At 31.7% G+C, this 288,358-nt stretch overlaps 4 protein-coding genes and 1 long non-coding RNA gene across 5 annotated transcripts; 4 read left to right on the top strand and 1 right to left on the bottom strand.

Annotated features, from left to right (window-relative positions):
• Positions 1 to 57,868: 57,868 nt before the first annotated feature.
• On the bottom strand, positions 57,869 to 77,201 carry LOC132738560 (QRFP-like peptide receptor). Its single transcript, XM_060726069.1, has 3 exons — positions 76,148 to 77,201; positions 60,672 to 61,086; positions 57,869 to 60,429 (listed from the first exon to the last, which is right to left on the bottom strand). The coding sequence occupies exons 1-3, from the start codon at positions 76,579 to 76,581 to the stop codon at positions 59,770 to 59,772; spliced, it is 1,509 nt and encodes a 502-aa protein (XP_060582052.1). The 5' UTR covers positions 76,582 to 77,201; the 3' UTR covers positions 57,869 to 59,769.
• A 42,290-nt stretch (positions 77,202 to 119,491) lies between these two features.
• Positions 119,492 to 136,744, top strand: LOC132738564 (uncharacterized). The gene is made up of 13 exons (XM_060726074.1): positions 119,492 to 119,527; positions 120,718 to 120,769; positions 121,706 to 121,831; positions 122,647 to 123,413; positions 123,697 to 123,847; positions 124,093 to 124,325; positions 126,739 to 126,796; positions 128,929 to 129,151; positions 130,661 to 130,875; positions 131,066 to 131,104; positions 133,344 to 133,451; positions 135,009 to 136,180; positions 136,646 to 136,744. The coding sequence occupies exons 1-13, from the start codon at positions 119,492 to 119,494 to the stop codon at positions 136,742 to 136,744; spliced, it is 3,279 nt and encodes a 1,092-aa protein (XP_060582057.1).
• A 627-nt stretch (positions 136,745 to 137,371) lies between these two features.
• LOC132738582 (uncharacterized) lies at positions 137,372 to 142,064 on the top strand. The gene is made up of 4 exons (XR_009626891.1): positions 137,372 to 137,518; positions 138,024 to 138,077; positions 140,289 to 140,479; positions 140,855 to 142,064. It is a non-coding gene; the product is annotated as an uncharacterized LOC132738582 (long non-coding RNA).
• Positions 142,065 to 166,673: 24,609 nt separating this feature from the next.
• On the top strand, positions 166,674 to 265,354 carry LOC132738581 (uncharacterized). Its single transcript, XM_060726112.1, has 16 exons — positions 166,674 to 166,781; positions 178,006 to 178,057; positions 178,952 to 179,077; positions 180,082 to 180,845; positions 181,143 to 181,293; positions 182,449 to 182,681; positions 188,300 to 188,357; positions 189,880 to 190,102; positions 192,869 to 193,083; positions 193,268 to 193,306; positions 195,631 to 195,738; positions 200,066 to 201,222; positions 202,382 to 202,502; positions 203,040 to 203,093; positions 259,962 to 260,152; positions 260,528 to 265,354. Exons 1-16 carry the CDS (start codon positions 166,767 to 166,769, stop codon positions 260,795 to 260,797), a joined length of 3,777 nt encoding a protein of 1,258 aa, XP_060582095.1. The 5' UTR covers positions 166,674 to 166,766; the 3' UTR covers positions 260,798 to 265,354.
• LOC132738583 (uncharacterized) lies at positions 250,393 to 259,847 on the top strand. Its single transcript, XM_060726113.1, has 7 exons — positions 250,393 to 252,214; positions 252,415 to 252,453; positions 254,642 to 254,749; positions 255,670 to 256,811; positions 258,065 to 258,185; positions 258,714 to 258,767; positions 259,828 to 259,847. The coding sequence occupies exons 1-7, from the start codon at positions 251,977 to 251,979 to the stop codon at positions 259,845 to 259,847; spliced, it is 1,722 nt and encodes a 573-aa protein (XP_060582096.1). The 5' UTR covers positions 250,393 to 251,976.
• Positions 265,355 to 288,358: the final 23,004 nt, after the last annotated feature.

The raw sequence follows: 288,358 nt of genomic DNA, 5'->3' as shown, positions 1-288,358 counted from the left end.
TATGTGTTAGTCTTGTCTGAAACCATTGCAAGTAAGAATCATTGGTAATGTCAAAAACCCAACCATGTATTTTATTCCAGTCAGATTGACTTAATTGAAAGCAAGTGTTCCATTTAGTCTGACAAGTTGGAATATGTATATATTGTACATGTCTGATGTACCTTTAACACAAAGTAGTATAGGCTTTAAATAACAACATATAATGGGAGAATAGGAAGCAATTTCATAATTATCACATAACTTTAAACTTAATACACTTCTGTATTTCTTGACATCACTTGTAATTAATTCATAGTAAATGAAGTTTACTTTAATGCTTAATCTTGCTTCCAATTCATTCCTTTCAAGGAAAATACCATTCACATTCATAATATCTTTGATAAACCTTATACCTTTATCATACCATGTTTTTATAAAAATAGGTTTTCTATCCATCAAAATATATTGGTTATAGAACAGAGGCATTTCTAACAACATTTCCATAGAAATAATCGGTGATTTTTCTACAAATTCTACATAAGCACCTAAAACATCTTTCCAAAATGATTTTTTCAAAATATTAAATATATATGCTGTATATAACTTTCCACAATTAAATAGCTTCTTAATATCTAAAAAAATATCTAATATAGTGTAACATTTATCACATTCAGATGATACAATTCTTCTTAACCATGAAAGTTTTAAACTTTTCAAGTAAGCACATACATCAATCATTTTTAGACCACAATTTACATATTCTTTCACCAATACAGAAGATTTAATCTTTGGTGTACCTTGCCACACAAAATCATAAAACATATTACTTATTTCCTTTAACATCTGAGAATTTGGATTTGGAATTGATATAAACAAGTTAGTTAATAAAGGAAGTAACAGTGACTTTACAACAGTTATTCTACCAATAGGTGTTAAAGCCCTTCTTTTCCAACACTGGATATATTTTTTGATATTTTCAATTTTTCCAGTATAATTCAAAGTAATCATTTTTTCTAAATCAACGTGAACGTTGATACCAAGTAATCTAAATGATCTACTACCCAAAATTAATTTCCACCTAGTTTTTATTGATCTAGTGCTATATTTTAAAGAGCCAATCCATATTACATGTGTTTTTTCAAAGTTAACTCTTAATTCAGAAATAATAGAAAACTCATGTAAAATATCAATCGTACAATTTAAAGACTCATCAGATCCATCTAACAATAAAGAGGTATCATCAGCATACTGTGAAATGTTATACTCTGTTCCGTTGATATGTATACCTTTTATATTTTTATTAGTTCTTATTTTGACGGCTAATATTTCGGCACATAAGATAAAAATATAAGGACTGATTGGGTCTCCTTGACGGCAACCACGCCCTATTTTAAAAAAAAGTTAGACAAAAATCCATTTGAACAGCAGTTTCAGTATTTGTATAGAAAAGTGATATCCATTTTCTAAACATTGGGCCAAAATTAAAGAATTCAAAAGTCTTATTTATAAAATCAAAAGAAAGTGTATCAAATGCTTTTTCAAAGTCAATCATTACTAATAGTCCTGGTATTCTGTTTTCTTCTAAAAAAATCATTATATCGTAGACTAATCGTATATTCTCTCCAATAAATCTTCCTTTTAGAAATCCTGTTTGGTCTGTATCTATCAAACAATTTAAAACTGACTTAAGTCTTTTGGCTAATGTGCCTGAGGCTAGTTTTAAAGTATAATTCAATAAAGTTATTGGTCGCCAGTTTTTTAAATATTGTTTTGGTTTGGTTTCTTTCGGGATACAGGTAATTATACCTTGCCTTTGGGTAAGTGATAATTCACCTTTAATAAAAGAATAATGAAACAATTATTGATTATAAGCTTATAAATACGATATATTAACCGACATACAATCACATTAACTGAGGCGTTATGGCATTGTTCCGATAAATCTAATCTTTAAAAAATGGTTCACTTGGAAAAAAGGCGTATGATTATTTTGTCAGAATAGAATAAGGATACACTATTTTATTATAAGTTATATTGTATGCAAGTTTTGACACTAGTCATAAGTAATCAATTAACATCCTTAAACTATATGAATGCAATTTATCGAATTCACTTTTACAAAACAAATATACTCTATTGACAAGAAGGCTGTTAATGGATTTCAAATTATGTACATGCATAAAACATTACTAAGCTAATTTTAAGATCTTATCAGCTCTTTTAAAATCCGCAGCTCTTTTTCAATCTGTTTTACTCCTTTCTTGTTACAATGGATTCCTGTTTAAACATGAAAACGCGTTCACGGACAATTAGTCTTAACACATTTAGAAATTAATATGTAAATATTAAAGAATTGTAAATCAATTATTTGAAATAAAATCCAAAGTTTTTTTTTCAATATGTAATGCTATCCATCGTTTACAATGGAGTTAAATGGAAACCTTTAAACGCTTTCATAGACAATTGAGTTATAACAGAGTTAGAAATAAATACTTTGATATTGATGAAGTGTCATGTTGTACTTCAGATCTTATTTTAAATAATAATTTTTAAAAAAAATACGCAATTAACATGTAGCATTTTTGTATTTTTGTTTCTTTTGCAAGATTAGCTTTCAGTAAATTTCAATAAACTTTTCGTTTAATACTGTCATTAACAGCTCTATAGAGGAATATAGAGGAATATACATATTGTTTGAATATACATATTGTTTGTTTAAACAGTCACTACTTGTATCTATTTGTACAATAAATCAAATTATTTCGGAACACATGTTTGTGTGATAATCAATGTATGTTTCATTTCACGAATTTAATTATAAGACAAACATGTTATGCTATTTGCATTTTGCTGTAGTTATTAGCGACTTTGGTTTTTGCCATATATTCATTTTCTGAGTTTTGAAATATTTTGTACTTCAAATGTCTAGAGAAAGCGTATTAACATTGTGTTATTTTCATTCAATAGGCTGTTTACAATTTTTTCAATAGAAAGACGAGAATGCAGTTAAAAGCGATGGAATTTAACACATTTTATGAGTATTTTTATGTATATGAACCACAAGTTGAAACTTTGTTGAGTGCAAATTTATTCTCACATACATGTTCACGTTGCCGTTTGTTTGTGGCATCTTTATCCAGAACGTTAATTACCTATATGCTCAAAAAACATGTATAGTGTTTAATTTGCATAACCACATTTATCGTGTAATAAGTAAATCATAATAATTGTTCTTTTGTCAAACTCTATGAAAACCCTTTTTAAAACTTGGCGTTTAAAGAAATTCGAACATTGAAAAAAGAGAGATAAAATCTGCACTAGTCAAGTGGCGCCCCACTGTGTTCCTCAGATGTATGTCTATGTTGTTTCATACTGTTTTGGTGACACTATTGCTTGTGTCCCTTGTTGTTTTCTCGTCTACGGTAAGTATCTTCCCCATTGCCTCTAGTTTTTATTTCTTTGATTAACCCCCCCCCCCTTCCCCCGGTCTCCTGTCCCCTTCCCCTTTGTGGGCCTATTATTATTTTCTTTGAATTTCTAATCAGTTACAAATTATTTATCATTTAATGATTAACGTGTCGTTGCCCTGTCCTTTTTATGTTTGGGGTCCGCCTGGGCTCCTTGCCATTGGATCTTGTTGCTGGGTCATATGGGGGTTGCGTTCATTGAACGCCGCCTTTCCTTGTTGATCTTGTTTATCATATTTTACTCCAGTATGTTGACACACGCATTTTTTAAACATGAGTTTCTAACCACGAATATCTTTACAAACGACTAACTTTATAAAACGCTCACTTTTTGTAATGTTATGCACCTTGTTGTCCATCTGTCCATCTGTTAGCAGGTTTCGTGTCCGTTCTGTATCTTTCAAACAGGTGGAAGGAAATTAGATATTTAGCGTTTAACATGGCCTTATTGACCTTTACAAAACTGGTATGATTCATTCTCCTTGAATGACATATTAGCGCCGCTCCAGGGATCACTTGATTAAATGGCTTATATAGGAAAATCTCACCAGTCCATACAAAAGATTCTTTTTCCGTATCGAGCAAATGCGGCATGTTTGGCGTTTCTAATTATGATGTGACACATTGCGTAGTTATCTAGAACTGTTTTCTGTTAGCTGGTTAATATCAGATTAAAATCTTTTTATCTAAATAAAACTTCAAACTATAAATATCCCATCAAAGTGTTATCGTACAATTATTTAGAAAAAAACTGTTTTTCGTATATTTTTTAAACGGTTTGAAGGATATATTGCCAAGGAGGTATAATCCCGAAATTTATTGCAGAATGAATATTCATTCATATTCATATAACATTGTTTTGAACCGTGCTGAAAGTTAAATAACGCTAAATGTTCAAAAACACAAATAAATATTGATGTAACTTTCATATTGGTGGTTTCATTCTCAACGTAAGGAATAATTTATTAATGTAATTTTAAAATATCATCGAGCATGTTTGTTTGTCTACATAGTACACATAAGTCATTCATTTTTTTTATTAAAAGGTCAGTAAAATATATTATTATGTAAGTTATATTTAATTGACTGATGCTGTTTCAATAGCACATTAAACAATAATAAAAGTCAGTTGCTTTATTATTTCCGTTCCTCAAAGAATAAGTTTTGAAAATTAAGATACAGTATGGCATTTAAAAAAAATGTCATTTAAAGAAACACAGAAATTCAGTCTGGCTCTTCAGGGGTTCCTGGTATGTTTGTATAATAAGTAAAACCTTTCCCTGAGTAAAGAACTATGTATGTAAAGAACTAAAGTATGTTCCATTCCCGAAAACAAGATACATCTTTCAAGCACTTTGATTAAAAAGCTCTAACTGTCTCTGTATGAAGTGGGGTGTTTTTTTTTAAACTTCGTCAGTTCAAAATCATTAATTTAATTTTTTTTCTAGATAAGTTTGACAATCGTAAAAGATTATTACATTCATCATTCAACAGTCAGTGTGGCATTTTCAATCACTTTTAGACACAGTGCACGGCTTTAAATTCTAAAAAGGCATCACATCTAGATAGAATTTCGGCAATAACTTTTAAGATAATGAATAGTTTTTTTTTCTTCAAATGAACTGTTTAAACCGAAACATATAAAACACCTTCCCGGACTGTTACTGCCTTTTTGGCTTTCTGCTTTTACATTTACCGAACTGATTTAGTAGATTAATCCGTGCTCTTTGTTAGAAACTTTTAATTATTGAATCAGTTTGGAAATGATCGTAGAAAAGCATTGACTGGATAGCAGAAGAAACGATATTCTCTTATAAACTGTTACTTTATTCAGCTTGTTTTTGCCCTGCATTCTGTCCAAAACCCAAGTGGCTTCGCCTCCCCGATAAATGAAGTCGTTCAAACTCATGTGTTACACATTTCATCTCTCAGATCATACATCAAACATCTAAAGTTCCTATGATACAATTCTTATCTTTCAAGAATTCACATTCAGTATTTTTTTAATTATCTCGTTGGTACCAGGCTTTACAATTTGCCATAGATGGCGGGTGAATATCATATTTACTACAACACAGATGTTTTATGAAAACATATACGTTAATGCATTATTTTTGCCTAAATTTTGAAGATGTTAAAAAGGCAGCTGGCTCATCTTGCTGAAAAAAAATACTGTAATGCATTTTTGAGTATTTGTTATTGGCTTAAACGTTCATATTTGTTTAATAATGTTATGTCTATCTGTTTTGGTTTTTTGTAAGTTATCTCTGATCTTTTTAACAAATAGTCTGAACAATCAGGGGCAACAACTATTATGTTTCATTTTTAGCACGATTGAAACAGTTGCTTTAGTATTTTTCATTACAAAAAACAAATGAATGATATCGAATTTCGTTCATGTTTTTTTTTAAAATAACTATTAAAATTAACGGGACAGAAATACAATTATCAAAAATTATAATAAAAACATTTCCCTTCAAAGCTATAATGGATACTTTTCTTGTAATGTGACTGTTTCAAATCATTTCTTTTATTTTGTGGCTTGAATAGTGTCATTTTAAAATAATTATGTTTGATACGTGGATTTTTACGGCACGTCAACACATAACTGGCCATATCGTGCCGAATGCTATAATAGGCTTAAAATGTTATATAAAACTTTGTAAATGACAATAGAAATGAGCCAATTAGATCCTAGAATACAAGTTTATCTCTTTCAAATGATCAATTATGTTTTTGGATGGAATTGTATTAAAGAGTTCTTTGAGTGAATTTACAGAATAAAATCTATTACGGGTCTGTGAAAAATCATGACATTCAAGAAGAAAATGCTTGACAGTAATTTTTTTTACAACCTACACAGAAAGGGGCATTGTCATTTGTGAGGAGATAAGAGTGGGTAATTTTAGTGTGTCCAATGCGGCATCGAAGATCACGGCGGTTTGACAGAGATAGAGATGGTGACACATCAAGAGATTGGTTTATATCGTGAAGTTTATTAAAAACAGCATTGTCCCAATTTGCTTTCCATTTAGATGATACGAGTTTATTTATAGCCGGTCTAAAATCACAAGCAGGTAACAATAAGTCATTTTTTTTTTGAAAAAAAAATAATGATTGTTTAGCTAAAGCATCTACTTTTCCATTTCCTCGTATACCTACATGACTTGGAATCCAATATGATTTAACAGATTTTGTTCTTAGTATATCCTGAAATCGTAAAAGAAGTTTCTTTATCATGATATTGTCAGATTTTTAATTTTTTTATGGATATTAAAACAGAAAGCGAGTCAGAAAATATCACAAATTTATCGTGGGTATGCTGTGCTATGTATGACAATGCTAAATCGATAGCTTTTGCTTCAGCAGTAAAAATTGATGCATTATCTGGTAACCTCATACTAGATGTAAAATTATTTTCAAACACAGCCGCACCTACTTTGCAACCTTCTTTTGAACCGTCCGTATAAATATTTATAAAATTTTCATGTTCTTCCTTAATTGCTAGAGACTTCTCTTTGAAATATTCAGGTAAATTTGATGACTTTTTTATATTTGAAAGGTTAATGTTTATTTTCGGGGAATTATAAGTCCAAGGTGGAACATCCTCATCGTCATTTTGAAGGATACTGTCTGGATTAATTTTAAGTTTATCTAAATCATCTTTTAAACGAAGGCCTACTGGTTTAATTTCCTTTGGTTTGTTATCAAATTTTTCAGTATAACTTGGCTTGAAAATTATATTTTTAGCTGGATTTTTGCTATTAGATGAAATTCTAGTTGCATATTGAAGTGATAGCTTTTTTCAACGAAGATGAAGCGGTGGTTCCCCAGCTTCGGCATATAGACTTTCTACAGGTTTAGTGCGAAAAGCACCTAAAGCTAAACGTAAACCCTGGTGATGTATGGTATCTAGCAATTGAAGATATGATTTTCTTGCAGACCCATATACTACAGAACCATAATCTAATTTTGATCGGATAAGACTTATGTATAATTTCAGTAATGTGGAAGAATTTGATCCCCAATTTGTACTTGATAAAACCTTAAGTAAATTTAAAGCTTTTAGGCATTTAGTTTTCAAATGTTTAATATGTGGTATAAAAGAAAGTTTTTTATCAAATATATCAGATTGAAATGAATGAAGTAATTTGAAACACTCCAATGGAAAAGGCAACCACAGACATTCGGCTAACTTTTTTTAATGTGATACTTGTTATGTCTCAAGGGAATCAGTGAAGACTTTATCTAATTAGAGCAAACTTCTCCAATTTTGTGGGTCCTACTTGATGTATGTATGGTCTTAACTATATTGTAAAATGTTTTTCTTCAGAAAATCCGGTTTTCTCTATTTATATTGTTAATTTGTTACACATCGGACCTGCCTAATCATTCATTAATATTGCTTAAGCAAGTACATACTTGCTCGAATTCTCTATCTCCGCCGTAAGAAATGTGTCAAAAACGTCTGGTGATATTTATGAGTTATCCTTTAGTGCAAATTAATCTTCTATCCTGACCTTTGAACAACTTTAGTAATCAAGATAAGTCAATATGGGATGGTGAAGTGTATTTACTAACAAGGCAAAATAAACCAAGGAATGAAACAAAGATTAAGTATCTAAAGATTTTCATCTGTTTTGAAATCCGACAGCTTGTTGTTATTCTGCTTTCTGTGCAGATGACGTGTTTTCATTTCAACACATTCACGTTCAACGGCATACTAATTTAAGATTCAATTAGATGTAAAATATGATAAACAAGATCAACAAGGAATGGCGGCGTTCAATAAACGCAACCCCCACCCGACCCAGTAACCAGAGCCAGTGGCAAGGAGCCCAGGAGGACCCCCAACAAAAACAGGACAGGGCACAACCTGTCTCCTACAACCAACACAACCAACATACGTTAATTACTCGATCGTTTAAATAGTTTGCTTACTTTTAAGTGGGTGGTTACCAAAATACTCTTACTCGACAGGAATTGTCCCTTTCAAAGACAGAAGGACCGAACGTGCGTGTAAATATGCAATATCATTTATTTGTTGACGTCATGTTAGAATGGAAATAATATATACCAAGCAGTAAATTTATAGTTCGGTTGCTCAGCATTATTTCAATCAGGTATACGACCTTGTATGTCCAGTTTAGACTCATACAAACAAAATAAATAACAAAAGCAAATGTGAATGATTAACAACAAAACTACGGCGATTATTTTTATGTGTAAGGAAGAAGAAAAACTGAGAAGAACGCTCAAAACGCCAAAACTGAAAACATTTGAGGTTCAGACTATTTTAACCTCTACAAGGATGGCAGTTAAAAATGTTAGTTACTGTCCCTAACAGAAGCTTAAGCAGTCATGCCAACAGTTAATAAATAACCAAAATCACACATATTGGAACTTTTTTTCTCTACATTGTATAATTTCTACTCATTCAAATATCTACCTTATTTTAAACAAAATATGTGAAATGTAAATATCATTATTCTTGATCCTGCTTCTTTTCCAGCTAATTCTTAGATAATCTAAAATCAAAGTGACATCGGATCAGCTATGAAAAAGAATGTCAGTTTTATTATCGGCTCTCATTTCATTGTATCTATCTGACATGGTATTATTAGATTGGATTGATATATTGATGTAATTAAACGTTATTAATAATGTTACTTTACGTTTCATAAACGACTATAGCGGTAATAAATGAGTCTGTACGATTGTCATACGTCGTTTGAGCCTTAAAGTATGAGTAGTAATAAGCTTACAAAATTTCATTAAGTCCGTTTTCAAATCTGAATTAAATGTATTTCAATCGCGCATACTAAAGAATAAGGTCTATTTCTACTTCAAACAAGGGCATATTTTGTCCCAAACTTCCCAAACAATGTCCTTTACATTTATTTAATGAGTGCAAATTTATAAAATTTAATACCAAATTATATTTACATATTTACCAATTATGTCATAAAGAAAATGTTGCTATATATATTATTTCTACCAAGGCATTGCTTCAGCTATTTGATAAAGAAAGAAAAATAAAACACACTCGGCCAGAATAAAAATAACCCGTGAATAAATTATATCAAACTGAGATGATTAAATGTACATTTATTCAAATGGTTTATCTTGGGTGTAAATAAGCTCTAAAAGATCGCAACTTTGATTTTGTCATATTTCGTTGTTACATTGTTATTCTTATATGTTTTCTTCTTTAAGGAGATACCTTATTCATTATTGTGACCTACATTGTGTATTTATAAAAATGATTTTTTTTTATTTTGCCAAAATCAGGGACTTAGTTCGGAAACGATACATGCCATTGTTGATGTTTATCTTTCTTAGCAATACTGATACATTTATCAAATAATGTTTAGGAAATGTTGGTTCCTATTCATATTTGTGCGCAACGACATTCCTCTATATTCGCAATACAGGCCATACATGACAAGTTCATTTAATACATTTTAGTGAGAGCAGGATAATATCAATTTTAAGATGTTAAATCTTTTAAAACATCTGGTTGGTGCCACATTTCTACATCTGTATTTACAAATAGCTAGTAAATGTATTGGATCGAAAAGAAAAACAGCCAAAATCTGATATTTTCACAGAAGGGTATAGAAATACAATGAGTCCCAATTACAGGGAAACATACCGGTAATAAAATAGTCGCTTAAATGTAAACAAAACATCTTTGAATAATTGTAGCAAAAGCCTCTGATAAAATTTAAGATATGAGGAGATGAATAAGATAATTTGGAACGCGAAACCTTAGACAGCTTCATGTCACATATCTCGCGTATCCTTTTGCAAGTTAAGATTTTTTTTTCTGAATAAAAACTGGATAAATATTTATCAATATGCAGAATTTAAAAGAAAAACAAGGTATAGTAACATTAAACTATATGGAATTTCTTTTACAAAAATATTTACACCAATGACCGGAAAGTGGGTAATGGATTCCTTTCTATGCATGTGCGTGTCACATTAGACCTTTATCAACAGTCCTTTGCATTGTTTTGTACGTGCTTCCACCAATAATGATTACTTTAATATTGAGATAATGTCAAAATACATGTGTATTTCATTGTTATAATTCGATGGGTATAGAACTTAGAACACCTATCAATTATTTTGCTTTTTGGAGGATAAGCTCTCAGTATATCGTAATAAACTAATTGTTAAATATTTTCATAAAATTACTCTAGATCATTTGTTTTTACATTATTTTCTTATAAAGTTGTAAACAACAAAAAGGGCAATTGAAACGTGCTTCTAAACTACAATGTCACTTCTAAAAATGCATATTGTTGTGTATGATTGTCATACGACGTTTGAAGTGTCTGCATCACATAGATTTTGGACAACTTTGGGTTTATTCATACATTTAGGAAGCTTACAAAAAGTAAGCAAGTCCGTTTTCAAATTTTGGATAGAATGAATCTACATAATACATACAGAAGAAACATATTTCTACTAGAAACAAGGGAATATTTTCAAATATGTCAACTAATGCAAAATTATCAATATTGAAGTATAATTACATATACACATGTACCAATTATTTAATAAAGAAAATGTTGCTTAATTTATTATTTTTGCCCAGACATTGTTTCATCTTATTGACTTCTATCTTATTTAGGTTTGACAGCTATGTAATCGTCCAATAAAACTCATTTTTGCATACAACAATGTAGAATAACCTCATACTATACTCGTTGATGGTTATCATCTTAACGGACAATTCATTTGTTCTCCTTCAAAATGATATTAAATGTACGTTTCACAATCATGTTGATGGGGAAAGCCATACATTTACCGAGTTACGTTTAAAATATACATTCAAGTGTCCGTTGAATTGAAAAAAGAAACCATTCATTTCTGTACATCAGACGATTCGCTAGTCAATGTTTTTATCAAGAAAGATGCCAAGCTTTTTTCTCTTTATTGTTTTATAAACAGCGTTTTTTTACGAAAGACTATCTGTTAAGAGGTTGGCAATAAAACATTTAATTTTAGCGAAAGGACATGAAATATTCAGTAACGCGTTCTTTTGTTGTTTCATTAACGTTGACACACAAATTCCTTGTGGAATATGTATTAAATCCAATGTTTGTTATCTACAAGTTTTCGCTTAAAGCAGTTTGTTTTAGATACATATTGAATTTCGCAGAAAATGTAAGCGATCTCTGCGTCACTGGAGAATTATTTATATTGCGATATGTTTATAATTTGACAAATTAGTTAGTTGCTTATTTCCTTAATAACCTTATATATTTTCATTATCTCAAGATACTGAAAGAACTGAAAATAGTTGAATGTACTTCTTTTGACAGTTAAATACTTAATTACCACGTTTACAATCTGACTAACTAGTTAGTTCCTGCATCAAAAACATCTTAACAGATATTTGATTTTTTATTTCTCTGTAAATCACTATTCAGTATCTAACTTTTAACAAAAAAAAAACAGCACGTACTTAAAGCACTTCCATTGTCAGTTGAAAACGTAATACTTTAAAACATCTTTTTTCTAATCAACATTGTCTTTTCCTAAGTAATTCTATAGATTTATCTGTGCATTTCGTTTAAAACTATCATTAAATAGAACAACTTGAAACGAATGTAGAAAATCAAAGGACTTTGTTCAAAATGTTGTCAGTCAGAAGAAAATCTATTTTAAAATTAGTATTAAAAGAATTAATTTAAAAAAAACCCTGATTCGCAACTTTATTCAGTATTTTCTCCCCACCCACCACCATTATGTCAAAATAACACACGGCTTTGCATTCCTCATAGTTGAACCACTTTAAACTCGTATGTGCTACTCCCAAGCTGATATCGTTAAGATTAGTTTTGCAATGCCAAAAATCACGCGAATGATACATCTACTGCTATGTCGGTTGTCCGTTGCAAATGTATACTTTAATAGTTTAGGATTGTTTTTTGCTTAGATTTTGAAAAAGTTTGACATTGTTACATGTATTCTGATAATATGCTCCTCTTGACATATAAACATAAATACAGTAATAGTGGTGAGTATTGTGAGCAAACCGTTCATGTTTTCTTTTGGAATTGTTGTATTTAGCTAGTGAGAAATAAACGCAAGTGATAGTTTAATAAAAAGATTAACTCACGCCTATTTTTATACATACTCACAACAAGCAGAAAAATATTCATCACTAAAAAACAGTGAACAACAACATTTCAATCGTAGACATTCCAGTTTATAATTTTATTGCTATTTAATAGGAAAGTAGTATAAATTATTTTGATATTCTAGGAAGTATCCAGTGAAAGTTACATTGTATTAAGTATTAAGTAGTTTTGTTCTTGTTGTGTATTTGAACATAACAATATTGAAGATACCGTCTCCGCTTTGAATATATAACAAACAGTTTTTTATCATAAAATAGACAATAAACTGTTCTACATGATTTCAATTCGTTAACTAAATCAGTATTTCTATGAACAAGTTCAACTGAAATTGAGGTTTGGTCAAGTTCTATTTATTGTCAATCTATCTATTTTATTCAGTTAATCGGGGACAATAAATGTCAATTCGTATGCACATGGTATCAGCCGAACTTAATTCAATGCTTTTATTGCTTCTTTAATGGTGTAATATCATAATATCAGTAAATGTGTTCACAGACAAATCACAACAATAAGGAAAAGAAACAAAGTAATATGGTGAATTTGTACGAGCTCTTATTAAGGAAATGCAACGTAAAGTAATAACAATTTTATTTTGCTTTCTATTAATAATATTGAGCTTTTATCCAAATCAACTTTCTTACAGTGACATTATGCCCATTCAATGGTATTTATTATATATTAAGTGAACTGGTGAATATCAAAATAAGTTTTCATTTTGCCATAATTCCTTTTAATTTAATAATTTACTTCCCATAAACAATAAATAATGCACATATCAAAATAAAAGTTTTGTAAATATCTATTAGAATTTACCTCTAACGCTCAGTTTATATAGAGTGGAGCAGCCTTTTTATATTTTAGACAAATTTATGATTTTATCCTGAACGGATTCCAATATCAACTGTTGGTCAAACACCATTTTAACAGTCAATCTGTTGAGATATAAAGTCAATTTAGCTCAACTTGAGAATGAAAATATGAGCATAATGTCACTTTAATTGAAGTTACAAATTATGAGTATTATTTGAGGACCATCTTAGCGTTGGTAAGATTGTTAAAGGTATCTGATTTTAAATTAGCTTGTTTCACGCCGCTGTTGGTTTCGAAACTCATCAGAGATATTTGATGTGAAGAAGCTCTACAACAAGATTCTCAAACTCCGGTAGTTCTACGCAGCTGCCTGCTCGTGCATGAGATATTGTAGTTAAATTGGCGTCGTTTTTAACAGTGACGGTGTGACCAAAATCCCCCAAAAATAATCATTAATTATTATTTCGCAATAAACGAGTTCAAATTAACGTGCTCGCATTAGAAGGTCATGTTCTTTTCCTATTTATACTATTTATAGAAAATAAAGATCAATTCTAATGAGACTAATGAGTCACAATGAACTTACGAATTCCTTGTAAACAACAAATGCATGTAAAATTCTATATAAGAATAAAATTAAAGATGTCTTGTTCAGTTTCTCGGATATTTGAGTTCTGTTAACCTTAATTCATCGACTACTTTTGAATGTTTATTAGATTTTTTAAAGCCGGGAGCAAAACTAACATTTCTTTATGTATATAAAACATGGTTACTTCGGCCAAGTATCCTTTAGTAAGAAACTTCTGTTTTTTAAGGAAATCAAACAGAAAATTATAAAATTCTTAAGTAGAAAGATTAATGCGTAGAGAATCACATTTTACCGTATAAGCAGTAACATTAAAAAAGAAAGAAACAAATGACAATGGGTCATAAACAAAACAATGTAACTTATGCAAAATGAACACAATACAATGTAAATAAATTCTGTCATAGCAAAGCATAGAAAATGCAATAAGGAATGTAGCTTAAGGTCTTCAGCGTTACCGTTTATATACTATGACATGACGTGAACGCTGAGGAAAACCCCGTAGGGAAAGTCCACCAACTATCGTGCCGCTTGTATTTATTCATCGAACATGCCATGAAGTAAAGTGAAGCATACCTTGATAAAACTATATATAAATTGTTGATAAGCCAAGGATGGACAAATAAAAATCTTATTACGAATATAAACTACCTAATAGTTTCCGACAGGTAAAAATTTCGGCAATTGGCCGTCATATTGCCAAAATGTTTGACCACGTGATTACGAGATTGACCTTTATGAACCCAATGTTTTTTATAAATTACATTTTTTAAAAGATAATGAAAAAGGTGATTTACTGACTTTTATATTCAATAAAAACATATTTAAGTTCTAAAAAATTAATGAAAATAAATTAAAACATTATCTTGAATAAAAATATCGAAATCATGTCAACAAAATGTTCTAAATATAGTACACAACTCTATTCAAATCTGTTCCCACGAATGACGTCATACGAGGTCTCGCGTGGCACCTGAATGTCATGGCCGACTGTAGTCGGCGTAAATTGATGTTTTACAGTTAAATAGGCAATTTTAATGACGGTATTAATATTTTGATACTTTCATTGGTATAGGACGATATTAAAATAATTATTTTATAGTGAAATGCACAAGAATTGATTGGGTCAAGTGTATTAATTTTGCAAGTGAAAAACAAGAATAAATCAATGCAACTTATGTTATTCTGGTTGGGTTTCGTAACGGGTCTAATCCAAAACTTTAATGCCGCATCAGATGAAAAACAAAAATGTTAAATAGCGGCTTATGAAGTTTTGGAAGCCAGAACTATAAGGAATGCTACTGTATAATGTATTTAAAGAACATAAAAGATACTTTTCTATTAGTTTTGATATCACATGGATTTATACACAAAAGTATGAATTAAATCATTTTATAATCTAATTCAGTATATTTTACAAATCTTAATGCAATTTGTAGGAAAACAGTGTAATCCTACTATGCATATTTTGCTCTCATGTGAATTGATATATTATTGCTGTACCTTTTAATCAAATTTATTGTTTAACACAGTTACAATATTACATGAAACTTAAAGATTGATATTTATTATTTTGGAACAATATATATAAAGTAAAAAAGGTTTAATTAAAAATTAGATTAACACTATCAAAATTAATTCATTTTCATCATACTGCTTGCAAATATGTATAGATTATTAATAGGTTTTAACTTAATATATTCTTAAAAAAATCATTTCACTTGATATAGCCTTAGAGATAGTTAAAGTTCAAAATGCAGAAGAGTTTAATATTCACATTGTAGCGAATTTCAAATTCAATATCCGAATTTATAAGTCTTTATGCAAAGAATATAGGTTATTAATTATAGGGTATTTCATATCTAAGCGCAATACTTAAATGTCAACTCTATTCCCAGCTTTATTAACTTTATTCATTGCGTTGTCTTCTATTTTATAGGATATTTGAAATTGCAATGTGATATTTAATTGACTTTTTTGCTGCCTTGCTAATTAAACGTGATTCTAAATGTAAACCATGCTTCCCTTTGTGACATTTTTAACTTGTTCTTCTTGAAGGTAGTATCGTGTTTCGACATTTCACGTTTTGTTCCGATTTACAAAATTATGTATGCTTGGATATTTCTTTTTAATGCAGTATTTTACTGTAATTTTTAGTATCTTGAACATAGCCATTACATATTAATGTTCTCGCTTTTTATGTCCCAACTCTGGGGCGGGGTCATTTATATTTGGTCTTGTCAATCCGTATTTTGTGCTTGTGTTGGAATGCGCACGATCATGCCTCAGTCCGATGTGTTACGTGATGCTCAAAGTTATATGTCCTGGAGTCATTAAACTTCACAGGAATGATGGACATCTTGTGTACTTATTATTCAATGTTATTGCCTTTGACTTAGTAAAAGATTTTGTCGTGCAAAACTCCAAATATATTTTATCTAAAGTCATGAAATTTTACAGGAATGTGCTTTTGTGTACCTGACATTTTGCTTGTACATGTTTTCAGTATCTGTAAAGTAATTGCCCTTAAAGTAACAAAACTTCTTCCTAAATGTTGCGTTACATGAATGTTTAAAAGTGCTTTAAAGCTATATTCAATAAACTTTACAGGGATGTTGGTCAGCATGTGAAGTTGTACATCTGGGGTTTCTCGAGTGGACTAATTCAATTTGTCATTTGTCAGTTATTGCCCTTCATATAATACAAATTTGAATTAATAACTTGTGTGGCGCGTAGCCGATAAAGTACTTGACCCTGAGTCATGAAACTTTATTGAAATACAAGTCAGCATGTCTATTTATGCATCTGAGCTTTTGCTTGTATATATTTATTGAGTATTTGTTGAATAATGACCCTTGACTTAATAAAATCACTTTCAAGATGTTATGTCACGTGTACCTTTTAAAGGGCTTGACCTAGTAAATCAACTGTCAGTCTGGCATACTTGTCTGTTGTACGTCAGACTGACAAAACAGTTATGTGGGAACATCCGCGTCACATGAACATATTCAAATCTTATCAATCATCTTCCTAAAGAATTCTTACATTCAATATAAAAGTATTTGTTTGTAGACTTCTTTTTGCGAGAAAAAACAAACATAGGTTAATGTCAAATAATAAGTTTATTCAACTTTTATAATGTAACTCATACACCCCTGATTGATACCTTTATTTAATTATCAATTGGTTTACAAAAAAAAAATGAAAGTAAAAAATAAAGATCCGCCGTTCATGAGAAATCAAAATGTACATGATTTTTGTTGTTTATAATATGCCAAAAACAAGATCAACAAGAAAGGGTGGTATTCAAATGAACGCATCCACCAAGGGAGCCCAGCAGTAAAGGGCTTTAGGTCCAGAGGTAAATTGTTCATATTTGAAATTCTTTGAAATTAACAAGATAATTAAAGAAGAATATTCATTGAGAAAAATAGGTGGAAGGTAATGAGGGGCAAAAATGAAAACAAAACTATGGAGAGAAAGATAAGGTACTTGCTTTGTATGAGCAAAAAGGATTCAAAAGTACAACCAAACTGTATGTAACAAAAACAAGACATATCTTTTAAGAACAAAGAAGGCCGCCGCCTTGGAACGGTTGAAAGGTTCACATCATATGAATATTCTTATAAAATACTGTTTGGAAAGAAATGTTGCCAAAATTCCAATTTACTTAGCATGAGCATTTATCTGATAAATAATTATATTTTATCCTACTGGAACAATTTATTATCTGCTACATAACTACATGAAATATCGGATCATATTTCACACACTTGCTAACAACTTCCATGAACTATCTTTCGTAATTTGTTGTTATATATAATAATATACATCGACAAACCCAAACATAATGAAAGTATTACATACCTTTAATTACTTCAATTATAAATATATTCATTTTAAACGTGACACTGACACATTGCTGGTGATAACGCGCCGAACATTATAATAATAAACATGCCTAAAAAGAGAAAAGAGTTGGTACAAGTGAAATGGTTAAGTCTTAGAGTACAAGTTTACTTCCTGTTACCATGAATATATGATATCTGATCAGATATATACATCAGTTATTCTCGTGTGCATCTGTTCATTAGTTATTTCTCTATCTTTTCTTTATTCAAAAAACACATTTATTCAGACATTATTGACATCATTGTGTCTCGGATACCGATCGCTTGAGGAAAAATTAGCGTGTTAGTTAATGATCCTGTATCTTTTCAGTTATCAAAGTTCTATATTTCTACGAAAATTACCAATGCCCTAATCTATTTTCCCATACAACAATAGTAGAAAAGATATATAAATAGCTGAACAAGTTAAAGAAGACAATGTACAATTATTATGTTATTTTTTCATTACAAAATACATGCATATTCGAATCATACTCGACTAAAATTGCAGACTAACCAGTGTATATTTTATAAAATGTGCATGTTTTTAATATTGATTAGTTGTATAAAGCGTGACAAAAAGCGACAACTATAATGTATTTGAAATATTATTTTCATATGTTTACGTTTGTTATTTTACCGGTATCACCATAGGGACTTACGTTAACATAGAAATTAATAATTTTATTTGTATCAATTTGATTATTTTGGAACTAAAAAATCACATCCGAAAATATTCTGACATGGATATTATATACCTGATTATGCAGCAGTGATATAGGACGGCTTTCATGACACTTGCCAATGTTCTAATAGTCATGATAACCAATTTTGGTAAATGTGACTGTCTTTTTGTAACTAATATCATCGGTTATAAACAAGGAGGCAACTGTACATACCACGGAATCCATAGTAATAAACCAGGGTCCAAGACTTGACTTGTGAAGTTGAAAAATATTCAACTTCATGCAAGTTATCTACCTACCAAATATGAAATACATCGGTCAATAAATAAAGGCTGTATGGGCAAAAATGTAAAAAAATCTATTTTGAGCACTGTTGACCTTGACCAAACTGACCCCTTACTCTATCCAAAAGTAGAATACCATGTAAGTTATTTTCCAAAATGTGAGATACATCTGTCAATTAATAAAGGATGTATGGGCAAAAGTGTAAAAATCTATTTTTAGCACTGGTGACCTTGACCCAACTGACTACTTACTCCATCCAAATGAAGAATACCAATCAAGTTACATTACTACCAAATATGAAATAATACATCTGTCAATAAATAAAAGCTGTATGGGCAAAAGTGTAAAAATCTATTTTTAGCACAAGTGACCTTGGCCCACTGATCCCTATCCCTATTAAAAAGATGAATACCATGCAAGTTATCTTCCTACCAAATATAAAATATATATCTGTCACTTAATAAAGGCTTTATTAGCAAATGTGTTAAAATATATTTTTAGCACTGGTGACCTTGACCCAACTGACCACCAACTCCATCAAAGTTTGTTTCTATCAATAACAAATAACATATGTCTATAGAATAAGGTTAATACACCTGTAAAAATCTATTTTTAACATTGGTGACCTTGACATTGGTAACAATGACCTTGACCCAAATAAACCCTTACTACACCTAAAGAAGGAGGACCTTCTTTGGCAAGTTTGTATAAAACTAAGAAATCAAGTAAAAAATAAAGGCTGTATGAGCAAAAATGTTAACTTTATATTTATTTTTTAAACCAGTGACCTTGACTCTAGAGACCGCTTACTCCACAAAAAATAAGAGGACCATCAAAGGTATCTACCTACTAAATATGAAAGATATCATTAAGCAATTAGGAGAAAACTAAGATAAATCCAACTTAGAAAATAGATTAACCAGACAAGGCCTTATTTTCAATGTGAAAAAAAGGGAAATAACTGGGAAATATGGATGACACAGTTATATAACTTGGCAATATCATGTACTTTGTATTGATAAGAAAGTGTGGAAATTAAAAAGCCATTAGTATAAATAGAACTGAAGATATTTCCAACTTGCAGTTTAAGGTAATCCATTATTCATTTTCTAAGTGCTGAAAAGGGCAATAACTTGGTAAATATGAAAGTCAGAGTTATGTTACTTGCCCAGATCATGTACTTTGTATTGATTAGTAAGTGTGTAAACTAAAATACCATTGGAACAGGTAGAACTTAAAAAAAATCCAACTTGCCGTTCTAGGTTTACCTCATACGGGCAGACGGACAGATGGACAGACGGACGGTTCAATTACTATATGCCCGGGGCAAAAAAAATAGAATAAAGCATGTGAAATGCAAATACAGAAAATATATAGGTCATGTAAAAATTAAACGAAATAAACAAACAAATACTATCCATAAAACGTTTGTCCGAGTTTTACCGATTTGTAAACAGATTAACCTATTGTTTTTTTTTTAATTGTGCAATCCATTTTTGATATATTGCAGAGATTATGTGATCTTATTATTCTTCTGCTTACTTTATTCTTTAATTGAGTATTTTTATGTGCAAACTCCGTAGAACTTAATGATTTAAAAGTGGCAGGGGTATTGTTTACAATATTTTCAATCTCAGTGATAAAGATTTACCGTTCAATATAAAGTTCAAAATTGCATTACCTTCTAGTGGTAGACTTTATCCACAATTTGTATGTATGCTTATAATTGTTATCTACTGTTATCTTCAGTTTCTAAAGGTAATTCGTCTGATTGAGAGCTACCGACATGTTTACAACATTTATGTGTACCTATTACGTTAATGTGTATTTCGTCATTGCATTATGCGTTTTACGTCATCGATTTATCGCGTTTCCCTTGTTTGTAAACATTGGGTTTTGACAGCTGACAGATGATGTTTTCAGAGTATGTCATAGTTTAGGTATTTGCTCTTAGCCTTATATTATATTATGTATATTCTGTTTAACTGAACTTTGCTTTTGATGTTAGTTTTGAAAATAATAAAGAACTGGCTTGTCATGCAATTGCACTGAAACTCGACCAAATTTAAAAACATTTTTGAAGATATAAATCATTTGTTTTACTTTAAAATATATCAAATATTCTTCTACAACCAACGAATATGAAATATTAAAGGAGACAATAGCAGACATTCTTGTATTATGAACTGACTTTGAATGTAATATCGGTGTAACAGCGATCAATGCCCTCTAAGATCATAGTCTTCCTGTTATACTAAACAGGATTGATCAATGTGTCATGCAGACAAATTCAGATTTGGCCACTCAAGGAAAGTTCATTTTCCAATAATAATAATAATGGTAATGAAAAGTGATCAGTCAATAAAAAAATTAATGTGCTTATTATGGCTGTTTTAATAGGATTTAATTATGAAACATTACACGTTTATTTCAAAATGAAGCTGCAAGATTCTAACTGGTGTAGCAGAATGCGAAGATTTTCAGAAATCCAAATTACAATTAGTATAATACGTATTTAGGTATATAAAGAAAACATATGTTGCAAATAAAAAGGTAGGTATTTTTCTGTATATTGTTGAACTGGTGCTAAATTATGAAGAGTTTGATAATTTGAAAAAGCTTTTATCTTTGTCTCTGTTGGTTGGGTGTGTCGGGGGCTGCGTCCTGTAAACGTTGTTTTTGCCTTGTCGATCTGTATTCTCGTTTTCAAAAATTATTAATTCTTTAAACTTCTTTGGCAAAGATATTAAATTGGACGATTTAACATTTTACAGTGAAACTGAAGAAGACTTTTGATTTTGATACCATGTCACCTTTCAAAAACAATGATCAAGATATTTTATTATATATAATGTCAATGTAAGAAAACACATTTTCGTCAGCAGATTTTACCGGTAAAGTTATTTCATTTTTAAACAAATGTAAGATTGGTGTTTATTTGAGTATTATTATATTTATCATTTGTTTAATGTATTTTTAGACATTTGAGCACAATTATTTAGGAATTTGAGAATATTAAGGAATAGTTGAAATATTAAATCAACTTAATGATGACATGACACATTTTTTTTTCGAAAACCAAATACGATAATTTGACATTTGCCAAGTCAATTTTATTTGGTACAAATATTAGATAATATGACTTTTAGAATTTCACCAATTTTGTTTAATAATTTAATTTTATAACATATACATAATATTTTTTTTGTTTTTGATTATCAAAATAGTTCAATTCAATTCAAATATAAACTGCACCAGGTTTTATTTTCAGGCATGTCATATATTCTGGTGATACTACGCGATACTACCACCTAACGTGTATTCACCCTACTTTTCCAGACGGGGGTTTAAATTAGGCTCATTTTGCGAACTTACGTGAACACGGAATTCATTGCTCTTTATGTGAGTCTGGTCACGACGCAATCAATTATTAAACAGAAACATGGCTATGTCTCGTGTTCACTTAATGGTTAGAGAGACAAAATTGAATGTTATAAAAACAACAATGATATAACTAAATGTTAAGTATGTAATGGAACTCTACTCGTAGCTCAAACTAACGTATTTCGCGAGGATGAACTTAAATAAAACACGATACAACAAACAGTGTAAATGACCAAAAAAAATCCGGTAGCAGGAAAGAATGTCAGCAACAATGTTCAATCGAACGATGAAGCTAAGGAAAATGAAGATTTGATAGAACAAGAAATGGATGAGTTCTATGACTTCGATGAAAGTATTGCTGATCTGATTTCGTTGCCGATTATGAAAATGTTAGTTCATCTGACGATGAAACTATTGAAACACATGAAATGTGTGTTGATCATGAAGAGAATGTTGCTAACATAAATCAGACAGGAACCAATGGCGGTACAGTCAAAATAAGGAAAACAATATTGGGCCAGAAACAAAAACAAGCGTCTTCGAATGGAAGGCAAATCATACATAGGAATAATAAAGGACAATGGCAAATGGGGTTTTTATGCTGATAAAGGTGGATTTCTTAAAGAAATTGTTCCAAGCGATGTGCACAGTATAAAACTAACCATTGCTTAAAGGTCACTGAAGATGATAGAACATCTATATTTTCACTGTTTCTGGGTAACATGACATGGGAAGGGCGTAAGATGTATTTAAATTCACATGTTGATACAACTGAAAAGGCGCGAAAAACAGCAGGGAGGTCGAGCAGACGTAAAAAGAGTTATGAGTTATATACATGTAGGTAAGAATAATGTACGAATTCCTGGTGCAAAAACCTCTTCCTATCTACTCTAGGTAATGGAGAGAAGACTGTATATTGTTTGTTGAAGCAAGTCACGGTATACCTGACAAACAGTATGAGGAAGGTACGTATAAGATAATTTTAGATAATTTTTAACACCTAAGCAAATTATTTGCTATAATCGTTACAAATTAAAGTTTAAATAAATAAATCAAGCAGTTAATAAATAAAATTTTGATAAATTAATTAATTAATAATTATTTCTATAAATAAATACAAACAAAAATGTAATAAAAAACAATTTATGACAGATTTGAAAAAAAAATTAAATGTAAAAAAAGTTTACAATGTAAAGTAATTTTACACTTAACCATAACATTTTCCTGCTTAAAATCGAAATATTAATGTAGGTATATGAAGTTAGGTATAAAAATGAATTATCACATTGTCAAAATACTGTATCAATATTTTTAATAATTTTAAAACATGTAAATTGTGTTTATATAATTATCACGACCAAAATGTTTTCATAACAACAGTTGGCGTATTGTATGATGATAGGTTTGTTTGATATTAGGTTCTTAAATTGTAATAATAAATTGATAAATAAAAACAACGTTTCTACAGGTGCCAGACTCAAAACGGGACTGAAGCAAAATAAAACAAATTTATTAGTTAATGCTATTATAATGTTTAATATAAATTAGCGATGCAATAGGCTATGTAATAGGCAAAATAATACAGAGAAAACAAGAATCCCCAAAGAAAGTCCAACACAACATTATTGAAAATGGACGATACTGTAAAGTGCAAACTCACAGTTTGTGTTACGTTAAATCCATAGTAGTTTAAATGAATGAAATAAACAGTACACGCAAGCAAGCTAAAGTTGAAAGACACAAAGAGTTCAGACAAGGCGTCAAAACATTGTTAGAGCCGCTTGCAAAGTTGGAATCCCACTATTGCCGTGCGTCCACTTCAAAGCTATACCTCAAGCCAGTATTTGAACCAATGAGTTCTTTATATAAAGAATACAAGAATGTATGCAGCACTGATAAGATTGCAGGCAGAAAAGTATTTAATGACGTACTTTGTGATGTTTGCTCCATTAAAAGACCAGTGCGATCTTTGCTGTGGATATGAAGTTGGCAATGTTTCTGCAGACAAGTTTAACCAGCACCAATAAAGAAAAAAAGACAAGAGCTGAGAAGGACCAAGATAAAGCGTCTGCCATAGAAACAAACGAAAAACAAAGTCGTTACAATGGATATGCAATCAGTCCTTCTCTCTTCAAAACTGCAGGCAAGTGCATTATATATATTTGGCACGATGGGGAGAACGATTTCAGCACGAATTCCTTTACAATATGCATTGTTCATTATATTGAAAGCGTTGTGTCGGGAATAAATGGTGTTAAGCATTTCATTCAGTATAGTGATGGCTTCGGGTATCAAAACCGCAATGTTGTGCTCGCCAATATCACGATCACAGAACAGTTCCTTGAGAAAGGTCACTAACTTGAAGTCGATGCTGTTCACACCAGTATTTAAAGAAAGATTGAAAAAAAAATATAAACGTCCCTCAAAAATATGTTGAAGCCATGAGTCCTTGTCGCCCTGATAGGCCGTATCAAGTAATATACGTAGATCACTCATTTTTAAAGAATTTCTCTGATCTTAACAATTACAATTCTATCGGGTCAGACACCAAGGTTGGAGGCCCGATTGTTTCAGATCAGCGAGTTATTAACTATCCCCGGATGGGATTGTGCAATGCCGTTTGAGCTACACAGATAAGCTGATGGATCTACCAAGACGGGCGGACAACAATGAACCCAACAATTTTCAGCCCAAGCAGCTGCATGATGAGCCGATGAAGATCAAAAAGTCCAAATACGATTATCTACAAGCATTAAAATCGGAAATGCCTACTTACTATGACCCACTCTATGATAACTTACATCGTTTTAAACAAAACGATGTTTTGGTTGAATTGTGCCTCAAAAAGTATCAAAACTACAGTCCATATACTGGAAATTGTTGATTCGTTCTCTTGTTTTATTGTTAATTGATTTATCGTTTCTGATTTGCGTTTTTGACAAATTTCAAATTTGAAGTACTTTGTTCAGAAACATTGCCAGTTTTACCTGTTTAGCGTTCATTTGTTGTTATATTTTTATGTAAATGTTAAGACAAACTCATCTCTTTTGATCTTTTTTATTAATTTCATAGTAATGGTTTCGAGGAGCGTGAAGTTCAAATATCTCACTTAGTTGTTAAACTTTAATGCTAAAAGCCAACGAACTTGCCAAAATACTGGGATATACTGATTTCACAGCTTCGTCTGGGTTTATTGAAGGATTTAAGAAAAGAAACGATATTATCAGCAAATCTGTTTTTGATGAATCTGCTGCAGGAGATCTTAGCATAACGGAGAAATTAAAGACCAATACACTTCCTCAGCTTCTTAAAGATTATGAGCCAAAAGATATTTTTAACGCTGACGAAATGGGAATTTTCTATAATCTTGTACCTGATAAAACACTGCAGTTAAAGGGAAATACCACGGTGGCAAAATGGGGAAAGAACGCATAACTGTTATGGATTGTTCGAACATGGATGGCTAAGTTAAACTAAGACTTTTGGTGATCGGCAAATTGAAGAACCCCCATTGTCTTAAAGGGGCTAAGTCATTGCCTTACAAGGCAAATAAACGTGCATGGATGACATCCGAGATATTCATAACTTGGGTCAAGTCAGTGGACCAACTTATGACTAAACGCAAGAGAAAAATCCTTCTTTTCATCAACAGTTGCCCAGCACATCCAAAAATTGATGATTTCAAGCCTGTCCCAAATACGACCTTTATCTTACAGTCGGTATATCAAGGAGTCATTCGATGTCTTAAACAATTGTAAAGGCGAAACATTATAACCTACTTGTTACGGTAAGTTTCGCACCCTAAGTTATTATAGAATATATGTTAATAACCGATAATTACCAAAAATAAATTTTCTGTATGCAATGTTAATCAAACAGTGACATACAAATAGCAAAGTAATTCAAGTGCTTGAAAGCTTATTTAAATGCAATGCAAACCGCAAGCTTAATTTAATTATATAATCTTCAAGATGTTACGAAAAGAGGCCAGATGTTTAGATTCGGCAAAGGATCGATTTTATAAGTTTTTGTTTGTTTGTTTGTTTCATTTTACGCCTTTTTCAAGTTCTGCCTGGGACAGATTTTCGGCTACAACAATTGCAAATTGTTTCAAAAGAGCTTTTTTCATTGAACAAAATGACCTAGATGACGACATACCATTGGCTCAGCTCATTGAAAATGTAAACAATGACCTGCCTCTCTCAGAACTCCGTGATTCATGGATGCATATACGAAAAAACATTCCCTTGCTTGATTATGTTACGGCAGATGATTTTGTAAATGTTGATAATTCAATTGAAACAAGATTAAATCCGTCTGAAACTGATATTGGAATGAAAAATTCAAAAGATCAAGACACCCATTCGTTTTTCGGAGATCTCGAGCCGGATGAAAAACTGTACAATTGTTACTCAGAGCTGAAGGAATTTGGATATGAAGCTTTAAATGAGAACAGAAAAACAATCCAAAATAACTGATTTCTTTTACATGTTACTTTTTTCACGGATCTGAATTGTAATATAAATCCGTGATTTATAGACAGTGCATATATAGATGTGTTCATGTAGTTCAACATTTCGTTTGGATTAAATACATGTATAAATTATGCATATAAAATATGAAATTTTTGTCTACAATAAAGCAAGTACATAATAAATTGTTTGTTTCATAAAATGTCCCGCATCAAACTACCGCTGCTGTAATATAGCGATTTTTCGGTGATCAGTGACAAGTATGACTTTTTCACGGTCAGTTTGCCCGCTCACATCAAAGAAAGTTCTGGTTACTTTGCTTTAAGCGAACTTCGGTTACAACGAACGATATTTTAATGTCCCATTGAGTTCGTTATAAGCAGAGTCGACTGTAAAGCATTTTGTTGAATCTTACTTTTATAGCACACTTTCTTTAACAAAAAGTAATTTGTTTCGAAAATCTTCATTGGTAACTAACCTTTCGTCATGCAATTCACACATGTTGTTTGTTTATTTGTTTGCTTGCCTAAACTAGTTCCTACGAAGAAATTAAATTGACACTTTGTCATAACTCTGAGATTTGTCTAAATAACCTGCTCGTCTTAACTGACCAGTAATTACCAGTTTTTTAGTAAGTGACCATATGTGTATCCCACACGATTCTTAATCAGCAGTGAAGGACAAATCAACATTAGACTCGTCGTCCAAAACAAACAATACCAAGGAAACATTACGCCTCGCCCGAGGATTGAATCCACGAGACATGGATAACAAATTCGATGATCTAGCATTGATATTAGTGTGTTACAGGATGATTTAATTCAATGTTATTTACTTGAAAATCGAAAAAACAGAATCCCTATAACACGCCAAAAAACATCAAAATATTGCAGATTCGGTTCCCGAATATGATAAAAAAGATCAACAAGGAAAGGCGGGCGGCGTTCAATGAAAGCAATACCCTAGCAACTCAGCAACGAGAATCAGTAGCATGGTGCCAAGAGGGACCTAAAGCAGAACAGAGCACGGACATGCAAATCACTAAAATGATACATACAAAGAAATAATAGTTACCGTCAAGGAATCAAATAAAACAAATAAATGATTGATGAATAGGTACACAACGTAAAAGCGCCCTGTGAAGGAGATTCGAGGGGAATGGGGGTGAAAAAATAAAATGCACTAAACTTCACTCCTAGCCAAACCATGTTCCTATAAACGAGATAATGTAAATAAAACCATTATCAATACCAGAAGAAGAATATATTTATATGTACTCCATATTTTATGGTTTTTTTCTCATTTCTTTCAATTCTAATTTGCCCACAATTACCTGTTCCATTATAACTTATTACATATTCTAAACACTTTAACTCATCATTGAAAGGTCAATCTTTAATTTAGATAATTGGTGTTTAAATATATTATTTATTAATTTAACTTACAAAACGCACACATTTTACTAACATTTATTTACATTCATGCTTTTCAATCTCACTTAATGACCATCAATTCAAATTGATATTAAAAGAATACAAAGATAACAGTAAACAGAACATAATGAATTGTTAAGGCATTTTGAATTAATACCTTTTGATTTTCTTTTATAAATCTAAGACAATGTAAATCAGTTTGTTGCTGTGTCGTGTGGGATTGCATTCAGCAAACACCGCCTTTTTATGCTGATCTTGTTTATCATATAAATAAATGATAGCTTTCTTCACTTTCCGTACCTAAAACCAATTTAGAAAATGATGAAATATGATAAACAAGATCAACAAGGAAAGGCGGCGTTCAATGAACGCAACCCCCACATGACCCAGCAACAAGAACCAATGGCAAGGAGCCCAGGGGGACCCCAAACAAAAACAGGACAGGGCAAAGACAGAGCACGGACAGGTTAATCATTAAATGATAATTAATTTGTAACTGATTAGGAATTCAAAGAAAATAAAAATAGGCCCACAAAGGGGAAGGGGACAGGAGACCGGGGGGAGGGGATGGGAGTAATCAAAGAAATAAAAACTAGAGGCAAAGGGGAAGATACTTACCGTAGACGAGAAAACAACAAGGGACACAAGCAAAAGTGTCACCAAAACAGTATGAAACAACATAAGACATACATCTGAGGAACACAGTGGGGCGCCGCCTTGGAACGGTCAGCAGCATAATAATGACTGCTGGGGAGTTTAAACCGGTTAATGGTGCACCAAACCTCGCTCTTAGCCCCACCATGTTCCTATAAACGAGACAGTGTAAATAAAATGAATCCCCGCCAAGTGAAATTCTAACAGTTGTCATGGTTACAAAAGGTTAAATAAGTAAAACATATTCTAAAACCTATATAATGGCGTTTGTCTGATGTCCAAAATACATAAAAAGAGTTGATATAATTATTAACACATTGAGAGGACTCATTAGGAAAGATATTAACATAAATCAACTCCTTAATGAACAGGATGGTGAACAGCAAAACTGATATAAAAAAGGACCAAATTCTGATGGCAAAACATGATGAAATATATTTTATGTCTGGGTAAAAAGTAAATAATAATTGTTATCTTTGACATATTATATTTTATCAACAAATTAGACCTACTGTTTGATTTACAACAAACAACATTTTTGTGACATTTGTCTTAGTTCTGCTTAACAAAGAGAAAATACTGAGCTTTTGAAAGCATCGCACTTTTCAAATATCCCTCTAGTCAAAGGAAATTTATTATAAATAATTGAGTTTCAGACAAATATTCTATGAAGTGACTTGAACAGAAATATGTCTTATTTAATGGATAAGTGTGTTAACTTAAGAGTATGTTGCAATCCGAGTCAGAGACTCGTATATGAATATAGATATATTTTAATTCTATTGTATTTTGACACAAATATTTACTAAAGATCTTTAAAAACATGAAAACATTTGGTATCAAAAAGAAATTTGATTTTACGACGCACTAACAGAGTACATGTCGTACCAGCTTTACTGGTGGAGAAGACTTCAGGTGGTCCTCCGTGCATTGTTTGGAACACGAGTGGGCACCTAAGTAGAACCACAGACAGTCCTAAAATGATATAATCTACAGTTCTGACATCCACATATAGAAATGAAGACAGAAGCAATTCATGATAAAGCTATTAATAATTAGGACTACCTAAGCCCGTTTCGTTAGTAAGATGCCCTTACACAATTTATAGCTAATTACAAAGGCATGCTATTATCTTCCGCCGATGGAATGGGGAGGGGGATACTGTTTTGTAATTGCCCTTTGTCCACTCTGTCTGAATTTTGTTTCCGCGCTAGTTCTCTGCAAATACTGGCTGGAACTCAACGAACTTTACGGAAAACATCAATACTAAGAAGAGATGCTCATATTGTCGCCTTGTATCGATCAGACCCTTCAACACAGAGATGGCTCTTGATTTTGCAAATAGGGCATTACTTGTTTCTGCGCTACTTCTCTGCACCTCCTGGCTGGAATTCAACAAAACTTTATTTGGACACAGGATGCACATGTCGTCGCCTTATTCCAGTCAGACCCTTCAACAAAGAGTAATGGTCTTTTATTATTTGTTTAGTTATGCAGAATGCTTACAATGGAAGGATACTACGTCATCGTGCACCTGCTGAATGCTCCCACTTGGACCATTTTTCGTCGACTCGAAGGTAAAATACAATTTTATTATAAGAAAACGTAAGAGTATCAAAAAATCATATAGCGCACCAAAGAATGGCTATAGTACTAGAGGTAATTGTAAAACAAATTTATAGATTCATTGCCTGGTTTAGGCCTGCAACCGGGATAAGTGTTTTTCTCTGAATGCTCACATCGGTATTTTCCCCGAAACATATAAGAAATAAGGTTGACAACCTTCTTGAAAATCATTTTGAACGTGCCGGAACATAAGCCGAGTCATGTTTACACATTTTTTAGATAAGTTTCAAATATTTCTATTCAAGTCAGTTATCAGGGGTTTTTTTATAAAAATTGAAAATGCTCCCACTCGGACTCGATTGCAGAGATGCTCCCACTCGGACACAAATATATACATTTTAAAAGCACATTGCTGTGTTAAGCTTTTATGGAATATTCTCACAGTTTTACACCATTTTGTCAATAACTACTGTGTTTGGCAACATTTACTTTTTCCTTCTTTTTACAGAGATCACTTCTTTGATTCTGAAGAATGACGTCGTTGTGCAGGAACAAGGTGCCATGGCAAAGTTTCAACTGACAGGATCACTATACAGAAAGGTGCACTTGGCTTGTGTTGGATCCGAAGGGATGATTCAAAATTATTGCCAACAACAAAGCGAGGACAATAAGAATTTAAATGGACAGTTTGGATCTCAAGAGTAAAATATTGTTAGATGTTAAAAAATGGTGGTGTTTTATAAAGAAGTAATAATTTTCTGGTCCTTCGGGATCATTGATGCCATCACTATTAAGTGTTGAGAATTGAGTACCGCTCAAGCCGGTGCTAGGGGGCGTGAGGGATGTTGCACATATTCATTATTCCTCATGTACAGACTCAATCAAATATGATAAACAAGATCAACAACAATGTGGCCATACCACGTGACTTTTCGGGTACGGAACACGCCGATTTTTCACCCAATTCAGGTATGTTTTTTATTCATAACTTATTAATTACTCAACCGATTTTGATGAGATAAGGCGCAGAGTACCCGTAATTATATCAGCTATCCACGGTATATCAAAATTCTGAAAACCCCTGAATGGTTTTTGAGAACATTCGAGTACAGTTTTCTTTTCATAGCCTGGGCCGAGGGGAACGGTACACACTCATTTGTCATAACAAGCAATTTCTAGCAAGTCATATGTTTTTTGACACTATTTCATAGAAAAATACATGTTAAATCTGATATATTTACTATGTCCAATGTATCAAGTGAATGCAGTGATGTTTTAGCATATTTTCATAAAGTTATGTTGAAATGGTACAGAACACACTGTTATTTCAAAAGATACGGTACACACACAATTTCTGTCTTTGTAATTATTCTAAAATAAAATATATTAAAATTTAATTCCAATTATAATGTGAGTGATTTTTTTCATACATTTTATTAATTTAAACGAGAACCCAGGGACCTGTTTTGCAATGTATCATAATGCTTACTTTTAATGTTTATATGTATTTGTGCACTATATTTCAAGAGATCACGCTTAACAATTACAACCTCCATGTAATTGTCCTATTTAAAATCACCTAGGGTATGTTAAACACTTCAATCTTCACAGAATCAGGTAGTTGCGCTCTATAGAAAGAAAATGTGTTATATAATGCTGTGTTTATTGTTGTTTTTTATTTCTTTTAGTTTAAGTGAAGTCAGATATGTCTTTTTGCTTCATCCTGAAAAAATAAAACAAGGTCATGACCTAAATCGCTGAAAAGTATCATTACTTGATAACAATTTATATATATTTATATTTTGTTAATAATAAGCAAGTCATTAGGTACAATTTTGCAATATCATGGTCATGTTTAATTAAATCAAATCACAGAAGGCGCTGAATTTGTTTGGGTCTCAGAATGTCAGAAAGGTGAAGGCTGTGAGATTGTAAACCAATTTGTTTTTGTATAGTGCCACCAATGTTGTTTCTAGTGTCATAACTGTAGTAAATTGGCTATAAGGCTTATTGCAACACTGATATGTAATTCATTGTTTATTTGGCTTAAACAATTAAAAAAAAAACAAAAAAAAAAAACATGAGTTGCCTTAACTTGGATTTGAACTCAGGACATCTCTCTTCCTAAACGAGCGTGTAACCCCTCGACCACGGGGAAGTTATAAGATAACAGCCTGAAGAAAACCATATCATTCTAAATTAGGGTTTGTAACCCTTATTAATTTCGTTTGACACTGATGTAAATAATCATGGAGCTTAATATTACATGTATATCTGTAAAGAATTACACAATATTTGAAATCTTTGACCAATCGGGAACTACTTTTTCTTCTCCCGAGAAGGCTTGAAAATTAATGCGCCCGTCATTTGACAATCTTAACACAGTGATCCCCCCTTATTTTTTCAGCGTTAGAGTACATATAAAGGTAAGTAACCGCTTACAGGGGTTCGGACTACTTTCTTATTTTGCAAATAAGCATATCAGAGCCTGAAATTTTGCTACCATTATTTGTTTGGTTTGACGACCCAAACAAATAAAAATGTAGTCGCCATTGCTTAAATTTTTAATGTTTAAAGGCATGAAGCTTTAAAAATAACTTTTCATTCATGTAATTATAGGTCATTTTTGGGTTGGTTTCACGGCTCATAAAACTGACATTATCATGTGGCGACTTCCGAGTTTTACAAGTGCCCCTTTGGTTATAAATCAAAGAACGAACGGGCACCTGAGTAAAACGACCGACATTCTTAACGGTAGTAAGGAAACTTTCTCACATAAAAAATCGAAACATCGAAGTCACTTATGGTCTCGTACCTACTTCGTGTAGTATATAAAACAAAACGCAGCCTCCAAAATCCATAGCATTTGATTGGCAAAATGGGTATTATTAAAACAGGGTTGCCAGCGGACTTGAAAAGTCAGGGAAATTGGGATTTTTTTCAAGGTCAGGGAATTGTCAGGGAATTTTGAAATTTGGTCAGTGAAAAATGAAAATCCTGAAAAGTCAGTGAAAAGTCAGGGAAAAATTATTTCAAAGGTCGAAAAATATACACATTGAAGGTCTTTCTTGGCGATGGCAGTCTTTAGGCATTTAATATTTGACTTTTTTACTCTCACAGTTAAGCATTAAATTCAAATAACAGTAAACTGTGATATTAAGAAGCATTATATGTTAACTTAGTGATTATAATACTTATTATTTACCTTAGAACATCATTCAGCCTAAAGACTGAAAGGCTTTGCAACCCTTGCCTCCAGAGCTGAGTAATACGTAATTTCTGTTGTATTGTAGGAATATAACACGAGAAAAGAGAATTTACCTGACATTATATTCTAATCTATAGATTATCATAGGTGGATAGACCTCATTGAGGAGGAGTGCTGTGCACAAGAATGATAACTCTGCCCTGCATAATTTTTGAGTTATTGCCCTTTGTTAGTTTTCAAAATTAATTTTTGTCCAGAGCATAACTCAAAAGGCCTTTGGGATATCATTATGAAACTTCATAGGTGCATAGATCTAACTCAGGAGGTTTGCAGTGCACAAGAATGATAACTCTACCTTTTATAATTTTTGAGTTATTGCCCTTTGTTATTTTTCATACTTAATTTTTTTATTCAATTTTTTTCTTAAAAGTATTTGAGGTATCAACTTGAAACTTCATAGGTGGATAGATATTACTGAGGAGGGATGCAGCACACAAGAATGATAACCTACCCTGCATTATTTTTCAGTAATTGCCCTTTGTTATTTTCAGCCATCAGTATTCACAAGGGTTTCAAATCTGTAATCACTATAGCCATTAGTTTTCATTACCAAAAGAATTTTAAATGGAGTTATTCTGCTCTACTACATATACATTCTTCCAATGAGCAAACACATTCGGCGGGGGATGGCCATGTTGACATGGCTTTCAGGTGTTGCGGTTTTCTTTATATCACCAAATAAAGGGATTTGATGGCAGATAACATAATTAAATTATATAAATCTGGTTAAATCATGCAATGCTATGTTTTTCACACTAACTTACTTCACTCATTCAAAGTCTTTAATTTTATAGTGATTATTTCATGAAATTCCAAAATGAGTCCTATGTTCTTGTTTTCACAATCAGTGGAGTTTATCATGATGCCTTATATAAGTAACTGTGTTAAATGTTTATTGTTCTTATAGTTTAGAGATGGTTGAATTTTAAGTTTTGTCATACAAGTATTACTCTTATAGTCTTGGTGTTTTATGTGTTACTACTAGGAAGGAAAGAATGACTTATGTGATTTCTAATACAGATGCTTATATTATGATTCTTCTGATTTTCATGTCATATGTTTCACATGTTTCACTGACCAACAGTCACACTGTGTTTGAATAGAAATAGTTAAGAATAGTAGAACACAATGTTTGAATCATTACTTTGATGTAAAGGTTTTATATTTTGGAAAATAATACAAGTTTATATGCAAAAATATAATGGGAGGATTGGACGGCTATAGGGGAGGTCAGGAGGCCGTTTATATGTTTGACGATTTTGGTCAGTGAAAAACATGAATTGGTCAGTGAAAAGTCAGGGAAAAGTCAGGGAATTTTATTTCACCAAAGTGCTGGCAACCCTGTAAAATATCATTGTATTTTTAACACAAACACGCAAGCACACATATCCATGAAATCAAGTGTTAAATGCATCTTGAAATGAAAGTCCAAGATAGGCATAATTTTACCAAATTTCCTAACATGTATATCCTTACATGCATATGTAACAAGGTTACCTAATCCTTGTATAAACTACGTTACGATATATAACAGGCCTTGTTCCCATATGGGTTCTTCAAATTATCAAATTATTAATTTTGATTGCACGTAAAACTGCGAAATATATTTGTCCATATGTAGATAATTTGATAATTTAGATACATGCAGTTAGTTTGGGACCCTGGCAGATGATTCATACCAAATATCATGTGGCCGAAAAAAACTTTAAACTTTCCGTGATTTAAAAAAATCCACTTACATCAAAACCAGCGTTTTTTCTCCAAATTCGATTATTTAAACAACATTTTGCAAGGAACATATATTTCCAACTTACTCCTAACTTCTTGTTTGTTTATATATTCATACTACGTTTAGACAGTCATTTATATATTCGAACAAACAAATTAAATGAAATAATAATCGCACATAACAGATGTCCATGAATTTCACAATTCGTTTTATAATCCAAAAGAATATACCTAATTGTTTCAAATGAAAATCAAAACAAAACAAAATTTTGAATGTCTTCCGTATCCCTCCCTAAAATTTTAACATTTTATACCCAAATATTAATTGCTCAACATATAAAATCGAATTTTGCGCAACGTACCTTCAAAATGTTCTTTTATTTTTTGAATAATCCTGTTTACATCAAACTGTAGGCATAATGATAATTTGCAAAACAGGTCTCAGGGTTCTCGTTTAAATTAATATAATGTATAACTATGAAAAAATCACTCACATTATAATTTAATTAATTTTTTTATATATCTTATTTTAGAATTGTTTCAAAGACAGAAATTGTGTGTGAACCGTATCTTTTGAAATAACAGTGTGTTCCGTATCATTTCAACATCACTTTATGAAAATATGCTAAAACATCACTGCATTCACTCGATACATTGGACATAGTAAATATATCAGATTTAACATGTATTTTTCTATGAAATAGTGTCAAAAACATATGACTTGCTAGAAATCGCCTGTTATGCCAAATGAGTGTGTACCGTTCCCCTCGGCCCAGGCTATGAAAAGAAAACTGTACTCGAATGTTCTCAAAAACCATTCAGGGGTTTTCAGAATTTTTATATATCATGGATAGCTGATATAATTACGGGTACTCTGCGCCTTATCTCATCAAAATCGGTTGAGTAATAAATAAGTTATGAATAAAAAACATACCTGAATCGGGTGAAAAATCGGCGTGTTCCGTACCCGAAAAGTCACGTGGTATGGCCACATTGAACAAGGAAAGGCGGCGTTCAATGAACGCAACCCCCATATGACCAACCGAGTCTGCATTTCTCTTGTTATTTTGTTGTGATTAATGCTTCCTAGGGCCCGGGATCAGTTTGTTTCCAAATTTTTATACATTGTTTAGTACCATATTGGATTAAGATTATGTTGGACTCGTACACATATTAGAGGCCTGCATGTATTCAATAATTGCTGACTTTAATTGCTGCGTTCATTGAATGCCGCCTTTCATTGTCGATCTTGTTTATCATATTTTAATATCTCGTAAATAATTTTAAACCCAATGATTTGCATGTTTGTTAAACTAGTGATTTAGATTTTAAAACAGCATAATTGTACGTTAATGAACATAAAGAAGTCAACATATATCGGTTGATTTGAATAGTTTATTAAAGAACAAATAATAATCATTTTTGTCACGAACTGGTTAAAAAGTCTATGTACTGCCATACCATGGCACATGAATCATGCATCACAATTATTGACAACTTTGACAATTTTAAGTATGAATGTTATAATGTGTACGTATTTTTACCTAAAATAACAAAATCAAATAAATAAGAAAACAAAGATCACAGTTATTTCTTTATCACAGTCTTTACCATATCTTGGTAATTAAAGATCCTGTAAGTTATATTTCAGGTTGTTGCCAAAAGAAATTTTATATATATGTATATAATGATGCTACTTAAACATTTTTCAAACATTAAGGAATATGTAAAATACGTTCTGCAAATGTTTGTCCACATTATATGTAATCATTAAAATATACATGTATGCATTCATTTCATATTGAAGAATTCAACTTACACTTAATAAAAAATATATTTCTAATTACCTCCCTTTATGAAATGTAAATTCGGTATTATGTTTACAAATAATGCTTTTTGGAACAATCAATATTGATAAATCTTCATTTGAGCATTATATTAATTATATAAACACATAGAAAAATGATTTCAGGATATTTAAATGACGTTGAAATAATAACAATCATACAAGAAGGAATCACAGAAAGTAAAATCCCCCGCCGAAAGGGAGGAAATACATTTCATAGGGGAAGTTACCCTTACATACATGTAAAAATTCCAAGTAATGACACCCATGAAATTAATGAAAAGTTATAGCCTAGACATAATTAATCATGACAAAAATAACCATCCCATGAAAAAAAACAAAGAAAAAACAACAAAGTTACAGAAAAAACAACAAAGTTAAGTGAACACTTCTGGTCCTTATACTCTGCTTTTTACTTCAATTGTATCATAGTTTGGAGACCTTTCTGTTGAAAATATGTAAGGGTTAAATCGTATACATATACACGCACCGTGCGTTAACTGGAGTGCGGGTATTAGTTACCTGCACTCCAGAGCATGCCCATTGATTGGCTCATTTTTGCTGGGGTTTAATGCTTCTGAGGGATCACTTTGTTTCCAGAATTTTTTACATATTGTGACGGCAGTGAAAGTGAAATCGACAGAAATGTCATATTTAGATGCTCGATCATTGGTTCATTTTCGCCGGGGTTTAATATTGTAACAACAGGGAACGTGTTTTTATGTTTGACTATGATACAAAAGAGAAAGAACACCAAAACACTCGGTAATCTGATTAATACTCGGCGGGCTACGCCCCCTCGTACAAATCAGATAACCTCGTGTTTCGGTGCTCTTTCTATTACTTAAACATGTTCAACTAACAGTTTCAAGTTTATACCTCAAATAGCTTTAGAGGTATGGTCCTTGCAAACTAATCATAGTGAATACAAAGAGCAATTACTCCAACTGGAGAGTTATCATTCTTGTTTGCGGTTTTTTACTACATCTATCCTCCAGTGAAGTTTCAGATGAATTGATCCTTTATGACACATCGTCCAAAAATTAACGCTAAAAAAGATAAATACAGAATCCCTAAAGAAAGCCCAAAATATGATAAACAAGATCGACAAGGAAAGGCGGCATTCAACGAACAGAGCCCCCACCCGACCCAGCAACAAGCGCCAGCGGCAAGGAGCCCAGGAGGACCCCAAAGAAAAACAGGACAGCGCACAAGGCAGAGTCCGGGCAGGCAAACCAACACGACAAAATTGAAAATGTTGCAGGCTCGGTTTGATTGAGTCTGTTCATGGACGATACTGGAAAGTGCAAGTTACCGTCCACGCCCCTTAGCACCGTCTTAAGCAGAATTCAACATTTAAACATGAAATAGTAAAATTTTGAATTAAGAAACATCCGCAGATGTGTTCATACGGCGGTTATCATGGAACATTCAATGTGACACTTCCGTGTCATTCCATGAAAAGCGGCGTATGTTCCTTAAGTAATAAATAGCGTGTGCCCTAAACGAGAAAACAATGGGTGGAACTAAATAAAATGGAATTTTGAAAGGGGATCAGAGGTTATGAAGCCTGCGTATCACAGATAAGACGTCAAAAGACAAATTTAAAAAGCAGGCAACATATCCTAAGGGTGATTCAACATTATTTAAGTAGGAATATTGGAACTACCGATCTAGAAAATGCCGAAAAGTTAAAACTAAAAATACTACAAGCACAACAATAATGTCGTGTTGAACGAACTTCAAGGATCGAAAATATAACATCATTGATTAAATGTACGGGGAGACTTTTTACAGCCGCCACACGGCACAAATAACACGGATGTGATCATAAAATAGATAAATACAGAATCCCTAAAGAAAGCCCAACAAGGCAAAATTGAAAATATTGCAAGCTCGGTTTGATTGAGCCTGTTCATGGACGGTACAGGAAAGTGCAAGTTACTGTCTACGCCCCCTAGCACCAGCTTAAGCAGAATTCAACATTTAAACATGAAATAGTAAAATTATGAATTTAGAAACATCCGCAGATGTGTTCATACGGCGGTTATCATGGAACCTTCTATGTGACAACTGAAACTGAACAAAGACAAAAGTTTAAGAACAATGCTCTTCAAAGAACTATTATTCTTGTGTTTCCTAGAGTATTCCTTCTCACTGAGATATATCCACAGTTGGTATCTAAAATATTTGCTCCAGCTATGCCGTTCCAAGATGTCCTGCCAGGTGCTTCATTTCGTCGCAATGTGGTTTATACCTTTTCCCATACTGGTCACAAACACAAATACTTTCTGCAAAACAAAATGTTATTATATCTTTAAAATGTATAATCAACCTGTTTCTTATTTCAGCGACTCTATTTAACGAGAAATTGTTTCAACACAACCTTTTTTTCTTATTATTAGGCCGATAACTGATCCTCTAAGAAGACATATTTATGAGACTGTTATGATAAAATATGTCACAACTTTATAGTGATCTACATATTAGTATCGTACTTAGCATTTCATTGAATTCTAACTGATTATATGAATATATGAACGTGAATATAAAGATATTTTGAAAATATATCTTAACACAGCAATGTGCTTTCAAAATTTGTATATATTTAGGTCCGAGTGGGATCATCTCTGAAGTTGAGTCCGAGTGAGAGCATTTTCCATTTTTATAAAAAGAATTAAGAAAAACTGACTTCTGAATAGAAATATTTGAAACTTATATAAAATAATGGGTAAACATGAATCGGTTTATGTTCCGGTACGTTAAAAATAATTTTTAAGAAGGTTTTCAACCTTTTTTCATATATGTTTTGGAAAAGGTCCGAGTGGGAGCATTCAGAAATAAACACTTATCCCGTTTTCAGGCCTAAGCCAGGCAATAAATCTTTAAACTTTTTTACAATTATCTCAAGTACTATAGTCATTCTGTGGTGCGCTACATAATTATTTGATACTCTTACGTTTTCTTATAATAAAATTGTATTTTACCTTCGAGTCGACGAAAAAATGGTCCACGTGGTAGCATTCAGCAGGTGCGCGATGACGTAGTATCCTACCATTGGCTTAAAGAGAAATAATTTTTCCGCCTACTTCTTTGAAACTACTGACTGGAATTCAACGAAACTTTATTTGAACCATCAATACTAAAACGAGATGCGCATATCATCACCTTGCTCCAGTCAGGCCCTTCAAAGCCCTTAATTAGTTATGCATTATGTTGATTTAAACATATTTTATTTAGAATATGTATATGTACATGTTTAAATATTAACATAACAATAACTATAGATTTTAGCCGGTAGAAGCCATTATCTAGCAATAACAATCTTCAATGTCATGCATTATGTTTATAGAGCAATAATCGTTTACGCACTATTCCTCTGCAGTTTTTAAATTGAATTAAATTAAACTTTATGGGAACCATAAATACCAAAAGGAGATGCGCATATCGTTGTCTTGTTCAGGTCAAACTCTTCAACACAGAGTCATGGCCTTTGATTCTTTATCATCTTTAGAATACCAATTGACATTAATGTACATCAAATCCAAATATTGTAAACAAGCATATTATATTAACTTTTGATTTGTAGAAATATTTTAAGTACATTTACATACTTTATGTCTAAAGCAACTGCTGATCTTTACATACGAAACAAACAAATAAACATTATTTGTGGTTTTGATAAACTTTGGAAATTTTGCCGATTAACATCGTATGTGTGCACATGTCCTTATGTTTATGATGAAAATAATTCACTTACATACAACAGTACTCTCACATACGTTTGTTTTGTATGTAGCTTTCATTTGCATTTTACATATGATGACATATTTTAGAATTGAAGTATCGATAAATATAATTATTTTATATGCTATTATTTTGTTTGCAGGCTTTTACTGATGACTATAGTATTGAACTGAGAACTATGTAATTTGAAACATAAAGTGCATAATTGTTGTAAAAGAAGAAAGTATAAATAACATTTATAACAAAAACAAGTAACAGAACATAAATGTCAATAATAGGTTAATGAATATAACCTTCTACACTCCTTTTGCAATGGATTTCCATTGAATAAGAATAAGTTTGCAACCAAAAATGCTTGAAGTATAAGTCTGCAACCAAAACGTGCTTGAACAAGATATTTTTGTGTATTGAACGTTATCTTCGGACTTGAGAACTAAACCATTTGTACAGCATTGACAGAAACACATTTTGTTATTGTTAAATGCAGTTCAAAACTTACAAATTCGAATAAATTAGGAGAAAAACCGACCAGAACAGTCACATGTCAAATTTGAAAATATCTAGTGGCTTTGGTCTGATACATAGTTCATATGGGTAACATTGCTACTTACTACTCTTGTTGGTGCCTGCATTTCTGTAAGTAAGCTCCTTACTGTCTTACATGAATTTCGTTCACACAATACTATTTGAAAAAATGGTTATACAAACATTCACTTTTGAACAGGTTAACACGACACACTGTCGTGATTAGGGTGATATTAAATAAGCAATGGTAGAAAATATATTCTGTACAGAATATACAATGAGCCGAAGTGTGTCAAATGGAATTCAGAGTTTCAAACTGAATAAAGTTGATAATACAATTCAATCTGTTCAATGACAGTCAAAAATCTATACATTCATTTTTTCTTAACCGTCATAAGTTTTAACTTTAAATTTTGCAAACATTTTAAAAGAGAAAGTGAAATGTTAAGTGACACACTATGCAAAAATTCTGAAAGTATAAATCATCGTCAAGAAATGTGGACAATTGCAGATTTGACCTCGAAAAATTAACCACTAACTAACCACTACATCACCCGGATTAACTTTTATTCTTCAATATTGCATTAAAATGCAAAATGTAACAATTGAAGAATTTGAACAACCCTTTTACAACACAATGATAGTATATGAAATATGTCTCTACAAGGCTAAGTATTGGTAGGTATGTAAGATAATTTAATTAAATAAAATTTTCTATCATGATCAATTCTGATGTATTTGTAATTTGCAGGATTTACGTAACTGTTATTTTACATTTAATAGTTTGTAAAATTGTATCAGGGTTGCCAGCAGGCTTGAAAAGTCAAGGAAATCTGATATTATTTCAAGGTCAGGGAATTTTGAAAATTGGTTAGTGAACAATAAAAATCCTAAAACGTCCGGGAAAAATAATTTTGAAGGACACTTTTTTAATTATATTGGCTATGGCAGTCTTGGGTAACTGGTCAAGTCTAATGCACTGAGGGATAAGTCTCCAATGAAAAAAAAAGAGCTAGATACCGAAATGAAAAACATGTGGAACATCTTGTAAAGAAAATGACGCGTTAAAAAGTCTGTCTTAGCGATGTGCATGTATTTGATGTATGTATTTGACTTCAACTAATAATGAGCTACTCATTATTTTTGCATAGCTTTTGCTGTATGCTATTATAGTTTTATATTTGTTTTTCATTGTACATGACTATTGACAATTGAAAATTCTATATGGGGTGAAGCAATCCCTGCTTCTCAGGTTATTGAAATTCCTAAGTTTTGTCATATTTATATTTTACAACATGTATGAGCATCCTCTCTGAAAGGTGTTTTGTGTAAAACATGGATATGTTGCTTCCTGGGCACAATACAGACTGTTATACTTCTTTTACTCTGCATTTGATGATAATCATAGTTGAAAGTATATATATAATATATACTTTAGCTTCAGTTGAGATAACCATTTGCTTTTTAATATGTTGTTTAATTATTAAAGTTTTTGTGTGTTATAATATGATATTTTGTTACACTTTCAATAGCAAAAACATACATTATTAATTTTGTCAATTATCTATTTAAATCTTTTTAGATTTGTATGCTTATTTTGCAAAGTTTGATATTTTACTGAACACAAAACTACCAAACTTTGTTTACATTTATAAAGCATGTTTTATTGTTAAATAATGTAATATTTTATTGTTAAAAGAATTAAAAGTAGAAAAAAAAGAAAAACGTATGGGTGGATTGAACGGCTGTAGGGATGGTGGGGGCCTAGTTTAAATTTGGTCAGTGAAAAACTTAATTTAGTCAGGGAAAAGTCAGGGAAAAGTCAGGGAAGTTTATTTATCTATGGTGCTGGCTGCATGTACTTAAAATGATTTTATCAGATTTTTATTATTCTGCCATGTATATTATATGAGTCTATTGTATATTAGTGTTTATTTAAAGAATATATTTTGTTGTTAAAGGTGTGTAGAAAGTTATTTAGATAATTGGGATGTTCCAAAGGTTTGTTTCAAGAAGCAGAAGAAATTACAAGAAACAGAGAAAAGGTCCTCCATTAGTGGTAATGAAAATAAAACACAATCAAAACCTGATAAAGGTGAAGGCACAAGTACTGATGTAACTTTTGAAAAAGGTTTACTTATTGTTATTTTGTTGTGATTAATGCTTCCGAGGGATCACTTTGTTTCCAGAATCTTATATGGAGCCTTCTTCTGCAGAGAAAATGGTAGATTCTATACTAACTTTTGTTTGATCACCAACACATAAAATACTTTGTATCTTAGTTAAAACCCTTATGCATATGATGAAAAACTTAAAAACTTACAATCTGAAGATCCTAAGATTCCCATTCTCAGCAGGTCTTTACGTAAGCTTTTGAGAAGTATTCTTGTGTGATTTGTGGAACCTGTATTCAGTGATCATTCTCATGTAATGCTGCCAGTGCTTGTTATTCTCACAGTAGTGCCCATTGTGAAAGAGTTTTCTCTACTGTAAGAAAGAATAGAACAGATCAAAGGAGCTTCTCAAAGATGAAACCCTACAGTCACTGTTAACATTAAATCACACGCTATACATTTTGTAGACAAAACCTTAAGTAAAGATCAGTTGAAAAAAAAAAAAAAAGTCACTATTACAATTCCCTTAAGGACTGATGGAAAAATAATGTATAAGAAATGTTGAGATATATTTTTGTGAAAAGAAATTTTTACTTTAAAATGATTTGTGCAAGTAATCTTCAGATAAATAAGTAGTTTGCTGACATGTAATACTGTTAAATCAATGATATTTTATTTTTCTTGAAAGGTCTTATGTAGAAACATTAAATAGTGTTTGTGAACATTATGAACTTTTTTAAGTGTCCAGTATGATAAATGTTATATAATTTCAAATAAACTGCTCTTCAGATAAAGTTTAGTTTAAAATCTGAACTTTATCTTAGACAGTAAAAAATGTCACAAAACGTGCACAAAGACTTTTTTAAAATTATTTTTACACATATTGAAAGTGTAATTTGATTCAGTATTTGAAGTAAAACTAAATGTTAGTACTGCTATGTTTCTTATGTTTGCTTTAATAAAACGTAATCCAGTTATTGTGTTTTTGACTTTCCATTTTTCCATAAAGCTACTGGCAGACACCCCAAAACTACTGACAGATCACTCCCAAACAATTGACAAGGTCAGAAAGGGGTAAACAGGTCTGTGGTACAACCGATGAATGTTAACGTTAATGTGTTCGACATACACAAAAATACAGCTGCTTATGCCACGATAAATATATAAATCAAGCCTTGTGTCTCGAGTTGTTGTATTACTAATACCCAGTACTCGGCGGGGATATAAATTCAACGAATTTGCTGTCATCCGGCCTTTCATGTAGCTTTCTTCCTCTCCAGTGTGTGCTAAACAAAGAACTGTTAAAATGAAATGTTTTTCTCATCACTTTAACCTTGGCCAATTTTCTTTAAATATCTTAAATAGTCTGTCTCTTAATACACACATATATTAGATGGAAAAAAAACATGGATGTTTGTACTTTGTCCAAAGATTAAAAACCAAAAAGCATAATAGATTATACTAACTGCAAATTTGGTTCTACTTTGGAGCTTGAACAATTGTATGCGCTTTCCAATACAGGCTCAATCAAACTGAGTCTGCAACATTTCCAATTTTGTTGATTTGGGCTTTTATTAGAGAAACCGTTTCTCTCTACTTTGTTAGACGTATGTGTAAGAGTAATCTGCCTTAAAAATGAGCTGAAATAGAGAAGAATTATAATTCAAAGGCAGATAACTCAAAACCTAGTTTATGAGCCAATTTATTTTTGTTTATTATATTGTAAGACCGTTTAAAGAAAAATAAACTCTCTTTTACACATTGGCTGTAAATCTTTGAGTGACTGTAGCAGACGCAATTAAATTAAAGTTAGAACAAGGTTATTTTTCCTTTCAAGTATTAAATACCAAATATGGAATACATTGAAACCTGTTCATTTATGCTTTCAAGAGTAAGCAATATATACATTTATTGAATTTAACCCATGAAATATGGTGCTATATATGGTCAAATAAATTTCGTATTTTTTAAAAATAAATATGAAATATAAATATGTAAGTGGGCGGAGACCAATATTTTTCATTCAGTCATTAACGCTGTGCAGACGTTTAAAGAGTTGTTTACGTGACGTCACAATGTAGCGCTAAATATCGCGTGCAAAACAATACAATAATTATATTACTGCGCGCTGTACAATTGCAGTTGCATAGTAAGCAAGGGGGTTCGTAACCATTTTTCTTTCAAATTGATAATCAAATTAAATAAAAAGGTTATTTTTTCGTTTTTCGTGAAATATGGTAAATATTTTCACTCAAAATGCTAAAATGCCACATATTTTCACTTGCCATCACGGCTTGTGAAAATATGTGGCATTTCATCATGTTCCGTAAAAAATATATTCAATATTTCACTCAAACGAAAAAAGATTCTCTGAGTAATTGTTTCAACTATAACATTATGTCATCACAATTATATAACTTCTCCAAGTATTTATATATAAAGGCTAAAGAGAGATCATTATTGGAATTTTACACATAAAACGTCAGAAAATGTTGTATTGACCTGCCCTGCCATTTGTTTTTCATGTCTCATCGGCAATAATGCATGCAATGTTCATGAAAGCATAAAATGATACTGCACAAAATATACAAAAAGAGACAGCATGATTGTAAATAATAATCTGAAACCTTGCAAACCATACAGTAAAATTTGATGGCAGTACATTTGTATTCTTAACTTCAAAGCCTTATTACACTTAAATAAATTTGATATCAAATGTAGAAATATCTAATTTAAAAACAAAGCATCTAGTACGGCCATGAATTTGAAAATAGCGGTTTCTAGGAAAGGAACAAAACAAAACATGCGTCTAATATTTAAGAGTTTTGAAGGACAATTCATCAAACCTTTCTGACAAAGTGGTTAAGATTAATAAACAAAAAATCTTAACAAAACACACACACACAACCCATAGATATAATTTTAAAAAAAAACACACACACACAACCCATAAATATAACTCTATCATCATAAGCATAATGTACATCGATGTTTTGTAATTGTTCTAACCATATGCTACATGAAAATTTCTCAAAAATATTTATTTCCACAAACCAACAAAGTGAAGACAATTGTAATTACTTTGATTTAGATACGAATATAACAATTATTCTAGAATGTTTACTTATTCCGTGTAATACATAGATTTCACAATTGTGACTGCCGACAAAAACGTTATGAAAACATCACTCTTGCTATATTTTTATCCATATTATTGATTTTTTTTTAACCATGTTAACATGCACATACAATTATCTAGCTGGTATGTTAATATCTGATAAACAAGATGAACAAGGAAAGGCGACGTTTAATGAACGCAACCCCCACACAAACCAGTAACAAGAACCAGTGGCAAGGAGCCCAGGCGGACCGCAAACAAAAAACAGGACAGGGCACGGACAGTTAAATCACTAAAATACGCATAGAAAATTGCAAAACTTTTATTTTTTCAAAATATATATGATTTAGCAGTTTTCTTTTGCACAAAACAAACGATTTTTTAATATGAATAATAAAATATCATGGTAGTTATAATCTACTAATGCATATTACGCTATGAGTCTGATGTCTTCCTTGTTTTAGAACTAAATTTTCAACAACAACAAAAAAAAGAATTGTGACGTCAGTTTTAACGAATTATCTCAATCGACTTAATACAGCATCTTATTAGCAACCGCCGCATTGTATTCTGTTGCGTCATTAGCAAACACTCTGAACTAAGAAAAAAGTAAATAATCAATTAGAGTACGAGTTCTAATAACGAAAAAATTCTTTGAACCAATTTCATACGCATCAATTGCGCCAGTTTATCAAGTGTATCACTTTTCTTTCTGAAAAGGCAAATGAATTTACTTATAATTATCACTGCTACAATCCAGCCTGTAAATCTTTTACAAATTGGAGTATATGTTTTTTTGATTTTATTATTTTTATCTCCTTGAATTTTGAAGATAAATACAAATCCAAATAGAACGTACTATAAGCTCATTAGGTTGTATGCAGTCAAATTAATTTTGTTTGTCAAATTAACATCTGTAACAAGAAGTATATTTTAAAAGAAGATACTCGGCCGAACTCCTGGTTAACTTGAATATGTTAGTTCTTAGTTTTTCATGCAAAGTCATATATAAATGTTAGCATAGCTTGCATAACAATAAGGTTATTATAACTTTTAGGGTTATTAATCTTAACAAATGGAACACATTAAGATGAATGTGTTTTTTTAAAAAACCTGTCGTGTTTCGGTAAGTAAACTCAATATCTAACACCAACAAATACCCAGTTCTTGATAAATACGCAGAATACTCGTATATAAACATTATATCAATTAAACATGTGAATAATCATAATTATAATAAATCAGACACGTATTGAACATCATAATCTAAGGATACCTGATAAGTTCTGATATTACAAGTACTTTCCTTATTTTGGGCAAAATTTAAAATTTAAAGATCTTGTGTAAAATAAATTGATCTCTAGAAATTGTAATGAAAGTATTGCTAGACGGACTTTAAATATCTGAGCAATTTGACTAGACAGATTAGGCCGATTATGTTGCAGAAATGTTTTTATGCCCCCACAATGTGGGATCATATAGCGTTGCACTTGTCCGTCCGTCAGTCAGTCCGTCAGTCCGTCCGTCCGTACGTCCCGAAATCTTGTGAACGCAACTCCTCTTAAACCGGATAGCAGATTTTGCTTAAACTTACAGGGATGATCAACCTTAATGTGTAGATGGTAGTAAAGGACGGAATTTTCCCTGCGACCAAATTTAACAGAATTATGGCCCTTTGTTGATTTTTTCACTAGATACTATGTAGAAATTTTTTGAACGCAACTCCTCTTAAACCGGCTGGCAGATTCTGCTTAAACTTACAGGGATGAACAACCTTAATGTGTAGATGGTAGTAAAGGAAGGAATTTTTGCTGCGACTAAATTCAACATAATTATGGCCCTTTGTTGATTTTTTGACTTTATACTATGTGGAAATTTTGTGAACGCAACTCCTCTTAAACCGGGTGGCAGATTTTGCTTAAACTTACAGGGATGAACAACCTTAAAGTGTAGATGGTAGTAAAGGAAGGAATTTTTTTGCTGCGACCAAATTTAACAGAATAATGGCCCTTTGTTGATTTTTTCACTATATACTTTGTAGAAATTTTGTGAACGCAACTCCTCTTAAACCGGATGGCAGATTTTGCTTAAACTTCCAGGGATGAACAACCTTAATGTGTAGATGGCAGTAAAGGAAGGAATTTTTGCTGCAACCAAATTTAACAGAATTATGGCCCTTTGTTGATTTTTTCATTATATACTATGTAGAAATTTTGTAAACGCAACTCCTCTTAAACCGAATGGCAGATTTTGCTTAAACTTCCAGGGATTAACAACCTTAATGTGCAGATGGTAGTAAAGGAAGGAATTGTTGCGGCAACCAAATTTAACAGAATTATGGCCCTTTACTGATTTTTAGATTTCAACTTGTGGCACATGTAGTCCAAAAAATATTTGACCTAGAGTCTTAAGATTGACAGAACAGTGGTGTGTGGGGGCATCCGTGTCCTATGGACACATTTCTAGTTTTTTGCTAAAAAGAAATTGTGGGTGTGTTTTTACAGTTTCGAAACATCAGATGATTTGCCAATTACCGGAATCATCATTTTCTTCTGTCGTTTTAAATCTAAAGGTAACCCTTTTTAAATAAGTAAAAATGTTTTCGTTTGTAAGGCATAATGTGCATTTCAAGAACTATCCTGTACATCTTACTTCACATTTATTTCATTACTTTTACAATTTAGTTTAGGTTTGTGTTGCGAAATGGAACGTACAAGCGATAAGCACAACCAGGAATGGTAATGATCATTCCCGTGATGTTTCCTCGAAATCCCTCCAGCAGTTTGACCTGTTAAAGCCACACAAGCTTAATGCAGACAGCAAAGGTAAAAACAATCATTTTGGGGAGACATAATATATTGGTAATATATTGGACACTGATTTTTGGAAATAAAATAAAGTATATTGCCGGGGTATATGTTTTTGCTAAGTACAATCGATGATATATTATTTACAGGTTAAGATGTTATCATATTAATCTTCGAAATATGAACAATGACTGTTTTCTTTCTTTATTCTTTCAAAATTTGTTTCTAAAACGGTATATTACACATTAAATATTTTTGTAACGTACTAACTTAAAAAAAGAAAGAAATAAAATTGAATTTCAGATTAACCATAAAGAAGTACCTGGTATGCATGCTCGTCATTCATTAACAAGGTTTTCTGAAGGAAAATCTGGTTATGATATTTAGGTATGTCGGTGGGCGGGCGTAAACAATTTCTTCTGTGCGCAACTCCTACATTTCTCAAAGGATTTTGACCAAACTTTCACAAAAGTCACCAAGTGCCCAGGCCCTTATTATGGCTCTTTGTTGTTGTTTTTTTTGTTGTTGTTTTTTTTTCTTCATAAAATGTAATTATTAGTGTAATATATTCTTTTAATCACAACTAAAACATTTAACCAAACTTTAACAGAAACTATCTAGTTTGTTGCACGCCTGCCAGCTCATCTGCCTGCTTTTGGGTCTTTTAAGGTCAAGGTCACTGTTGCTAAAAATAGAAAATCTGTTTCCAGGCCACTGTTACTAAAAAGAGGTTTCCGGTCAATAACTAAGATATTTGTATGAAATTTAGTGTATAGCAAGTTTTTATAAAGACCTCACATTGGATGGCTGTAGCGCCCAATAGGGTCAAAGTGACTGTTACTAAAAAAAGGAAAATCATTATTAAAATTTACATAGCACATAGTAACATTGTTTGTTTGTATTTGTTTTTCAACTACAACAGCTTTATCTACAATGGTGATAATTGGGAAAAAAACAGGTTTCGTGGCATTGCCATGTTTCTTGTTTGTTCTATAGATGTTATTTAATTTAAGTAGTCTTATTGTATCCAATAGCAACACAGTTGTCCAAAAATAAATTGAGATAAAAATACTCATTCAATTTGCCTTATTATCAATAAAATACATCAAAATCATAATAATTGATCATGACTGATAGCAATTGTTATTTCAAATCAATATTATTAATTAAATCTTTAAATTAAAGGTTTCCTTATATTAACTCAAAGTGATTAGAAAAAGCTATTTATTAAGGGTTTTCAAACTTTGTAAACAATTGGTTAACACTGGCTTCCTCGATTACTCTATTGTTACCTAAGAATTTTTGAATTCACAGGAGACGAAAACGTATATTTTATGGTTATATAAATGTATGAAATGCGCCTTGTAGCTCAAAAAAGAAGACGTGTTCCGTTTATTACAAAAATTAATTTATGTATAAAAAGATTGGTAAACGTTATGCTAAAAGTGCTGATTTACATAAAAGCTAGAGCAACACTATTAAAATGTTTATATATTTATGACAACAATGAAGTTTCTTATGCAACTGTTTTATGTGATCAATGGTAAGAACACGTTATAAACTTCACTTACCCAAATAGCCCATATCACTGGAATATCAAAAGAATAATTACTTGAATGTTATGCGATAACTAACTTCCAGATGGACACCCACATTTGCAAACATATCATCTGATCAGAAGAAGTGAAAATTATTGAAAATGTTTTGCTATATATGACAGTCGTTGTTTTCCTAATTTTGTGACGGTAATGAAAGCTGGTTTCACTATTTTACGGCAGTTTGCAAGTGTATCAATGAGATTTGGGTGGACCATGCATTGCCAAGCGTTTTACAGGTTTTTAAAAGGTTATAAACGTTATTCTTTTCAATGCCCGTGGAAATGTCCTGTTAAGAAAAATTCCACAGCACTTTATTACAGTTCGTACTTCGACTGGAATGAAAGGCCTGTATTGTCTGTATGACAACAACCCATGCACACAAAGGAGCTACAGTAATTGATTTGTTTCCTTAAATTGCCACTGTATGCCTTGTGACTTTTTCTTCTTTCCTTTACTCACAAAAACCTCTTGCAGGTCATCGGTGCAAGAAATGGACTTGGGTCGGTTAATTTTCAGCTATGAAGCATTTAAATACATGTGTTTTATTAAGCATCTGAAAGTTTGTATTTTGTAGCAGATTGTTTCGGAAATTTAACAAGAAAATTATAAAATATTTGCTGTTTTGTTAAATCTATTGACCATATTGCAGTGCATATTGACCAACCTTATTATATTAAGGGCACGGTAATCCATTTAAAGGGAAAATTGATACAAGACAGTTAAAGCTGAAATTACGCGTGTACTAACATGCATATGAATATTGTAAACGCATAAATATACACATTCAACTTTTACACATGTAAACTGTAAGATTGTAGACTGGTATGCAAAGAATCGTATTGTAAAATATAAGTAAAATTATAGCATAAACATTTTCCAGATCAGCTATCCAGGGCTTGCCTAAAAAATATTACTCAAACTTAAGACAGAATAATATGTATCAAAATGTAGCAACTATAACATTAATGTCATGTCGAAAAGTTTAATTCCTGTGTTTTTATGCCACCGCAATCTGCGATGCGGTGGCATATAGCGATTCAACTGTGTGTGTGTGTGTGTGCGTGCGTGCGTGCGTGCGTGCGTGCGTGCGAGTGTGTGTGTGTTATATAGATTATATAGTGAACTTAAAAAATCTTCTTGTGAAAAACTACTAGTCCAATTTCAACCAAACTTGGCAGGATTGTTCCTGGGAAGAAGGGCTTCCAAAGTTGTTCAAAGAATTTCATTCCATGCAGAAATCTGGTTGCCATGGCAACCAAAAGGAATTATAAGAATAAATTTAAAAAATATTCTTGTAAAGATCCAAAAGGCCTAGAGCTTAGATATTTTGCATAAGGCATTGTCTGGTAGACCTCTACCCAGATTGTTCAAATTATTGCCCTGGGGTCACAATCGGCCCCGCCCCAGGGGTCGTTGGTTTTCCTTATTTGTTTATAGTAAAAACTAAAAAAATTCTTCTAGCAATTGACAAATGCTAGAGGTTAGATATTTTGCATGAAACATTGTGTTGTAAACCTCTAGCAAGATTGTTCAAATTATAGCCCTGGGGTCAAAATTGCCCCCGCCCTGGGGGTCATTGATTTCAATATATACATATAGTAAAAAATAAAAAAATCTTATTGTCTGAAGGTACAAGGCTTAGAGCTTTAATATTTGTTAAATAATATCATCTAAAGGTACTCTACCAAAGTTGTTCAAATTTTGCCTCTTGTGTCAAAATTAGCCCCGCCCTTGGGAGCCATAGGTTTATCTTATATGAATATAGTTAAAACTTATAAAATCATCTTTTCTAAATTTACAAAGGATAGAGTTAAGATATTTTGCATGAAACATTGTGTGAACCTCTAGCAAGATTGTTCAAATCATAGCCCTGGGGTCAAAACTGGTTCCGCCCCGGGGGTCATTGATTTTCATTATGTACATATAGTGAAAAAAAAGTATATTTTTTCTGAAGGTTCAAGGCATAGAGCTTTGATGTTTGATATATAATATCATCTATAGGTCCTCTACCAAAGTTGTTCAAATGTCAAAAATTGGCCCTGCCCGGGGGGCAGTGATTCTCATTATGTACACGTATTAAAAACAGAAAATAAAACAAATGTTTTCTGATTAAATGGGAGAAAGCTATAGCTTAGATATTTGACTTGAAATGTTGTTTGATGGACCTGTATCAAGATTGTTATTAAACCCTTGGGTCAAAACTATGCCTTGTGCAAGGAGACAGTGACCTACTTTCTTGTCCTTTGATGTACAGCAATGACATTTTGACCATGTGCACAGTTTTAGATGTAAAATTGAACTTTGACCTAGATTTTGCTGATGTGACCTACTTTCTTGTCCGTTGACGTACAGCTATGAAATTTGAACCATGCGGTGGCATAGCATTTTTCTCAAATGCAATCTTGTTTTTTTTTTGTTTTTTTTTTCTTTTTTTTTTTCTTTTTTTTTTTTTTTTTTTTTGAGTAAAAAAGGGAAAAATTTTAAAAGAAGTACTATATAATTTTAGGTACACAATTTAAAATATGTAGTATTTTTTGCACATATTCATATGTAGGGATTCATAATCACTTTTCAATTACTGTTTCTATTTCTTGAATTTTTATGTCAACGGATAACGTATTACATACACTTCAAAGGCTTAGTTTTCGTCAAGATATATATTTATTGCAAATAGTTCGCTTACATTTGATTAATGGGCGTATAATCATATTAAAGGATAGGTTATTATGTAAAATCCTTTCACTATATTTCTCAAGAAGAACGTGTCAAGCTGTCTTATCAAAATATTACTTAGAGTGAATATTGACGATAAATCGTACCATAAAAACATATTGTACCTTCGAGTCGAGGACATGTTTACACACACACAAAACATTCCGATTGTGAACATTGTGCAGGTGCGCGATGACGTAGTATCGTATCATCCTTACTCCTATTAAACAAAAACATATGAACAAGATAGCATAGCGTCTGAAGGTGTCTCTAAGGAAGCAATTAAGAGAAAATACTAATACAACTGAAAAAAACACTAATATTGCATTTATTTAAAAAAAGGCAAACGTTGTAATATGAAAAATGTCAAAGCCTTTTAGCATAATGGAGAGGCATTTTTTTAATCTTGGCACTTTTGGTAAAAATGAACTTGTTGTAGCGAAAAATGCCAAATATCGTATAATCCTCCTATCAAAATTATCTCATCAAATAAAGGTCAGCCCGTTTAGTTAATAGTGAGGGCATTGGACTTGTACTCCAGGGGTCGTCGGTCCGATCCTGGTTGAGTGGCATACAAATTAACATTAAAACAAACCAACTTAAAAAACACATTTACTTTTAAACAACTCTAAACTCTAATATTCTCTTCAAAATAAGGTATTTTAAAATAATAACCATTAGATTATAGGAACAATCAGTTAATGAATTCATTATCAATGCAATAGATTGAATAAGACGGTAACTGAAAGAAAAATCACAGTTTCTGGTGCAGAATATAAAACCCAGTCTGTCTGAAATAAGACGTGAATAACGGTTGTCAATTTGCATTTTCTCTTAATATAAGTAGGCTTGGCAATGTATGAAGGAAACGCTTTGTCTCGTAACAAGTTTTATTCTATAGATAGATGGTACTGAAAACGAGGCACTTAATATACACTTACATTACGCTAAGGCTCAAGTAACTTCCAACACATGCTAAACACATGAATAAGTAGCGTTACAATATAATTATTATTGTTGACATTTAATAAAAACATGTAGCAAGAAATACAAATTTTTAGATGATGATATGCACAAAATCATCGAAAGCGCTTCCGAAATAATTGAAATTATGGATTTAGAATTTTATTTATTATTATTTTATTTTAACACTGCATAAGGAACATTTATATCGTTTTAATATTATTATTTTATAAATGTATAATCATAGAATAGTTTACGTCACAGAAAGTAACGAAAATAATTTGTTTTTTTCCATGGTGTTTAAATACAAGCATTACTTGTTCATTCCTTGATAACATAAACTTTTACGTCAACTGGAATAATTATGCATTTATATTATATATTATTATATTTATATTATATTATTGTAACTAGACAATTGTTCTTTTTCTAACCATCTAGTTAGAAGCCTTATCCTTTTACATATTTTATAATTTTCTTTATTCTGCAAGTCAGATATTAACGTAAATAAAAACGCTCAATTGCCCATTGAATTATTTTCTTAATAATAATATTCTTAAAAATAATATTAGAAAAAGTAATTTAAACGTTACATACATTGTTCTGCTCTTTTTAGATTAATTTACACAAAGTATTTTTTATTCACCTAGATACAAGAAGATATCACATCGTACAACATGGGGTTATTTCACAAATTATAACACCACAAAAACATACAAAATCCGGTACGATATTACAAGAAAAAATCGATATATAATTTTTTGGAAAAGTGATTGTTACTTACGAACGGAGACGGGGGAATGCATACTTCAAATCATATATAAGTAAATGACGATTCGCCTTTGGATATTGCTGATATTATTTGGTCAAATGGCTCTTCAAACTCATAGTTAGATATGCATTATGATTCAAGCACGAAAACGGGAAAAGTCGTCCACAATTTATAAATTAAATTCCACATTATTGACAATGAAGATAATTCAAGAATATTATTGGCTGTTTTTCAAAGTTTCAGAGTATGCAAGTTGACAACTTACTGGGGACAACTTTAAAAAAGTATTGTTCTGTACAGAATACATGCATTATACGTAGAAAAATGAAATTTCCTTGGATATTAATAGCAAATTGGACTAAATAGACATTTTCTGGTAAGTGAATAGGTGCATTAAAATTTTATAGTTCGATAACAGTATGAAATGGTTTCACGCTATGCACCTCAGGGAGCATATATTATGACTACATTTTACATGCGTTAAGTAATCAACATTAAGTAGTAATTGGCGACATACACATGTATGGTAAAAATAAGTAAACACGTAAGAGGTAAATAAATAGAGAGGCATTTGTATCTTATCACTTGTCCTGGATCTTTTTCAGATTTTTATTATAGCACCCTAACGGAACTTAATACCATTATCTCAGGGATGTTTGTACGTCTGAAGAAGATTCTTCTTCAATTTTGAAAACGGTCACAATTTAACAAATAAGGTCGCTTCGAACCTATTTCATTACGGTTACATAAATTAAATTTCTTTCTGGAAAACGGAGTTTATCCCACCTGCCTGTTTCAATTGAAAGCTTGCGATTTGCTGTACGATATTTAAACAAAGTGATGCAATCACGCATTTGTAAAATCTTTAAATAGTTTCCGAAATCAGAGCTACTGTAAATTCTACTGATAGACAACAGTATTTGGCGTGCAATGAACTGTCTAAATTACTTTATACTGGTGTTTGTTTAACCGATCTATGTATATATTTAACATTTATATTGTGGTCTCCCTTCACCATTTAAAAATACTTTTGACTTTGCACTTTAAATTCATAACTAGTTTGATTGAGACCGTATTTGTATAATTGAAAGGTCAATAAATGTTCTTTTCCTACGAAAAGCCTATTCCAAAATGAAATCATACGAGCTTGAACATAAATACTTGTAGCAATAGGATATATCCCATATTCGCCGTAAGTCATATACTAGTATACTATCTGCTTTTCTTAGCTTTAATTTCCCTAAGGAAGCCATTGTGTACCTTTTCAAGCTGATCGAGATTTTCAAACCCGAATATTTCAGAACCGTATTTAAGTATTGGTATAACAGTATGGTCAAAAAGTTTAAGCATCAAATCTTTTGGTAAATCAGCGTCATTGAATTTGACTAAAGAACATTCTGTTCTTTTCTAAATTTAATTTATAAAGACTAATTGTTACAATGTTAGTTTGCTAACACTTTGTTTAACAAATCAAATAACACTTTTTCATTTTCATATTGATAGAAAGAGCATCGAGGTTATCTGGACGTGGCCCCTAAGTATAAATCAGATTGCGGAGTGTTTTTGATGTTCTTTCTCCCTTGTATCACAATATGATTTATCACAATATGACAACCCAGAAAGAAATATCCAATGAATGACATGATATTTCTATTGTTATCCCTTTCTTGTAATGCCGTCACAATAAGTCTTCGTCACGGTGGTTATTGATTATTTAAGTAACGCGTACCAGGCCATTGAAAACAAATATGGCATTTGCATTTACCTTAAAATTCGCCATCAACCTTTGGATAGGCACTTTAAAGGGTATAAATGTATATCTAAGATTTAATAATGGTGATTTCATAATCTCATAGAAAATTCTTGAAAGCGTTCTAACATGAAATATTTGTTTGTTTTTACATACATGCATTTTAAAATGTTCCAGAGCAAATTACCATGTTATTTATTTAGTAGGGGTTGCATACAGCTTTGCAATGATGCATTGCACGCGCTACAGACATATTTATTTATTTAATTCAGCGAGATTTAAATGGTTTCAAACAACAAATTTTGTAAACCGCAGACAGCAGATAGCTTTTTACAATTAAACTTGTTTCATGCACAATTGTAAAAGTCCCTACGCAAACCTTTACAGTGTTTGTTATCTGCAGCCGTTGATGTCTGTTTTTCCTTTGCAAGTGTAGTATTATACTTTTGGAATTGAAAATAAAAACCCTTCTGTAAAATAGATTTATTGTCAATATAGTTTATATTACAATAACATGAACAGATAAACATTATAAAAACGTAGGCTTTTTGGCTGGTGAATATGGTGTGGTATGAACTAAAAAAAATCATTTTCACCGAGGTCAATACGACTTTTGAAGCACATTATAAATTCTAGTCACCAGTTTAAACGTCCATATTTTTCAATAGTAAAGTCTATAAATATTTTTGAATGGCTGATCGAACTGCCTTTGAATACAATGCAAGTGTTCTTTACTTTTTCAATAATTGGGCGGTAAATTCCAATTCAACATTGTATTTCTAAATAAATATAAATATTTTTATGACAATAGACTACTTTGATTTCTATTTAAAAGGGACTCCACTGAGGTTTAAAAGCCTAAAAACATAACATTTGATTTTCTTATATGAATGAGCTTGGGCACTTTAAACAGAATTATATTCAAAGATAGTTAATAAATATACTTTGAAATAAATCAAAAATCGAATTTTAATGCTTTTCTTAGCCCGATTTAAGTGACAAGCGTTTAAACTCATTTTGGGTCATTGTTTTTCAATTTGAATTATTAGTCTGGAAAAACGAAGTGCGCTAATGATCTGAAATTTTGCAGAAAGATTAGTGGTCTTAACTTACATCAAATGGTACATTTATCAGGAAAAATATTTTCGGTCCAATAATGTCAAAACAACTCAGGGGAGTCCCTTTAATTGTTTCGCAAAAGCTTCTTTATAATGGTAATAACAAGATATGAATACAAAAATCAATGAGTGAGAGCGCCGTGCATGAAATGTAGCCGAATGATTAGCCAGACAAGTGGAAACAAAAATAACGGGCATAGACGGTGAAGGTACAAAGACAGAGTATGCAGGGGTGTCAAAACAAAACAATACTATACGAACTATGAATAATACAATTAAAATTGTAGGGCTTAGGTGTGAGGGAAAGTAAGTTATTCATAAAACGGACGTTATGCTGAATATGCGATGAAAATCAGTGCATATTATTGTGGACAGCACACACAAAAAAGAACATGGAATGACACCGCTTTGAAATGGTCATGTCGTATCCTAGTGTTCTTTGGCACGCAATTATAGTATTTATTTTTAGTTTGACAAAAAGTAAAAAGTTAAAAAAAATTTAGGGCAAGGGGTGGTCATTGAGTGTACTCTGATATTGCCCTGTATATTATTACAGAAAGTAAGACTTAATCAATCGGTCACGGAGAATGACATTTAATAACTATTTATAGACAATAATAAATTGGTATTATAAAATTATTGTAGTTTTGACATTTATAAGCAGAAAGATTGAATAACATAATGTGAAAGATAATTGTACGTAATATGATGACTTCACGCTGACACAAATATGTCGTGATGATTTTATCATATCAACGTATAATTAAACGAATGTTATAGGCCATGATAAGTTTCGAACGCACTGATCTACAAGTTATTAAAATATTATATATTGTGTATATTAGTTTAAAACATAAGATTAATTGTCAGAAATGATTTAAATGAGGTTATGAAATTTAATGCAAAATAAGCAATTAACTCGCAATCAAAATATCAAAATACATTATTGAATATTTACATGAAATAAAATTTTCAATTTTAATATCACTGATATTGTAAAATATACATTTTAAGTATACATTAACCTAAACATAAGATATTAAAAAGCTTTTAAAAATAAGATATGTGTCTAAACGCAATTGTGTTAACCTAATGGTAAGAAGTTGTATGCCAAAAGTATGTTCAATAAACAAAGTTGTATATACTTTAGTAACGTTCATTTCAAAATCTGCCATTACAAAGCATAACGAACATCCAAAATAAAAATGTCTAAGTGAAATAAATGTAATTTTAAGCACACGAACTTCACAAAAAAAATTTAACGTGACAAATGTGTTTTCCCATTCTAACTGAAATTAAGTTTGATATTTTTTATTATATATATTTATGTCGACTATTCAACGCCATCATCAGTATCGGTATCATGCCTATTGCACCCATTACCACCATTCTTTAATATGCTTTTTAGTCTAGGAATAGGAGAAGGGCCACTTCTTAACACGCATTCCTTTTCTGGGTCGCTTCCTTTGTTGATCATTCCATTTGAAGCCGGTTTTTTAAAGATGTATTTTCTCACTGCATTTTTGCCACACACCGGGTTTTGTCTAATATCTGAATCTGTCCCACTACTTGAACTACTTTTATTTCCACTTAATCGCCTCCCACATATCACATCACTGTTACAAATTGTGTCATTTAGAGGAATATGGTTACCATCCGTATCGGAAAAAGTCTGGCGAACGGTGGATGTGTACCTACGCGTTGCCACATAGTTCAAAGTAGTTGGTGCCAATGATGGACACGAAAAACAGAAAAATACATGCCGCAAAATATCTTGAAAACTTCTTCTAAATTTTTGACTCATTGCCGTATATATAATTGGGTTCAGGCAACTGTTAAGAAATCCACAAAAGTGAGTTATAAGCATGGTGAAGATGAAGTTACGCTCTCTAAGAAAACTTTTCTCTTGAAGCTGACTTATCACACTCACCAGATATTGTGGAGACCAGGATATAATGAAAGTGATTGCAATAACAATAACCATACGAGCAACCTGAAAGTATATTAGAACAAAATATCACTTATCACTTATTATTGAAACATTCACCTTTCTGCTTTGCAAAAACATGGTCTGACAATGTATATAAAAGATATACGTTTTTTGTAAAAGCATTTTAACCATACACATTACACTTTCTAAATTGACAAAGAGTTTGCTTCAGTTGTATTTAATTGTTATAGAATGATATCACTTACAGATTTCTAATTTATAAAATAGCATCTTGTTGTAAATACCTTTCTCTTGTTTTCCTCTTGTCTCCTGTTGTTCTCCTTTCTTCCAAAGATAGAGTTTTCCACAGTAATTGGTTGAAGAAGGCTCACAGCAATTTTAACACAGGTTGTTAGAATGACCACACTTGGAATTACGTAAATGATAAAAAACAGAAAAATGAAGTAGCCCTTTCTGAATTCACCAAGTTTACTTTCGTCATTGCCATATATGGCAATATCTATTTCATCAAATCTGTCGTTACAAATTTCACGAGATATTTGCCCATAGTCGCTATATATAGTGAAAGCCAGACTCTGGCAGTAGACGAATGGGCTTGCAACTATTATTGGTATAATCCAAGTACAGGCGATTATCTTGCGTGTTCTTGATTTACTGTTTATCTTCATTGCCGACAAAGGATGCACGATGGCATAGTACCTAAAACAAAAGAAAAAGAAGCTTACAAAAACATGAATTTCACGAAAACAATATAATTATGTAGTGATATGATTGGTCTTAAACGAAGCTATTCGTTTTTCTGAACATAACATAAATCACACTTTATGGTGTATCTAAATAACAGAAAGTAGATTTGTCTACATTTCTTGTTCGATGGTATCTTATTTGTTCCATCTTTACAGCATATAAAGACATGAAGAAACATTTTTGCAAAGTCACATTTATGGAAAAAGCATTGTTCTGGGGCGACGATTTTTATCATGTATAAACACATTCAATTACATTTTTTCTTATAAGACATTCCAGTAATAGTTAAGCCTCAGAAAAATTAACTTGTACCACAGGGCCTTCGGAATGAAAGTAAATATCGTAAATTACCAGTACTTTCTTTGCACGCCTGGTTTTTCTATCACTAAAGGGTCTTGACTGCCTAGTGTATATGACTAAACTTAATGTAATGAAGATTTTCTTTTCAGCAATAAAACATAATAACTTTGTCAATGGAATATTTTGAATATAGTGCAAAACAACCTTGCATTTTCTCGGAAGTGCAATGTTATCCCAAAAGATTTTCGAGTAACCTTCAAAACACGTATCAATCAACGTAGCTGTAATAGTACTTAGGATGTAAATTTAAAATTGTCAAAACGTTAATAATATATACTACAATGTGAGAATAGTAAAAAACACAACAATTAGTACATGTGTTGAACAGATGAAATTGCCTGTATTAGAATACGTCTAGTTCTTATATGAATGTATCCCGTTTACACCTACTCTAATTGCTTAACCCTTCTGTTACATAAATAATCTTATTGGAAAGTATATGAATAATATGATCTTATATTGACGTTTTTCAATTTCATTTGTAATTTCTAGTATTTTCTTAAACTTAAAGCACTTAATTATATTACTGGATTTATAACTTATTTCCATTTATAATCTCAAGGAATACAAGCATTTGTGTTTGTATTAAAATGACCATTGAGTCATCACTTTCCGTGTACTTGTCTCCTTTTTTAATGAACAATCAACCTGTCTGCAAGAGAAAGCACAAATCGACAAATTTAAAATTTATTGAATTATTTGAAAACAAATTAAGAGTTATACAGTTACTTATTTTCATTATTGTCACACAGAATGCAAGTATGTATGTTTATGTTATAATGTAAATTGGACCATTACTTTATGGGTGCTAGGCCCCTATTTGTACAGACAAATAAACGACTTCGTGTTCATAAATCTAGCTGTTAACAAAATATAAGCACAAAAGTCATTAACACAAATTTTTGCCACATTATTGAGCCTGAATTGCTGTTTGTAGATGATTCAAGGCACGAAAAGGCACCTGAGTAGAACCGCAAATGTAACGTAAGATAGCTCTGTAGCTTCCTCGCATGATATAATCAAATATCCCTGTCGTTGAGGGTTAAAGTTAACAATTTTAACAACTCGGCCACAGAGTTTGTGTTTTGTGTTTTTGTGGTTACTTAAAATCCGCGAAAGAAAATTTAAGTTTCATCTACAATAACGAGACCACACGTTATCAGTATTCCAAACACTTCTTTGCATGAAAATACCGGAAGTTATCCACATTTAACCTAATACTTCTGGTAAAATATGTTTATTCATTTTGTAAGGTCAATTCTCCAAATGATAACTTCAATGCTTTATCTAAAAATATACAAAACGATACATGCATCCATAATAAGACTGATTTGAATAATTTGTCTCATAGTCATTGACTTAGGAGATTCTGACGATACTGTGAGCGCTGCATAAATGTCTGCATTAAATCAAAGATAAAACGTATACATGTATATATTGTTTTAATATTTGATATAATATCTGTTTTGTTAATATTACTGCAGTAAAACAACAAATTATAAGCACGCATACATAAATGAACTAACAAAATAGCAATGCTGTTGAAACGTTCTACTTTGAAGACACATTAATATTATGTTTCATTTTTCAATTTCCATGTCTGCAGATAAGCTCTTCAGAAACTGACATTTTGTAAAATCAATTTCTGTCATTGTAAAGCAATCATTGCATATTTTTCTTTATGTGTACAAAACTCAGGGTATATGCAAGTTAAATCAGATGTAGTTCGGCAAAGTTTCTGTTTTAAAGATCTTAACACTTTCAATCGACAAAGATTGAAATATAAAAAAAAAAACAAGAAAGAAAAAAACTTTTCAAAATTGCCTTATGGTATACATCTCTTGATAAACAAATGCACAATTATTTTCTTTTTTCAAGAAAATGTAATGCTGCATTTCTCGCAATCGGTGACTTCTGTGAAGTGAAAATTACTGAAATCATGTTAAATTAACTGTCGTTAATCACGTGGTTTCGTGGTAGTGTTCTCAAAGTAAGTGATTCATACATTATTTTTTTAATAAAAACGCTTGTTAGTAATAATTTGTAAACGAGTATTTTGTAAATATCATATGTATGCTTACTTTCTAATAACGGAAAAATTTACAAAAGTCGAGATTGATTAAAAAAATACTCACTTGACAAAATCTTTCAAGGTTACTTTCATATTAATTTTTTTCTCCAGAACCAGCCACAGCAAGTCAGTTCTTAATGTACTAGGATTACGTTATAATGAAATGGCTTTATCATTTCTGTCAACTTGAATAGAACTATTAGCTTTTACTAATTTGAATAATTGTATCTATGAATGGAAAATGCATGTCTAAAATAATTGAATATTGAACTTTTCTAAAATTTAAAATATGCCATTTTACATGACATTAAACCATGTAAACGTGTTTTTTGTTTGCTTGATTGTTTGTTTGTTTGTTTGTTTGTTTGTTTGTTTTCCTAAGAATTGCTGATCAGTACAATTGAGTTTCTCATGTAACATCAGATGATACAATGCGGCTTTTTTAGGAATTTAACGACTGTGATAAAACTCAGTCATCAATCTGTTATATTTAGAACTGAACGCACTTCAAAGACATTAGAATTTTACCGTCTATTTTATATCTTATCGTTCCAAATAATTACTTTCAACTGTTCTGCTTGAAGGTTTATTTGGGCGTTTATTAGCTTTCTTTTCAATTTACACGCCTGATATCATTAAAAATAAATAAGGAAACAATCCTGCGAAATTTATTCTAAATATAAAACCAACTATTGAATGTAATTTCATTCTGTCGGAGAAACTGCCTCCCACTTTAAACGATTTTAATCTGATGACAGTAATTTAAACGTAATATCAACTTCCAAATTTGGTTTTTATAAAGAAAGTCTTATTATATTTTCAATTTCTGGTTAACCACGGATTTCAATTGCTTTTTTTTCTTTTTTGGTTAATTGCCTGTGTTGATTACAGTTGTTGTTCAAATATAAGACGTCATAAGTTACAAGTTACAAATCTTATCCTCTTGTTTTATATACGTGTATATTATATAAATTTATCAGAGTGATTATTTTGAATACATTTTTACATAGTTACATTGTGTTAACCCATAAAGGATCATTACTCAAGCCAAAATGCTACATGTATGCAATACCTTTATTTAAGCAATTTTGCTTAATCATCATCTGAAAATTCGTATATGTATTCAGAATTGATCTTTTATTATAAAAAGAAAGACAGATTGTAAAAAGTAAGGTTTTAAATAGGAAAGAGTTTTGGAAACAAAGGTCATTGCTTTGTGTCAGTCACTTGAATGTTGTTAATTAATCCAGGAATCTTGAAATAAATTTGCAAACATTTAATAGTGTTGACATGCTGTTTTGAATTTTTGATGTTCCTGTTCATATCAACAAATAGCTTACTCGATTTTGAAATACTGAAAATAAACAAACATGAACTCTTAATCAAGACCGTAAGTTGTTTATGAAAGCTGCAGACCATAACTTTTAGCAACGATTTAAGTTAAACTAATCATAAAATGAAGTATCTTTTCAAAAAAAAGACTGGGCCGAAATAAAACTAGTTAACTTGCATAATGTTAGTTCTTAGTTTTCCATGCAAAGTTATATAGTAATGTTAGCATAGCTTGCATAACAATGACTTATAATTTCTTATAGGGTTATTAATCTTGAAAAATGGAATACATTAAGATGAATGTGTTTCTTAACAAACCTGTCGTGTTTTGGTAAGTGGACGCAACAAAACATCAACGCAGTTGATAAGGGAATTATTTATATAATTATTTGATTTACATGCAAAAATTGTATCCTTTGGCCGGAAAAATAGTGTATGGCGCAAATGAATTTAGACACATTTAGAGATATATTCATACGGGGATTTTCATGAAACCCCTTGGCAGAGTAACAAATGGCATCTATTTCAAGAAATGACAATCATGATATGATTTATTAGGATTGTCAAACAATTATTTAGACCATCTGAAAAAAAAACACTAAACGTCTAGTGAAATACTTGATATGAACTGAAATAGAAATGTATTTTAAATCCCAAATTTAAATAACAATGTATAGTTTTTGTATAAGAAAGGTGGAGATAATTATTATACATGGAATAAAAACGTCTTGGATCTTTGATGCCGTTGGTATTTGGTGGGAGGGTTTGATCCATTCGAAAATTACATATTAAATAAACTTAACATTTAATGTGAAAAAAAAATTGCCATGCACTGTCATAACCAACATTAAGATTAGAACACCCACGTAAAAATTAAGTTAAAGCATAAGAATTTTTATTTTCATTATCTACATAATATGACATTACATAAACAATTCCGCGCATGAGCGTTCTTACTAACATTAATTTTATCATTGTCTGAAAAGATAATGTCAGACGTTTTGACGCTTTTATATTTTGACGTTACAAAAACCCATTATTCAGTTGTATTTTGTTTACTATATTTGTTCTGCTACCGTTCATGCAAAGCTGTGATGATAGTTTTCTGTCACATCAATGTAAACTAATTCAAATAAACCAGAAATTGTAATTATATTATTTCACCAGGTTTATACATTTATATTGTAATTAATTAAATAAAGAAAAAAATATTTAAAGTATGTTAGTAAATAATTGTGCTTTTAATTCTATTTTAAACCCTTACCACGCTAAATATCGTGTATAAACTTGTCAAACAAGTAAGTACTTACAGTAACTCTACGTTGCTGTAAGATATTAACAGCCTACATCAATTTGACACAAGTAACAAGGGTTATAAATTCTCCATTATAGTATTATTTATTTCTATGAATGGTTCAAAAGTAATATCAAAGCAGTAACAAATTACTTTGGAACCATTAATAGAAATAAATTGTTTGGTAGAGTCAGGGTATAGCGGCCAAACATTATCCAACATCTAAGCTCTTAACACCTATTTGGATAATTAATCGTTCAAACAACCACAGTTTTAACATAATTTAGTATATAAGTGTGAGTTTAAAAATTGTTTCTCTTTTGATATTTCTATTTATATTTTATGCTTACAACGGTTTATTTGTGCCCTATGACTGCATTGAAAATCTCCCCGTACATTCAATCAATGTTGATATATTTCCATCTTTATCTTCAAGGGATTGCTTAGCGTTCATAGCATGTACTCATTTATTGTCCAGCTTATACCTTTTATTCAATCTTAATATTATTGTATTATCATATTTTTTTAATTGAGGTTTAAGTTGCACTAAGACTTATAGTTTTACTCGTGGAAGAAAACGTCAGGTGCACATCTGTGCATTATTTCAGGTACGAAAGGGCACTTAGCCGCATGAAAAAAGGTCCAATATCCCATGCGAAAATTGAACACCCAGCGGTGAAGGGCAAGTGGTTTAAAGTCAAACAGCTTCCCTGCTAGACCAAGAACGCCCCTTAAAATTTATCTTTAATTTTGCAAAAGTAAAGACAACACATTTTTATCTAAAAAATGTCGTCACTTAAAAAGTCGTTACTTAGAAATTAATCTAAATCTTTTTTATTTCTTTTGTAATTACAGAACATTTTTTTTTGCTATTTAAACTCGACAAAGAACCTCTAAATTAGTTAAACTTCTTTCATCGATAGCATCTATAAAATAAGTGTGTTTATGGCTAAATTTTGGAAGAAAACAATGATGATAATATCTACACACTGAGATACAGACAAATAAAGTCAACTTCAGCAGATAAAATAATAGTGCTTTCTTTTTTAGAACAAACTGGTAATATAAAGGCTAGAAACATACCTGATTGTTCATCTTTATTCATGTTTCAAATATTATAAGAAAGATTTGTTTTTGATTTTTTTTTCCAATCTACATTCATCTAATACATAATCGAGAAGTATTACAAACCTATTTTTATCGAATGCCCCCGGTATAGTTTTGTAAGTATTGCAGAGATGTATTATGAAAAGAAAGGATAATAAAAGTAACTGTTTACTTAATATTGTTCTTGTGAAATGAAGTGTTATTTATAGCAAGCCTACCACCTTGACCTCGGAGGAAAATGCACGCGTCTTGAACAGGACACGTTGACTTGATGTGGAAGACATATTTGCTAGATTATTTAAAAGTCCTTCCATGCATGTCAAAGTTTCAGTTCGAACACGAATGTGTGAGCCTTTAAAGATCCTGTATGTTGGCGATCAAAGTGGTAAACCAAACTAAGTGAAATTATATATATGTAAATAATTATGCATATAAACCAATTTTCAAACATCGAAATATATGAAAAATATGTACTGCAAATATTTGTACATATTATATGTTATCATTAAAAAATATGCATTTATTTCTTATTGTAAAATGTTACTTAAACTTTATAGAAAAATAAATGTTTTATTACCCCCTTTATTTACAGGAAATGTTAAATTCGGTAATATCTTTATAAATAATGCTTTTTGGAACCTACAATATTGATTTAATCTTAATTTGAGCATCATATTAATGATTTAAAACCATAAAAATTGTTTTACAGGATCTTTAAACTCTAATACTGAGAATGTTGTGAACATTCAAACTATAATTGTGACCTTGTCTTTTTGGGTATGGACATGGGTTTTAGGCGCGACATATCATTATGATGTGGTAAACATTTATGCCAAGATACTTAAAAATCCTTCTATGCATGACAAAATTACAGTCCGGAGACGAATGTTGTGTAAGAAGGGACGCACAGACAGACGGGCGAACAGAGAGACGGTGCGATTTTAATATGCCGTCCTTGGAGGGTATTAGTGCATAATTTATATGAAGTGAAGAGTTTTAATGTAAATCAATATAATAATTTTGTTACAAAGATTGTCGTTGATTTACCTTGATGCTGATTATATTTTCCTTTCCATGATAATATCTATATTGACTACCGGTATTTGTCATTAAAAAGTTGATATGATCAACTTTAGTCATTTAGATTATGAGTTTTAAATAAGGAACAAAATTATTACAAATCAATCATGCAGCTTTCTGAAGTTTTATGTGTAAATGAAAAAATATTTGTTAAAGAAGTTGCGGTTGTTTTCGGCTTTTTGAACGAGGAACGATAGAAGTTCATCACATAATATCGTCATATGCATACATGGATGCGTTTTGCTGAAACACATCTAAGCTATTTTGATCTAGCAAAATTGTCCCTTGACAGCTTTCACCAATTAAGATGACAGCAGCTTTCCTTCTTGACTTTTGGTGATAATGTAGGCAATGCTATACAAAAAAACTCCAATTTAAGGAAATTGTCTAAAAGCAATTAGTGTTTTCAAAAGACATTAAATATTCATCACACGCCTACGTCTGAAATGTATTTAAAGTGAAACATAAGTGCCCTAAGGAAAAGGTATTTTACAAATGTATAAGTTTTGAATATTGTAATCGGAGAAAGCTTTATTACATTATTGAAGGCGATATGTACATGTATATTAAATTATGTATCATGCTTAATATTCAGTAATGATTACCTTATTATTTAGGTATCTGAAGGAAAAACACGAAAAACGATTATTCGGATTTAATTGTAATGAAGTCAAAATACAACAAAATTGAATTTTCCATAAAGATGTATTATTCAAATATTAGACATTTGGTAATCAGACTTGAAGTGAAGATCTTTAACATAGATTTCTCTGTTGTACCTTGGAAATTACTTTTACGTAACCAAACGTCCGTGTCATTTGGTAAAGTAATGCAAATGTCATTGCACTCTAAACGAAACGGGGATCATGGAAAATACTTGCTTGAAATTTAAAGGTCATTAACATAGGCAATATCCCTACTTTCATAAATGTAGGCTTATCCTTTCTCAAATTATTGAACTGACAATGAGTGTACACTAAGTGCCAATGTAACTTGCACCTACTGTCCTGAAATTAAAATACACCTTTGAGATTATCCCTTTCAACAAGTGTCCATTATTTTTTCAGGAATGGGGACTTTGATTACAATAGGTATCCATTATATGTAAGATCTATACACAAGTCGCATCATATGTGTAAGTAATAAAAAATAACAAAGACATAAAACTGAAATACAATATTTTCAAGAACTTTCATTATTATCTGATCATTACGATATGAATTACGATGTTAATTAGTACAAAGAAATGTGATGGTGTATTCTAAGTTGGAGAAAGTCCTCGTATCTGTCCATTCCAGAGAAATAATAAATAGCTAAAAACCAAATCTATATGATAGAGTATGAAGCATTCTTATGCATTGAATTACAAAATCAATTATCTCGTGTTTATTTCTGTCATTTTAACGTAATTATCTAGACGAAAAATGCAATTTTGCATTGATATCTTAACAAGAGGTTTAGTCCGCAGTTTCAATTTCCCCTTGTTGCAAATTCAGACTGGCTGTTCAGACGTCCCTGGTGTCATTACGAAAAATTGCAAATAACTTTGCTCTCATTTGTGTTCTAAATTTACACACATATGACTAATAAAACGCTTTGAAAATTAAAATATAATCACAGTAAGCTTTTAGAGTCTGTGTCTACAGAACGAAGAACCAAGTTAAATGTCATTTTGTCATATGTTTTCAATCAAAAGTCAATTTATACAGAATTTGAGTTTAAAAAAGACAAAGAGAATAGTTTAATCTTTACAATGTTAATCACGATTGTTCCTGTTCTTGCATTGCAATACCTTAATTCGGCTTTGAATACAAACAAGACCGAACATTAAATATAACTAATTTTGCAAGAAATGAAATATCTTAAGATAATATTCTTTAGGTAGTTTAATTTGTTCTTAATTAATTGGCTGTGTCCGCATGTCTCGATCAAATTGTAAGCCAGAAGGACATGTTTCTTTTTTAAGGGGTACTAATTTTGTTATTTCTTTAAAATGTAATACATTATGCGTTCATGTTGTGTGACAATAATGAAACAATATCTCTCTTGTTGTCCATAGAAATGTGTAGCTACATAATTGTTGATTGGACATGAAATGAATATATCTCATTAAATGATAAACAATATGTAAATCAGTAATATTGTGTTATATAAATAAGTAGGAAACAGTTGAATAGCTGATTAACATCATGTTGAACTTAACGTCAATGTAAATCTTAGTAAACGTTTTTGACATAGGTACGGTGATCACGTATCAAATAATTATACAATATTTATTTTAAAACTTAAAATATAGTATCATAACAGGCTAACGACCACGTTTGCTACATACAGGAAACGGGGCCGACGTAAACTTTTTCATTAAAGTCTTAGCTTGCTGGCTGCAACAAATGGTACCGATCCAGCAAGTATAGACTAAAATTATCTGACTTATTTGGACCCTAGTCTGCAATATTTTCTTTTTGTCCAAATACTCGTTCATACATGCATTTAAAAATTTTCCCTTACAATCATAAATGGTTTTGTCCAGACTGAAAAGCGGGAAAGTCCGTTTTAGGTATTTAGGCTGGTAGTCTAAAAAGGTAAAGAGATGTATGTAGCATTTTCCTAAACCCTTTTCCGACTAAACACATTACATTTACAGTTCTGTTTAATGAATGTGGGTTTTTATCATTTTCTAAGGATTGGTGGCATCTTAACTTCTCACATTCCAATGCACAAATATATCACAATCAGGATTACTGATGTTTTAAATGCATATTAGGCATATCTATGAAATAAGCTGTATTTTTGGTACATAAACTAAAAATATATGTCGGTTTGATTATTGTTATATTACAATAATGTCTTCATGTACTTCTTATATATATTGCTTTATATAATGCTATGGTTTGCTCAAAGGAGATTCCGAAATATTCCTGAAGAGATAAATTAGTTTGATGCATCTCAAGGTCAAAATGTTTTCACATATAATTTATCAAATTAGCTCACAAATCAATTGAAATGACTTGAATTCCCGTCACAGATATGATTGGACTGTGAAAACGAAACACTTGCAGACATATTGCTTCACCAAAGAAGCTAAAATGGATTAAATAAACTTTTGCGGGCTTAACTGGCATACAAATGTATTTTATGTGATTAATTTTATCACTCGCCGAAACGATCAACAACGTAAATTTACATTTGTATGCAAACAATTACAAAGTTTTGGCTGCATTTTAGGGTAAGATACCTTTAACAATAGATTATCATTTTTAGACTGAAAAATATAACAATTTATAAACAACACATGAGTTTGTGGGTAAGCTGATCCTTTGTTGCGTGCTTTAATCGTCTGCTAGTTCCATTTTGACACATACATAATCCCATGCAATAACTTCTTAAGAAAACGGATATTTACTTTCGTACTATTCAACAAAAAGATATTTAAGACGCGTAAAACAAAAAGCAACTAAAGTTTCTTTCTTTCCATAGTCATTCTGGTGATGCTCCTTCGTGATGAACTTAGAAAAATAAGAAGCTGAATCGAGAAGAAAAAATGGCGGCCATTTTAATTTTTTTAGAAAATAAACCACGTGACTAGATTTTATACTGTTAAAAAATACTGTTACCTATGTAATAGTGCAAATTTCTTAGTCACGTGGTACACTTATTATTATTATTATTATTTTATGAAAAAATGTCAGGGTACAACTGAGATAACAGTTGTCCTTTACTCAATTTTTATTATGTTTTCCGCATATTCATTTCTGTGTTTTAATATGTTAATTCTAATATTATGACCTATAGATATTTCGTCTTATTGGTATTAATTTGTATCTATTTAATGCCTGTGTTATTCTAAAATTATAAACTGTCTTATATTTCATAGAATAAATATACCTTAAATGGAAAAATGTAAAATAAAGTAAATTTTCTTCTGTTCATGATAATAATTAAATAAATTCTAAAGAAAATATATAATTATATATCTTTGCAAAATTGCCAAACATGGTTTTGGAAAATGCATAGACTTTTTTTATTAAATCTTTATTTATCATTATAAGATTCATTTTTTATCATTTTTACTGCCTACATAAACACTGCAAATGTAATGCATATTCTTATATTTTCCAACATGATATTACATAATGAAATGTGCCTAGCCAAGAATCGATTATGTTTAGGATAATAAAGGTCGATTTGTATCATTTCTTTAAATAAACTCGAATTGAAAGAAGGGGCGGAATTCAGTTAACAACGAAAGCATACCAATAAGCCAGATATGAAAGTTCGTGTCGACTGACATATTTGCTTATATCAAATTCAACACTACGCAATTTTAACATCAATTATAGAATAATTTAAAAGTAAGTGTTGATGGTATTATATGATAAAAATATATTTGATATAAAAACAATGCAACAGTTTACTATACAGATATTTAGACTTGAAGCTGTTTGTTTATACGGATGCTTCTAAATTAAAAAAATACCATTTGAATTCTGCTTAAGCCGCTGCTAGAGGGAGTGAACTTTAGCTTGTGCTGTCCCGTACCATCGTTGAACCATTTTCAATTTTGCCATTTCGGTAGTTGTTTTGAGAATGCTTTGATATTATTCACTTTTAATACAAATGCCTTAAACTATCTAAGAGCACTGACTATTATACATGTACATAGCAGTAATTTGTAAACTGAGGATTTGAGCATGAAAATCAGAGCCTGCCTTTTTGCGTCCAAAAAAAGAAACTTTTAGATTAATTGATAATCGAGACAGTCCTCGTTCACACCTAATCACATCACTCTTCTTGTCATTCATGAATCTTCTTTGGCATTATGCAATTTATATCAATTGATATCTAAGTACCTTTTACGTGTTCATGATATGTCAAATAGATAAAGGAGAAAATTTGACAATTACGGTAGTTGCACGTTGCAGATTTCGGCCATTCTCTCTCAAACAGAAATATTTACTCCTTTGGAAAGAACTAGATTATCAAGTGTCAGTCTCAAGCAACTTTCTGATCATTTCAAAGAGTACAAATGATAATATTTTGTCTCATTAGCCGAACGACACATAAAATACTTGACGGAAATAAACTACTTAGTATAAAATGCTGATTTTCCAACGAGATATTGAAGCAAAACATATCGCGGATAAAACGAAAAATATATTATAAATACTCATATTATAAGTGCATTGTAACGAGAAATGTATTTTTAATGAACGATAAAACGCCGTGTAAAATAAAATATCAAAAAATTATGTAATAGTTCATGCATTATTTCATGAGCGCTACACTGGGAATCAATTTTACACTTCACTTTTTTTTACAAAATTCAATCAATAGGACAATTAGTGATAAATAGGCTTCAAATTACAAAACTTCATCGCCACAAACTTAACACTTAAAACTTATCGTTCTAATTTGATTCATATCAACGACTTGAAGACGGCTGGCTAATGGATCAGTAAGAGACGAACTTATCTATTATTTCTTGTTGTTTTTATCAGCTCGTTTAAAATCTTGACTTCCATACTATCGTCTTTCATATCCTACGTTTCTGCCACCTAGGTTAGTCTGGCATGAAGTGAGATAGGGACACTAGAAAATTAAAAGATTTATTTTTTGTCTTAATGATTTTTTTTCTTTATATAAAACTTGAAATTATCTTTGAAAGACACAATAAAAATGGTTATTTTAAGACCTTTTCTAGTAGATAGATGTTGTTTTCATTTTAATTTTATTTGAAGCATGTATTGTTTTAATGACAGCTAAGGTAAAGAAAGTTTATCTAGTACATCCAGTTTTGTAATATTTAATTTGAATATTCACATGCTAGTAAAAAAATAAATTATAAATATTACAAATATAAAAGTGGTAAAAAGCTGCAATATTAATTCCTCGCTTATATTTTATAAGTAATAATTTAACATGAAAACCTTGAAACTACAATAAATTCAATGCGATAAAACACATCTTTATCCAAATCAATAACGAGCCAATGCCTGAAAAATATCTGATGAAAATGAAAAGGTTTTACTATACAACGAAATAGCTACCTGTGGGGACCTCCACTTATTTTAATCTGAAAACCCGTTAATATCTAAAACGATTTAGAAAATGAAGGAAGTAATGCATGTTACATTGGCTCAGAAAAAAATGATAAAAGTAGAAAGTGCTGTTTAAATCACTTTATAAATGAGTTATTGCTGACGTGAAAGGAAAAAGTATTGGGAATAAAACAAGTATCCAAGAGGTATTAAAAGGATTCTTTATTACAAATATAAAGTTTTTTTTTTATTGTTTTCGATCTTAAGTCATTAATGTTAATGCTTGTTGTCCAGCTAGCTTGCGGAATATCGCAGGTTCTTCACAGGTGCCCGTTCGCGCTTGAAATAATACACGGAGGGGCACCTGAGGTAAAGCTTGAAGGTCGTCATTTGACCTTAACACTGCGGGTTCAAAGAGAATTTTTATTGCTATTAAAGTAATAAATATTAAAGCGGGCGCTATGGTGCATGGTCGGTATCTTGCAATTTCCAGTACCATCAATGAACAGGCTCAAACAAACTGAGCCTGCAATATTTTTAATTATGCCATTTTTGATGTCCTCTCGGGATTCGTATTTTCTTTATATTCAAATTAAACGATATGTTGGAATGCATTTTCTTGGCTATTCAAGTTTTAAAAGCATCGTTCACACAATTCTGGTTGAATATTTCAATCGTACTAAAAGCTATTAGCCAGGAGACACCGGTAAAATAACTGTTTTTGAATAGAAAATCTTTTCATCTCTCATTCCTTATAGCTGAAATGAACAAATCTAACCTTCACATAGAATGAAATAGCCGCAGTTTTGTGTGTAAAACATTAAATGTTGTTACAAAATGATTGACTAAATTTCAGTTCGGCTTTCAGACGTTTCTCTAAAATATAATTGCATGACCAGAAATACAAACTGGTGGACAAAAGAGCTGTCAAAAATGAAGTTGATATTCAATATAACACCGTTTTACAATACCATGTACTCTTTGTATCTATGGAAAATTAAAGTAAAGCTTTTAAGAAAATCCATCAATTCATATATAATAGAGAACCGTTTTGGAAGAAAGTATGTAGTTTGTTCGAAGAAATTGAGATTAGTTATGTCTTGCAAATAATATAAATTTATTAAAAATCGATGTTTGATAAAGTAATAAAATACAAATATATAAAAATAATAATAATAATTATTTTTTATTATTATTATTATAATTATTGTTGTTGTTGTTATTATTATTATTATTATTATTATTATTATTACAAATAAGAAATTTAATCTAATTTATGTATCATTTATAAATCAGTTTTATCGTTTCATTTAAATAACATAAACTCATGTTTAAACTTACTGTGGGTCCTATCGGAAATTAATGTTATTGGCTGTTACAAAAAAGGCATATAATATACTAGCGAAATAGATCTTCACAAAATAGCAATATATTTTAAGCTGTTGTAAATATTTGTTTTATATCGTTCAATTTAAGTTTAAGTATTTTATCAACGATTATTTTTACAATGTTTTATCGCGAAGAAAGAAAAACAGATTGTTTTTCAAAGTACTAGTTTAACTTAACAGTTTTGAAATATTTTTGGAAATAAGCATTCGATATTAAAACAGATAGAGTAGGCAATTATATTATGAAAAGTATATCGTTTTCTCATTTAAATATATGAAAATTATAAAGCTGATTCTAACATTTTATTATTTTAGAGTTATAATAACAAAAAGTGAAAATTACCTTTCGAATGAAATCGCCGCCAAGGTAAGCACACTTGTAAAAACAAATATAGGCAGTAAGTAAGAAACAACCGAGCACAGCCCATCACTTTTGAAAATATGCCATTCACAATCCGCCGTATACTCGAGTAGTTTAAGAGGCATTACGATTGATGCAACGAGTAGATCAGAAATAGCTAAATTCACAATATAGTAGTTAGTTACGGTATGCATGTTGCAATTCCGCCATACTGTCCAAATCACTAGTAAATTCCCCAGTACTGCAAGCACTGCCACAAATATATAACAAATAACAACAATAATTGTAACAGGGGCTAGTTGTGTGTAATCCTGATGATAAACAGTCGCTTGTTCACAAATACTTTGTGTATGATACTCATATTTCCCTTCAGTATCATTTTCCGAAACACCTTTATAACTGTAATTCATTTCCATATTGAATATATTAACCGTACACCTTTGTAAAGTTAATGTTAAAATATAATTAAAAATATTGAGTAAGTTATTGTACAGATAATCGTTCTATATTTTGATAGACATCTAATATTTTTTACAAAAAAAAAGTGAACAATATTTCCAACAAGTTCACAATAAATGGAAACAAAATGCAACAAATGTAATTTTTAACAATAACAGTTTTGGGTTGATCACTTTTATAAATGTAAGTTATCCTGAAAGCAGTTATCACCCTGGCAATCTAGCAATCAAGACTGCTAACTAGCATAATCTTTACAGAACTGATTTTACGCAGTGTTATGACATGGCCATAGAATTTCAACTATCAGATGGTATTTCATTCCTTCCGCCGAGAAAAGCTCTCCCTGACAAATATTGGAAATTCATGCGCTAAGAAACTATCTACTGGTGTTACGAGTTGACGGCATCTTAAGGCGAAAGAAAAACATCTTAAACGAATACTTTGCAAGCAACATCCAACAAAATAATAAATTTTAAAGGGAGTTCACACCAGGGTTAAATTTTGTAAACATTGTAAACAAATCTGTTAACATGTTATCCTTTATACAAACCAGGTAACTTCCGATTTTATTAAACATGTTTGAGTCAGTTTATTATCACCTAAGTTGTTTTCTTTTCCTTTATAACCACGAGTTAATACACATAAACAAACAAACCTAGATGGTTGATACAGTTTTAAATGTTTGATTATAATTTATGGCACAGTTTGATGGGTTGTAAAATGTTATTAAATCAGTCAGAGAGAGATTGTGACAAGTTTTATGTGTCTGTACCTATTTATGCAATGCGGGTGGGTTTATTGTTTTGCTAACATAGATGAAACCGGTTCACGTATGTAAGACATTTATGTTTCCTATGATTAACATTTCACAAATATTACCCCGCTCCTATTTTTCAGTAAGTCATACCATTATTTTTGGTAAAAATATACATTTAATACTTATTTTTATCGCATTGGTCTGTGATGTTATGCAGTTTCTTTTTATTTACTGACATCGGGATAAAAAATCGCGAATTAACATACACCAGGTCAAGTTGATAAATAGTGCAATAGTTCCATTACAGTTATCTAAATTAGAAACATTCGTTATAATTAAAGTGTGTTATCACGGATTTCTTGTAAGCTTAAACTTCCTGACATCCCCAAAAAAGTCGAGAATACACTTAACTTTGGTAGGGATTTCAGGAAATGAACCTTTTTGTTAAAATAATTCAAAAATAAATAAAAACAAAATAATTTTTTTTCACAAGTATTGAAAGTAATTGAAATTCAATTTTGCAAGTTTTATAAAGGATCATGTTGTGATCAATATTTAAAGGTTTATTTTCTGACAAAAAATATCATAGTTTTTCATTTTGTTTTGTTTTATGTAAACCACATCGACAATATTGAAATATGGAGACGACTTTCTTGTTTTACAGATAAGAACTACATCGAGTGCCTCGTCGTGCATTAATTCAAGCAAGAACGGGAGTGTCCTAACATTATGAACACAAAGTCACTGACGTGTCCATAGAGGTGAAGGGCATATGGTTTGAAGTCGGCGGCCTGCGAAAATCACATTAAACTTCTTACATCTTGTGTGCATTACAGACCATTTTCATCAATACAGTGCTGTTATAGTGTATCAACTGCTTGTTCTTGTGAATGTGTGTAGACAAACTTCACTACGACTAAAGCTCTGATGTGTTCCGAAAAAAAAGATGCTAAAATACATGAAGAACTTTGTCGAAAACTCAACTCAAAATATAAAATCAGTTGAAAAAGGTTGTGTCTTTAATAAAAAATTAATGTACATAGGTACTAGTACTTAAGATCAGTTATAAATTTAATAAGTAACTGTAACACCGTGAATTTACTGGAAGAAACATCTCATATTTAATCAAGGCATTTATGTAAAACTGCAATTAAGTTTCAGAGATTACATGCAACCACTGAAAGATAAGGATCATGGAATTCCCAATTTAACCAAAGATTACGCTAAAGTCCTTTATCTTTAAGGGAGTACGTGGCATCTCTGACATGCCTTCACTGCAAAGTAGACACGATAAAGACAAAAATATATAAGGAATTAAGTGTCATTTAGGTAAATCAAGTTATGCAAGAAAATTAAATTGGAATTGAAATAGTTTGATTTTTAATCAACATTAATTTAACACAAATCTCATCCAATTCGAATCTTTATTCGGAAATTACTTCGAGTAATTTGATTAATTTATCTATTTAAATTTACAAGATGTTATAGAAACAAATTTTTTCGGGAAACTGAAAACCGTTAATTTGTTTAATTAAAAGCGGAGTGTCACAAGTAAGTAGGTCCATTTATAATGGATATAATATAAAGTAATAGTTTATCTCGCAAACTCTTTATCTCGTCTGCATTCTTCAGCTCAGTTTTATTACAATGTAAGTTTTACAAACAAATTTATGACCACAATCAATAAAAACAATACTTCATTTTTTTCGATGTAAAATGCGTTTTTTTTTATAGAAACGTAGGTCAATGACACACATGTGTATTTGTAACGTGAACGGTAATATATTTTGTTGCCATTTATTCTTATGCACCGAGCTGAACTTTTCCCTCTGACGGCAGCTGATCGACAGCAGACGGTATCTTATCTCATGATGATAAGTAAACATGATTATGTCTTTTTGTTTGTTTAATCGACAAAAATACAGAAAGTCGGACGGCTTTGTGTTTTTGTTACGCAAATACATATTTAATACGAGCCTTCACTGCAGTAAATGAAATTCGTAAAGCTCATTGAGTGTAAAGCAACAAATAATTATTATACCTGATAAGCATCACTTTCCGATATAAAGAAAGGAACGGAAATGACAAAATCTTTATTTTAGATATATTTATATACCTCAACACATCTTCTTAAACCTCTAAATTATGATAAAGTTTGTTGAAAGGTATTAAGATATGGCAAAATATTATTTTGAAAGTTATTTCAACAACAACATTTACATTCAAATAAATAAAAGTTGATTTGTTCTTCAGATCTGAAAAAAAAGATTATATGTACCTAATACAAAATGGGAATATAGACATTAAATAATGCAAAAAAGTAACAGAAGACACAAATGATTGAAAAAAAAAAATTCTTAATGGATTCAACAATATTGTCTAGAATTTTCCATTGTTTAATGCTGGAGATTAAAGGGAAATGAATGGTACCGAACAAGGTTATGGAGTTTTGCATCAGTTATTGGCGCTTGTAAATACAATAACAAACAAGTATCGATCAGGAAATATGTGCTACAGAAGGCCGCCTTTAGATTCGTGCTTATTTTTATGAACAGTTTAAAAAATACATGTATAGTAAGGTGAACAAAATATATTATTTACACATTGCAATCGGCACTTAAAATCCACGCAAATTACCACAAAAAAGGAGGTCATAATATGCAAAAATAGACCTTACTGCGTAAAATACGCAGTAAAAATACGGTGATTAATACTGCAGAATCAGTCATTCGTCGCACATAACGTGTAGATTATAACTTATATCTTGAATCTTTTACCTTTCATAAAATTTTATTCATATTTCTGAAGTTTGAATTTTTAAAAATAATTGCACTCATCTGGAGGCATGCAGTTTTAAAAGTCAATTGTAAGCAAGGCTCTGCATCGTCCCTATAATATACTACTATGATGTTACATAATACCGCCTGTTTGTTGTGTAGGACACTCTTGACATGAATTTATTATAATCATTGTTTAATCACTGCACTTTTTAAACGTCACTTTTGGGGGTTGCGTTCACTGAACGCCGCCTTTCCTTCTTGATCTTGTTTATCATATTTCATTGGATAATCGTGACGTTAATATAGTTTTATATACACGGATGCTGTATTATTTTCATTCTTTTAAAACTTTAAAAATGATAGCAATTTTGCAATATTATGATAACATTATAATATTGTAGGTATATTTATATATTTATATATATGAAGGTTGTTTGATATATGATCGTTTCAACTCGGCGAACAAAATAAGATTATAATAAAAAATGTGATATATTGAAATAAGAAGCGTGAGAGAACATTGTAGACTTGTTAAAGTTGTTTTCGCAAAACTATTTCTAAAATATGTTTAAAATGTACGCAATGCGCATACTTGAAGTCTGGAATCATTGCTTCAGTCATGAAATATTGATAATAACGAGTTGACGAATTTTAGCACATACAAATAAGAGATACACTCTCTTTTATCAGTATATAACCTTGATCTCATTCTGCTAGGTATTGTTAACAGTTTATTGTTTGTACACTCAGCTTATAGGTCCAATGCATCGGGGTTTTACATGCATTCTTATCATGTAGATGTATTTGATATGTGTCACTATAACGAACGATGTCAATGTTTCATTTCATTTCTCTCATTAGTTGTACATGTAACTGGCACTTAACGAACTGCTCTTTTTATAACAAATTGATTGATTCTTTATGAGATATGACGATTTAATTTAAGATTCGGTATAAAATTATAAAGCTATCACCATTGTTTAAACTAATTATATGACAGTCTATGTAAACAACTGTTACGTGTAATTGTTTACCTGGGAAACGACCATTTAAAGGTTTATACAGATGCAGATTTCCAGTATGTGAGAGAGAATAAAACACTTGAGGGAATATAAAACACCACAGATATAATAAAACAAACTCTTAAGTGCCAACACATGTTGAATGCTCAAGACACAACTGGTTTTGTTTTCATCATTTTCTGGTATGTACTGATCAACACGTTTTATTTGACTCCCAGCCGTTGTGGATAGCTAGTATAATAGTTATTGTATGCCTGAAAGATACTCTGAAAGATCATTATGCCCTGGTGGTACAAAAACAATTCAAAAATGAACTTTTACAAAATGAACTGCACACTTTTTTATTCCATTTAGATAAAAAGATAATAGTGAATGTGTGTGCTTTAATTCAATATTCTGCTAGAAACATGGCTGAAAATCTACAGCTGATCTATGTAGAAAATTCAAATCTTATGTTTTAGGCTTTTTTGACCTTAATTGAGTTCCTTTAACGCTACAGACTTTATATAAGCGAAAGATTTCAGCCAATTGATCTGGAAATTCAGTGCTAATACTGTAATACTTGCAATGCCAGATGCAAATTGAGTCACGTATCAATGATATGTCAAGTAAGAATCAAAGAAAATCCTGCTATTGACAGTCTGTTATTTCGGATTCTTTCTTTTGAAAAGACAATGATGAGACACCTCAAAAACAACCTTAAAGGATTTCACATCGAAAATGGAAAAAAATGAAAACGTTTTGGGTTTTTTTTCAACTCAAAAAGTGTTAAGCTTTAAACTAAAATGCCTTCATATTGTTGTGCAACTGTTATTATAATATATATGATATTTTTCTGGATTCATGCCGATTTTTAACACCCCTTTTTTGTTTTTGTCTTTTTTTTTGTAAATCACGGCGATATATCAATTTTACCAGCTTTTACAGGTAACTACCCAGTTACCATTTTCCCCGCAAGTCGCATGGCTTCTATGTCAGCGATTTGAGCCAAATGACCATAAGTCTCAATGTCTAAGCTAAATAACATCTCGCCCGAAGATCGAACCAGCAACCCCTTTTCAATTTATCTCAATAAAAAGAAAAGCGAGCGTATTATGATGTAAATCTTTGTAACGATTTTGCAACCTTAAAAATAAAACATCATGTTGATAACATTTTTTGGTACTGCTTGCTGTAAATAAATTATCATAATACCACTCCTCAGACAAATTGTTTAAATACATTTTAGAAATGTAAATGCTTCACTTGTAGCTTTCATTATATTAATACAAACTACGGACTGCTCAATAAATATTTACTGATTTCTTTTCATTAGAAACTATATTTAGTTCTTTCTGAAACATTTCCATATAATTATGCAGCAAAATACTATTTACTGAAGACAAAAGAATACTAACATTACAACAGCAATAATGCCTAAAACCAATTAAAAAGAACCGACAAGCGCAAATAAACCAACCAGGATTTCAATATCGCAAATATCACTTTGGACATAAAGCATAGCAAACAGGCAAGATCTAGATATATAAATCATTTAGGTTGTACTTGTCAGAGTTTTTTCAAAGACGGTAATGCCGTTGGACATATTCGGCAAACAAAATAGAGAAGAAACAGGTACTTTACAAGACACTACATGTTTTGTTATTCTATAACTCCTAAGTTTATATGCAAAAATAGAAACTGCATTTATATGATATTAACAAACCTATGTGTATTAAGGAGACAAGCAGATGGTATCTAAGCAACCCAGTAACATTAAAGAAAATTACCCGAGTGCTTTTTTGAATATGTAGAATATCTAACGTTTATACAATACGCGATTATTATTAATGTTACTATTCATAATATTTGTTTAAAAATTGCCAATAACTTTCTCTGGCATGGCAGGTGGTTAACACTTATTTCACAGAGTCTTCATTTATTAATATTTGCCACACATCTATGATCCTAATTGTTTGCAGCTACAGAAGAAGGCATTTATTGACGATTTACAAAGTTACTTCGTATAATCCACCAAAATGCTTAACCTGTTTTGTAATCGGAGATTTGTTGTTGATATGGTAGCAAATTCTGATACTGTTCGTTCGGTGTCTGTTCTTAGTTTATCTGTTGACCTGGCCAGTGTTCCATAATTATGTACCTGTTTTAATCGTGTGATGGAAAGAAATGGCTAAATACTACAGCAAATAAAATACAATTCTTTATCACGTTTTTTTTAAGAATGTATTTTGCATTGAAGTTAATTAATGGGTTATATGTATCACTTTTTTGTTTTTTGGTTTTTTTTTTGGTTTTTTTTTTTCAAAAAATATTCAAATCTATTTTTCATGTTATGTTGATAAAATATAACAGTATATTTCATGATGATGTGCATTATTTTAATAATTAATGTATGCAAATTTGAGTGTAGTATAGCAACACTATAAATTCTCGATGTTCGTAATATTCCTTTTACCTATATGTGAATAACAGACTGTAAATCGTTAAGCCTAGTTTACACTGTCCCGGTGTATGCCCCGGTGCCTCCCGATAATTTGTAGCCGGTGGATAATTCGGGAAGATTCGTGAAGAAAATTGGTTGCATTTTGTATCTTTCCGACTAGGGACCAGGCTCGGTTTTGCGCGAAATAACAGTAAATTGTATCACGGCTTCACTAGGGAATTTTACGGTTTGCGACGATGCTTTGACACTATGGTGTGTCCCGGTAAGCCACGGTTCATCCTCGAAAGTCGGCAACAGAGCCCCGGTGTTATCTGACGACTCTACGGCGAGCAACGGATGCAGGACGGAAAAGCCCCGGCGTAACACGGAACATATAAATAGCAAGAACATTATTGGGGCAATCATAACAGAACTGTCTTTTCTACAGAGTACAGAACTCAGGTAATATTTTAGATATTAAACCATGGCTAATACGGCTTCCGTCAGTGTCCATCGGCTTGCACCGTTGCCATGTTGTGGATCTACCGTACTTTTCCGGAATTCAACGGCTGCTACCGTGCCAAATCATTGTTCGACTCGCACGAGTCGGGACCATGTCGGCTCTGGACCGTTTTCTTAAAATGTGTTTTTTTCGTTGTTGTTTTTGTAAACGATATAAGTAGTCCAATATTTTAAGTAAGTCTCTAGGATTTAACAAACAATTAAACTATTCAAGTAAGCTGTCATTATGATTTGAGAAGGTTTTAGACCTATGTGGCAAAACATATATGAGTACAAATATGGCGATAAAGTTCATGCATTACAAATACAAATATAAATATTATAATTTAGTAAGTGTAAGTAAATTTACAAGGAAACATGATTCCCTACATATTTTGTATAGTGTTAATGACAAGAAACCCTGCTATTTTCCGCATTAGTCACCTTTTTCTTCGAAAGCGAAAGTAAAAAATGTTACACGTAGAAATATTTCTTCTTTTTGTAAGAAATAAACATATAGTACCATATGCATAACAATTTCACAGTTACAGTAATAAGAATAACAGTAACCTGAGCGTTTTGAAACAGTTCATGAAATAAAGAGTACCATAACTTGTATTTTTAAATAGGATATACGAGTGTCCGTGACAAATTATATAGAAGGTTCATTTTTAACGCCAATAGATAATAATTCACACATTTAACCGTAAAGTTTATTATTTAACATTAGAAAAAATTATTTACAAAATATTTACTCTAGTTACTTAGAAATTTTCAGTATTTATTTAACGACATTGGTTTGAGTTGCCGGCGCACGTCAAATAATTTGCATTTTATTATGAATAGGCTAAAATAATTACGTATATTTCAAATATCTGATAATGTGTCTGCACAATGTCACGTTGACTTGCTCTGCTGCTATGTTTACATCATCTCAGAAAATTTTAGTTAAATAATTTAAGACACGAACAAGCTACAGATAAATGAAAATATCTCGTAGAAAATAAGAAAGTTAAAATGGCGACGTTCGCAGAATTTGCGGCGCAGAGAACTGGTCACTCAGGTTTCGTGACTATTTCGAGATGACACATGTTACGATTTTCAACAAATATACCAAATAGAACAGTTTAGCAACATATCAAGAGCATTTGTTTACTAAATACATGAACGGAACTAGAGTTCTGCACTACAAAAAGCGAAAATAAGGAAAACACGAAATGGAAGACCGACCTCCGTCTCCTATTTCCTACAGCTAAAAGCAGTTGCAACGAGACCGGAAGATCGCGTGTAGTGTAAATTCATGTATGCCATCCAGACATTCAACTGACATTAACAATTACATGATTTAAGTTTGTAATTGACGATTTATGGGTAAAGCTGGACCATTATTGCGTTGACAGCCATTGAGAGTATCACATGTTATTTTTACATACAACTCATTGCTCAAAGTTTAAAAGCTTTTTCGATGTTACAGTACATACTTAAATTTTCACAATTTATTTTCTGAATTCATTAAATCAATAAATCTTTGCATATGTGTTCGATTCACATAATAATTTGGAATAAAAGGTTTCCTCAAATCATTTTATAGAGTTAATTCCAAATCAAAGTGTATTCATCTTCTAACTTGTCACAAAACATACATTTCCTTTCATTTATAGGTTACAAATAACCTAAATAATAATAATAATAAATAATAGTCTACCGACCAAATTCAAACTCGCAGGCGAGATAAACATAAATTAAATTTTCTCACATTGATAATATTCAGATATAATTGAAATCTGTGGTTTAAAATATACCTGTAAAAGATGCTCTGCTGGAGAAATTTAATCTACCAAACCATTTTTGTAAAAATTTGTCTTTAGATCACTTACAGTTTGGAAAGCCAAACTTGATTAAAACCAAGTATACATAATAAATCTATTAACAATATAACCACGATCAATACCGCTGCTATTTAATCCAAGATGATCGTGGCAATCTGTACAGTAAGAATAGATTCCCGAAGAGGGCAAATTCAATTAAACAATGGTGCTTGTCTTTGACAGAACACTGACTCAAATATTCACTTGTGTCTAATAACAAAGCGCTAAATGAAAAGAATCAGCTCTCGCCAATAAAAAAAGTTTCAGTGAGATATGTCGACACTTAGTATTGGAGCTGTCCGGTTTTTCGTAGCGGAACATTTAGCCACTAATTTTCCATTCATTGCTAGATCAACTGCTCACAAACAGTATCATAAACAAAAGCACGTGTTCTTTTGTGCAAACCAGGTCAACCAGTGACTATGTATTATCTTAGTGTAGCGATTGGATAACAAGTTAGCCAATTTGCATTAAACTGTAAACACCGGAAAGGTCCATTGACACACGTATAAAGTGAACGATCTTAAAGTCGAATGAACCTATATAAACGATACATATACATGTATGTTTGTCCGACAAAAGATAAATAAAGATGCTCAGAAGATCTATAGTTTTACAAAATGATTATTCTTAGTACAATTTCCTGCGGGCTGGAGTCCGTAGGGTATTGGTACGCGATTAATTTTTGTATTATGAAGGAGCACGTGACCTGTTTTCGGTACATGGAGGAGAACGTGATCTGTAAACCGTACATGTTTGGTTATTTGACCTTGACGTTACGGAATTTATCTCTGATTAAGTAAATTCACATACCAATTTTTCGTTGTTTTTCTATTTTTAAATCATTACCGTTAAAGGTGGAAAAACTTGATGTGTTAAATTATTATCAATATTCCCGTTTTATCTACCTCAAATTTTACAAACAATAAAGTGTTTATAATAAAAATCTGTAAAATTAAAACATTCGTAATCGCATCTGCCATAATAAAATAAATATTTTCTGCGTAAACTTGTGTGTTTACTTTATTATTTGCACGGAATTGTTCATACATTTTCTTTAAAAAGATTAATAATTGTTTTATTTCTCAAAAAATCACTTAAATAAAACAAACCAACAAATAGATCGTAATTACACGCCATTTATGAATGATAGAGACGGTGGCCTACTTATTGACCCTCTCTGGTCTCCGTTCATCGGTCTCAAAAGACCTTCTTCTATTGATCAATTATTAACAACTATATTCTAGATACAAACGGTTTTTTTCCAGAAAAGGAATTGAAAAGAATCATATGAAATATCTTTAAATTATAAAACTTCCCCCGCAAGAAACCATTTTAACTTGTATGATACTGTTTTGAATTATACATGTCAATGCATGTCCTTTTGGTGCCGAGTGTCATTACATCATTTATATGTTTACATTATACATTTATTTCTGACCTAGTTTACAATCCTTTATTAAACGATAATCAATTATTAAAAATGGTTACCATGCACGTGATTGTATTTGTTGCTATGACTATTGCTTTGAATACATTAATGTATTCACATGCATCTTATTCTTCTACACTTTTTTGTTTCTCAGTACTTTCTTTATAAGCATAACTCGAATCAATGAATGAATGAATGAATGAATAAATGAATACATTAGAATCTGATTGATTCACAATAATTGTTAACAGTAGACAAGTTTTTCATAATAAAATAACTATTATAATGGAATACATGTTAAAAATTATTCTATTTTATAAAATTACAATATCGTTTTATTTAACTGTGCGAACTAACAATCGCGTAGAAGATAATAAACGGTCATGATATACCGAGAACACAATCTTCTTACACTAAATGCACGCCAGATTTAACTATTAGTTGAACAGGCTTCTGGTCGTTTATGAGAGGGAAGAAATGGTATTTTTCAAAATTTCTTCTGTTTTTGCCAGCATTTATGTATGATTATTTCAGCAATATAATTCTTTAGACATTTCTATTTGTTGATTAATACCGGGAATATCATAAAATAACGGTGTTCGTAAACAAACAATAAAATCTTTATGTTTCTGTAAGAATGGAATAATTTATATCCTTAAATCTTCACATTTATTGAGAAGATATTGCTGTTTATACAGATGCAGAAATTCATTTTACTGGGTGATTATAAACAACAAGGAATGCTTCGCAGAATGGACAATAGTGAGCATATCAGAAGATTTATAAAGCATGGTTCTTTCGTTATATATTTCCCCTTAATGAGATCTCTCCAGAAATAAGTCACGTTAGGATTTTCTGTAAAACTTTAACCTAAAGGAGCTCTTCTAATGTTCATGAGCCTAAAACATAAAGCCTGAACTTCTTTCATTGATTAACTGGAACACCTAAAAAGACAAAGATTTGCAACATATGTTTCAGAAATATACTCAGAATGAATTGAAAATGGTAATTTCTGTGCTATTTTAGCCTGATCTGAGTGTAAAGCGTTGTAACACTCTTCTATATTGTACCATTGTTCACAATGATAATACAATCTAAATAAAAAACAGAGTGGATGAATGATCAGTAAGTTTGAACACAAGTCTAGACCGAAATTAATATCTACATTAATCTTGAAAAATGAAATATCTGCCCCTAAAAAGAACAATATTTTCAAAAGTCAATTGTAAATAACCCGAAAACGAGCACGGTGACACCCAAATATCTTTCGCTTAAAATGTTTTTGTTAAATAATTTATAATATGATCAGTTGAATAAATCCTGCTATATGTTGTCCATATTACCAATAGATAAATAATAAATCCGGAAAACCGAGTGAGAGTGTGATCTGAAAGTTTGCACACAAGTTATTGGTCTAGACGGACATCAATGTCTACATTAATCTTGAACAATTATTTCTAGATTCGTCGTGCCAAAAAATTAACTGTGGAGTCCCTTTTTAAAGTTATGGATAATGTGCGCTAGCCTGAAGTTGGTCATTGTTATTGCTCTTGACTTTTCATGCCAATACTTTAAATAATATCTTTAATACTTTCTGAGTAATCACGTACATGAAGATTTTGCATACGAAAGATGATCCAGTGATCACAATAGCCCCCGAAAATGATTATAATAATTTTATGTCTAACTCTTAGTCATCTTTTTAATAAGTGAATAACGTTGTGTATGTTGAATAATATAACTCTTTAATATATAGACGTTCAAATATCTGTCATGTAATAACGAGACATAGATATATAAATAATGATTATTTATTTACGACAGTTGCATTTGCACGCTGTAACAAGTATGCAAACAATGAGAACATTATATTTTTTCTTTGTGAAAAAAGGGGGCGTAACTCTATAAATATGCTTCACTGACTTTTGTCTTTGTCCCTTTTTATGCTTTAAAATGAGAACAATTAATATATTTGACAGTTTTAAAATATTCATCAATTACCAATTTCAGTGAAAAAAATCTTAGTTAAAAGGGTAACATTCTTAAAAATATTGTTTTAACAATGATTATCCTTTTCTTGCAACCGCGCAATGCCGTATTTATTTAGTATACCAAGTTTCTTGTTAATACATGTTGATACATTTCATAGTTTTGAAAATGGTACTATTTGAAGGCGTATTCTATTGTTACATGTAGACAAATGTTAAGAAACTGTATCCCTTAAAAGCATACGTCCAGAAAGATCAACCATTGTGCTTATATCCAATTACACAAAACAGTATAAACTGAAAATCGTAATATCAAATGAAAACGTGTCATTTTAAAGTCACTTTTTAAAATAATGGCAGAATTACAATTTCATAAATATCATGCAAACGATACTTTTAAAATCGCATGTGTAATGATTAAAAACAGAGGTTCTTGCATTTCTGTGGATCTCTTTGTAAAGTTCTAAATTCAAAGTATTATTTATTTATTGTTTTCAGTAAGTCCCAAAAATGTCTTTTATGAAATATACAATGAAATATTTTTTTTAAATTAAATTTAGAATTAATAAGTTTTGTAATTTTGGTTTAAAAATGAAATACCAAGTTGTTTAATGTAACACTGATTTATTGAATAGTAACGTTCTAAACATACCTTATTTAGTCAAGTTAATGATCTCCCAGAGCAACCACCAGTCCAAACGGTTAGATAATACAAAAAACACAACATTCAGCATTATCAATACATTAATATTGTCACCATTCGCATTTTCTGAAAATAATAGCATCTAAATCATACTTCCCTATTTATATTGTCTGAATTCGTTAATTGCCAATAAATTTCTCTAAATGTTGTTTTAAAGTCTTTGTGGTAAGTAAAGTTTGCAAAAAGTCGTTATTTATTCTTTTCTTATTCGCCAAAGATATCTGATTACATCTTCTTGCAGCTGCACATTTATGTATTTATCTTAGGATATAACAGCATATGTTTATTTGAGAAGTTCGTTTTTTTATATTACTGGCTTGTTTTTATTGTATTGCCTTTGCTTTGACGGATTAAGTTAGTTCAATGTAGAACGGTTGCAATAGGAATTGCCTAGATAATATGAAGCAATCGTTTTGCTTACGTAAGTATTTATATTTTAAAAGGTCTTAAATCAAGTAGAAGGACATGTAGTATTGAAATGGATAAAGATTATCTTGGCTATCATTTCATATTTACAATGTTAATTCAGGTGAACTTTATCATTTGCATGATTTTCACGCAGCAGACTCTGTAATCAGTATTATTTCCAAAGAGTTATATGTAATCCTATTGTTTTATTATACATTTGAGCATTGATTCTTATCAGCTGCTTGATTTGGAGCATATGTGTCGAAAAACGTAACTACAATAAAGCTCCGATGTGTTCCGAAAAAGAAAATACATGCAGAACTTTGTCGAAAACTCAAAATATAAAATCAGTAGAAAGAGGTTGTTTCTATGATAAAAAAATAATGTACATAAAAGTTTGAGATCAGTTATAAATTTATCAAGTAGTCAGTAACAGTAACATCATGAATATCACTGGAAGCAACATCTATATTTAATCAAGGCATTCGTGTAATACTGCAATTAAGTTTCAGAGATTTCCTGCGGTCATGGAATTCCGAATTCAGACAAAGATTACGCGAAATCCCTTTATCTTTTTAGGGATACGTGATACAAGATGTTATCGAAACACATTTCTTCTGGAAACCTGTTTCATTTAAAGCAGAATGTCACAAATCAGTAGGTCCGTTTAATATCAAGCAATAGTTCATCTCGTCTGCAAACTCTTCTGCATTATTCAGCTCAGTTTTATTACAATGAGTTTATGACCCCAATCATTGAAAAAAATCATTTTTTTGTAAGATGCGTATTTTAATAGATACGTAAGTCAATGACACAGATGTGATTTGTAATTCGTATGGTTATACATGTATATTTTGTTGCCAGTAATAAATACTTTTTTTATTTTTATGCACCGAACTGAACTTTTCTCTATGACAGCAGCTGATCGACGGCAGACGGTATCTGATCTCATGATGATAAGTAAACATGATTATGTCTTTGTGTTTGTTAAATCGACAAAAATACAGAGAGTCGGACGGCTTTGTTAATTTGAAATGCAAACATATATATAATTCGAGCCTTCACTGCAGTAAATGCAATTCGTAAAGCTCATTGAGTGTAAAGCAACACTACTTATTATTCCTGATAAGCATCACTTTCCAGTATTAAGAAATGAAATGAAATGACAAAATCCTTATTTTAAATATATTTATACGCCTCAACACATCCTCTTAAACCTCTAAATTATGATAAGGTTTGTTGAAAGGTATTAAGATATGGCAAAATCTTATCTTGAAAGTTATTTCAACAACAATGACATTCAGATAAATAAAACTTTATTTTCAGATCTTGGAAAAAAGATAACCTAATACAAAATGGGAATATTTACTTTAAATTATGTAAAAAAATGTAACAAAAGACACAAATGATTGAAAAAAATGTTTATGGTCTCATCAATATTGTCTAGAATTTTCCATTATCTAATGCTGGAGATAAAAGGGAAATGAATGATACAGAACAAGGTTATGGAGTTTTGCATCAGTTATTGGCGATGGTAAATACAATTACAAACAAGTATCGGTTACAGAAGGAGGCCTTTAGATTCATGCTGATTTACATGAACAGTTTGAAAAAAATACATGTATTGTAAGGTGAACAAAGTATATAATTTACACATTGCAATCGGCACTTACAATCTACGCAAATTACCACTAAAAAGGAGGTCAAAATATGCAAAAATAGCCCTTACTGCGTAAGATACGATAAAAATACAGTGATAAATACTACAGAATCAGTTATTCATCGCACATAACATGTAAATTATAACTTGAATCTTGAATCTTTTACCTTTCATAAAATTTTATTCATATTTCTGAAGTTTAATTTTTTTTAAATATTTTCACTCATCTGAAGGCATGCAGTTTTAAAATGCAATTGTAAGCAAGTATCTGCATCGTCCCCATATTATACTACTATGACGTAACATAATACCGCCTGTTTGTTGCGTAGTTTTCAATGGGACACTCTTGACATTAATTTATTATAAATATTGTTTATAATATTGCACTTTTGAAACGTCACTTTTGGGGGTTGCTTTCACTGACCGCCGCCTTTCCATGTTGATCTTGTTTATCATATTTCATTGGATAATCGTGACGTTTATATAGTTTTATATACACGGCTGCTGTATTATTTTCATTCTTTTAAAACTTCAAAAATTATAGCAATTTTGCAGTATTATGATTACGTTATAATATTTTAGGTATATAAAAGGTTGTTTGTTATATAATCGTTTCAACTTGGCAAACAAAACAAGATTATAATAAAAAAAAATGTGATACATTGAAATAAGAACCGTAAGAGAACATATACTTGTTAAAATTGTTTTGAGAATACTATTTCTGAAATATGTTTAAAATCTAAGCAATACGCATACTCATTGCTTCAGTCATGAAATATTGATAATAACGAGCACAATACAATAATAATGACACTTTCTCTTCTATCAGTATATAACCTTAATCTCATTCAAATGTTCCTGTTTTGCCCTGCTAGGTATTGTTCACGTACAATTGTGATCAGAAGTCTTATAGGTCTAATGCATCGGTGTTTTATATGCATTCTTATTATGTAGATGTATTTGATATTTGTCACTACAACGAACGATATCAATGCTTCAATTCATTTCTCTCATACGTTGTACATGTAACTGGCACTTAACGAACTGCTCTTTTTATAACAAATTGATTGATTCTTTATGAGATATGACGATTTAATTTGAGATTCGGTATAAAATTATAAAGCTATCACCATTATTTAAACTAATTATATGACAGTCTATGTAAACAACTGTTACGTGTAATTGTTTACCTGGGAAACGACCATTTAAAGGTTTATACAGATGCAGATTTCCAGTATGTGAGAGAAAATAAAACACTTGAGGGAATATAAAACACCACAGATATAATAAAACAAACTCTTAAGTGCCAACACATGTTGTATGCTCAAGAGACAACTGGGTTTGTTTTCATCATTTTCTGGCATGTAATGATCAACACGTTTTATTTGGCTCCCAGCCGTTGTGGATAGCTAGTATAATAGTTATTGTATGCTTTAAAGATACTCTGAAAGATCATTATGCCCTGGTGGTAAAAAAGCAATAATTCAAAAATGAACTTTTACAAAATGAACTGCACACTTTTTTTATTCCATTTAGATAAAAAAAATAGTGAATGTGTGTGCTTGAATTCAATATTTTCTAGAAACATGGCTGAAGAATCTACAGCTGATCTATGAAGAAAATTCAAATCTTATGTTTTAGGCTTTTTTGGCCTCAATTGAGTTCCTTTAACGCTACAGACTTTATATAAGCGAAAGATTTCAGCCAATTGATCTGGAAATTCAGTGCTAATACTGTAATATTTGTCATGCCACATGCAAATTGACTCACGTATCAATGATATGTCTAGTAAGAATCAAAGAAAATCCTGCTATTGACAGTCTGTTATTTCGAATTCTTTCTTTAAAAAGACAATGATGAGACACCTCGAAAACAACCATAACCTTTTCCCTCATATAAGCGTGTTTGGACGACCCCCTCCCCCCCCCTTGTGAGGCCTCAAACAGTAAAAAATGCCATATTTAGGCCCCAAACACTGTTTTTCGTTTGAGACATGTTGTTAAAAAAGTGACCGCTTTTCCGGCGCCGTACCCATCCAAATGTTACATCAGGGGGTTGCCAGAAGGTGAATGTACCCCCTTCTGTTTGGGGGGTTTGAAGGAGGGCGGCAGTACCCCTCATCGCCAAGAAAATTTTGGACATGTGACAGGCTAAAATTGGCCTCAGGTCGATCTTAGGGTAACTAGTTACCGACGCTGAAAAGCCTTTTACTCTATCTCAATTCATTTAGAAGTTGCAGCACTTTGAAATCAGTTTTGATGGGGAAAAAAACAATGCAAAATAGTGATTTTTGGCAATTTTGAGACGTCACCCGTTGCCATGGTAACAGGAAATTTACGATTAAGCATGATGTTAGAGAGGCTGTGGTCAAGTTAACATTTTTGCCAAGTTTCATCAGTATTGAAGCATTGTTCATAGTTTCATAGCAGTTTGATCTTGTTACAGGCTTTTCAATGAAAACGGTCATTTTTCGCAATATGCTCATGGGGTAAAAGGTTAAAGAATTTCACATCGAAAATGTAAAAAAAATGAAAATGTTTTGTTTTTTTTTTCAACTCAAAAAGTGTTATGCTTTAAACTAAAATGTCTTCATATTGTTGTGCAAGCATTTATTTACATTATAATATATAATATTTATGATGTTTTTTCTGGATTTCAAGACGATTTTTAACACCCCATTTTTTTTTTTTTTTTTTTTTTTTTTTTTTTATACCACGGCGATATATATCAATTTTACCAGCTTTCCCAGATAACTTCCCAGTAACCATTTCCCACGCAAGTCAAATGACCATAAGTCCCACTGTCTGAGCTAAATAACGTCTCGCCCGAAGATCGAACCAGCAACCCCTCGGTTACTTTTCAATTTATCTCAATAAAGAGATAAGCGAGCGTATATTTTTTTTTCTTTTTTTTTTTTTCATAATTTATTTTCCTCGTCAATAGGTATTTGCAGGTCGAGGACATCCTGCTCTATACCGTACATTATATTTGTGTATATAAAAAGATATAAAATATATGATTACAGTAACAAACATATAATGTATTGTAGGCGTTATAATGATGTAAGCTGCGTTACGATTTTGCAAACTTAAAAATAAAACATCATGTTGATAATATATTTTGGTCCTGCTTGCTTTAAATCAATCATCATAATATCACTCCTCAGACAAATTGTTCAAATACAATTTTAGAAGCGTAAATGCTTTACTTGTAGCTTTCATTATATTAATACAAACTAAACTTAATAAGATGATCAGATGCTGTGAGACTTGTATACTACGGAATGCTCAATAAATGTGTACTGATTTCTTTTCATTGGAAACTATATTTAGTTCTTTCTGAAACATTTCCATAGAATTACGCATCAAAATTGTATTGACTAAAGACAACATAAAACTAACATTACAAAAGCAATTATAAGAACTGACAAGCGCAAATAAACCAGGATTTCAATATCGCAAATATCACTTTGGACATTAAAGCATAGCAAACAGGCTAAATCTAGATATATAAATCATATAGGTTGTACTTATCAGAGTTTTTTTTCAAAGACGGTAATGCCGTTGGACATGTTCGGCAAACAAAATAGAGAAGAACCAGGTACTTTAAAAGACACTACAAGTTTTGTTATTCTATAACTCCTAAGTTTATATGCAAAATAGAAACTGCATTTATATGATATTAACAAACCTATGTGTATTAAGGAGACAAGCAGATGGTAATCAAGCAACACAGTAACATTAAAGGAAAATATCTGAATGCTTTTCTTGAATATGTAAAATAGTTAAAGTTTATACAATGCACGATTATTATTAATGTTACTATTCATAATATTTGTTTAAAAATTGCTAATAACTTTCTCTGGTATGGCAGGTGGTTTACACTTATTTCACAGAGTCTTCATTTATTAATATTTGCCAAACATCTTTGAAGCTACAGAAGAAGATATTTATTGACGATTTACAAAGTTACTGCGTATAATCCACCAAAATGCTAAACCTGTTTTGTAATCGGAGATTTGTTGTTGATATGGTAGCAAGGGTAAAAATTCTGATACTGCTCGTTCGGTGTCTGTTTAAAGTTTTTGTTCTTAGTTTATCTCTTGACCTGACCAGTGTTCCATAATTCTGTACTTGTTTTAATCGTGTGCTGGGAAGAAACGGCTAGATACTACAGCAAATAAAATACAATTCTTTGTCATGTTTTTTTTTAAGAATGCATTTTGCATTGAACTAAATTTATGGGTTTTTTTGTATCAGATTTTATTCCAAAAATATTCAAATCTATTTTTCATGTTATGTTGATAAAATATAACAGTATAGCTCATGGGCTAACAGAAGTGTCTTTTCCACAGAGTACAGAACTCAGGTAACATTTTAGATATTAAATCATGGCTAATACGGCTTCCGTCAGTGTCCGTCGGCTTGCACCGCTGCCATATTGTGGATCTACCGTACTTTTCCGGCATTCGACGGCTGCTACCGTGTCAAATCTTTGTTCGATTCGCACGAGTCGGGACTATGTCGGCTCTAGACCGTTTTCTTAGAATGTGTTTTAAGTACCGATAGTCCAATATTTTCAGTAAAAGTCTCTCAGATTTAACAAACTATTGAACTATTCAAGTAAGCTGTCATTATTATTTGATAAGCGAAACAGGACAATATAGTTTCAAGTTTTAAGTTTATTAATAATTTATTGAGACGGTTTTAGACCTATGTGGCAAAACATATATGAATACAAATTTGGCGATAAAGTTCATTCATTACAAATACAAATATAAATATTAAAATATAATAGTAGTGTAAGTAAATTTACAAGGAAACATGATTCCCTACAGATTTTGTATAGTGTTAATGACAAGAAACCCTGCTATTTTCCGCATTAGTCACATTTACTTCGAAAGCGAAAGTAAAAAATGCTACACGTAGAAATATTTCTTCTTTTTGTAAGAAATAAACATATAGTACCATATGCATAACAATTTCACTGTGATAAGAATAACAGTAACCTGTGCGTTTTGAAACAGTTCATGAAATAAAGAGTACCATAACTTGTATTTTTTAATAGGATATACGAGTATCGCATGTTATTTTTACATATAACTCAATGCTCTAAGTTTAAAAGCTTTTTCGATGTATCGATATTCGATAAATCATTTTATAGAGTTAATTCCAAATCAAAGTATATTCATCTTTTAACTTGTCACAAATTATACATTTTCTTTCATTTATAGGTTACACTTAAGGTCTAGTCTTCCGACAAGATTTAATCTCGCAGGCGAGATAAACATCAATTAAATTTTCTTACATTAATAATATTAAGATATGATTGAAATCTGTGGTTTGAAATATCCCTGTAAAAGATGCTCTGCTGGAGAAATTTAATATACCAAACCTTTTTTGTAAACATTCGTCTTTAGATCACCAATAGTTTGGAAAGCCAATTTAATTAAAACCAAGTATACATAATAAATCTCTTAACAATATAATCATATTTAATACCGCTGCCATTTAACCCAAGATCGTGGCAATATGTACAGTAAGTTAGAATAGATTCCCGAAGAGTGCAAATTTAATTAAACAATGGTGCTTGTCTTTGACAGAACACTGACTCAAATATTCACTTGTGTCTAATAACAAAGCGCTAAATGAAAAGAATCAGCTCTCGCCAATAAAAAAAGTTTCAGTGAGATATGTTGACACTTAGTACTGAATGTTAATGGACCTTTTCGGGTTTTTGTAGCGGAACATTTAGCCACACATTTTCCATTCATTGCTAGGTCAACTGCTCACAAACAGTATCAAAAACAAAAGCACGTGTTCTTTTGTGCAAACCAGGTCAACCAGTACCTATGTATTATCTCAGTGTAGCGATAACAAGTTAGCCAATTTACATTAAACTGTAAACACCGGAAAGGTCCATTGACACACGTCTAAAGTGAACGATCCTTAAGTCGAATGAACCTATATGAACGATACATATACATGTATGTTTGTCCGACAAAAAAAATAAAAAAAGATGCTCAGAAGATCTATAGTTTTACAAAATGATTATTCTTAGTATAATTCCCTGCGGGATGGAGTCCGTAGGGTATTGGTACGCGATTAATTTTTGAATTATGGAGGAGCACGTGACCTGATTTCGGTACATTGAGGAGAACGTGATCTGTAAACCGTACATGATTGGTTAATTGACCTTAACGTTACGGAATTTATCTCTGATTAAGTAAATTCACATACCAATTTTTTGTTGTATTTCTATTTTTCTATCATTACCGTTAAAGGTGGAAAAGCTTGCTGTGTTTAATAATAATCAATATTTCTGTTTTATCTACCTCAGATTTTACAAAAGATAAAGTGTTTATAATGAAAATCTGTAAAATTAAAACATTCGTAATCGCATCTGCCATAATAATATAAATATTTTCAGCGTAAACTTGTGTGTTTACTTTATTATTTGCACGGAATTGTTGATACAATGGTATTTAATCATTTTCTTTAAAAAGATTAATAATTGTTTTATTTCACTTAAATAAAAAACATACCAACAAATAAATCGTAATTACACGCCATTTATGTATGATAGAGACGGCGGCCTACTAATTGACCCTCTCTGGTCTCCCTTCATCGGTCTCGAAAGGCCTTCTTCTATTGACCGATTCTTGACAACTATATTCTTGATACAAACGTTTTTTTTTCCAAACAATAAATGAAAAGAATCATATGAAATATCTTTAAATTATAAAACTTCCCCCGCAAGAAACCATTTTAACTTGTATGATACTTTTTTTAATTATACATGTACATGCATGTCCTTTTGGTGCCGAGTGTCATTGTTTACATTATGCATTTATTTCTGACCTTGTTTACAATCCTCTATTTAACGATAATCAATTATTAAAAATGGTTACCATGCACGTGATTGTATTTGTTGCTATGACTATTGCTTTGGATACATTAATGTATTCACATGATTCTTATTCTTCTACACTTTTTTGTTTCTCAGCACTTTCTTTATAAGCATTACTCGAATGAATGAATGAATGAATGAATGAATGAATGAATGAATGAATACATTAGAATCTGATTGATTCACAATAATTGTTAACAGTAGACAAGTTTTTCATATTTAAGTATCTATTATAATGGAATACATGTTAAAAATTAATCTATTTTATTAAATTACAATATCGTTTTATTTAACTGTGCGAACTAACAATCGCGTAGAAGACAATAAACGGTCATGACATACCGAGAACACAATCATCTTACACTAAATGCACGCCAGATTTAACTATTAGTTGAACAGGCTTCTGGTCGTTTATGACAGGGAAGAAATGATATTTTTCAAAATTTCTTCTGTTTTTGCCAGCATTTATGTATGATTATTTCTGTTTCAGCAATATAATTCTTTAGACATTTGTATTTGCTGATAAATACTGGGAATATCATAAAATAACGGTGTTCGTAAACAAACAATAAAATCTTTATGTTTCTGTAAGAATGGAATAATTTATATCCTTAAATCTTCACATTTATTGAAAAGATATTGCTGTTTATACAGATGCAGAAATTCATTTTACTGGGAGATTATATACAACAAAGGAATGCTTCGCAGAATGGACAATAGGGAGCATATCAGAAGATTTATAAAGCATCGTTCTTTCGTTATGTATTTCTCCTTAATGAGATTTCTCCAGAAATAAGTCACGTTAGGATTTTCTGTAAAACTTTAACCTAAAGGAGCTCTTCTGATTTTCATGAGCCTAAAACAGTCTGATCTTCTTGCATTCATTAACTTGAACACCTAAAAAGACAAAGATTTGCAACATATGTTTCAGAAATATACTCAGAATGAATTGAAAATGGTAATTTCTGTGCTATTTTAGCCTGATCTGAGTGTAAAGCGTTGTAACACTCTTCTATATTGTACCATTGTTCACAATGATAATACAATCTAAATAAACAACGGAGTGGATGAATGATCAGTAAGTTTGAACACAAGTTATTGGTCTAGACCGAAATTAATATCTACATTTATCTTGAAAAATGAAATATCTGCCCCTAAAATGAACAACATTTTCAAAAGTCACTTATAAATAACCCGAAAACGAGCACGGTGACACCCAAGTATCTTTCGCTTAAAATGTTTCTGTTAAATAATTTATAATATGATCAGTTGAATAAATCCTGCTATATGTTGTCCATATTACCAATAGATAAATAATAAATCCGGAAAACCGAGTGAGAGTGTGATCTGAAAGTTTGCACACAAGTTATTGGTCTAGACGGACATCAATGTCTACATTAATCTTGAACAATTATTTCTAGATTCGTCGTGCCAAAAAATTAACTGTGGAGTCCCTTTTTAAAGTTATGGATAATGTGCGCTAGCCTGAAGTTGGTCATTGTTATTGCTCTTGACTTTTCATGCCAATACTTTAAATAATATCTTTAATACATGTACTTTCTGAGTAATCACTTACATGAAGATTTTGCGTACGAAAGATGATCCAGTGAGCACAAAAGCCCCCGAAAATGATCATAATAATTTTATGTCTAACTCTTAGTCATCTTTTTAATAAGTGAATAACGTTGTGTATGTTGAAGAATATAACTCTTTAATATAGACGTTCAAATATCTGTCATGTAATAACGGGACATAGATATATAAATAATGATTATTTATTTACGACAGTTGCATTTGCACGCTGTAACAAGTATGCAAACAATGAGAACATTATATTATTTTCTTTGTGAAAAAAGGGGCGTAACTCTATAAATATGCTTCACTGACTTTTGTCTTTGTCCCTTTTTATGCTTTAAATGAGAACAATTAATATATTTGACAGTTTTAAAATATTCATCAATTACCAATTTCAGTGAAAAAAATCTTAGTTAAAAGGGTAACATTCTTAAAATATTGTTTTAACAATGATTATCCTTTTCTTGCAACCGCGCAATGCCGTATTTATTTAGTATACCAAGTTTCTTGTTAATACATGTTGATACATTTCATAGTTTTGAAATGGTACTATTTGAAGGCGTATTCTATTGTTACATGTAGACAAATGTTAAGAAACTGTATCCCTTAAAAGCATACGTCCAGAAGATCAACCATTGTGCTTATATCCAATTACACAAAACAGTATAAACTGAAAATCGTAATATCAAATGAAACCGTATCATTTTAAAGACACTTTTTAACATAATGGCAGAAATACAATTTCATAGATATCATGCAAAAGATACTTTAAAAATCGCATGTGTAATGATTAAAAACAGAGGTTCTTGCATTTCCGTGGATCTCTTTGTAAGAGTAGTTCTAAATTTAAAGTATTATTTATTCATTATTTCAGTATTTATTTATTGTTTTTCAGTAAGTCCCAAAAAAGTCTTTTATGAAATATACAATGAAATATTTTTTTAGAATTAAATTAAGAATTAATAAGTTTTGTAATTTTGGTTTAAAAATGAAATACCAAGTTGTTTAATGTAACACTGATTTATTAAATAGTAACATTCTAAACGTACCTTATTTAGTCAAGTTAATGATCTCCCAGAGCAAACACCAGTGCAAAATGTTAGATAATACAAAAAACACAACATTCAGCATTATCAATACATTAATATTGTCACCATACGCATTTTCTGAAAATAATAGCATCTAAATCATACTTCCCTATTTATATTGTCTGAATTCGTTAATTGCCAATCAATTTCTCTAAATGTTGTTTTGAAGATCGTTCAGCATGACATTATTGTTGTGCTTGTGGTATTTTAGTTCAACTTTTCGGCCTTTTCTAGTTGGGTGGTTCCAATATTCCTACTTGAATAATGTTGAATCACCCTTAGGATATGTTGTCTGCTTTTTAAATGTGTCTTTTGACGTCTTATCTGTGATACGCAGGCTTCATAACCTCTGATCCCCTTTCAAAATTCCATTTTATTTAGTTCTGCCCATTGTTTTCTCGTTTAGGGCACACGCTTTTTATTACTTGGGGACCATACGCCGCTTTTCATGGAATGGCACGGAAGTGTCACATTGAAGGTTCCATGATAACCGCCGTATGAACACATCTGCGGATATTTCTAAATTCAAAATTTTACTATTTCATGTTTAAATGTTGAATTCTGCTTAAGCCGGTGCTAGGGGGCGTGGACGGTAACTTGCACTTTCCAGTACCGTCCATGAATAGGCTCAATCAAACCGAGCCTGCAACATTTTCAATTTTGCCGTGTTGGGCTTTCTTTAGGGATTCTGTATTTATCTATTTGACAAGTCTTTGCGGTAAGCAAAGTTTGCAAAAAGTCGTTATTTATTCTTTTCTTATTCGCCAAAGATATCTGATTACACCTTCTTGCAGCTGCACATTTACGTATTTATCTTAGGTTATAACAGCATATGCTTATTTGAGAAGTTCATTTTTTTTATATTACTGGCTTGTTTTTATTGAATTGCTTTTCCTTTGACAGGTTAAGTTAGTTCAATGTAGAACGGTTGCACTAGGAATTGCCTAGATAATATAAAACAAATCGTTTTGCTTACGTAAGTATCTATATTTTAAAAGGTCTTATATCAAGTAGAAGGACATGAAGTATTGAAATGGATAGAGATTATCTTGGCTATCATTTCATATTTACAATGTTAATTAAGATGAACTTTATCATTTGCATGATTTTCACGCAGCAGACTCTGTAATCAGTATTTATTTCCAAAGAGTTATAAGTAATCCTATTGTTTTGCTATACATTTGAGCATTGATTCTTATATATTAGCTATTAACATTTTTTATGTTGATTTAAATAAATAACATCCTATAGCTAGAGTTTGCATATTATAAACTGGTACTTTTTTTTTTAATTCTTTACTATTTCAGAAGAATTTAAACCTTAAGTTAATATATTAAAGTAATAACCTCAATCGACCATAATTTATATGTATAATCTTTTAAACTAAATACTTTTACATAGATTATATTAGTAATATATCAATTACATCAAAGATTTCTTAGTCCTTTAAAGACAACCAATTTACTTGTACAGTATCAGCTGTCATAATAGTGTTGTGCAGCCGAAAGCCGAAAATGGTCATATTTTCAAAACAAATTGAACAGTTAGATTTTGGATTTCCAAGTGATAACATTGTGGCTTTCCACTTGAAATAACTGTTACTGTTTTTAATATCAATTTGTTAACATCAGGATAACCTGTGTATATGTTATATATTATGAATGATTTTGGTATTCCACTAAGAAAGAAACATTAATCCACATTAAGTAGAACTATAAATTAAGAGCATAAAACTAGTTTGCATCATCCTCTCTTGGAATAACGTTTTATGTAAACAAAAACACATACTGTAATATGCAAAGAATAATACACACTGAATCTGAGTTTTTGATGGGCATTTGAAATTATTTTATGTTTTGAAATTCTAACCAGCCACGACTTTTGCATTTGTAACTCCTATTTGTAAGATCAGTTATCAAATGTACAGCTGCGGGAAAAGTCAGATCAGCGCAGCAAGAAAGGCAAATCACAGTAACTTCGGCAATTACAATAAATGATGACAATGTGCATAGTTTGTTTACTAAAGACGATATCGTAGAAACACCATAAAGAGAAGGTATCGGCATTAAAATTACCAATTTCATGAAAAAGGAAGAAAAACATATAGCTAATGAAATGTCTTTTTACACTAGAAATACTTATATGTTGTCGCCGTGTTGACTTGGTGACCAAAGCAAAGCATGAGCTCTAACAGATCTAAGAAGAGATCATAATTTGTCAAAATTTAATAAGATAACTTTTTGTTTGAAAGTATTATTATACCAACTCGGGACATATGTTCATTTTTGTTTTAATTTTATGACAACCGTGACAAAATGTAAATTATCAAATGCAAAATAGTTTTTTAATAACATTATTTTAATATATTTTTTACCGCACGCAAATATTTACAGAAATCATTTTATTACAAACAGCTGTTAATTTCTTTCTCCCCAACCACCCAAAACTTGCATAACATGACTTTTTGTTTACGTAATCTTCATTGAAATGCATATAATGCTGCAAGTTGGTTTATACAGAATTTATTTAAGTTCGATTGTGTAGTAAGCTATAAGCTTATGGACACACTTGAACCAACCATTACTGAGGAATGAGTGTAAAGTTTCTTGCTCAAGGAAACAACGACTTGCCCCTGACAGGGTTTGAAACCATGCGGCTATCAATCATTATATTACTAGTACGACGCGCTAACCACTCGGCCATGCCGCCACATGAATGTTGACATGGAGAGTCATACGATTGGTGACGTAAGAATGCACAATCTGGAAAAAAGCAGCATTTGTAGCATTTTGAAAAGAAAACGAGATTTTATATAAATTGTCTGATTAAAATATTATTAAAAATTCTCAAAAGCAAGTGCCAGTAAGTCTTAATTTACATAAATAATTTAATATATTTAATACAATCTTTTCATTAAGTGGCTGGTATGCTATATTTGCAATATTCGTCGGAAGGCGAGAAAAATATCTCTTGAATGTCGCTATATTAGTTACTTTTACAGCTGTTTTCCCTTTTGTATTGATTTAATAAAGGCGATTAAATTGAAAGTTATCTCATTTTGTTCTCGTGCTTTTTGTTCAGATAATTTCAAAGAAATATGAAATAAATACAATTGTCGTTTTATTTTGAAAATGACAACCCTGCTGAGTACTGAAAATTAATTTAACAGTGGAATAAGTGATATAAATGACAATGTATTGCACTTATTGTGTTTTCCTTTTATCAAGTTATTGCACGTTTGCTTCGAACATGTAATAACAGAAATTAAAATTTACTAGACAAAATTGCTACATGATTACCATTGAGGTTTTGATGCAAATGAATGCGGTTCTACCAGCACATAAATCTCACGCTCACATTTTTCATTAATATACATGAAATTCTGTTTCTTACAAAAACATGGACATTTTTTTTTAAATCAGATAATGTCAAAAGGCAATGAGATGCATCAGCTGTTGTGGTCACAGTGAAATTTCTCTAATTTTAAAAGTACTTTTGAGCATTTAATATTTTACTTGAGGTAAGTTATATGAATTTTATACATTATACGTTTCAATGATAAATACCGTTTTATTTTAGGGATGGGGATGGTCGTCGGTCTTTGGGGTTTAAATCGCAACTATATTGTAAAAGTTATATGGCGACTTTCAAAATTGTCTGGTTGAAGAAGGTCCCAGGTTCCTGTCCTTGGTGTATTATGTCGGTCATTTGAAAAAGAACCACAGATTCTCCGTTTTCATTGTTTTATTTGATAAAATCTACGTTTCATCGTTTATATGTATGGACATTTAAAGGTTATTTGTTTTAACGCCATTTAACTTGCATGTTAATTTAAAAAAAAACACACACAAAAATCAAATATAACATCGATTTAAGAAAACCTTTAACATCACTTTCAAATAATAGCTATATTATTTTTTTGAATTAATTACCAAGTCAAAGATGAATGATATTTTCATCTGTGCAATGCATAGAAATAAAATATATTTCGTTGATTTCCGATGTTCATGGCCTTATGATTTTACTCCCCCTTACCCCAAAAAAGTGCATATTTAATCAACAAAATATAGTTTTGCCGGTGTCTCAATCGTATCCAAAGCATTCCATAGTTTCAAATAACTTATATAAAGAATATTGAAGGAGTGCAGATTCAATACTGAGTTTATTGAACGAATAAGATGGCGAGTATATACATTTTATACAACGAGTTCATTAAATTTAGTAATGAAGCTACACGATTATTGTATCACTAACACATACCGAAATAATCAGTTTTTCATTGCTGCGCTTATCGTGTAACGCTAACATTAACAGCGACTATATATTCTTTATAAAACGCAAATGACATCACGTCAAAATATATGTACGGCCGTGCAATAACATGTTTACGGAGTCGCAAAGGCGAAATAATTGATTAAATCGAATTATCTCCGCTCGACCATTAAACACCGAAGGAAATATATAAAGTATTCGAGTCAACTCTTCGTTATTAATGCAGCTTTACCACCAAACCGAACTATTAATCTTATTTTTGCCTAAACATCAGAATATTAATTGCAATTTTTGGTTCGATTAATGTCAGTTTGTTTCTTTATGATGTCTGTGCTATGGTTTAATAAACAATCTGTGCACCAATTCATCATTTATTTATTGCCAAAGTTGCAGCTGCATACGAAAATTAGTTTTAGATATTTATGGCATATAACCTTGTAAGATTGCATTTTACCACCAGGAGAATTGTCTTGTATAATATAAAGACTGCTTTTATTTCATTTTGTCGTTGTTGTTGTTATTTCAGGATAAAATTTCAATTTGGTTTGTCCATATTATCCGCTGTAAGGTTGTTAGGCACCTCGAGACTCGCCGCACGTTCAAAAAGTGTCTGTATTGTAACTATTGTTGCAAAAACGTTTCTCGAAAATAAAGATACTCATAAACGAAGACACATGACAGTTCTTGTCCAATATGCAGAGAAACTTTTGAAGGCGATAGAGATCGTTTGTTTTTGTTTTTTGTTGTTTTTTATTTTGCTTGTTTTTTTTTGTTTTTTTATGAGGGAGTGCCCATGAAAAATAACTTTTTAATTCTTCAAGTGGAAAGAATAACAACAACCAACTACTATTTCTTCTGGTCACTGCCTCTAGTGTTTCCAAAGCCCATCACATATGACATTCGGAACTGCCTCGGCTATTATCTATAATAACCTCGGAAACAATACGGATTGAAAGTAGTTCTACCACGTGGTTTTCAGATGTAAACAGTAACAGAGATAATGTAAAACGAATGTATATATTTGACAACTAATGTCTGTTCCGGTACTCTTATGCTTGATAATATGTCTGACAACAATTTGTAATTTAAATATGTCCACTGATGTTACAATTTAAACAAATCCGACTAAATGTCAACAGGTTGGTTTTTTGTACTTTCGGTTTCTACAGCCATAATAATAAATATATAAATCATGTATTGGTTGCTTTTGTACCTATGATTTATTTTAGGTGGACTTTTACTACATATATTGGAAATAAACTTGTCAACAACTCCCAGCATTAAATTACTATTTGTTTACATGTTTAGTTTCTTAGCGTAGGTTAGACCGAAATAGCGCATCCGTTCTGTGTATTCATACTATTGTGTCCTTATCCGAAGACTGACGGAAAGGGCCGAGTAGTTGCGATTGCACATATGAACCAGGGACCATTACGTTAGCCAAACGATAAGAGAGCAGGACTATCACGTGGAACCAATCTTCAATCCAATATAAATGTCTCTTAGAACGGGAAACGACAACAAAGGAATTGAAATATAGAAAAATCACATCATTAGATTCGATATTTAGTACCGAAAAACCAAGAAACTTTGGGACTTTATACAATATATAATTATCATCTATTACCAGTAAATCAAATATGATAAACAAGATTATCAAGGAAAGGCGGCGCTCAACGAACGCAGCCCCCACCCGACCCAGCGACAAAAGCCAGTGGCAAGGAGCCCAGGAGGACCCCTTCTACTACTGGCACTACTGTGTCACATTGAAGGTTCCAAGATAATCGCCGTATGAGCACATCAGCGGATCTCTCGTAATTCAAAATTTTACAATTTCTCGTGTTCAAATGTTGAACTCTGCTTAAGCCGGTGCTAGGGGCGTGGACGGTAACTTGCACTTTCCAGTACCGTCCATGAACAGGCTCAATCAAACCGACCCTGCAACATTTTCAATTTTGTCGTGTTGGGCTTTCTTTAGGGATTCTTTATTCTCTATTTTATTGTCACATCCGTGTTATTTGTGCCGTGTGGCGGCTGTAAAAAGTCTCCCCATACATTTAATCAGTGATGTTATATTTTCGATCCTTGAAGATCGTTCGGCACGACAATTTTGTTGTGTCTACATGTTATGTGGTACTAGGAGTTTCTTCTATTTGGCCTTTTTTCAACTTTGGTGGTTCCAGTATTCCTACTTGAATATTGTATAATCACCCTTTGGATATGTTGCCTGCTTTTTAAATTTGTCTTTTGACGTATTGTCTGTGATATGCAGGCTTCATAACCTCAGATCCCCTTTCAAAATTCCATTTTATTTAGTTCCGCCCATTGTTTTCTCGTTTAGGGCACACGCATTCTTTTCGGAAACTCTGTCTGTGTTGCTCTGTCTTCCTTTAGGACATTGAGTACTTTTGTTATGGTCATTGGGTTTACTTTTATATGTTTCTACATGATCATTTTAGTGTTTTACTTATTTAACCTTTTGTAACCATGACAACTGTTAGAATTTCACTTGGCGGGGATTCATTTTATTTACACTGTCTCGTTTATAGGAACATGGTGGGGCTAAGAGCGAGGTTTGGTGCACCATTAACCGGTTTAAACTCCCCAGCAGTCATTATTATGCTGCTGACCGTTCCAAGGCGGCGCCCCACTGTGTTCCTCAGATGTATGTCTATGTTGTTTCATACTGTTTTGGTGACACTTTTGCTTGTGTCCCTTGTTGTTTTCTCGTCTACGGTAAGTATCTTCCCCATTGCCTCTAGTTTTTATTTCTTTGATTACCCCCCCCCTTCCCCCGGTCTCCTGTCCCTTTCCCCTTTGTGGGCCTATTATTATTTTCTTTGAATTCCTAATCAGTTACAAATTATTTATCATTTAATGATTAACGTGTCGTTGCCCTGTCCTTTTTATGTTTGGGGTCCGCCTGGGCTCCTTGCCATTGGTTCTTGTTGCTGGGTCATATGGGGGTTGCGTTCATTGAACGCCGCCTTTCCTTGTTGATCTTGTTTTTCATATTTTAATTTTGGACCATACGACGCTTATCATGGGTGGCACTACTGTGTCACATTGATGGGTCAATGCTAATCGCCGAATGAACACATCTGCCGATGTCTCTAAATTCAAAATTTTTACCATTTTTTGTTTTCAAATGAATAATTTTGCCTAAGCCGGTGCTAGGGGGCGTAGACTGTAACTTGCACTTTCCAGTACCGTTCAAGAACAGGCTCAATCAAACCGAGCCTGCAACATTTTCAATTTTGTCGTGTTGGGCTTTCTTTAGGGATTCTTTATTCTCTATTTCGTTATAAAAAATATAATGATAACATTAAAAAATACAACAACAAAAAACAACATAGAGGTAAATAAGTATATAAGCAAATGTCCGTTTTATACTTGGCCATATACAATATGCAAATATCGATAATGTTTAAAACTATTAATCGTGTAAAAGTAATGGGTTAACCCTCGATTTTTTACGTTGATAAACCTTGTGTAAAAGATATTTATTTATTTATTGTTTCCGGAATGGTTATTGAAACTTCGCTCTCAATATTTCTAAACATATTTTGATTTCTGATTCCACGCCAGCATCATTTGTAATATATGACATTTAAACAAACGAATGTTGACAAGTTAAAAGCTCTTTGAAGTGGAGCACTTTAAATTACTTCCGCTGATCACCAATAAAAAAATAAAGTCCATAGTTCTCCTTTCTTGCACCACTTATTATGAATAACGTAGGTTAACTAAAATTTAAACTTACCACGAATCAAATATCAAGTATAAACTCAAATAAACAACCAATTAAACAGACATTTAAACATTTAATTTATCATAACCACGTCAACCAAGTAACAGTATCCTCAGTATTGCACTTACGTCATCACACACGTGATCGATACAGCCAGTAGGACTTGCACTGCATACTTTCGGGTTCTTAACAACATTTTACTATTATTATGTGCTAATATTATACATGTATGTAATAATCAGATAAACAAAATGAATACACGCCGGAATCTCCATGTAGACAACAGAGAGACCCTAACGAAGACAATGGTGGCTGTATTCATATACAAACAACATCGCTTACTTACAATTCCGCGTCATCAAACACTAACTGAAATAGTCAACAAGGTTAGCTTTTAAAAAAGCTAGTAGCGACTCGCTTCGTAATTCTTTTCAAGGGGTGTGTTTAAATGTAAAAATGACAGTTCTGTTAGCTGAAGAGACTTCAGCGAACATCAAAATAAAAGTGAAGTCAACACTGGCCCGGTGCCCGATGGCCAGTGTATATAAGTTCAGGCCAGTGTAAATTTAAGAAAATTTTGTTAATTATTTAGTAGAATAAATTCAAAACTGGAATTCGGGCCAGTAAATTCAAAACCTTAAACTCATTGACTGAAAGTGACATATAAAGTTCTCTCAGTTTAACCAAGATGAGTATGAGTATATATGAAGGTGCATGTAAACAGATTGAATGAAGAACCTATGTCTATGCACATTTACTATATGGCCTGTTGACCTTGACCACAAAATGTTAGATAGGTAGATTTCATAAAGATGTCTCTTTATACAAAATTAAGTTGTAATACATGTATGTTATTTAGTATTGGAATGAGAGGCACAAGTCCTAAAGTAAACACAAGTTGTCAATCAATTCAGCCAGAAAAGCCGGGATCCTATTAAAAAATATAGGGATCACGGAAATTGACCAGTCTAAGAAGATGTTTTTCAGATAAGCCGGGATCTATTAAAACATAAAGGGATCCCGGGAATTGACCAGTTCAAGAATATAGTTTTCAGAAAAGCCGGGATCGTATTAAAATGTAAATAGATCTCACGGATTGGCCAGTTAAAGTATATAGTTTTCAGAAAAGCTGGGATCGTTTTAAAACATATTGGGATCCCGGGATTTGACCAATTCAAGAAAATAGTCTTTGTATTTTTCCAATTAATTAGGCGTATAAGTATTGTGATTTCCGCATTTTAAGTTTGTTAATAAATAGCTCTAAATATATCTATATTCTAAGTTAAATTAATTTAACGTTCATTATATACAATAAAAAAAACAACGTTTAATGGCCTTTCATTACGACAACAATCAACACAAATATAGTTCATTAGGTTTTTCCTCCATATCTTATAAGATCCCAGATCCCGGGCGTCCCGGATCCCGGCCAGTAAATACATACACTAAATACCGGAAAAGGATAAAATGACCGGAAAAAGGGAAAAATAAAAAATGCACAGAACCAGATGTACACTTATGTTAATTAACCAAACGAAAACTTACTACAGAGAAAACAGGTGAAATCGCTTAATCAGAAGTCAGTGTAAATATGATTTATTGAAAAGAATTCATAAAGACAAACATTTTAATCATCATTATATCTTTGCGCTCAAAACAATACTTGCTGATTTTTAAAAATGGCGTGAAAATTGAAGGTTTTTTGACGCTATGTAAGATTAAATTTGATTGGCTAAATGATTTTGGATCCTAGCCCTGATAGATAAATTTTGTAGAAAGCTGGAAGCCAAGCTTCGATTAAATTTTTGGATAGCTTCGGAGTTTTAGGTTGTTTCTCAGTAAAATCCTACCGTAATACCGGCTCGCCGTGGCGAGCCGGCAACATCGTTACACTTCGCATGTTGTTGTATTATTACAGATAACAAATATAAAATTACCAATTTTAACCGATATATTAAAAAATAATTCTCATGATATAACAACTTTTCCTTTACATGATATACATCAATCCTAAAAAAAGTACTCACTAAGGTGAATAACTGTAATTATAAGTATACTTGGAATATCAATTGTCGTCTGAGGGATACCGCGTATGAATAATTTATCATGAACAGTCGAATAAATAAACATTTAATGACTGTGTGGGTTGCGCATGCTTGTATTGACTGCATAAGAAAATTAAGATGCATATTTTATATAAATATTATTAATACTTACAGACTATAAAGGAATAATAAACAGGATACTTAAATTTAATGTACTAAGACCAACATTAGCACGGAGAAATGTTATCCGCAGTGTAAACACGTCATCAGGTGTGATTTGAAAAAAATATTTTCTTACTTGCGAATGATCATAAATAGTGTTGTAATGTAGTAGTAGTACATTACTTGGTTATCTTTCTTTTCTGTTTTTTTCCTGTTATGATTTAGTTGAAACGGCGGATGAACCCTGATAAAGCTTAAAAAACACTTTAAAGAAATTGGATTAAGTGCCCTAAAGAAGTCTCTGTCAACTATGTTGATGTTGTAAAGAAAAAGAATGCTGAATTCAGCACATGAACTTGCAAGATTTTGAGTTATGATGTGTTTTTGCTGCCTATGCAAAGCAGTTATACTGTTACATAATTACGTTATTTTGTTTGGCCAGTATCAAATTGCTTACAAACATGAACATAAACTGTGTGATAAGCAATGTTGAAATAACTCACGACTTCTAAAGATCTTCAGCAAAATAGTTTAGTGATTTATTGATTTGCCAGCAATTATCTCGTTTATCATATTAATAACATTCTAATTTGATAGTGCATAAAGATCAGTTATTCCGTTATATCATTTCATTTCAATTGTACCCTCTGCCCTGGTTATGCAATTTTAATTTTTCAATTTCTATAAAATACATTACAGTACAGTGATAGATAGCCATAATATATCAATAAAAAGCAATGAAATATTGCCATTGCCTAATTATATGTGGAGTTGAAATATTTCCATTCAATTTTTAAATTAGTGTTCTCTGGTTGAAGAAAGGAATACATTAAAATGCCAATTATTAAATGTTATTAAATTTTCATAATTTTATATTCAACCTGTATGGAACGTTCCAAGTTGATGTCGCACCTTATTCATTTTTGTTTGTCTTGTCAACATGGAACATTGTTATATATTGACTTTTCGTCATATACATGTGCATTGCCGTTTTCGGTATTAACAAATATTGACCCGTGCGTTCTGTACAAATAATGATGGTTTTAAAGTACTTGGTTATTTAGTCATCAACTACCTATGGTAGGTAAGCCAGAATTGTAATCGCGAGATGATATCTTCAACAAACATCTGTTTTGAGATTTCTTTATTTCATTTAATTCTCTCCTTAAGATCGCATACAGCATGAATGGAGCAATCAATTGTTTTTGTTGTTTTCTTCTATTTCAATTTTGAGTTCCATAACTTTGATAAGTATGTAATGTATAAATTGGCAAAATATGAAAAGAAATAAAAAGTAAATAGTAAAAAGTAATTCTTCATCGAGATTTAATAGTTAAACATTTCATATCAAGCTAACTCAAATCTAAGGCATTGGCACCGAGACCAATAAGGCAAGTACATCGTTGTTAATATGAACATAATAAACAATTTAATTTATACATAAACCATGTGCGATTTAATCCCCAATTACTTAAGAATCCGATCATAACCGACAAACGGTCACTGAATATTCAAATTTGTTAGGTTTATATAACAAAACATTAAGTAAAATAATTGAAATGCATTTGACTTAATATATGACGATTAAATTGGACCGACCTTGGTTATATTCCCTAATGAATGTCTAAATCTATATAATATCTGCAAGAATAAATGAATGTGAGTTTCACATAGGGGAAACTTTTGAACGTGTCTCTTCATAGGATACTTAGGTCTATGAAATGATATTTTGTTAAATGAACTTCACTCACTGAAGTATTTTTACATTTAATTTACTCGACTACACATATTTTTTCCAGATAAATGTTCCGTGCGTTGACGGTCTAAACCAATACTTAGAGTGCACAATATTAGATCATTTACTCTCTCTCAGTTTTCCAGAATAATTATTTTAATTGCGAAAAATAACCCATAATTGATAAGCGTTTCAGCGCTTTTCACTCAAATCGGACTAAAAACTAAAAAGCACAAACATACGATTTCCAACTTTTAATTTCTTTGATCAACTTAAAATGACTGCTATGATGATAAGGCGATCTGGCATCTTTTGTTGACGTCATTCTTGATTATGTGACACATTCGTCTCATCCATTTAAGGTGTCATGAGACAAATTGCAGAGTAATACCCCATGTCTTTTATGAATTTTCTCATGTTGAAATTGTGTCGTTGTTTAAACCATGTTGATAAAACACGACGTACGTGTAAGATCGGTCGTACAACCAAATCTTAGCTATGACCCGGCCTACGACCGTTGATAAACGGCACCCATGTCTCTCTTTAGCAGTGATTGTAAGTTGTTTAAGTTTTTAGGAATAGAGGATTGAATTAGTTGACACTTGCTATTTGGAGTAAAACAAAATGTCTTAAATGTCAAATCTTAATCTGATACTTATGCAGGATAATAAACAAATATCTTGTCATCTGTCATATTACAAAAATGACACGAATTTACTTTTTACGTACACACCAACGTATATATCTCTTTACCGTTTAAGAAGTTGCACAAGGTATACACCTCCGATATTTTCTTCAAATGTCGATTAAAGTACTTAATCTTTATAATATGTTTGCGTTTTTGATGGTTAATAGACATATTTATTTTCACATAAACATTAGAAAACATGAGAAACAGAATTTCGTGTGATATCTGAGATAACTGAGATAACTGGCATGTTATACCCATAATCTGACAAAATTGTCTTAAAAAAGAATATAATCAAATTGCTCATGTTAGAAGAAAAAATGATTATGATTCACACTAACGTGCGATTGATTTATATCAAATTAATATTCTTTAAGAAAAGTACAATAACGTGATATCTTATAAAATAAACGAAAATGAAAATACAAGAAATTGCCTTATGTTTGAAAAGAAACATACACATCTACTTTACAATAGAAGAAATTATTAAAACATAATCAACAGATTATTTTGCATTACCAAATGATTTCGAGCATATGATGCTAAAGGAAAATGAGGCTGTTTCCACAAATAGATAGGAAATGTTGACCGATAAGAATCTGACAATGTATTAATAACAAACGATATAAAATAAACTAGTTCTACTTAAATGATAATAACATATTTATGGTACTGGCGTAAAATCACATGTTTCATGGTCTATTCAGGTGTGTGCATGTCAAACAATCTTATTAATATGTCAACTAGTTGAATTTTGATTCACATTTAAGAAGGGCCATGCCTGCGTCTTTTAAGTATCAATATCGCGCTTTCTATTGGGCGTCATTCAAATAAGATACATTTTGGCAATGTGCATTATGAATTTTGGTCTTATGTTTTTGTAATAATTTCTATGACAATGTAACAACGAAATGTCATCGACATTAAACAATTTAAAAAGTGCATCTTGGAAAAACATTGGTCACTGCAATTGCAGCATCTTAATGTGTTTCAATTTGAAATATTGTCTCACATTTAAAGAGGAGGGATACTATATTATGAGAAAATTGATATAAATCAGAAATATGTTTTTTTTTATAAATCATTGACTTGTTAAATGTTTCTTAACTCATTGGAACAGTTCTTTTTATAGATCTGAATCTCTTTATTCGTCATTATTTGATTTCGATGCATTTTGGTTATGTTTATTTTAATTAAAAATATTGAGCTCAATTCTAAAAACAAACATTGTCAGCATGTCTAAAAAATGACTTATTTGTTTTGTTGTTGTTATGATTTTCTTTTTTTTTACGCATAAACTCAATTTCAGAATCAAATCATTTTCAAATTAGCTTGAATCCTTAAAAGACAGCTCGCTACAAAATAATCCCTTAGGCTTATAATTACTACTATGTGATTAACTACTTCATGTTTATCCAATACTTTGATAAACTTTGGAGTGATTTAGTGAGCATATTGTTTTGAGTACGTATACTGCAGAGTTTGCATAAATATAACAGTTACAAGCAATGAATTTCTAATTTCCACTTATTTCACTTATATTTCATGTGTTTGAATAAATATCGTGGCTTGCATAATTATTGAAAAGCAACTCTGATCATGTAAAAATATATTTGTTTGTCTCTGATTACTAATCTTTAAATTGAAAATGTTGCAGGCTCGGTAATGGAAAGTGCAAGTTACCATCCAAGCGCCCTAGTAGCATTTAGCAGAATTCATCATTTTATCATGATAATGGTAGAGGTTTGAATATAGAAACATCCGCAGATGTGTTTAAACGGCGGTTATCATGGAACCTTCAATGTGATACTTTCGTGCCATTCCATGAAAAGCGGCGTATTGTCTACGAGTAAAAGAATGCGTGTGCCCTAAACGAAAACACAATGGGCGGAACTAAATAAAATGTAATTTTTAAAAAAGGATCAGAGGTTATAAAGCCTACAGTCGTGTTATTTAAAAAAGTATGGACAAAATAATAGCAAAACAGATTTAAACAATTAGAACAACATAAAAAAACAATCAAATAATTAAATTCATTTGAAAAAAAATCATGGACCTTTGCGGTTTGGATCTTTAAATACGTAGGTAAAATTAATTAACGCTCAGAGTAAATCACATCTTACTGCGTACATCTTATGGAACTTACCGATAATCTCAAAATTTAATATATTGTCAGTATAAACAGAATGCAAAATCAAACCATACTTCTGGTGAACTTTAGCAAAATGGCATATTGATTAATTGATTAGCAAGCCAAAACTGCTGATTCTGATTACATTCTACTTTTGCTTTAGTGCAAGAAAATATCATTAATTCCGATATATCATTTCTATGCAATTTTTCATTCGAAACATTGAAATGCCCATTATTTAAAGTTATCAAATTTTCATAAATTGATATTCAGCCTGTATTGACTTTTCAAAGTTTGTTTCTGTTGAATTTGTCAACATTTAAAATTGCTATGTTTTCACTTTCCTTCATATGTTACGTCATGTGGTTGCTGTTTGTTGTTGTTGTTGTTTTTGCTTTTTTATATTGTTTTTTTTAATTCATAAGCAGTATTTGCCAGTAAATATAGCAAAATACTGATAATAAATCCATAATTACGGCCCAGTATCCTTATGGTAGGTAAAACAGAAATGTAACCGTGTGGTTGCAATTTCGAATCTTCATCAAACAATAGTTTTAATATTTCTTAATCATATTTTATTTTTGGCGTGTTTGTTTTTTTTTTCTCTTATTTTTTAGTTTCATTACTTTGAAGAATTATCATGTAATTTTATTAGTTTTAATACGTAAAATTGTATAACAACATGACATTCAGGTTTTGCAAAATATGATTGAAGAAAAATGTTTTTTAAAAATGCTCCATCAAGATTTAAACTTAAAACCTTCAGTATCAAACTAAATGTCTTAGACATTGCCACCGAGGCTGACAAGGCAAATGCAACGATGGTAATATTGAGGTATAGATAAACCATTGTGACATAAATCCATAAATTACTTTGAAACCCGGTTATATCTAATTAATTCTGAACAGAGTACGCCCAAAGGCTTGTATAATAGAAATATGTTAGAGTATTGCCACATAAGCGAATTGCGCATGTACAAATTATCGCTGAAAGGTTTATCCTACTTAAAAGTGCAGCATGGTATTTTGTTCAGGAACATTTAATTCTACCATAGACATTTTTGTAACAAATTTTATGGGAATGGATCATACATTAAAAAGAATTTAACTGTTTTATAAATTATATTTTCTAGCTTCTATTGAGCCTATTTATTGGGAAAACCTAGACAAATATATGAAAAAACCAATAAAGAATGGTGTAGAAATTTTTAACAGTAAAAACTTTAGCTGAACTTTCAAAATTTGGAAATTATGGCCCATTATTTGAGTTAGTTTTTTAACAAAAAATTTTCAAATGAAAATTAAGCGGGGAAAAACCCTGTGAGTTTTTTAGAAATATTTTATGACAAAAACTGGCAAACAAAAGAAAAATTAAAAAAAATCACTTTTTTCACGGGGGAATGGGGTTTCCCAACTTGAAAGAAATCAACTCATTTTAATGAAACGACAACCAAAGAAAAATCCCGCCCGGGAAAATCCCCGTTAAAATATAAAAACCCCCGCCACTTTTTTCCCAAAATATTTTTGGAGCAATAATGAAACCCCAAATTGGGAAACTCAAGTACTAGCATTTCCTCCAGCCAATCCGCTAGTGCCTCAGTAGGTGGATGGGCGGAGTTACAAATGACTTGTCAACTAACAAATCTGTAAATGAAATATATTTCCTTCAAAGACCTCAGTAATCTATTTTGTAAATTAATTTTATCTAATTACGTTAATTTTTGTAATTTGACAAAATGGTTCGTTCCAGGTTATCTCATTTAGAAAAAACAATGCATAATTTCACTATTTGCAAATTCCTGGACCCGTAAGCTATAGCCAATCGCTAATCAAAAGCGCATTTGCGTAAACATGTTACTATGAATTATTTATCATTAATTTATATTCCTTTTTTATACAAGTCTTTTCAAAATTGCACTGATCAGACGCATTTATAAAGCAGATGGTACGACATTTGGATAAATGGTGCTCTGATTTAAGCAGAAAATTGAAAGATAGTTATGGAATTTCTGATGGTATGTTTTAACTTTCATTTATCCAATAATTGATTGTTTCTAATTGTTTTCCTACATAATGCTTCAAAACATTTTTACTGAACTTTTTTTACTTTTAAGAAAAAGATATTGAGAAACTGAATTTGAGATGCCCGCTTATATTTTAGACAGCCCGCTAGGGCCTACATGGTGCCTTTATTCGTATCTGTGGTTTGAAGCTATAAATGTCACACTTTGACACAGAGTTTTTTTTCAAACTATTTGTATTTTTTTTGTTCTCCCCGGCTGATAAAATCGGTTAAAAAAGCAGCAATGAAATTGTGATGTTCATCCGTCCGTCCATGGTAGCAGTTTGGTTTTATGTATCTATTGAAAAAATAAGTAACAGCAAATTATCTATTTATTTATTTATCGAAAAAATAAGTTTGTATATTTTAACATTATATTAAGTTATTATTGTCCATTTGATAAACAAGAACTATTCTTCTAATTTTAAATATATTTTATATTCATTTTTACATATTTGATATTTTAAGAATGGAGATAATTTTGAAAGTTTTGAATTAAAATAATGAAACTAAAATAGTTTTGCACTGAAAGAATAAGTGATGTGTTTTAACGAGTTTTCAGCGAGAAATAAGATAAATAATTGAAAACAAGCTGTATCCCGTATAATTCATATCTTTCTAAGGTCAATGATCAGAAAAAAATAAATTAAGGGGGTAATACGATGCGCGCGCATCCCAAAAATTCTGATACCGCGAAAACTTTATCAACCGGTATCTTGAACAAAAACGAGTCATGTAAAACAATCAGAATAGATTTTAATTTAATTTCTTTTGCAAAGAAGATGCCCTTACGTCTAGTTTTTGTATTCCAAATGCCTTGACGCAACTCTTCCCTTTCTCGTCAGTATTATGCTTTGAATGCGATTTTGAATTTGGATACGGCGTTGAATGTTACAGAAATTGAGACTATGTCGATTAAAATTAATGTTTCAGGGCGTCTGAAAGTTAGTTTTTTGTAGAATTTATTTCAAAAAAATATTTTCAATCTTTGTTCCTTTTCTTTTGTAAGAAGCATGGCTTAAACGCACTACCTACAGAAAATCGACATATGGTACAGTGTACAGTCTAAAAAATCAAGATACTGCGTACACTTTCTCCGAAGATGTCTGTACTTTATAATCGGATAAAGCAGACTGCACAGGCGAACTGAGAAAAAAAAACAAATATCGTGTGTCACGATTATGAAAAAATCTACATCCTAGAAAAAGAGAAAATGTACAGACCGGAATCGAACATTTTTCATACAATTTGTTTAAAAATGTTATAGTCAGATGGTTATTTCTGAGTATTATTACAAAAGACGTTAATGAATCGTCAGTCTTCTGAACGCAAGTATATAAATAAACACATCATTAATAAAGAAAGAGAAAGAAAGAAATTTCATTAATTAGCATTGATTAGCATTCTCACTATAAACGTAAACGTTTTGACATTTGTCTGCGCGTTTTCATTCGTCCGATTGGTGCAAAGAAACTTGTGTCACATGATTAAAGACCAAATATGACTGCTTTTGTTTTCAAAGACTATACCTTAATATTGAATGACAATTTTTGAAAATTTTCTTTGTTCTTAGGAAACAGAATGATAATTTTTGTCATCATGGTTTTAAATGCATTCGTACTGATTAGATCTAGCAGTGTCTTTCAAATGTATATAGTGATGGAATGAACGAAACCTCTTTTTATACTGAGTGGTCTACAATCGCACTATGTGAAATCTAATCGCTACGACTTGAACTTCAGAGTGATTATCACATGCGCACTTTTTGCATTTTAGTAAAAATATAATTATGCTTTTACTTTCAAATTATATAACTTCATGGCAAATTTTACGGAAAACCATTTTCTACTTTTCTATTTAGAACTTCATAATTTGGCCAGCCGGCGACATCAATAATTTGGCGATGTGTGTGTCGACAAAGCATGTAATTATTTTCAATATATAGCCAATAAACAACTAGCAGCTAGCTAATCTTACGCGAATCGTTGTCGGTGTATTTTTTGTTTAAAATTATGACGTCATACATCAATGTGCTCTACTAGCACGAATGATTTACTAAACATTTTACTCATTTTACTATTGTGTCGATTATTGTGTCGTATTATATTTGTATTCATTACTTCTTTTCTTGTAGGGTTTCTCCTTATCCAGCGTGTTTTTCTGTTTTGTGATTCAAATTGTTGAAGGTAAGTCGTCTGGCACAAAAACAAATGAATTATATTATTATCTTAAATTACAAATCGTATATAAATATATTTGTATCATTATTGATCACCAAAGTAATAGGTTTCTATTTTAGTGTCAAAATGAAATATGTTACAATGAGTTTGTTTACAATGTGCACTTAAAATATCCAATAAACATGTATGATTTATGTTGAATTTGTACATCATTTTAGTCCTGAATACAATTGTTGATTATAAAAAAATGTAAGCAATGTGGGAGTTATACATATACATTTGAGAATGTAGCTACTTCTTGAAACACACATACAAAATACAGATTCCCTAAACATTGTTCGACTCTTAACGGGAGAGAAACTGCACACCTTTTATTCCCATCATAATTATGTGTCTGCAACTCATCCCTATCAATGATAAACTCCATATAGGTGTTCCTTTAAAAAAGGCGCAATAGGTAATAGTTGATACATTTGCAAGTTGCCATGTTGTTTGGATGAGATGTCAAAATATCTGGGAAAAATTAATATCTTAGGAAGCAATTAATCAGCAAAATTACATGAAAATTGCAGAGTCGGTTTGATTGAGTCTGTACATGAAACCGTCACAAAAACATTTAACAAAGTCTGCACAGACGTATTGTGTTTTCTACTTACCCGGGCCTCCTCCAAAAGAAGTATTACATCTAGTGAGTTGAACGTTGAAACATTAATTTGATAGGTTGTTTTTGTTGCGTGACATTGTGACGTTGACGTTAATATTTTGCACAATTTTAACAAAATAACACAATAAGTTACTACGTTGTAAAACGAAATACAATATTGTTCAATTGACATAATGTTTGCAAGAAATTGAACAGTGGAGTTCGAAAAATGCGTAAGTGAATAACACTGAATCTTGAATTATGTATATAATTTGATGGAAGATGAATTCTTTTTGTAGTTGAAGGTGCAACAACATATATTATTGCCCTGCTTGGGCAAGACTTACCAAGCAATGGCTATAACCTTGAATATCAACTTATCATTGCTAATGAAGAATTAAGACAGATATCTGTACAAATAAATAGTAAGTATTTGGTTTTGCAGCACTTTATCCTATTAAATCATCTTTTTGAAACTCTTACGTCTGCCTATCAAAGATTGTTTACTATTTATTTCAAATTTATTACAATCGCTTGAATCGTTTTGTCTGATATATTTTTTTCTTTGTATGAAGCAAATACAAAAAAATATAATTATATAAGGAAACAAATGTTCGTTTATTTTGATAAATGTTATGTAAGTTTTTGTCCAGGGGCTTTTTATTAAATTTTCACATAGACTTGTAAAGTGAAAATGTCTCAAAAATTTTCTCTTAAACTACAATGCCAAGAGCTTAAACATTTTGCTTGTAGTATAAATCATGTCCAACGTGTCAAGATTGGCCCAGTCTTTGGGGTCACTTAGTTTATTTAGAGGTGTATAGGAAAATACATTAACGTTTTCTTTTGTGAAATTACCATGCCAAGACCTAAGATATTTGGCATATAGAATCTACATAGTTTGGAAAAATGTTGTATTTATAACCATCGTATAGTTTTATCAGTGTTTTTAACTTAATATATTTTTTCTTTGTATGAAAAGAATACTTTGTTAAGCATTCTGTCCCCATAGTTCTAGAATCATTTTCAATTTTTTGTGCAGCTATCAGAATATTATTATAAATATGTGAGAAAAAAAATCTGACTTAGTTATATCAGCTAGGAGGCTCCTTTGTATTATTTGCAAATTTCAATTAACAAAAGGTACATTAACCCTCTATTTAACACAAAGTAAATAGTCTAACATTTAAACGAATCTGTCCTTTAAAATAGGCATCACATGTCAATTTTCTTTCGACAGACATTCACGGAACAGTTGAGACATTGACAGTGGAAGCTAATGAAATAAAAATCCGAACACTTGAGCACGAAATGGCTATGAATGGATCTGAATTAAGCAATAAGTCTCTTGAAGTTCATTCAGATGACGGCAATTTTGTGTTACAAGTTTTCTCCAAGAGGAATGGCTACGCAGAGGGCTTATTAGCAATTCCAATACAACAACTGAAAGGACCAAACCAAGTCAATAAAACTGTGTACGAATTCGTCGTCGCTACATTTTGTGCGGTAGGTGGGTACTGTCAGATTGCTATAGCTGCGGTAGAAAACAACACAGAAGTTTTTGTCGACATTCCAGAAAAAGTCGAAGAAATAGCACTTTGTAATAAATCCTCGTATTTCCGCTCACATAGGGACAAAGGCTTTACGATGAACAGATTTGATGCCTTACAGCTTGAAACCACATACGATCTGACCGGAACAGTTATTTTTAGTTTTAAGCCTATTGCTGTATTTGTTGGATCAAGAAATGTAACTAATGGCGACATTGTTGCTCATACAATGGAACAACTTGTGCCTTCTTCACACTGGGGAAAGGAGTTTGTAGTCCAGACCTTAGGCTCTAATGGATATGGTGATATTTTGAAGATAGTGAGTCACTATACAAGCACGGTGGTAACCATGATGAGCGGCTTCCCGTCCTTCAACATGACAGAGAGATATCAGACCGTGACACGACGGCTTAGCAATGGGACGAGAAGTCACATACAGGCTTCACACCCAATACAGGTACAGGATATTCGTGTTTTGATTGAAATATGAGTACTTAAGTTATAGTTTTCCTTTCCTCTCAGTGTGTCCTTTTAAGCATTTATTATTATATTTTTCTTTATTATTATTATTATTATTATTATTATTATTATTATTATTATTATTGTTGTTGCTGTTGTATTTGTTATTATTGTTGTTGCTGCTTCAAATGAATAATAATTTAAAAAAATATAAAATTAATCACCCTTTGAATTAATTGTCTTGGGTAAGTTATAAAAAATAGGATAGTGTGTATTTTTAGGTAATTCAGATATCTGGACTAACATACGCCACAAAAGACGAAACATCAATGCTAAGTATGACTGTAGTTCCATCAGTACAAAATTCTTGGCACTCCTTTAAGGTTGCTTGTCCGGACATTTACTCAACTACGCAATTTCAAATTGTTTCAGGTAAAACAAACAACATTTTACCCATTTTGATTAGCATAAGTTATTGTTAAAATGATATAGACAGTGATTAATCCTAGTAATTACTTTCATATGGAATGAATCACAAATATGATCAAAGTTCGAAAGTTTACAAATTATACTATGTTTCACTTTACGAGACATGTTAAAATATATGTTAAATCGTTAGCATTTGAAGTCATCGTGCATTCATAACTTGATCTCCAACAATGCAAATATTATTTCAGAAAAAAGATCATGTAACAAAATTTCTGCAAGTCTTTCGTACCAAAATGACCTTCTTTACTGTCATCAAACAAAGGATCGTTCACGAGTGAAATACACGAAATACGTTATAGGGAACATTCGTGGAAACGCTAGCGGAAGTGTACTTAATCTGGAAAATGAAGCATCTAACATAAGCGGAATACTTAAATGTGGCCAGACTATTTTGTTGCCAGTTGGAATTCTATACAATAAGGTTAGATGTGTATTTAATATCAACACTAAGGATGCGACGCAACTGATTTTGGTATGTTCTTGATAATATAAAAATGCTCATAGAAATGAACATTCAACATTAATTCAAAACTTGGTATGAGTTCATTCAAAGTGTTATTCTTTAAAGACGATTTTTTTGAATATGTGTTATCATTTTATTGCTCCTAATTCTAAATTATATACATTTAATCTCTACTATTCGAAGCAAAGCGGTTGCTATTGAACTCACCCGAGGTGCTTTCTGCTCGTTGGTATCTCAAAAACTGCTTAAGGGAATTGGATTTAACTTTACACTCTTGTTCTCTTTAAAATCTGTGATTATCCAACACAATGGACTCAGTCCCATAACTCTAAGTTGCCGTCTTACAATGTTTTGTCGCTTTTATTACCTACCAGCAATCAGAATCTTTTTTCGCTGTCTTACGGACAGTCTTTAGCTATTTGACGGTTTAATACCAGCTCTGCATTGCAATATTTAGATTCTTTACCTTTAACTACAAACAATATGTCTGCAATTACATAATCATTCATAAATAATTTCAAGAAATCTACGTTAAACTAAATACAGGAAATATACATTTAGGCCACACTAAATAGATTTCTTGTTCTACAGAGTTTTTTTTTTTTTACATAAAAACATTTCAGCGAGCGAAAATATATGTTTTCTTTTCTTAATACATAATTTTGATGAGCTAGCGAAGAAAAAAAACCGATACAAATTCGCATGTCTGAGTAGCGAGCGAAGAAGAAAAACAGATCAAGTCTATTTGTACCCCCAATTCCTTTAAAATTATGAAAAGTTCCAGTATTAGCAAGAGAGTGGAAATTATAATGTTTTACATTTAGTGACATTTTGCCATCCAATGATACAAAATGACTGGAGAGGTAAAAGTAAATATAAATACATTTTGCTATATTTATTTTCAAAATTGTATTTTATTCGAATGAAAGAGAAATAACTCATTTCAATTGGCCCTATGTAATTTCTGTTAATAATCATCAAAATTAACCTTTTTTCAATTTGGAAAAAGAGTGGGCTTTTTAAGCCTTTTAATATTTAGGAAGATTAGTATTGCATTCTTACCATTTTCCAATAAATCTTTTGAAATATATAGCCAATTGATGAATCCTTATAATCCCTATTTATTTGAATGACAATAGTTTTAAAATGTGTTCTTTTCTTAAGAAATATTTTGTGGCGGCGACATTCTTTTTGTAATGCATAAATTCGTTAATTTAAATTGAAACAATATGGTCATGAAAGGCTCTATGCATTCGACTCAACTTGATTATGAAACTGTAAACATAATTTCATTTGAACCCTTACCAAGCTATATATATTAAACCATTCATCATTTTTAGAGAAAATAAAAAATTATTCACTGACTAAACAGCCAACAATGCAAATCATGATCAGGTAGCATGTACACGCCAGTTGCCTGGTTAGAATATGTTGCCGGCAACAGTTAAAAACACTCTGAAGCAATTTTGAATAACAATAATGGTAATCCTACACCAAATAAAATGTGCGGATCTATGTTTTTCATCAGATGGGTACTTTCTCATAGGTCCACATCATCATATCAATGATATCAGCATGTAAAGCTATTTTAGCGCTCACAAACATCGGCACTTCCTAAACAATACACACTGTGTTATGCACTTTATCAGACAGGTTAAACTTTCACAGTTTTGAATGTTCCAAAATACTTTTTTAGTTAATCTTCTCCAACGGGAATATCTTACCTTTATTTTTCTTTTTTTTTTCTGTTAAAGATTTTTAAAGATGCGTCGTTAAAAAAAACAAATAGTTTTTCCTTTTTTCAAAACAATTCCGCTGCATCCAACGAACAAGAAATCAATTTGGTGTTACTTAATAGGCATTATTATTTTTTGTCTCAAATGGAATTTTAATAGATGTTATAAAGTCAAAAGTAAAATTTATTTTCTAGAAATATAATTCACTCTAACATTCCTAATTCCTGTTCAGCTTTCGATATAGGAGCGTTTTTGTAAAGACTTGAACTTGTTGAAATCGAAAATATGTTGTACTTGGGTATGTCGGGGACTGCGTCCTGTGAACATTGCCTTTTCCTTGTTGATTCTCGTCTTTCCTTATTAGTCTTTATTTTATTTTTGCTGCAAAAACCTTGCTAGCATGTTTGGTTGTTGTTGTTGTCTTTCTTTCTCTTAAAATTTTAAAAATCTTGTTACATTGTATTTTATAAACGTATGATTCACCAATACTAGAACATTTGTTGTTTGATTGTATAGACAGTTGGTGTTTGGAAAATTGGAAATACTTACAAAACACTGTTACACATATAATAGTATTTCCTCCTTTCCCTACATATTTTGTCTGGCAATAAAGAATAAAAAAAATTCTTATACAGAATGTGTTTGGAACGATTCCTGTTGAAACTTCTGAATATCCTGGAGGAGTATGCAAAGGTATTTAGACACAAACATAATATTATAACTCTATATTCTATCTATTTAGAAACAAGTAAAAAATATCAACTGCGTTCTATACATCTAAAAATAGCTTTTGATATTATCATAGTCATATCAGCTTTCTTTCAATCTTGAAACAAGCTATAAATATTATAAGCGTTCTTGACATTTATCAGCATTCTTTTTGTTTAAAAACAAGTAATAAATATTTGCATTATGTTTATTTAAGAAATAATATCGATCTTAGCCGTGTTTATTGGCTATTTAACACCGGTATGGAGTTTTGATGCGTATGAATGGACCACGAAGGCCATAGTTGTTAATTTTTTCGCATCAAAACGACAAAACCGGTGTTTAAAAGCCGATAAACACTGCTAAGACCGATATTATTTCGATTCTAACACGATAAAATAAAAAAGATCACTAATGTTATTTTTCAAGCGGTAATAATTTCCGGTAGCGATTTTCGCATATTCGCACCCTACTGTTGCGAAGATATAGAAATTATTAAACAAAGGTAATAATAAGAAAAAACGTTATTTTATCAAGTTTTCAACAATTAAAACTTACGTCGTATTATGTTTACATCAGTACCCTGTTTATCACTCTTGTATGTATGAAATAACGTCAGCTTGTTTATAAATGAGTTGTTTACTTAGAATGAAATCATTACGCTGCTTATAGATTGGCGCCGTTTGTCAAAATATTTATTAACTGATATGGATCTAATATGTGGCGTTAGTGTATGTGAGATATTATTTCGGTATTGTATGAAAAGAAAATATTATAAGAACTAAAAATATAAATAAAAATGCTTTGCATTGCTGTAATAAAAGGCTTTGTAAACTATATAATCAAGGGTGAAAACATAACAGCGCATTTACAAGTAGTCCCTTACCGGTGTTTGTCTATAGTGACAAAATCATGTGTAGTGTTAGAATTAAAAACAAAATATGAAAATAATCAGAGTTCTTTTTTTTAAATACATGATAAATATTATCTGTATTCTATTTATTTATCAACGTGTCGTCAATATTCAGAAACAAGTAATATATATCATAAGCGTTCTGTTTAGAAATAAATTAAAATTTTAGTCGGCGTTCTTTGTTTTTAAATACAAAACTATATTCCTAAGGGACAGGGGATCTTAAAAAGAAATTTTTAATTCAACAGGATTGAAGATATTTTAAAATCTCATACACAAGCAGGAAATCAGTTGCTCAGCACTATTCCAAGTATATGACATGTATCGAAGAAGTTTAGATTCGTTACTTCTAAAAGATGAAGTTATTAGTAACCAGCAGTGCAATCAATAATTTAAAAAATAAATATAACTGTCACATTATTAGATATTTAGCATAATTGAAAACAAGATTCTTTATCCCTCGGTGTTATCTAACAGTGCTAGATTTTCAACTTTCTTAACTTCATAAGGTAAGACGCAAATGCATACAAAGCTTCCAAAAAGTTTAATTTCGTGTAAATACTAAAAATACTGTTCCTATCCTACACACAAGCAAGAACAAACTAAAATTTCGGTGAAATATCAAAAGTTTTCAATATCGTCATTTGTTGGGTAATTAGTCGAATTTGTCCTGTGCTCGTATTTTTGTGCATATCTAATTGCAATGATCTTTAACAGGAATATAATAATAATAGCAATCATATTTATAGTGTTCATGTTTCCCCGGATGACTTTAACATCAGATCCAAGAAGGAAACTTATATTACTTTAGTTATGAATCATAACCTCACAAAGAGTCAAACAATTATCCAACATAAATCTCGGCAAAACTAAATATTTAGCATGTAAACATTCTTTCCATTTCTTCACTTGATTTGTACATTGCTGATATATTTAAACCATACATAATCTCTTGTCACATTCTTGTCATTTAACATTACTTTATACAAACAAAGACATTCAAAAAGAGTAAATATTAAACCCATGTACACTTTCGCTACTTGATGATTGAAATGAACAATATATGCGTATAAGTATGTCCATGTACTTTGTTGAAAATTTATCTTCATATTCTTGCAATTATATTCGTAAAAGTTTAAAAAGAAACTTAAAGCTCTATTACTGCAACAATCATTGTTCATTCCGTTGTCTTATCTTTATACAGAAGGTGGCAAAGGCACAACGGCACCAAACCTTCCTTATCACCTAGACTTGCAAAAATATTCAGAGCATGCGCTTCATCTTAGAGTTCAGGTTTGCGGGTCTGCAACTTTGCGATTCATGAGCTTGTCAACTACGATAGATGCACTAGTTAGCAATGAAGGAATACAGATAGCCTCATGCGAAACTTCCTGTCAAATTCATGATAAAAGTGCAACTGAAGACAGGTTATATCGTTATTATGTTTGCTCTTATTATCTCTTTTTTCTCTATTTTTTATTATTATTTTCTTATTTATCTATTTATCTTAACGGTTGAAAGTGTTGTGTTGTCAAACTAAAACCATTATATGCTCCACTTCTTTTTAAGAAAAAAATGGAGCTATTGTCAAGACCAATTCTTTGTAATTGATTAAATTTAAATTTTGCAAAAGAATGGTTTTTAAGAATACGAGTTTCAAGGTTATCCTTTTTTTGGATGGTACATTTCCCCAAAAAATATCAAACACATTTACTTAAATCATTAAGTATTTGATCAATTACAATTTAAAGCATTTCTTTGGGGGAGGTTATCATGAAAGTCCCTTTTACTCAAAATATTTACATTTTATCACATTCACATCTAAACCTAAAATATGTACCATCATGGTAGATATGTCTGTCAAGCACGATTGCAGAATAGTTCCCCCTTTTCTACTAAGTTTTATTTTAATATCGAGCACTGAGAAAAGTGGAGCGTGCTGTCCGGGGACAGGTCTTCTTTAAACAAGTAATTAAAAATAATCAATAGCCATTATCTAACTGTACAACACATTAACTTTCATATAACTTTTACCACTTGCATAATGCATTATATTATGTCTACTGGTGTAGCAACAACTGATTGTTTATTTATATATTCAGTACACCTGAATGAATTTTAACATTCAAAGAGAAACTATTCGATATAATTAATGTCCAGAACCTCAACGGTCAGATATCGATATGAAAATAATTGACGATAAGGTACAGAAATTTTCGATTGGTGATAATAGAAATCTCTGTTTTAAATATATTTCATATAAATCAAAAGATAACGATCATATACCATTTTGTTTATGTTCGTTTTCTTTTATCGATCAAACAATAAAAATACAAGACTTAGTGCTACAAAAGAAAAGAATGGAAACGAAGGGTTTACCTAATAAAATGCAGCGTTTTGATGTGTGCGTAAATGTTAACTGTAAATTGTAAATAGTTTATATGTTCGAAACTGATAAAAAGTTAGGTGTTTAAGATAATAATTGTAACCGTTTATAGCACTTGAAACATTTAAAATAAATACCCGCCTATAGCATACTTATACCCCCACACTAAGGGGAAAGTGGCATATAGATTTACCTTGTCCGTTTGTGAGTGCCTCCATTCCAAAATGTTAAGTGACATGTAGCTCTGATGTTTTCAACAAACTTTACAGAAATGTTGATCAGCATGAAGTTGTGCACCTGGGGATTTGCGTGTTGATTAATCAAGTTTTGTAAGAGTAATTGCCCTTGACTGACAGTAATAATTTGGAATTTTCAATTTAGTCACCTGTGGCTCAAATAGGGTTCGATTTGAGTCTTGAAACTTTACAGTAATTTCGGTCAGAATGTATAATTGTGTACCTTGGATTTCTTTTTAGATCCTTTCACTTGTTCATTTCATTTACAATCTAAAAAGTCAGTGAAATCACATTAAACATTTATAATATTTTAGTTTCAACAAAGACGCAGGTATCAGCTGTACATCAGACATGTCGTTTTTCTGGTTCCGGCAAGTTAATAGTATGTTTTGTCTTGGAACTGGCTATCACAACGAAGACGAGTGTTTTCAAGGTTCCACGCAGGACAATGTTATACGAATTCAAACGACAGACTCTATCACAAATGTTTCACTGATGGGCACAGTTTCGGAAGCAATCTTTAATTGGGGTGTGTGTTTATACTTATTTATTCATATTTTCCTTATTGATTCACTCGATCATAAAAAATGTATATTTACACACTTTTTCGAATTAATTCTTCTATAATTTTAATTTTAATTCAAAAAATTATGTTTTCTCTAAGTTGAAAAGGAATAAAGTGTAGATTCGCCTCGATTGAATATTATCATTTATTTCAGATTTTATACATGTCAATGGTTGCAAGGAATACGAAACTGGTAAGCGAAAATTAAAATCAACATTAACTTAAATGGGGATGGGTAAACTTGGGCTCAAACTTGTAAAACATTTGTAAATGTTTGGTTGAATTTCTTAATATAAAAATGTAGTTTTTTACGCCAGACATATAATATACATCTGTCCCGTTCAAATGTAACCTTCATTCTTAACAAAGAGTTGTACCATGGTGTCAGTTTTTGTCTTCTTTCGACCATGTTTTCTAACTTGATGTTCCAAAATGCGGACTCGAGTGTGGTTTAAATTAACTAGTCAAGCTAAACGCTACATACGTCATTTCCGATAACATTTCTTTAAAACAGTTTTCAGATAGGTTGAGTAGATATTTTTCTGATATCCTGAATCAAATATTGCATGAGCTTATTCTCAAATACAAGGTATATCCAAATTGATCCTCTTACTCCTGTTCATAAAACTGCTAGTTAAAATGTGTTACTATATAAAGTCATAAAATTGTCTATGATTTTAAGTGATTATGAGTGTCACGTGACCAATTAAGAGTTGGCGAACCGCGGCCGAAACTCATAATTGCAATTTGCCCGCTAACAACGAGCACGTGCAAAAACTGAAAGAATGTCGACATATGTTACGTCATCAAAACAGAGAGCTGTAAAGTTAAATTATGTTTATTATGATCGCTTCATTTTATGATAACACTAAAGCGTAATTGTTTATGGAAATAGAAATAAAAAGTAGGAAAAATAATAATAAGAAGAAAATATTACTTGCTTCTTGATTCTAGTGGACAAAGTATATGAGGGATTCAACTCTACAAAAACAATAGTTTCAACCATTTGATATTGAAATAATTAAACCATTTAATATTGAAGTAATTAAAAAGTAATTAAAAATAATGAGCACTCGTTAACGCCATGTTTTTATATAACGCAAATATATGACGACACAACAAAATGTTATATCGCCAGTGTAGTTTATATATGGTAAATGCACGTTTTTCCGTGTTATAACGTCCGCATAGTCCCGAGGAACGGTTTGTGCTCGAGCCCAAAAGGGTAAGGGCTCCAACAATTCCGAGGGTCATTATTCATTATTCTGCGGGCCGATTTTATCATTCCTGTCAGTCTCTTAAGTGAATTTACGTCATTTATTCACTTGAAATATCTAAAAAAAATAATCTGGAAATCACCATCGTCACGTCATTAATTTGCATTATAAAAAATGTTAAAACGTCAGGGTTACAATATAGGCACGGCAATGAAAAATGACTTTAGGTTGTAAACCTTTATTTTTTTAAGTTAAGTAAATAATACAGTATTATATTCGTGTTTGTTTGTTTGTTTGTTTGTTTCATTTTACGCATTTTCCCAACAGTATTTCAGTCATTTGGGCGGGTAGTTTCCTAACCATCGTTCCCGGAGAGTTACACCAGTACTAGACTACCTTCCTCCGTGCTAAACTACCAAAGCATCTCCCGGGGATCGAACCCACGCCAGAGAGGTAACTGGATTAGAAGTCATCGACTTTAACCCCTCGGCCACGGAGGCGGTCTTTATATTCGTGTAAACGTAATACTTTATTCGTGTAAACGTAATACTAATTATAATCAACCTGTAGTACGCTACGCTTGGAAGAGGCTCTCGTAATATGGCTTTAATAAATTTGGTATTAAATTAACATTCATTCAATATCCTCTATATATCAGATGTAAAAACTTTCCCTTTAGCATTCATTAAAGTGACATTACGCTCATTTTTTCATTGTCAAGTTGAACTGAGATGACTACATATTTATAAATAGGTTGACTGTAATAATGATGAATAACCAATAGTTGATATTTGAAAAATGTTTAAAATGGAATATTAATCTGCCTAAAATATTTTTTAAAAAACTGCCATCTCTTTATATAAATTGAATGTTACAGACAAATTCTAATGGATATTAATAGAAATTCCCTTGTTCCACGTGAGTTATTTATCGTTCATGAATGCGAAGTGAATTATAAAATTGAAAATAATTATGGCAAAATATAAAATTATTATGACTTTCACCTGTTCACTAACTTTACACAATTGAATGGACATAATGTCACTTGAAGACTAGCTCGTAAAATTCCACAATCTTTCCTCAATGACCCTAAAGCTTTGTCATTTTACGAAAACGTTTCGTCATTTTCCGTTTTAAACGAAGAGGGAGGTTACATGAAGCGGCGACTCATGACAAATGTTTATGAACCCTGGATACTTGTTTATCACATTTCAGAATGGCGCTGTACAGATAGACTTGTGAATTGTTCTAAGTATGAAGAAGGCTTTTGTACACGATATGCAGACTTTGCAAAATATTATTGTGCAAAATATTGTGGAATATGTAAGTTACCAATATAACATAGAATCCTTGCTTATATGGTTGTTTTTCTTCCGAAACTATAGATCATAAACATTTTGCGATGAATTGAGGACATTGTTTCTGTTTATGTTTTCTTATGTTCTGCTATGTTTTAGTTGAAATACATAGGAGTAATTTCCTGACGGCATTTTGTATTTTCAGGTCATATAAGTGTAAGCATTTCTTTTTAATGATGTGCATTTACAAATTTAAAGACCTGTATCTGTGATCTGGTAGGCTCCCTCTTGCAACGCAAGTCATTGTGAGCTGTCAAGATCTATTTTAATAGGGCTCTGCAGTTTGTTAGTAACCTGGCAGCGTGAACTGTTAAGTAATCCATTTCAATCGTAGGCTGCTCAAGTTCAAGCTGCTCACCGTGACTGTAATAGGGCCGACTTGAGTGTTTGGTGGGGTGATCGCTTCTTAATGTTTGGAATTACAACTATTAAATTAATATTCTATAATAATATTGGGAAAGATCTTAACTGAACATAAAGGAAACAGTTTCTAGAGTCGATCAATGTATTGTAATATAATTATTATTTCACAATCAGTTCATGAACTTACAAATACAAAAATCAGTAAATTAAAATACATTTCTTGAATGAAATTAGGTCATTAAACACGGTGGACAGTCGCGGCGAAGCCAAAAACATGACGCGCATCCGTCAATTGCAAAGATAACATATACATTTGTATATCGAAACATTAAGTAGATGCAATAAAGATAAGATATAAAGTTTATGGAATTCTAAGAAGAAATTAACTTTACCCCCTAACTTTAATGCACAATTTTTTAAAATAAAATACGATGTGCATGAGAGAATTTCAAATCTGGAAGACCCCGAATGAAAGCAAGACGGGTTATTTATATGCAACAGACTCAAAACAGTGTATAACTTTTTTGAAAGAACGCTCCACAGATATCTCTTAGGGTCAACAAAACGCTTCCCGGTTTTTCGTGGGAAAAGTCGCTGTATTGTTTTAGCGGGGTCCTTATACGTTTTGTTGGGTAAAATAACTTTTAAGTTTCTGGTCAATGAAATGTACTGCAAACCAATAAAACAATAAAACACACAAATATAACGTTTTCTCAGGAATACGATGTTTCATCTTAAAAATGAGGTTTAAAACTTTATCAGAAAGTACATCATCCAGCGTTGCTTTGCGAGTGCTAGTCGTGTGTAAAGTAAACAAAAGTAGTAACAAAAATGGCCGGCTGCAAAACAGGTGTGGTATTCAAAACATTAAAAATGAGTTTACATGCTAAGTTCAGTGGTTTCATTCATTGGTAACATTTTTCTAGGATTTATTTATCAAATACAATCGACATTTAGCTCTAAACCTGTCAGAAAAAAGACAAACAAAAATTTGCGAAAACTGTATACAGTTGAGTACCGTAAGTGGCTGACATTTAAAGTTCCAGTAAAAAAATGTCTTACAATATGAAGATTAACAGACTGCAGACATGTTTATTGATATGAGACGTTCATATTTTATTTATTTTCTTACTTACTTATTCTTTTTTTGCAATGACAGGCTTTGCAGATAGCTATGGTAGGAAATTCGTGTTAAGACTACCTTTCAAGCGTTTGCAAAAATGCTGGATTTTAGTAACATCACTCAATGAAAATACCAACGTTGGAGTGACAAGAAAACAACGCGGCATACCACATGAGGCATCTATTTCCAGTTCACGAAACGTATATGGCGAAAGATATTATGACTGCTCAAACTTTGGTAACATTCTCAATTTAAAAATAATAAGTGATGACGATGTTGCTGTAGTTGTATATTATATTTTTGGCGGAAATAATACGGAAATTGGAAGCTCTAGAATATACCCAGTTGATACATTTGGGACAGAGTTCGTGCTTTTTTCACATAATAAAACAGGTCAGAAATGCATGTTTATATCCGAACATGTAGATGTTCATGTTACGGCATATTTCTCGGGTATAACTCCAGGTACTTCAAACAATTCTTTAAAAGACTCCGAGAGCATTTCTGTTGACGATTATTCTAAATTAAAGTTGCAAACAAATTATGAAATTTCTGGAACCAGTTTAGAATTTAATAAACCTTCTATGGTGTTTTGTTATGATAGCAACACCTCTCCTGGTAGTATAAGTAGAATTAACTTTTTCCTAACGGTTGACACATGGTCTAACGAATACGTTGTCCCTACCGTGGAAATTGAATCAAATGAACGTCAGTTTAAAGGCATTTTGCACATCGTTTCGTATACTGATAACAATATTGTGACAATATCTGGCGGCTTTGATGCTAAACATGCAATATATAACAAAGGAGATAAGATTGAACAAGAAATAGACGTAGCTGTGCCATATCGTTTAACATCAGTAGGAAATATCGCGATTGGATTATATCTACAAGATAGGGAGGATTCCAGCAAATATTCATTCAGTTTGTTACCTTCCACTGAAAATCATCACGACACTATTTTGACATCCGTCCCGGCAAATCGTTACTCTGATATGGATAATACAAAAACAGAATTTACGACATTTTCTGTCGACCAAAGCCTTGTTGTAAAAAATGAGACAATGTTGATAGGCAGAGACGGACACCTAGAGCTATTCAAACAGAAAATAAGTATTGGCGAATCCAAATATGAAATGGCAATGTTGCATTCAGGCAAAAAGTGGCTAATCGTTCCAGGACCTATAAAAGCAAAATACCTTTCACAAGTGAGGAATACAATTTTGATTTCTTTATATATGATATTGTTTAATAATAATTAAAATATATTTTATATGTGATAGATCATAAGACAAAGCTAAAAATATATTGTTAATTTAAACGATATTTGCTACTTTTTCGAACATGTGTATGAGGCTTTAATACTGTTACGGCCGAACAAAACGTAATGGTTCTACTTTTTCTATGTTTTACAGGAAATAAAGTTGAACCTCAGGTGTCCGCTCGGGCCTTCCTCAACTGTCATAAGCTTGAAAGTCGTCATTTGAACTTTGGAAATAGTGTCGGTTCAACTTTAAATCCAACCAAAACCAAAATATATGTTTCATGCAAATATCTTTGGCAACTGTAATCAAAATTGATTGCATAAAATAAATAAAACTAAGGTAACAAAAGTTATGCCACGTAGCTGTATTAGGTAATCCAATAAATGGTGGCTATTGATATTGTTACAGTATTCTCCTTTTGCTTTTGAAAGTTCAGGAAATAGTCATCCAATCAAAGTTAAAAAGGGTCAGTCTAAGGTTGTTTGTCTCGTATTGGAATTATTTTAATACTATAAAATTTCATGAGGCTGAAATTTCGTGAATATTTAACATTTTGAAATAAAAGCTAGGTTAAAGTTTATCGGTCCTTTACGGGCATAATTTCTATAAATATTGCAAATAACAATAGAATGTTTCATTTGGATATTCTTATAATTTTTTACGAAGACATGTATATGTTTGCATTGTATAAGTAATATCAGATAATGCATCTTGCGATTACAAACAACATCCTTTTAACTTTTGTAGCGATTTGTTGTGATGTATCACATACCTACATACCTTCTACTTTGAACCAATTAAATATCCGCTGATTTTCACTAGGCTAAGCATTTATGTTCAATGTACATGTATATGATACTTTAAAAATGAGTGAAAATCGCATAAATCTTCGAATCGTGATCTGAAAGAAATTGTATCCCTTTGAAAAAATACGCATGGCCAAATCTTCGTAACAACTGATGTAGACATCATAATGTTTGAAATGCTTGTTTAATTTCGCGAAAATCTTCACATCGTGATCTGAGAGACATTTTATCCCTTTAAAAAATACGCAGAGCCAAATCTTAGTAACTACTGATGTAGACATCATAATGTTTGAAATTCTTCTTTAATTGTAATATCTTTTGAAGATCAAGTACGCGCATGATTTTACATTTTAGCAAAAGAAGAATATCTGCAATATAACAACGTCGACACACGGTGATGGGGTTGACAATGAGTGTGATGGTTTGATAGATGAAGATGGTTTCTATGGTGATGGTTACGGGATTTATAAAGAAGGTAAAGGATGGAGGGTTATATTCATATAAAAACATTTATATTCAATGGTCTAGGTTGTGTCTTGCATTTGTATTCATATGCTTAATAAAAGAAGTAAAAAAATATATATATGCAATATAAACTACAAATATTTGAATTGATATTTATATACAAGGTGCTTACACGGCCAAAAAATATATGGAAGGAAGGGCGGCGTACAATGAGCGTATCAAACAACAAACACTATCAACACAGGACGGCCAACGTGCATCCCAGGAGGGCACAAGCAATCGAAATATGCACATAAAAAATAATGATAATAAAAACAACAAACTAGACATAAAACTATTTAGTGAGAAAAAATAACACTATATTGTAGAGTTATCTGACTTTTTCTTTCATTTGTTACATAAATACATGTAAATTGGTTAAAATACATGTAAAATGGTTTATTCTTATTGTTATTTTTATATTTACATAACAAAAAAGAATAAAATTTGTGACGCAATGTTTATTTTATCTTCAGATAATGATCTTGATGGGGACTTTGGGGAAGATTTCGGTGGTGACAAAATTTTAAGTGAGTGTTATATAGTTCACTTGTTTCAATTATCTACAAAAACATTTTTTTTTAATTATACCAACAAAAGCCTAATAGCATCAAATTGAATGAAATAGAATATTGAAAATAAGTTATAACGCAAATAAAGCGTAAAAAGAAGGCGTAATTACGCGAAACGAAAGTTGTAGTATCGCAAATAAAGGCGTTATAACGCAAACTCGAAAAACGGCCTAATTACGACTAGAAAGGAGTACTAACGCGAATAAAAATATTTATTACTTAAGTGACTATATATAGTAACAAAAGCAAGGGTATTTAAGGCTATTTTGGCAAGATCTAGGTTATTATACACTTTTGACCGCTTGCATCTCGGGATTATTTTTCCATAATGGGCGAGTGAATGAGCGCACGTGCAAGATGACGTAATCGACTCTCTCTAACTTTCATGTTGGCCGCTGTCGTTGAATAAACAGAAGCCCATTGCACGCAAAATTTCAAGTTTAGATTACATAATCAATCGCAATCAACAACGCTTAAGATGAAGATTTATAAGCACAAAATATAGAAAATCAAAAAATGATTTCAGATTGACCGTAGATAAAGATCGGATCTGTGGCATTTAGGGCTAGAGATTAGTCTAGAAAGTACACAAGTTCATAGAAAATGGCACTTAATTTTATTGTCACAAATAATATAGAGAGTATTTATCAATATTAACAATAAACCACCTTTTCTGATATTTATTATGAGTTTTCATGTTTTCTAAGATTATCATAGGGTAAAACTGAGTAACAGAAATTTGTTTACATTGACAACTGTGCGTTTCTTAGAAAGGGCGACAACCAAGAGTAGCTGTGATTTCTAAATGCCGTATTTCGGACATAAGTGTTAACGACGTTGATATTTGGTTGCTGCTCGCTATTATGCAATGATGGCCTCAAGTCCAAAGGCCATTATACACATCTTCGGGCCCTTATCGCATAATGTCGAGCAGCAACCAAGAACGCGATGTTAAAGACGTCATAACGCGGAACTTATTACTAACTGGTCACTATTAGGCTTTTGAAGTAGAAATAAACTAGAATAGCGGTAATAAGCATAATGTTATTTTTCAATCAGTAAATGTGTATAGCTTTTACTGACTAGGTAAGTTATTTGTTAAAAACGATTATGACCAAGTTGAATTGACTACCGAGTTGAATTGACTACCGAGTTGAATTGACTACCGAGTTGAAAATACCGAGTTGAATTGAACTGAATTGACTACATAAATGTGTTTCAACAGATTGACTGTTTTAATGGTAATCAATCAACACTTGATACTGGATAATGTTTACCATTAAATATAAATCTGCCTTAAATTTAAGCATAATGCCCCACTAGTTTTATAAATTGATCGTTTGAGGTTAATTCAAATAGATATTGACAGCCACATGAAATACTTATCGTTTATGCGAGGTAATTTTTAAAAATTTAAGGAATTATGGTAAATATTAACTTAAGAAAGTACATGTATAGTGTTAATTATGTATACATACATAAAGTACATGTATAGCGTTAATTATGTATACATACAATTATAACTTAATCCAAATTATTGCTTATAGGTGAACATTTGTACTTTCAGTTTCTATAAAAGCATGATAATAAATACAATATACAAAATGTAGCTTTTACTTTTATATCGTTAAATAAACTTTTAAAGTTAGGTCGATATTAACAAATCAAAATACCATACACTAAGGCAACATATCTAAGTATTTACTAAACTGTTTTTTTTGTATATTTATATTTTTAGTGTAGGTAAGACTGAAGTAAGTATCTGCTCTGTGTATTCAAACTATTTTGCTGAAGGTCCTTATCGAAAATTTGATGGAAAGGGCGGGATCTTTTTACATATAATATTTAGCTCATCTATCATCATCATCTATCATGGCAAAAGGTATTGTTCATTTCGCACAAGTCTTTTTAAGGATATACCATGTATACCGGTTTAAATGCCTATCACCATAACACCCTGAGATTATATTACATATCCTAGGAGTCAACATTCATAATAAAATTATTGCTGTTATTTTTTATTATTTTAATTCAGTGGTTTACTGTGAATGCTGACTTTAATTTCAAATTTTGATTTAGTTTATATAATTCTGCTATAAATGATCAAGAAAGGTGGTTAGTTCAATCAGCTGACATGTGCAACGCTGAAGGTGCTGTTTAACATTCTAGGTTTGAACGTCACTACAAAGCCAGATGAGCCGGTTTGTTTTGAGATAAAACATGTTCCGGGACAGTGCTGGAAGGCATGCACGTGCAAATGCTCATGGGTTGAGAGATTAAAGAAGGAAAGGAATATGACCCATGAACAACTTGTGGAAGCACAGCAAAATTTTATTTTGCAACACAAAATAAACATGAAGGTAAAACGACGATAAATTAAATGTTAATATGATATTTTAGTATGTATATATAAATAATCATCAAGGTGCAAGCCGTGTCTTCTATTAGACAATTAACTTCAGTTAACTCACACAAAAGGTGGACTTGGTCACAGGAAAATTTTTAATCTTTATGGAAGCAAATTATATGCAAAAGTAATATCAAACATGTTCAAGATCATTACTTTATACATATCAAAACATTGTTTTACATGCATACTACGTACGGTGAAAAATTAATTTGAAATAGTTCTAGTAGTTTATTATGTTTTCTAATTTTACGTTTTGCGTTTTAATATTTATCCACTTCTCACTTTAGAAAAAAATATATATTATGTGGCCGTTCTTTGTTTTCAGCTTAACAACGACAAACTGGCAGCAAGTATGTCAAAGAAGAAAAGCGCTGCTGATGGGCGTAAAAGCGCGTCAAGTATTGGCTACGCCGGCATAGCATTGTTTGCCGTCACATTTTTAATAGTTTTTATTATGGATCTAGGTGCGCTCAAACGGGATGCTCTGATACTTTTTGCAAACTTAAAGGACGGTTATGAAAGTGTATGCGAAATCATTGGGAAGTGCTGCAAAAGGAAAGAAGAGGTGCCGCTCGAAATGAATAACATCCAGTAAAATATAATAAATACAAAGAATAATAAAAAGGGTTTTTGATAATAAAATCCGGCATATCGTTACCAGCCTTTAGCAAATTACATGTTTTGTATAAATTTTAACAAGTGCTAGGTGACAATATAAGAATAAACAATGAAATAATTCATGTTTCATAAAGTGTTATAATGCAAAAGTTAAAAGATATATACAGAGGCATGGTTCGCATCATGCACAAATCATTTTAACATATTGTAAGTACAGTAAATAGTTGTAGTAATAAGCAAAGGCTTTTCTGTCCGTTTTGTCCCCGTATATCCACCAGACAATCTCTAATAGGCAGGGTATAAACCGGGGAAAATAACAAAGGAAAAATCTAATTTATCCTAGGGTTTTTTGGCCAATGTTACACTTTACGAGATCATTATGTGTTATTTAAGTGTTATTCATTTTTCAGTGGCGTCCCCAACGTGTGCTTAATCATTCATTGTTGTGTAGGTGTTGTGCTTTTGAGGATATTGTGATGCATTAAAAAAAGAATACTCTGAATATTTTCTCCATTCCGGAGGCGTGGCGCTTCCTATCAATAATTAAATTAAATGCTGTGTAATGGGTTTAAAATGTGTTTAATCATAAATGTTTAAAAGAATTCCTCATACAGTATTTTTCTCGGTTATTTGCAGCTCTTGACGGACAAGCTAATGTAAATGTTATGAACTGAACTATAAAATTCATAATTGTGCTGTAATATTTACCTATTTCTTGGATCTTTTGTTTCCAGTATGTATAAATCTGGTACTGTTTTATTCTTGCACAATAAGGAATAGATTCGATTCTCTAGCGGCGAGCTATTTATAGCTTCTTTTACCGCAGTTGGCTGACTCAGTCACTATTAATTTTCTTATTACAAATATCTTATGGCAAACACATTTATTGTTTTATAAGACCATTCCCGCCCAAGAATAGTTATTGCTCCGCGCCCACAGGCGCGGAGCTATTTGTGTTTACTATTTTTTTTGTCCATGGGCCCGGATTTGATCATTTAATCCCTTCGATTTACAGCTAAAAGTAAATCCGCATTCAAGAACTCCTTTCGATTTCTATATTGGTTTCCCCTTCGGTTATTCGCAACATGTCATATTAATGAATTAGAACAGGTAAGCAGTTCTGCTGTACATGAATTTGAAAGCTATAAATAGCTCTAAATGTTCTGATTTTTGACACTTAGGTTATACATTTGTTATTTCCCTTTTTTAGTAGTACATGGAATTATAATTTGTTACATTTTGAATTAATTTACACACAGCATATCAAGTATACTATTAATGATTGAATTTGTCAATATAATGAAGATTTCATGAATAAAACTTTAACAATTTTGCTTTTGATAATTATTCTTAATTTATATTTATGAAATTAAATGTTTGACAATAACATGTTGATATATTGGTTGTTTCAAAATTATGAAACTTTAGTATATAAAGTTACATTTACTTGGCGACAGTGATACAGCACACCACTTTGTGCTTCAAAATCACTCATTAGGCCGCTATTCCAATGGCACGAGACCCGCGTCCATGATACGTGTCCGGTGCATGTCCGTGAGTATTATTCCTTATGTACATTACTTTCTAATAGTAACGCGAACAGAGGATAATTATTTGTAGAAATGATATAAATTCATTCAAATACCAAAATCAGTTGTAACGTCAAAGAATTGGGTAAAAAGAAAAAGGAAAAAGATTGAATACCAGTAACATCTCTTTAGCAACCGAAGACCAGATGTTGTTTTAATCTGTCATTGGTGCCTCATAAACTTATGGGTTCTCCAACACTATTTTGGTGAGCTTTTTAGTATTTTCTTTCGAAATCGATAAAGTATTTAATTTCGTTCGAGGCATTTTGTCGTGGCGCGACCTGTCCGTGACTGTGCGCGTCCGTAAAAAATAGCTCATCCTGCGAAGGGTATGCCACAGCGAAACCTGTATTTTGTGGCCTTACGAGCGGATGGACCCTCATTAAGCATAGGCTATAGATAGATAGCATCATTGATTTGATCTGCATTTTGAACATAAAATGTAATGTTTTTTATTAATGGTTTTAAAGCAATTCAACAATAAAGTATATTGATCTCTAAATAAATCAATTTACAAAAGATTTTTATATATATATATCACCAATGTCAAATAGCTTCTATATCTTTGACTCGCACGAACATGATGTTAGTGAATTTCCTCATACCTGCCTAAAATTCAGGTAACAGTCTTCTCAAGCCGGTGCTAGGGGGCCCGAGGGATGTTGCACTTAATAATTATCCCTCGTGTACAGACTCAATCAAACCGAGTCGGCAATTTTAATGTAATTTTGTTGTGATTAATGCTTCCGAGGGATCACTTTCTTTCCAGATTTTCTATTATATTAATAAATACTGTATCACCATGTAACGCGTGTATAACAAACAAAAAAATCCTGAATTTGGTCTTTTTGAAATTCATCCCATTTTTTTCATTCCAGAGTGTGTTCTACTTTCAGTATTGAAAGAAACCATTTTTTTTTAATTTGATATGAAAAAAATGCATGTTATATTAGTATATAATAATATTAGTCCCTTTTGTTACTATTTGTATATTTGTTACAATTATAATAATAAAAATAAACAGACTTTGATATTTTTATCATCTTATGTTACTGACTACAGTAGTGACACAAACAGAACATAGTACAGTCATGTCACATAACATTTACAAGTCTTGTAAGTTCTTGTTTGTATTCAATGGATTACTTTCTTACCAGGTCAGGCATCAGTGAAAAGCATTTTTTTTATATTAAATATCTTTCCCCTCTTTTTAATTATGGACAGTGCATAAGATAAGTATAATTATGCAAAAAATGGTTTACAAAACATTCGGAAAAAATCTACAATAGTACCTTATCTGAATATAACTGTGCGTAGGAATAATTTGGTAAGGTATCTGTAATGAGCGCAATTTTTTTTGCGCGGAGCTTCTCAATTGCTGCATTGCAGCAACATTTTTACTTGTATATACAGTTATATATATTGAGATTGGTGGAAAATGATGGTAGTTTTGAAAATTTTGATGTTGATGGCTTTGATGGTTGCGGTTGTTGTAAGAAGTAACGCAAGTATTTAAAAAAGATTGATTTCTCAGAAATTATAGTAATGGTGAAAGATGGTAGTAATGATGATGATGGTGATTTTGATGAATGCGGTTGTTGTTGTTGGTTGTGTTTGTGGTTTGTTTTTGAGGGTAACTATTCTTGTTGCTGCTGTTGTTATCGTTGTCGTCGTTGTTGTTGTCGTCGACGTTGTTCTTGTTATTGTCGTTGTTGGTGTTTTTGTTGTTGGCGGTGGTTGTTGTTGTTGTTGAAGAAATAAAGTATTTTTAAAACATTTGATATATCAGAAATTATAGTAATCCTAACTTCCATAATACTTGAATCGAAATAAAATAATAATGAATAAAACATCTATTTGAAAATGACAAAGTTCATAAATCATTAAAGGGTAACCGTAAACGTATTTGGGTTATTCAGTCAAATGAAAGTGCTTCAAAAGAGAAGAATGTCTACTCTTAGACTTTCTTATTTACATTGCAGAGTCAATAAATTTTGAAATGTCAATAAATATCTAAATGACACAATTATATGCTTAAAAATCACTCTTGAAAATATCATTTTTATCATTTCTGATCTACGTTCGTATTAAAAAATTTTAAAATCTAATGAATCATTTAACAAAAATATATCCAATGTGTTTGTTTAAACATATGTATGTAAAACTGTTTTGATGTGTTTTAAATTTTTAGCTTACCTTAGCGCTTTGTACTCATGACCAGCTTTTTTCCTCTAAAACAAATGGTCCAAATATGACTGTTTTTGTGAAGGGAGATTTACAAAGTTGTTCAAATGGTTTCGGCTTATTTCAAATCTTGGACACAGGCAGGAGCTAATTCATAATGTTCAAATATAACCTTTGAGCCAAGACTTGCATTGTCCTGAGTTTAATTTTATTTAATATAAACCCCTAAAACACGGTTCAAAATGTCATGACAAAATCTAGAGGTACGATATTTATTTGAAGCATGGCCTTATGATCTAGTAGTATTTCATCAAGCTCCTTGTCACATAATGGCTCTTGGGTGCGAATTTGCAGCGGGGTCACCTTCATTGCATAGAGATGTTCTAAAATATATGTTTACTTCATTGCCTGGACAAGCACTGCATTAATAATTTTTTCTGCACATTCTGCTCTTTTATCAAATCAATTCGTTTTCTCAATGTAAAAAACAAAATTAGCTCATTATCCTATATGAAGGCGACGATTGCGTACCATTGCGCGGAGAAACTTTTCAACTTATGTAAATTTTTGCTCTGGAGTAAATGTCTGGGGTCATATACGCATAGTGACCTATAAAGAAAATTAGCATAAAAATCCTCTCTTTAATGTGTCCTAGTGGCTGGCATATAGCTTGAAGGTATGATTTTAGGTGAACAATCGTGGTCCACTATGGCCCCCTTGCCACTTACTGCGTTTAAACTATTTTTTAATGTGTGTATTTCATCTATTAATTTTTCGTTAAGGTTAAATGCAGAAACTTTATCAGATCAAAACAGATGTTTGCCATATTATATTGCATATTAACAATAATAGTAACCAGTAATACGGAGGCATATAGTGTTAGCTATACGGAAGCAAATAGTGTTAGCTATACAGAGGCATATAGTGTCAGATGTACGGAGGCAATTAGTGTTAGTTATACGGAGGCATATAGTGTTAGCTATATGGAGGCAAATAGTGTTAGCTTTACGGAGGCTATAGTGTTAGATGTACGGAAACAATAAGTGTTAGTTATACGGAGGCATATAATATTAGGTATAGTATTTTATGTGAAAAGGAAACCTGTGTGTGGCAGTATGTGTTCACTTGGTCCTTTGTCATTTAACAGGAATGCGGGTTTTTGTGAAAATAAGAATTATTAAGTACGGCAAATTATAAATCCAATCCCAGAATTACACTTGAAGCAATATCAGCGCATTAAATTTACACAAATATTAATCAAAATATGACCATTTTGTGCTTCCGTATATCTTAAACTTTGCAAGTAAGGGCTTTTGTTAAAGATATTTGTGGCATAACACGATCTGTTAAATGATATCATGTTTTGTATTTCATGTTTTACATTCAAGTTCAGTAAGTGTTGTTTTTTCAATTAATTCTTTTTTAGCTTAATTACATATATATAATTATTTTAGTACTTAACCTTTTCCCTCATTTAAGTGTGTTTTGACGGCTTTTTGCCCCCTCCCCCTTTATAGGCCTCAAACAGTGAAAAAATGCCATATTTAGGCCCCAAACACTATTATGTTGTTTATAAAGTGATCACTTTTTCGGGTCGCCCCCATCAAAATGAAACATCAGGCGATTGCCAGAGGAGAATATGCCCACTTCTGTTTGGGGGTGTTTGAAGATGGGCGGCAATCTCCCTCATCGCCAAGAAAGTTGTTGGACATGTGGCAGACTAAAAATGGCCTCAGATCGGCCTGAAGGTTACATGTAACCAATGCAGAAAATCTTTTACTTTATCTCAATTCGTTGAGAAGTTGCAGCACTTTGAAATCAGTTTCGATGGAAAGAAACAATGCAAAAAAGTGATTTTCGCAATTTTGAGAGGTCCCCAAGTTGCCATGGTAACAGGAAATTTAAAATTGAGCATGCTGTCACAAGAATAAGCGTCCATCCTGATAAGTTTCATTAGTATTGAAGCATTTTTCATGGTTTCATAGCAGTTTGAACTTGTAACAGAGGAGGCTTTTCAATGAAAACGGCCATTTTTAACAAAATGAACATGCTCATATGGTAAAAGGTAGACCACAATATATATGTTTGAGAGGCTTGATTTACACCCGTAATGTATATTCGGAACGTCTAGATAAACTGATAAAGATTAGGCTCATGAAAAGTAATCATTAAATTTAGAAACTATTACATGTGAGTTTTGACTAGTTTTGAAGATGCAAAGACTGTCTACTCTTCCCAAAATGTAGCTTTTACGGCTATAATTGGTCCCTTTACATGTTTATGGCACTGAGTTCACCGTTTTCTCATTTCTTACAATGAATCAATTCTACTGACTTATGTGTCTGTTGAAAATTTCTATGATATTTTCAAGTTAGTTATGGATTTAGTTGTTGAAATTAACAGACTCATTCATTAGAATATTAAATATTTCATATTTATTTCGTAACGCAATTACTTTTTCCAATTTCAATATCGATATTCTCTGGAGCAAAATAATATAAATCATTCAACATTGAAATTCATAAAGTTTTGCATTGATTGAACAAAAACGAAAAATGCAACTGAGTTGTGGATGTGAAAGAAAGATAATATTCAAATGAAATTTATTGTTTGTGTAGCAAGCATTTTGTCAATTTCAATGACTAAAATTTAATAATTAAAATGATTATGTACAGTAATTTATTGTTGAGTTTCACTGAACTTGAATGCTTGTTTCATCAAATCATTTCTGGTATAAAATTGAATAAAAGAATATTTTAATAAAACATGTTTTGTGTTGTATGTTAATCTAGCTGATAAACTTAATGATGGTTTTGAAAAGAGGAACAAAGTGTGTTATTCAGCAAACATAAAACCCTCATACAACGCATGCATAGTTCTCTGCATTGGATATAAATATAACACAATGACTTTTATTAGCTCACCTGTGCTTCTAGGGTCGTTGAATGTCCGTCGTCTGTCGTCCGTCGTCCGTCCGCATTTGTTTGTTAACACTCTAGTAGTCACGTTTTTGCCTCCATCATCATCAAACTTTGTCACGATGCTTGTCTTGATAATTGTTCGGATGAGTTCGAACATGGGTAATCTTGTTTACACACTAGTGGCTACTGTTTTGATAAAAAAATATCCTGGAAATTTGTCAGTTTGTTTTGAGGATTTCTAGGTCAAGTTAGAATATGGATGGCCTAGGGTTGGAAACTAGGTAAACCTCCCCCACCCATAGGGAAAACGCATTGTTAACACTCTAGTGGTCACATTTATATCTCAATTTTCACCTAGTTTTGTCAGGATGCTTGGTTAGGTAATTGCTCGAACACGTTGAAACACGGGTTGTCTCTGATGAAAAACTAGGTCACAGAAGCTAAAAATAGAAAAATATTGTTTACTCTCTATTGGCTACTGTTGTCATCCAAATATCCTAGGAATCGGTTTGCAAGTTTGTTTTGATAACTGCTAAGGCAAATTCGAATATGGGTCACCTGGGGTCAAACTAGGTCACACTGCCCAAATATGGAAAAACCTTGTTAACACTCTGGTGGTTACATTTTTTACTTAATTGTCATCAAACTTGGTCTGGAAGCTTGTCTAAGTAATTGCTCCAATGAGTTCGATGGGTCAGGTGAGCGATTTAAGGTCATCTTTGCCCTCCTATTATATATCAGGATTGTGACGTCCGAGAATCGAACCAGCAACAGCTTGATTCGAAGCGCTCCAATTTAGATGAGTGGTAGCAAAATTACGTTTTTTTACTCACTTTTATGTAAACAGGGAAGAAACATGTGCACTTTTCTGTTTGATAAGGAAGGCTTTGTCATAGAAAGTGATGTTTTAATGCCGGGACTGGCCGGAAGTACAAATACTTGCAAACATTAAATGGGTTAGACAGCACTGTACATGATAAATAAGGAAATTATTTTTAACATCGGACACACAAACAGATAGTCTACTTTTTTGGAACAATATTTGATCGGATATATCATATGTCAGAGGTAACGGTAAGAAATTGCATGGTGTTGTACAGGCTACATTTGTTTCTAAAAACTTTGTTATATTTTGAAAGTTTACCTGAAGCGAAATCATTGTAGTTTGTCCCGGTTTCCAGTTGGACCCTCAAAAAGGTATGCGTCTTTTTACGAAAATGTGTGTGATAAAACTTAAATATAAATAACTTTTAAATGAAAGAAATTAGGAAAGACATGATGTAACACACCACGTAATAGGCCACCGTATAATAAACGCAAAATGGTGAAAACTGAACATTTTTTACATGTAACTGGAGTTAAATAGTCATATTTAGAAAGCGGCTTCTTAAACGTTAAAATATTGTAAAAAAATGTTAAAATTATATAAGATCCAGAATAGAGACCCGGTCCGCGAAAAATATATTCTTGATATAAGCTTGAGCAACCTAATGAACGAATATAGGTTTTTTTAATTCTTATATATTGATCTATTTGTTTGTCATACAATTTAACAAAAGGCGCAGAGAGGTTATTCGGACACAAAAAACCGTGTGGATCACCATAATCGTATACCATATTTCAACGTCTGTTGTTTGATAGAACTTTGAATTGGAAAAATAAGTAAAGAATGAGTTGGAATGTTCTAAGTAGGAACAATGAGTTAGGTTTTTGGGTAGACCCAAATTGTCATAAATTTTCTTGTTGTGAAGGGAATACCACGGAAAAGTAAAACACTCTCTGAATGACGAGTGATGTCCTCAGTCCATTTAACTTTTCTAAAATTTGAAACCATTGAATTACCATTCCGTGCAAAATAAATTTTTTTCTTGTACGAAAATCATGAATAACAAGAAAAAAAAATATCGTGATTTCTTTATTAGAAATGATCAAAATACAGACGTAAATGCACGAATATATATTTGAATAAATGGGTTATTTGGTCAGGTTCGTGTGATAAATAAAGATGGTGGTGGTAAACTAAAATATCGTCTGAATCTGTCCCGAAATACAATTAAATTTAAGACTTATATGTTTTTAAAATAAAAAATGTAAAACTTAAGAAAGGTATCCGACCAACCATATATCGTTTAAGCGAAACCTTTTGACGCCGTAGCTTATTACTTTGTTAAGATGTGTGTATATATATATATGTTCAGTATATGTGTGGCATATTTCAATAACATAATATGCAAACAATGCAAGTGTAAAATGGCTGCGAAGGATTAGTGAAAGACTGCATACATTGAGAAGGACCTAAGTAAATGCGCAATTGTCAAAAAAATGAAGTGAAGCTTGGCAACTGGGTATTCTATTACGTTTGTACTAGTACTCGTTTTGTACTGTAACAAGGCGGATGCGCTTGAGTCAATGCGATAGAGAAAGACAACCAATAATTGTACCAAGAATCTGACACCACTAGTTGTAGTGCTAACACACTTATATTGGTTTATCATAATGCCTTGGACATTAATTAAGTATATCCCAATAAACAATACCTTAGAAATCGTTAATAAACCGCGACTTAGTTGCCCCGTACTTCACTTCAGTTTCCAGATTGTTATTTTAATTTTAGTTAAAAGATTACTGGCTTATTTTCAAGCACGACAAATTATCGACAAATTATCATGATGAGTATATTTTTATGTGAAATAAAGTCTCGCCCGATAATCTTTAAAGTTATTTAAAATATATAGATAAAATCTATGACCTAAATAAACATTCATGTATGATGCACGGATAAATAATTTAACGGGTCATAATTCGGTTTTTTAAGAGATTTTGTATTTGTTTATTTTTTTTTTGTTAATTCTTTTTTAATAGCCTCTTGTATTTTTTTTCAGAAAATCCTAAATATTAAAACTAAGTTAACCTATGTACCTAATGTATTATTTAGCTTTTCAAAAGAAGAACATAAAATCTCTTTCCATCGGCTACCTTTCAAGTTATTTTTGGAGTTAATAAGCAAAAAGGTGGTTTATTTAGGAGAAATGCTTATTATCAAGACAGGCATACTATCGGATTTAAGGGTATAAAAACATAATAGCAAAGTAAGAACAATAAAGCCCTATATTTGGGCATAAACATTAACGTTAAAGTTACAGATATTTCTGAAAGTTAAGCACTCCGCCGCCATCTTGAAAAAAAGGTTAACAACGTCGTTGGTATCGCTAGGTATCATAATACTATTTCTAAGCTCAATTAAGTCGTCATCTCATGACAGTGTTTACCATCACTTACTCACTAAACCGTGAGTAAATCAATTATTTTCTATTCTCAAATACTTCTAAACAACAACAAGAAACATTATAGGTTTAGGTCGTTGTATTTGACAGAATTATTACATTTCAAGAACAATAATTTCTCTAGTCTATTGTAAAAACATCTGCTGGAATGAGGGCTGTCTCGAATTTCGGCGTAGTCATGATGAAGTCAACTGCAAAACATCTGAAACTAAGAAAAGACTGTAAAAATAAAACAGAACATAAAAAGGGTGGGTGGGGCGGGAATATGTATGCTTTCTTCTGTCATTTTTCGAAATGTATTCTATCAAATACAGACCTCGAGTGACGCTTTTACACATGTACTCCCTTATATACAGTACACGCACGTGAAAATCGTTCAAAAATCATAAAGGAATGTGCAACAGAGTAAATCGAATTAACGTAAAATCATAAATATTAGCGATAAATATAACAGATACCATAAACTGCGTATTGTTCGAAACGAAAATAATTTCATTTACTCACTAAACCGTGAGTAAATCAATTATTTTCTATTCTCAAATACTTCTAAACAACAACAAGAAACATTATAGGTTTAGGTCGTTGTATTTGACAGAATTATCGAGCAAACAAAGAGAGAAATAAATTGTAGAAATACAGCTCCATTAAGAAAACACAATTAAAGAAAATCACCATACATTACCACCATTAAATTTGAAGATTTCAAAAAATTTATAACTACATGAATCTAAAGACCAACAAATGAAAAACAGAATAAACTATACTCGCCTTAATGAAAATTCTTTGTCTTAACTTTAATCACCTTGACCAGATCCAATCATCCACCAAAATCAATCATCATGGCTTTAACAGCAGTCATCTTGACTAGATTCAGTCATCTTGGCCATACACCAGTCATCCTAACCCAAATTCAGCAATCCTGCTCCTATACAACGGTCATCTTGACCAAACAAAAACATTCAGCCATCCTGGCCTATACAACGGTCATCCTGACCAAATTTAGCCATCCTGGCCTATACAACGGTCATCCTGACCAAATTCAGCCATCCTGGCCTATACAACGGTCATCCTGACCAAAAGTCTACAAAATGTTTTAGTCATTCTGACTGCATTTAGATATGCTGGCCTCTGCATGTAAAAACAGTGACTTAACTTCCCTGGCCTTAATATGTGTTTTTTAGACTTTTGTGATTTCATGTCAACAGTTTTCTAGATAAATTAACAAGACATTTAAACGTAATATAAATACATCTGAATATATTTAATTGCAAATATCTCTTAAAAATATTAAAGATATGTAATTGCTTAAGTTCTAGACCTTTTGTATTGTACGTAATAAAAACTAAATCAGAAATAATAAGATTGATAACTATTATCATGTAATCACAAATTCTAAAGTAAGAGTCTAGGTTCGAACCCTAACTACTATCGTCTGCAAGATTGCATGATTATTACATATAGTAGACCTTTTATCTCAAAATAAAAAGGGATGTAATATTTGTGTATCAAACAAACTTAAATAAATTGAAAACTATTTAATAAGATTTGCATTATGACTGTTTTAAATCAAATTTCAATACAATCCTGTATTATAAATCTAAATTCAAAGACACTGATAATCTGTTTTTCAATGAATCTTTCACATAACCATCTTTAGCAGTCACACTTTTCCATCTACCATGTCTTTGCCAAAGTCTATCACTTGTGTAATTATTAGCACTAATTGTAGCTCCACCCGACCGAAAAAGAATGTAATCCAAATTTACTTGCATCATATCCTAATTTTTTAAGCTTACTTTTAAAAGATTCATAAATAGTAGTATATGACACATGTTTATTGAGGGAAATCAATTTGAATGGAGTATTATTTCCACAAAAATGTACAGGTTTGAAAATAAAATCTGATGAAGTACAGTCTATATTTGCTGTCAATAAATAACGTTCTAACAATTTAACAGGGCACATAGCCGTTTCAGTCCTGCCAATTACGACTGAGTTTCCATCTCTTAAGACATCTGTCTTCGATTTCTTAACAAATATTTCACAATAAGCATCAAAAAATTTTAGATCCATTCTAGTGAGAGACAAAATTTCATTTATTCTGAAAAAACCTGCATAAGACAATATGAAAATAGTTACATCTCTTAAATCAGCTAGGGAACTGCTCTCAGAAGCAAAAACCTCAACAAACTTTTTCAACATAACAGAAGTCACAGGCTCTTTTTTATTAACTGGTTTAGCTGTACGGCGAATACAACCAGATAAACAAAGCTTCAGCCAGGAATCAGTACATGGATTAATTTCATTCGAAATAATATGCGCCCAATTAACGGAATAAAAAATTGAATTTAGCTTAGATTTCCCAACATTACGATCCTGAGTAACTGTAACTAAATAAAGAGCAACCGTTCTGGTAAAGCAGGTAAACTTCTAAGATTAAATGATTTACACCATGAGGCAAATTTTTTAAACAGTAATTGATAATTACGAACAGTAGAGTTCTCTCTAGCAGCTATTAATGTGTCCTTCACATCTGAGAACAGTTCCACCGGTCGATCGGAAATGTACTGACAAACACGCGAAATTTCACTCCATCTCTTCGAATTGAATAAGCCTGTAGAATAAAACAATCAAAAAGATCAAATAAAACAAATAATATATATGTGTATATATATATACATATATATATTTAATTAGCATGCAACAACATATACATCAAATCAATGTTGTAATTTCAATCACAGTGTAATCTTACAACAATAACTTTACTTGTAAAATGATCTGTACCAAAAATAGATTCAGAATTACTTCCTTGAACATATATATCCTTTGCACAATTAAACACAAGCAATTCGTATATGTACTTATTAAAAGATGCATTTTTTCCCGTTATCATAGGAAAAAACGGACTAGACGGCCAATATGGAGCGACTAATGTACCCCTTGCTTTACAGGCTGCTAAATAATTTAAGACTTTTGGGATAAGAAAAACAGGCGGTACAAGCCAATTGTTACAACCAGACCAAGATACAGAAAACGCATCAACAGCCTCTGTATCAGGCGTCCAAAATAATGAATTATATCTAGCCAGTTTATGATTATGAGAATTAGCAAACCTATCAACATCATGAGGACCATATAAAGAATTGATGTATCTGAAAAATTTAAGTGAAACACCATAATCATCATAATCAATCATGCGACTTAAACTATCTGCCGTCTTATTCAGCGACCTGTTAATCCAAATAACATTTAAAGATATCCCATTTTCGGCACATGACGTAAATATTTTAAATGCGAAATTATGCAACATTAAATCTGTGCTGCCTTTTTCTATTATACTTACACAGTTCTTACTATCTGTATGCCATTGAACTGTTTTACCTTTTAATTTTGAAATAAAACTATCAAGACAAAATTGAATCGCTAACAGTTCCCTATACGTCGAACTCTGACAACGTTCATAATCTGACCATACTTTATGTGCCACAGAACCATCATAGTCAATATATGCAGCACCAGCAACCGCTGACGCATCAGAATATATGAACACTTCCGGTACATAATCTTTAAACAAAGATTTATGAAAAGAAGAACTTAATATCTTTTCTCCAGAATTCAAGAAATGATTTGCAAGTTGAAATGTCAAACAATGTATCCCAGCTTTTTTCTACTTTCAATTAAACGATAAAAGCACTTTGTTTGTAAAAGACAAACATTGCCTAACACAGGTGACATTGAAATTATCTTCCCTGCAAGTCGGGCCAATTTTCTTGCTGATGAAAATGGTAAAGATTGAACAATGTCTTCCAAACATTTAAGGGTATTGTCAATACGTCTTGAGGAATTTTGATCACACCGTTATTCAAATCCCATACAAAGCCAGTCCATTCTAAAACACTGAGTAGGGACAAATACTGATTTATCCTTATTTACAACAAAACCTGCTTTCTTAAGGGTATCTAAAATAAGATTAGAATCTTGTAGCGTTAAATCATAAGTACTATTAACGCACCACCCATCATCAAGAAAAATTATGATTTTCAAATCCGCGCGATCTCCAATATTTTACCAAAGGTCTTAAAGTTTTAGTAAAAATTCTAGGAGCCGATTTAATACCAAAAGCTAAAACTGAAAAAAACATAGTATTTAGTAAGAATCACCATATTTCCAAGAAAAACCTAGAAAAGTATGTTGATTTGGTGAAATCGAGATATGGTGATAGCCACTTGTAAGATCAAAACTAATCATAAAACCACCATTGACAACAAACTCTTTAGCTATTTTATAATCTTCAAATTTGGTTTTTTCACATTTGATAAAATCATTAAGTACACTAACATCTAGAATAAGTCTCTTTTTCCCCGAAGACTGAATAGCAACGGACAGCGGGTTAACATTATGTGGAATATACGGAACTTCGTAAGCACAGTTTTTTAACAATAAATCATTAATAGCTGATTCAACAAAATCCGAATGATCTATAGCTGACTTGTTATTTTTCATAATATAAGTCGGAGGTTTAACTAAAAATGGTATAACATAACCATGTTCAATAACAGACAATATATCTCTATCTGCTTGAATAATATCAGTCCAATATTGCAGACAACTGTTTAATCTTCCTTTAACAGATAAGTCAGAAATTGAGCAAGAGTTTTCAAATTGATTTGCAATAAAAGAATGATAATTAATGCTAGAGAAAAAGTCACTATTAGCAAAAAGTCCAATACTTATCATCAGAATCACTTTCTATTTGCTGATTGCTGTTGTTGCATGCCTGAGTCCACACTGAATTGTTGTTGTTGTTGTTGTTGTTGTTGCTGCGGGATGAACTGAGAAGAGGGTGTGCGACTGGTCCCAATGCTCCACGACCACGAGATCCGGTTCTAGATGTTGCAACTCCGTATTCGGTGGCACAACCTGATGCAATGTCCAACTTCTCCACATTATAGCATACGACCTCCCCCAACTGCACGAAGCGCCGCCCCATGGGTTCTCTCGAATAGGGGGTGCTATTTCCTCTATAACTGCGAAAAGAAGACTGCCCAGAAGGGCTGAAAATATCAGAAGACACAGCTTTTTTACGTTTTTCAATCTTATTGATAGCTCTTTCCTCTGCTTTTCTAATACGCTATCATCATCCGAATCAGAAGCAAAGTCACACAACTCATACTCATTAACTGTACCCCACCCAGCTGAGGAACTATCAGCAATACGAATAATCTTATTTCTATGTTCTAATTTTTTTTTAGCTCCCTTAAAACTTCTTAGCTTTTGAAGCATCTTTTACTAAATGCTCTATCACAAATCTAAAGCTCTAAATTTTTACGTTAAAAAACAAATTGCTTCTTATTTCAGCACCGAAAAAAATTGAATTTTAAGTCTACCTTTTTTTTTAAGTTTTAGCTGTCCACTCTTTCTTCTCTTCAAAATCGGTTTCTTTTTAAAACTCTGTCGAAATTTCTTTCATTTTTTCCAATAAAGCCCTCTTTAAATCTAACTGCTTTTTCGATTTTTCAAAAGTTTCTATCAAAACAACCTCGAGTGACGTTTTACACATTACTCCCCTTTTAACAGACACGCACGTGAAAAACGTTAAAAAATCATAAAGGAAGGCAAAAGATAATCGAATTTAAAGTAAAATCATAAATATTACCCAAAATATTAAAAACCATAAACTTGCGTATTGTTCGAAACGAAAATAATTTCATACCAATTTTATATTTACGGGGTGTGCTTAAAACATTTCCAGGTGTGTGTATAACGCAATGCTGATCACCAAACAAATCACACAAATGAGAACCCATTTTAACACTTGTTAGACGATATTCCTGATTCGGTGCCTTATTGGGTGCTTAAATCTACTTTGGAATATACTATGCTAATCTTGGTAATTTTTTTTTCAGTTGTTTTTATAACGCTATCTTTTTATATTGTGTCCACCTAAAGTGTGAGGAATTCATAAACATAGCATATATACATTATTTAAAGTCAGAACAATTTTATTTTAAAATTTACAAAGAGACCGAGGAGCAGTTATCAATATCAATATTCAAATATGAGCATTGTAGAAGTGGCTGTTTACAAAGTTTGCCGATTTTTTTTTACATCTGTATTGATAGATCTATAATAAATAAAACATACTTTACCTTATAGTTTTTATTTGTAAAGTCTATGAAAATATCAGGCACTATAATGATGTATATGCTCTTAAGTTAATCATTTTACAACCAATCAATACCTTTTATATAAAATAATTACATACTTACGTGTAACCTTTGTATAAGCATTAGAACGCATTAAAAGCATTAATATCTGAGACAACTGGCAATAAATGTGGTATGTTATACCCATAATCTGATAAACCTTTTTTAAATCGAAGTTCAATCCAATTTTTTTGTCAAAAGAGTAATTTCTCCAGATACTTATTGTAGCATCACAAATAAAAACAGATGATGATTTGATATTCAAACATGTGTTTGTTTGTTTTTCTGCCGTTGAGATCTATGATTAATAAACTGTGAAATTTGTTAAGAAAATACCAACTTGATGTTTATGTTTATGCATGATTTGAAGGATGTAATGTCAAAATGCGTGAATAAACACAATGATTTTAATTCATACTTACTTGCAACTGATTTCTATCAAATTTATATTCTTCAAGCAGAGTACATTAACGCGATATATGAAAATTGAAATATCAGAAATGGCCTAATGTAAAAGAAGAATAAACATCTACTAAACATTAATGGAAATAATTAAAAACCTCATTAAATCTGTTGTCATGCATATGAAAATAGATGTTTAGTTCCACCAGACTGATTTGCATTTCCAAATGCTTTCGGGCATATGATGCTAAAGGAAATTGAGGCTGTTTCAAGAACTGGATAGCAAAGGTTGACCAAGAAGCTTCTGACAATGTATAAATAACCAACAATATAAAATCCACTAGTTGAACTTAATTTATAATAATGAATTTATGGTACTGGCGTATAATCATATGTTTCATGGTCTTAAAAGTTGTGTCTATGTCAAACAATCTGATATCCACATAGTCAAATAGTTTTAGTTCAGTTGTCAGCGTTCTACTCAGTATCAATATCGCGCTTTCTATTTGGCGTCATTCAAATAAGATAAATAAATTTTGGTCTTACGTTTTTGCATTAATTTCCATAATAATGTACCATTGAAATGTTTTCGGCATTATACAATTTAAGAAGTGCGTCTTGAAAATACATTGAACGCTGCAATTGTAGTAACTTATTGTGTTTCCATTTGAAATATTGCCTCACATTTTAAGAGGAGATACATTATTATGGGAAAACTGACATTAATCAGAAATATGTTTTTTTTAAATAAATTCTTGTTTTGTTAAATATAAGACCCATATTTCTTTACCAAGTGGAACGGTTTTAATTTGATTGAAATCTTTCATTGGTAGGATACTACGTCATTTCGCACCTGCAGAATGCTCCTACTCGGACCGTTTTTGCAGTAATTCCGACGAATGAAAAGTAAAATACAATTTTATTATAAGAAGTAGTAAAATATTGAAAAATCATGTAGCGCATCAAAGATTGGCTATAGTACTTGAGATAATTGTAAAAAAAGTTTGTAGAGTATTTCACTTGTTTAGATCTGAAAACGCGAAGTGTTTTTCTCTTGGACTTTTCCCGTAACATATAAAAAATAAGGTTGAAAACCTTCTTGAAAATTATTTTAACGTACCGGAATATAAACCGAGTCATGTTTACACATTTTTCTCGATTGGTTTAAGAAGGTGCTAGCGGGCGTGGACGGTAGTTTGCACTTGACAGTACCGTCCATGAACAGGCTCAATCAAACCGAGCCTGTTTTATAAAAAAAAATGAAAATGCTCCCACTCGGACTCGATTTCAGAGATGCTCCCACTCGGACCTAAAAATATACAGAATTTGAAAGCACAATGCAGTGTTTAGCTTTTATGGATTTTTGTTATATTTTCTTACACAATTTTTGTCAATAACTAATATGAGTCTGGCGACATTTAACTTTTTCCTTTTTATAGAGATCATTTCTTAGACTCTGAAGAAAGACGTCGTCGGTCAGGAACAAAGCGCCATGGCAAAGTTGCAACTGACAGGATTACTTTACAAAAAGATGCACTTGACTTGTATTGGTATCGGATCCGAAGGGATGATTCAAAATTATTGCTAACAACAAAGCTAGGACTATAAGACTTAAAATGGACAGTTTGGATCTCAAGAATAAAGTTTTGTTGCGATGTTAAAAAATGGTGGTGTTTTATAAAGAAGTCATTACACTATACTGGTTTAAGATTCTGTTGGACTCGTACACAGCAGCAACTCCTTTATTGTAATCGTCCAGTATTATACATTGAAGACAAAGATGTCAATTTTATTGTAGAATAATTTACAGTTTTATTTGCTTTAATACGTATGAACAGGAAGGCCGATATGCCTGAGTGATTAATTAAAAAAAACATTGTGCGATAATCATAAATAATATATAAATATAAGCGGGTTGGCTTTAATTCCGGGGTGGTCTTAAGAAGGATTTCTACTATAAATTAAATATTTCATTACATTTCACCTGTGTGAGATCCTACATATTCATGTTTTAGTACTTGAACCAGACAACACTTGGAGGCACCCATCCTACATACATTGTAGTAGTATTAAATATACTTTCATCTAAGCATTTGCGTCAACAATTTTGTTATCTTTGCGAAATTGTAACTTGATGTATGGACTGTTCTACAGTTTGTTCACTAGACACAAGTACAGTCTTGGCTCTCCTATATTTTGATAATTTACATATAACGCTCTTCAATAGCCAAAAAATAGCTAAAAGTTTGATGTTAAACTCATTAGAAAGATTAAGCAGATGATGTTTCTTCTATGAAACATATTTACTTTAGAGTACTGCAAGGACAACAATAGAGGCCTACATTTATTCAATAATTGCTGACTTAAATATCGTGTTAATAATTTAAAACGCAATGAATTGCGTGTTTGTTAAACTTGTGATTTGAGATTTTGAAACATCATAATTGTACGTTTATGAACATTAAACAGTCAATATCTATCGGTTGATTTGAAAAGTTTAATAAAGAACAACAAGTAAATCATTTGTGTCATGAATTGGTCAATGTATGCCATACCACGGCATTTAAAGCATGTATCACAATTATTGACAACTTTGACAATGTCAAGTCTGAAATTTTTTATATGTTCGTTTTTTTTACCGAAAATAACAAAATCAAATTAATCAGAAAACAAAGATAACATTTATTTCTTTATCACAGTCTTTACCATATCTTTGTAATTTAATTACATTAAATTAATAACAATAATACAAGAAGCATCCACAGACAGTAAAATTCCCCGCCAATAAAGGAGAAAATACATTTCAAAGCGGAAGTAACCCTTACATACATGTCAAAATCCAAGTAATGACACTAGTGAAAATTAATGATACGTTTTAAGTTATAGCCTAGACATAATTGATCATGACAATGAGAACTTTCCATAAATAAAAACTTAAAAAACAAAGAAGCATTAAAGATTAACACTTCTCGTTCTTATGCTTTGCTATTCACCTCATTAACATGTTCAATATAACGTTTCAAGTTTATATCTCAAAAACCTGTAGAGGTATGTTCCTTGCAAACTAATCATTGTGAAAATAAAAGAGCAATGACTCCAAAACTGGAGGGCTGTCATTCTTGTTTGTGGTATTTTACTTTACTGTAATCTATCTATCTGTGAAGCATTAATTGTCTAATCCTTTATGACATATTGTTCAAACATAAACGCAATGACTGAGCAAAAGGCAATTACTTCAAAGAGCTTTTATTCTTGTGTGTTCTTGAGTAGACCTCCTCACACTGAGATATTTTAAAATATTTGTTCCAGCTATGCCGTGCCAAGATATCCTGCCATTGGCTTCCTTACATCGCAATGTGGTTTATACCTTTTCCCATACTGGTCGCAAACACAAATAATTTCTGCAAAACAAAACGTTATTTAATTTTTAAAATGTATAACCATTTTGTTTCTTATTTCAGCGACTCGATTGAACGAGGAATTGTTTCAACAGAACCTATTATTTTCCTTTTCTTAGGCCGATAACTGATCCTCTAAGAAGATATATTAACGAGATTGTTATTGTAAAATATGTCACATCTTTAGTTATTTAAGTATTAGTATCGTATTTTTAAAAAAAATGTTGTTTCATTAAATTCTAACTGATTATATAAATATATGAACTTGAATATAAAGATATATTAAAACATTTATAATATCTTAACACGGCAATGTGCTTTCAAACGCTGTATATATTTAGGTCCGACTGGGAGCATCACTGAAATCAAGTCCGAGTGGAAGCATTTTCCATTAAAAAGAATTAAGAAAATATGATGAACAAGATCAACAAGGGAAGGCGGCGGTCAATGAACGCAACACCCACACGACCCATCAACAAGAACCAGTAAAAACTGACTTTTGAAAAGAAATATTTGAAACAAATCTAGAAAAATATGTAAACATGACTCGGTTTATGTTTTGGTACGTTAATAATAAGATTGTTTTCAACCTTATTTCGTATATGTTTTGGGAAAAGTCCGAGTGGGAGCATTCAGAAAAAACAGTTATCCCGTTTTCAGGCCAAAACCAGGCAATTAATCTATAAAAAACATTTTCTATTTTTACTATTATCTCAAGCAGTATAGCCATTCTTTGTTGCGCTACATGACTTTTATTTCTTATGATAAAATTGCATTTTACCTTCGAGTAGACGGATTTTCCGCAAAAAAATGGCCCGAGTGGGAACATTTAGCAGGTGCGCGATGTCGTAGTATACTACCATTGTCTTATAATTTGTTTTCGATGCAGTTGTGTTATGTTTATTTTACTTAAATATATTGAGTTCAATTCTATAGATAAGAAAACAAATCATTGTCAGAATGTCTTAAATTGGCAGTTTGGTTTGTTGTTGTTATGACTTGCTGTTTTTATTGTTTACACATAAACTCATTTTCAAAATAGAATCATTCTTGAATAAACTTAATTCCTTAAAAAAAGCTCTTTACAAAATAGTCACTTATAATTACTATTATGTGATTAACTACTTCATGTTTATCCCATTCTCGAATACTTTGATAAGTTTTAAAGTGATTTAGTAAGCGTATTGTTTAAAGTATACTGTGTATTTTGTATCTATATAAAATGTAAAAGTTACAAGCAATGAATTTTTAATTTTCACTTATATTTCATGTGTTTGAATTAATATCGAAGCTTGTGTAATTACTGAAAAGCAACTCTTAGCAAGTAAATATGTACATGTATATATATTTACATTTTTGTGTCTGATTACTAATCTTTAGTAAAGAAAAGTATTAAGGGTGTAAAAGAAGAAGTGTAGTCAGCTTATCTGACAATTTATGTGCAATATTGAAACACTTAAAATATAAAATCATAGTCAACTGACTTAAAGCAGTTTGTGCCTTTAAATGGTATTTAGATACAAACCAAAGCATAAAAATATTGTAATAACTGTTGATATTTGTCTGAGTACATATTAAATATTCGATCCCATTTCGGTTCTGTAGTTCATGAGAATTATTATGGAGTATATACGTTTTGAAAAGTCACACTAGCCTTATGTAGATTTCTCCCTCACAGCTGCAATATCACAAACGGTTAAGAGTGTGCTTAATGTATAGAAAGTCTTCGGTTCAATCCCTACTATTGCAATTGTTTTAGACATACTATTTCTTTATTTCTGCCGTATATTTTACTGGAAATAGCCGAGTGCTTCCGTAATTAAGTTCGTATAAAAAGCAACTTAGAAACACTGTTACTCGATTTGTATTGTGTTTTTCGGCATTGAAATGACATTAATGAATTTTAAACGGAACTAACTTTAAATTTTAATTAAAATAGAAATAAATTAAGAATCCCAATTTAAGATAAACAGAATTGAAAATGTTGCAGGCTCGGTTTGATTGAGCCTGTTCATGGACGGTAATGGAAAGTGTAAGTTACCGTGCAAGCACCCTAGCACTGACTTAAGCAGAAATCAATATTATATCATGATAATGGTGAAATTTTGAATTTAGAAACATCCGCAGATGTGTTCAAACGGCGGTTATCAAGGAACCTTCAATCTGACACTTTCGTGCCATTACATGAAAAGCGGCGTATTGTCTCCAAGTAAAATAATGTGTGTGCTCTAAACGAGAAAACAATGGGCGGAACTAAATAAAATGGAATTTTGAAAAGGATCAGAGGTTATGAAGCCTGCAAACTTCAAACTTGTTATTTACAAAGAGTGTGGACTTTACCAAAATAATTGCAAAACAGATTTAAACAATTACAAAAAAACAATCAAATAATTCAATTAATTCGAAAAATAGATAATAAAACATGGACCTTGTGGTTTCGATCTTACAATACGTTGGTATAATTAATTAACGCTCAGTAAAATACTTAATCACATCTTACTGGAACTAACCGAAAATCTATCGAAGTTAAATATATTGTGTGCATTGACCGTACAAATAATCAGAATGCAATTGGCAGGTAAACAAAATCAAACAAAACTTCTGGTGAACTTAGCGATTTCATTGATTAAATGGTTTGCAAGCCAAAACTGCTGATTTTGATAAATTCTACTTTTTATTAAGTACATGAAAAGATCAGTTTTCCGTTATTTGTTTTAATCCAATTGTTCACTCTGCTCTGGTTATGCAACTTTAATTACAGATTCTATACAATGCATAATAATACACTTAAAATGATAGATTATCTAAATATATCAAACAAAAAGCAAAGAAATATTACCATATCCTATTGAAAGTTTGAGTTGAATCATTTTCATTCATTACATTGAAATGTCCATTATTTAAGTCATCAAATTTTCATGAATTGATATTCAGTCTGTATTGATATTTCAAAGTTGGTTTCTGTTTATTTTGTCAACATTTATAATTGTTATGTTTTCACTTTCTTTCATATGTTTCGTCTTGCGTATTACCGTTTTTATGGGTTTTTTTTGTATTGTTTAGCAATATTTAGCGGTAAATTCAGCACAAATATTGATGATAGTGCAGTTTTTTATACTTAAATCCATAATAACGACCTGGTATCCTAATGGTAGGTAAAATCAGAAATGTAATCGTGTGGTTGCAATTTCGAATTTTCTTCTAACAATAGTTTAAATATTTCTGGAATTGGTTATATCATAAAAAGGCATGCTGCAATGGATTAATCACTTGTTGAATTTTTAGCGTAATTGTGGGTTTGATTTTTCTCTAATTTTTAGTTTCATCACTTTGATGAATATGTAAATTTTATTATTTTAACATGTAAAATTACATAACAACATGACAGTCAGGTTTGGCAAAATATGATTAAAGAAAAAAGTTTAAAAAAATGCTTCATCAAGATTTAAACCTAAAACCTTTAATATCAAACTAAATTTCTAACACATTGCCACTGAAGGCAAGTACAACGATGGTAATATTAAGATACACATATACAATTGTGCAATAAATCCATAAATAACTTTGAAATCCAGTTATTACTGACAAACGGTAAATTAGTCTCAAATTTGCCAGGTTATTTACAAAATGATAAGTAAACTTATTGGAATGAATATATCACAATAAACGAGTATAAAATGTAAAGTTGGTAACAGACCCCTATCAATGTCTGCACAGGCTATTTCTAAATGAATGTGAAGTTAAACAAAGCGGAAAGATTTTTTAACATGTCTCTTCATAGGAGAATGTGCAAAGATATTTTATTAAATTTAACTGTGAAATCATCAAAACATATCATAGTATTATCCATAAGCTATTAATAAGTAATATACAGTTATATTAAGCTCCAAACACTCTTGTACTTTGAGAGATAAGATGTGACATGTTTTAACAAAATAGTTATTTAAATGTAATGATGTATTTGTTGATAAATTATTTATATAGTAACAGTAACACAAATCTAATAATAAGGATGGGACTGTATGACTCTTGTAATTAACGTTGTTACAATTAAACAATTTTTTTACAACAAAAAGGAAAATGTATTTGTATATATACTTGAATTGCACGTCTTTCTTGGTGAATTCAACAACTGTTGAAGCAATGAAGAGTACAAGCTAAGGAAAACCTATGTTTGTCTTTTATTTAAGTGACATAATGCTCATATTTTCATTGTAAAGTTGAGCTGAATTGACTATTATATTTCAAAAGATTGACTGCTATAATGGTGATTAAACAAAAATTTTGGAAAATATTTTGAATAAAATAAAACCTGTCTAAAATATAAAAATACTGCCTCACCCTTTTTATAATTTGAAGATTACATGTTAATTCTGACATATATTAATATAAATTTCCTTACCCCACATGAGTTATTTATTATTCATGCAAAGTGAATTATAACATTTGAAAACAATCGTGGCAAAATGTAAAATTATTTTGACTTTTACCTGTTCTCTCACTTTAAAGCCTTGGATATGCATAATGTCACTTTAATTCGCATATATATACATGTATTATTACAAAAAAGTCATTCTAAAATATATTGCTGTCTAACCAATAATTGATTTGTCAGTTTCCCTAGGAAAAACACAAAACACTTAATAGAAAGTTTAAAGTGAAAAAAAAAACAAATTATCAGTCAATTTCCTCTTGATTTATGGTCCATTTCCATAAGAGTTGTAACATAGAATGTCTATGGTAAAATAAAATGTTCCTTGACAAAATATCATGCAGCAATTTTAAGTAGGATAAACCTTTCAGCGATGATAAGTGCATGCGCAGTTTGCTTTTGGTTTAAACATATTTATTTAAGCTCGATTGCGAAACAAGTTCTTGCAACTTATATTAATCACTTTCGAGTCCGCTTCCTGGAACCAACCAGTACTGGTGTCATATGAAGAAACATGGTCTTGACCCGAGTAGGGCTCGAACCCATGATCTCTGGGTTGAGAGGCAGACACCTTAACCACTAGGCCACCGCTCCCCTCAGTTTGCTTTTGTGGCAATATACTGACATACTTCTATTAAACAAGCATTTGGACGTATTCTCTTTCAGAATTAAACAGATATAGAGTTTTTACCGAATATGTTTGGAGAAATTTTGGAACCACTGCATAAAAATAAAAAAAAGGAAACGCAAGGGCACTAATCATTTCCCCTGCCAGTCCCCACGTGGCTGAGCAGGTGGTCGGGCGGAGTTACAAATGAATTGATAATTAACAAACATATGTACATGAAATATCTTTCCTTCCCATCGGTAATCTATTTTGTAAACTTACTTTAACCTAATTCGTTTGTTTTTTTGTAATTTGTCAAAATGGTTCGTTCCAGGTTATCTCATTCAGAAAAAACAATGCATAATTACACTGTTTGCACTATTTGCAAATTCCTGGACCTGTAAACTATAGCTAATCGCTAATCAAACGCACATTTGCTTTAACATGTTACTATGAATTATTTATCATTAGATTATATTCCTCTTTTATACCACTCTTTTCAAAATTGCACTGATCAGACGCATTTATATTGCAGAACGTACGACATTTGGATAAATGGTGCTCAGATTTAAGCAGAAAATTAAAAGATAATTATGGAATTTATGATGGTATGTTTTAGCTATCATTTAGAAAATAATTAATTGTTCCTAATATATTTCCAATATATTGCTTTAAAGTTTTTTACTGAGCTTTTTTTTTACTTTAATTTAAAACTGAGAAAGATATTGAGAAACTAAATTTGAGATGCCCGCTTATACTTTAGACAGCCTACTAGGGCCTAAATGGTGCCTTTATCCATACCCGCGGTGTGAGGCTATAAATATCACATTTTGACTCAAGGTTACAATGAAATGGTGTTGTTCGTCCGTCTGTCCGTAGTAGCAGTTTTGTTTTATGAAACTATGGAACCAATAAGTAACAGTTAATTGTCTTTGATGTTATTCAATATGTCAGAGATTTTAGTGACTAATATGGTTTTATGTGGATAAAATCTTAGATTCGGTTTGAGCATTTTTCTTGAATCTTGTCAGGTATGTGTTCTATGGATCGCTTTTATCCCTACACCATTTAGCCATATCTATGAAGAAGGAAGTCGATCACCAAATTTTGCCAAAATCTTTAAGTGTTTCATTTATTTTTAAGATAGCTGTTCAGGCAATTTTTAGAAAAATCCATTTTGGTCATACTTTACATAAGAACCGGACAATGTTTTGGCCCGTAAATATCGCTTAAAGTTTGGCGCCGGACAAAGTGTTTGCATATGGCAGTGGAAAAGGGTTCTTATTACAATTACAAAAATAACAAATGAAAAAAAAGCAATTTGTCTGTATCTCTGGCCATCTGAGTACTTATTTATTTATTTATTCATTCATTCATTCAATCAATCATTCATTCATTCATTTATTTCTTATTTATTTATTTATTTATTTATACATATCATATCGAAAAATAAGTTTGTAGATTTTAACATTTATAAAGTTATCATTGTCCTTTTGATTAACAAGAACTATAATTCTTCTAATTTGAAATTTATTTTATATATATTTTTACATATTTGATATTTCAACAATGGAGATATTTATTAAAAAATAAAACTAAAAAAGTTTTGCACTGAATGAATAAGTGTTTTGTATAAACGAGATTTCAGCAAGAAATAAGATATATATTATGAAACTACGTGTATGTCGTATAATTTATAACCTTCTAAGGTTTGTATACAGGTATATGTTCATATAAAAATAAATGTCTTTCTTTATTCCAAAACTAAAGACCATGATGACATGAGCTCATAGTATTTAAAGTAGAGCGTATTTGATCTCGCTATAAAAATACATTCAGGCGAATATTAAAGAATATTATATGTACAGGTTCTCTTTTATAAAAAGTATACATATCATACTCCTAGATAAAAACCGTCCAGTCCCAGGGTCGGTGTCTTTACAAAAACCTAAATGGGACATGATTTTATAAAAGCCTCCTTACAAAGATAAGGAGCCAGAGTGATCCCTCGGAAGCATTGATAACAACAATATTACATGAAAATTACAGAGGTCTGTACATGAGATATAATGAAAAAGTATCAATATCCCTCACACCCCTACCACCGGCTTGAGCGGTCCTCAATTTTCAACACTTAAAAGTACTGGAATTAATAATCCCGAAGGACCACAAAAATATAACAACACTGAAGTAAAGTAAGCCAATGAAGAAAGTTATTTTAGTTTTGCCTAAAATAGTGCTGGGTAAAATCTATAAAAATCATGTATCTAGTGCCAAAATAGTGACGTCTTTTAAAAATGAAAATAAACAATGTTATTGATATTTGTTGTTGTTGTAAAAAAAGCATTAAGTTATGTAAAGATATTTGTTATGTAGCAGTTACTTTTAGACATCTACAAGTATTATTTTCGATTGGAATTCAGGTAAAATGATGACCCATTCCGAGAGAATATATTGTTTAAGTGAAAATAGCATAAACATATTTCATTTAATAGAAAAACCTTATGTAATAGGCATTTGCCTTAAACTTGCATAGCGAATTGTCTTGCATTAAATATAACACAGTAATTTTTTCTTTATGCTTTGTAACATAGATATTCGCGTGTCAATGAAAATGGAACACTAATGCTAAGATCCTTCAACTTAATAACAACCAATCAAATAATTGATCATTTCATTGAAATTCATTATTCTGCTTATCAGGGAACGTGTTTGTATGTAAATGATGTTAAATGATGTCATAAGTTTTCAGTTTTGCATCGTCAGTGCAAGTTTGAGACAACTTTTGCGGGGGCTTTTTATAATAACTTGTAAAAAAACACCTATTTTACAGATTTGTCTGTTTAAATGTTTGCCTTGAAATTAAAATTAAATATGATTTTAGAATTTGACGTTTTATTCAAGTTTACATCTGTTGTTTTTCTACATTTTGCATTTCAGTCTTTATGCTTGTACAATTTGCTTTTTCTAAAGAAGCGAATTATATCCATTCCTGATGCCTTTGAAGTAAATTATCAATCTCTAACGCAGTGATCTCCACTTATCAGTACAGAGATCTCTGCCATCACAAACAATTTATCAACATTTTGATAAAAAATTTATTTTTTAGCTTTTGAATTTTTTTTTCATTATTTTGTACACTTTTGATAATTCTCTGATAAACTATAAATAACGTAGTTACGAAAGTTAAAAGAGAAATGACGTTAAATTTTCTATGTATCAGTCGATATTTACATTTAAATTTTGACTTAACGTCATGTGACTTTCATCATGTGACGTCTGCGAAGGCAGTGATTACAATCTGCAAAGGGAGGTAATCACTATTGGGAGTAAGGTAAAAAATACACCCTTTCATTATGCGATAAGTGTCGGAGAAGAGTTACATGCCTTACCGGATGTTGTAAATGGGGTATTATACTATACAGACCGCATAGAATCTTAGCTTATTGAAATTCAAATCCGTAAATACTGATCGTTCAATTTTGATTATAACATGAAAAAATATGCATACATAATAAATTCCATATCAAAACGATAGAAAAATACAAAACCAAAAATTACAGCGGAATTTCAAAGTGAATGTATCTTTTAAATTTTCTCTTATGACAGGATAAAAAGCTAGTAACATAATTTTATAAAACAACCAAACACACTGAAATTACCTATTTAATTGGTCATGTTTACTTCTCTGCGTGATTTTCTGTCATTTACAAAATTAATTTTTTGTGACAAACATGAAAATAAGGGTGTCAATGTTTTTTAGGTTCTTCTTCTTTTTCTATGTAAAATGTAAAAGTGTTTGACCTAACAAATAGACATTTTTCGTTGCGATTATCTTGTCTTTTGGAATGATTGATTTCTGATAATTTGCATATTGTCCGGTGTAAAAGATTGACTTATCGATTAAAAGATTAAATGTAAACAATAATAAATAAGACCATCAAGCGGGACCTCGCTCGAATTCAGCAGAATTGTGGACTTTGAATAAGAAGAGAAGAATGAATCAAATACAAAAAATAAATAACAGAGATATGACGAATTAAGCAATGACGGCCTATGCCAGGTCAAAGTCAGTTTTTAAATGTCGGTTTGTCAAAATAATTCTTTAATTCAATATCTAAATCAAATTCGTAAGTAAATAACAAAGTTACGACAACCGAAACAAATCTCAATAATTTGACAGTGACGTTCAAGGTCATTTAAAGGTCAATGTCATATCTAAAATAATCAACAAGCAGGTAATGTCATAAAGAGTCCTTTGTTCGAGTATGTATCGAATCCGTAAGTAAATAGCAATAACTATTTAAGTTAAATGCAATAATTTAACCTTAACGGTCAAAGTCATTTAAAGGTGAATGTCACATGTGAATTATTCATCATTTTGGTTTTGTTATTATAACTGTTCTTTTGTCAAATATAAGTCTTATTCATAAATGAATTACAAATTTATGGCCAAAATCCACCTTTTTCACCTTAAATGTAAAGAGTGTTGTGTCTAAGTGTTAAAACAATCCATTTATTACCTACAGATGTACAGCTATTATAACTGAAAAAGTAAAGATACAATAAACGGACCTTCAATTTCAATGCAATTTGTGAGTCAATGTCAAATTTAGATAAATCTTCTTTCAGACATTGTCCTCAGGGTAGTTTTCATCAAGTTTGAACACAACAATGTTAAATATTATTATTATAGCAAAACATTATGTAAAAGTGAATATCTGAGATAACGTCAATTTGGTTTACTTGAAGGTCTGAACTAAATGATTATTGTGACTAATAATAAGGACAAGTTATGAGAATATCATATAGAATAACGTGAAGGATTTTACATGAATTTCTGTCCTGATTAAAATGACCTTTTTGTAGATATAACTAATGATTTATCAAATATATTATATATTCTATGCTTACGATTCTTTCAAGCCGATATCGAGAATGAATTTGCGAAATAAACTATAAAGTGCCGTAGAATGTTGATTAAACTGTTAACGTGGTTGAAGTAGTAATATATTTTTTAATGTCGAGCGCACTCATTTTTCTTCAAATAATCTTAGCTGAAAAAAGCGTTCGAGACAGGTTTGCTAGTGGAATAAAAGTTTTTTATTTGTTATTTTTATTTTATATGAAACCTATAAGTTAGTAAGTATGTATGTCTATAGATAACTTTAATTGAACATGAACCTTTGAATAGGTAAACGGTCAACATTACGCTTTGAATAGCACATTTTGTATAAAATCATCCGTACTGTATGTACACTTGTGAGATATATGGAGAAATTGAAAGTTATTTACGGGGAATAGGTTAATAGAAAACAATGCAGTCCACCGCTTTGTCATTGAAATACTATTGTAAAAAAGGTGTTAAACTAAAAAGTAAGAAATAAAAAAGATTATGATTAAATTAAATCTCTTACTTTTAAATTCTTTAATGTGCAGCAAAAACATCAATAACTGATAAAGCTCGGACTCAAAACATCAACTGTAGACTTCACCTCAGACCTGAGTCAACAAATATTTGCATATCAGGCACGTGTATTGAAAATGATATATTTTGATATAACAAGTCAATGGTTTTTCCCTTCCGATTTAAAATCACCTATGTTAATAAACATGTTAGGTTTGTTTTATATGACAACAATTTCGACGCGTTTTCATTTTTACGTACTTTAACGGTAGAGGAATATACGCTATGTTACCATTCCGTCAGTTACTTAAACCAAGTACACCTTTTAAGTGGGACTCAACCTTAGATGACCTCTTCCAGGAGTCAAAATCTGTGATTATCAACGAGATTGAAAACGGTGTGCAAATATTTGATCCCACTAAGCCGACTTGCCTAGCGACGGATTGGTCTAAAAATGGAATAGGATTCTGGTTATTCCAAAAATACTGTGAATGTGCCAAAACTAGACCGTTCTGTTGTAATGATGGGTGGAAAATCACTTTAGTTGGAAGCAGATTCACTAGTGCTACAGAATCGCGATATGCACCAGTCGAGGGTGAAGCTTTAGCTGTAGCTGATGCCCTTGAGAAAGCTCGATACTTTGTACTTGGATGTGATACCTAGTGATAGCAGTGGATCATAAACCATTGTTGAAACTATTTGGAGATAGGTCTTTAGAAAATATCACAAACGCACGTCTTCGCAACTTGAAGGAAAAGAGGCTTCGATACAAGTTTAAGATGCTATATGTGCCAGGTGCCAAGAACCGAGCACCAGATGTCGTTTCGCTACCCGACCGGAGATGCAGAACCAATGGTACTCATTGATGACATCTCATCAGTATCCCTAAACAATGAGTCTTACCTATATTTATCAGCTGTTAATTCAATTGAAAACTTGAAATGTGTAACATGGGACAAAGTTCGCACAGCTACATCGAGTGATGAATCTATGCACCAACTTGTGGAACTTATAGAAACGGGTGTCCCAGCCACACGTTCGCACTTCCCGCCTTCCCTACAAGATTTCTTCCCTTTTAGAGACCATTTGTCCACAGTTGATGGCGTCGCCATCTTCAAAGACCAACTGGTGATCCCCCATTCCCTGAGACAGGATATACTTACCTCCCTTCATTCGGCTCACCAAGGTGTAACATCAATGACATCAAGAGCTGAGCAGTCTGTTTTCTGGCCAGGAATAACTGTTGACATCACAAGTATAAGGAATAATTGCTCACATTGTAATCGTATGGCACCTTCTCAGCCCAATCCTCCTCCAACACCACTAGTTTATGCCCAATATTCGTTTCAATGTTTATCCGTCGACTTTTTTCATTACAAGGGTGTGAATTACCTTGTGATAGTGGACAGGTATTCAAACTGGCCCATCGTAGAAAGATTTGCCAATGGTTCAACTGGTCTAATTGACAGTTTGCGAAAAACATTCGTTTCTTTTGGAATTCCAGATGAACTGGCCTCAGATGGGGGCCCAGAGTTCACTTTGACTGCAACTCGAGACTTCTTGAACACTCGGGGTGTACACCACAGACTGTCTTCGGTGGCATGCCCACACAGTAACTGTAGAGCAGAGGTTGGTGTCAAAACGGTTAAGCGCATGATAACTGACAACACCGGCCCAAATTGCGAACTTAACACTGATGCTTTCCAGCGCGCCATTTTACAGTATGGAAACACCCCCGATCGGGATACAAAACTTCCTCCTGCTATGTGTGTATTCGGACGTGCTGTAAAAGACTTCATTCCCATTCTTCCGGGTCGTTACTTACCTCATGATACATGGCGTGACACTTTACTTTTTACGCGAGGCTGCCCTCAGAAATAGACATATAAATATGGGGGAACGCCTCAGTGAACATACCAAACGACTACCACCACTCAAAGTTGGTGACTACGTAATAATTCAAAACCAGACTGGTGGCCACCCTCTAAAGTGGGATAAAACAGGTCAGATCATTGAAGTCCATCAATTTGACCAATATGCCGTACGAACTGATGGTTCTGGGCGAATGACGCTACGCAACAGGAAGTTCCTCCGTCGTTACACACCCGTGTACAAACCCCCAGCACGTCGAACTATTGCGACTGATTTACAGAGTTTGTCAAAAACACCTTTATCTCAGACAACTCTCATGCAGACACGGTTGATACCCGGAACCACTTCCGATAATTTAGACACAGACATGAGAACCACTAGAAGGGATACCTCACCAGTTCACCGTAGTGAACTTACAAGTTACACGCCTGTCGATTCCCCAGACACTATGTGTAATAGCCCAGATTGCAAACCGGTCCCTTCTACTTCAGATGTCATACCCACATTACCTACACATACGCCTGCATCAACCTTTCAAGAACAACCAGTTCAACCAGCCGTACCAACCACTACTATGACTCTACGACGTTCCAAGAGACCAAGTGTGAAACCAGGATGGTTACAGGATTATGTGCAGTTGATAATGGGGCAAAATAATCCCCCGGCTGGGGGGCAGTCTAACCCTGAGAAGGCCGACCCACCATAAGTGTTCATTAAAATTTCTGTGTTTACCTTGGCATAAATCAAAATAAGAGAGTGATTATTGAAGTGCTTGATTTTTACCTAAATACAGTCTACAATGTTGATTTCATTTATTTGTTGAAAACTCAGTAAGTTGCAAGCGGCAATTAAATTTGTTCTATATATTGATCACTGGTTACTAGGGTAAAGAACATTTATAATCAATGGCAGATTAGCTGCATTCAGAAGAACTTATATTTTAACAGCCATTGTTCGCAGGGATTCACCAATGACTCAGGAGGGGATAGAGGAATATACGCTATTAGTTACTTCCCTTTTACTCTGGTGTATTATTTGGACATCATATAGTTAGCTCCCCTTTTCTTACTTACACCATTTGTAATACAAAATTGGTCAATAATCATAAGACATATGCGTAGTGTTTCATCTTATTTACGTTGTAAGTAGCATTGTCTCCATCTTATTAACGTCTAATCTGTATTAATGCATAAGCTGAATATACATCAATGATTACTGTTTCATTCCATCACTTACCCTTTCGTATGTATATGTTTCAGATCTCCATCATTCTAGATGTCATAGTTGATTAATAAAAGATATCAAGAAACAGTATATAGTCCATACTCATTTAAACGGAACTCAGCGAACTACATTCTGATTTCTCTTATAAAGTTGAATCGATTTAAAGACCCGTCAACTAAAAACTATTTTGAGAATAATTTTCGTCCTTATCGATTTTTTTCACTCCTTAAAATATCATTTCTTTTTGATGTGGCGATATCAGCAACTTCTCGGGCCTTTTCGTCGGTCATAATAGCCAATCATTCCGATTGGTATGAGGGTTTGAACAATGAATAGCAACTGGAGAATTTCGCAATGCAAACATATTCAAATGAAATAATCTTTTCCGTCAATTAATCGCGCCTTTCGGTTTTTTTATTAATCATTTTGTAGTACACAGTGGGTTATTATGGTTTGTTATTGTTGAACATGTATCCGTAAGCTGTAAATAGAATGATGACCTAGTCTGAAAATCTTTTTAAAGAGGGATGTACTATTAGCCGGTCTCCTATCGGTAATTCCCGGTCTCTCCCGGTCTATTTTGACCGGGATTTACTAGAAACCGGCGTTTAATGTCCGGTCTCTCCCGGTTTTGGAGTTTATGTTTGATATCGTTACAAATAAATAAAGTTTTATTTTTCAAAATGAATGTTTGTCACTTAGTTTGGTTACAATAATTAATAAACACAAATCAACTTTCAAAATTAATCTTTATTATACATAAACATACCATTCGGAAAAAAACACCAACAACAATAGCATGTTTCAGTTTATTTATATGAGATAAAAACAATAAATATGTACAATAATTGAGTAAACAGTTACATTTTATGCTATATATGACACCATCAACTTTTATTTTATTTGTTATTCGTGTTTAATAAAGATGCGGAGGAATTATTTTAAGTTACAAATGAAATTTTATTCAATTGATTGATTATTTAAAAAATGATAAAGAAAAATACAAGTGTGCATGTACATGGTTTAAGAATAAAAATATAAAATATTGAAGGATTAACCATAATTTACCGACTTTTTCAACTTAATTTTTGACTTATAATGATCGTCGGTCAATATGACAATTGAATTCTTAAAATTTATTTTACAATTTTAATTAAAAAAAAGTAGTAAACGTAAAAACTCAGTGTTAAAATAGCACATCAAACACAAAAAAGAAAGAAAAAGAGAACAATATTCATAAAATATGTAAAAAATAAATATTGAAATAAATATTACAATTATTGTATAATAAAACAATTATGCTCAACATGGTAATATAACTAGTGTCATATTGTTACTAAGTGTGAACAGATACCTTAAGATGGGGTCTTCGCTAATAGCGATAACATAATAAGGGACAACACACAAGTGTGGTGTTGATCATGTCTTACGCAAATGGATTAAAAATGATTGTATATATCCGTTTCTATTAATAATCACGATATTACATTTATGACCATAAAAAATAACAATTATCATATAATATTATATATGTATTTTATTATTTCAAAAATGTAAAAGAACTATTGATTTTGACTACTATTTTGTATGTTCCAAGAACTTGAAATTCTATCAAATCAACACTATTAATGTTTATATCCAAAAATACCCCCTATATAGTATAAATAAACTTATACCATATAGAATGTATATTCTGATTATCATTGCACTGTTTATTTTGGATATTATCGTTAATATTGATAAAATTTAAAGTTCCTGTGGAAAAAAACAAACAAGTTATATTCTAATCTCTAGCATGCCTACCAAAGTTCATAATGAACAATGTCTTTCGTCAGCTTATTCATAAGTGATATACAATTCTGGTAAAAACCAATTAATCACTGAAAAGTTTATAAGAATATCTTGTCATCATATGTCTACTAGTCCATCTTCACTGGCTGCATTTCTTGCTTGGACGCCCTTTGATGCTTTGCATCAATGCTTTTCTTGTATCTTTATCACATAGATTTACTAAATTTGACGTGCGCGTTGATTTTGATTCGCATACTCACTTTAAGCGTAAACGTTTTAACATTTGTATGCGCGTTTTCCTCCTTCCGATGGATGCAAAGACACGTGATTATAAAACAAATATGACTGCTTGTGTCGAAGACAATAATATTGAATGATAGTTTTTGAAAATTTACATTGTTCCTAGGAATACATGATGTATGCTTTTTTCTAAATGAATTTGTACTGTTTAGTTTCAGCAGTGTCATTCAAATAAGAATAGTGATCAGTGTCTTTCAAATGAATATAGTGATGAAAAGGGCGAAACCTCTTGGGTCTAAAATCGCGTCTACAATCGCACTATGTGTAATATTATCGCAACGACTTTTACCTTAGAGTGATTATCACATGCGCGATAAATTTCATAACGCACTATTTGCATCTATATTTCTTTTTAGAATTTCGAAATTAGGCCAACCGGCGCACGTCAAAAATTTTGACAATTTTGTCGACAAAATGTGTAATTATTTTCTATATTCAGCCAACTAACAGCTAGCAGATTTCGTGATTCGTTGTCGGTGTATTTGGTGTCATTCTTTCAAAATTTTGACATCATACAACAATACTTGCTCTGTCAGCACGCATGATATACTAAACCAATTTCAAAGATAATGTTAAGTAAAAAATATGTAATTTGACGCTCGAGAAAAAATGAATAACACAAAATGTTATATATGTCTCTTTTAATCAAATATGACCAAAAATGATAAAAAAAATAATACAGAGAATGACGATGTGAATAGTTATGTACCGTTTGCAAATGTCACGGGCGTGTATCAAAAGTTAAAAGGAATTTCTATTAAAATAGTTATGTATACCAAATATAAACAGACATTGATTGGATTTCGAATGGACCCGAAACTGTGCGTGCTCCAGCTATTGCTTAAAGACGAAAGAGTGGTGATATTTTTATAGCCTTTATCTCGTAAGAAAATTTCTTAGATTCTCGTTAATGTCAAAATGATGTCATGGCACCGCTACCTAAAAACTGTATGGATTCAAATGTCTGATATGTGTAAACCTATATTATAAAATGTATGAATTTTGCATTTATAGTGGAAATGATTTTTTAAACATGTAAATATAGAATAAGAAACGCTTTGCCGATTTTGTTTTTCATTTTATAGAAATAGTTATTAAGATGCAAATGAATTACATAGCATTTCGAGCTATAAAAAGGTTTTCATTTGAAAGCTGCCATGAAACGGTTTTCTTTTGAAAGCTGCCATGATGAAAATACTCATTTTACTTTTGTCTCTTATTATATTTGTTTTTTGTAGGTGTTCTCTTTCACCGGCATGCTTTTCTGCTTTGTCACTCAAATTGTTGCAGGTAAGTATTGCACCAAAATGAATTAATTATATCTTAAATAACAAATAATTTATTCATTGATATATAAACTATTGATCATCTAAAAAATAGTTTTTTTTTCAAATTTAAAATGAGATGTGTTACAATGATTTCATTTTTTAATGTGCACTTAAAATATCTAAAATACATGCTGGTTGAATTTGTACATCATTTTAGTCATGCATACAATTAATATCGTTGATTATAAAAACGTGAGCAATGTGGGAATTATGTATATACCTTTGACAATGTAGCTCATACAAAAGACGTGATCTAAAACATAGTGTTCGACTCTTATAGGGAGACAAACAGCATACCTTTATTCACATCATATGTTTATTTAAGTCATTGCCATTAATAATAAACTTCAAATAAGTCTTACTTTAAAATCAGGTGCAATAGGTAATGTGTCCTACATTTGCAAATTGCCAGATTGTTTGGATATCTGCAAAAAGGTGATCCCTTAGAAAGTATTAAATCAACAAAATTATATGAAATTTGATTTAGTGTGCGCATGAAACCATCAGAAAACCGTATAACAAAGTCTGAACGTGTTGTGTCTCTAACGGGGCCTCCTCCAAAAGAAGAAATACATATAGTGAGTTGGACGGTGATACTGACTCAAAGGGTTAATTTGATTGATTGCTTTTGTTGCGTGACATTGTGACGTTGACGTTAGTATTTTGCACAATTTGTATTGATTATTTTCTTGAAATGATAGAATAAGTTAATACTTTGTAAGAACGGAATACAATTTTTTTAAGTGACAGTATGTTTGCAAGACAATGAACAGTGGAGTTAGAAAAATTATTTAATGAATAGCACTGAATCTCCAATTATGTATATAATTTGATAGAAGATTTATTAATTTTGTAGATGGAAATGCAACAACGTATATTATTGCCCTGCTAGGGCAAGACCTACCAAGCAATGCCGATAACCTTGAATATCAACTTATCATTGCTAATGAAGAATTAAGACAGATATCTGTACAAATAAATAGTAAGTATTTGGTTTTGCAGCACTTTATCCTATTAAATCATCTATTTGAAACTCTTACGTCTGCCAATCAAATATTGTTTTACTATTTATTTCAATCATCATTATTACCATCGCATGAATCGTTTTGTCAGTGTTCTTCAACTTGATATTTTATATTTTCCTTTGTATGAAGCAAATAAAAAAATATAATTATATAAGGAAACAAATGTTCGTTTATTTTGATAAATGTTATGTAAGTTTTTGCCCAGGGGCCATTTATTTTACATAGACTTGTAAAGAAAGAAAGATCTCAAAATTTTCTCTTAAACTACAATGCCCAGAGCTTAAACATTTTGCTCGTAGTATAGGTCATGTCCCACGTGTCACAATTGGTCTTGTCCTTGGGGTCACTTAGTTTAATTAGATGTGTATAGGAAAATACATTAAAGTTTTCTTTTGTGAAATTACAATGCCAAGACCTAAGATATTTGGCATATAGAATTGTCAAGTGGACATCTACATAGTTTTGATAAATGTTGTATTTATAACCATTGCATGAATCACTTTATATATTTTTCTTTGTATGAAACAAATATTTTATTAAGCAAAAAATCTAGTTATATAAGAAAATAATTGTGCGTTTATTTTAATAAATGTTGTATTTATATCCGTGATTATATTAAAGAATACGAGTATATCAATGTTCACAATCCGAATGATTCTTTGTAACTTCTTTTTAAATAAGCAAGAAATATTATTCTGTCCCCATAGTTCTAGAATCATTTTCAATTTTTTTGAGCTATCAGAATATTATTATAAATAGTTATACAGGTTACTGAAGAGATATATGTGAGAGAAAAATCTGACTTAGTTATATCAGCTAAGAGGCTCCCTTGTATTTCTTTGCAAATTACAATTAACAAAAGGTACATATTAACCCTCTTTTTAACACAAAGTAAAAAGTCTAACATTTAAACGAATCTGTCCTTTAAAATAGGCGACACATGTCAATTTTCTTTCGACAGACATTCACGGAACAGTTGAGACATTGACAGTGGAAGCTAATGAAATAAAAATCCGAACACTTGAGCACGAAATGGCTATGAATGGATCTGAATTAAGCAATAAGTCTCTTGAAGTTCATTCAGATGACGGCAAGTTTGTGTTACAAGTTTTCTCCAAGAGGGATGACTACTCAGAGGGCTTATTAGCAATTCCAATACAACAAATGAATGGACCAAACCAACTCAATAAAACTGTGTACGAATTCGTCGTCGCTACATTTTGTGCGGTAGGTGGGTATTGTCAGATTGCTATAGCTGCGGTAGAAAACAACACAGAAGTTTTTGTCGACATTCCAGAAAAAGTCGAAGAAATAGCAATTTGTAATAAATCTTCGTATTTCCGCTCACATAGGGACAAAGGCTTTACGATGAACAAATTTGAAGCCTTACAGCTTGAAACCACATACGATCTAACCGGAACAGTTATTTTTAGTTTTAAGCCTATTGCTGTATTTGTTGGCTCAAGAAATGTAACTAATGGCGGTATTGTTGCTCATACAATGGAACAACTTGTGCCTTCTTCACACTGGGGGACGGAGTTTGTAGTCCAAACCTTAGGCTCTAATGGATATGGTGATATTTTGAAGATAGTGAGTCACTATACAAGCACGATGGTTACCATGAGTGGCTTCCCGTCCTTCAACATGACAGAGAGATATCAGACCGTGACACGACGGCTTAGCAAGGGGACGAGAAGTCACATACAGGCTTCGCACCCAATACAGGTACAGTTCATTCGTGTTTTTATCGAAATATGACTGCTTGAATTTATAGTTCCTATTCCTTTCCTCTCATTTTGTCTTTTTAAGTATTTATCGTTATTATTATTATTATTAATATTATTATTATTATTATTATTATTATTATTATTATTATTATCAAACATATAATTTTTATTCACATCTCCTTCTTCTTATAAATATCATCATCGGATTGTTGCTGCTCAAAATTAATCATTAGTGTAATTATCAACTTTTGAAAAAATTGAGTAAGTACTAAGTAATATTTGTTTGTATTTTTAGGTAATTCAGATATCTGGACTAACATACGCCACAGAGGATGAAACATCAATGCTAAGTATGACTGTAGTTCCATCAGTACAAAATGCCTGGCAATCCTTTAAGGTTGCTTGTCCGGAAAGTTACTCAACCACGCAATTTCAAATTGTATCAGGTAAACCATATAAAAATTTGCATAAGCATAGTTATTCACAAAATACGTTATCTTTTTATTTTCTATTTCTGTCTGAATTAAAACTTTATAAACTTTATTTCCATATTAGTGCCGTGTGGAGGCTGTAAAAAAGTCGCCACGTATAATTAATCAAAGATGTTATATTTTCGATCCTTGAAGATCGTTTAGCACAACTTAATTGTTGTATGTCCTTATTTATGGTATTTTTAGTTTCCTTCTATTTGACCTTTTTCAAACTTGGCTGGTTCGAGTTTTCCTTCTTGCATATCGTATGATCACCCTTAGGATATGGTGGATGTTTTTTTTTATTTTTTAATTTGTCTTTTGACGTCTTGTATGCAATATGCAGGCTTCTTACCTCTCATTTTCTTTTCAAAATTCCATTTTGTTTAGTTTCGCTCATTGATATTTTCGTTCAGGACACACACACGTTTTCTATTACTTGGGGACCTTACGCCGCTTTCCTAGGAATGGAACTGAAGTGTCATATTGACCATCATTTCCCCTGTATGAACACATATACAAATGATTCTAAATTAAACATGTCACCATTGTCATGTTTAAAGGTTCTACTTAAGTCGATTTTAGGTGTATTGACGGTAACTTGCGCTTTCCAGTGATCAGGCTGAATGATACCAAGTCTGCAACATTTTACAATTTTGTCGTTTAAGATGTTCTTTTGGGAATATGTTATCTTGATTACCTATTTTGATTAACACCAGTTATTGATGAAATGAGTTAGACAGTAATTTATCCAAACAAATGTTTTTATATTGGAATGAGTCACACATATTATCAAAGCCTACAAATTAAACTTAAAATAGAGAAAATAAGAATACCGTAAGAAAGCCCATCACGGTAAAATTGAACATGTTGCAGGCCCGGTTTGATTGAGCCTGTTATGGACGGTACTGTCAAGTGCAAACTACCGTCCACGCCCCAACATGTTATATTTTAAGATGTTTATGCAAAGAAAATCATTAAAAATATTTCAGTATTTCACTTGCAAATGTATGTTACAATATAGGATGTATTGTTCGCATTTATAAACCGCGTTCATTACTGTTAGCAGTTTCCTAGAACAATGTTCATAACCCGTTCTCCAGCAATAAAACGCAGTAAATATTGTTGCAGAAAAAAAATCATGCACAAACACTTATGCAGATCCTGCCAACCATAATGACTTTGAGTCGTGTGCGAAGCAAAAGGACCCTTCACGGATGAAATACACAAAATACGTTATAGGGAACATTCTTGGAAAGGCCAGTGAAAGTGTCCAAAGTCTCAAAAATGAGGCGTCTAACATAAGCGGAATACTTAAATGTGGGCAGACTATTTTGTTGCCAGTTGGAATTCTATACAATGAGGTAAGAGTGTATTTTATATCTACACTTTGGATGCGACGCAGCTGATTTTTTATTTCCATTCCTTGATAATATAAAAAGAATGCTCATACAAATAAAAATTCAACATCGATTTGAAACTAGCTCTGAATTTCAGTAAACGTGTTAATTTATTATTATTTTATTATAATTTAATACATTTAAGCTAGACTATAAGGAACCTCGGTGTCGGTTGCAGCGTCGCCTTCACACTTTATTTAGGGTTTTGCGTGTAAGTTTGTGCCCAAACTGCTGAATATTATGATAAATCTTCAAATTCTTGTTCTCTGTTGTAATATTAAGATTCTTCACCTTTGTGTATTTGTTTCTTTATTTGGTAGCATATGTACATATCGTTCAGCATTGCAACTTTTGATAAAGAACCCGGTATCAAAAGAGATTTGCAAACATTGACCAAAACAATAATTATGTCTGCAATTACATATTCATATTAAAAAACTGTACGTTAAACTAAATACATGATATACGAGGGGCATATTTAGATGAGTGGCAACCACTCGAATTCACCAGTATTTGCTCGTGGAAGTAAATGTATGAAACCTGTTGGAAGATTATTGATTTTTCTAACCAACAGTTTATTTTTGCACGACTTAATCGTGCAATAAAATTTCAGCAGGTCGTTTAAATACAAGTTGTTTAGTACATGTATACAAGTTGTAGACATGACCGAGTTGCATTGTGATTGATTATTGCAAAATTTGTGGGTTATTAAATGCCCGTCGGATATTAAAATGAATCTAGATTAAAGGTACTCCACTGAGGTACGGTCGAATGTCACAAAAAAAGTAAAATTTCACACACCGATAATTTTTTGTTACCTGCGTGTTAAAGACATTAATACAGAATCAGTGATACATTGATATGTCTTCTTTGGCTTGGCAATTCGTTTGAAACATATGTTATCTCCAATTTCGTGCGAAAAGCGTTTAAACACATTTCAGTTTGCAAATCTGAATGTAAACAACGGTCACGTGACGAGTTTCGGGAGGACTAAAAAGCGAAACGGAGAATTTTTTGTGTGTCGGCAGCAACGAAAGTGCAAAAGTGACACAAACCATCAATGCATAAATTTAAGAGCAAATTATGGGTTTGTTTGTTAAATTTCTTGTTGTGCACATATGTTCTTGTTAATTAAATCATTCAAAAGCAATTACAATATATTTAAAGCATTATATTCTTGTAATCATGTTTTGTACTCCGTTACAATGATGAATTTAGCTAAACGTAGTTTCAAACGAGTTTGAAACTTGCACAAATATTCTATATTAAAATTGAAGAGTGCTTTGTGTAATGAATAAATGTTAAATGTATTTATTTTGTAATGGTTAAAATATTGAAGATAAATAGGCTAAGAAAATTTCTTTTATTCAAGACCGTTGTGATGGGTCCTATTTTCAAATATCACTTTTTGATTTATATGACCACCCGTTCAGGAAAAAAAACAACGTTAATTTAACTTTTTTATTACCAAGTCAACGAACAAAAGAAAAACATCCACAAATCACACCACACACAAAATTTCATTCCAGAGAAAACGATTTTGTTTCCTCTTAACTCGGATCAAAGCACTTGAAAGCACTGGCCTTTCAAAAGCCATATTATTAGGACAATTAGGCGTCAACTTTATCAGTAAGTAATTTGTATGGTATGTCTAGTGCATATAATTAAAATTCTACAAGAAAAAAAAAATCGATGTCCTTTGCTAAATAGATCTGAAATTTTTTTTTTTATCTTTTTACACACATACTTGCTATCTATCCGGATTAGATTGTTAACTTTGTTGATGAAAAGATTACTATCTATCATTAATATTACTATTATTATTATTGAATTGTATGCTTGAGCAGATATCTTGATAACTTTCTTTATTATTGGAAGGCCTTACTAGTAATGGGTAAATTTTGATCTGAACTTTAATTGTTATCAAATATATTTGAAGCTTCCCGGTGGAAAAGAAATTGAGAGCGGTGTAAGGCGTAAAAAAAGGAAAAAACTGGAATAAAGATTCAACAAGGCGACGTCAAACGTTCACAGGACGCAGCCCCCGACATATTCAAGCTGCCATAGCAGGGTTATTGCCATTACTAGTGTAATAAACTTAAAACTGATTATATAGTAACTGTTGTTGTTTTTTAAACCCTAACTTTATTTCAAATTAAACGAAACAAACAAAATTATGATACTTGCAAGACAAAAGTGAAGGGCAGGTAAGAAAAAAAACCTGGAAACAAAGTGATCTCTCGGAAGCATTAATCACAACAAAATTACAAGAGAATCGCAGACTCGGTTTGATTGAGTCTGTACATGCGGGATAATGAATAAATGCTACATCCCTTACGCCCCCTAGCACCGGCTTGAGCGGTACTCAATTCTCAACACTTAATAGTGCTGGCATCAATGATCCCGAAGGACCAGAAAATATAACAACACTGAAGTGAAGTACGGGGCAACTTTTTACAGCTGCCACACAGCACTTGACACCTGCTGTTGTGAAGCATAAAATTGTGGAAACAAAGTGATCTCTCGGAAGCATTAATCACAACAAAATTACAAGATAATCGAAGACTCGGTTTGATTGAGTCTGTACATGCGGGATAATGAATAAATGCTACATCCCTTACGCCCCCTAGCACCGGCTTGAGCGGTCCTCAATTCTCAACACTTAATAGTGCTGGCATCAATGATCCCGAAGGACCAGAAAATATAACAACACTGAAGTGAAGTACGGGGCATCTTTTTACAGCTGCCACACAGCACTTGACACCTGCTGTTGTGAAGCATAAAATTGTGGAAACAAAGTGATCTCTCGGAAGCATTAATCACAACAAAATTACAAGAGAATCGAAGACTCGGTTTGATTGAGTCTGTACATGAGGGATAATGAATAAATGCAACATCCCTCACGCCCCCTAGCACCGGCTTGAGCGGTACTCAATTCTCAACACTTTATAGTGTTAGCATCAATGATCCCGAAGGACCAGTTCAAAGTTCAGGTTCATTTCCCGACTATCTTGTTAAGACACGAGTGACTGGTTTCAAAAAAAGCAATGGATAAATATTGATCAGGTGCATTTGATTGCATAAATAAGTTACCTACTTTTCCTGTCTTATAGCACTGTTCGTCTTTTTTAACCCTACTTTTATCTCTTTTTTCTTTCTGTTTTTCTTTTCTTTTGTCTTTTCATTTTCCACTTGAAAGCCTGAAATAAAAGTGTTCATTGATAAGTTAGCTGTGGCCATATGTTGCTTGGTCATGTGGGTGTTGCGTTCATTGAATGCTACCATTCCTTGTTGATCTTCTTTTTCGTATGTATGCTCTGGAGATTAGGTGGGTGGTACTCGTAATACTTAGATTTATGAGATAGTGTATCAAAAGCCTTTGTAAATTGTTTCGAAAATACTGGATATCGTTTTGAATAGAGCTACTCTAGTATTTTAAACACATGAACGAAAAATGTCACAGTTACAGGAATTACAATTAATTCCAAAGTATTTCAGTTCTAGTGATTATACTGTTATCAAACGTTTAAGGTCCCTAAGAAATATTTTCTTTGGAAATAAATACTAAGTGTTAGCACTAAAAAATAAGAGAGGTACACAAGATTGCTTGCAAAATCTTTATCGACAGGATAATTATGATTTCCATCTCAGTCATGATCAAATGAACAGACTGTCATTTTCTTCCTGTTACCAAAAAATAACGCACCTTCGTATTTATACCCAGGAAGATTTCAATGATTTTAGTATAAGGAAGAAAAAATATATCAAAGCTATTTAAAGTAGCAATTATGACGTCTTGCAAAATTAAACGCCAGTGAAGCGGACATTTTCTAGACAAAACGGAAAGATATTATTTACAATTATTGTCTTTGACATTTTTAAAATACTGTAAGTTTATTTATTTAGAAGTTTGTTTGATGTATACTGAAAAGTTTCAATTTCAATATTTTGAAGAATTGGTAACGACGAACATGGTGTATCGGTGATATTTTATAATTTATAATGTAATTTGTAATGACAAGTATTTAACGCTGTTAATGGAAGGTAGAACTAGCGTTAAGGATGATCCCCTCCCTAGGCGCCCAATTTCCGCTACCTCGTGATCCCTCGGAATCATTAGAAAACGCATAATTACATGAAATTTGCAGACTCGGTTTGATTGAATCTGTACGTGTAAAGCTTTTGTTGATGCAGATTCAAGAGATTGGTGACATATCGAGACATATGCGTCATATATGTTTTCCATCTTGAAAGAAAAAGTAAAGTTAAGGAAAGTGTGCGGCCTTAAATCCCGCATTGGCTAACTTTTGACTAGTAAAAGATGCGGGTTGAAAAAGCCTCTACCATATTGACTAGGTTCAAAGATCGAGACCCTAGACACCTGAGAGAAATTGTCACAGGGGATGGAACTTTGCTTTTTTGTGTTCGACAACAAAATTAACTTTGTAACAAAATGTGGGTAGGTGAAAACAACGATCACCAAGTTGTTGCTTTAAGTATCAGGAACGTTAAAAGAGTGCGGTCTATACTGTGACAGTGATGGAACAGCGATCCGTGTCTTCGCTGCCGCCGATTAAAAACCCGTAGTGCTGTCTGATCCAGTCCCTACCAGTGTATACAAAGTAGACCAAAAGAAGAGTTGAAAAATGCTTTTTAGAATGGATTTTGAATTGGTAGTATGTGTAGGTGTCCAAGGTGAACATTTTGAAGAGCTCAACTATGACTTATTTATAAAAACACACTGCCACTTATTAAAATATGCCCCTCATTCACTTATAAGCATTATCTTTTCTTGACTGCAATGGAATAGATGTTCTTTAATTAAACCAATTATAAAACTGAAAGTTTGTTTGTTTGTTTGTTTCATTTTACGCCTTTTCCCAACAGTAGTTCAGTCATATAGGCGGGTAGTTTCCTAACCATCGTTCCTGGAGAGTTACACCAGTACTAGACTACCTTCCTCCGCGCTAAACTACCAAAGCATCTCCCGGGGATCGAACCCACGCCAGAGAGGTAACTGGATTAGAAGTCATCGACTCTAACCCCTCGACCACGGAGGCGGCTTAAAACTGAAAGTAATTTTTCTAGAAACGAAATGCACTTAGAATTCCTAATTCCTGTCTAGTTTTCGGAATAGGAGCGTATTTGATAAGAATTTGTTGAAATCAAAATCCATGTTGCACTTGTTTTGATTTATAAACCTTTATTTTATTTTTCGAAAAACGTTTTATATATCATATCAAATATGTGAAAAGTGATGCACAAAAATGTTTTGAAACAGAAAACATGCTTAATGTTTTGCAGCTAAATCCTTGCTAGCAATGTTATCTTTAAAATATTTAATATGATAAACAAGATTAACAAGGTCAAGATGACCCCATTTTATGCGACCATTTTCCCTTTAAACGTATGATTCACTTATGTAAGACTATTTGTTGTTTGATTGGATTGACAGTTGGTGATTGAAAAATTGGAAATACTTACATAATACACGCATAAGTGTTACAAAAATATTTGTATTTCTTCCTGTCCCAATATATTTATGTCTGGCAATAAAGGATAAATCATTCTTCTTTATACAGAATGTGTTGGGAACGATTCCTGTTGAAACTCCTGAATATCCTGGAGGAGTCTGCAAAGGTATATAAGGACAAACACAATGTAACTAACCGCCTTCTTTCTATTTAGAAGGAAATAATAAATACCATCTGCGTTTTATCTAGTATTAACACACAAGTAACAAAAACCATTAGCGTTCTACCTGTTTTAGAAATTGGTGATAAAAACAGAGTTCTGTTTCGTCTTCTTAGAAAGAAACAAGTTATACAAATTATCAGCGTTCTGCCTATTTATAAAAACCATGATAAATATAATCAGTGTTCTATCTTTTATTATCAGCGTTTTGATTTTATTTAGAAACAATAAATATATATATTATAAACGTTCTACCTATTGAAATGCAACACTGTGCACCGTACCTTAGGGTCAGGGGACCTTAAATGAGCAATTGTTAAATAAACACAATACAAAAAAGTCAAATTCTCTTACACAAGCAGTAAACCAGTCCCTCATCAATATTAAAAGTATGTTACATGTATTGAAAAAGATTACATTCGTTGCTTCTAAAATTAAATATGTGTGTACCAGCACGACTTAAAATCACACCATAACTATACTGAAATCGACCATCTCCGTGAAGGTGCAGGGTACTCCAGAATTTGTCCGATTTCTTAAAAATAATTGTACCAGCAGTGCAATCAATAAAAATTTCAAAAATAACTGTCACATGATTAGATTTTTAGGATAATTGAATAAAAGATTCTTAATTGTTCGGTGCCACCTTACAGTGCTTGATTTACAAATGTCTTAATTCCATTAGGAGAGACGCAAATGTATACAAAACTACAAATATGTTAAATTTTGTGTAAATACTCAAAATACTGCTCCTCTCCTACACACAAGCAAGAACGAAAAATGGCAGTGAAATATCAAAAGTTTTCAATATCGTCAATACACAAAGTACATATTAGATATGTCTCGTACCACCATACTGTCGCTGATGTATTTTTGTGCATGTCTAATTGCAATGATCTTTTACAGGAATATAATTTTTATAACATAATCATATTTTTAGTATTCGTGTTTCACCAGATGACATTAATATCAGATCCAAGAAGGAAACTTACATTACTTTAATTATGAATCATTTCCTCACAGTCCTTTGAAAAGTCAAAGTGTTGACTTTAATTATGATTCATATTTTCGAGGGTTAATGCTGAATTCATGGCAACAATAGTCAAAACAATTATCCGACATAACTCTAGACAAAACTAAATATTAAGCATATAAACATTTGTTCCTTTTCTTCATTTGGTCTGTACAATGCTGATATATTTAAACCGTTCAAAATCCCATGGTCACATTCTTGTCATTTAATACTACTTTATTCAAGGACATACAAAAAGGGTAAATGATAAACCAATGAACACTTTTGCTACTTGATGATTGAAATGAACAATATATGTGTATAAGTATGTCCATGTATTTTGTTGAAAATTTATTTTCATATTCTTGCAATGATATTCTTAAAAGTTTAAAAAGAAACTTAAAGCTCTACTACTGCAACAATCATTGTTCATTTCGTTATCATATCTATATACAGAAGGTGGCAAAGGCACAACGACACCAAACCTTCCTTATCACCTAGACTTGCAAAAATATTCAGAGCATGCGCTTCATCTTAGAGTTCAGGTTTGCGGGTCTGCAACTTTGCGATTCATGAGCTTGTCAACTACGATAGATGCACTAGTTAGCAATGAAGGAATACAGATAGCCTCATGCGAAACTTCCTGTGAAATTCTTGATAAAAATTCAACTGGAGACAGGTTATGTCGTTATAATGTTTGTTCTTATTATCACTTTTTCTTTATTTCTTTATTATTATTTTCTTATTTATTTTTTTATTTATTTATCTTAACGGTTGAAAGTGTCGTGTTGTCAATATTTAACTATTTTTAGCTCCACTTTTTGAAGAAAAATAATAGAGCTATTGTCAAGACCAATTCTTTGTAATTAATTAAATTCTAATTTTGCAAAGGAATGGTATTTTAAGAATACGAGTTTCAAGGTTAACCTTTTTGGGATTGTACATTTCCAAAAAATATCAAACAATTTCACTTTAATCATTAGGTATTTGATTAATGACAATTTAGTGCATTTCTTAGGGGGAGGTTATCATGAAACTCCTTTTTGCTCAAAATATTTACATTTTATCAAATTCACATCTAAACCTAAAATATTTACCATCATGGTAGATAAGTCTGTCAAGCACGATTGCAGAATAATTCCCCTTTTCTACTAAGTTTTATTCTAAAATCGAGCACTGAAAAAAGTGGAGCGCGTTGTCCGGGGACAATAATAATCAATGATCATTATCTAACTGTACAACACATTAACTTTCATATAACTTTTACCTATTGCATAATGCATTATATTATGTCTACCGGTGTAGCAACAACTGATTCTTTATTTATATATTCAGTACACCTGAATGAATTTTAACATTCAAAGAGAAACTATTCGATATAAATAATGGCTAGAACATCAACGATCAGATATCGATATGAAATAATTAACGACAATGTACAGAAATATTCTATTGGTGCAAATAGAAATCTGTGGTTTAATTATATATTACATGTATATAAAACGAATGATAACGATCATAAAATATGATAAACAAAATCCACAAGGAAAGGCGGCGTTCAATGAACGCAGCCCCCATACCACCCAGCAACAAGAACCAGTGGCAAGGAGCCCAGGCGGACCCCAAACAAAAACGCGACAGGTCACGGACAGTTTAATCACTAAAATGATACATAATTTGTAACTAATAAGGAAATCAAAGAAAACAAACAAATGATTTAATAATAGGCAGTAGGGGGGGATATACAAAGAAATAAAAACTTGGGGCAAAGGGGAAGATACTTACCGTAGACGAGAAAACAACAAGGGACACAAGAAAAAGTGTCACCAAAACAGTATGAAATAACATAGACATACATCTGAGGAACACAGAGGGGCGCCGCATTGGAACGGTCAGCAGCATAATAATGACTGCCGGTTAATGGTGCACCAAACCTCGCTCTTAGCCCCACCATGTTCCTATAAACGAGACAGTGTAAATAAAATGAATCCCCGCCAAGTGAAATTCTAACAGTTGTTATGGTTACAAAAGGTTAAATAAGTAAAACCCCAAAATGATCATGTAGAAACATATAAAAGTAAACCCAATGACCATAACAAAAGTACTCAATGTCCTAAAGGAAGACAGAGCAACAAGAAAATCACCTACAAGGGCCCGACGAAGCAAGGCAGAAGACGAACATTAAGACAATTCAGTCCCTTTTTGTTTATGTTCGTTTTCTTTTATCGATCAAACAATAAAAATACAAGTTCTACAAAGGAAAAGTAGGGAAACGAAGTATGGTTTACCCTCAAAAATGCAGCTCTTTGATGTGTGCGTAAATGTTAACTGTAAATTGTAAATAGTTTATATGTTCGAAAATGATAAAAAGTTATGTGTTTAAGATAATATATGGTAACCGTTTATACAACTTTAAACATTTTAAATATATACCCGCCTATAGCATATCTATACCCCCACACGAGGGGGAAGGTGGCACTTTAGATTTGCCCTTGTCCGTTTGTGCGTGCGTGCCTTCATTCCAAAATGTTGTGTGACGTGTAGCTCTGATGGTGCTCGAGCCTAAGTCAACAAACTTTACAGGAATGTTGATCAGCATGAAGTTGTGCACCTGGGGATTCGCGTGTTGATTAATCCAGTTTTGTAAGAGTAATTGCCCTTGACAGTAAAATTTGGAATTTTCATTTAAGTCGCCTGTGGCTCAAATAGGATTCGATTTGAGTCTTGAAACTTTACAGAAATTTCGGTCAGAATGTGTAATTGTGCACCTTGGGTTTGCTTATTGATTAAGTATTTGTAGAGTTATTGCTTTTGACTTAAGTAAAACTTTCAATTTGTGTCGTGCTTTTGACTTAGAGTAATGAAACTTTCCAGGAATGGTCAACACGGGTAGTTGTGCATCTGGAGTTTTGCATGTTTTTGTTTGTTCAAGCATACTTTAGGATATAAAATTGGTGTTTGAAATTCTAACAGCTCAATATTGGAAACTTGGATATTACTTTTATGCCCAAACCGTTTAGGGGTTAGGGAATTCCTTTGTATGTCCGTCTGTCATACTGTCCTGTTGTACGTCAGTAGACTGACAAAGCAATGGAATATTCGGGCATCCGTGTCCTGTGGTCACATTTTCAGTTCTTAGTTTTAATCTATTTTATATGTGTTTAATCCGGTATTTGTTTTTATCGATTGGTGTATCGTTAAAAGTGTCCTTGAGACAGAACAATTTTCATAAGTCAATATAACATTTGTTGTTTGTGGTTTGTTTGTTTGTTCGTTGTTTAAACCGCCCGTTGCATTTTCGACGCATTTCGTGAGAATGAAATTCCAGTGTTCTTTCCTGTCATGTCACCTTAATTTTTGGATGAATTTCTTTTTAAATTCATTCGCTTGTTCATTTACAATCTAAAAGTCAGTGAAATCACATTAAACATTTATAATATTTTAGTTTCAACAAAGACGCAGGTATCAGCTGTACATCAGACATGTCGTTTTTCTGGTTCCGGCAAGTTAATAGTATGTTTTGTCTTGGAACTGGCTATCACAACGAAACCGAATGTGTTCAAGGTTCCACGCGGGACAATGTTTTACGAATTTCAACGAAAGCCTCTATCACAAATGTTTCAATGATGGGCACAGTTGCGGAGGCGACCTTTAATTGGGGTGTGTGTTTATACTTATTTACTCATATTTTCCTTATTGATTTCACTCGATCATAAAAGAACATTTTTATATTCACACACTTTTTCGAATTAATTCTTCTATAATTCTGAAAATTATGTTTTCTCTAAGTTGAAAAGGAATAAAGTGTAGATTCGCCTCGATTGAATCTTATCATTTATTTCAGATTTTATACATGTCAATGGTTGCAAGGAATACGAAACGGGTAAGCGAAAATTGAAATCAACATAAATGGGGATAGGTAAACTCTGGCTCAAACTTGTAAACCATTTGTAAATGTTTGGGTTGGATTTTTTAAAATAAAAATGTAGTTTTTTTCCGTCAGACATATAATATACATCTGTCCCGTTCAAATGCAACCTTCATTCTAAAACAAAGAGTTAAACCATGGTGTCAGTTTTTTGTCTTCTTTCGACCATGTTTTCTAATTTGAAGTTCCAAAATGCGGACTCGAGAGTTGTTCAAATTAACTTAAAGTTTTCTTATAAATTTACTTTAAAGAGATACATTTTTTCAATTATTGATATTTGGTGCATATTCAATAAACATCCATATGTAGTTTTTATTTGAATTGATCATGTAAGCATGGTATGCCGTTGAGTCAAGCTTAACGCTACCGACGTGACATTTCCGATAACAATTCTTTTAAACGGTTTTCAGATACGTTGAGTAGATATTTTTCTGATATCCTGAATCAATTGAGTAAGCGTTTTCTCAAATACAAGGAATATCCTAATTGATCCTCTCACTCCTGTTAATAAAACTGCTAGTTCAATTATAAAATTTGTTACTATATAAAGTCATAAAATTGCCTATGATTTTAAGTGATTATGAGTGTCACGTGACCAATTATGAGCGAACCGCGGCGGAAACACATAATCGTAATTGGTCCGCTAAAAACGAGCACGTGCAAAAACTGAAAGAATGTCGACACATGTTACGTCATCAAAACAGGGAGATGTAAAGTTAAATTATGTTTATAATGATCGCTTCCTTTTATGATAGCACTAAAGCGTATTTTTTATGGAAATATAAAGAAAAAGTAGGAAAAATAATAATAATAAGAAAATATTACTTGCTTCTTGATTCTAGTGGACAAAGTATATGAGGGATTCAACTCTACAGAAACAAGAGTTTCAACCATTTAATATTGAAGTAATTAAAATAAAATAATGAACGCTCTTTAACGCAATGTTTTTATATAACGCAAATATATGACGACACAACAAAATGTTATTACACCTGTGTAGTTTATATATACGACTAACGCACGTTTTTCCGTGTTATAACGTCTGCATAGTCCCGAGGAACAGTTTGTGCTCGAGCCCAAAAGGGTGAGGGCTCCAACAATTCCGAGGGTAATTATTCATTTTGCGGGCCGATTTCCACATTCCTATCAGTCTCTTTAAGTGAATTTACCTCATTAATTCACTTGAAATATCTAAAAATAGATTTCCTGGAAATCACCAACGTATCGTCATTAATTTGCATTATATAAAAAGTGTCAAAACGTCAGCGTTACAATATAAGCACGTCAATGAAAAAATACTTGAGGTTGTAACCTTAATTTTTTAAGTTTAGTAAATAATAGAGTTTTATAATTGATTGGCTTTTTTTGTTTTTCATTTTACGTTTTTTCCCAACAGTTCCCAACAGTGTTTCAGTCATATAGGCGGGTAGTTTCCTAACCATCGTTCCCGGAGAGATACACCAGTACTAGAATACCTTCCTCCGTGCTAAACTACTAAAGCATCTCCCGGGGATCGAACCCACGCCAGAGAGGTAACTGGATTAGAAGTCATCGACTCTAACCCCTCGACATCGGAGGCGGTCTTTAAATTCGCGCAAGCGTAATACTAATTATATTCAACCTGTAGTACGCTTGGCAGAGGCTCGCGTAATATGGCTTTATCCAACTCCTCCAATAAATTGGGTATTAAATTTACATTCATTCAATATCCTCTATATATCAGATGTAAACACTTTCCCTTTAGCATTCATTAAAATGACATTGCGCTCATTTTTTCATTGTGAAGTTGAACTGAGATGACTACATATTTATAAATAGTTTGACTGTTATAATAATGAATAACCAGCAGCTGATATTCGAAAAATGTTTAATATGAAATAAAAATATGCCTAAAATATTAAAGAAAACTGCTTTCTCTTTATATAAATTGAATGTTACAGATAAATTCTAATATATGTCAATAGAAATTTCCTTGTTCCACGTGATTTATTTTTTCGTTCATGAATGCGAAGTGAATTATAGAATTGGAAAGAATTATGACAAAATATAAAAATTTTCTGACTTTCACCTGTTTATTAACTTTACACCATTAAATGGACATAATGCCACTTTAAGACTAGCTCGTATAATTCCGGAATCTTTCCTCATTGTCCCTAAAGTTTCGTCATTTTCCGGAAATGTTTGTCATTTTTCCGTTTTAAACGAATAGGAAGGTCACAGGAAGCGGTGCCTCATGATAAATGTTTATGAACCAGTGATACTTCTTTATCACATTTCAGAATGGCGCTGTACAGATAGACTTGTGAATTGTTCTAAGTTTGAAGAAGGCTTTTGTACAAGATATGCAGACTTTGCGAAATATAATTGTGCAAAATATTGTGGAATATGTAAGTTACCAATATAACCTAGAATCCTTGTTTAATTAAACGATTTTTTTTTCTGAAACTATAGATCATAAACACTTTGCAATGATTTGAGGATAACATAGTGTTTTCTGTTTATTGTTTTCTTATGTTCGCTATGTTTACTTTTCTTATACCCCGCAAAAGTGCAGTGCAGAAAAATAATTTAACCCCTCTAAGTTATGGAGATAGTATCCTTTGCTATTTATATACTTATTAGTCCCCTACCGGTTTAACCGGAGGGGACTTTAAGTTTACCCTCCGTCCGTCTGTCCATTTGTCTGTCCGTCTGTCTGTCTGTCAGTCCGTCCGTCCGCAAAACTGGATCCCGCGATAATGCAAAAAGTACTGAAAATATTTTTATGAAACTTGATATATGGATAGATGGCAGCATGGAGATTATGCACGTCTTTTTTTTTCTTCCTATGTTGAAAATTCTGGTTGTTGTGGCAACAAATAGTCTGAAAATATGGCAAATTTAACACATAAACTGGATCCAGTGATAACTCAAAAAGTACTGAAAATATTTTTATGAAACTTGAAATATGGGTAGATGGCAGTCTGGAAATTATGCACATCTTTTTCTTTTCTTCCTATGTTGAAAATTCTGTTTGCTATGGCAACAAATAGCCTGAATTTCAAGATTTCTGATTTAAATTTTTTAGCTTTTTCACTATAAGTTCTTTATTTCTTAAGGTGTTTACTTCAAACTTTAAATATAAGTTTCTGGTCATCAACCACATCATATGTGACAAGGTCTACAACTCTAGCACAAAAATTATCAGTATTACCTCCCTTGAACTTAGAATTTTTATGAAAAAAAAATGTCTTTTTTAAATAACTTCTTTATTTCCTAATGTTTCTACTTCAAACTTCATATATATGTTTCTTATTATCACTCAACATTTTTGAGAAGGTTTAATACTCTAGCAAGACTATTTCCAGAATTATGTCCCCCTTGAACTTAGATTTTTTTCGAGAAATTTGTATTTTTTACTCCAACTTCCATGATTTACTTTAAAATCCCACATCGTAATAATATGACAAGGTTGCATAAACATAATTTCCTTACTAGACAGGGAAACTTAACACATTACTGTGATATAGACAAACTTAGAACTCAAAAGATTTAAGTTCATTCATGTCATTCATTCACTGGTAAAATTGCAAGGCAAATGGCCCATCAGAATGTTGCTGGGGTTCTAACCGGTAGGGACTTATGGATTGCTTGCAATACTATGATAATTGCTTGTTTTTCCCGGACCATAACTGATAAATTTGCGAAATCAACTTGAAACTTTAACGATGAAAGAGGAGTTGTGTGTATAAAAAATATATATTTATTTCATAATATGTTGAGTTTTCCCCTTTCTCTATAATTTGCTTTCTCTTTGTTAGGATTAAATCCCAAATGGTGTATTTAAGTTTAAACCCATTAAATAGAGTGCAAAGCAGAATAAAAACTTTACACTTCATTACTTTACAGTTATTACCTTTTGTTTCTTACTTGATTTTTTTTTCTTAAACACATGAAGGTTGATAGATATGAAATTGACTATTCATTTAGGAAATATATGTCAATTTTAGTGCAATGTTGTCGAATAATGCGCAGTTCGTGTTAAAATTCGTCTAGAATTATAATTATGATCGTCGAAAAGCCTGAGTGATTATGTACAAAGCATTTGAACGATAAACCATGCATTACTTAAAAAAATAATATGTCCCAAATTGTGACTTTATTGCTCAATAACATCACTGTTTGGAGTTCGGATGCGGGGAAGTATATCACGAGGGCGTAGCCCGAGTGATATAATGATGCGCATCCGAACGACAAACAGTGATTTTATCAAGCAATAAAATCACCGATTTGGATATATTATTTCGATTCTAACACGACATCAACAAATAAATGCTGCCGTACCTGATATTAAGCTAAATTGCGCCTGATTTGTTTCCGTACTTATTGTCAACGCGTCACATTTTTAGTGGTTATGTCACGTGTATAATGATTATGTCACATGTCTAAATATAGAACGTCAAACAGTGACTTTATAGCATAATAACACACACTTTCGGTTCTTCTATGTTCAATAGGGAAAAATGCGGGTCGTGTTAGAATATACTATAATGCAAGGAAAATTGATTTCCATTTAACATGCTTATTTATAACAGTATGTTGAAATGCATAGAAGTAATTTTAATTTCCTGAAGTCATTTGGTTTATTGAGGTCATGTCAGTGTAAGCTTTTCTTTTTAATGATGTGCATTAAGAAATGTAATGTTCTGTAACTGTGATCTGGTAGGCTCCCTCTTGCAAGACATGTTTCTGTGAGCTGTCAATATCTATTTTAATAGGGCTCTGCAGATTGTTAATAACATGGCAGTGTGAACTGTTCAGTAATCCGTCTCAAACATAGGCTGCTCTAGTTCAAGCTGCTCACGGTGACTGTAGTAGGGCCGTTTGGTAGGGTGGCCGCTTCTTAATGTTTCGAATTACAACTATAAGATTAGTATACTATAAAAGAAATCTTAGGAAAACACCGTAACTGAACATGAAGAAAACAATATTTCTAGTGTTGACAAATTTATTGTTATTTGATTATTATTTCACAATCAGTTCATAAACTTACAAAAAAATACAAAAGATCAGTAATTTAAATACATGACATTTTATCAACAAAATTAGGCCATTAAACACGACGAACAGTCGCGACGAAACCAAACAAAAATGACGCGCATCTTTCAATTGCATAGAAAACATATATATCGAAACATTAAGAAGATGCAATAAAGATATGATTTATAGTTTCTGCAATTCTAAGAAGATATTAACTTTACACCACAAATTTAATTCACACATTTTAAAATGCAGTGAAACTATCAAAATTCGATGTGCACCTACTAAACCTATGGTTTATTGAGGTCATGTCAGTGTAAGCTTTTCTTTTTATGATGTGCATTAAGAAATGTAATGACCTGTAACTGTGATCTGGTAGGCTCCCTCTTGCAAGACATGTTTCTGTGAGCTGTCAATATCTATTTTAATAGGGCTCTGCAGATTGTTAATAACATGGCAGTGTGAACTGTTCAGTAATCCGTCTCAAACATAGGCTGCTCTAGTTCAAGCTGCTCACGGTGACTGTAGTAGGGCCGTTTGGTAGGGTGGCCGCTTCTTAATGTTTCGAATTACAACTATAAGATTAGTATACTATAAAAAGAAATCTTAGGAAACACCGTAACTGAACATGAAGAAAACAATATTTCTAGTGTTGACAAATTTATTGTTATTTGATTATTATTTCACAATCAGTTCATAAACTTACAAAAAAATACAAAAGATCAGTAATTTAAATACATGACATTTTATCAACAAAATTAGGCCATTAAACACGACGAACAGTCGCGACGAAACCAAACAAAAATGACGCGCATCTTTCAATTGCATAGAAAACATATATATCGAAACATTAAGAAGATGCAATAAAGATATGATTTATAGTTTCTGCAATTCTAAGAAGATATTAACTTTACACCACAAATTTAATTCACACATTTTAAAATGCAGTGAAACTATCAAAATTCGATGTGCATTTAAGAATTTCGAAGCTGGACGACCCCGAATGAAAGCAGACCTGCTATTTATTTGCCACAGACCCCACACATTATACGACTGTTTGAAAGAACGCTCCACGGATATCTTTTAGGGTCCATAAAAATCTCCCCGGGTTTTCAAGGGGAAGGTTGCTATACTGTTTTTGTGGGGTCCTTATATGTTTGGTAGGGTAAAAAAATAAGCTTCTGGTAAATAAAATGTACTGTAAACCTATAGGACAATAAAACACACACAAAAATATAACGTTTTCTAGCAGGAATACGATGATACATCTTAAAATCTAGGTTTAGAACTTTATCAGAAAGTACATCATCCAGTGTTGCTATGCGAGTGCTAGTCGGTGGCAAAACAGGTGTGATATTCAAAACATTAAAAACGAGTTTACATGCTAAGTTCAGCGGTTTCATTCATAAGTAACATTTTCTATGATTTATTTATCAAATACAATCAACATTTTGCGCTCAACCTGTCAGAAAAGACAAAAATAATGTTGACATATTTTGCGAAAACTGCATACACTTGAGTACCGTACGAGGCTGACATTTAAAGTTCAAGTAAAAACATGTGTAACTATATGAAAATTAACAGACTGCAGACACGTTTATTGATTAACATTTATGACACGTTAATATTTTATTTATTTATTTATACGTTTATTTATTTATTTATTTATTTATTTATTTATTTCTGTAATGACAGGCTTTGCAGATAGCTATGGTAGAAAATTCCTAGTAAGACTACCTTTGAAGATATTTGAAAAATGCTTGATTTTAGTAACACCACTCAATGAAAATACCCACGTTGGAGTGACCATAAAAAAATACGTCAATAAACAAACACTTAAAGAATCCATTTCCAGTGCACGAGGAGATGGTGAAGATGGCGGAAGATATTATAACTGTTCAAACATTTACATTCACAACTTTAAAATAATTAGTGATGACGATGTTGCTGTAGTTGTATATAACGTTTATGATGAACATAATACGCAAATTGAAAGCTCTAGAATATACCCAGTAGATACATTTGGTACAGAGTTCATGCTTTTGGCACATAATAAAACAGACAAGAAAAAATGCAGGTTTATATCTGAGCATGTAGATGTCAAAGTAACAGCATACTTTTCAGGTAGTGTTTTAAGTAGTGCAGGTCTAAAAGACTCTGAGAGCAGTTCTGTCAAGGAAAAAAGTATTTTGGGGTTGGAAAATCAACATGAAATTTCTGGAACCAGTTTAATTTTTAATAAACCTTCTATGGCGTTTTGTTATTTCGCAGACAGTCCTGGTAGTATCCTTCCGGTTAACACATGGTCTAACAAATACGTTGTCCCTGCCGTTGAAATTGAATCAAATGAACGTCAGTTTAAAGGCATTTTGCACATCGTTTCGTATACTGATAACAATATTGTGACAATATCTGGCGGCTTTGATGCTAAACATGCAATATATAGCAAAGGAGATAAGATTGAACAAGAGATAGACGTAGCTGTACCATATCGTTTAACATCAGTAGGAAATATCGCGGTTGGATTATATCTACAAGATAGGGAGGATTCCAGCAAATATACATTCAGTTTGTTACCTTCCACTGAAAATCATCACGACACTATTTTGACATCAGTCCCGGCAATTTTGTTTTCTGATATGGATACTACAAAAACAGAATTTTCGACATTTTCTGTCGACCAAAATCTTGTTGTAAAAAATGAGACAATGTTGATAGGCAGAGACAGTCACCCAGAACTATTCGAACAGAAAATAAGTACAGGCGAATCGAAATATGAAATTGCAATGTTGCATTCAGCGACAAGGTGGCTAATCGTTCCAGGAAATATAAAAGCAAAACACATTTCACAAGTGAGGAATACAGTTTTGATTTCCTTATACCTTATATCTGATATTGTTTAATAAAAATTTAGATATATTTTATATGTGATAGATAATACGACAAAGCTACAAATAGATTGATAATTTAAAGGATAATTACTACCTTTGTGATCATTTATATAAAGATTTAATACTGTTACGACCGAACAAAACATTCAAGGAATGGTTCTATTTTTTATATCTTACAGAAAATAAAGTTTAAATCCAGGTGTCCGCTCGTGCCTGAAATAAAGCACGGAGCGGCAGCTAAGGTCATCCACCACTGCAATAAGCTGGAAAGACGTCATTTGAACTTTGGAAATAGTGTCGGTACAACTTAATCCAACCAAAAACATAATATATGTTACATGCAAATATCTGTGACAACTGTTATCAAAATTTATTGAATATAATAAAACTAAGGTGACAATAGTGATGCCACTAAACTGTATCAGGTTATCCAATCAATGGTGGCTATTGATATTGTTACAGTATTCTCCTTTTAAAAGTTCGGGAAATATTCAACAAATAAAAGTTTAAAAGACGTCAGTCAAAGGTTGTTTGCCTCGTATTCGAACCCATAGTCAATCAATTATTTCAATACTACAAATTAGAAATTTCCTTGAAATTTCGTGAATATTAATAAGCTAGGTTAAACTTTATCAGTCCTTAATGGGCATAATTTCCATAAATACTGCAAATATTGATAAAAACATTTGGATATTCTTTTAAATTATTCTTATGAAAACATGTATATGTACATGTTCATTTATACAATGAAAGCTATTTTGTGCTAGAAAAATTTATTGTCTGTTTTATAGATAAGTAAAATCAGATCATGCATCATGCAATTGCAAACAACATCCATTTAATTATTTTAGTGATTTGTTTTTAAGTATCACATACCTTATACTTTGAACCAATTTAATAGCCGCTGATTTTTACTAGGCTTAGCATTTATGTTGAATGTACATGACACTTTAAAAATGAGTGAACATCGCGAAAAATCGTGATCTGAAAGAAATTGTATCCTTTTAAAAAAATACACAGGTCCAAATCTTAGAAACTACTGATGTAGACATCATAATGTTTGAAACATCTGTTTATTGTAATAACTTTTAAAGATCAAGCAAATTATTTTGCATTTTAGCAAGAGAAGAATATCTGCAGAATATCAAACTCGACACACGGTGATGGGGTTGACAATGACTGTGATGGTTTGATAGATGAAGATGGTTTCTATGGTGATATTTACGGGGTTTATAAAGAAGGTAAAGGATGGAGGGTTATATTCATAAAAAAAACATTTATATTCAATGGTCTATGATGTCTTGTACTTGATTAACTTAATTACATTCATATGCTTAATAAGAATGATGTGTTTTCAAAATTATGATATGCGTTTGCTTTCGTGTTAATTAAAGTTTATAAAAGAAGTGTAAACTACAAATATTTGAATTGATATTTATATACAAGATGCTAACACGGCCAAAAATATATGGAAGGAAGGGCGGTGTTCAATGAGCGTATCAAACAACAAACACTAGTAACACAGGACGGCCAACGGGCATCCCAGGAGGGCACGCAAAAATCGAAATCTGCGCATGGAAAAAATAATGATAATTAAAACAACAAACTCGACATAAAACTATTTTGCGAGAAAAAAAATAATACCGTATTGTAGAATTATCGCACTTTTTCTTTCATTTGTTACATAAATACATGTGAATGGGTTTATTTTAATTATATCTATGTTTACATTACGAAAATAAATAAAATTTGTTATGCAATTTTTATTTTATCTTCAGATAATGATCTTGATGGGGACTTTGGGGAAGATTACGGTGGTGACAAAATTTCAGGTGAGTGTTATATATGTCACTAGTTTCAATTCTCTACAAAAACTATGTTTTAAAATAATACTAATGAAAGCCTAATAACATTAAATTGAATGAAATAAAATATATAGAAAATAAGTTATAAGAATAAAGTGTAATAATGCAAATCAGAAGGCGTAATAACGCGAAAAGAAAGTTGCAGTATCGTTAATAAAGGTGTTATAAGGCAAACAAATGCGTAAGAAAGCAAAAAACGGCCTTATAACACCAAGAAAGGCGTACTAACACAAAATAAGTTTAAATGCGATGTTAAGGTATTAGGACCCTAATGGGCACTATCAGGAACTAAAGAATTGACATCATAGGTCAGATGTATACCTTAAAGTACACCTGTATGCAAAATTTAAACAAAATTTACCGTACGGAAATCAAGTTATGGCCACTTTTCTGAACTCAAGCTAGAATGTTATGAGGGCCCTTTTTTAGAAATGAGGAACCTTTAAATAATCTGCAATAACATTCTAATGAAAAATGTTTTCCCGTGAATTTTTGGTAAGAAACAAATAGTACCATTCAGCTAACAATCCACATACTTAAAATTTATGAAATCCGAAAAAAATGTTACCCTATCCAACCCATTTTTACCACATTTTTGACCATTTTTCTACTTAGGGAGCCTAATTAAAAAAATTCTTAAAATTTACCCAAATGAGTGCCTGTTTTTAAAGTTTCCCTAAATTTTTAAAAAAAGTATATTGGTTGATCTTGTAAAATATGAAATACTTTTACCGTCTAGTTTTGATTATATTACACTTTGAAAATATCAGGTACCATATTTATTACTAGATTTAGCATAATTTAGCCAATAAATACCTATAAAAATTAAAAATTCAAAATTAAACACTTTTTCCTTTCCATATGGGACATGAGAGATACATAAATAATGTTAAAAGAAAAAAAGAAAGAAAAAAAGTTGAACCTTCTGGGCATTGAACCCATGGACCTCATTTTCAATGTAGTTAACAATAATTCTAGCCTATTTGAATACTCTTCAAAGCGGAGGAAATGCATTTGGGTGCTAATACCTTAAAGACGTCATAAAATGAAACTTGTTACTAACTGGTCACTATAAGTAGAAATAAACTAGATGAGCGGTTATAAGCATAATGTTATTTTTCAATAAGTAGAAATAAACAAGATTAGCGGTTATAAGCATAATGTTAGTTTTCAACCAGTATATGTGTATAGCTATTACTGACCAAAGTTATTTGTTAAAAACAAGTATGGTCATTATTTCATAACCGAGTTAAATTGGCTACTAAGTTGAAAATACCGAGTTGAATTGAGTTGAATTGACTATATACATGTATTTCAACAGATTGACTATTTTTAATGGTTATAAACCAACACTTGATATTGGATATTTACGATAAAATATAGATCTGCCTTAAATTTAAACAAAATGCCCCACTAGTTGTGCCCCCACTTTAGTAGGGGGCATTTAGATTTACCCTTGTCCGTCCGTCCTTCCGTCCGTCCGCCCGCTCTTTTGTGTCGCACGTAGCTCTAAAAGTATTGGAAAAGAGTCATGAAACTTTATAGAAATGTTGATCAGCATGTGAAGTTGTGCATTTGGGTATTTTAAAGTGGATATATTTAGTATTTTTAGAGCTATTGCCCCTGACTTAGCAAACATTTACAATTTTCAACTTGTGTCGTACATATCTCAAAAATTATTTGACCTAGTGTCATGAAACTTTACAGGAATGTTGCTCAGCATGTGAAGTTGTGCATAAGAGTTTTACCCTTAATTTAGTAAATATTTGCAGTTTTCAACTTGTTCTACATGTTGCTCAAAAAGTATTTGACATAGAGCCATGAAACTTTACAGGAATGTTGATAAGTATGTGCAGTTGTGTGGATATGTTCAGTATTTTTAGAGTTATTGCCCTTGACGTCGTAAATATTTAAGATTTTCAACTTGTGTCTCACGTAACTCAAAAAACATTTAATCTAGTGTCATGAAACTTTACAGGAATGTTGCTCAGCATGTGAAGTTGTGCACCTGGGGTATCACTTGTGGATTTATTCTGTTTTGTCAAATTTAATGCTCTTGACTTAGTGAAAACCGTTCCATTATGTTGTGTTATTTGTTTCTCGAGTGCTTGAGTTAGAATCAATCAACTTTACAGGAATAATGATCAACATCACTGTGAAGCTATGCACCTGGGGTTTTACATGTGGATTTTTTCAGTTTTGTTAGAGTTTTTGCCCTTGACTTAGTAAACGATTTTTAGTTTTCAAATTGTGGCACATGTAGCCTAAACATATTTAAACTAAAGTCAAAAGATTGACAAAACAGTGGGGTGTGGGGGAACTCGTGTCCTATGGACACATTTCTAGCTTTATAAATTGAACGTTTAAGGTTATTTCAGATAGATATTGACAGAAATTTTCTTGAGCTACATGAGTTATTTTTCGTTCATGCAAAGTAAATTTTAAAAATCTAAGGAATTATGGTAAATGTTAACTTAAGAAAGTACATGTACGTACATTGTTGATTATATATATATAATATATATATATATATATATTATATATATATATATATATATATATATATATATATATAATATATATATATATGTACATACATGCAATTATAACTTAATCCAAATTAATGCTTATGGGTGAACTTTGTACTTTCAATTTCTGTAGATTTTAGTATAAAGCATGATGATTAATACAATATACAAAATGTAGCTTTTACTTTTATATCTTTAAACAAACTTAAGTTAGGTCGACATTCAAAAATGAAAATACGTCATGCTAAGGCAACATACCCAAAAATTAAACCTTGTATTTTTTTTAATTTTTTTTATTTTTTGGGGGTTAACTGAATACGTATCGCTCTGTTTCCCAAACATTTTTTAAAGGGCCCTTTACCCAAAAATTTAAGGAAAGGGCCGGACTTTTTAAATTTGGAAACTCTTTTCTTGACCATCTTTCATGAAAAGGTATATTTTATTTGGGCACAAGCCCTTTTAAGGGTTTTAACCCGTAAAAATTTGCCTTCACCAAAACCCCTTTAGTTTATTTTTACTTTTAAAATTTTTAAATATCTGGGATTAAACTTTAAATTAAAAAATTATGCTGTTTTTTTTTTTTTTTTAATTCGGGGGTTTTTACTTGAATGCTGATTTCATCTAAAATTTTATTGGGGTATAAAATTTTATTATGATAAAAAAAGTTGGTTTTTTCTTCATCTGACATGCGCAACCTAAGGGTGCTTTTTAAACATTTTGGGTTTTCCAACGTCATAAAAAACCAGTTTGACCCGGTTTTTTTAGAAAAACATGCCGGGACGTGCGGGAGGCATCCCGTGAAAAGGGTCAGGGGTTGGGGAAATTTTAAAAAGGAAAGCAATTTTGCCCAAAAATTGTTTGAAGAAGCAAAATTTTTTTGCAACAAAAAAATAAACATAAAGGAAAAAACGACGAAAAAAAAAATTTTTTTGTTTTGATTTTTTAGTAGTTTATAAAAAAAATAAAGGTGAAAGTTTTGCTTCTGTTAGAAAATTTTAACTTCAGTAAACTCACACGAAGGGGATTTGGGTCCCCTTAATTAAAAGAAAATTCATATGAAAAAGAAAATACCCAAACTTTTCGGCTTTCATAATTTTTAAAAATTTAAAAAAAATTTTTTTTCGTGTTCAGTGGGGTAAAAAACCCAATTTGGGAATTTGCCCATTTGGGTTTAAAATTTTTTTAAATTGAATGTTTCTCACTTTAGAAAAATATATATTTCATGTGGCCGTTCTTTGTTTTCAGCTTAACAACGACCAACTGGCAGCAACTATGTCAAAGAAGAAAAGCGCTGCTGATGGGCGTAAAAGCGCGTCAAATATTGGCTACGTCGGCATAGCATTATTTGCCGTTACATTTACAATAGTTTTTATTATGGATCTAGGTGCGCTCAAACGGGATGCTCTGATACTTTTTGCAAATTTAAAGGACGGTTATGAAAGTGTATGTGAAATCATTGGGAAGTGCTGCAAAAAGAAAGAAGAGGTGCCGCTCGAAATGAATAACATCCAGTGAAATATAAGGAATACAAAGAAGAATAAAAAGGGTTTTTGATAATTAAATGCGGCATATCGTTACCAGCCTTAAGCAAAAGTGTTTTGTATTAATTTAAACAAGTGTGGGAAAGAGAATATTACAATAGACAATGAAGTAATACATGCCTCATGAAGAGTTTAATGCAAAAGTTAAAATATATATATAGAGGCATGGTTCACAGCATGCATAAATCATTTTTAACCTCTTGTAAGTACAGTAGTGGTAGTAATAAGCAAAGGTTTTCATTTCTGTTTGTCCACGTACATCCACCTGACGATGTCTAATAGGCAGGGCATTAACCGGGGGAAAATCAAACAGGAAAATCTTATTTATTCTAGGGGTTTTGGCCGGTCTTACATTTTACGAGATCATTATGTGGTATTTCAGTATAAATCTTTTTAAGTGGCATCCTCAACTTGTGCTTAACCATTGTAGGTGTTTTGCTTTTGATGATATTGTGATGCAATAAAAAAGAATGCTCTGAATACTTTCTCCATTACGGGGGCGTAGCGCGCTACCTTTCAATAATGAAATTGAAAGCTTTGTCAAGAGTTTAAAATGTGTTTAATCATAATTGTTTAATAGAATTTCTCATACAGTATTCCTCTGTCATTTGCAGCTCTTCACGGACAAGCTAATGTAAATGTTATGAACTGAACTACAAAATTCATAATTGTGCTGTTACATTTCGCTATTTCTTGGATATATTACTTCCAGTTTGTATATATCTGGTAATGTTTTATTCTTGCACAATAATAAGGAATAGATTCGATTCTCTGAGTTTCCATTTACCAGCTTTTCTAACGAATAGACTCAACTAAAGTATCTAACAAAAATGATTTTTTTCTCTTATATATATATAGGATTATATCATAATGGCAATGTCACATTAAAGAAAAAAATATAACATACGTTTATATGTCGGTCATCTTTTCACCATTTCTTGATCTATCAAGTTCCAATGTTATTTGGCGAGTACGAACACCTTTCAATATGTGTACAACGTATGATCAAAAACATTTTTACTCTACTATAAACGTCGAATAGACATTGAACTCTGAGATTGGTGAAAGATGATGGTAATTTTGATGTTGATGATTTTGATGGTTGCGTTTGTTGTAAGAAGTAACGCAAGTATTTTAAAACGATTGATTTCTCAGAAATTATTATAATAACAATAAATGGTGACAGATGATGGTAATTATGATTATGATGTTGGTAATTTTGATGAATTGTTGTTATTGTTGTTTGTTTTGTTTTTGGGTGTTGTTTCGTTGTTGTTGTTGTTGTTGTTGTCGTCGTCTTTGTTGTTGTTGTTGTTGATGTTGTTGTCGTCGCTGTCTTTAAAGAAGTAACGCAATTATTTAAAAACATTTGAAATCTCAGAAATTATAGTTATCCTAACTTCAATAATACTTGAATTGAAATTAAGTCATGAAGAATAAAACATCTATTTGAAAATGACTTAAACGTTCATAAATCATAAAAGGGTAACATTAATCGTATTTGGCTTATTTAGTCAAATGAAAATACTTCAAAAGAGAAGAATGTCTACTCTTAGACTTTCTTATTTACATTGCAGAGTTAATAAGTTTTGAAATGTCTATAAATATCTAAAGACACAATTATATGTTGAAGTAATCTCATAAAAATTACTCTTTAAAATATCATTTCTATCATTTCTGATCTACGTTCGTATTAAAATATTTTAAAATCTAATGAATCATTTAATAAAAATATATCCAATGTGTTTGTTTAAACATATGTATGTAAAACTGTTTTGATGTGTTTTAAATTTTTAGCTTACCATAGCGCTTTGTTCTCATGACCAGCTTTTTTTTCTCTAAAACAAATGGTCCAAATATGACTGTTTTTGTGAAGGAAGATTTACAAAGTTGTTCAAATGGTTTCGCTTTTTCAAAACTTGGGGCTAGGGGAGGGTAAATTTATAAGGTTCCAAAAATAACCTTTGAGCAAAACTTGCAATGTCCCAAGTTTGATTTTTTTAAAATAAAACCCCGAAACTGGTTTAAAAATTTATGACAAAAAGTTTTAGATTTTCTACCGATACATTTTAAAATTGTTTAAAGATCTATGTCTTTATTTTAAATCCCTTTTCACTAAAGGGCTCTTCGGTGGGAAATTTTCACGGGGTAAATTCACTGAAAATATAAAAAAATTTGTTAAAATTATGTTACTTCATTTCCCGGGCCGACTTTTCCCTATTTATTTTTTTTGCCCTTTTTTGCTCTTTTTTCAAATTTAACCTTTCAACGAAAACCCATTTTTGAAAGTTTGAAATTTGTTTTTTTCAAATTGTTAAAAATTTGAATTTTGCTCATTATTTAAAATTGAAGGGGACGATTTCGTACCATTGCACTGAGAAACTTTCAAGTTATATAAATCATGGCTCTGGAGTAAATGTCATATTCTGGGGTTACACTTGCATAATGACCTGTAGAGAAAATTTGCATATAAAAATTCTCTCTTTAATGTGACCTAGTGGCTTGCATATATCTTAAAGATATTATTTTAGGTGAACAATCGTGGTCCACTGTGGCTCTCTAACCACTTACTGTCTTTGGATTTTTTTCTTAATGTGTATTTCATCTATCAATTTTTCTTCATGGTCAAATGAAGAAACTTTATCAGATCAAAACAGATGTTTGCCATATTATATTGCACATTAACAGTTATAGTTAATGTTAGCTGTACGGAGGCATTTAGTGTTAGATGTATCTATCAAGTTCCAATGTTATTTGGCGAGTTATTTGGCGAGTACGAACACCTTTTAATATGTGTACAACGTATGATCAAAACATTTTTACTCTACTATATACGTCGAATAGACATTGAACTCTGAGATTGGTGAAAGATGATGGTAATTTTGATGTTGATGATTTTGATGGTTGCGTTTGTTGTCAGAAGTAACGCAAGTATTTTAAAACGATTGATTTCTCAGAAATTATAGTAATAACAATTAATGGTGACAGATGATGGTAATTATGATTATGATGTTGGTAATTTTGATGAATTGTTGTTATTGTTGTTTGTTGTGGTGGTGGTTTGTTTTTGGGTGTTGTTGTCGTTGTTGTTGTTGTTGTTGTCGTCGTCTTTGTTGTTGTTGTTGATGTTGTTGTCGTCGCTGTCTTTTAAAAAAGTAACGCAATTATTTCAGAACATTTGAAATCTCAGAAATTGTATTAATCCTAACTTCAATAATACTTGAATTGAAATTAAGCAATGAAGAATAAAACATCTATTTGAAAATGACATAAACGTTCATAAATCATAAAAGGGTAACATTAATCGTATTTGGCTTATTCACTCAAATAAAAATACTTCAAAAGAGAAGAATGTCTACTCTTAGACTTTCTTATTTACATTGCAGAGTCAATAAATTTTGAAATGTCAATAAATATCTAAATGACACAATTATATGTTTAAAAATCACTCTTGAAAATATCATTTTTATCATTTCTGATCTACGTTCGTATTAAAAAAATTTAAAATCTAATGAATCATTTAACAAAAATATATCCAATGTGTTTGTTTAAACATATGTATGTAAAACTGTTTTGATGTGTTTTAAATTTTAGCTTACCTTAGCGCTTTGTACTCATGACCAGCTTTTTTCCTCTAAAGCAAATGGTCCAAATATGACTGTTTTTGTGAAGGGAGTTTTACAAAAATGTTCAAATGGTTTCGGTTCATTTCAAATCTTGGACACAGGCAGGAGCTAATTCATAATGTTCAAATATAACCTTTGAGTCAAGACTTGTATTGTCCCAAGTTTAATTTTATTTAATATAATCCCCTGAAACATGGTTCAAAATGTCATAACATAAATGTTACTACAGTATACTATTTGAAGCATAGCCTAATGATCAAGTAGTTTTTCATCAAGCTCCTTGTCACATAATGGCTCTTCGGTTTCACATTTGCAGCGCGGGGGTAACATTCATGCATAGAGAAAAACACAATTTATTCTAAAATATTATTGTTATCTTCATTGCTCTGGACCAAGCACTCGATATTAATTCTTCTTCCCTTTCTGCTCTTTTAATCAACGTGACAATGAAAACCGAAATTTTTTGAATGTTTGAATTTTTTTTCTCAAATGTTTAAAAAAGGAAAAGGTATTTTATGTCAATGAGACGTTTCCCACCATTGCGCTTAAAAAAACTTTAAATTTTATAAAACATGGGTCTGGAGTAAAAATTTTATTCTGGGGGTTCACTTGCATTGACCTGTAGAGAAAAATTTCCAATTTTAAAAATTTTTCTCTTTTTAAAGTTCTAGTGGCGGATATTTCTTGAAATTTATTTGAGGTGAGCAAAGTTGGCCCCGTGGGCCCCTCTAAACCAAATTACTGTCTTTGGGTTTTTTTTTTAAAGTGTATTTTATCTATCCCAATTTTTTTTTTTATTTGGGCAAATGAAGAAACTTTTTCAGATCAAAACAGATGTTTTCCTTATTTGCATATTAAAAATTATGTTTTAAAGGTTAGGGTGTAGGGGGGCTTTTATTTTTAATTAGAGGGAAATATGTTTGCTTACGGAGGGGATAATATGTTTGATGGGGCGAAAGGGAATTAGTTTTTAGCTTCGGAGGGGGTAAAAAAGTTTTTGTACGGGGCTAAAAAATTTGCAAAAACGGATGCAAAATTTGTTATCTATACGGGGGTTTAGTGGTTTTTATGTAAAGGAGGGGAATTTGTTAGCTTTTTACGGGGGGTTTTTTTTAGGTATGTTTTTATTGAAAAGGAAATTGTGTTTTGACGAATTTGTTCCTTGGCCCTTTGTCATTTAACAGGAATGCGGGTATTTGTGAAAATAAGAATTATTAAGTTGTTTCCTGTCACATGGCAAATTATAAAAGAAATTCAATCCTAGTATTACACAGTATTCGAAATTATAAACTATAGATACTAATCCTCAAAATTATACAGTCTTGAAGCAATATCAACGCATTTAATCTACAGAGATATCAATCAAAATGTGACCATTATGTGCTTCCGTATATCTAAAACTTTGCAATTTTGGCACTTTGTAAAAACATTTGTGGCACACGATCTGTTAAATGCTATCATGTTTTGTATTTCATGTTTTACATTCAAGTTCAGTATGTTTTTTGTCAATTAATTCTATTTTTAGCTTAATCGCATGTATCTGTTTTTATATATTTAATACTTAGATAAACCGTTTGAAATAGCTCTATTGTACAGAGCACAATAAATAATGTTTGAGAGGCTTGATTAACACCCTCCATGTATAGTGTAAACGCTTAGATAACTAATAAAGATCAAGCTTATCAAAAGAAATCATTAAATTTTTGGAATAAATTATGAAATCGTGTCAGTTTTTACTAGTTTTAGTTTTTCTTTGGTTTAAAAAAGGTTTTACTTTCTTTTTTTTTAAATTAAATTTGCCCTTTTTCCTCCCTTTTTTAAAAAGAATTTAATTTTTTACATGTTTTCCCGGTTTTGGGAAAAAAGGTTTTGTGTTATATTTTTTGGTTTTTTGAATTTATTTTGGATTTAGTAAATTTAAACATTTATTTAAATATTTAATTATTTGATATTTTCATATACATTTCGTAATGCATTTACTTTTTTTCCCCATTTCAAAATCGATATTTCCATGGAGCAAAAAAATAATTTTAAATTATTCAAAATTGAAACTCATTAAGTTTTGTATTGATTGAACAAAAACGTAAAAAAGTACTGAATTATTATTTGAACATTTAAATGTGAAAGATAATATTCAAATGAAATCAAGTGTTTGAGTTACAAGCATTTTTGTCAATTTCAATGACTTAAAATTAATAATTTAAAATGATTGTGTATTTATTGCTTAGTTTCATGAACTTGGATACTATATTCCATTCAAATCATTTTTGGTTTAATATTTAATAAAATATTACTCTATAAAACATGTGTCGTGTTGTATGTTAATCTAGTCTGATAAAGCTGACGGGAAACCAAGATGTGTTATTCTACAACCATAAAATTTTCATGCAGCGCATGCATAGTTCTGCACGGGATATTTGCACTAGATATAACACAATAACTTTATTTTTTCATCAGGATTGTGACGACCGAAGATCGAACCAGCAACCGCTTGATTCGAAGCGCTTCAATGAAGCTGTGCGGGGAGACATCTTAGCTCTATTAATAATGTAACAGATATATCTGTTGAACATTATAGAGGCAGCAATATCTGCCATGAAATAATTGCATTTTAAATTTAAAATAAAACTGCAAACGTTTAGAAACAGTCAAACAACATACATTTGTGGGGGAAAAAACACTTGCAAAGAAAAGCTGCAATCATATGAAGGTTATTTGGCTAGGTTACCCAGTTATTCAGGTTACGTTTCTTAACAACGATGATCTAACCATGTTTCCTACCGGTTAATTTCAGGAAGCTGAGCTAAGTCTTGAATATCAAGTTTTTTTGTCTTCAAAATCGAACATAAATAAGTTATTTGTAAACTAAAGAACTATATCCCAAGACTTAAGTCTTTAAATGAAAACAAAAGAACATGCATGTACTTTAACCTAGAAAGTTAATTTTTTAAAGATTTCACAGTAAGCGAAATTGTGTATAACTAAATAGTAACAATGTAGGTATTTAAAATAAGGGCGAATAAAATGCTCTTAGAATTATGATCATGAGCTTCGAATTATTCGAATATATTTCTAATATTAAATAGCTGGCCGCAATACCATAATTATGTTTTCTTTTTTACTCACTTTTTATTCAAACAGAGATGAAACAACTGTGGGTTTTTTTGTTTCATAAGGAAAACGATATTTTAACGCCGGACTGGCCAGAAGTACAACTACTTGCAAACCTTAAATGGATGAGACATTACTGAACATGATAAATAAGGAAATTATTTCTGATATCCGAGTCTTCTATTTAGGACGGAAAAATCTTATATTCAGAGGAAGGCAGCGGTAAGAAATTGCATGGTGCTGTACAGGCTACATTGGTTTCTAAAGAATTTGTGATATTCTGAAAGTTTAGCTGAAGCAAAATCATTGTGGTTTGTCCCGTTTTCAAGTTGGACCCTATAATGATAAAAACGGAAAACAATATTGGTATATAGGCATGCAGCAGGTATGCGTCTTTTACAAAAATGTGTGTGTTAAAAGGTTATTGTAAATAATGTTCAATTTTGCCACTTTATCATTTATCTATCCGCCATAGGAAATACATGACGTAACAAACCACGCAATAGGCCACCGTGTAATATACGCAAAATGGTGATAAACAATATCTATTATATGTAACTCTGAAGTTTAATAGTCATATTAAGAAGCGGCTACTTAAACGTTAAAATATTTTAATCAAAAATGTTAAAATTATATTGTCGGCTTTGGTGTATCGGAACCCATACTGATAGAATTTATTTATTTTATTAACTCCCGCAAAATAGAGACCCGGTGCGCGAAAAACATATTTTTGAAGCTTGAGCAACCTAATGAACGAATATGGGCTTTAAAATTCTTATATATTGATCTATCTTATCTGTTTGTAATAAAATTTAACAAAATGCCCAGAAGTCATTTGGACACAAAAATCGTGTGGGTCACCATAAGCGAATACCATATCTAAACATTATTTATCGTCTGTTGTTAAATAGAACTTTGAATTTGAATTGGAAGAATAAATTAAGAATGAGTTGTAATGTTCTGAGTAAGAACATTGAGTTTTTTAGAATACCCAAACTGTCCTATATTATCTTATTGTGTAGGGAATACAGTGGCAAAGTGAAACACTGAGTGACGAGTGGAGTCCACAATAATTTAATCTTCCTAAAATTTGAAAATATTGAATAACCATACCGTGTAAACAAAATAACTATTGGTTTGTACGGAGAAAAAATTACCGCGTATTGTGTATGCCTAATTTGTAGCTTAGCAAATATTATTTTACAGAAGTTTTTAATCATGAATATCAAGAAATTATATAGGAAGTTCCTTTATTAAAAACCGATACAAAACAGTGAACCGTTATAGGTGAATAAACATTGTAAAGGCAAACTGAAACAGTGTTTGAATCTGCCCCTGACATACGATCAATATTTGTTTCCAAAAAATGCCAAGTTAACATCATAAGGGATTTTCGCGTTGTAGCAAGAAAGGCAATAGGCAAAATGAAATACAACAATCGATGAAAAAATAAAGAGGAAAACATTTCAGCTAAAGGTGATTATACAGAATTCGAGTAAAGAATGCTGGAACTTTTTTCATAAAATAATGCACAGAAGAATCCTATTTTACCTGAAAAAATACGAGCGCTCATTGATGTGTCTGTTTTAATTAGAAAATGGTCGCGTTATGAACTGACCTCTTCACCAACCCCGCCTCCCAACCATGACAGTATCGAAGTCAAAAATGAATTACAATTTATTTAAGTATGTGCTTTGAGAAGTAATGTATTCAAAAATATTGTTATGCAACTTTGCAACCGGAAATTCTATAACGTTCGTACCAGTACTCGTTTTGAACTGTAACAAGGCGTATGCGCTTGAGTCAGTGACATAGGGAAAAATAATCGATAAATGTACCAGGAATCTGACACCACCAGAAGTAGTGCTAAAACGCTTATATTGGTTATTTATAATGCCTTGGATATTGATTATGTATATCCCAATAAACAATACCTCAGAAATCGGTAATAAACTGTGGCTTATTTTATTTAAGGTAACAGATTGCTGGCTTATTTTCAAGCACGACAAATTATCAACATGTGTATATTTACAAGTGAACTGAAGTCTCGCCAGATAATCTATAAAGTTATTTAAAATGTAGATAAAATATATGACCTAAATACACATTCATGTATGATCCAAGGATAAATATTTTGAACTGTTAACGGGTATTCGGTTGCTTAGCATATTTTGTGTTTGTTTTGGATTTATTCCAATACCAAAGCCCCTTGTATTTTGTAGAAAATCCTACATTTTAACACAAAGTTAATCTAATTCACCTAATGTATTATTAAGCTTTTCAAATGAAGAACATAAATTTCCTTTCCATTGGCTACCTTTCAAATTAATTTCGAGTGTAAATAAGCAAAAAATGTGGCTTATCTACGAGACATGCTTATAATCAGGACATGCTTACTATCGGATTTAAGGTTATATAAACATAATAGCAAAGTATAAACAATAAAGCCCTTTATTTGTGCATAAACATGAACCTTCAAGTTTCAGATATTTCTGATAGTTAAGCACTAAACTCATAAATTTTCTGGTTTATAATTACTAAATTGGTATCGCTACTTATCAAAATACTATTTCTAAGCTCAATTAAGTCGTCTTATTACATGCTTTTCGGTGGTTTATAGAAATATATCAGTGATATAAAACTGATAATTTCACTGTTTAAAACAGTGAAATTATCAATTTGATAATTTCACTGTTTCGAATTTAAGCCCCTTACGTTGTTTAAGTGAAATATCAGCGTGCAGATTACTGGGAACCAACTTAATGACGTGACGTCGTAAATGACGTCACGTTGTATTATAATTTGGCGCGCTTTTCATTCAGTATTAGGTTTAATGTCTTTTTAAAACGTGCATATAATAAAAAGAAAAAAGAAAATTTGTTAGTTAAATGTAAGATCGAAATATATTTCACCTTGTGAACCCAATAAATCATATTTCACGAGTGGTGCTCACTCGGTGAAATATTCCGATCTTACACTGAACTAAACAAATATCCTCTATATCTCATGATAGTGCTTTCCATCACAACCAATATTAAATTTGCGGGGTGTGCTTAACTTCTTTCCAGGTATATATCACCAAATCTTGGTCAACAAACCACATAAATGAGAACAAATTTTTATACTTGTTAGATGATATTCCTGATTCGGTGCCTTATTGGGAGCTTAAATCTTCTTTGAAATATACTATGCTCATCTTTCAGTAAACTATTTTGTTCAGTTTGATTGTTTTCAAAGTTTGCCGATTTTTCTACATCTGAATTTTTAAAGTTTTTGAAAATATCAGGCACGGTAATGAGGTATATGTTTCTAAGTTAATTATTATACAACCAATGAATACCTATAATAAATAGTAATTATATAACAAAATTAAACACTTAAAGAAACGCAATAAAGTAAAGGAAGAAAAGATTACCCTTCTCGGGTTCGATTCCATGGCAACTGACAGTATTTCTGGTCTACATTGCAATTTAAAACTCTTCAAATTGGAGGTTATGTACTAGGAGTTTACTATCTGAAATAAATATAAAATTTCACATCAAGAAAGTGAAGACTTAACTTGGCATTGTTATGTACAGAGATGCGTGAGTGCTCCGATGTAAATTCATTGACTTATGTTACCTGACACAGTGTTGATCTCAGCAATGCTGATCTCGGCAATGCAATCGTGATTCAAGTCACGCAAATACTTCAGATATTCTTACTAACGTGTGTAAGTGAATAAAGTTTGAGGACAATATTTGTTGATGTGTGAGAGTAAAACACTAAATAATCGTTATATTTCAAAAGAAATCCATTTAAATCCAACCATTATTGTATTTATTTTTCATTTCCGTAGAAATGATATAAACAGATCTCGTATTGGTCCATTAAGCCGGGTGTTTTCGCTGATAATTTTGAATGATTATATTTTGTAAATATGGTCATAATTAAAGTTGAATGCTTCTGATCAATTAATTTAATCTCTGTGTAATTGATGAAGACAATTAAATGCTGAGAGACTGCAGGCTTACTATTAAGCTTCAATTTCTTAAATAAATTTTGAAATGCATTTCTATTCGAAATTCAGTCACCTATCTATAATGTGGCATTTAAGAATTGTAGAGAATCTAAAATGTCACGATAAGTGGTTTAAGTACTTTTATCACATAAACCGCGGCGCAGGAGTGTAATATAGCCATTTAATAAAAACTATATTATACTAGTGTAATAACACTTTGACGTGACGTCATTTGCGCTGTATGGAAACATATCGTTAAAGCGCGCTAATGTAAGCGTTACACTATGAGCGCGTCAATGAAAAATTACTCATTTTTACAGTTTACTGTTCTAATTTTACATATGTGATAAATAGAATATTATATTCGTGTAGATTCAATACTAAATTTATGCCAGCTCGCCAGAGGCTCGCATTATATGATTTTATTCAACTCGTTCAAAACATTTAATATTAAACTATACTCATTCAATATCCTCCAATATTTATCCGATTTACAGGGAAAGATAAAGAAATAATATTTTTAACATTAAGCTATGTCTAATGAAATGTTTATTTACGTTAAAATAATGTTGTTTCAATAATCCCATGGTAGATTCTTGAAAGTGTTGTAACATAGAATGACTATTATTGAACACACATGAATATTGTACGTAAATAGAATATAAAGAAATAAGATTATTCAAACTAAATTGGTTATTGAGTTTCAAGATGAGTTAGTTTAAATATATTGTATTGCAGCACATGTATGTAAAATATTATACAAATAATAAGTATATAACAAAAAGCAAATGGGTTGGGCAACAAGTTAGATTAAGCCCTTCTCAGAATTAAATATTATAGGGAATTCTATAAGGGCAGCACTGACTTCTTTTAGCATGTCTATAAAAATTGAAATATGTTTGTTACGTACATATGTATGTACTGAGTTAATTGCGCCAATATTAGCGTCACGTTTAGCGTGACGCGCCTTTTTATATGTTATTGTATTTGACGTCATTATATGAGTTGACTTCCGGTAATCTATAATAAAACAACGTTATTGAAGAACCAGTGCAATCTTTGATTATTTAGTGTTTACACAACATTTTGGTCCCGCGAACCGGATAACACTATGGCAACAAAATTACGTTCTATACAGAAGGGTCACAAAGGCGCAGTTACACGACTCCTGAACAAATTCGAGATAATTCAGCGGGAGACAGCCGATTACGAGGAACTTGTGACGATCATTGATTCCCTCAAACAGAAACAGCAGACGATCACGGAGATTCACGAAAAGATCCTTGATTCTTTTATAGACGAAGAAGAGGAACAAATAGAAACAGAAATTCTTGAGCATGATGAGTATATATACATGTTAAAGACCAAGATACAGAAGATACATGATTTTAGGAAGGTATCAATTTCAAATTTGAACTACATTTCCCCAGCTCTAAACCCTAATGCTCAGCCATTTCAAGCGTCCGTATCAAGCGAAACATCCGAGATTTGTGCGCCAGGTATCAGCGAGAATACTTCCAAGATGCATTTCTTACCGTCCTTATCTCAAAGCTCAGTATATCACAAATTACCAAAGTTAGATTTGCCGAAGTTCGACGGAAATGTCCTTGACTGGTGTTCATTCTGGGATTCTTACGAGTCTGCTATACACACGAATGTTTCACTTAGCGGAGTACAGAAATTCAATTACTTGAAGTCGTGTCTTAAAAATGAAGCTTTGCAAACAATAGATGGATTTGCCTTAACTAATGTTAATTATGAACAGGCTATTTCATTATTACATGAGAGATATGGTCAAAAAGACAGAATTATCCAAACTTACATGAAAGCATTACTAGAAGTTCCAGCACCCAGGTACACTATACAGAGCGTTAGAAAATTCTATGATACAACAGAGACATATATCAGAGCATTAGCTTCACTGAATCAGAATGAGACCACATACGGTTCACTACTTACACCTGTTATCCTTCAAAAACTACCGCCAGAGGTCAGAACAAACATTACACGTGCGCACGGGATACAGTCGTGGTCTTTGCGTGAATTGATGAAATGTATACTGAATGAAATCAATATTTTAGACGCTGGAAATTTGCTGAATACCCCTCAAGACTTCATTCCTACAGCAACTTTTTTAACAAAATCTGATTCTAGTAGAACAGAAAGAAAAAATACACCCATACCAAGCAACTTACGATCACATAGACAAAGATGCGTGTTTTGTAAGGGAGAGCACTCATGTATAGACTGTGTAAAATGTAAAGATCGTGAACAGAGAATGAAGATAGTGAAGGAAAGAAGGCTATGTTTTAATTGTCTGGGAAACCACAAGATTACAGGCTGTAAGTCTAAATTCAAGTGTAAAATATGCTCACGCAGACATCATACTAGTATTTGTGGAGTAGAAATAGCAGCCAAATCTACAGATAAGTATCCTGTTATCAACAATGAGAAAAAGAACTCCACTTCGGTATTACATTCTGCTCAATCTACCACACCAGGTCCTGTATTATTAAAGACAGCAGTTTCCATGGTAACCTCAAAAAGTACCTCCATTTCCGCCAATATCCTATTTGATGAAGGTTCCCAGAGTTCATTTATAAGTGAACACCTAAACCAAAAATTACAACTGGAGCCCACCGGAAGTGAAATTTTATACATGTCGGGTTTCGGAGACACAGAGCGTCACGTGCGACATTTAAGCAAAGCAACCGTGTATTTAGAAACAGCAGAAGAAAATATTCCTATAAATGTTTTGATTATTCCTGAAATTTCCATGCCACTGAAATCTTATCACAAACATGCTGGTCACCTTACTTATCTGAAAGGGCTCAAACTCGCACATCCAGTCTCAGGAGATGAAGATTTTGATATCGAGATTCTTATTGGTGCTGATCATTACTGGGACGTAGTACAAGATGAAGTTATCAGAGGTGACGGGCCTACAGCTACACTGTCTAAAATCGGATACCTTCTATCAGGACCATTGAAAACTGATCCTGAAATACATTCCACATCGATCCCCATCTGTAAAATTAACGTTATGACTGTGATTACGCATAATGAACTTAAAGTAGAGCATCTTAAGATAAAAGAGTCGGTCGGAGAAGGATATAAGCCAAACCAACAATTATGCTACGAAAAAAGACGCGAATATTCAGAAAATAGCATTACGTACAGTAAAGAAAATTATGTTGACAATTTACCAAAGAAAGATGACCACTACATTATATCACGAAACGAACATATAAGTAGATCCAGAACTATGCCCCACCATCCTGTGAGAAAAGACTCGGAGAAAATATGTGTTATAAATGACCGCACACTTATCTATACATTCATGTACACATATCTCATAGACCCATCTCATCTACTATACAGACGCAGGATTACCTCCCCTATTTACCCAGACGACAGAGAACTCACAACAAGGGGATTAAATGAGCCTGTCGAGGAACTGTACATACTCATAGATGCAACGCTTGAACGTTTCTTTTCAAGATGGAAACACAAATACCTAACCCTGTTACGAGAGTCTCACTAAAACTGAAGTAACATTGTACACGTGATTCACGTGCATTTGCCGGCACCAATTTTTCGCGCATGCCTTTAAAATATAAAGTGACATTTGCAATGCGTTATATATAATCAGTGAAACTTTACCGGTTAATTGCAATAAGAGTATAATAACAATGATTTGAAACTAATTGCAATAGTGGTTTACTATCAGAAACAGTTTATGAATTTAATTGATCGATCGAACTTGTAATCTAATTCACTAGATATATCTGATTTCAAAATTTCTAAGTTACAATACTTCATTTCATTGAATTCAGTTTGTACAATTATTATTTTATTTAATATGATCTTGAACAAGCATTGTGGCCCCCGGAGTGTTACGTACATATGTATGTACTGAGTTAATTGCGCCAATATTAGCGTCACGTTTAGCGTGACGCGCCTTTTTATATGTTATTGTATTTGACGTCATTATATGAGTTGACTTCCGGTAATCTATAATAAAACAACGTTATTGAAGAACCAGTGCAATCTTTTGATTATTTAGTGTTTACACAACAATGTTATTGATTTTTACAGTTCATTTATTTATTGAATGAACAACAAGTTTGATTTTAATATAAGATCCGTTTCCACATGTTGCCATCCTGATCTCTCGTTAGTTGAGATTGTCAACTGTAAAGGATTTCGGATAACGACTATTCGAGTATGCCCTTCTATCTTTTATGTTCATGCATCTGCATATAACAAAGCGATTCTCTGAAACAAATTATATATAGTAATTTACTAATACATTAATTTCTGATATATCTTAACAAATGTATTATAGAATATATTTTTAAATAATTATTTCCTATGACGAAGAATCTTACAAAACAGAAGTACAGTTACAATTGATTTAATAAATATTCGTAAAATTTGATTAAATAGATAAATTACTTTACTTCAAAACTCTGTATAAACAAACATAAAATGTATTAAGGTAGCTATCATATCGACTATAATGCCTTTTACATCGAAACCTTTGAATTACAGTTTCAGCTTTAACGCCGCTACTTAACGGAAGTCTTTTTAAAAACATTATAAACAATTACGTCAAAATGACCCGCTAATTTGTTCAGCGCTTAACGTTAAATAAATTGGCACCAAACAACGTTTAATGTAAGAAATATATTTTTATTAGAATCGGCTTATAAACAATTCTTACATCAACTCTATTTTAATTTTAGTTTTTAGGGATTGAAGGTTAACAAAAATGTCTCAAATGTAAAATCGTAATCTTCTACTCAGATATTCTATATGACGACGAGAAAAAGGCTGATGCCTCCAATCATTTCTTCGCTAAACGAACATTTCGACGAACCTTATTGGGAGCCAACTCCACTAATTATTTTTAATTCTATCAACACTTCACTTTGAACCATTGATATCGAACTATTATTACGAACACTACCCCTTGGGAAAGAAATGGCCCTGATTTAATTAACAATCGCGTCTTAAAAGAAATATCGTCTCAATAAGCTGTTCCTTCGTCAGATAACCTTAATCATTCTCTGTCTATGGATACTTTTCCTACTCAATGGAAGGTTTCAAACGTATCTCCAGTTCATAAAAAGAATGAGACCAATGTTATAGTGATTATAGACCAATTTCACTTCTCTGTTCCCTAAGCAAAATTTAGAAAAAGCTGTTAACAAACACGTATATAATCATTTAAATAGCAACACAATTTTAACAGTATATCAAATTGGTTTCCGCCATGGCAACTCATCTATTAATCAGCTGTCAATCATTTATAATTCTTTCTTTGAAGCAATAGACAATGGAAAGGAAATTAGAATCGTATTTTTGTGACAGTAGCAAAGCTTTTGATCGGGTATGACACAAAGGACTCATGACTAAATTGTCATCTGTAAGAATCCGTGGTTATTTACTTCTTTGGTTTATACAACAGGCATCAAAGAGTCACTGTCCAAGGATAATCATTTTTCTCTTCTTTATGTCAGGGCTGGTGTTCCTCAGGGGTCTATTCTCGGTTCACTGGTTTTCCTTATATTTACAAATGACATTATAATTAGTATCGACACCAACATCAGACTTTTTGCAGATGACACTAGTTATCTCTTATCGTTTATACACCCGAAAATACTGCAAATGCTAAATAAAACTCTTATGTACAAAAGATTTTGCAATGGTCTAAAGAATAGCTGGTTTCGTTTAATCCAGAAAGACCATGTATGACTATATCACGGAAAGCTATCAAAACTCAACATCCTCCTTTACTTCTCCAAAGCCGAGTCATTTCCGAATATTCTTTTCATAAACATTTAGGAGTTAATCTATCAAAGGATTGTTCATCTGGAATATATTAATAACAAAGCTTGGACAAGGATAAATTCTTTGCAAAGTCTAAAATTTACACTCGAAAGGAATAAATTACAAATATTATAGTTTACATTTATCAGAGCATTATAATTACACCATTACATTATTAGAGTATGAAGATACACTTTTTGATAATTGTTCAGCTAGCAAAAAGCATGAAACAGATATGTTTCAAAACGAAACTGCCAGAATAGTGACAAGTGCTACTAAACTTTGTTCTCTTGAAAAAAATTACGACGACCTAGGCTGGGAATCATTATCAACTCGACGTAGGAATCATAAAGTGGTCTTTATTTAGAAAATACAAAATTTTCTATGTCCTACTTACTTAAACTTTTTAATCCCAACACGTCAAAACGAAAGATACACCTTCCTCAGATATTCCTCTTATCTATTATCGAAAATCCTTTCATCAAAACTTACTTATCCCGTCTAGTATCCGTTCTTGGAACACACTTCCTCAGAATACCAAATCATCAGATTCTTTACAAAAATTCAAGCAACTTATTTCTAACCTACACAAACCCCCTAATTACTATAAACAGGACACCGCTTTTTTGGTAAAACAGAAGCAGTGTGTCGTTTTCTTCTAAATTGTCCTTTATATCAGTATGAGCGAGATATCCTCTATAGGAACATCATACAGCTGGATAGATCTCTGATCATAACTCACAATTTGCTTTTGTATGGTTCAAATTCCCTTTCAAACTTTTCAAGTATGTTTGCCTTTATATTGATTCTACGATTCATATAATGTCTGACTGCTAGTAGTATGCTGCTTATATTCATCTTTATTTTGTCGTTTTCTTTATTTTTTAATGTTTTTTGTTGTTGTTCTTTTTTTGTAAGTAAAAAAGTTAAAAGTATTTCTTTCAATCTTGCATAATCAAATGTGTTCACTTTTTGATAACTTGTTAATTACAACCAACACTGACATTGAAGATTGTAATTGTTAAAAAATGGCTTTTATAAGCTTTTTCTTTCGGATAAAATCTATCCTTGTTATGTTGTTACTTACATATGTACAAATATTCTAAATGAAATATGTTTAAACTAATCTTATGCTAACTGCAGGCCAATGAACAAATATATTGTCAAAGTCAAAAAGTCAAACTATCTTTATATTTTATATAAGTTCACAAAAAGGTGACAACATGATACATGTAAAATATTTATATAAAATTTAATATGTGTAGAAAAATAGTACATAGGATATTTTTTGTTCGTCGTGGATACTTCTTGATTATCAAAATGTTCACATTTTATAAAATTAGAACAGAAAGGGAGGTTAATACAGTTTTCGTAAGATTAATTATTATTTAATTGTACCCTTTGGTGTAAGTTCATAATTGCTCACATATGTACTAAAATCAGAATCAATAACGTGTTGACATTTTGTTACTTTTCAAGTAGAAATGAAATCGATTTATACTAGAGCTGGGGTTAAACTCTTACATATTGTTATTAACGTCAAAAATGTTTTTGTGTTGTGGAAACTAAAATTCAACTTTGACTTAAAAAGAAAAATTTTAGAGCTTAAGTCATCGGGACATTTGTAAATTAATACAATTTTATCATTACAATTTTGGTAAGAATACTTAAATGTCCTGTCAGTCAATAAATCACGATTACACTTCACGTGAAAACACTGTCTCAAACAGGTTCTAATCAATACTAAAGTTTCAACTTACAGCAGCCGAAATTTCGTCCATTTGTAACGACGTCTGTGTACGGACGTTCTTTTAAAGAGTTAAGCGTCTTTAGATAAGGAGTAGTTCTCTTGTGACCACACGAGGGAGGGTTTGTTTGATTGGCCTCGTGAATTTACCTCGGTTTAGATATCTCGTCACGTACCGTTAGAGTTCTGCCCATTAGGAGAGTGTAACGCAGTCATTTTGATGTGGCCGGGTAACATCTACATCGGGTACAATTGAAGAAGATGGGGAACCATAAGAGGGGCGGTTGTCTAGGACTGTGTATCCCTGTAGTGTACGTCGGAAAGGCTCTCGATTTGCAAATTTTGATCGAATTATTTTACAAAGTTTGTTGTTCGTTTGTTCTACATTTGCTTTTATTCTATCTAGAATATTTGTGTGACGGGATCTACACATTATTTCCAACCAAACAGACAGCATATCCATATTAACGTTACGTTGCTGAATATACAAACTTGAGAGCTCAGATTTAAATTCTTGCCAGTTTTTTTTCACGCCTCAGTAATATCTTTAGAAAAATCTCTTTTACCAATGTAAGTACTCTTATATTTGAAATAATTTACTAATATCTCTTCAACTTCTGTTTAATGGCCTAAGGTAAACCGGATGTATCTTGGTTTGGGATCTATGTGCTCATTTACCTGGATTTTTGACCGAATTTTAACTCACACAGCTTCATAAATACATATATCAAATATTCAATGGAAAGCTTTACAGAGTATAATGTTTTAACTATTTACACAGTATGGAACTATCTTCGTTTTCGTCGTCTGCGACCCCTGTTATAATAAACTTATAATCACGCAGACGGACCTCTGCAACTAGGGATTTGTACACCATAAGTTTCAATCGCTGGTCCGTAACCTCATGTGCAATGCAATTTACATAAAACTGAGATTCTTCACTATCAATGCTGTGCTTCAAAAAAAACAAAGGCGTCCTTCCTTCCAAACTTGCACTAACTTTATCATCTAAGGGCGACTGTTTTGAATTTGAAATGTCCGTATTTTGATCATTGCCTGCCGTTGCCAGTTTGGCAATATGGTGAACTGTGTAAAGAACTGCCTCATGTTGAATGGCGACTTCTTTGTTTTGGTGTTTCGCTCATATCTCCACATGAAGACTCAAAACGGCGTTGAGTGCGATCCACGGACCTCTGCAACTAGGGATTTGTACACCATAAGTTTCAATCGCTGGTCCGTAACCTCATGTGCAGTGCAATTTACATAAAACTGAGATTTTACACTATCAATGCTGTGCTTCAAAAAAAAACAAAGGCGTCCTTCCTTACAAACTTGCACTAACTTTATCATCTAAGGGCAACTGTTTTGAATTTGAAATGTCCGTATTTTGATCATTGCCTGCCGTTGCCAGTTTGGCAATATGGTGAACTGTGTAAAGAACTGCCTCATGTTGAATGGCGACTTCTTTGTTTTGGTGTTTCGCTCATATCTCCACATGAAGACTCAAAACGGCGTTGAGTGCGATCCACGGACCTCTGCAACTAGGGATTTGTACACCATAAGTTTCAATCGCTGGTCCGTAACCTCATTTGCAGTGCAATTTTCATAAAACTGAGATTCTACACTATCAATGCTGTGCTTCAAAAAAAACAAAGGCGTCCTTCCTTCCAAACTTGCACTAACTTTATCATCTAAGGGCAACTGTTTTGAATTTGAAATGTCCGTATTTTGATCATTGCCTGCCGTTGCCAGTTTGGCAATATGGTGAACTGTGTAAAGAACTGCCTCATGTTGAATGGCGACTTCTTTGTTTTGGTGTTTCGCTCATATCTCCACATGAAGACTCAAAACGGCGTTGAGTGCGATCCACGGGACCTATTGTTGCCCATGCTTTAAAGCATGTTATAAAATCCATAGTTTCAATCCATTTTAATGCGATTCGAATACATGTCACATTCACAGTTTAAAAACTGCGTTTTCAACGTTTTATTCCCAAAATGCAATCAGTGTTTTCTACAAATGTCAAGAAGTTTAAAAATTTAATGTATTTCTATTCACGAGAATGTTTGTGTAAATTGATGTTTTATAACCATCATATATTTACGTCTAACTTTTGTCAACAATTAGGCAGCATACCTAATATTTAATACTCATAATCTGATAAACCTTTCTTAAATCGAAGTACAATCGAATTGTTTATCAGAATAGTGATTTCTCCAGATACCGCAAGATAGCATCACAATTACATAAAAACAGATAATGATTTGATAGTCAAACCTGTGTTTGTTTGGGATTTTTTTAATTCAGTTGTGATCTATGATTAAAATAGACATCCGTGAAATTCAGTAAAAAAAATTAACTATGAATGTATGCATGATTTCAAGAATATAATGTCAAAATGCTTTTTTACAATTAAATGTGTGAATAAGAAAAAATATTTTGATTCATACTTATATGCAACTGACTCCGTTCCAATATTCTTCAAACAAAATACATTAATGCCGTATCTTTAAAAAATATACAAAAATTGAACTATTAGAAATGGCCTAATGTTTGAAAAGAAGAATAAACATCTACTAAACATTAGTAGAAATGATTAAAATCTAATCAAATCTTTAGAAAGCAATTCATGTGGAAATATAAGTTTAGTTCCACCAGATTGATTTCCATTTCCAAATGCTTTTAAGCTTATGATGCTAAAGGAACGTGAGGCTGTTTCCACAAATGGATAGCAAATGTTGACTAAGAATCTTCTGATAATGTGTAATTTCTTTCATGTGATAAACTAAACTACTTCATTTTTATATCAATCTCGAATACTTCGATAAGTTTTTGAAAGTGATTTAGTGAGTGCATTGTTAAAACTTTTCTGCAGAGTTTGCATTTACAAATGTATACTACATAGTTTGCATTTATAGAATTATAGTTAAAAACAATGAATTTTTAATTTTTACTTATATTTTAATTGTTTGAATTAATATAGAGGCTTGCATAACTATTAAAATGAAACTGCTAACAAGCAAAACATATGTTTGTGTCCTACATTACAAATCTTTAGTAAAGAATGTTCTTAAGGCAGTAAAAGTTGAAGTATAATCCGATAATGTATGTGCGATATTAAAAAAAAAAGATGGTGATAACAAATGAGAACAGACATTAACAAGGCTGAAAGTCAACGTTCACAGGAAGTGTAAAGACATATATCAAAACATAAAGCATATTATAAAAACTGTTCATTCTGTCTGAAACCATTTAACGTTTACTTAGTTGTATAAGTCAAATATATATATTATGAACTGTTTTGTTTTTAATTGTTGTTTTTTCTTCTTTTTTTTTGTTGTTGTTGTTTTGGGTTTTTTTTTTGTCTTTTTTTGTCTAAAAAAATGAATTGCTTTGTTTTGTTTCTTTCTCTTTTCAGTTTCTTGGATTTTTCTATAAATTTTTCTATAAATACATTTTAATTGGTTTTTGATATACGATTTATTTATAAGTAGCATGATAGAGAGTGATGCTTTTTAAGACATGATTGTCAATTAGCGAATACACATCATATTTATTCTATGTTAAATTCAAAGACTGGTCCGAAGACAATTTTATTGAAAAAACTTCATTGAATAAATTGATATCGTAAAAATCAATATTAAATTTTCTTTAACGCAAAGCTGACTCAATGAAATATCGTCTGAAATATGCTATTGACAATAAATTTATAACTGTTCTATTTTACATCATAAACAGACATCAAATAAACTGTTTTGAACGCGACTTGGTGGACTCTTGGAAAAAAATGATTTGGGACAATTTAGAGATAAATAACAGTTCCTTGCTTTAAACTAACAACTTCAATTCTTGATAATGTTCAGTAAATACCAACTGTACTATCAAAATTCTTTATATTAATCTGAAGTGGTTTATGTCCATGACTTTAGGCAATGTGATAAAGATGATGAATTTCATCTGTAAATGATCATAGATTTTTTTAAGATGAAATATGTTAATCTATTCTATAATTATTATTATTATTATTATTATTATTTTAAAAATAACTCTCAAGTCACGAGTTAGTGAGAAAACACATATGTATATGTTGTATATTACAATTGTCAGTTGTATGTTTAATAACATATAACATATAATATCTTGAGATTGTTCGTAATGAATTTTCATAATCGTACAAGTCATCAATACATAAGTTATAATTTAATAACTTTTATGTTTAATAACTGTGGGAAGTAACTGCTCATTGACTGATATATAACAAAATTGATACACGCTGTAACAAAAATAACACATGTGAAAATAGCACATACTATAAATTGCAGTAACCGGTAATTTGATTCGTAATTCAGGTTATCCAGGTTATAACAAGAAAGTCCTGTACGAACTTTGATCAAATTTTGTTCGTTTTGTTTTGGTTGTCGTTGCTGCTGTTATTTTGCATGTTCGTTTCTTTTCTTTTTTGTTATAGTAATGTTTGATTCAGAGTTACTATATCGGGAATTGCCATTAAAATTCTGAATGATTTATAGATATATTAAAGAAAAAAAATCATGCTTAAAAATATCATTAAGTATATTAACACAATAATAACACATTGAAAATCACCTTTTTCGATTCTGAGGTGATATTTTGTGTTAATTACATTTTTGGGTATAATTACAAAGTTTATTACTGGTGAAAATATTGCTTGATATAGTATTCTTTTCGAATTTTTCATGCTCATGCTACGGAAGAAGAAAAAGTTGCATATATAGTGGTCGACTCAAAAAAAATACGATTAAAAATCTGTAGTCTTATTTCATCAAGTTCTTTTATTGATACCGATAAATTCTACATTATAACTATGAGTGAAATACTTTTGGCGTCACTCTTAAAATAAGTTATGACGTAGACATAGTTCCCATTTTAATAATGCTGTCCCACAAGTTTTAATATTTTAAAGTCCATATATATTTCAAACCAAATAGATATTTTTAGATATTTATAGAACATAAAAAAAATCATTGAACAAATTTTCTCATATTTGTGCATATACATTTTCATGGACCTTATGTATTTTTAAACCAATATATATTTTGTTTTAAAACATAAATATTTTATTTGAACAAATGTTGTTTTTTTTGTTGTTTTTGTTTTTTTTTTACAATTTGGCAACACTCCACAAGCCACAGTTCAATGAATCTCATTTCTGTCATATTATTTCCTCGCTTGTGTCTAACCAAAGACCAGCCAGCAAGAATACTAAAATTCAAATGTTTTTCACACAAATTTCAACACCTTTCTGCAGACGCAGTCATTCATAAGTAAACCATATATTTAATAAAATTATTTCTGTAATTTATTCAACGCCTTCATTTGACAGGTTTTCTTCAGCATCTGAACAGCCTTTCGTATGCATCTTGACAAAGAAGCTTATTTGTATATCAAATCATGAGACTCACAATGAATTTAAAACGCTTGTAATGAATGTTGAAGATTCCGATTTTATATCAAACGGTTTACGTGCAGCCCTTAAAGGTTATTTATTAATATTGTTGATTCGATTGTTGCTTTCAATACATTTGATAACCAATTCATGCAGATGTAAAAGAAAATTGGCGAATATTTTACTTATATAATTCTATTTTAATACATTGTATATATATATATATATATGTATGCAAAAAGAAATCGTTCCCATGGGCGGTTCCCCGGGACGATATTCCTCTCTGAACCGCAATATTTGAGAGATATTATTAATAAAATTTACATGCAGCATAAATGAATTAATCATTAGTTTTATTTCTCGCGACATGGTGCTGGTGCCACAATTTTGAATTGAGTGAATTCAATTATATTTCACCAATGAAAATCACAAACAAACGAAACCCTATCTGTTTTTTTATTTATTCGATTATATATGCATGTATAATTACAAAATAAAATCATTCTATAATATATTTTGAATTCGTCTAATCAACAATTGGTGTGCCTGTTTCCCTGAAACAAATACAAACGCTCATGATGTCATTCAACACAAAACGCTTAAAATGTAGTTAAAATATAACACAAAACGCAGACATAGAATAAAAAAAGGACAGAAACGTTATAATATAACTTTCATATTTCATATTACATCGTCTTTTATCAATGGTAGGTTTAAAAATATATGGTACGTTTAAAGTGTAAAAATGAATATGTCCAAATGCTTGTATAATATGTATAATGAACTATTTTCTTCTATTTGGCCATTTTTAACTTGGGTGGTTCCAGTATTCCTACTTGAATACTGTATAATCACCCTTAGGATATGTTGCCTGCTTTTTAAATTTGTCTTTTGACGCCTTATCTGTGATATGCAGGCTTCATAACCTCAGATCCCCTTTCAAAATTCCATTTTATTTCAGTTCCGCCAATTGTTTTCTCGTTTAGGGCAAAAGCATTCTTTAACTTGGGGACCATACGCCGCTTTTCATGGAATGGCACTACTGTGTCACATTGAAGGTTCCATGATAACCGCCGTATGAACACATCTGCGGATGTTTCTAAATTCAAAATTTCACCATTTTCGTGTTAAATGTTGAATTCTGCTTAAGCCGGTGCTAGGGGGCGTGGGCGGTAACTTGCACTTTCCATTACCGTCCATGAACAGGCTTAATCAAACCGAGCCTGCAACATTTTCAATTTTGTTGTGTTGAACTTTCTTTAGGGATTCTGTTTTTCTCTATTTTAGTGTATTGCCTTAAAAGCGAATGACGCATGCACAAAATCATCGCCTAAAGTTTAGCATCCTTCTTAAAATTGCATCATGATATTTTGTTCAGAACATTTTATTCTGTGTACGTACAATATTCATATGTGTTAAAGAACGGAGACATTCTATGTAACAACTCTTAGGGTAGTGGACAAAAACAAATATATTTAATTGTTTATAAATTTAATAAAGATATTTCATAAGATATAAATTGATAACCTTTAACAGATGACGCGCAAAAATGTATATCAGTAATTTAATTTTCCAGTTTTTCTTTGGGGTTTTCACGAGAAATAATTGTACGTCATACTCACTTTTTCTCACAAACGTATTTCAGCACGTCCCAATTACAATACTCGTCACTCCAACTATAATCAAAATATTTTATTGAAGCTAAACAATGTTCACTGTTGTTTCTGTTGTTTGGCTGTTGTGGCGAAGAACCCCATGGTGCATACGATAATTGCTGATTTGTTGGTTCCTATATCCAGTTTCCATCACTGTTAAAGTTGCCCCCCCCCCAATCCAGAAACCCATGTCACCGTCTGTATCTTTATATAGATAAAATATGGGTTATTTTAATCAGTTCCAATTCAAATTATGTAAGGTTTTTGCAAGCATGGAGAAGAGGAAACATCTGATTTTCATAAAAATCTTAATTCTTTATTTTGCAATAGGAAATATTTTGTGTAAGTTATTTATTTGAAAAGCTATTTATTTGTCATTGATATGATCATTACTACTATAAATGTGGAACTATGTTGTAAAAAACATGGTTTTAATTTATTTTTTTTAAGTAACTTTTTGTTGTAGTGTCTTCAATAAAGGGTAAATAAATCATCATGTTTTATAAAAATTGTCCATTAATAAATTTAGACTTAATTCAATAAGATACAAGAAAAGCATTGATGCAAAGCATCAAAGGGCGTCCCAGCAAGAAATGCAGCAGGTGCAGATGAACTAGTAGATATATGATGATAAACTGTTCAATGGTTCATTGGTTTTTACCAGAATTGTATATCACTTATGAATGAACGAACGAAAGACATTGTTCATTATTTATAAATTTGATTGGCATGCTAGAAATTAGAATATTACTTGTTATTTCTTTATGATCGTGATTATTAATAGCAACGGATATACATGTATACAATCATTTATAATCCATATGAGTAACGCATGATCAACACCACACTTGTGTAATTGTCCCTTATTATGTTATCGCTATTAGCGAAGACCCCCTCTTAAAGTATCTGTTCACACTTAGTAACAATATGACACTTGTTATATTACCATGTTGAGCATAAATGTTTATTATACACTAATTGTAATATCTTTTTTAATAAAAAAAATACAGATTTTATGAATATTGTTTTCTTTTCTTTTCTGTGTTTTATGCGCTATTTTAATACTGAGTTTTTACGTTTACTATTATTTTAAGAATTCAATTGTCATAATGACCGACGATTATAAGTCAAAACTTAACTGGAAAAAGTCAGTAAATTATGGTTAATCTTTCAATATATAATATTGTTTATTCTTAAACCATATACATGTACATTTGTATTTTTCTTTATCATTTCTTAAATTATCAATCAATTGAATAATTCATAAAATCAGATTTGTAACTTTGAATAATTCCTCGGCATCTTTACTAAACACGAATAACAAATTAAATAAAATGTTTCAAAGTTGATAGTGTCATATTAATGCCATAAAAATGTACATTTTTTCTCAATTATTGTTCATATTTATTGTTTTTATCTCATATAGATAAAATAAAACATGCGATTTGTGTTGTTGGTTTTTTTTCGAATTGTATGTTTATGTATAATAATAAGCAATAATTTTGAGAGTTGATCTGTGTTTATTAATTATTGTAACCAAACTAAGTGACAAACATTCATTTTGAAAAAAAAGCTTATTTATCTGTAAAATATTTGTTCTGTTCTGTAACGATATCAAACATCTACTCCAAAACCGGGAGAGACCGGACAATAAACGTGTGGTACTATTCACCGGTCGTCAAAATAGACCAGGAGAGACCGGGAATTAACGACAGGAGTACATCCCTCTATAAATAGATTTTCGGAATATTTAGGTCATCAACTCATCATTCTATTTACAGCTTTCGGAATAACATACCATAATAATCCACTTTGTACTACAAAATGATAAATAAAAATACCTTGAAGAGCGCGATTTATTGACGGAAAAGGTTATTTAATTTGAAAATGTTTGCATTGCGAAATTCTCCAGTTCGCTATTCATTGTACATATCGCGACTAATTAATAATCAAGCACCCTCATACCGATCGGAATGATCGGCTTTTATTATAAACAACTATAAAAGGCTCGAGAAGTTGCTGTCGCCCTTTCACAAAATCTGATTTCATTACATAAAAGGCGCCGCGCTTTGGCGCGGACGCCAATTACTACTACTAACGATTGCACGTTAATGCTTGTTTATGAAACCATGTTTGTTCCTCTGCCGTTTCTATGACAACAAGATCATTTTAATGCCATTGACACACTTGCTAAAATAAAATAAACTAAAATTGGTGCCTAGTTTTATAGTTATGAAAATAGTGAGGAAGAAAGTAGGTATGATATATTGCAGCTTTAAATAAGTTTCAAGCGTTTTAACTGTGTAAAAGACAACGTTCACAGTGTGTCAATTTTCACGTTGACATCATGAATGTCATGTCGTATATAAATATGGAATTAACCCATTACTTCATATACACGCCTTTTAACGCCTTTTTCACCCCCCCCCCCTTTTCGTTGTCTCAAATGGTGAAAAAAATGCCTTATTTAGGCCCCCAACACTTGTTTTTGTTTGAGAAATGTTGTTAAAAAAGTGACCACTTTTTCGGCGCGGCCCCCCGTTTGGGGGGGGGTTTGAAGGGGGGCGGAGTCCCCCTCATCGCCAAGAAAATTTTGGACTTGTGAGAGGCTATAAATGACCTCAGATTGATCATAAGGTAACGTGTAACCAACGCTGAAAAGCATTTGACTCTATCTCAATCCATTGAGAAGTTGCAGCACTTTGAAATCAATTATGATGGAAAAAATCAACGCAAAATAGTGATTTTTGGCAATTTTGAGATGTCCCCTCGTTGCCATGGTAACAGAAAATTTAAGCCTGAGCATGTTGTTGCAAGGGCAATGGTCCAGTCAACATTTGTGCCAAGTTTGATTAGTGTTGAAACAGTTTTTTTAGTATTATAGCAATTTGAACTTGTAACGGGAGACTTTTCAATGAAAACAGCCATTTTTCACAAAATGCTCATGAAGTAATGGGTTAAAGGATGGAAATGGGTGAAGTATTGATATTTCACGAACAGATCACGTCATGTATGATGTACATAAAAGATGTGACGACTTGAATTTTTTAACAGTTGAATATTTTAACAGTTATTTTCCATATCTACTTTTAAAAAGATTGCATTAATTTTAAGAAAATAAAAAAGAATATGTTCCCTTGATGCCACCTATGTTTCCTTTTCTGTCGTAAATCTGTAACAATGACCACCATGATGTCGCCAGCCACTTTCGCATACATTATAATAGTTCCAATAATTACCTCTGTATAATATGCAAAAATAGCTATGGTAGCCCAATCTAACCAGGAAGCACCGTATAAAATAACTGGTATGTCGTTTACTACTATAAATTATTTTAGTGGTCGGTACCCAGTTAGAAGATTCAAACACATTTATCCAAATTATCAAAACAATGAGGTCCACGATAAGAAATAACACATTGTTTGCTTTTACAAAAACTAGGGATGGTAACGAGTAACCAGTTAACCGAATACTCCATCGAACGTCCGAATATCGGTTAACAAAATTGATAATTCCATTACTCGGGAAAAAAAATCTACCTTTTTGCGATTTAGAAAGATTGGTGCATCCAATTAGTTCAGAAATTCGAAGATGTACACGTATCTGTATAAATACTTGTTAAATGCAATCAAAACATCCTTGCGGAGGTGTGAAAATGATATTTTAAATTATTTATCAGGGCCATCAGCAGTTTGACACGCGTATGGGAATGAATACAGTCTTGTGTCGTTTACGCATTCGGCCTCTTATGATATTTGATCACCTTTAACTATGTGACAGTTTGTAGCGGAAACTCGTTAATTATGAAAACATAGATATACGGAATTTTATGTTGTAGTAGCTGTCTGAAGCTTTGTATTTTTTTGTATCATCTTAGTGATTAACATGTCCGTTCTCTGTCTTGTGCCCTGTCCTGTTTTTGTTTTGGGGTCCGCCTGGGCTACTTGCCGCTGGTTCTTGTTGCTGGGTCGTATGGGGATTGCATTCATTGAACGCCGCCTTTCCTTGTTGATCTTATTCATCATATTTGTATTTTGCTACGAGCAGCGGTGGAAAATTGATATCAATTTTCCAACATTGCAAGTAGAAAAATGCATAGCCCCAGAATGCTAGCTACTACAACATAATTTTCCCTGTATTATATACCTCTTCGTTTGAAGTATAAATTATTTTCATTATTCATTTATTCTGAACATATTTCCAATGAAAATGTCTTTCAGCTATGATGCAATAGATGTTAGATATTTTCACATGTTATAGCTGTTAACAGATAAAAGGTAATGTAAATAAATGAAAACTTGATTTTTAAAGGCAAATTATTCCCTAGAAATTAATAAAAAATATATTTTTCAGAAGAAATATGTGTTTTATTGTTGAGAGAATTTATTTAAAGCAGTAAAATAATCTGCTTTAAATATAGCAAAATGTTAACAAATCCACTCACAATACCATTTTAGTTTAACCGTTCTAGTTGCAAAAAAGCAAAGAAAGAAAAGATGACAGAAATATATAGCAAAGGAGAAATGTTTTGGAAACTATAACAGGGCACCACAATAAATGGCTATTTTCAGAACACATCTATGTCTTATTACTTAATTCTTTTCACTGAAACAAAACTGAGAATAACACATTGTATCGTAGGATGCACTGTTTCAGTGACGGTGGCCCAATTTTAGTGACCTTTTTATAAAATGCTGCCACTTAAAAACGCAATGTTTCTGTATTAGAATTTAGATAGGGTCACTGAAACAGGACCCTTTCGGTATCTGTGATTTAAATAAGGGTTGGTTTGGTTAAAACAGTGAGAAATATTTATTTATTTAATATATATAATGCTACTCTTTTTGTTAGAATTAATGAAAAAGCAAGGTTGCCGCTGTCGCTCGCCAATGGCGCCAAATGCGACAAATATTAATTCTGACGCATAAAATACTAAGAGAATTTATATTATTCATGTAAAAAAAGTGAAAAAGTTGATCCCTCGGATTCTTAATCAAAACAAAATTACATGATGTAGACTCGGTTTATTTGAGTCTTAACAGAGATAATAAAAAAGTGCAATATCCCTCACGCCCCGTAGCACCAGCTTCAGCAGTACTCTAATAAAATCTCAAAAATGTTCTCAATTTTTGATGCAACAATTTTCCATACCAACTTTGTGCACACTGTTTGCGCTTTCTGTACGCAATTATCTTTCTAGTCACATACTAATTCTTTTCATATTAAAATACTTGGTTAATTAGTTTTCGGAATACCGTAATACTAAAAGAATTTGTTTTACATGAAAAAGTTCTTTAATTATAGAAAATAGCTGACCGGTAGCCAAAAAAGGCCACTACAAGCGATTGTATTTTCGACATTGTTCAATATATGATATAATTTATCCTTAACTCATGCGTATTTAAATAACCTTCACTGAAAATTGTTCTGAATTTATGACTTTTAAGCAGTTATCTATCGTTTATAGCACAAGTTAGTCAAGACAACTCAAGTTTGTCACATATCGTGCTTTGAACGATATGAAATACCTTAGATTGGGCTAAGTTTAGATATCTTTAAAGTACAAGATCATTCAATGTATTAATTGGGCGAGTTTTTTAGTTGTTTTTGTTGTTTTTGTTTTGTTTTTGTTTTTATTTGATCCATTTCAACACATAAAACCACGAAAACAAACTAAACAGGTTTGACATAACTTTAATACAAGTCTATAAGTTCTGAGAAGTATTTTTTTAACAAATGTGCATGTGATTAAAAAAAATAGAATACTAATTTTTGTTTTATAAATTTCAGTCCAACACAGTTTTATGTTCAGTTTTGGCATAAATTAGCATAATTTGTATCGCCTATTCAAGTGAATTGACCTAAACAAACTGATACTCTCGTACCTTGATTGACATAACTTTGCAAGGGAAGGTATTGTTATGAACCTCATCAGATTCTATGATTTGCACTTTAGTCGGACACCAATGTAATGGTAGACAACTGCCTATTTTTCAAGGAAGCTGTTGAATCATGTCTAAAATTGATTGTGTCGTGTTGTCCAATAAGAATAAAAAAAAAATTCCCATAATCATTTAAAAAATGTAAAAAAAAATTTTTTTTTTTAAATCTTTTTTTTTGGGGTTAATCATTGAAAATTTGATTATGGAAAAAAGGGTGATCTTTTCCCAATCAGTAATGTAAAAAAAATTGTTTTTTAAAATTTTTTTTTTTTTTAAATTTGATAATTTAATTTTAAAAAATTTTGGGGGTTTTAAACACAAGCTTTTTTGGGTTTTTAATTTAAGGGTTAAGTTTTTTGAAATTCATTAAAAAATTATATAAACTATCAAAACCAAAACAATTTTTGTTTTTTTTATTTTTTTTTGTTTTTTTTCCGATTGAGCGGGTTTTCGCATAAACATTTTAAATATTTTAAAGGTTTCTTTTTTTCTATTTCAAAAATTTTCTTTATGCCAAAAATTAAGGGCAGTTTTTCATATTGCTTTTTCAAAAAATTTAAAAGAGAGTGGTTGCTATGAAATTTTTTTTTTTTTATAGAATTTTTCCATTTTTTGCTTTTTCCTTTTGAATAATGCAACTCTTTTTCTTTCATAAAACATTTTTTCTTTCTTTAATTCAAATTTAAAATTTTAATTTAAAAGATTTTATTTTGCGAATATCGATAATTAAGAGAGTAGCTGCTATGCTTTCTGGGTTTTTTATAAAAATTTTGGGCCCTTTTTTTGTTTTTCCCATTTTTAACTTTGTGAACTCTTTTTTAATTTTAAAATAAAACAATAATTAGATGAAAAGGCGATCTGGAAATCTTTTGTTCATGCCCAACCCTTTAAATTAGCAAACCAAATTTGTCTCAAGTCTCCGGGTTGTCTGATTCAAAACAGAGCAACAACCCGGGATGTTTTGGTATAAGTGTTCCATGTTTTTACAATTGGGGTTCCGTTTTTTCTTAGGAAGTATTTATTCTGAAAAAAAATAAATATTTTTAAACTAAATTGAAAAGTACTTTCTTTATTTGCTTTCCCCAAAACAACCTTACTTCCGTAAATTTTTTTATGACATATATCTTTAAAGGGAAATGGCTATAATGGATATGTTTGTAAACAAATAATCTATAAATTAAAGATCCTTAGACATGAATTGAAAAAACAGAAATAATGTTTAAATTTGGCAAAACTCGCCTTTTTATTGGGCCTATTTCATTACGTATAGATAACGGTCCCCTAGCGGAAGCTTTTAACAGCAATGGAGTCCTTTTTTACAATTCAATATTCGGAAACGATCAAGGGCTAAATATAATTTACAAACTGAATTAAAAAATGGTTTAATTTTTAGTTACCACAAAGAATCAACGTTTCAGTATTGGAGTAATGGATGTTAATTGATCATGCTTTAATATTTTATACAAGTTTCAAATGGAGTAACAGAGAAGACTATGGTGTGTTTTATACATATATTATTAAAACAAACTGTTCACTTCTTTCCTCCCTTGCGGATATGCAATAACAACATGTACTTTCAACTCAAAACGAATGTACGACAAGCAAAGAAAATCCTCGCCCCGCAAATGCCCGTTAAATATATTAAACACCCGCCACTTCTATCGAACATGTTTGGAGCAATAATGAAACCCAAAAACAGGAAACTCAAGTACTTTCATTTCCTTCAGCCAATCCGCACGTGCCTCAGCAGATGGATGGGCGGAGTTACAAATGACGTGTTAATTAACAAATCTGTAAATGAAATATATTTCCTTCAATGGCCTCAGTAATCTATCTTGTAAACTTATTTTATCTTATTACGTTTTTTTTTGTAATTTGACAAAATGGTTCGTTCCAGGTTATCTCATTTAGAAAAAAAACAATGTATAATTGCACTATTTGCCAATTCCTAGACCCGTAAGCTTTAGCCAATCGCTCATCACAAACGCATTTGCTTAAACATGTTACTATGAATTATTTATCATTAATTTATATTCCTCTTTAATACCACTCTTTTCAAAATTGCACTGATCAGACGCATTTATTAAGCAGATGGTACGACATTTGGATAAATGGTGCTTAGATTTAAGCAGGAAATTAAAATATAATTATGGAATTTCTGATGGTATGTTTTAACTTTCATTTATCCAATAATTGATTGTTCCTAATTGTTTTCCTATATAATGCTTCAAAACATTTTACTGAACTTTTTTTGCTTTAATTAAAAACTGTTAAGAGAAAGATATTGAGAGACTGAATTTGAGATGCCCGCTTATACTACATGTATAGAAAACCGCTGCGGTCTACATGGTGCCTTTATTCGTATCTGTGGTGTGAAGCTATAAATGCCACACTTTGACACAGAGTTTTTTTTATTTTTTATTTTAATTACTATTTGTATTTTTTGTTCTCCCCGGCTGATAAAATCGGTATAAAAGGAGCAATGAAATTGTGTTGTTCATCTGACCGTCCATTGTAGCAGTTTGGTTTTATGCATCTATTGAAACAATAAGTAACAGCAAATTGTCTTTGATGTTATTCATTATGTCAGAGTTTTGTGTGGCCGATATGGTTTGATGTGGGTAAAATCTTAGAATCGGTTTGAGCAATTTTCTTGAATGTGTTTTTGCTCGCTATTTATTTCATTTATTTATAATAGCTGTTAAGTATTTTTAGTAAATTTTCCATTTTGGTCATACTGTAACATTTTTTTATAAGAACCGGACAAAGTTTGGGCCCGTAAATATTACTTAAAGTTATGCACCGGACTAAGTTTTTTGCATATGGCAGGAAAGTGGTTCTAATTACAGTTAAAGAAAATAAAGAATGGAAATAAAGAGCCATTTGTCTGTTACTCCAGCCGTCTGTGTATTCATTTAATATTTTTAAGGTTTCATTTATTTATTTATTTATTTATTTATTTATTTATTTATTTATTTATTTATTTACTTATTTATATCGAAAAATAAGTTTGTATATTTTAACATTATATTAAGTTATAAATGTCCTTTTGATAAACAAGAACTCCTCTTCTAATTTGAAATATATTTTATATTCATTTTAACCTATTTGATGTTTTAAGAATGGAGATATTAATTAAGTTTTTTTTTTTTTTTTGGAACCACGTTTAAGGCCCGTTTATTTACAATTTACATAATACATTCATTTTACATTCATTTTACATTTTTCAATTTATTATTTTACATAACATACGTTACTAACTAATATATATGTTGTTTTAGACATTTTAAAAAAATTTCAAAGAGCCTATAAACGTGAATCTCTTTAAGAAAAATTAAGAAAAAGGATAATATATTTTAAACAATATAAAGTTTTGTTAAATCAATTTTAAAGATTTCCTTGAGTCAGTTTGAAAAATGCTGAAAAATTTGGGGAGGTGCTAAAATATAAAAACTGTAGTAAACAAAAATATATTTTTCCAACAAAGTTCTTAAGTTTTTTTAAATTAAAATATTGAAACGAAAATAGTTTTGCACTGAATGAATAAGTGATGTGTTTTAACCAGATTTCAGCAAAAGGTAAATAATTAAAAAAACAAACTGTTTCCCGTACAATTTATATCTTTCTAAGGTAAATGATCAGATAAAAATAAATTAAGGGGATCATACGATGCGCACGCATCCCTAAATTCTGATACCGCGAAAACATTATCAACCGGTATTTTGAACAAAAACGAGTCACGTAAAACAATCAGAATAGATTTGAATGTACTTTCTTTTGCAAAGAATATCTCTATTTCTGTATTCCAAATGCCTTGACACAACTCTTCCCTTTCTCGTCAGTATTTCGTATTGCAAAATTTCTAACTTCATGGCAAATTTTACGGTAAACCATTTTCTACTTTTCTATTTAGAACTTCATAATTTAGCTAACCAGCGTCGTCCAGATTTTAGCGATTTTTGTCGACAAAGCGTGTTATTATTTTCAATATATAGCCAACAAACAACTGGCAGCTAGCAAATTTTACTCCAATTGTTGTCGTTGTATTTGGTGTCTTTTGTTTAAAAGTATGACATCACACATCAACGTGCTCTACCAGCACGCAAGATTTACTAAACATTTTACTCATTTTATTATTGTCTCTCATTATATTTGTATTTCTTAATTTGTTTCTTGTAGGTTTTCTTGTCTTTATCCAGCGTGCTTTTCTGTTTTGTAACTCAAATTGTTGCAGGTAAGTCGTCTGGTACAAAAACCAATGTATTATATTATTATCTTTAAATAACAAATCGTATATACATGTATTATTAATGATCATCTGAAGAATAGGTTTCTATTTTAGTGGCAAAATGAGATGTGTTGCAATAAGTTTGTTTTCAATGTGCACTTAAAATATTCAATATATATGTATGATGTATGTTGAATTTGAACATCAATTAAGTCATGAATACAATTGTTGATTATAAAAACGTGAGCAATGTGGGAGTTATACATACACATTTAAGAATGAAGCTTCTTCTTGAAACACACATACAAAATACAGAGCCCCAAAACATGTTGTCCGACTCTTCATGGGAGACAAACTGCACAACTTTTATTCCCTTCATATGTTTCTGCAAGTTATCCTCATCAACTCCATATCCGTCTTCCTTAAAAAAGGGGTACAGTTGGTAATATTTTATACATTTGCAAGTTCCAAGGTTGCTTGGATGAGATGTCAAAATATCTGGAAAAAAGTGATCCCTTAGGAAGCAATAAATCAGCAAAGTTACATGAAAATTGCAGAGTCGGTTTGATTGAGTCTGTACTATCACAAAAGCATATAATAAAAACTGCACCGACGTGTTGTGTTTTCTTCTTCCCCGGGCCTCCTCCAAAAGAAGTTTTTCATCTAGTGAGTTGAACGATGATACTTAAATACGGGTTAATTTGATAGGTTGTTCTTGTTGCGTGACATTGTGACGTTGACGTTAATATTTTGCACACTTTTAACAAAATGAAACAATAAGTTACTACGTTGTAAAACCGAAATACAATATTTTTCAATTGAGAGAATGTTTGCAAAAAATTGAACAGTGGAGTTAGAATAATTCTTAAAAGAATATCACTGAATCTTAAATTATGTATGTAAATTGATGGACGGTTGATTCCTTTCGTAGGTGGAGGTGCAACAACATATACTATTGCACTGCTTGGGCAAGACTTACCAAGCAATGCCGATGACCTTGAATATCAACTCGTCATTGCTAATGAAGAATTAAGACAGATATCTGTACAAATAAGTAGTGAGTATTTGGTTTTGCTGCACTTTATCCTATTAAATCATCTATTTGAAACTCTTACGTCTGCCCATTAAATATTGCTTTACTATTTGTTTCAAATTTATTACCTACGCATGAATCATTTTGTCAGTGTTTTTCAACTTGATATAATTTTTTTTCTTTGTATGAAACATTATTTAAAAAAAAAATGTTCGTTTTGATGAAATGTTATACAAGTTTTTGACCAGGGGCCATTTATTTTACATAGATTTGCAAAATAAAAATGTCTCAAAAATATTCTATTAATACAATGATCAGAGCTAAACGTTTTTGCTTGTAGTATAAATTATGTCCCACGTGTCGCAATTGGCCCAGTCCTTTGGGTCATTTAGTTAATTAGTATGTGTATAGGAAAATTCATTAACGTTTTTTTTTTCTTTTGAAAATACAATGCCAAGACCTAAGATATTTGGCATATAGAATTGTCAAGTGGACATCTACATAGTTTGGATAAATGTTTTATTTACAACCATCGTCAGTGTTTTTCGACTTTATATTTTTTTTATGAAACAAATACTTTGTTAAGCAAAAACATCTTATATAAGAAAACAAATGTGCGTTTGTTTTAATAAATGATGAATTTATATCCGTTATTATATAAAAGAATATATCAATGTTCACAATCAGCATGATTCTTTGTAACTTCTTTTTAAATAAGTAAGAAATGTTATTCTGTCCCCATAATTCTAAAATCAGTTTCAAATATTCGTGCAGCAAGCAGAATATTATTACAAATAGTTATATAGGTTACTGAAGAGTTATGTGCAAGGGAAAAGTCTTACTAAGATAAAGAAGATAGGAGGCCTCCTTGTATTTTATTTTGAAAATTACAATACACAAAAGGGTACATTAACCCTGTATTCAATACAAAGTAAATTGTCTAAAATTAAGGCGAGTATGTCCTTAGAAAAATTGGCTTCGCATGTCAATTGTCTTTCAACAGGCATTAACGGAACAGTTGACCAATTCACAGTGGATGCTAATGAAACAAAAATCTACAAACTTAAACACGAAATGGCTATGAATGGATCTGAATTTAGCAATAAGGCTCTTGAAGTTCATTCAGACGGCAAGTTTGTGTTACAAGTTTTTTCCAAGAGGGATGGCTACGCAGAGGGCTTATTAGCAATTCCAATACAACAAATGAATGGACCAAACCAAGTCAATAAAACTGTGTACGAATTCGTCGTCGCTACATTTTGTGCGGTAGGTGGGTACTGTCAGATTGCTATAGCTGCGGTTGAAAACAACACAGAAGTTTTTGTCGACATTCCAGAAAAAGTCGAAGAAATAGCACTTTGTAACAAATCTTCGTATTTCCGCTCACATAGGGACAAAGGCTTTACGATGAACAAATTTGATGCCTTACAGCTTGAAACAACATACGATCTGACCGGAACAGTTATTTTTAGTTTTAAGCCTATTGCTGTATTTGTTGGATCAAGAAATGTAACTAATGGCGGTATTGTTGCTCATACAATGGAACAACTTGTGCCTTCTTCACACTGGGGAACGGAGTTTGTAGTCCAGACCTTAGGCTCTAATGGATATGGTGATATTTTGAAGATAGTGAGTCACTATACAAGCACGGTGGTAACCATGAGTGGCTTCCCGTCCTTCAATATGACAGAGAGATATCAGACCGTGACACGACGGCTTAGCAATGGAATGAGAAGTCATATACTGGCTTCGCACCCAATACAGGTACAGTTTATTCGTGTTTGTTCGAAATATAAGTGCTTGAGTTTAAAGTTCTTATTCCTTTCCTCTCATTGTGTCTTTTTAAGTATTTATCGTTATTATTATTATTATAATTCCAATTATTATTATTATTATTATTATTATTATTATTATTATAATCATCATTATTATTATTAAACATATAATTTTTATTGTCATCTTCTTCTTATAAATATCATCATCGGATTGTTGCTGCTGAAAATTAATCATTAGTGTAATCATCAACTTTTAAAACAATTGAGTAAGTTCTAAGTAAGTAAGATTTGTTCATATTTTTAGGTTATTCAGATATCTGGACTAACATACGCCACAGAGGATGAAACATCAATGCTGAGTATGACTGTAGTTCCATCAGTTCACAATGCCAGGCAATCCTTTAAAGTTGCTTGTCCGGTTAATTACTCAACCACGCAATTTCAAATTGTATCAGGTAAAACATATCTTTAAAGATTCGCATAAGCATATTCACGAAATAAGTTATCTTTTCATTTTGCATTTCTGTCTGAATTCAAACATTATAAACTTGATAGCCACATCAGTGCCGTGTGGACGCTGTAAAAAAATGTCGCCACGTACAATTAATCAAAGATATAATATGTCGATCCTTCAAGATTGTTAAGCACAACATTATTGTTGTGTGTACTTGTTTGTGGTATATTTAGTTTCCTACTATTTCCTTTTTCAAACTTGGATGGTTCGAGTATTAGTTCTTCTTGCATATCGTATGATCACACTTAGGATATGGTGGATGTTTTTTTAATTGGTTTTTGACGTCTTGTATGTAATATGCAGGCTTCTTTCCTCTTATTCTCTTTCAAAATTCCATTTTGCTGAGTTTCGCCCATTGTTAGTTCGTTAAGGACACACGGGTACCTTACGCCGCTTTTCTAGGAATGGAACGAAAGTGTCATATTGAGAGTTCTATCTTTACCACCGTATGAACACATCTCCAAATGTTTCTAAATTTAAAATGTCACCATTGTCATGTTTAAATGTTGACTTCTGCTTAAGTCGGCGCTACGGGTATTGACGGTAACTTGCGCTTTCCAGTGACCAGGCTGAATGATACCAAGTCTGCAACATTTTCAATTTTGTCGTTTTGGACGTTCTCTAGCGAATGTGTTATCTTGTTTACCTTTTATGATTAAGACCATTTATTGTTGAAATGAGTTAGACAGTGATTTATCCAAGCAATTGTTTTGATATTGGAATGAGTCAAACATATTATCAAAGTTTACAAATTAAACTTAAAACATGTTATGCTTCGAGATGTTTATGTAAAGAAAATCATTAAAAATATTTAAGTATTTCACTTGCAAATGTATGTTACAATATATTTTGCATTGTAGCATTTGATAACCTCGTTTATTACTGAATTTTCCTAGAACAGTGTTCACAGCCCGATCTCCATCAATAAAAAAACAGTAAATATTATTGCAGAAAAAGAATCATGCACATACACTGCTGTGGAACCTGCATACCATAATGACTTTCAGTCGTGTACGAATACAACAGACCGTTCACGGGTGAAATACACAAAATACGTTATAGGGAACATTCTTGGAAACGCTAGTGGAAGTGTCCAAAGTCTGAAAAATGATGCGTCTAACATAAGCGGAATTCTTAAATGTGGGCAGACTATTTTGTTGCCAGTTGGAATTCTATACAATGAGGTAAGATATGCATTTTATATCTACACTTTGGATGCGACGCAGTTGATTTTGTTATTTCTATTCCTTGATAATGCATACAAAAAATCAACATCGGTTAGAAAATAGCTCTAAATTTTCAGTATATGTGTATATGTGTTAATGTATTATCATTTTATTGAACTTAATTCTAAATTATATACATTAAAGCTAGACTATTTGAAGGAAGACAATAACTATTGTATTCACCTCGGTGTCGGTGTCAGTGTCGCCGTCACACTTTAGTTAGGGTTTTGCGTGTAAGTTGGTGTCACAACTTCTGAAGGGAATTGGATGAAACTTCACCTTTTTGTTCTCTGTTGCAATATTAAGATTCTCCACCTTTGTGTATTTGTCTCTTTATTTGGTACCATATGTACATAGCGTTAAGCATTGCAACTTTTGATAAAGAACCAGGTATCAAAGTGATTTGCAAACATTGACCAAAACAATAATTATGTCTGCAATTACATATACATCTTTAAACAAATTTACGTTTAAATAAATACATGATATACGAGGGGCATCTTTAAATTTGAGGCAACAACTCAATCAAACCGAGTCTGTAATTCTCGTGTAATTTTGTTGTGATTTATGCTTCCGAAGGATCACTTTGTTTCCAGATATTTATACTTAACAACGGCGGGTGTCAAGTGCTGTGTGGCAGCTGTAAAAAGTTACCCCGTTTTTCACTTCAGTGTTGTTATATTTTTCTGGTCCTTCGGGATCATTGATGCCAGCACTATTAAGTGTTGAGAATTGAGAACCGCTCTTTGAGAATTGAGTACCGCTCAATTTTACAATTTTGCCGTGTTGAGCTTTCTTTAGAGATTCTGTTTTTCTCTATTTAAGTAAACTGATTGTAAACATGGCCGAGTTGCATTGTAATTTGAGAGGAGCAAGATCTTATTGCAAAATTTGTGGGTTTTTGAGTAAATGCACGTCGGATATAAAAAACGAATATAGATTAAGCTAATGGAGGTAATTTAGCTAATTGAGGTAATGCCCTTCCATATCTTACAATTGCACAGTCGAGTGTCAATGTTTATGGTAGGTAAAACTAACGTAAAGGATGATCCCTGACATGGGCGGCCAATTTCCGCATTTAAAAAAGCATAATTCTATGAAAATTGCAGACTCTGTTTGACTGAATTTGAACGTGTAAAGCTTTTGTTGATGCAGATGCAAGAGGTTGGTGACATATCGACCTTAAATCCCGCATTTGCTAACTTTTGACCACAAAATGGTGCGGGTTGAAAAAGCCTTTGCCATATTGACTAGGTTCAAAATCGAGACCCTAGACACCTGAGAGAAATTGTCACTGGGGATGGAACTTTGCTTTTTTGTGTCCGTCAATCAAAAGTAACTTAGTAACGAAATGTTGGTAGGTGAAACAACGATCACTAAAATTGTTACTTTACGTAGCTTGAACGTTAAAATAGTTGTATGCGCGCGCTCAATATTGTGACAGGGATGGAACAGTGGCCCGTGTCGCTGTGCCTAAGAGGGGTAATGTCACTAGAACATTTTCCGTGCTCTCACTGCTGTAGGTAATCACTATACTACAAAGAACTCAATATCCGGGTCGTGCAGGAATCAAATAACTCCATGATAATGCAACTGCGCACCGGTCAGCCTTTAATAAGAGCCTTATTTAGAGGAACAGAGAATTGAGGTTTTGCTATATTCTGATTGTAGTCATGACCACTCTCCTTGTAACTTTTGGTTAAATCTATACATCAAATCTTGCCTTCGCTGTCGCCGATTCCAAAACCGTAGTGCTTCGCAAGTGGTCTCTACAGGTGCATAAACAGTAGACCAAAGGAAGAGTTCAAAAATGTTTTTAATAATGGATTTTGAATTGATAATATGGGTAGGTGTACATGGTGAATATTTTGAAAAGCTCAACTTCCACAGGTATGACTTATATTTAAAAACACACTGCCACAATTTAAATATGCCCCTCATACAATTATAGGCATTATCATTTCTTGCAGTTGAATAGGTGTTCCTTAATTTTAGCAATTATAATACTGAAAGATATTTTTATCGAAATGAAATGCACTTACACTTCCTGATGCCTGTCTAGTTTTCGGAATAGGAGCGTATTTGATAAGAATTCGTTGAAACAAAAAAAAACATGTTGCACTTATTTTGTCTTATAAACCTTAATTTTATTTTTCTATAAAACGTTTTATATATCAAACATGTGAAAGTGATGCACAAAATATTATTTTGAAACAGAAAACATGCTTAATGTTTTTGCAGCTAAATCCTTGCTAGCGATGTTTTTTTAAATATTTAACTCATTTTATGCGACCATTTTCCCTATAAACGTATGATTCACTTATATTAGACTATTTATTGTTTGATTGGATTTACAGTTGGTGTTTGAAAAATTGGAAATACTTACATAATACATAAATAAGTGTTACAAAATATTTGTATTTCTTCCTGTTCCTATATATTTGTCTTGCAATAAAGGATAAACCCTACTTCTTTATACAGAATGTGCTCGGAACGATTCCTGTTGAAACTCCTGAATATCCTGGAGGAGTCTGCAAAGGTATTTAAATACAAGCACAATATAAATATCCGCCTTCTTTCTATTTAGAAGCAAATAATAAATATCATCTGGGTTCTATCTAGTATTAACACACAAGTTTCTTAAAGCCCCTTTTAATTTTCTTATTTATTTATTAATCTTAACGGTTGTCAAAATAAAACCATTGTTAGCTCCACTTTTTGAAGACAAAAATGGAGCTATTGTCAAGACCAATTCTTTGTAATAAATAAAACATTTTAATTTTGCAAAGAAATGGTATTTTAAGAATTCGAGTTTCAGGCTTTACCTTTTTGGGATGGTATTTTTCTCAAAAATATCAAACATATTCACTTAAATCATTAAGTACTTGATCACTTACAATATAGTGCATTTCTTAGGGTGAGGTTATCATGAATGTCCCTTTTACTCAAAATATTTACATTTTATCAAATTCACATCTTAACCTAAAATATGTACCATCGTAGTAGATATGTCTGTCAAGCACGATTGCAGAATGATTCCCCCTTTTCTACTAAGTTTTATATTTATATCGAGCGTGCTGTCCGGGGACAGGTTTTCTTTAAACAAGTAATTAAAAATAATCAATAGCCATTATCTGAATGTACAATACATTAACTTTCATATGACTTTTACCACTTGCGCAATGCATTATATTATGTCTACTGGTGTAACAACAACTGATTGTTTATTTATATATGCAGTACCCTTGAATGAATTTTAGCATTCAAAAAGAAACTTCGATATAATTAATGACTAGAACATCAACGATCAGATATCAATATGAAAATAATTGACGACAAAGAACAGAAATATTCGATTGGTGATAATTGAAATCATTGGTTTAATTATATATTATATAAATCAAATGATAACGATCATAAACCATTTTTGTTTATGTTCGTTTTTCTTTTATCGATCAAACAATAAAAATACAAATGCTACAACAGAAAGGTAGGGAAACAAAGCAAAATGCAGCGTTTAAATTTAGGCTAAAATGTTAACTGTAAATTGTAAATAGTTTACATGTAAGAAACTGATTAAAAGTTAGGTGTTTAAGATAATAGTTGTAACCGTTTATACAACTTTAAACATTTAAAATAAATACACGCCTATAGTATATTTATACCCTCACACTAGGGGGAAGGTGGCATTTAGATTTGCCCTTGTCAGTTTGTGCGTGCGTGCCTCCATTCCAAAATGTTGTGTGACGTGAAGCTCTTATGGTGCTCGAGCCTAAGTCAACAAACTTCACAGGAATGTTGATCACCATGAAGTTGTGTACCTGGGGATTCGCGTGTTGATTAATCCAGTTTTGTAAGAGTAATTGCCCTTGACAGTAAAAATTAGGTCGCCTGGTCTCAAATAAGATTCGATTTGAGTCTTGAAACTTTGCAGTAATTTCGGTCGGAATGTGTATTTTTGCACCTTGGGTTTGCTTATTGATTGAGTCAGTATTTGTAGAGTTATTGCTTTTGATTTAAGTAAAACTTGAAATTAGTGTCGCGCTTTACTCAAAAATGTTTGACTCAGAGTAATGAAACTTTTCAGAAATGTTGGTTAGCATAAGTAGTTGTGCATCTGCAGTTTTGCTTGTTTTTGTTTGTTCAAGCATACTTTAGGATATAAAAAGTTGATGTTTGAATTTCTACCAGCTCAATATTAGAAACTTGGATATTATTTATATGACCCAACCACGTAGGGGTAAGGGAAGTCCTGAAGAATTTCCTTTGTCTGTCCGTCTGTCATACTGTCCTGTTGTACGTCAGGAGACTTACAAAACAGTGGAATATGGGGGCATCTGTGTCCTGTGGACACATTTTCAGTTTTTAGTTTTAATCCATTGTATATGGGTTTAATCCGGTATTTTTTTTATCGATTGGTGTATCGTAAAAAATATTTTATAACAGAACATTTTTCGTGAAATAAAAAGTAATATTATTTCATTAGTCAATATAACAGTTTTTGTTTGTTTGTTCGTTTTTTAATCCGCCCGTTGCATTTTTGTCGCATTTCGTGAGAATGAAATTCCAATGCTTTTTCCTGTCATGTCACCTTGATTTTTTTATGGATTTCTTTTTAGATTCATTCGCTTGTCATTTACAGTCTAAAAAGTCAGTGAAATCAAATGAAACATTTATACTATTTTAGTTTCAACAAAGAGGCAGGTATCAGCTGTACATCAGACATGTCGTTTTTCTGGTTCCGGCAAGTTAATAGTATTTTTTGTCTTGGAACTGGCTATCACAACGAAGACGAATGTGTTCAAGGTTCCACACGGGACAATGTAATACGAATTCGAACGAATGACTCTATCACAAATGTTTCAATGATGGGCACAGTTGCGGAGGCGACCTTTAATTGGGGTGTGTATTTATACTTTATTTATTCATATTTTCCTTATTGATTTCACCCGATCATAAAAAACACATTTGTATATTCACACACTTTTTCGAATTAATTCTTCTATAATTTTAATTTTAATACAGAAAATTATGTTTTTCCTCTAAGTTGGAAAGGAATAAAGAGTAGATTCGCCTCTATTGAATCTTATCATTTATTTCAGATTTGATACATGTTAATGGTTGCACGGAATACGAAACTGGTAAGCGAAAATTGAAATCAACATAAATGGGGATAGGTAAACTTTGGCTCAAACTTGTAAAACATTTGTAAATGTTTGGTTGGATTTTTTAAATTAAAAATGTAGTTTTTTTTCCGTCAGACATGTAATATACATCTGTCCCGATCAAAGGGAACCTTCGTTCTAAACAAAGAGTTGTACCATGGTGTCAGGTTTTTTTTTGTCTTCTTTCGACAATGTTTTCTAATTTGAAGTTCCAAAATGCGGACTCGAGGGTGGTTCAAATTAACTTTAAGTTTTCTTATAAATTTACTTTAAAGAGATACATTCTTTCAATTATTGATATTTGGTGCACATTCAATAAACATTATTTATATGTAGTTTTTATTTGAATTGATCATGTAAGCATGGTATGCCGTTAAGTCAAGCTTCCAAATTGATCCTCTCACTCCTGTTAATAAAACTGCTAGTTCAATTATAAAATTTGTTACTATATAAAAGTCGTCATAAAATTGCCTATGATTTTAAGTGATAATGACTGTCACGTGACCAATTATGAGTTGGCGAACCGCGGCCGAAACTTATAATCGTAATTGGCCCGCTAAAAACGAGCACGTGCAAAAACTGAAAGAATGTCGACACATGTTACGTCATCAAAACAGGTAGCTGTAAATTTTAATTCTGTTTTTTATGATCACTTCCTTTTATGATAACACTAAAGCATATTTTTTTATGGAAATATAAAGAATAGTGGGAAAATTAATAATAAGAAGAAAATACTACTAGTGGACAAAGTATATGAGGTATTCAACCCTACAAAAACAATAGTTTCAACCATTTAATATTGAAGTAATTAAAATAAAATAATGGGCGCTCGTTAACGCCATGTTTTTATATAACGCAAATATATGACGACACAACAAAATGTAACTACACCAGCGTAGTTTATATACGACTAACGCGCGTTTTTTCCGAGTTATAATGTCTGCATAGTCCCGAGAAACGGTTTGTGCTCGAGCCCAAAAAGGTGAGGGCTCCAATAATTCCGAGGATCAATATTTATTTTGCTGGCCGATTTCCACATCCCTGTCAGTCTCTTAAGTGAATTTACGTCTTTAATACACTTGCAATTTCTAAAAATATATTTTCTGGAAATCACCAACGTCACGTCATTAATTTGCATTATGTTAAAAGTGTCAAAACGTCAGCGTTACAATATAGGCACGTCAATGAAAAATGACTAGGTTGTAAAATTTTATATTTTTAAGTTCAGTAAATAATAGAGTATTATAATTGTGTTTGTTTGTTTGTCTGTTTGTTTGTTTCATTTTACGACTTTTCGCAACAGTATTTCAGTGATATAGACGGGTAGTTTCCTAACCATCGTTCCCGGAGAGTTACACCAGTACTAGACTACCTTCCTCCGTGCTAAACTACCAAAGCATCTCCCGGGGATCGAACCCATGCCGGAGAGGTAACTGGATTAGAAGTCATCGACTCTAACCCCTCGACATCGGAGGCGGTCTTTATATTCGTGAAAACGTAATAATAATTATATTCAACCTGTAGTACGCTTGGCAGAGGCTCGCGTTATATGGCTTTATTCAACTCCTCCAATTAAATTTGGTATTAAATTTACATTCATTCAATATCCTCTACATATCAGATGTAAACATGTTCCCTTAAAGTGACATTACGCTCATTTTTTCATTGTCAAATTGAACTGAATTGACTATATATTTATAAATAGTTTGACAGTTATAATGATGAATAACCAGCAGTTGATATTAGAAAAATGTTTAAGATGAAATAAAAATATGCCTAAAATATTAAAAAAAACTGCTTTCTCTTTATATATATTGAATGTTACAGGTAAATTCTAATGGATATCAATAGAAATTTCCTTGTTCCACGTGATTTATTTATCGTTCATGAATGCGAAGTGAATTATAGAATTGGAAAGAATTATGGCAAATATAAAATTATTCTGACTTTCACCTGTTCATTAACTTTACATCATTAAATGGACATAATGTCACTTTAAGACTGGCTCTTTTACTTCCGGAATCTTTCCTCATTGTCCCTAAAGTTTCGTCATTTTCCGGACATGTTTGTCATTTTATCGTTTTAAACGAATAGGAAGGTCACAGGAAGCGGCGACTCATGACAAATGTTTATGAACCCGTAATACTTATTTATCACATTTCAGGATGGCGCTGTACAGACAGATTTGTGAATTGTTCTAAGTATGAAGAAGGCTTTTGTACACGATATGCAGACTTTGCGAAATACTATTGTGCAAAATATTGTGGAATATGTAAGTTACCAATATAACCTAGAATCCTTGCTTATTTTAACGAAACTATAGATCATAAACAGCTTGCGATGATTTGAGGACAACAGAGTGATTTATTGCGGTTGGTACGATGACATGGTTTAGAATTGCGTTTTTACACGTAGAAAATCGAGTGATGACAGGTTGCACGGTTGTTGTCGACCTAGTAAAAATACGATGTTCCATCCGAAATATTGATTTGTTGTTCAAAAACGGTTTAAGTGGGAACAATAATGTTATTGTCAACGTTTAGTGATGTCATTTAGCTGCAAATTAACTTAATACGGATTTACATAAAAATGATTTTGCAATACGGACTTATACTGGATTAGTGGCATTCTGCCGATTTGGCGACTTCAACCCCTTGGCTATATATTACATATAAACTATATATTTTTTTCTAAAATTACTTTTTTACACAATCCCAACACTGTGCCGGGTTCCTGTGGTTTGTAAGAGTAGTCGCTTCTTAATGACTATTAAATTAATATTCTATAATAATCTTGGGAAAGACCTTAACTGAACATCAAGGAAACAATGTTTCTAGAGTCGATCAATTTATTGTAATATAATTATTATTTCTCATGAACTTACAAATACAAAAAAAACAGTAAATTAAATACATTTTATGAATAGAATTAGATCATTAAACACGGTGGACAGTCGCGGCGAAACCACAAAAATGACGCGCATTCATCAATTTCAACATATATATCGTATCGAAACATTAAGTGGATCCAATAAAGATAAGATTTATAGTTTCTGTAATTCAAAGCGAAATTTACTTTACACCACAAATTTAATGCACACATTTTAAAATTCAGTGAAAATGAAATTTACAATATGAAAATTAACAAACTAAATAAACATAATATTTTATTTATTTATTTATTCAATGACAGGCTTTGCAGATAGTTATGGTAGAAAATTCCTAGTAAAACTACCTCCCCAGAAATTTAAAAAATGCTGGATTTTAGTAACATCACTCAATGAAAATACCCACGTTGGAATTACAAAAAATGTCTTGGACAAACCCGAAGTATCTATTACCAGCACTCGAGGAGATGAAGATGGCAAAAGATATTATAATTGTTCAAACATGGATAACATTATTAATTTTAAAATAATAAGTGATGACGATGTTGATGTAGTTGTATATTACATTTCTGGTAGACATAATACGGTTATAAGAAGCTCTAGAATATACCCAGTTGATACATTTGGGACAGAGTTCATGGTTTTTGCACATGATAAAACAAAATGCATGTTTATATCTGAGCATGTAGATGTCAAAGTAACAGCATACTTTTCAGGTATTGCTCAAAGTGGTCTTACACTAAATGACTCTGAGAGCATTTCTGTCAAGAACAATTCTCTTTTTACAATGGAAAAGCATAATGAAATTTCTGGAACCAGTTTAAAATTTAATAAACCGTCCATGGTGTATTGTCATGATATCACATATGCTATGAACTATTTCTTACCGGTTAACACGTGGTCTAACAAATACGTTGTCCCTTCCGTTGAAATTGAATCAAATGAACGTCAGTTTAAAGGCATTTTGCACATCGTTTCGTATACTGATAACAATATTGTGACTATATCTGGCGGCTTTGATGCTAAACATGCAATATATAACAAAGGAGACAAGATTGAACAAGAAATAGACGTATCTGTGTCGTATCTTTTAACATCAGTAGGAAATATCGCGGTTGGATTATATCTAGAAGATAGGGAGGATTCCAGCAAATATACATTCAGTTTGTTACCTTCCATTGAAAATCATCACGACACTATTTTGACATCCGTCCCGGCAAATTGTTACTCTGATATAGATACTACAAACACAGAATTTTCGACATTTTCGGTCGACGAAAACCTTGTTGTAAACAATGAGACAATGTTGATAGGCAGAGACAGTCACCTAGAGCTATTCGAACAGAATATAAGTGTTGGCAAATCCAAATATGAAATTGCAATGCTGCATTCAGGGAAAAGGTGGCTAATCGTTCCTGGAAATATAAAAGCAAAATACCTTTCACAAGTGAGGAATACAGTTTTGATTTCTTTATATATGATATTGTTTAAAAATGATTAAGATATATTTTATATGTGATAGATAACACGAAAAAGCTACAAATAGATTGATAATTAAAATGATATTTACTACCATTGTGATCATGTATATAAGGATTGCATGCTGTTACGAAAAAAAAAACATTCAAGAGATGGTTATATTTTTTCAATATTTTACAGGAGATAAAGTTTAAACTCAGTTGTCCACTCGTGCCTGAAATAAAGCACGGATGGGCAACTTAGGTCTTCCTCTACTGTCATTAGCTAGAAAGTCGACATTTGAAATTTGGAAAAAGTGTCTGTACAACTTAAAATACAACCAAAAACAAAATATATGTTACATTCAAATATCTTTGGCAACTGTTATTAAAACTCATTGGATACAATAAAACTACGGTAAAAATAGTGATGTTACTAAGCTGTATCAGGTTATTCAATCAATGACGGCAATTGACATTGTTACAGTATTCTTCTTTTGAAAGTTCGGCAAATATTCAACAAAAATAAAAAAGGGTCTGTCTAAGGTTGTTTGTCTCTTATTCGAACCCATTATCAATCAATTATTTCAATACTACAAATTAGAAAGTTCATAAGTCTAAGCTTTCGTGAATATTCAACATTTTGGAATAATTAGCTAGGTTAAATTTTATCCGTCCTTAATGGGCCTAATTTCCATAAATATTGCAAATATTGTTAAAAAAAAACAACAATAGAATGTTTCATTTGGATATTCTTATAAATAATTTTTATGAAAACATGTATGTACATTTATACATTGAAAAACTATTTTGAGCTAGAACAATTTATTGTCTGTTTTTAAGATAAGTATAATCAAATCATGCATCTCGCAATTACAAACAACAGTCATTTAAAAATTTTAGTGATTTGTTGTTATGTACCAATTTAATATCTGCTGATTTCTACTTGGCTAAGCATTTATGTTCAATGTATATGATACTTTAGAAATGAGTGAACATCGCAAAAATCTTCAAATCGTGATCTGAAAGAAATTGTATCCTTTTGAAAAAAATACTCATGGCAAAATCTTAGTAACAACTGATGTAGACATCATATTGTTTGAAATGCTTGTTTAATTTCGCGAAAATCTTCAAATCGTGATCTGAAAGAAATCCCTTTAAAAATACGCAGAGCCAAATCTTAGTAACTATGTTTGAAATTCTTCTTTAATTGTAATACCTTTTGAATAATTTTACATTTTAGCAAAAGAAGAATATCTGCAATATAACAAAGTCAACACACGGTGATGGGGTTGACAATGACTGTGATGGTTTAATAGATGAAGATGGTTTCTATGGTGATGGTTACGGGATTTATAAAGAAGGTAAAGCATTGAGGGTTATATTCATATAAAAAACATTTATATTCAATGGTCTAAGTTGTGTCTTGTATTTGTATTCATATGCTTAATAAGAAGCATGTGTTTTCAAAATTATTATATGCGTTTGCTTTCGTGTTAGTTAAAGTTTATAAAAGAAGCATAAAAAAGATATGGAATATAAACTACAAATTTTTGAAATTATATTTATATAAAAATTGATTCCACGCAAAAGGAAGGGCGGCGTTCAATGAGCGTATCCACCAACAACAATAGCAACACAGGACGGCCAACAGGCATCCCAGGAGGGCACAAACAATCAAAATCTGCGCATGAAAAATATGATAATAAAAATAATTAAATAGACATAAAACTATTTTGCGAGAAAAAAAGACACGGTATTGTAGTATTATCAGACGTTTTCTTTCATTTGTTAAATAAAAACATTTAAATGGGTTTATTTTAATTGTTATATCTATATTTACATTACAAAAATAAATAAAATTGGTAACGTAATGTTTATTTTATCTTCAGATAATGATCTTGATGGGGACTTTGGGGAAGATTTCGGTGGTGACAAAATTTTAAGTGAGTGTTATATATTTCACTTTTTTTTCAATTATTTTACTAAAAATTCAATTGTTTTAAAATAGAAACTAAACGAAAGAACGTAATTAGCCACAAGTTTTAGGCTAAATTTGAGGTTATGAGTAAAAAAATAACTAGCATTTAGTAGTAAATTTAAGCATAATTTATTTTTCATCATATTATGTATATAGCTATTACTGACTTTAAAATTTAGAAAACGGTCTTATGAACCGAGTTGAATTGACTACCGAGTTGAAATATCGAGTTGAATTGAGCTGAATTGACTACATGCATGTATTTCAACAGATTGACTTTTTTAATGGTAATCAACCAACACTTGATACTGGATAATGTTTACGATAAAATATATATCTGCCTTAAATTTATAAAACAAGTGGGGGCATAATGTTCAAATTAAACGTTTGAGGTTAATTCAGATATTTACAGCCACATGAGTTATTTATTGTTAATGCAAAGTAAATTTTAAAAATTAAGGAATTATGGTAAATGTTAACTTAAGAAACTTCATGTTTATTGTTAATTATGTATACATACATGCAATTATAAATAAATTCAAATTAATGCTTATAGATGAACAATTGTACTTTCAATTTCTGTAAAACCATGATAATAAATACAATATACAAAATGTAGCTTTAACTTTTATATCTTTAAATAAACTTAAGTTAGGTCGACATTCGCAAATCAAAATAGCATATACTAAGGCAACATATCCAAGTATTTGCTAACTGTTTGTTTACATATTTATATTTTAGTGTATGTAAGACTGCTCTATGTATCCAAACTATTTTGTTCGAGGTCCTTATACAAAGTTTGATGGAAAGGGCGGGATCTTTTTACATTTAATATTTTTCTTTTTCTTGATCATCTATTATGACAAAAGGTATTGTTAATTTCGCACAATTATTTTTAAGGATATACCGCTTTAAATGCCTATCACCATAAAACCCTGAGATTATATTACATTTAACATTTTCAATACTCTAGGAGTCAACTTTCTAAATAAAAGTATTGCTTTTATTTTTATTATTTAATTCAGAGGTATACTGTGAATGCTGACTTCAATTTCAAATTTTGATTTAGTTTATATAATTCTGCTATTAATGATCAAGAAAGGTGGTTTGTTCATTTAGCTGACATGTGCAACGCTGAAGGTGCTGTTTAACATTTTAGGTTTGAACGTCACTACAAAGCCAGATGAGCCGGTTTGTTTTGAGATAAAACATGTTCCAGGACAGTGCTGGAAGGCATGCACGTGCAAATGCTCATGGGTTGAGAGATTAAAGAAGGAAAGAAATATGACCCATGAACAACTTGTTGAAGCACAGCAAAATTCTATTTTGCAACACAAAATAAACATGAAGGTAAAACGACGATAAACTAAATGGTTGTATGATATTTTAGTATGTATATATAAATAATAATCAAGGTCCAAGTCGTGTTAGACAAATAACTTCAGTAAACTCAAACAAAAGGTGGAATTGGTCACAGGAATTTTTTTACTCTTTATGGAAGCAAATTATATGCAAAAGAAATATCAAACATGTTCGGCATCATTACTTTATAAATATCAAAACATTGTTTTACATGTATAACTCGTAGTGTGAAAAATCAATTTGAAGTACATGTAGTTCTAGTAGTTTATTATGTTTTCTAATTTATGGTTTAGAGTTTGGATATTTATCTACTTCTCACTTTTGCAAAAATATATATTTTATGTGGCCGTTCTTTGTTTTTAGCTTAACAACGATAAACTGGCAGCAACTATGTCAAAGAAGAAAAGCGCTGCTGATGGGCGTAAAAGCGCGTCAAATATTGGCTACGCCGGCATAGCAGTGTTTGCCGTTACATTTTTAATAGTTTTTATTATGGATCTAGGTGCGCTCAAACGGGATGCTCTGATACTTTTTGCAAATTTAAAGGACGGTTATGAAAGTGTATGTGAAATCATTGGGAAGTGCTGCAAAAAGAAAGAAGAGGTGCCGCTCGAAATGAATAACATCCAGTGAAATATAATGAATACAAATAAGAATAAAAATGAATTTTGATAATAAAATCGTTACCAGCTTTAAGCAAAATTTAATGTTTTGTATACATTTTAACAAGTGCTAGATAGAAAATATTAGAATAGACAATGAAATAATACATGTCTCATAAAGTGTTATAATGCAAAAGTTAAAAAGATATATACATAGGAATGGTCCACAATCTCTAAAAGGCAGGGATAAACCGGGGAGATATAAAACAAAAATCATGCACAAATCATTTTAACATCTTGTTAGTACAGTACTGTAAATAGTTGAAGTAATAAGCAAAGGCATTTCTGTCCGTTTTGCCCAAGTACATCCACAATTTCTAAAAGGCAGAGTATAAACCGGGGAAATATCAAAAATGAAAAATCTTATTTATTCTAGGGGTTTTGGACGGTGTTACAATTTACGTGATCATTATGTGGTATTTTAGTATTAATCCTTTTGGAGTGGCGTCCCAAACTTTTTCTTAATCATTCATTGTTGTGTAGGCGTTGTGCTCTTGAGGATATTGTGATGCGAAAAAAGAATACTCTGCATTTTGTTCTCCGTTCCCGGGGCGTGGCGCTACATTCCTTTTATTAAATTGAATACTATATAATGAGTTTATAATGTGTTTAATCATAATTGTTTAAAATGATTTCTCATACAGTATTTTTTTCTCGGTTATTTGCAGCTCTTAACGGACAAGCTAAAGTAAATGTTATGAACTGAACTGAACTACAAATTCACAATAGTTCTGTTACATTTCCCTATTTCTTGGATCTATTGCTTCCAGTATGTATATATCTGGTAATGTTTTATTCTTGCACAATAATAAGGAATGGATTCGATTCTCTGAGTTTCCATTTACCAGCTTTTCTAACGAATAGACTCAACTAAAGTATCTAACTAAAAACGATTTTTTTTCTTTCATATATATATAGGATTGTATCATTATAGCAATGTTACATTTAAGAAAAAAATATAATATACGTTTATACGTCGGTCATCTTTTCACCATTTCTTGATCTATCAAGTTCCAATGTAATTTGGCGTGTATATATGTGTTCAACGTATTATCAAAACATATTTTACTCTACTATAAACGTCGAATATACCGGTACATTGAACTCTGAGATTGGTGAAAGAGGATGGTAGTTTTGATAATTTTCATGTTGATGATTTTGATGGTTACGGTTGTTGTAAGAAGTAACGCAAGTATTTCAAAACGACTGATTTCTCAGAAATTATATAATAACAATAAATGGTGAAAGATGGTGGTAATTATGATTATGATGTTGGTGATTTTGATGAATGCGGTTGTTGGTTGTGTTGGTGGATTGTTTTTAAATGTTGTTGTTGTTGTCCTCGTCATCGTTGTTGTTGTTGCTGTTGTTGTTATTATTGTTGGCGGTGGTTGTTGTTGTTTCGAAATGTCTATAAATATCTAAATGCCACAATTATGTATTTAAGTAATCTCATCAAAATTACTCTTTAAAATATCTTCTTTTTTCAAACTGACATACGTTCGTATAAAAATATTTTAAAATCTAATGATGCATTTAGCAAAAATATATCCAATGTGTTTGTGAAAACAGCTTTTTTCCTCTAAAACAAATGGTCCAAATATGACCATGTTTTTTTGTGAAGGGATGTTTACAAAGTTGTTCAAAGGGTTTCGGCTCATTTCAAATCTTGGACACAGACAGAAGCTATTTTAGATTTTCTATTTTCATTATATCTAAAATATATGACATCATTGCCTGGATCAGCACTCCAATAATAACTATTCTGCACATTCTTCACATTTTTCAAATCAACTTACAACTGAATAACCGATTTTGAATGTTTAAATTCGTTTTTCTCTAATGTTAAAAAAAAGAATAAGCTCATTATCGCATACAAAGGGATGATGCGTATCATTGCACTGAGAAACTTTTCAAGTTATATAAATTATTGCTCTGGAGTCAATGTCATGTTCTTGGGTCATATTTGCATAGTGACCTGTAAAGAAAATTTGCATAACAATCATCTCTTTTATGTGTCTTAGTGGCTTGCATATAGCTGGAAGATATTATTTTAGTTGAACAATCGTGGTCCACTATGGCCCTCTTTCCACTCTCTGCGTTTGGATTATTTTCTCAATGTGTGTATTTCATCTATTAATTTCTATTCAAGGTCAAATGCTGAAACTTTTTCAGATCAAAACAGATCTTTGCCATATTATATTGTATATTAACAATAATAGTAACCAGTAATACGGAGACATATAGTGTTAGCTATAAGGAGGCAAATAATGTTAGCTATACGGAGGCATATAATGTTAGTTGTACGAAGGCATATAGTGTAAGCTTTACGGAGGCAAATAGTGTTAGCTATACAGAGGCTATAGTGTTAGATGTACGAAGGCAATTAGTGTTAGCAATACGGAGGCATTTAATATTAGGTATAGTTTTTTATATGTAAAGGAAACTTGTGTGTGACAGTGTGTGTTCACTTGGCCCTTCGTCATTTAACAGGAATGCGGATATTTGTAAAAGTAAGAATTAATAAGTACGGCAAATTATAAAAGAAATCTAATTCCAGTAATACACGATCAAAATAACTATAGATGTATTGATTTACGTATAGTCAAAGTTAGACAGTCTTGAAGCAATATCACGCATTTAATCTACACAAATGTAAATCACAATGTGGCCATTTGTGTTTCCGTATATCTTAAACTTTGCAATTATAGGACTTTGTTAAAGATATGTGAGGCGTTACACGACCTGTTAATGCTATCATGTTTTGTATTCCATGTTTTACATTCAAGTTCAGTAAGTTTTGTTGTTTTGTTTTTTTCAATATTTTTTTAACTTAATTATATTATATATAATTATTTTTAGTACATAGAGACAGACCACAATATATACGTTTGTGTATTTTAAACGTCTATATAAACTGATAAAGATCAGGCTCATTAAATATAGAGACAATTACATGTGAGTTTTGACTAGTTTTGAAGATGCAAAGACTGTCTCCTCCAAAGTGTGTCTTTTGCGGCTATAATGGGTCACTTTACTTTTTTATGACACTGAATTCCCCATTTTTCTCATTTCTTACAATGAATCATTTCTACTTACCTAAGTGTATGTTGAAAATTTCTCTGATATTTTAAAGTTAGTTGTGGATTTAGTTGTAGAATAAACAAACTCATTCATTTAAATATTAAATATTTCATATACATTTCGTAACGCATTTACTTTTTCGAATTTCAATATCGATATTCCCTGGAGCAAAATAATATAAATCATTCAAAATGGTTTGCATTGATTGAACAAAAAAGAAAAAAGCAACTGAATTGAAATTTGAATGTTAAAGATAATATTCAAATGAAATGTATTGTTTGTGTAACAAGCATTTTGTCAATTTCAGTGTCTAAAATATAATAATTAAAATGATTATGGTATGTATTGTTGAGTTTCACTGAACTTGAATGCTTCTTTCATCAAATCATTTCTGGTATAAAATCTAATAAAAGAATATTCTAATAAAACATGTATGTCGCTGTATGTTATTCTTGTCTGATAAACTTAATGATGGTTTTGAAAAGGGGAACAAAGTGTGTTATTCAACAAACATAAAACTAACATGCAACACATTCATAGTTCTCTGCATGGGATATTTACACGAAATATAACACAGCGACTTGATTTTGATGGTTACGGTTGTTGTAAGAAGTAATGCAAGTATTTCAAACAATTAATTTCTCAGAAATTACAGTAATAACAATAAATGGTGAAAGATGGTGGTAATTTTGATGATGTTGGTGATTATGATGAATGCGGTTGTTGTTGTTGTTGGTTATGTTGGTGGTTTGTTTTTTATTGTTGTTGTTATTGTCGTTGTTGTTATTGTTGGTGGTGGTTGTTATTGTTGTTGTTGTTGTTGTTGTTGTTGTTGTCGTCGTCATCGTTGTTGTTGTTGTTGTTATTGTTGGTGTTGTTGTTGTTGTTAAAGAAATAACGTATTTCAAAACATTGGATATATCAGAAATTATAGTATCCTAACTTCCATAATACTTGAATCGAAATTATATAATAATGAATAAAACATCTATTTGAAAACGACAGAGTTCATAAATCATTAAAGGGTAACCTTAAACGTATTTGGGTTATTCAGTCAAATGAAACTGCTTCAAAAGAGAAGAAACTTTCTATTTTTCATTGAGTCAATAAATTTCGAAATGTCTATAAATATCTAAATGATACAATTAAAGGACTTTGTTAAAGATTATGGGACTTTGTTAAAGATATGTGTGGCATAACACCACCTGATAAATTCTATCATGTTTTGTATTTCATGTTTTACATTCAAGTTCAGTAAGTTTTGTTTTTTCAATTTATTCCTTTTTTAGCTTAATCACATATATCTAATTATGCTTAATACTTAGAAACAGAGCACAATAAATATGTTTGAGTTGCATTTATTCAGCAAAAAAACGAAAAACTGAATTGTTATTTGAATATTTAACCCTTTTCCTCATGAGCATATTGTGAAAAATGACCGTTTTCACTGTTACAAGATCAAACTGCTATGAAACTATGACAAATGCTTCAATACTAATCAAACTTGGCACAAATGTTCAACGGACCATTGCCTTTGTAACAACATGCTCAGTCTTAAATTTCCTGTTACCATGGCAACGTTGCCAAAAATCACTATTTTGCCTCGATTTTTTCCATCAAAATTTATTACAAAGTGCTGCAACTTCGCAAGGGATTGAAGAGTCAAAGGCTTTTCAGCGTTGGTTACACGTTACCTTTTGATCGACCTGTGGTCATTTTTAGCCTCTCACAAGTCCAAAATTTATTTTCTTGGCGATGAGGGGGACTCCGCCCCCTTCAACCCCCCCCCCAAACAGAAGGGGGCACATCCCCCTTCTGGCAACCCACTGAAGTATCTTTTGGATGGGAGGGGGGGAGCCGAAAAAGTGCTCAATTTTTTTAGCAACATTTCTCAAACGAAAACATGTGTTGGGGGCCCAAATAGGACATTTTTTCACTATTTCAGGTCTAAAAAGGGGGGGCCACAAGTACGTTGTTTCGCGTATATATGGGTAACGGGTTAAAGTGATATTATGCTCATATTTTCATAGTCAAGTTGAGCTGAACTGACTATATATTTCAAAATATTGACTGTTAAAATGGTGATTGACCAACAGTTCATATTGGAAAAAGTTTTGGATAAACTTTAAAATCTGCGTTAAATATAAAAAGACTGCCCCACTCTTTTTATGAACTGAACGTTACAGGTAAATTCTAATGGATATGAAAAAAAACGTTGTGATCCATGCGTTGTTCATTGTTGATATGAAATAATTGTTTTCATTAAAAGGAATAATGGCAAAATGAAAACTTGTTTTTTTTTAACTTTGATCTGTTCACTCATTTATTCACTTGGATGGGCATAATGTCACTTTAAATGTGAAAGATAATGTTCAAATTTGTGTTAAAAAGCATTGTGTCAATTTCAATGACTTTAAACTAAATGATTAAAAGATTGTGTAATTTATTGCTAAGTTTCACTGAACTTGAATGCTTGTTACATCAGTTCCATCAAATCATTTCTGGTTCAATAAAAGAATATATTAATAAAACATGTATCGTGTTGTATGTTCATCTAGTCTGATAAACTTAATGATGATTTTGAAATGGGGAACAAGATGTGTTATTCAGCAGATATAGAACTTCCATGCAGCTCATGCATAGTTCTGCACGGGATATTACGCTAAATATAACACAATGACGTCAATTATATATCTGGAGATCGAACCCCCAACCGCTTGATTACAGGCGCTGCAATATAGCTGACCTTACTGACCTTACGCCCTATAATATTGAAACAAATATATCTGTTGGACATACAGGCAGCATTATCTGTCATGAAATGATTGCATTTCACTGAACACATGAAACAGACAATTAAAGAAGAAAAATTCACTTGCAAAGCAAACTTTACTCAGTTTTAATGTAAAAGAAAAGAAACAAGTGCAATTTTCTGTTTTGTAACGAAGGTTTTGTCTTAGAAAGTGATGTTTTGTAATGCCGGGACTGGCAAGAAGTACAAATATTTGCAAACATTAGCAAACATAATAATAAGGACATTATTTTTGATATCAGTGACACCCACAAATGGCCTATTTTAGGTAAAATATGTACTCGGATACATCTTATGTTCAGAGGAAGGCAGTGGTAAGCAATTACATGGTGCTGTACAGGCTACATTTGTTTATAAAGATTTTGTCATATTCTGAAATGTTTAGCTGAAGCGAGATCATTGTGGTTTGTCACGCCTAAAATGATATAAACGGGATATTCATTAACTGTAACTCTGGCAGTGTAACAGTCATATTTAGTTAGCGGCTAATTTAACGTCGATAATATTGTAATCAAAAATGTTAAAATTTTGTTGTCGGCATTGAGGTACCGGAACCCATACTGATAGTGTTTATTAATCTTAACTAACTCCCGCAGGACCTAGGCCCGATGCGCGAGAAATTTTTTTCGTTACAAGCTTGAGCAACTTCATGAACGGATATCGGATACAATTGCGCTATCTTTTTGTCTTACAATTACATAAAATGCCCAGAAGTCATTTGGACACGAAAATCGTGTGGGTCACCATAAGCGAATACCATATCTAAACGTTATTTATCGTAGAACTTGAATTTGAATTGGAAAGAATGAGTTGTAATGTTCTGAATAGGAACAATGAGTTAGGTAATCTTCGAAAATCTAAAATGTCCTATATTATCTTTTTTGTGTAGGGAATACCGTGGCAAAATGAAACACTCTCTGAGTGACGATTGGTGTCCTCAGTCCTAGAACCTTCCTAACATTTGAAAATATTTAATTACTTTACCTTGCAAAAATAAAAGCTATTTTCTTTTACGAGAGAAACATTTACTGCATATTGTGTAGGTCTATCTTGTAGCTGAGATAGTATTATTTTACAGAATTTGAAAATCATAAATAACAAGAAATTATATAAGGAAATTCTTATTTAGAAATAAATCAAAATATTTGACAGACGTAAATATACGAGCATATGTGAATAAATGGGTGACTTATTTGGCCAGTGAGCCGTTATAGGTTCGTATGATACATGAACCTGCTCGAGGCAAACAGAGTCTGAAGCTGCTCCGACATACAATATTTTCTTAAATAAAAATGTCAAGTTAAACACCATTAGGATTTTCCGCGTTGCAGGAAGATCTATATACATTAGAAAGACAAGATGCAAAAGGAAATACAGCGATCGATGAAAATAATTAAGAGGTAAAAAGTTCAGACACAGACTTATTGTGATTACGCAGAATTCAAGTAAAGAATACTGGAACTTTTATATTAAATAATGCACAGGGAAATGCCTATTATTTTACTTCAGAAAAATACGAGGGCTCATTGATGTGTCAGTTTCGATTTAAAAATACGTGCGTTTATACTGAAATCTCCCCCAACCATGCCAGTTTTTATAACAGCAACGAAGTTGACTGTGGAAAACATTTTCATTTGTGTCTGTGCTTAAAGAAGTATTTCGGTAATATGTAAAGAAAACAGATATCTTTATGAACTGAAATTATTATATTAAACGTGCTCAACGATATTTTTAAGAAATATAATTATTATATTAAACATGCTTATGCATATCAAACACAGAGTCACAAAAGCTGCAAAACCAACTACAATACAATAACAAAGTAAATGACAGGAAGGTGAAAAGAAGTGAAAGAAACGATAGACTTAGCTATGTTGACAATCTGGTCGATAAAGCTGAAAAGGCAGTCATTAATGGGGAAATGAGCACTGTTTACAAGATCACTAAACAACTAACAAGGAAACAGAAGTTTTAAAGCTAGTAAAGTCAATGACAAGCAAGGAAGTGTTTTGACAAACGAAGCCACCATTATACCATCAATATAGACTCGAGCCCACCAACTCGAGGAGATAGTGAAAGCTATTTGTTCCCTGCTGAGTTATTAAAATCAGATATTAATACATAAGGTAAAGTTTAAATCAATCTTTTAAAACATCTGGAACAATGAAACTATACCATCAGACTGGAGCAAGGATGTAATTGTCAAACTACCGAAGAAAGGGGATCTACATTGGAGAGGAATTACTCTACTTTCTGTACCGAGCAAAGTATTTGTAAAATTATTCTCAGTTAGACTTGATTAAGGAAAGTATTACAGTGGACTATGTTCAAACAATTGGATTTTAGGCTTTGCCGTAGATCTGGCAGAAATATCAACAACCCAAATGATCTAAATTCATTTTCCAAAAAGACCGGCTTAAATATCAACGTAGCAAAGACCAAAGTAATGGTTGTAAATACTAAAAAAATAAATAAAACTCGACAACCATCCAGTGGGAAATGTTGAAGAATTTACATGCCTAGGTAGTGTTATCAGTAGTGAATTGGTGCCTTATGTCCTAGCTGGAATAAAGAGGATAAGTAAGGAAATGCATACCAACCAACCATATCCTACCAACCATATATCGGTAAAGCGTATTTTTTATATCGGGGTTATAAATTGGTTAAGCATTCTTTAGTCTTTATATACATTCAGTATATGTATGGCATACTAGTCAGTCATTAATAAAATATGCAAACAATGAGGTTTACGCAAGCGTATAACACCACAGCTTTGCACTGCATACCTTGAGAAGAGCCGAATAAAATGTGCAATTGTGAAAATTGAAGTTAAATAGAAAGCGTAACAAACGGGAATTATTCTTTTTCAAAAGTAAAAGAAAGTTTTGTGAACTTCCGGCATCAGAAATAAAAGAGTTATACATTATAAGTACATGACTGTAATTTAAAAAAGAAAATAAAAAACAATTATTAGATTTATTACTGTCAGACTTTAATAACATTTTTTTTTTCAAAAAGAACTTTTCAATATCAGCTTTACATATTGTTAATATAATTTATGCATTAAATATAATCTTAAAATATTTCCTGAACACATTGTACTAGACTTTAATAATATCTATGGAAATAAGATTATCAAAACTAAAAATAGTTAATAGGTTTCAAAATTAGTTAGTTTAAACATATGCAGCACAAACATGTAAAACATTATGCAAATGATAAATATATAACCAAAAATAATATGGAATGTTCAAGTTAATACATGTACATGCACGTTTTAGCGAGTAAATTTACAAAACAATTTACACAAATCAAGTCTTTTTTCTAGTTTTATTAAAAGCCAGACTAGGATATATTAAAGCATCATCTTCAAGTATACGTTGTCTCGTGTGTTGACGTAAATAACTTACATGAATACTCTCTGAAATTTACAAAGAATAGACGTAACAATTGAGCAAATATTGCAGCTGCATGAATTGATTGGAGTCTTATATATCTGTTGTTATTGCAACATTTTTTATGGAAATAGAAAATTCCATTAGCCAGCAATCTTACGAAATTATAAAGCATATGACAAGACGAACATTGCCGGCTGTTTAAAGTTTTGGGGAAAAAATGGTGAGATCATTTTGTATCTGTTAAAGGATAGTAATAAAAAATAAATTAATAAGTCAAAAGCGTATTTTCGGAAGGATTGAGTTTGTTAATGGAAAACAATGAACAATTTCCGCATCTAAGGTATAAGAATTGATGATTCCGTGAGAGTAGATATGTAAGATGAGTAGAGGAACAGACAAAAACGTCAAAAATAGATAAGATTTTTCGATAATAACGTTTAAATAATTGTCAGCAACAATGAAATGTTTGCATTTTAATGACTATCAAAATTTATTAATTAACTACTACAAATGAAGGGGCAAAGGCCACAAAGACAAACCTTGCTGAAGACGATAGCGATGTCTGGCAATTCATGATGGAAGGTCAATACAAGTCAGTAAGATATCAGCGCCAGTAAACAAGAATACGGGATAGACTTAATATAACTGTTTATAGCTTTAACAAAAATAGTTTTTAGTGAAAAACAAAACAGAGAGCTAAAAACAAGGGAGACAACTCCCTTACGTATTATGTGTAATACAACTAAATGTTCATAGGTCATTGACCACTATAAATGTAGTGGCGTGACTTAATTTCCTTTTCCTTGGAAGAATCGATACAATTATACTATCTGTTTAATCAATGGTTAATTAAAGCAACATACAGCATCTTAGTACTAAGCAAATTTTAACATTTAAAACATTTAAAAAATAATGTTGAATAAAAAGAACTAGAATAACACGCCATTGACTAAAGAAAAATGTTCTGGTGTTATAATGTGAAATCAAGTATTAAGACAAATCATAGTCATTGAGGTAAATTGGAGGCTTTTTGGCCCTTTGTGGTAGCTCACTTGTATTAGTTAGGAGTTCAACATTAGAACGACTAGAGTTTATATCATGCTCGTCAACTACTTCTGGAGATAGATAAGTTATTTTCAATTGGTTGATTTGACGGTTCATATGCTGGACAAGACAAAGTGTCCGAAATGTTCATAACTTCTGGTATCGCGTCTTCGTTTTCACTAGTATGATCATTATGACTATCACATTTCGCTTGATTTGGTAAACACTCAGTAAATTGACTTTGAACTCTGTAGCACTCACTAAGTTTTATTTTGTACGATGTAGCTCTTAACTGTGAACCGGAAAATTTCTTAATGTAACACCATGGATTTTCAATAAATATAATTAGATATCTGTCACGAGCCTTGAGCTTACTTTTTTCATTAACAAGATAAACAATATCGCCAACTGATAACTCTTGACAAGGCAAAGGCGTATGTCCCTTGATTTTAGATTTTTCACTGTATGGGTGATTACGTAGGCAGTTTTCGTGCTGACTTAAAATGAGAGCTCTATCCGATAAAGGTAACTGTTCATTTGTTGTAAACTGGTTTCGTTAAGTCCAAAGTTCGCGCGATGATAAGCCACAATTACGAATACGTGAATTCAGTCTTGCAATAACAACTGACAGTCCTTATTCCGAAACTGGACCACCAGAGGGATCATGACGAAGTAGTTCTTTTCAAACTCAAGATTTGCTCTTTCTGCAACAGGGTTTTTATTTACATTTTTCGCGCACCCGATTTCAAGTACAATCCCAAGTGACTTTAGTTTTTTGTCTTCTCGCAATGCTACAAATCCTGGAGCTGCGTCACATCTGATGATAGCACTTGGACCGTCAAGTGGGTGTAATCCGAGAATAAGTTTCAACAAAGAGACACGTAGTGTATCATGTTTTTCATTTTCAATTATACAAGCTGTCGTATATGAGCTTACAGTTTCACGAAGCACCAGTATCAATTGTTTATTCCGTTTTAAAACATCAGTTGCAAAATAAATTCCCACAACCTCTGGTGGAGGGCACGTTGTTTGTTCATTTAAAGTACTTCTACTGGATATTTCTGCAAAGAAGTACAAATATGACATAATTCACAGACGCTGTCAATAGCTTTATTTAAGTCTAACGCATAAAAGTGTCTTTTCATAACAAGTTGCATTGGATGCTTAATTGGATGATTTACTTGCAGATGAAGTGCTGTCACAAGTCCGTCTATGACTGAGCGAGGTACAACTATGAATTCATTGTAAGGTGTAAGCGGATCATTTTTCGGTACAAATAATAGGTTATCCTTAGCGATAGAGACCACATTAAGATAACGCTTAACATCTTTAATATTAGTAAGTTTTTTTGAAGAGCGAGTGCCCTGTTTAAGATGAGCATGAGTTCTGCGAAGAGCAGGACAGTCTGATTGTATATCTAACCATGCGGAACGTGTTGTGAAAGGTAAATTAGTCAAATTCTTCATAATGTCATTCACCTGGACTGATTGGACAACAGAATCTTCAGTTTCTGTTATAAAAGAGCAGATCTGACAGTGCAGCTTTGTGCAGTCTGGCGCATTGCGATGAGCGAAGTCTGATTGTATGTTTGCAGATCCAGCTTAATGCCTTATGTTAAGATTATACCGGCTGACTAATGATAAAAAAGATGTCAATCTGGGACTAGCAGAAAACTCTCCCCTGCAAAGTTTCTCTATAACTTGAACACATGGTTTGCTATCCGTCAAAATACATGACTTATGCTTAGATTGAACAATATAAGGACTGAAATGTTTAATTGCAGCGGCAATTGCTAGCGCTCCGATTTCACAAGGGAGCCATGTAACTTGGTGTTTTCTTAATTTAGCACTAAAAAACCCAGCAAGTGAAAATTTGTTATTTCTTGTTACGTAAAGAGTAGCACCTATGCCGTGTTTGACAACAGTCTGTAACAATCCACAATTGGTCTGAAACTCTAGTGTGAACGATAGCCTTATGCGTGTTAATAAGTTTCTGAGCATTAGCAAAATATACATGTAAGTCCAGCTTTTCCTGTGAGGGTCGTCCTGCATTTTGTCATCAAGAGGGGCAAGTATAGAGGAGCAATTATGTATAACCCTTGCAAGAACTTTGTAAGCACCAATGAATGACATAAGGCCACGCACAGTTGTAGGGGGTGGGCAAGTGGACAGTACAGAAATGCGGTGAGCATTAGCAGTGATAATGCTGTTTGACCATGTCCAACCTAGAATTGTTGTTGAAGTTGGGCAACAACGGTTTTTGAAGGTGACAGTCTCAAGTTTGACTTGTAAAGGGCTGTAAGGACACGTTTCCAATTGGTGTACAACTCATCAGGAGTGTTGCCATCACAATATAGGTCATCAGCCAACTTAGCGACACATGATTTCTTCTAGTGCCCGCTCAGACCCTGGCATACTCATAGCAGTGCGAGTGTACACTCGCACACCTTTAAAAGGTGTAGCAATCCCACAATATTTCATAGAATCTTTGGAAAGTGGAATTTGATAAAAAGCACTAGTTAGATCAGTTTTAATAATGTACTTCCAAGCTGCAGTAAGGCGAAGAATGGAATCAACATCAGGCATAAGAGAAGGTTGTGGTACCGACCAACATCCGTTGTAGCCCCTTTTTATGTCACAACTAAAAAAACATCAAATTGGTCATGTAGGGACTGAAATTCAGAGCGATACTTTGATGGGAGGATGTTGTCAGGATCTAAGTTAACAGTGCCCGAGTTAGCAGTGTGTTTGTCATGGGAATTCTTCACTTTAGTCGAAGCAGGGGATAAAATAGCATCATTTAAAGTACAAGAGACAGATGTGACAGGAGAAGTTAGTCTTACTTGACAAAAATGGTCATGTTTATGAAGCTTTTGTGGATCGGTGAGTCATTAAGTATGCGAATCTTGCCATCAACTGCCTCTATTAACTGAGGTGGTGGCCAGTTCCCAACCGTTTTGCTATAATCATATCGTTTATCAATGGCCAGTGTGGCATCAGCATGAGCATTATTTAAAATATCTACTTCGATGTATTCCCCGGGCCAAACTACGGCAGAAGAGGTAATAAGCAAAACGAACGGTGGAACATGACGGATGTTAGTGTTTTCAGTTTCGGATTTAAAACTACTATAGATAATTTTTTGATTATCACCGATATTGATTTCATGTTTTGAAGGCCTGACTGAGATATCATTGTATGCCATAAATGAAACACCGGCTAAAACATCAACATCGAGATTACAAACTACAAGCGCATCAAGTTTGAAGTGATTTTTGCCCCGTGTAAGCATGAACTTGACGGAAGTCTGGATTTGAATGAAGTCCTTAGAACCTTTGATTCATTAATTGAGCGAATTTCATCCAGTAAACTGAGATATCTCAGGTTTGATTGAAGCAAGAATCTTCGACCGGAGGTCAGTTCCATAACGCTGTTTGACAAGGGCTGGAAGACTTGGGTGAATCAAGCGATGATAAAATTTTCCATAGATGATGTAAGATCTTCATCGTCAGTTGGGGCATCCCCATGATGTGTAATACAATGTAAGAGATGGTTGTCTTCAGCAAAACTAATTAATCTCTGATACAAATCCTCAGGGCGCTCATCTGGTTCTAATTTAATATCATTTAAGTTTAAAAAGTTTGCTCCTGACCACTGAAATCCATAATGAAGACGAATTGCCTGCCAGATATTTGATAAGGATGTTGAATTCTTGACAATAGTATTTCTTGAAATAACTGGGCAATAATTTGCAATTTGTCTCAGCATAAATCCAGGTGTGTAACTTTTTGTTCGGCGGTACGTCGTTTAGCCGCTGGGACTGCTTCGCCATCGTCGGTTAGGCCACGAAGTGGATTGCCAGATTTTTTCAGCCATGTAAACCCGTCAAACAGAAAAGGAGCAAATTTTGAGTCTAAACACAGGATATATTGCAGGTTTTGTTGCCACGACTCAAACGAAGTTATTCTTTCGTTTTAAGATAATGTCGATTGTTTTGGAGCACGATGGGTAGCCATTTTGAATTGTGTCGTGTTTGAGTTACTTGTCACGTCCCGGCCGCTTTTGGCTATAGTTTTGTTACCAGTTCGTTAATGACGATAGTAATCACATATACTATTATCCGACAGCTGCTACCACGCCAGTAAAAAAGAATACGAGATAGACTTAATATTACTGTTTATTAACACGAGTACAAAAAGAGTCTTTTAGTGAAAAACAAAATGGAGAGCTAAAAACAAGGAAGACAACTCCCTTACGTATTATGTGTAATACAACTAAATGTTCATAGGTCATTGCCCACTATAAATATAGTGGCGCAGTACAATCAGAGCTAATCAGTTACATGTATATGACATTTATGGACATAGTGTTATCCATTTGTTATTTCACGGTTGTCAGAATGTTAACTGTGTTCTTTCGTGTTAACTTTGATTATTATCATCTACCCGTATGTAATAACGCTAATCGTGTCATTATTCGACTAAAGTCTCAGTCGAGATGGTTTAGGAATAATATTTATTTTGTAATATACAAGTATTTTTATCAATTTCTTAAAACTCTTCTATATTAGGTTTTTCTATTTACAGACAAAGTATTGTAAATTTTGGAAAACGTACAATATATATCGATATATTTATACAGCTGTACAATATCCACATTGTTAGTTCTGTCTAAGTTTGATGGCATCTCCATGTAAGCATTTTAACAAACAAGTCAACTAACAAAGTTAGAAAATGTATTCTAATCCGTTAAGCTGATCGTCTGGCATTCGATGAAGTCTACGATGTTAAAACTTGTATGATATGGTTTCTCCATTAGCTTAAGGTAGAAACAAACTTTACTTGCATATCAGACTGGTGTTTTCATTAGTTTTATCTATTCTGGAAATTTCATCTCGTTTGCATGCTCCTTAATGATTGAAGTGTAATAAATTTTGGAATGTTACTGTGTTCTTTAGTTGTCATCATAACGCCGTTAGAATTCATTCGGTACTGTAAGAAAAAAGTACGAAACATCCTTTCAGAAAGAAAATTGGATATTTCTATTCGCAAACAATTTATCGATGTACTTTTTCAGCTTTGGTGAATGCAACAGAATCTTATCATTTGTCAATCCAAAAATATAACTTGCTTAGTTAGATTCACTTTCAAGCATATTTCATAATAAAATGCAGACTGGTGGAACAAGTTTAAAAATACATAAATAAGCACTCTTATCATACCTGTATAATGAGAAATCAGTGATGCGGTAAACAATTTGATTTTACAAATTTTGAGAAAAGTATAACAGATTAACGATATAATTTGAACACTCCTATCATACCTGATAAGTTATAAGTTATAAACATTCTTTCTGCTTCTCAATCATTTTTATCAAAAAATGATTGTCTATATAGTAAACACTGCCCATAAACAATTTATTTAAATATATTTCCAATGTATCGGCTATGTATGTTTTAAATCAATTCATACAATGATATGATTGTATTAAAGCAGCACGCCTCAAGATGCACGCTAATTTTCACAATTTTAAAAATTCTTTGAAAAGTAAATTATTGTGAGGTGAACATAGAAAGTAATTTACAAATTACAATCGACACTTGCAATCCACGTAAATTACCAAAAAGAGGTCAAAATTTGCAAAACAAAATAGCGCTTACAGTCGAATTCATGCAATAGAAATATGGTGATAAATACTGCATAATCAGTCATTAATCGCGCATAACAATTTCATTATAACTTGAATCTGGAATCTTTTTACCTTTCTTAAAATCTAAATAAACGTTTCTCAAAATATGACAGAAAACAATCAACAAGAAAAGGTGGCAAACCCCACACGACCCAGCAACATAACTATCGGCACGGAGTCCAGGTATAAAATAGTTTGATTTTCAAGTTTGATTTTCTTGAAATAGTTTGGCTCTTCTGGAGGCATGTAGTTTTAAGTTTACTGTCAATAATCTTATTCAGAATCAGTAAACAGTAGAAGAAAAGCAAACATGTGTTCGTCCAGACTACATATTTTCACAAGTTAATTTCCTTTACCAAAAAAAAAATGATTTCCACAAATATTTTGAAGAGAAAACGCAAATAGAAAAATTCAGACATTAAATATATTCAATAAAAAATGTATGTCACAATCTGTCAAACAGAAACCAAAAGCGCAAATTTTTTTTGGTTAATATTTTATCTTTCAAAAGACAACTGATATACTATTGTGTTGTCAAAACAAGTGTGTTTATTCCTGAATCTTATTATGAAAAAAAAAATGAAAACATTTTAATATGAAGAGTGATTATATGCTTGGATTATATTCTAATTTTATCTGATCCAGTTGCATTGATACAAACGTAAGAGTTATCATAAAACCGAAAATAACAGAATTCATGGTGGTGTTTTGTACTTAACTATCCATGTCAAATATCCATTTTACGATTTTTAATCTAGTACAGTTTCAATATTTAAAATCATGATTATGATTGTGAAATCAGAAGAATTATATTCGATGATATGAAAGATGACTTAATTTCAGTAACATAGAATACATCCTGACCGAAGGATAAGGATTTTTTACTTCAAACCACTTGCCCATCACCGCTTTGGGTTAGGATCCCGCCAGAGACTTTGAATTCATACGTAGCGTCGCTGGTTCTATACAGGTGTCTGTTTGTGCCTGAAATAGTGCTTTAAGGAGCACCTGAGATCTTTCTCAACAATTAAAATTAGAAAGTCGCCTTTCCTCTGTTTTCGTGCGACGTAAAGACCCAACCAATTAACATTGCTCTTGTTGTATTAAATGTTTTATACAGTGAAATGAAACATATAAATAATGTTAAATCTATGTAACATGAGACAACACTTTAAAAAGCAGAAAATGTCATACGTACAAAATGTAAAATAATTTACGCTAGATTGATTCTGTTTTCAATATTGTCAATATCCAGACAAAATAATTAAAGAAAAGGAAGCGATCCGATTTTCTTATTATCTTTTGTCCATTGCACATATTGTAAATAAATTTCCTGGTACATCAAGAACGTCCCTAGAAAGACAGAAAAACTAAGACTTGATTGATGTTCTTCAAGGATTGTGTGAGACTTAACTAAAATGTATTAAATTTTCAAAATCTTACGGAATGTCTTTGATTACAATTGTAATGCCGGACCTGGAAATGTTATTGATTACAAATTGATATTCTGATTTTATCCTTACTTTAATTCTCAAAGTTTGAAAAGATGTGTGTTTGATGAATGATTTTAAGAATCTATAAACATGTCGTCGTATATAATATCTCGTTTTTCTAAATTAAAAAAATGAAGAGAAAGATTGGAACATACATCCTTATAAGAAATTGAATTAAGGTAGACCATGGGTAATGCATTACCTCCACTTTGAAGAGTATTCAAATAGGCTAGAATCGCTTGTAAACTACATTGAAATTGAGGGGCGTGGGTTCAAACCCCAGAAGGGGCAACTTTTTTTTTTCTTTCTTTTTTTCTTTTTAACATTTTTTATGTATCTCTCTGATCCCTTATGGAAGAAAAAAAGTTTGATTTTTAATTATAATAATTATTTTAGGTATTTTTTTGTTGTTAAATAATGCCAACATTTATAACAAATATGATACCAGATATTTTCAAAAGTTCGATAAAATAAAAACTACACGGTAAAAGTATTTTATATTTTCGCATGATCAACTAATATACCTTTGAAAAAATTTAGGCAGAGTTTGAAAACAGACCCTCATTTCGATAAAATTTTAGGGATATTTTGAATAAGGCATTTTAGATAGGGAAATGGTAAAATTAGAGTTAAAAATGGGTGGGGTAGGGTAAACATTTTTATACATTTTTAAGAACATTTTTGTTTAGAACCAAACATTTTGGTTGTGTTATGTGTTACTTGAATGTTATTATTTGTTTCTTAACGATGAGCAATAGAAAAAACATTTTTTATAATGATGATATTTACAGATTATTTACAGTTTCCTCATTTTCTGAAAATAAGCCCTTCAAATGGCAAGGTCTTAGTTCAGAAATTTATCCATAACTCATAAACCACACGGTAAATTTTATTTAAATTTTGCATACAGGTGACCTTGAAGACATATAACTGTCCTATGTTGTCAATTTTACAGTTCTTTATGGTGCCCATTACCCGTGGTCTACCTTAAGAATGGTTTCTTACCCGCGCTTCATAACAGTAGTGTCCTCCTCCGGATCATGATTTACAATCCTTTTTTATGTTGAGAACTGAATACTGCAACAGCAGGTGCTATAGGGCGTGAGATATGTTGCACATTCCATCATCTATCGTGAACAGTTTCAATCAATCTGGATCTGCAAGTTTAAACTTTAAACGTTACATTGAATGCTCGCGAGGTATTTACCTTTTTCCAAAAAAAAGTCTACTATTTCTTTTATATGAATCCTGACCCAACAGTCAGACTGGCAATCATTTACACAGGGTGTATAAATTGTTAAAAACTCTTTATAAGTATTAATATTGTTTCTTGGATAACCTTTTTAAAGAAAAACACATTGTGGTAGTGTGGTAATTTTGATAACAATTGCTTTGGAATAATACTGATTTATTCGGATAACAAGCTGGATATAAACATCTACAATGTACTCGGAAACTGTTATTACTTCTATCTTATTTAGACGTATCATTCGGTAAAATTTTATTTAATGGTCTATTTTAACAACATCATCTTAACATTTTATCTGTATAAGTCTCGAATTTATTCATTTAGATATCATTGTCTTTTAACATAATTTTCAGAAACAGTGAATATCACTTTGATATACAAGTACCTAGTTCTAAAGAAAACATCGACTTGTCCAAAAATGCAGATTGAATATCTTTATGGTTAAAATATCTACAAGTTTGTAAAATGTCATGCACATCTTTATCTCAATTGATTGATTGATTAATTGATTGATTGATTGATTGATTGATTTCAATTGTTGATGGCATCTAAATGTTACTCTATTTCAATATAAAAGAGCATGTACTGGACAAGAGTGTGTATCATTTAAAACATTCGCAGTGAATTCGCATGGAATCTTAAGTAAATACAGAATCTACTTTTGTAGATTTGTGTATAAAGATATAAGCTTATACACTCTCAAGTCCGTTACTGGAAGCATCCAAAGAGCACTTTTAGAATTTGTTTATAACAAAATCCATGTTTTAAAATCCAACCATGACCCATACCCCTCTTAGCCATAACCCTAACCGTAGAAATAATCTGAGTGTTTGTGTAGAGAAACATAGATATTGAAGAAATAATATTCGGTAAAATGATAAAAACAGCTGTGGACAGATTCTGAGGTTTAGCCCTAAACAATACTTAGCAGTGAACTTTAAGTGTGTTGCACAACGATTTGCACCTGTCCGGGTTTGAATCCACAAGACCAGTAATCCTTTGGATTCAAATTTGATGCCTAAACCACTTGTTTAGGTTGATTTTTTAACGTTTTAAAAATATAAAAACGTATCTCATTTGATATTTATGGCATCAGAATGTATTCATTAGAACGCATTTAACCAACAATGTACTTCTTGAATTTTTAGATTAAAAATCTATGAACAGATATATATAAATGTGACTCAACGGTACGGTATTTTTCTAACGTTCCAGAAATAAAGGAGAAATAAATATCGGAACATAACTTCATTTTATTCTTTTCTTTGTGTTAACAATTATTATTTGACCAACCAGTTAATGAAAAAGGCTATATGCATATACAAGTCCAGCCACATATTTCATTAAAAATGATTACAATCGGAAAAAAGTCGAGTCCATTTTTAAATCAATACAGCTTTGTCTTATTATGATGTTAATGATGGATGAAAAAAATGAATATGACCATGACATTAAAAGTAAGTTACTGTACAAAATGACAGTATATTTCTTCTTGCAGTTTTAATACTAATGAATGCGGTTCTTGTTGCAGACATATCTCAGGTTTGACATTTAACAAGACAACCAAACATTTGCATTGTTTCATTTTTTTTAGAATACATATTCGTTCTGAAAAGGTCAGATACTATATCTAACAGAAACGCAATTAGAAATCATTGCAAATGCTGCGGTAATAAAGGTATCGTTCATATTTTAAATTTGGACTGACAACAAAAAACTTTTGTTGTGCTGGAGCCTGTTACTTTCTGAAGTCATTGGTATCGTGAATTAGTTTCAGAAAATAAATATTTCTTCGTTGAAATTGGTTTTGTAACCAAATTGTCTTAAATTTATAATATGATAAGACAGGTGAATAATGGGATTATTCTATATCGAGACGGTTTAATGCAATAGGTTTTAAAAAAATTCAATTCATACAGCTCAACCATCGGTGACTTTGTGACGATGACCTGTCAAAATTTGGAGGCATCTCTATTCTTATATTTATACAAACGAGGCGTTTTAAATAGAATAAGCGCATGGAATAATGTTTCAAAGTTTGTGAAGTAATCAGGTTATTTGGTGTAACACATTCTTGTCTTTTTTTAATGTGATAAACACCACACCTCCGCCCTCTTTAGTGTTACAATAAGGAATTGAACTTAAAAACATAGTTGAGGGTCACCTGCATGCAAAATTCAAACAAAATTTACCTTACGGTTTGAGATTTTTAGAGCATAAGAAGGGCTCTTTTTCATAAAACAGATATCTCTAAATAATCTGTAATATCATCATTTTGAAATTAAAAATAAAGATTATTGTTAAGAAGCATATCGTAACAAATTTGCTTACTAACTAATCACTCGAAATAATCATTCATCCAAATGTGTTTAAAATGTTACCCTACCTTACCTATTTTTAAACACATTGTTTGACCATTTTCCTGCTTGGAGTGCCTAATCAAAAATATTACTAAAGTTTCTGAATTATCAGGTGATCTTTTTTAAGTTTTCATAAAAAAAAATGAAAACTCTTGTACAGTTTACGCTTCTCTTACCGTGTAATTTTAATTTTGTTAGATTATTCTTTTACGCTCAATTTATCATTATTTAGTCAAAAAATACCTAAAATTTATTTAAAAAAAAAAAACACTTTTATCTGTAAGAAAGGATCTGGAAGATACATATATAATGTTAAAAGAAAGCAAGAACTAAAGATTAATTGACCCGCTGGGATTTGAAAAAAAACTCTTAGTTCGATTTCTAGCCTATTTAAATACTCTCCAAAGTGAAGATATTAAGGATTCTGTCTCTATCAAAGACATTGTCTTTTAATGTTATATGTACTGCATACATGTCCAAATAACTTTTTTTCATATAAAATGTGCTGTTGTTGTTTTTTACTGAAGAGTAAAAAGGCCTTGAACCAAACTTCATAAGAACAATGAAAGATATACACACTGACAACTGACTTTAAGGATAAATCCATCTTAGAAGTATCCTCTTCGTAAATAGTAAAACATTTTTCTTTTCATGGTTTTAATAAAAAGCAAACATTTCTTTTGAGTTTATTATTAGATAATGAAAACGTCTTGTTGCAAACATTTCAGATATACAGACAATATGCACTTTCATTTTGTTTATTGATTGCAAGTATTACTAAAGGATTTTATTTAAAGCAAAATTGTTTTAAGGATTAAATGAAGACAGATGTGTTATTTCTGAGTTATTTCATCACCCATAGGTAATTAATGAAACAAAACATAAGGAAATCATTTCACATTCTTCAATTTTTACGGAATATTTTACCTAATAATACCAGTATCTGGAAAAATCACTGTGGTAAACAATGTGATGGTATTATTTTTAAGACAGGTATATCGCATTACAGAAGCAGTCTTGGAGAAATGTCTCAGATGTTACACAATGCCTTGCTATATTTTATTCCAATAATTAAAGTTACAGTGTTTTAGTGTTGTTTTTTTATTGAAGTCAAAATACTACTTTGTTTAAATTTTGGCAAATAGTGTCACACTGAGCGCTCTTTTGAGTGACGCATGTCCGTGTTCATGCGATTATTTATTAAGTTCATAAAACGACACAGGATCAGTTACCTGATTTTTTTAACACACACCACCCGCACCGTCCTTTTTAACTTGTAGAGTTCCTTCAACCATAATCAACCTCTCATGTTCAAGGCAATATTATTTATTTCTGTCTTTATTCACCTAGGCAGACGTCTCAATTTTAATCCAGCACATATTGTTCACATTTCAGTTTACTGTTGCTATTTTCCTTGATGTACACATATTCATAAGTATTTTTATACATATATTGATTCAATGCAGACATATTCATTCATATGAATAAAACTTTTAACGCATCAACTGTTTACACCAAAAATAAACCCAGAATATACAAACAATGCTACAAAATAGATATTTTTAGAAATACATCACCCATAGGTAATTATAGAAACAGAACATAAGGTAATCATTTCAGATTGTTCCAACTTTTACCTAATAATACCAGTATGTGGAGAAATCACCATTGTGGTAAACAATTTGATGTTATTATTTTTAAGAAAGGTATATCCAATACATAAGCAGTCTGGGGAGAGATGTTTCAAATGTTACACAGTGCCTTGCTCTAATGTATTCCAATAATTCAAGTTACAGCGTTTTAAATTTGTTTGTATTTAAGTCAAAATACTACTTTGTTTACATTTTGTCAAATAGTTTCACACTGAGCGCTATTTTTAGTGACCCACGTCCGTGTTCACTGCGATTATTAATTAAGTTCATAAAACGACACAGGATCAGTTAACCTGATTTTTTAACACACACCCGTACCGTCCTTTTTAACTTGTAGAGTTCCTTCAACCATAATCAACCTCTTTTTTATGTCGAGGCAATATTATTTATTTTTATCTTTATTCATCTATGTAGACGTATCAATTTTAATCCAGCACATATTGTTGATATTTCAGTTTACCGTTGCTATTTTCCTAGATGTACACGGATTCATAAGTTGTATTTTTATACATATATTAATTCAATGCAGACATAATCATTCATATGAATAAAATTTTAACGCATCAACTGTTTACACCATAAACAAACCCAGAATATACAAATTATACTACAAAATAATATTTTTTAGAACATCAAAGTTTATACATGGACATCTGTCAAAACTGTTTATCAAGAATTCTTAATATTACACAGATGTGATTTGTTATTTGTTACTACCCTTTCGTTTCAATTGAAAAACACTTTATATACGTTCAAAATATCTTATGAACTGCTCAATTTTATATATATTAATTTATAAATATATGTATATTTTATATTTACAAAAAGACTGTGTGGCAATTATCAATATTTCTAATATCAAATTTGAGCATGGTATAGCTTCGTGAAAAGAGGCTATAATGCTTTGCTTTCAAATAACATTTCATTCACGGATTTCTTTTCTTATTAGTTTAATGAAATATGTGTTTTCAACTTAAAGTCATTATAGTATGTAGAGCACTTAAAGTAACAAATGCAACAAATATTCTTTTATTTGCTTCCAAATAATATTTCTTATGCATATTTTTTTTTTGTTTAACGAAATACAAATTATTATGTCTGTTTTGTTTTTATAGTTGTTTAAGATGTTGTACATGACGACATATTATTATTTGTTTATTATCACCATTATTCATTTTCTTTATTAATTGAATAAATTCTTATATTGCAACAACATTCTTGTTCAAATTTTCAAAATAGATGAAAATTGCTGATCATTAATTTATACTGATTTATTTTAATTCTATTTTAGTTTGATTGTGTTGGAAGCTATAAGCGTTTTGAAACACTCTCGAATCCTAAGTTTCTTGCTCATAGAAACAACTAACATGACAGCGATCCACCACTGAACACTAAGCAGTATTTAAATAAAACTACTTACTGTTTAAGTATATACGCTAAATTATATCAGAATTGTAAGATGTTGCTTTTCATTTCTGATGAAGAAATACTTAAGACGAAACTTGTAGAATGTGTTGTTTTGGTATTTAACATAATTTGTAGCAGAGCATGAATCATTAAGTGTTAATTGTTATAAATATTGTTATTGTTGTGTAGCAATTATAATCTAAATATTTTAAATTAATGAAATATTAACAGATAAAGGACATACACTTTTTAATAAGTCAGAATTATATGTATGTTCTGTTCTAATATTATATAATGGAAAACAGATTTTATCTTCGGCCAGACGATATAGGTTTAACAACATGAAAAAGAAGGTTTCAAGAGATAAAATAGATGGATTATCAATATACATCAGCATTGTTGTAACTGAAACTCACTCACAAAAGCACAGACTGAAAATATTGTATCTTTCAAACGCCATTTGATAACCTTGAAATCTTATTGCGAATAAGATAATCGGAAGAAAAATTTGTACTTTTCTCGGATATCATCAAGGGAGCAGTCTAAATCCAAACTAATATGTGAAAAAATGTGCAGACGTGGTTTGTTCTTGTTGCTGGGTCATATGGGGGTTGCGTTCATTGAACGCCGCCTTTCCTTGTTGATCTTGTTTATCATATTATATTGAATGATTGGAAAAAACAAATCTGGAAACAAAGTGATCCCTCGGAAGCATTAATCACAACAAAATTACAATAGAATTCCAGACTAGGTTTGATTGAGTCTGTACATGAGGGATAATAAATAAGTGCAACATCCCTCACGCCCCTAGCACCGTCTTGAGCGATACTCAACTCTCAACACTTAATAGTGCTGGTATTAATGACCCCGAAGGACAAGAAAAATATAACAACACTGAAGTAAAGAACGGGGCAACTTTTTACAGCTGCCACATAGCACTTGACACCTGCTGTTATTAAGTATAAAAAAAATCTGGAAACAAAGTGATCCCTCGAAGGATTAATCACAACAAAATTACAATAGAATTGCAGATTCGGTTTGATTGAGTCTGTACATGAGAGATAATGAATACGTGCAACATCCCTCACGCCCCCTAGCACCGGCTTGAGCGGTACTCAACTCTCAACACTTAATAGTGCTGGTATTAATGATCCCGAAGAACCAGAAAAAATATAACAACACTGAAGTAAAGTACGGGGCAACTTTTTACAGATGCCACACAGCACTTGACACCTGCTGTTGTGAAGTATAGAAATCGAGTATATTTATAAGAGATAATGAAAAGTGCAAATCTCCCATGCCCTATGACATCGGCTTAAGAACTATCAAATTATCAAACCTTAAAGTGCGTGTATTATAAACTTTTAAATTACCAACTTTTGTCTGCATTACAACAAAACAATCGCCAATAATGTATATACTTTTCATCAATAATGTATATATTATACCAGAAAAAAAATCAAATCTAAAACAATATTTTCTTAGAATTGCTCTGCACAGTTTAAAATGACAGGTGATATCTCACACAAAGAAGTAAAACTTGTATAACGACAGACTGAATAGAAAAGCAAAAATGTGAATCTCAGACGACAAGAAGTACTATTTTTGAACGGTAGATTGATTCTATTTTCAATTTCCAGACAAAATAATAAAGGAAAGGAAATTGCTGAATGATCTTATTTCCGCTATGTACAACATCAGTGCATATATTGTTCGTAAACTTTCCTGGTGCAAGTTAATCCTCTAAACAGTCAGACATAGATAGAAACGCTTGATTTACTCCAATGTCACTCTAAAATAAGATCAAATTTATGCTTTTTGATTGGACGAAATGTTCCTTATTTCAATGGTATCTAAATTGCAAACCTTATTATAAACGTTTACCTTGGAATATATATGCAGTTTTATTTACAGTTTTTTTAAGTTAAAGATATGAGGGAAAAGTTTTTAAAGATGTTTTCTTTAAAGCAGTATTCCTCCATATCCATGCAAATGTTCATGACAAATACTTAAATGTAGTAAAAAGTAAAACAATGTTAAGAGAATTAAGAAAGTAATAAACACATTGCAAACGGCACTTATCTGCTAAAAATAGATCAGAAAATGGAAAAATAGCAGTTACTGCGTTGATCATGCAGTAGAAATATGGTTATAAATAAAACAAATTTTGTAGTAAATTCCATATAACATAAAAATTATTTCTTGCATTGTGAACATTTTTACTTTCCTTAAATTCTTAATACATTTTTCACACGGTTAAGTATTTTGGCTCATCTGAAGATATGCTGCTTGTTTCTCTATCACAAAATAAACGGTTTGAACGTTTCTTAAATAAGTGTTATCAAAAGAAGAAAAATACCATCACGGGTTTATATTTAAAGCCCACATGATTAATGAGAATAGTTTTTAAAAATTCTCTGGCGGAAGTTTTAAGTTCGAAACAGAAAAATGAAAATGCATAAGAATAACAACTCTTCAGACCACAGAGCCAACACCGAGTTTCCTGACGATGCTATCCAATATTGCACTTGTTTATGAAGGTATGGTGTGCACTAAACCGTAACAAATGCCACAAGCATTCTTTTGTTTGTTTTTAAGACGATATGTTGATTAAAATATATACGAAAGGTGATTCATATTTATGTGAACACTTTTGAAACCAATATTTCTGCACATTTTTCACGAGCACATTGTTTTAACATGTATACAACCGTGTTATCTAGGATACATGTTTGTTTTGATACACAATTCAAAATGACAAGACGTAGAATTAGTGATTTAGTTGAAGACATCTTGTTAGGCCTTTAAAGGCAAACATATTGTACAGAAAAATAGTAAAAGAACTAAAAGAAATGGGACATACTGTTTCCATAGGGGTGATTAATCATATTCAACATTCCAAAGGTTTTATTCGGAGTTAAATTCGCAATAACGTAAAGATTGGTCATTTTAAAAAACAACGTACTGCTGCTACAGATGACGTCATCCGAAAGATACGCAATATGATAAGATCGGTGAATCCACCAACCCAAAGACAGATGGCAAAAAAATTATCAGTCAACAGTAAATCGTATCGTATGAAACTAAGAATAAAATTCAGGGTTCGTAAGCTTAATGAGAAGCAAATTCAGAAAAGACGTACTCGTTCTTGGCGTCTGTATCTCCGCTTAGATAGTGGAAAATGGAAAATAGAATTCACTACGGACAAGGCAACGTTTTATATTGGTGGTAGCTATGGTCGAAGGGGTGTTTGCTATGTAAAAAATGTGAATCTCAGACGAACAAGAAGTACTAGTTTTGAACGGTACATTGACTCTATTTTCAATTTCCAGACAAAATAATAAAG

The sequence above is a fragment of the Ruditapes philippinarum genome, unplaced genomic scaffold (assembly GCF_026571515.1).
Source record: "Ruditapes philippinarum isolate M1 unplaced genomic scaffold, ASM2657151v2 ctg298_1_1_1_1, whole genome shotgun sequence".
Lineage (NCBI taxonomy): Eukaryota > Metazoa > Mollusca > Bivalvia > Venerida > Veneridae > Ruditapes > Ruditapes philippinarum.
Note: the sequence above shows the minus strand (reverse complement) of the source record. Positions and strands in the feature narration are given on the sequence as shown.

Coding starts and splice junctions, on each gene's coding strand:
- LOC132738581 (XM_060726112.1), top strand. Junction 190,103..192,868: donor AAAAATTCAACTGGAGACAG/GTTATGTCGTTA, acceptor ATAATATTTTAG/TTTCAACAAAGACGCAGGTA. Junction 201,223..202,381: donor AAGCAAAACACATTTCACAA/GTGAGGAATACA, acceptor TTTGCATTTTAG/CAAGAGAAGAATATCTGCAG.
- LOC132738560 (XM_060726069.1), bottom strand. CDS start 76,581: ATGGAAATGAATTACAGTTATAAAGGTGTTTCGGAAAATGATACTGAA. Junction 61,087..76,147: donor GCGGCGATTTCATTCGAAAG/GTAATTTTCACT, acceptor CTTTTGTTTTAG/GTACTATGCCATCGTGCATC. Junction 60,430..60,671: donor AAGAGGAAAACAAGAGAAAG/GTATTTACAACA, acceptor ATATACTTTCAG/GTTGCTCGTATGGTTATTGT.
- LOC132738583 (XM_060726113.1), top strand. CDS start 251,977: ATGAAACATTTATACTATTTTAGTTTCAACAAAGAGGCAGGTATCAGC. Junction 252,215..252,414: donor GGAGGCGACCTTTAATTGGG/GTGTGTATTTAT, acceptor CATTTATTTCAG/ATTTGATACATGTTAATGGT. Junction 258,768..259,827: donor CGGTGGTGACAAAATTTTAA/GTGAGTGTTATA, acceptor TATTTAATTCAG/AGGTATACTGTGAATGCTGA.
- LOC132738564 (XM_060726074.1), top strand. CDS start 119,492: ATGTCGATTAAAATTAATGTTTCAGGGCGTCTGAAA. Junction 124,326..126,738: donor TTGGAATTCTATACAATAAG/GTTAGATGTGTA, acceptor ATTCTTATACAG/AATGTGTTTGGAACGATTCC. Junction 136,181..136,645: donor AAGCAAAATACCTTTCACAA/GTGAGGAATACA, acceptor ATATTGTTACAG/TATTCTCCTTTTGCTTTTGA.